This window comes from Rhinatrema bivittatum, chromosome 6 (assembly GCF_901001135.1).
Source record: "Rhinatrema bivittatum chromosome 6, aRhiBiv1.1, whole genome shotgun sequence".
NCBI lineage: Eukaryota > Metazoa > Chordata > Amphibia > Gymnophiona > Rhinatrematidae > Rhinatrema > Rhinatrema bivittatum.
This window is the reverse complement of record NC_042620.1, coordinates 218430197-218649746: the sequence shown is the minus strand read 5'-3', so window position 1 is coordinate 218649746 and position 219550 is coordinate 218430197. Positions and strand designations below refer to the sequence as shown.

General features: G+C 43.1%; 1 protein-coding gene across 3 annotated transcripts; it reads left to right on the top strand.

Annotated features, from left to right (window-relative positions):
• The first annotated feature begins 6830 nt into the window (after window positions 1–6830).
• HDX (highly divergent homeobox) lies at window positions 6831–207743 on the top strand. Of its 3 annotated transcripts, none has more exons than XM_029606566.1 (12): window positions 6834–7228; window positions 10151–10223; window positions 13823–13884; window positions 23620–23766; window positions 37658–38773; window positions 55262–55315; window positions 78663–78809; window positions 96018–96225; window positions 154287–154366; window positions 170541–170624; window positions 188044–188166; window positions 205523–207743. In XM_029606566.1, exons 4-12 carry the CDS (start codon window positions 23620–23622, stop codon window positions 205646–205648), a joined length of 2085 nt encoding a protein of 694 aa, XP_029462426.1. In that variant the 5' UTR covers window positions 6834–7228; window positions 10151–10223; window positions 13823–13884; the 3' UTR covers window positions 205649–207743. The 3 variants fall into 3 exon arrangements, with proteins under 3 accessions (XP_029462428.1, XP_029462426.1, XP_029462427.1); XM_029606567.1 differs by having other exon boundaries at window positions 6834–8243; XM_029606568.1 differs by lacking the exons at window positions 154287–154366; window positions 170541–170624; window positions 188044–188166; window positions 205523–207743 and adding an exon at window positions 132104–132723 and having other exon boundaries at window positions 6831–7228.
• Window positions 207744–219550: the final 11807 nt, after the last annotated feature.

The following is a 219550-nucleotide window of genomic DNA, read 5'->3' as shown; positions in this document are numbered from 1 at the left end:
ACATGGTTTAATGGGACACAGCCAACATGGATTTATCAAAGGGAAATCTTGCCTCACAAATCTGCTACATTTTTTGAAGGGAGTTAATAAACATGTGGCTAAAGGTGAACCGGTAGATGTGGTGTATTTCGATTTTCAGAAGGCATTTGACAAAGTCCCTCATGAGAGGCTTCTAAGAAAATTGTAAAGTCATGGGATGGCAGGCGATGACCTTCCATGGATTACAGACTGGTCAAAAGACAGAAAACAGAGTAGAATTAAATGGTCAGTTTTCTCAAAGGAAAAAGCTAACAGAATGTTGGAAATTATTAGGAAGGAAATGGTGAATAAAACAAAGAATGTCAGAATGCTTCTGTATTGCTCCATGGTGAGACTGCACCTTGAATACTGACTGTGTACAATTCTGGTCGCTGCAACTCAAAGAAGATATAGTTGCACTGGAGAAGGTACAGAAAAGGGTGACCAAAATGATTAAGAGAATGGAATAGCTCCCCTATGAGGAAAGGCTAGAATTTAGGACTGTTCAGCTTGGAGAAGAGACGACTGAGGAGGGATATGATAGAGGTCTACAAAATATTCAAAGAACTTGAATGAGTAAAGGTAAAACGGTAATTTACTTTCAGATAAGGGGCACTACATGAAGTTAGCAAGTAGCACATTTAAAACAAATCAGAGAAACTTCTCTCCCTCAACGCATAAATAAGATCTGGAACTCTTTGCCAGAGGATGTAGTTAGGGCAGTCAGTATAGCAGGGTTTAAAAAAGGTTGGGATACGTTCTTGGATGAGAAGTCTATAAATTGTTATTAATCAATGGGGAACAGCCACTGCTCGTTGCCAGCATTAGTAGCATGGGTTCTATTTAATGTTTGGGTACTTGCCATGTACTTGTGTCTTGGATTGGCCACTGTTAGAGACAGGATACTGGGCTTCATGGACCCAGTATGGCATATCTTATGTTCTTAGAATGAGTAAAGGTAACTCGGTTGTTTACTCTTTCAGATAATAGAAGAACTAGGAGACATTCCATGATGTTATGAAGAAGCACATTTAAAACAAATTGGAGAAAATTATCTCACTCAACGCACTATTAAGCTCTGGAATTCGTTGCCAGAGGATGTAGTTAGGGCAGTTAGCGTAGCTAGTTTTAAAAAAAGATTTGGATATGTTCTTGGAGAAGTCCATAAACTGCTATTAATCAAGTTGACTTAGGAAATAGCCACTGATATTAGTGGCATTAGTAGCACAGGATCTATTTATTGTTTGGGTACTTGCCAGGTACTTGTAACCTGGATTGGCCATTGTTGGAAACAGGATGCTGGGCTCGATGGACCCTCGGTCTGACCCAGTATGGCAATTTATGTTCTTATGAGATAAAAATGAACCTCATTATAGATCCACAAAATCTCCTTCTTCCTCAATTCTCTTCTTCTCCCCTTGGATGACTCCTGTGTCATCCCTCCTCTGAATGGTGATGATCCTTTGGTCCTCTCATTGAAAGGTACCCCCTCCTTTGGAATGAAACAAAAACTTCAGTCTTTAACTTCTGTAAAGGCAAAAATAAAAACCTGCATACATTGGAAAAACCAAATATATGAGATAAGAAGGGTGGAAAAATTCTCTCCTCAAGAGAAAAGAAAGTTTCTAAAACATGGTCCTTAAATGAGCAAAGGATCCTATCTGAACCAAGTCTCAACCCTGGAAACCGCAGATGCTTTCCTCTTTATAAACAAATAGAACCAGGGGGGCAGCTTTGGACATGCTGCCCCTGGAAGACTCATCTCAAAGATTCCACCCAGTACAATGGCAGCTGGGGTTTACATAACAGGGGAGTGTTCCATTTTCCATCTCCCATATGGGGGAGCTACAACTCCAGAATAAAAACATTCTGTCCCCGTCCCCCCCATTGTTAGTTGGAACATTCCTTCTGGTAGAGATCCATTGAGATCTCTATACTCTGCTCCAGGTTTTTCCAAGCTCGGAACAAGTCACAAATTTACCATACATAAGAAAAACAGTCTATACATACTAAGCCACACATATCAGGAACAAATTGAAAACCCATTTGTATTATGGCTATACACGTTAAGACATAACAGGCTCTACATCTGATATAGACACTCACTGACGCGGTCCATTGCTCCATCCTTAAGAGAAGAAAATAGAAAAACCTAACATAAGACTATATGCATGGGGAAACATCTGATACATTATGAAACAATTAAATCCATTTCATTTGAGACTAGCCAAAAATCCTTTTATACAAGCCTCCTCTCCTACACTGAAAGTCATTGGCAATACATTTCATCTTTGTGTAATGTATCTCAAACCCTTCCTTTCCTAAACCAACGGTAATGGAACAGGGAAATACTTCTGTCACTCCTGCTACCAGGCCCTGTCCGTGAAGTGATGCAGAAAATGCTCAACTGTAATATTTTTCCTGCTTACAGTACACTGCCACCACACCGTTAAGGACATTCCCTCTCACAGCGGATGAGGTGGAACTCTCTCACAGCTCCTGAAATAAAAACCCGATTAGATGATGATCCACACATATTGCAAAAGAAATAACCATACATCCAAAATGTATATCTTTCAGATATCGACTCCTTCATATCCTATATGGCAGGGGCTTGTAATCTTTTCAGCATCCAAAAGTTATAGGATCTCCATCCTGTCCACACCAGTCTCACTCCCGCTCCCCTCCCCCCCCCCCCCCCCCCCCCCCCCCATGGAGTATTCAGGGGCCGGTGGCACCGCAAGCCCTTTAGTACCCACAGACTTTATTTGCAGAAATTTTAAAACTGACCTTTGGTGATGGTCTGTCCCTCCCAACCCCTTCATCCCCACCATCCCTGGTAGTCATTTCTCCGTCTTGCCCTTTCCCCGTGATTCCTTCCAAAGCGTCTTCCCTCCTACTATACACCCCTGTGGTCCCTTTCACTGCTCCTCTCCTCATGGCCCCTTTCTGAATGCCTTCTTTCCTGCCCTGCTTCCCCACACCCTTGACCCCTTCCTAAGTGCCTTTTCCCTTGCCTTTTCCCCACTGCAGCTCCTTCTTGGTCCTCTCCCACCTAACCTCACCACCTGAACCCTTCCCGAGGGCTTTCTTTCCTGTTCTGCCTCCACCCACCTATGGCCCCTTCCTGAATACCTTCCCCTCTGCCACCTTTCCCAGTCTTCTTCTTCCTGTACTTTTCCCACATCCCCTCCCCGAGTATCCACCCTCCTGTCCTGCTGCTTGCTTTCCACCCTTGATCCCTTCCCCAAGTGCCTTACACCCTTCATCACTCTCTCCTGTGACCTCTTCTCTGGACTTCTCCCTCCTGACCCCTTCCAGAGTGCATTCTCTCCTGCTTGCAGCCCTTTTCCAAGCTCTCTCCCTCCTCCATTCCTTCCCTCCCGTCATCCCCCTCCCCCACTCATAGCACCTTCCCAAGTGTTCTCCCCCTGCCTTCCACTCCCCCTGGGTCCTCGAGTGCTTGTTTTACTCCACCATCACAGTGTACTGGCTCCCAAATGGTCACTACCTCCTTCCCCCCTCCCCCCACCCTGTACTCGGTGCAGCACTTCTCCCTCAGTGTTGGCCTAGCAAGGCAGAACTCCTCAGGGTTACGACCCCCGCTTGCCTCCTCATGTGCAGTAGCAGCAAATTTAGACGCTGGGGGCATCACGCTTCCCCCTCCCCCTTTGTGTGTGACTTCAAGCTCCTTGTGCTGGTCTTCAGCTGCCCCCCCTTTCCTTGCCTCCTCTTCGTGCTGGTTCAGGCTCCTCATGGCAGCGATCAGCCCCATTCTCTCTCACCCCTCTGATTTGGGTTCCGTTCTTCCCCTCCTCTTCTCTGCATGGGTTTGGGCTGCTTGAGACTGTGCTCCCCCCTCTCCCTCTTGGCATAGGCAGCGAGATCTCCTCAGGACAGGTCAGCCTGCTCTTTTTCCTCAGCAGGTGCATTTTGACAAGGCTCCCTGCTCGCAGAACCCCAGGGTTGGGAACCACTGCTCTAATGAAGCTGCTCCCTCCCGCGCTGGGACATGCAACTTAAACCACACGAGGGAGCGTGCGAGTCCTTGCAAAAGATTTTTACCAGGGCGGCAGCTTCAGATGGCATCATTTAGGGAAGAAGTCCACAAATTCAGTGCTTGAGGGCTGCAAACAGAACTGATTTTCAGAGTAACCAAGCTATGCAAATGAGTCTTGCTGTCAGGCTATTGGCTTGCTTTGCCAAGGCTTTTTCCATTGTGTGTCTACGGAGAAAAAGCTTAGTAAATCAGGTCCTATATAAAAGTATGCAATATTTATTGTAGATATCCTAAAAACCTGACTTCTTTGTGTCCCTCACTGAGAATCACTGGTTTAGGAAAGGCTATCAGAGTGCCCTAATTTTACGACATGTACTAAGAAGGGGGGGGAAAAAAAAAAGACTGAGGAATGCAGAAAGTTTCTTACACCCTCATTTACACTATTCATCCCTGCCTGAATTTCAGTTTTTCTTTTCCGGATTTCAGCAGCTTAAGAGTTAGGTCACACAAAGACAAATGCCCAGGTAGCGGAAGAAAACACTTCCTTCTCACACCCACACATCTTCCCTTCCAGTCCCCTCGTGTTCCTTCCTCCCCTCGCTTAGTCTGTATTAGTTATTGAGGCACCAGGCAAGACCCAAGGACATTGTTAGGTTGCTCGCTTCTGGTACCTGCAACGCTCAGACGGGAAGTTTGCAGAGAGGGGGGTAAAACTGAGGGACCGGCGTCACGCGCTCGTGTCCCTGCGCTGCCTGTGGCTCCTCTTTTTTGTGTTAAGAGGTGAAGGAGAGATGAAGGAGTACATCTTCTTTGGCTGCGGGTAGGATGGGCTTCCACAGCCTGCAAATGATCTTCCTAGTACTGGGGTTGAAATTTCTTACATTACATTTCCAGAAGATGCTATGTCTCATTATAGTCTTTTCCAGTTGTTGCCAGAGATACACATTCGTTTTTAAACAAAATGAAAAAGCAACAACCCCCTTTTCTCTACTCCTGCTGTTTCAGAAGGTCAATGAAAAGAGCCTCACTAGGCAAAATCTTGCCCCTTCCACTGCTTTCCCCCAAGTCTCCCCTCCCCCTCCAGTCCCCCACGAGCATGCTTACTTTTTTCTGTGGGGGGTCTCCAATAGAAAAAGGGGCATGGATGGACTCCAGTCACTCCTGCCCCACCGGCTCCAATTTAAAAAATGGCGACAGCCATCCTGAGGCCGGCACCATTTTCTTTTACAGCCACAGAGCAAATGGTACTGGTCATAAAGTAAAACAGTCTACACAATTTCTGGACAGGGAACTGGCAGTGTAGGAGCAACTGGATATCACCCTTTCTATACTAAAGATCCAACTGAACCAGTAAATGTGACATGGTCCAGGGTCCTGGGGGGGGCATTTCTTTTTCTTAGGGGGTGGAGAGGTTAACTTAATTGTAATTTGGTTCAAACAAAACAACTGAAATAAACACTAAATAAATCAAAACTAAAATTTTAAAAAGTAACTTAGTAAGTGACTGCAGAAGCTTTTTTTTTTAGTTCAATCCTTAAGAGTCCAATTTTATAACAAAGTGCTTAAGACTGAAGTCCCAGGAGCTGCAGAAATATATTAAATACCATAGGGGAAAGGGAGGAACCACAATCAAACTTTACGCTGGTGATAAAACTCCCTTTGTCAACACCTGATAAGTTTTTCTCTTCAAAAATAACCCAATCCATTGCAAAGTCTTTCCTTGAATGCCCATCCCATAACACTTCTCACTTAAAACAGTGATCCATCAAATCAAAAGCAGAGGATAAATCATAGAAACGACAGCAGAAGACGACCAAACGGCCCATCCAGTCTGCCCAGCAAGCTTCACACATTTTTTCTCTCATACTTATCTGTTTCTCTTAGCTCTTGGTTCTATTTCCCTTCCACCCCCACCATTAATGTAGAGAGCAGTGATGGAGCTGCATCCAAGTGAAATATCTAGCTTGATTAGTTAGGGGTAGTAGGGGTAGTAACCGCCGCAATAAGCAAGCTACACCCATGCTTATTTGTTTTACCCAGACTATGTTATATATAAAAATATATAATATATATATAAAAAATATAAAAAAACTAAAAACAACCTACTTCCCCCATCAGGCCTTTATATAACCTTCCATATGTTGGCAAGCATAAAAATAGAAATAGAAGTTTCATGGAAATCTGGCAACATTATGATGTCCTTAAAAATTCTTTAAAGCTGCCCTGCCATTAGTTGACATGCACTTTGAAAGTTGTCTAGCCATTGGCTAGTACTGCTTACCATATGCAAATCTCTGTACCAAAGAATGAAATTGGGTCTCATGAAGTGTTCACACATTTCCTTGTTACTATGTTGATTTTGTAAAATTATCCTTCCAAATGTTACAGGTCCCGATTGCAAACACGCACAATATGAATATGTTACACAATTCTACATCTTACATCTATAAGATGGCTTACTGCAGCCAAGAAAGCAAAGTATACTGTGCAAAAACTTTTATTGAAACAAACACAACTAAATAAATAAATGTTTCTTTGGTGACCATTTTTTTAAATCTTCTCAAACTAAAGTTCATAAAAAAATATCCTGGAGCCTTTGTAGGTTATCACATTATTAGTGACCAATAAATAAAGGTGCTGTAATAGGTAGACTTGAGCTTTAGAGACATCACGGACCGCTTCCTATATACATTAAAAATCGACCCTAAATTATCACCAAAACTTGATTCGTAGTTTTTACAGTTGCAGAGAAATAGATATTTAAAAAAAAAAAGTAGTGTTTTTCCCTAAAATCTATTCGGGTCATCCAGCAGCGGGTGAGGAGAAAGCGGTAGGAATCAGTAAAGCTTTCTCAAAACAAAAACAAACAGCCGGGCGCATCTTCCGCTCACGCTTGCTTGCTTACTTACTAGGGACTAGAGCTGCAGGCCTGTGTACGGTAGCTACCCGGGATGGAAGCGCCGCGCGCACCGGGGATCGGGCTCGGGCCGGCAGTGGGCGTGCCCTGCAGGCGATCACTACCTGCGCCCGTTCTGCTGAGCCAGGGAATGTCACGGCTGATCTCGCGCCCCCATTGGTCGCTGTCTGCCGTGACGTCACAATCATGATTAGAATTGATGATAGGACGTGCTGATTTCATTGTCTTGACGCCGAGACCGAGGAAAAATCTGCTGAATCCGGAGCGTCCCCGTGATTTCGGCGGGGAAGAAGGTAAGGTACGCCGGGATACCCCTAACCCGTTGCTCCTACTGCTCCACTCGGCGGGGGCGGGGGGGCGCCACCGACCCCTGAGCCCGCAGATCCGGCCGGACTCGGCTCCTTCCCCGGGTCCGTGGCCTCCGCGGCCTGGGAATTCCGGGCCAGAGCGCTGCTGCGGCCGCGGCGACTAGAGCCAGGGACACGGGGTGGCCTTTGCAGCAGGCGCTTTCGCCCTCTTCCACCCCCTTCTGTGCGATCGGCTCTTAACTCTGCGATTATTCTTATTATCCTCCCACCTTTTCTCCGCACGGAGGAGGAGGAGAGGGGGAGCTCTAAGATGACTCTCTCCTCCCCCTCCCCCAATCCCCGCTTGGATTTGGGGAATGCATGGGAAATTCTGCCGCTCGCCTATCCACCGAGCAGATCTCTCAGCACGAGCTCAGCCTGCGGCGGCACGACCCATGCGCAGTGAGCGGCAGCCTGCCTGTCTCCCCATCCGCGCGGCTCTCTTGGGTCATTTGGAATTTCTTAGCCAGTTATAATCCTTCTCGGCCATTTTTGTTTCCTGTACAGTAAAAGCAACCTGGGGGGAGGGACACGAGGCTGTTCCTCCTGGGCAGCGTGCCCGACTTCTTTCTGGTTGGAGCTCTGTTTGGCCCCACACCGAGGCATGAGCTCCGGGCTAGGCTTTTGTTTGGAGGGGAAGTTGGCAGCTCCGTGGTTGAAGGCTAAACTTCAGGCAGAGGAGGGGTCGGAGGCAGCAGATGGCCCCTAGGAGGGGAGGGGGAACTTTGTTTGGGCTCTTGTCTCAGGATAAAAGAAACGGGCACGTTGGCATCACTTGTTGCCGCTTTTGCGCTCTGTAGGGCAGGGGGGCGAGCTGGAGCAGGGAGACTGCTGCTGATGCTCTCTTGAGGCTGAGGATCGGATTTACCCTCCTTCCCGAGAAGAACTCCTTCAGGTTTCTTTGCCAGTGCGGCTCACGGTTTTAGTTTTGTCTTGACTTCTGGACCTCAAACAGTTCCATGTATGTGTGAAGTGTAACATTTCCAAACTAGGAAACCTTTTTATTTTTGGAAGTTAAATTGTCAATACTGGAAGGGTTTAAAAAAACCCCAACTTTAAAAAGCCTGAAGATTTATTTTATATTTCTAAAATCGCACTTTCATAAGATGCTCTGAGCAGTGGGCAACATAGAGTTTGCTAAATTATTAAAGTATAAAGATATGCTTGCTTCATTTTTTGTTTCTTCTTTTAGGTATTTACCCATTGTGGGAAGAAACATTTCTGTATGAAGGCTGTATGAAGCCCTGGGCTTTCCTGCTATTTTAGCTAACTTCATTAATCCATGTCTAAACATATTTGCCCCTGAGCAGGGCTGATCTGTATATCAAGCACCCCCAGGCTTTTGTTTCTTCCTCTATGGGATACCTGCCCTGGTATCCACTACACTACAGTGTAGACCCCTCCAGGATCCATGACTGGTGGGACCTGACTGCTGCAGTCATGAGTTCTGAAGGATGTACTCTTGGGGAATTCTGCACAAACAAATTTCAAATTCTGACACACAAAAACTTAAATTTCTTAAAATATTTTTATATTAGTCAAAATGACACAATATACATGTCCGTCTTTAATTCATTTAAAATATAATACAGAAAAAATGTATTACTTAAAGATGCAGAGTTTCAAATATTTTGAGCAGAATTTCCTTAGTTCACTGTAAGAGTTTCTCTTCCACCATCTCTCCCTACTTCCTTGGCCAGTCTCCTTTCACTTTGCCCTCTCAGACCACAACTACTCCAGCTGCCACTCTCTCCCCTCCCCCTTTAAGCTCAATCCCCTCCATTTTATCTCCACTCCCAGAGTTTGACCCCTCTCTCAGTACTGCTTCTCAAACAGGCTGCCTCTCTCTAGTGCACATATACACCCCTTCATAGAGGCGCTCTCTCTCGCACACACACACCTCATACAGTCTCACTCTCTCACACACACACCCACCCACCCCTCATATAGACTCCCTCTCTGACTTGCACATACACCCACACAGGCTCCCTTTCTCTCTCACGCATATACCCTCACACAAGCTATTTATGTCTCTCTCTCACTCACCCCCCCCCCCCTACATAGGCTCTCTCACACACTCAAATGCGTACACACACACATCCCTTCACAGACTCTCTTTCTTACACATAGATACACCCTCACACAGGCTCCCTCTCACCCCCGCCTGCCCGGCTCGCACACTTACACACACAGATTCACTCTCATCAGAGCCTGCTTCATCCTCGCCGCAAACAGAGGCCGTCCCACTCGCAGCATGACGGAGCCTGCCAAATTCTGTGTAGCTGCGCAGGAGGGGAATTCTGTGCTCCACAGTAGCCTGGGGACAGAGAGGGAGAGCAGGCACCCACTTTCCCTGCGCTGTTCCTTCTTTTCTTTTTCACTCTACCTGTTTCAAAAGGAAATGGATAGGGTTGAAGCAGCAGGGGTGGACACTAGTGAACCATGTCTTTGAGATAGAAACTAGGTGAGCTACGTTTGTCAAAGAAGGAGTCACGTGATATATACAAGCCTATACGTAGAAGAAGAAACTTGTCAACAATGTATCATGCTTAATTTATTCGAAGCAAAAATATTTGATTCAGCTCTTTCTTTTCCTCTTACGGTTTTATGGAAAATTGGGCACATTTTAGAATTGCATAATAATGACTGGGCAGCTAATTACTATTTTCCTTTGCATACTTTAAATATTTTTATTGTCTGTGTTTAATTTTGCAATGCATAACAATCTTAGCACTTTCAGTAAGGTGATTGTCTTATTTGTGTTTTACGAGAGGGGGGCTGAGCAATAGACCTTTTGATTTTTCAGATGTTTCTGCATCTCTTAGACCTGTGACTTAAAATTATTCATAAATGTTGTTAATGCTACAGGTGTGGAGAGAGAGAGAGAGAGAGAGCCTGTTACGTGCTGGAAACTAAAATACTGTGGAAGTCTTCCATGAAGGTACCTGAAACGATTTCTAACAATGTCTTGTCTTCCTCCATTTGTTGGTATATGTGCACAGTGGCAGGATCTTGCCACTATCCAGCATCATTATACGGGGCACAAAAGATAACTGATAGCTCATATACACGAAGGAGCAAAAAACTCAAATTGGAAAATTCTATATTTACATGCACCATTGTTTTGAAGAATTTAACTACATTGCTTTTTCAAATCCTGGAAAACAGAAATAAAAAAACAAAATGTAAACCTTCATTTTTTCTGTTGGCTGAAAGTATTTCTTTTAAACCACAGACTTAGTAAATGGAAGATGTTTAATTAGCTAGAAAGCTCTCAATAACACAAGCTTTTTGCATTTGATAACTGTTGCCTTTGAGTTATGGGCAAGGATAGAGCATGCTGGTAATTTGTTCTACCTGCATTCTCATTTAACAAGAAAAAGGGGAAGAGCCGAAACTGTCCTTGGGTCAGTTTTAAACTGTGACCAGCATGGATGCATGCAAATCAGTCTGGCACGACTGCTACCCAGCCACCTTTAGAGAAACTCTGATTGAAGCAGTCGCACTACAAATCTACTCTTTTCAGAATAAAAAATCACCCATTCTAAAAGTGTAGTCCTATGAAATAATACTTTATTTTAGTAATAAGCTTAGGGAACTGAAATAATGCCATAAGAACATAAAAATTGCCATACTGGGTCAGACAGGTTCCATCAAGCCCAGTATCAGGTCGCAAGTACCCGGCAGGATCCCAAACAATAGATAGAATCCATGATGCTAACACCCAGGGATAAAGAGTGACTTTGTCCAAGTATATCTAGTTAATAACTATTTATGGATTTCTCCTCTATGAACTTGTCCAAACTTTTTTTTAAAACCCATCTATGCTAGCTGCCCTTGCCTTTTCCTCCAGCAATGAATTCCAGAGCTTAATTGTGCAATGAGGAAAAAATAATTTTCTCGATTTGTTTTAAATGTGCTACCTACTAACTCAATGGAGTGTGTCTCCTAGTTTTTGTATTATTTGAAAAAGTAAAAAACCGATTTACATTTTCCCTTTCTATTCCACTCATGATTTCATAAGACCTCTGTTATACCCCCTCCTCCAACCATCTCTTCTTCAAGTTGAATATCCCTATCCTCTTTAGGCTTTCCTCATAGGAGAGCTATTCCACCCCCTTTATCATTTTGGTTTCCCTTCTCTGTCTCTCTTCCAGTTTGACTATGTATTTTTTTGAGATGCGGTGACCAGACTTGCATGCAATACTCTAGGTGTGGTCTCACCATGAAATGATACAGAAGTATTATGACATTCTCAATTTTATTTTCCATTCTTTTCCTAGTAATTCCTAGGATTCTGTTTTGCTTTTTCTGACCGCCGCCACCCACTGAGCCAGGATTTCAAAGTATTGTCCATGATGATGCCCAGATCCTTTTCCTGGGTGGTAAATCCTGATACGGAACCTAACATTGTGTAACTACAGCGTGGGTTACTTTTCTCCATGTGCATCACTTTGCAGGCTCTGTTAGTGAACTTCTCATTTCTAGGAAGCGGACTTTTTTATTAATTACTTTTATAAGGTACTTTGGTTAGCAAGCTATACAGTAAGTTGTGCTCTGTTAGGCTGTAATTGTTCAAATTTTAGTTTTTGAATCTTTTGTAAATCTGCCTTTGGTCTCTGAGCGATTATTTTACCTTGCAGAAAGATTAGAACATGTTTTGTTTTTTGTTTTTTCAAAAATCTATCTCCATGTCTGTTTCCATTTTGCAAGAGAATCCTGGTGTGATGATAGATTAACTGTTATAACGAGTGTTTCCTGGTCCTTCTATTACCCAAAAGAGTAAATAACCCATTCACATTTACCTGTTCTAGACCTCACATGATTTTAAACACCTCTATCATATCCCCCCTCATCCGTCTCTTCTCCAAGCTGAACAGTTTAGTCTTTCCTCATAGGGGAGCTGTTCAATCCCCTTTATCATTTTGGTTGCCCTTCTCTGTACCTTCTCTATTGCAACTATATCTTTTTTGAGATGCGGCGACCAGAACAGTACACTACTCAAGGGGCAGTCTCATCACGGAGTGATACAGAGGCATTTTGACATTTTCTGTTTTATTAACCATTCCCTTCCTAATAATTCCTAACATTGTTTGCTTTTTTGACTGCTGCAGCACACTGAGCCGACGATTTCAATGTGTTATCCACTGTGACACCTAGATCTCTTTCTTTGGAAGTAGCTCCTAATATGGAATCTAACGTGTATCTATAGCGTGGGTTATTTTTCCCTGTATGCATCACCTTGCACTTATCCACATTTAAATTTCATCTGCCATTTGGTTGCCCAATTTTCCAGTCTCACAAGGTCCTCATGCAATTGATCACAATCCACTTGTGATTTAACTACTCTGAATAATTTTGTATCATCTGCAAATTTGATTACCTCACTCGTATTCCTTTCCAGATCATTTATAAATATATTGAAAAGTAAGGGTCCCAATACAGATCCCTGAGGCACTCCACTGCCCACTCCCTTCCAGTGAGAAAATTGTCCATTTAATCCTACTCTATGTTTCCTGTCTTTTAGCCAGTTTGTAATCCACGAAAGGACATCGCCACCTATCCCATGACTTTTTACTTTTCTTAGAAGCCTCTCAAATGCCTTCTGAAAATCCAAATACATTACATCTACTGGTTCACCTTTATCCACATGTTTATTAACTCCTTCAAAAAAGTGAAGCAGATTTGTGAGGCAAGACTTGCCCTGGGTAAAGCCATGCTGACTTTGTTCCATTAAACCATGTCTTTCTTATATGTTCTGTGATTTTGATGTTTAGATCACTTTCCACTATTTTTCCCGGCACTGAAGTCAGGCTAACCGGTCTGTAATTTCCCGGATTGCCCCTGGAACCCTTTTTAAATATTGGGGTTACATTGGCCACCCTCCAGTCTGAGGTAGAGCTCTTTGGGAAGCTGTGGTAGATGTAGAGCAGGTGGATTGTATCTGCTTTGTTCTGACTATGAAGGTTAGCGTGATCTGTACAAACTAAAGTCTTTAAAGTTTTTTTTTAATCTAGATTGGTGCGTGTAGGGGGAGGCATTACAGAGAAGAAAAAGGGAAGCATGAGAAACTCTGCTCTAAACCACTGGTGCGCAACCTTTCTGCAATGAAGGGACCACTTTTAAGCTGCAAATTGAGTCTTGGTTGCGTGGAATCGTTGCCCCTCCAAATCAAGGGCCACCAAAGAAGTGGTGTTCAGCTGTGTACCCTCCCCAGACCAGGCTTCTGCATGCCCCTTCTGTCTGTTGGGGTCTGGTGTGCCACAGACTCACACCTGAATCTGCTGCGCTATGGCTTGAGCCACAGGGGTCATCCAGGCCCCCCCCCCCCCATCTTTAAAGAGTAAACATTGCTTTAGCTTTCTTTGGTGTCACTTTAGAGAACCTCTGGTCTTACCGGGAGTTTGTTGCGGTCCCTGAAGCAGCACCCGTGACCTCCAAGCATCAGGTTCAATGATGCTTTCTCATCTTGTTCATAAATCTCATTTTATCAGGCTCTTTAACAAAGCTGTTTTACTTGCATTTTTCTTCTCTTCATAGGAAACAGCTGTTCTGGTGGTTGTGGCTACTGATTGGTGGTCTCCCACAGGCAAAAAGCTCAGGTGAGATAACCAGCACACGCATGATACAGGCAAGCCCAATTTATACTGTTTATGTCAAGTCTATACCCAGCAATGTCCTTAAATAAAAGATGGAAGACAGGGTGCACCCAACAGTGTGAAGGACAGTTTAGTCCAGTGGTTCTCAGCCTGGTCCTTGAGGAGCAGTTTGGTTTTCAGGATATCCACAATGAATATGCATGAGATACATTTGCATAGAATGGAGGCGGCACGTGCCTATTTAACTCATGCATATTCATCGTGGATATTCTGAAAATCATTCTGGTCCAAGTGCTCCTCAAGGACCAAACTAAAGACCATTGGAGCAGAATTCCCGGTTTTCAACTTCAGAGAAAGATACAAGTGGTACCCACTGATGTCCTTGGGTGCTAAGCTGTAGGCATTTTGTGCTGCTTCTGCATTCCCTTGGGCAAGTTAACTGATGAGAAAAGTAAATCAAGAGAACCATTTGTGACAAAAAAACAAGTTTCCCCATTGGCAAAAGGAGCTATTTTTGAAACACAGTAGTTTGAGAGCTGATTAGCTATTTAAGTGTTGTATGGACAGAAATGTCTAATTAGCATTGAGATGAAAGTTTGTATTCTGTCAGTGTGTTTAGAAAACAGAACTGCAAAAGAAATCCAGAAAAGTAAGCAGATGTTTAATTCATAAATGAAAAAAAAACCTCCATTTTTTTTCAGACACAGAAAATGAAATAATGGAGTTTGTCTCAGACAGAAGAATACTAACATCACATGTTCAGTAGGAGTCAAGTGTGAATTTTGTTTATATATTATATGTAAACCTAATTGGACTAGCATTGACCCACGAAGACACACAAGGAAATTGTTAGACAGCTGGCACAAAACAAAACAAAGAAGTATTTAGTAATAGCACATGGACTTATTTTGCGGAACTCATTGCCACAGGATGATGTGGAAACAAAGAGTGTAATTGAATTCGAGAAGGGATTAGAAAAGGCAGGGCAATGCCAGGTTATTAAACGCATGAGTCAGGAATGTCACCCTGGATTCAGGGCTTCCCTAAACTAGGGCTGTTGGAAAGTGGATGGATAAGATAGGAAACAAACTTTCCCTCACCGTTCGTTACACGTCCCCTAAGCAGTTGCTGTTGTTGGAGACAGGATGCTGGACTAGATGAACGTTTTGTCGTACTCAGCATGGCAGGTCTTGCAGTAAGTGAAATGCACACTAGAGGGCAATCGGAGCTGGTAGGGCTACATTTGGAATTCACTTGCTAATTCAGTGGTTAGAGATGTTGACTGAAACCTAATTTGATGACTAAGAGGTTGAAGGACTATCAAAGGCACCCATGAAAAAACACTGACATAAGGGCTAATTCTCAAAAGCATGTATCAGGCCAGATCCTGCGGGGTGAGAACGTCTCCCCTACTGAGTGAAACTAGGTAGCTTGATTTAGGTGCCCAAGTTGTGGGTATTCCCTGGAGGAGTAGGCAACAGCTAGTCCCCGTTACACCAAGCCGCTTGGTTTTCAGAATATCCCTACTGAATATGCATGAGATAGATGTGCATACAAATCTAACTTGTGCATATTCAGGGATATCCTGAAAACCCAAGAAGATTGGTGACTATGGGGACTAGAGATTGCTCATTCCTGTTCCAGTGACTGAGGTAACTACTAAAGAGGATGAAATCAGCAGGTCCGGATGGCATACTTATTTATCCTATGAAAATGGGGAAAATTACAAGACGTAAAGGATAACTAGAAATAAGAACCAAAGAAGATGTGGTTAAACCCAGAGCCACAGGTGGATTGAGGCTTAGAAAACTGCTGCTCCTGTTTTAATGACCTGTTGGATTTGTAGGGTTCCCTCCCCTTCTGCTTTGCATATGAATCGCAGTGCTGTAGGCTTCAGTCCATGTGACGACACATGATTCCTGAAAACCGAGGAGCAGAAATCACTTGGCGCATGGCATTCTAGTCTCGCAGGCTTTGTAGCTGGCACGTGTTGCTGTTTATAAAATCCTGAAGGATTTGATTGTGCAGTAATCCCGCTGCTGACAGTCATTTTCAGTGTGGCATTTCACTGACCGCGATACAGCATTTTGTTTTGCCCTTCAGTTTTTAAGGGCAGCGGCTGGAACCCAGCTCAGAGGAGGATGCATTTCTCCAGGGAAACGGGCAGGTGTGAGGAGTGGACTTCAGAATGAATTTTCTGATGATGCTGGCTTGAAATTCATCTTCTGGGAGTTAATGCTTTGACATGGACAGTTATTGTGAAATAGCGGTTTACCTTTTGGGTCTGTAAATATACTGTTTGTGTTTTGAGTTAGCTTGGCTTGCTCTGCTCTGTTGTACTCATCGTTCTGCCTCTTGATCATTTCTGGGGGGGACTGTTTTACTTTTGTGATAGGAATCTTCATCCACACTTACTGTCCACATAGTTAGATGTGGAAATTTGAATACCCATCTACCTGGAATGGCAGAAAATCAAAGAGGAGAGGAAACAAAACTGACTTGGATAAGGAGCAATATCCTGCAGGCGGTCAAGCTTGTAGAGGTGACAGCTTGGAGATGACATTATCGCCTCCTCCTGTGATGGTTAGAGCTAGAGCTCTGTAGGTGATCAAGTTTGTACGGCTAACAACTGGGAGATATCCTTGCTAGAGCAGTGTAGGTGTGGATGACTGGGCAGAAATGTGCCCCATTTGGTATTTATCTGCCTGCATTTACTATGTTGTAGGGTGATATAGAAGGGTTAACATTTTTATTCTGTTTTAACATTTCATAACTGCTAAGACATGTTGAGGTTAATATTCAAAATGATTAATCTGGCTAAGTCCCAAACTTCGCCAGACAAATGTGGGTTTAAATATGCTCCCCCTACTGACTAGACAAGTTTTACTCAAGATAAAAAGCATGGGCTAGAGGAGATCTCTATGCAAGTGATGCTAAATTAATTGAACCAATGGGCAGACTGGATGACCCATATGGTCTTTTTCTGCCGTTATGTTTCTGTGTTTAAAAAAAGTAGTACAAGAGTGTTCTGGGGGCAGAGCAGTGATATCCAGATAACTTAGCCTCAGAACAGTCCTAAAGTTATCCAGGTATGTGCACACGGATAACTTAGTACTAATCTGGCTATGTTCATTCAGATTTAGCCAACTTAAAGTATGTTAAAAAAACAAACAAACCAAAAAAACTCCTTGGCTTTCAGGCTCAATCCACCAGCCTCCTCCCCCTTCCCCCCCCCCCAACCCCCAAATTTGGGTCATAGTGACCCTAGTCTGGCGCTGCCCTCCACCCCCCCATGGTAATACATGAAAATTTACCAAACACCTCCTGCCTCCACTGCCATCATCACCACCTCAACTGCGCCCTCCACACCCAAACCTCAGCCAGGAGCACCGCTCAGTCTTATCCGCTCCCAGGGTTTTGACAAGAACACTTTATAAATAGAGAGGGGGGGGGGGGGGGGGGCACGCTAGCCTTGGGAGTTGCATTATTTTATTAATATCTTTCTTTTGGTGGATAAGGGGCTTTGGCATTTATCTCATTTATTTATTTTATTTATTTAACATCTTTTCTATACCGACATTAAAATACACATCATATCGGTTTACATTGTAACGAAAGGTTGAAATTACATGGAACAAGGGGGGGGGGGGGGGGAGAACTGGGAGAGGATATGCGTAAGAGAATAGGGGCTCAAGGAGCCAGAAAAGTCAAGCAAGGGGAAAAGGGAGATGAACATATTTACAAATTTACAACATCTCATGAATATTCATGGTGGCTATCGTGAAAACCCAGCTGATGTGGGAGTCACTGGAGCAGGTCTGAGAAGCCTTGCTCCGATGTAACACATAGCTCATGGCCTGACTGCTGCGGCACACGTCGTGAAGAGCAGGCTTGAGCCAAAAAGGGTCTGCTTGGAGAAAGGAGCTTCTGCAGCCGAAAAATTGGTGAACCCACAGGTTTAGCATGTGGTGGAGAAAGTTATCTTACAAAACTGTGCTCTGTTTATTTTCTTTATACTCCAAAGAATCCATCCAAGTTTGTTCTCTATGTGTGTGTGTGTGTATATTGTGTTTGTAATAGTCCTATGTAACACTGTAGAATTCAATAATATGGCTGAATATTTCCCAAGCCTAGAAGCAGAAAAGGAAATATGAGTATCTCCCATAAGTGTTTTAACTGCATGAGAAGTATGTAATATAATTGGAATACCTGGCACATGTGACTGCAATTTACATATAGCATCAGCACAAGCGACAATACCTAGCTCACAGTCAGAAAATCCTTGTTCCACCACTCCAAAAGTGCCAGAAAAATAAGCGATGGGAGTGATGTTATTATGTTGAGATGCTGCTGCTGTCCAACCATTCGAACCCTGATAGACCCATAAATCAACTGGACACTTTAAATCAACCAGAGCCAAACTAGGAGCATTTAATACTGACTGCACTAAGTCCTGCAATATTTCCAAATCTTGTTCAGTTAAAATCAATTTATCTTCACTAGCTGGGCTGCCTTTAAGATGTCGTCTCAGTGACTTACTTTTGGTACTAAAAGCTGGAATCCACAATCTACAAAAGTTTAACAAACCTAATAAACCTCTTAACTGTTTCACTGTTTGCAGAACTGCCAATTCTGACACTTGCTCATGCAGTGCACAACCAATACTCTTTCCCTCTATTCCTAGATTCAATCTTAGAAATGAAACTTGTAACTGACAGATTTGTGCTTTGTCTGATTTTACTTTATATCCCGCCTTGGCTAATGTCTGCAAAAGCATTTCAGTTGCTATCATGCATGCAGACCGTGTAGATGCTGATAGTAATAAATCATCCACGTACTGAATCAGCGACACACCCACTGGTAGTTGAGTACGTACTGCTTGAAGATCTTTAGACAAAATTTTAGAAAAAATAGACGGACTTTCTACATACCCTTGCGGTAATCTAGCCCACTGATAACTCTGCTTATCATATTGGAAAGCAGTTAACTCCCTACTTTGCCAAGCAAGAGGCACACAATAATATGCATTTGCCAAATCTAAAACAGTATACCACTTTCCTAATGGCTCAGTTTGTAAAATAGTAGCTGGATTCGTAACATTAGGATATTCTACCACTACCATTTCATTAAGTGCACGTAAATCTTGCACTAATCTCCATTTCCCTGAAGGTTTCAGAACTGGGAACAAAGGGGTATTAAATGGTGAACCACTAGACTCTATTATCCCATGTTTCAGAAGAGATGCAATCTCTGGTTTAATTCCTTCTTGTGCTTCTCTAGATAAAGGGTACTGACTACGCTTAGGGCCCGTATAACCTGCCTTTAATTGAATTTCTACAGACTCTATACTCTTCACTGTACCATACGGATCATTCTCAGTTTCTTCTTTAAGGTCAAGCCACCCTCAAAGCCAAACGTGACTTCTATTCAGCTAGAATCCATGACTATCAATTTAATTCAAGTGCCTTCTTTTCCTATGTTGCTGATCTCACAAAGCCCTCCCTTCCCACCCCCCATGAAAGCAACCCCATGGAAAAAATGTGAAGAGCTCGCAAAGTATTTCCACAATAAAATTGCAAACATCATCAAGCGCTTCCTCCCTACGCCTATCCATACCCCTTTGCTCCCTATCCACAATGGCCCAATGCTGAAATCACTAGACCTTACATCCACATCAGATATAGTGTCTATCCTAAAAAAGATAAAACCAGCATCCCATATAGCAGACACTATCCCCACAAAAACCCTCCTCTCTATTCCCACCTCTATTGCTAAATCCTTAGCTGACATAATAAACTGCTCGTTAGCATCGGGCATGGTCCCAGACCCACTCAAAATTGCGGTCGTCAAACCCCTCCTCAAAAAACCATCCCTCAACCCCTCTGACCCAGCAAACTATCGTCCTATATCCAACCTCCCCCTGATTGCCAAAGTACTTGAGAAGGTAGTCAATTCCCAAATTTCAGACTTCCTCGAGGACCACCACATTTTACATCCATCCCAATTTGGGTTCCGCAAGGAGCGTAACACAGAAAATCTCCTGCTAGCAATCACCAACACCATACTCATAGGGCCAAGGGACATCCTTTCTCCTCGCAATCCTTGATATCTCAGCTGCCTTCGATACAGTCAATCACCAAATCCTACTTTCCCTACTAGCAGAAATAGGCATCGCAGGCACTGCCTTATCTTGGTTCTCCTCATACCTCGCCAATAGAGAATACATAGTAAAAATTGACAAAGCTGAGTCTTCTCACATCCCCCTCACACAAGGAGTTCCTCAGGGGTCCTCACTCTCTTCTACTCTGTTCAATATTTATATACTGCCCCTCTGCCACCTGCTCTCTGACCTAGGATTGAACTTTTTCTTATATGCCGACGACGTTCAAATCCTCATTCCTATCCAAAATACTCTAAATGAAACCCTTCAACTATGGGACTCCTATCTTACATCCATCAATTCTCTCCTCTCCAACCTCCACCTTGCCCTCAATGCTTCTAAAACTGAGATACTCATAATATCTAATCAACCTGAACTTACCCTCCCCAATATTACATCCTCCCCCCACGTCTCATCTCCAACTGTCAGAGACCTTGGCATCGAACTTGACCAGCGCCTCGATTTCAAAGCCCACATTAAATCCCTTCTTAAGGGAGGCTTTTACAAGCTTCACATCATGAAAAAGCTAAAACCACTACTCCACACACAAGATTTCCGTCTAGTATTGCAGACCACTATCCTTTCCAAAGTGGATTACTGCAATTCCCTCCTCCTTGGCCTTCCAGAGTCGACCATCAAACCCCTACAAATCCTGCAGAACGCCATGGCAAGAATCCTAACGAACACACGAAAAAGAGACCACATTACCCCCATACTGAAGGACCTTCACTGGTTACCCATTTCTTTCCGTATACAGTATAAAACCCTCACCATACTACATAACCTCCTCTACAAACCCAACCCCTGGCTCAAGGACTCACCCCACTTCCGCATAACCAACCGTCCTACCAGATCCTCCCACGCAGGTACCCTACATACCCCCTCCCTCAAAATCGCCCATCTCACCTCCACGAGAGAAAGGGCCTTTACCATAGCGGGCCCTTCACTCTGGAATACTCTCCCTACCTTTCTCCGCCTTGAACCCTGCCTGGCCACCTTCAAAAAAGGCATAAAAACGTGGCTTTTCAGAAAGGCCTACCCAGAAACCAACCAAACCTAAACATTTCCACATAATCTACCCCGAAACCAACCAAACCTATACATTCCCACATACTCCCCCCCCCCCCACTCAGATTCCCAGCCTCCATCCCCCCCACCCCCACCCGCCCTTTCCCCCCCCCCCCCCTCCTAAGGCTTTCCCTTTTTTCCCCCTCCTTAGGCCTTCTTTTCCCCCCTCCTTAGGCTTTTCCCCCCCTCCCAAGGCTTTCCCTTTCGCCTCTCCTTGCCCGCCCTTCCCCTTTTATCCTCCTATAATTTTACAAAATTGTTCAATTTAGTCCGATATAATCAATCCTATGCTAATTGTCACTAATGTAAATATTCCTTTTTTCTGTAAATAAGTTCCTTTTATTTTCTTATGTTAACGGTTGTTTTTTATACTCTCACTCATGCTACCTATCTTTCCCTCTCTCCTTCCTGTCTCCCTTACCCCCCCCCCCCCCCCCCCTTTTCTGGCCTGCTCCCATCCCCCGGCCCCCTGTTTCATTGTAATTTCCTCCTTTAACTGAGTTACTTGTAAACCGGCGTGATGTGCCTCACGAACGTCGGTATATTAAAAGTTGTTAAATAAATAAATAAATAAATAAATAATTAAGTCCTGGCTCCAGAAAACGGAATGCATGCAGAGCTTCTATTCAAACTAGAGACTGGCTATGTGTTTACACAACAAAGAATATCAAGAGAAGAACAGAAGAACACAGTGCATCAAAGCCAGGGTGATAAAGGAACTTTTATGGTAGAAGGGTGGTTTCAGGAAAGACAAGTAAATAATATGATTTTTACAAATGAATGAAGGGTGGCCTCACAAGCATTTTCTATGCATACTGGGTTATCATGACAACAGCATCATGTGTTTGTGGGCGGTTACACCTTTCTGGAAGTTTCGGCAATACTGTATGTTTTAATTATAAAAGAAGGTTCTCTTCCTGTATTGGATGAGATGCTAGTTATTACAGATAGAGGGCATATCGCATCTCACAGGAACACTTGTCTTTTAAGAAGCCAAATAAATTAAATTTAAAAACCTCTTGCTGAGTTGAAGTGTTCTTGTTGCCCTGGTTTTGAGTCCAGAAATTATTGACAATATGTAATCTTAAGAGAGAGACTGTCTTTTTTTTTTTATGTGGGCTCAAAGAGCTCTCCTATCCTTGGGGTTCATTTTAACTTGAATTCTGTAGATGAAAACATTTTATGGGACCTGTGGTTAGTGCTGCCAGAAACATGAATGCAACCATGTGCTTGAGATGGATCAGTAGTACCTGCTACATGTTTATGCTCCATTTCCTCTGAAATTAAAAAAAATTGTATAGCTGTACTGCCTCTTAGGATTGTAGGAAAGAACATTTTAAAATATGCCCTGCACCAAGAAGGATTCTCTCCTGTGAATGTTTGTTTTTTTTCCCTGTTTTGGTCCTGATTAGATCTAGAGTTGCTGCATCTGTCTCCATCTTTTGAATCCAGTGCATCTGTGTTGTCGTCCCTTGTCCTCCTCAACCTCTCTATGCTGTCTTACTGCTAGGAATTTGCATTTGCTGATTCAGTAAAGTTCGTGGGAGAGTGGACGAACGCCTGCTCTCCCGGCGCGCGCACCGGCCACTCGCCAGTGCACGCGATTCAGTATGCAAATTAGGTGGTGCGGTAGAAACAGGCAAAAGGAGGCACTAGGGACACTAGCGTGTCCATAGCGCCTCCTTTTAGCCCGGAGCGGTGGCTGTCAGCAGGTTTGACAGCCGACGCTCAATTTTCCCGGCGTCGGTTCTCGAGCCCGCTGACAGCCATGGGCTCGGAAACCGGACGCCGGCAAAATTGAGCGTCCGGTTTTCGGCCTGACAGCCGCCGGCCTATTTAAAAAATTTTTTTTCTTTTTTTTAACTTTTTTTACACTTCGGGACCTCCGACTTATTATCGCCATGATATTAAGTCGGAGGGTGCACAGAAAAGCAGTTTTTACTGCTTTTCTGTGCACTTTCCTGGTGCCGGCAGAAACTAGTGCCTACCTTTGGGTAGGCGCTAATTTCTTAAAGTAAAATGTGCGGCTTGGCTGCACATTTTACTTACTGTATCGAGCGGGCATACCTAATAGGGCCATCAGCATGCATTTGCATGTTGAGGGCGCTATTAGGTGCCGCGGGTTGGACGCACATTTTCCTCCCCTTACTGAATAAGGGGTCGGAGCGCACTGTACTGTATCGGCCTGCAAGAGAGGGACAACTGCTAAGATCTGGGAAGGGCACTGATGGCCACACCTTAGTAGATCCTGGCTTACAAATATATTACATTGTTCTGCTTTTGAAGGCTAATCCTGTTTTTTATTTTCTCCTTTGGGGATTGCAGGGTAGTAGCTGAACTGTGGTGCTGTGTGTGTTTGTTTTGAAAGTTGTTGCTTCAAGAAACCGTAACATACTCTGCTGTGCCTTGTCAGCCTGTTATCTAAGGAGCCTGTTTCTTCAGTAGTTACGACTGGAGCAATGTGTGTATGTAAATATTAACATTCCGAATATGTACATTTTTCTTTTTAGATGAATCTTCGCTCTGTGTTTACTGTAGAACAACAAAGGATATTGCAGCGTTATTATGAAAATGGAATGACAAATCAAAGTAAAAATTGCTTTCAGCTCATATTAGAGTGTGCACAAGAAGCTAAGCTGGACTTCAGTGTAGTCAGGGTAAGTATAGAAGCGTTCCACTCCAACTCCTGCCCCTGAACCAAACACGCCTCTTGGCTCACAGAGAATTCCTCCACTGGACGAAAGTGATTTTCTTCCGTGTGAACGTGAGGGCATCCATGGGCCTTGCGGGCATTTTTAAAGAGGCCAAATTGAACTGCATATATGTATGAATGTTATTGGCAGCATTGCAGTTTGAGTGAGAAGTGTTTGGTGATAATTGGGATCCTGCATTCTACAAATTTCAGTATGGCGCAGTTTGTATAATCCAAATCCTGGGAATTATGGATGTCCTTTCATTATGACTGTAGTTGCTGACTTAGTGCATGTAACTTCTCTATATCGTCCGTTACCTCTGTACTGTGGAGCTTGTATATTATATATCCTGGACCAACGCTGGGAATGATAAGACAAGCAGTGATGTACTCTGGTTGTTTTGTGACAGGTGACATGGAGGATAGAAAATAGATTTCTGCACCACATGTATTGCAGAAGTTTAGTCTGAATTTTGTCTTTAAATCTTTCTTTCTGTGATGTATTTCTTGGAGTTGTAGTGGGGGAGGATAATCGGATGTTCCCATATGCTGTAAATGCAGACTCTGATCTTTATTGAGAAGGAGTAATGTGCAGTTAATGCTGTTGGCATCCTGAGGTGCTTGTCTACTGAGCATCCTGGAGCTATGGGAGCCACAGTACGTATGCATGTATTTTATTTATTTAAAACATTTATTACCCATACTATCTAGCAGGGTCCATGAATACAGTCATAATACAAACTTATCCCCAAAGAGTGCACATATTACACATTGCAATGTTTTATGGTGTTTTTAAAGATTGAGCTCTGTGCTGGATCCCTTACTCACACGTACCTACTATATCTTTCCTTAGAAGTGTTAGATACTAAAAGGACACTTCTGGTCCTTACTCAGCAGCCAGCTTATAGCAATTGCCCAGTTCATCATTTTGACCCAAATGCCTGTCTAAAAGGCAGAGCCTTTACCTGCTTCCTAAGCTTAGCAATACGTGTCTCTGCCCTTAGCTGTTCCGGTGATGCATTTGAAAGTGTTGGGTCCACACCTGCAAGCATGCAAGCTCTAGTCCCAGAAAGATGGAATAGTCTAAAGATGAGCTCCAGGAATACAAATGGAAGCGTAGGGGACCATTTACGGAAGAGAGAGAGTTTGCATGGAACAGGAAAAACTGAACGTGGACAAGGAGGTGGGGCCCAGACAGGATATGTGCCGGGTTGCTAAAGGAGTCGAGAGAGGCCAAAGTATCCGGTCGTTTTACTGGCGACAGGAGTAGATTACAGGGGGCCTGGTGATGGACAGATGGGGAGTTAATAGACAAGTTGTTGAAGAAAAAAGACTGGGGAATAATTTGAATGTGGCAGCTATTTTACACGATCTGAAGCGGCGTGAATTTACTAGAATTTCATGTCAGATAAATCCGATTGGATAGCTAAGGGATTATAGATAACATGGACACCGGATGTGGTCGCCTGGGCTGATGATGTAACCACACAGCAGACCCATAGAGAAGCTGGAGAACTGAGGTACTAAATCAGGGCTGTCTGGTAAGCAACAGAAGGTGGTGGGAAGTGGTGTTCACGCTGAGGAGAGGAGGGTGACCAGGGTCACACCCCGGAGCTCGGTCATGGGACTGCTTCTGTTCACGGTCTTCATAAGTGATACCACAGAGGGATAAGGAGAGAAGCAGAATGTCGTCATTGTACAGGCACTTCAGATCTGCAACAGAGTTGGCAGGGAGTGGAAATCATGAGGAGAGACTTAAGAAAGCATTAATCATCTTCGGGAATGTGTTGGCTAAGATTTACCACTCAAGGAGACTGATTTCCAGACTCGCCCTGGAGGCACAGCTATTGTTCAGGAGACCCGCAATGAAATGTGTTTGTCATATAGTTGTAAACATTGGAAACCCACTGTGCGCAGATGTATCTCGGGCACATTCATTGTAGATGTCCTGAAAGTCAGATCTCTTGTGGGGGGGGGTGTCTTGGACCGAATTGGGAAACGCTGTACTAGGGGAACAGTACTAGATAGGGTGGGGAGAATGGCATAGATGGCAATTAAACAGGGAAAAGATCAGGAACCCTGTGACACACAGTATGGCAAGGCAAGGCACTACGTAAGGAGAGGTATAAGCAGAAGAAAAAAAGGTAGTAATGGCTTTGTGCAAGTCACCCGCGAGACCCGATTTGCAGAACAATCTGTGCAGTTGCAGCGGAACGCGGCAGGACAGTTGGAGTCAGCGGCACCGGCGTGCTCTCTTCTTTCCGCCACCCCCCCCCCCCCCCCGCGGCCCGGAAGAGGAAGTGGTGAGCATCGGGTGCGTGCGCGGGAAGCAGAGACCACGCTAGTGTGGTCTCTTCTTCCCGCCCCTCCCCCCCCCACTCATCAGCTGTTTCGAAATATGTTCTTTTTGTTAGTACAGTTTTACTGCTGATGATTTTATATTTCTTGATTTGTTTTATAAGGATGGGTGATGTTTCTTTTTTCCTTTGTTACACTGCATACAGAGACTCTGGCTTGTTGCAGTTTCCAATTCAGTTTTTTCTGCATGCTTCTTGTTATGCGTTTTGGTCTCTTTATTCTATGTTAGGCGAGGGACAGCACGTGATTCAGGTGAGGTTTTCTGCTGGCGTGTAGTTTCTGTGTAGGACTCTATAGCAGCCTGACTTGGTCCGTTTTCCTAATAGGAGATGTATTGGTGTCTTAAGGCCTGGTGTAATATTTTCAGAGACTTATTGTACTTTAAAAGTGTGATCTTACATAAAATGCACACATTTACTTGTATTTAGTTTTAAAAATATTGTATGGCTCTCATGGAATTACATTTTAAAATATGTGGCGTTTATGGCTCTCTCAGCCAAAAAGGTTCCTGACCCCTGCACTAGGCTATTCCTCCTCCCTCTTGAATCTGCAAAAATCCACTCTTACGGATTGGTAGGACATTGTCTCAAGAGGTGTGACCCATCTACAGTATGATGGAGTTATGCTGCAAATTTCCTCCAAGGTTTGTAATCTAGGGGTGATCTTAGATTCCTGACTTTCTTTTAAATCAAGCAAGTTTCTAAAGTTGGCTTTTATAAGCTTAAACTGCTTCGTCTGTTGAAGGTTATGCATCCTCAAGCATTATTTATATTGATTATGCAGGCCATAGCTTTTGGTCACGTAGACAATCGCAATAATCTTTATCAAGGGTTGCCACATAACTTAATCCGGGTCCTGAATCTAATTCAGCATGCCGCAGCAAGGATTATTATGGGTAAGAAGCTAAAAGAGCATATTTCATCTACATTGTGTGACTTGCACTGGCTGCTGATTTAATTGGCGAGCCAAGTTTAAAACTCTTGTTATAGTTCACAAATTACTGTACTTGGATGAGTCTAGCTCCTTGCCTAATATAATTACGGCACATGACCCTGTTTGTAAGTTAAGGTTGTCTATTCCTGCTATGTAAGTAGTTGCAACAGACTTGTCTGAGGGCCATTTCATATGCTGCATCAGTGCTGTGGCATGTTTTACCAGCCAGTTTACAAAAATTTTAGAAAGAATCTAAAAGCTGTGTATTATAGGGAGGCTTTTAGTGATTTGTTTTAGATATTTTTTTCTGGCTTTGTTTTATTATGCTTATTGTTTTATGAATACGTTTTTGTCTGTGTAGTATCTTATGAATGTGTATTCTGTTATCCACCTTGGACAACTGTGTGGATCTGTGCAGAATATAAGAGGGTTTTTAAGAGGCTACATCTCCAGAGAGATGTAGCCAGAGGAAGGCTACCAAAATGGTAGGCCTGATAGTTTCATGTTGTGTGCATTTGCCAAAGTTCTGTGCTGTCTGCTCTGCAAAATTTGAGATCTGTCAGTGCGACAGCATGCCCCGCTGGAATTGCATGTGCATGTCCTTTTATCGTGGAAAAAATGTAAATGTAGACTATAGCTTTGTTTCAAAATCTACTGGATTGCAAATACTTTACATGTTGGCGTGTTTGTAGGCACAGAATATTGATATTAACGCGATTGCTTTGCGTACGTGAATTGGTTGTACATTTATTTATTTATCGACATTTGTTTAGTAACCTCACATTGGTTCACAATTAACAGAAACATTGCAGCTGTGCCAAATAGAACGAACATGTGCAACAGTGCTTTACAATAAACTTTACAATAAACTTGTTAACGAACATATGCAATAGTGCTTTACAATAAACTTGTTAACTGGGGGGGGGAGGGGAGAGAACAGTGGAACAATGAAAGGGAAAAATAATATAGTGGTACAAAGCAAATTGTTATCTCACTGAATTTATAAGTCTATAAATAAATAGAATGAACTTTATAAAAACACAATTGGAAAAGAGAAAAGCTGGGTATGAGAAAAAGAAATGGGATAGAAGTCTTATATACAATTGTCGGGGTGTCGCAGAATACACACACCCTGGCTACTGTTTGTTCTATTGTTCAAATTCTTAGTAAACAGAATTAAACATAACGTGACTGCTTGTAGCCAGAATTCCTCTATTGTACTAAAGTGTGCAAAAAAAAAAAGTGAAAGTTTTATCAAGGAGGGTAGAGGGCAGGAAAGTAAGTGAAAGCTCTGCTTCCAAAAGAAGCCGCGTGTGATATTAAGGATCTGATCTACAAAGCTTTTTTTCTCATTGATACAGAATAGGAGATTCTCAGACAAAGAATTTAGCATGTGAGCACATCTGGCCTTCCCAATAATTCACATGTGTGAATTGCACTGCTGTTGGTCCACTTATAAGTATGTAATGTGTCCATTCGTACTAGCAATGTTTCTGGTGGCTATTTAATGTTTTCTGCTTTTTTTTTTCCTTTCTCCCTTCTTCCTCCCCAGTTACAGGCCGATTCAGAAAAACGTGCGGGAGAGCAGGCGAGCGCCCGCTCTCCCGGTGCGCGCACAGACCACTTTCTTAGGCGCGCGATTCAGGAGGGTGGCCTATGCAAATTAGGGCCCACGTCCCTAGCACCTCCTTTTTGACAGGAGCGGAGGCTGTCAGCGGGTTTGACAGCCAACGCTCAATTTTTCCGGCGTCTGTTCTCAAACCTGCTGACAGGCACGGGTTCGGAAAATGGACGCCGACAAAATTGAGCGTCCGTCTTCCGACCCGCGGGCCATGGGCCAATTTTTTTAATTTTTTTTTTTTTTTACTTTTGGGGCCTCCGACTTAATATCACCAGTGCACAGAAAAGCAGTTTTTACTGCTTTTCTGTGCACTTCCCCGGCGCTGGCAGAAATTAACGCCAGCCTTTGGGTAGGCGCTAATTTCTGAAAGTAAAATGTGCCGCTTGGCTGCACATTTTGCTTTCTGAATCGCGCGGGAATACCTAATAGGGCCATCAACATGCATTTCCATGTTGCGGGCGCTATTAGTTTCGGGGGGGTTGAACGCGCATTTTCGACCCGCTATTACCCCTTACTGAATAAGGGGTAAAGCTCGCGTGTCAAACGCGCGTCCAAATGCTGGCTAACAGTGCGCTCCACCGGCCTGTTAGTTTGCTCTCTGATCAGAGGTAAAAAGCATCTTGCTGTTTTTTTTTACATACAGAAACATTGCAGATACAGCTTATCTCATAAGCTGGAGTCACGCCACAGCTTAAGCAAGTTGTTACGTCAACCAAGTAAAGCTGAGCTGGGACATCCCTATAGTCTGTTGTTGTAAGAATATCTCCATAATGCCGCTAAAGTTATTGATTAGGGACTGATTTACTAAGCTGTGCTAAACATGGCCTCTATCGCACTATGGGGTAGATTTTCAGACATACGCGCGGGCGTACATGTGCGCCCGATTTTATAACATGCGTGTGCATGTTATAAAATCGGGGGTTGGTGCGCGCAAGGGGGTGCACACTAGTGCACCTTGCATGCGCCGATGCCCGCAGGCTTTTCCCGTTCCTTTCCCCCTTAACTAACCTTCCCCACCCCCCCAAATTTTTGTTATACCTTTTGCACCTGCTGGCAGCCTGCCGACACAAGATCCTCCGACACAGTGCCCTCGGGCCACGTCCCCGCCCTTTTAGTAAAGCCCTGGGACTTAGATGCGTCCCGGGGCTTTACGCGCTTCGTGGGCCTTTATAAAATAGGCCCGGCGCGCGTAACCCCCCATGCACGTAAATCCCCCAGAAAATCTGGCCCTATTAGCGTGCATTAATGGCTTTTTTTTTTTTTTTAAATGCAGTTTACATTAAAGAAAATGCGGGGGGGGGGGGGGGCTATTTACTAAAGTGCATTGTTAATGTGGTAGCAAATCAGCCTTATAGTTAAATGATTAGGGGACTGCGTTTTTCTACAGCCACTCCCCCTCCCCACACCAATTCATGATGGAGTTGTAATTACCTCAAAATCTTGAGGACCTAAGTGTCCATACTGGTGTTTTGTGTTCCATATTTTTACTGAATTAAAAAATGCAGCTCAGTCACATAACAAACGAAATGAACAATTATGCAGACATAACCAGGATGTGCATGGCAAAGACCAGCAAAATTATAATGAAGAATATACTCACAAGACATTCTATAAGACATTAAATAACCCCAGTTACATATTTCTACAGCTTCCCAAATTGCACAAAAAAACTGCATCTGATTTTATGCTTTAAAGCTCTAATCGCATCGCATCATTGGGGAAACTAGCACTTTGCTTGATTTTCATTACTGGTGTGGTGCTAGTTTTCCAATGGTGTACTTTATTTAAAAAAAAAATTGATGCCATAATCCCAGCCAAAAAGGTTACCTAAATTTATGAACACAGCATAAAAATTAAATCATAAAATAAATTATGAAAGAGTAAAATCAACCCATCACAGTTAGACCAGCCCATAATAGCCCCAGAACCCACAAACATCAAGTTTCAAGATAACATAAATCACCCTTTCTGAACATGACCCAATCCTCATTACTATAATCCAAGTCAAAAACTATCATACCCAGGCTTCCACTAAGCCTTCTACCAGGGAAGGATCCAGGCTTCAACCTTTTTTATGGAACATGAAAACTCTGTTTCAACCTAAGCTCTACAGGTAACTTTCTCCAAGGACAAGCAGGATGGTAGACCTCACACATGAGTGACATCATCATATGGAGCCCCAACACTGAAAACTTATGTCAAAGTTTCTAGAACTTTGACTTGGCACATGGACATATCCAGCATGCCCTACATCACATGTCCACGCGGGTCCCTCTACAGTCCTAAACAGCAAGGCAAAGAAGGCAGGGATTTTATTCCAGGTACTTCTTGATTCCAAAGAAAACAGGAGGACTCTGTTCCATCCTAGACCTAAGGGCCTTGAAGAGATTTGTCAAAAAAGAAAAGTTCAGGATGGTTTCCCTGGGAACCTTGATCCCTCTTTTTCAAAAAGGGGACTGGCTAAATTCCCTCAGTCTTTAGGACACACACACTCTAATCAAGATCTTTCTCAGTCATTGGGAGTATCTCCAATTCATGGTGGGAAAACAGCTCTTCCAGTATTGGGTGTTGCCATTCGGGCTAGCGTCTGCCCCATGAGTCTTCACAAAATGCCTGGCTGTTGTGGCAGTGCACCTCCACAGGATGGGGTGCATGTTTTCCATTATCTGGACGATTGGCTGGTCAAGGGGCCATCAGGTCTATGCACTTGACCATCCAGGTGTTGAGTCACTAAGGTTCGTCATCAGCTAAAGTCCAATCTCAGCCCATCACCTTACTTGGACTTCAAAGGAGTCCTGCTAGACATGGCTCAGACCAGCAGGTGTCAGCCTGGCAGAGCCAGCACGTGTCAGCCTAGCAAATGTTGAGACTGTTGGGCCATATGGCCCTCAACCGTCCATGCCACTCCCTTGGTATGTTTACATGTGCGCAGAGCCCAATGAACCTTGAGGTTGTAGTGTCGCTAGGCCATACAGAACCTCCAGGATTGCATCGGAGTCACTTCGACCCTCCGGGACACTCTGTCCTGGTGGTGGGTACTTTCAAATCTGGAACTTGGATCCCTTTTCAAAGTCCTCCTATCCAAATTGTCCTAACCATGGATATGTCCACCCTGGGCTGGAAAGTTCATGTAGATGGGCTCAGCACCCATGGTCTCTTGTCTGTTCAGGAGAGCTGTTGTCAAATCAACTTCCTGGAGCGTCAGATGATCAGGTACACGCTATGGGCTTTCAGAGATCGGCTGTCCAACTTTGTTGGACAGCCGATCAAAATGACAACCAAGTTGTGGTGATGTATGTCACCAGGGAGGTGCGGGATTGTGCCTCCTGTGTCAGGAAGCAGTCCAGATCTGGTCAATGGCCCTGTCCCACGGGATGGGGTTCAGGGCCATGTACCTGACTGGGATGGAGAATGTGGTAGCGGACAGACTGAATTATGCCTTCAGACCCCATGAGTGGTCCCTAGACCAGGGAGTTGTGAATCTGATATTCCACCTCTGGGGGAGACTTGGATCTCTTCACATCCCCTTGCAACAGAAAGGTGCCTCAGTTCTGCTCCCTGTAGAGGTCAGATGGCAAGCCAGCCCTGGCTACCCTTGTTTGACATTGGGGCAAGAGTCTTTTATATGTGTAACCTCTGATTTCCTTAGTGGCAAAGACTCTCTTTTGAAGCTTCCCGAGGACAAGGGGACTATGATCCTCATAACCCCTTATTGGCCGAGACAGGTTTGATTTCCACATCTACGGGAGTTGTCCATTCGGAGACCATTTTGTCTGGAGACTTCCCCAGATCTCAATACGCAAGTTCGAGGCAGGTTGTGACATCCAAATTTCTGAGCCCTGTTGCTCACAGCCTGGATGTTGAGAGGTTAGTCCTGCAACCTGTGTCTCTGGTCCTGGTGGCTTATAGAAAGCTTCCATTAGAAAGTCCTATGGACTGACGTGCAGAAGGTTTTCCATGTGGTGTGAGCAGAAGATTCTAGATCCGTTCTCTTGCCCCACACAAAAACTGCTTGATTACCTTCTACACCTATCTGAGGCTGGCTTGAAAACCATCTCCATTAGAGTTCATCTGAGTGCAAAAAGAATATACCACCATGGTGTAGATAGTACGCCATCTCTGTACAGCCTATAGATGTACATTTTATGCAGGGCCTGCTTCAGTTGAAGAGTCCCTTAAGGCCTCTTGCTGTGTCTTGGGACTTCAGTGTGGTGCTGCACAAGTGTGACTGGAAGTACCTGACCTGGAAAGTCTTATTTTTGGAGGCAGTCACCTCAACCTGCAGGATCAGCGAGCTCCAGGCCTTAGTGACTTATCCACCTTACACTAAGTTTTATCATGATAGTGGTCTTGCGTTCGCACCCTAAGATCCTGCCTAAGGTGGTGACCAGACTTACATTTTAACCAGTTCATTGTCCTGCCAACATTCTTTCCCAGGCCCCAGTCACATGAAGGTGAACGAGCCCTGCACAGTTTGGACTGCAAGTGAAGCCTTAGCTCCATCCAACTTTTTGTTTCTTTTGATAGAAATAGGTTGGGCATTGCCGTTGACAAACTGACACTATCAAATTGGTTAGCAGATTGTATCTCCTTCTGTTATGCCCAGGTGGTACTTCATCTTGGGGGTCATGTTGAGGCTCATTCTGTCCGAGCCATGGCAGCGATGTGGCCCACTGGTGAGCAGTTCCTGTGGAGGAGATCTGCAAGGCTCTGACATGGAGTTCTCGCCCACATTCACATTTCATTATTGTCTGGATAGCGATGGCCAACGCAAAGGTAGTTTTAGCCAGTCCTTCGGAATCTGAGGTGTAGAACACAGCTCTCCCTGCCTAGGGCCCGTTGTTTGAGTTCAGGCTGTCTTCCCCCCCCCCCCCCAATCTGTTTTCAACAGCACTGTTCTTGTGCCTGTTGGCATGTGATTTGGATGTCTGTTGGTCCCCTTTTTATGTTGGGGAGCAGCCTTTAGCTAGGGATTCACCCATGTATGAGGACTATCATCCTGCTTGTCCTCGGAGAAAGCAGAGTTGCTTACCTGTAATAGGTGTTCTCAGAGGATAGCAGGATTTTAGTCCTCACTAAACCCACCCGTCACCCCACGGTGTTGGGTTTCTCCTAATTTTCCTTTTATATTATTCTATGCTATAAGACTGAAGAGGGACTTTGTGTGGACATGTGATATAGGGCATGCTGGGCCCTATAACTTTGACATAAGTTTTCTGTGTCGGGTCTCCATCTGATGTCACCCTTGTGTGATGACTAACATCCTGCTGTCCTCGGAGAACACCTGTTACAGGTAAGCAACTCTTCTTTATTCCACAGAGAGGGGACAACTACGGAGAAGGTTCTATTGCACAACCAGACCTTGCGCATCTCATGAAAAAAAGGGATAAGCTAATAATTCCCCTGGATTTGAGTGTAATTAGCTTTTGGGGTTTGGCATGTCAACTTCTAAAGCTAAGGAGACTCGTTACTCCTCAATACCCACAAAATTAGAGTCAGTAATTTTATATTTGATCCGGACTTAAACGTTTAACCAGTTTAGAGATTTTAGTTTTTAGTCATTTGGTGCATTTTTGGCCCACACATGGGCTGTTACAGTAGTCTAGTTATGACAGTCTGAAAATGGACAAAGTAACTTTTTTATTAACCATAATTTTACAAAAAGCATTTCTGGCACCTGTACTAAATTTGATTCTATAATAGAAATAACTGGGGTTTGTTTATTTATTTATTTATTTATTTTTGGTTTTTTATATACCGATCTTCTTGCATTGGATGCAAATCAAACCGGTTTACAGTAAAACAATTCAACTTGCCAAGTAGCATTACATGGAACAAAGAACATGGAACAATATAATAGTGCTTGCGAGCATTACATAGAATACTAGTAACAAATTAAACATTTAAACCTTTAGAAACCATTAGTGACAATTCTTATAGCGAATTTGATTAAATGTGCCTTAAATGATAAAACGAAAAACCAGGGGAAAAAATTGACTGGGTTTACACGAAGAAGGGGATAGGGAGGAGAGGCAAAAGAAAGAAGGTGTAAAATAGGGAAGGATATAGGGTGAATTTATAACAAATAGAATCAATTAAAGATGTCTTGGATAGTATATATTGGGTCTTCAAGGAAATGCCTGACTAAATAGCCATGTTTTCAGTTTTTTCTTGAACGGGATCTGGCAGGAGTCTAGTCTGAGTTCTGGTGGGAGGGTGTTCCAGAGGGTAGGACCTGCAGTGGATAGTGCCCTGTTACTTCGCGAGGATTTGACTTGAGGGACGAATAGGGTGCCTTGGTAAGCTTTCCTGATCGGTCTCTTGGATTTGTGGGTGCGTAGCTGAAATGTGATATCCATGGGGGTGAGTTGTGTAAAGATTTATGCATGATGGTTAGAATTTTGTATAGAATTCTATGTTTGATCGGTAGCCAATGGAGAATGTATAGGATAGGTGTGATGTGGTCTCTTTTTTTAGAGTTGGTCAAGATCCTGGCCGCAGAGTTCTGTAGTATCTGTAGAGGCCTAATGGTGGTAGCTGGAAGACCAATTAGTAGAGAGTTACTGTAATCAATTTTTGTAAGGATGATTGATTGTAGAACCAGGCGGAAGTCTTGAAAATGCAGTAGTGGTTTTAGCTTTTTCAGAACTTGTAGTTTGAAGTAGCATTCTTTTGTCGTGTTGTTTATAAATTTTTTCATGTTGATCTGATTATCAATGAGCACTCCTAGGTCTCTTACGAAGGTTGAGTTTTTGAGGTTGTTCGATAAAGTTGATGTGGGGTTGGGGGGAGAGTTAAAGACTATTTGTTGTTGACCATTTATGGGTGAGGCTGTATCTCTAGATAAAAGGTTATCTTCCTGAGAGATGATGAGGTATTCTGTCTTGTCTTTGTTGATTACTAGATTGAGTTTGGTGAGGAGGGCGCTGATTTCAAGAAAGCAATTCTCCCAGAAGATTAATGAATTTTGAAGGGATTTCTTAATAGGGATGAGAATTTGGACGTCGTCCGCGTAAATAAAGTGTTTGATTTTCAGCTTAGAAAGGAGGAGGCAGAGCGGTAGCAGATAAATGTTAAATAGGGGAGAGGGAAGAGCCTTGAGGGACTCCCAGGTTTGAACTGATAGATTGTGATTCTTTGTTATTGATTTTTACCTTAAATGATCTATTGCTGAGGAAAGAGCGGAACCAGTCTAGGGCTGTGCCTGAGATGCCAATCTCAGCTAATTGGTTGAAAAGGATTGAATGGTTAACCATGTCGAAAGCTGCCGACAGGTCGAGGAGAATAAGTAGGTGTGGTTGTCTTTTTTCTGAGCTCAGTAGAACGGAATCCATGAATGAAATCAGAAGGGATTCTGTGTTTCGGGATTTACGAAATCCGTATTGTGACGGAGCCAGTATAGTATTATCTTCCAGGTAATCTGTGAGTTGTTTATTTACTATTTTTTTGATGATCTTGGCGATGAAGGGTAAGTTGGCTATAGGACGGAAGTTGGATGGATCATCTGTTGACAAATTAGATTTTTTTAGTAGAGGTTTCAGTATGGCTTGCTTGAGAGAGTCGGGCACTTGACCTTGAGTTAGTGAGCAGTTGATGATTTCGGCGATGGGTTTCGCTATGGTGTTTGGAATTGAGATGAGAAGGTTTGATGGGATGGTGTCTAGTGGGTGAGAGGAGGGTTTGAGTTTCTTTAGGATATTCATAACTTCAAGAGAAGAAGTAGTCTCGAAGGATTCTAGACTATAGTTCTGATGTGATCTTGTGGTTTGCGAAGTTGGAGTAAGTGGTATGGGGGTGGAGAAGTGTTTGGTGAGATTTATGATTTTTTTCTCGAAGAAGGTGGTGAGTTCTGAGGCTTTGGAGAGAGCTTGATCGTCTGGAATTGAAGGAGGAGAGGGTTTGGTGAGGGCGGAGACGTATGAGAAAAGAGCTTTAGAGTCAAAGATAAAGTGGTGAATTTTTTTAGCGAAAAAGTCTCTCTTTGTTTTGAGGATAGTGTTCCTGTATTTGTTGAGTGTGCCCTTGTAGCTTGCTAGTGTTGTAGTTGAGGGATTTCTGCGCCAGATGTGTTCTTTGTTTCTGAGCTCTGATTTGATGGACTTCAGTTCCGGGGTGAACCAAGGTTTTCTGTTGTCCTGGGCTTTGTGAAGCACCTTGGTAGTTAGTGGGCAGGTTTGGTCTGCGATTTTGTTGATAATCGCGTGCCAAGACGTGATGGCTGAGTTCACATCAGAGAGGTCGAGCTGTGGTAGTTCCTTATCGAAATGATTGGATATGATTTCGGTGGAGCAGGGTTTCCTGAACCGGATCGTAGTTTTGGGGAATGGAAGGGGCAATGACATAGCTGTCTTAAGGACTGTTGAGATGATTAGGTGGTCCGACCAGGGTACTGGTGTACAGGTTGGACGGGATGAGAGAGAGATGCCTTCGTTCACGAACATCAAATCCAATGTATGGCCTGCTTTGTGAGTTGGGTTATCAATGATCTGATTGAAACCCAAGTGTTTGAGTGCGGATAGGAAGGATTCGCAGTTATTGGAACGTTTGTTCAGGTCTACATGTAAGTTAAAGTCTCCTATAATTAGTGCAGGGGAGTCATAGTTGATGTGTTTAGTTATGTATTCAATCAAAGGAGATGGGTCGGCTTCTAATTTTCCTGGTGGGGCATTTTCCTGGTGGGTTCCATCTCCTGGCTTCCCAATAGCAAAACTTCTGATTTATAGGAGTTCAACATAATTTTACTGTCCACCAGCCAATCTGATATTGCTACTAAATCTTCTCTCAATTTAGATAAAGTTGTCCTATTCTAGCACCAGGATCTGAAGGTCATTGCATAGATATTGGATCTCATGCCTTGAGCCTTCAGTGCTATCTAGAATACAGTTTCATTTATTATTGCTATCAGGAACATGTGGTTTGCTCACTGATGTGTTTTTCTTTACAGACCTGGGTCGGCAATAAGAGAAGAAAAATGACCAGCAGGAGCACACTGAATTCTGGAGCAGTTTCGCAGGGGAGGCTGTCTAACTCTCCCACCGTGCCTCCGGAAGTAGCAATTAGGAATGTGCCAAATATTGCCCGCTTTCAAAGTCAGCAGCCTCCTCAGACTTCCAGCGGCCAGGTGGTGGTGACCGGTGTATATAGCCCAACCAGTTCTTCCAGCTGGCAGGGATCTGGTGGTAAACAGTCGACCGGTCCAATGGCCGACGTGCACAAAAACTCCGTCCAGAGGCTGGTTGGCAAAACGGACATGGAGCTTCAGCAGCAGCAGCTGGCCTCCGTGCAGAGACATGTCCCCGTTTCCAAAAATTCCTCTCTGCCACTAGGTGAAAAAACTGTTGTTTTGTCTTGGCAGTCGAGCCCTGCAAACTCTGTGTATGCCAAGAAAAGCTACGGCAGCTCTTCAGGCCACAGCACGGAAATGATAGTACCTCAAAAGACAGTCGCATGGTCCCGGCAGTATAAAACAGAATCATCTGGAGTTCAAAGGTCATACAGACCTGAGCACTTAAGTGCTAGCCTTGTATCGCATGCTTCTGCTGGGCAAAGAGGGGCTGTTAGGAACCCTTCCTGTGGCGCCCAGAATCTGGAAATCCGGGAAGTTTTCTCATTGGCAGTTGCCGACCAGAAGCCAAGGATTGTGGTAGGAGGTGCAGTCCAGAAGCCCCGTGCAGCAGACGCTAGTTGCTTTTCCATTGCGATGGAGACGGGCGATGTGGACGAATACACCAGGGAGGAAGAGCTGGCCTCCATGGGAGCACAAGTACAAAATTACTTAAAGTATTGTGAGAGCAACAGCTCGCCTCGAGCGGAGAGCCAAAGCTCAGCTTCACCTGTATCAGCAAGAACGGTCAGCTGTAATTCACAGCTGGCGAACTCCAGGGACTTGCCTGACAATGTACCATATCATAACCGAGACTATCGCTTGTCGCCAAGTACCTCATTACATACCACCACAAGTACATTGTATAGCAGTGCTAATCCATCAAGAAGTAACTTCTCTTCTCATTTTGCAGCATCAAATCAACTGAGGCTGTCTCAGAACCAAAACAATTACCAGGTAATCTGTTGATTGAGTTGCAGTTGTATTTTAGGCAAGGGAGGGTAGAAGAGGAAGTCAGATCCTCGGATTTCCTAGGTGTTGCTATTTTTGTGTTTGTTTTTCTTTCTTGCAGAATTCAGACAAAGACCAAGGGGATCCATATCTCGTCCCAGAGGCAGATGTATTGAGCATTTATTCCATAGATATTGGGACATAGTTCATTAAAGGATGGGCTTTCAAAAGATTTAACTGGCTAACTACAGTAGTTTAGCTGTTCAAATCTAGCAGCAGATTAAAAATTCTAACCCCCCTCCTGCCCAAAGTTGACGAAAGTTGTCTGTCTAAATGTGCAAGACACACACGTTTTACAGGACCTGGACCAAAGGCGTTAGTTGATTAGTGCGTATTTTCATTTCTAACCAGCTACATTTATCCACATAATGCCAGTCGCACAAAGAACATCTCTAAATCTTCTAGATTCAGGTAATGTTTCAGTACAAATACGGCATTATTCATTTAGGGCACAGAAGTCCATGATAAGATGGGAGATGCTGATGTCCACTAACCAGGAAGGATAGTTCAGAGTAATTATATCTGATGATTTCAAGGTAGAGAGACGGGGCAACAAGGCGGTGGCTAGAGCCAGGGGAATGCTAAGGTGCATAAGGAGGAGTATAATTTATTAAAAAAAAAAGTAACTATGCCGTTGTACAGTTTCAGTGAGACTTCATCTGGAGTACTGTCTGTATTCTTTTGGAGGCCTTGCCTCCAGAAGGATATAACTAGAATTAAGATGGGCCAGAGAAAGGCGACCAGAATGATGTCCTTGCATCAGAAGCCCTATGAGAAATCTAAACATGTATACCCTAGAGGAGAGGTAAGACAAGGGCATTATTAATAATGGACAAGAAGGAAACCTATTTTGAGTAAAAGGATGTTCTGGGAAAAAAGGGGGTCATAATATGGGGCTCTAAGTGGACTTACATTAGGACATGTTTTTTTCATGGAAGCATGGTAGTGGAAGCATGACATCTCCGCCTAGGTTGGGTTGTGGAAGCTAAAACAGTAACTGAGTTCAAGAAGGCATGGGATAAACACAGAGCATCGTTAGTTGCTAACACTGGAAAGAGAAGAAAGCACAGCCTAGCAATGCGTACTTAAGCGTTCATAGTGCTGTACTCGCTTGATACAGCAACAGTTGTTGGGGATGCCAGAATGTACAGCAAAAAAGTTAATGACATGTTGGATGCCTGGGTTACCGTTAGGACTTCTGGCTGGCGGCTGGGACTGTCTGGAAAGCTTGCATGTTCTTTAATAACTGGAAGACCTAGTAGAAATGTAGGCGCTCACGTAGCCAGGTCTGTGTGGCAGGCTATGCAGGGGGCCCTGGGAGACCACTTGTTTTGGTGCAAGGCATGCTAAGTGTTGCTGGCTATTTTATTACAGAGCCTTGTGGTTAGGCACAGGGAGGGTGGGTGCTGGAAGAGATTGTGGGGATCTTGCATGGTCGTCTACCTAAGATGGTGGCGTCCTGGATAAGGAGAAATCTGACCGGCAGCTGAGAAGTATCCTTAGCAATGTAAGCAGCATAACTGGACAGACTGGATGGGTTGGATGGTCTCTCTTTCTGCCATCATTTACTATGTAGAGTTTCACCATTCCAGATTATCTGAGCAGAGTTGGAATAAATCCATATCACTGGGATTAAAATCGTCCTGCTTGTCATGGTGCGATACTTGTCATGGTGCGATACTCGTCCTGCTTGTCATGATGCGATACTCATCGCGAATGCCGGTATAGAAAAACTTAAAATAAATAAATAAATAAATGGGGGTTTTTAATGTTCACAAGGTAGACATAACGAGGGTAACTTTCAAAAGGTCTTCTGCGGGTCAGAAATGGCCCTTTGAAATATGCAGCTGATGATAATGCCCGTAAAATTAACCTCGCACACGCTGTGAGAGTGCACCTGTAAGCGCCGAGGTGAGTCGTGCGTCAGGAGGGGATGGTGTGTGGGCAGGGTTAGGATTTGCATGCATACTTTTTTTTTAAATTTTATTGTGGGTAATTTTCAGCAGCCCGCATATATTTTGCCAATGCTTTCTACCCGCAGGCTTCAGCCTGAATTTTCAAAGTGGATTTATCCGCTTTGAGGGTTGTTCCCTGTACATGCAGATGCGCAGGGAGTTGTGCATACTTTTGAAAATCAAACCACACGCAAATGCTTTCTCCTCCTCTGTGTCGTTCCCCCTCCCCGAAATGCCTCCTGCCAGTTCAGGGAAAAGTAGATGTGCACTCTTCCCCGCACAACCCCCAAATAATTGTCAAAAGCTGCTTTACACTCCGAAACCGGGGTTTATGTATGTAAATCCTTCTAAAAATCCTCCCTGTAAAATCTGTATGTAAAAGCCGGGATCATTTTTCAGAGCAGATGTCTGTATGTATTTGCTTGTTAACACCCAAGCTGTGCATGCACTCTTGAGGTCAGCCTCTTTCTGAGTGAAATACTTCTCGGCTTAATGGCTCCTTTTTTGGCAAACCCCACTGGGTGCTAAAAATATTTATAACCAAATATTTGTCTCACCTAACGGAAAATAGCAAGAGGCACATTTTGCTGGAATAAGTTTACTCCCTTTCCCCTCCACCCTCATGTTGTACTTGAAGATACAATCTTTGTTTCTGCTTTATTGTGGAAGAGACACCCTTTTCAGTTAAATGTTCATCAAATCTTGTAAATGTTAGTTTCAATCGGGACAATTTCAAAATTATATAACATCAACAATTTTTTTTATTTTTTTTTAATTTTTCTGGAGGAGTAGCTTAGTGGTTAGAGCCAGCAGGCTGTGAACCAGAGAAGCTAGGGTTCAAATCCCTCTAATACTCCTCGTGACCTTTTGAGCAAGCCGCTTCATGTCTCATTGCCTGAGGTGCAAAGTTAGGGCCTGATTTACTAAGGCCTTTGTCTCTTTCTCTGTGGGGAAAATGCTTAGTAAATCAGGCCTTAGATTGTTGGCCTTCTGGGGACAGGGACATTTCTACAGTTCTAGAATGTAATCCACTTTTGAAGTGGCTGAATTGTAGAATATAAAGAGAAAATTTAAATTTAATTTTCGGAAGTAACTTGAAAATCACCCCTTATTGAAAATTTTTTCTTTCTTTTTTTAATAAAATAGTCTTGTAATGCAAGAGAAATAGGAATACAATAAATCTGTACCTATGGCTTTAAAAGCTGCTTGCTTCTCAAAGGCTAAGCAGGTTTGCTGTCAGTGTTCCCAAGTCAGTTCATACGGTTTTCTCATGGCAGGATAAAATCACACTTCATTAGTGCCTAAACCTTTAGGTTGGCTGAAGCAAGAATGTCGTCTTCACTATCACATTTCAAAAGTTCACCGGGCAGTGCTAAGCTAGAAAACATTTTCTAATGTGTGGATTGTGTTGAGCGAGATATTTGCACCTCATATTGTAACAGTATTTACTTGATTAAGCAGAATGCCGGAGCTGCTGATTTTTGCTGCTCTGCCTGGTTCATTAAAGAGAAGCAGAGGTGGAGGTGGAGTTGGGTATTGAATTGTGGTGATTAGGATGCAGAAGGGCAAACATCATCTAGGTATTTTTTTGGAGGGGTGGGGGAAGTGGTGTTTTTCCTTCTCTCCCCCCCCCCCCCCCCCCAGAATCCATGATTGGATTATGCCGACCTCCATTTTTACTGAGTCCAGTAATACGATCACATTTCAAGGCGCGGGGGGGGGGGGGAGTGGGGTGAGGAATACTACTGGAGCCCATTCATTTTGTCTGTCTGTCACCAAGATCAAAATCTGGACCTGTCTAACAGGCCGATACAGTACAGTGCGCTCCGTCGTTGGACGCCCGTTTTCCCTTACCCCTTATTCAGTAAGGGGCGGAAAACGCGCGTCCAACCCGCGGCACCTAATAGCACCCGCAACATGCAAATGCATGTTGATGGTCCTATTAGGTATGTGCGGGCGATTCAGAAAGTAAAATGTGCCGCCAAGCCACACATTTTACTTTCAGAAATTAGCGCCTACCCAAAGGTAGGCGCTAATTTCTTCCAGCACCGGGAAAGTGCACAGAAAAGCAGTAAAAACTGCTTTTCTGTGCACCCTCCGACTTAATATCATGGCGATATTAAGTCGGAGGTCCCGAAGAGTAAAAAAAGTTAAAAAAAAAAAAAAAAAATTTGAATTCGGCCGGCGGCTGTTGGGCCAAAAACCGGACACTCAATTTTGCCGGCGTCCGGTTTCCGAGCCCGTGGCTGTCAGCGGGCTCGAGAACCGACGCCGGCAGAATTGAGCGTCGGCTATCAAACCCGCTGACAGCCACCTCTCCTTTTGCCCGTTTTTACCGCCAGGCCTAATTTAAATACTGTATCACGCGCACCGGCGAGTGGTCGTTCGCCCGCTCTCCCACAGACTTTACTGTATCATCCTGTAAGTGCAGTAGGTATTCTGTCTGCTTCTCCTGGAATCTAGTAACAGCTTCTGTGTTGGTCATTTGCAAATATTGATAAATTAATTTAAAAAAAATGTGTTGAAGAGGTAAGTCTGGTTAAGTTCAATGCCTTGTTTTCCAGCTGGGTACCAGAGGCACAGGGAGATAGTGACTTGCTAGAGATACCAAAGAGGGCCAGTGGCAAGTCTCAGGACCTTTTCTGAATCAGGTTTACAAGATATCCCTAATGAATGTGCTTGAATAATTAGATTAACTTAGCTTCTGCTACTTATTTTAATATGAGGAGGTAAGTACTGTAAATTATAAGATAATCTAATTGGAGCTTCCTGTTCCTTTTGACTTGATCCTGCTGTTATGCTTAAATGAATATTGATTATATTTTAAGTTGCTTGAGATGTGGTTTATTATACATTTTATTTAGTGCACCAATGTTTTGTTTTTGTTGCATTGTTTACGTTGTCACTGTTTTGCTGTATGCTGCTTTGTATTAGTTTCACCATGAAAAAGCAGCCTACACATCTGTAAATTAAATTTATCGGCGTACTTTGGAGGCACACATGTAACTCTGTCTCATGCATATGCTTTGTTGATATACTGAAAACTGGGGTAAGGGGGTGGGCTGATGACCGGTTAGAGTACAACTGGTATATGGTCTGTTAGTGGAAGTAAAGGGCCATTCTTCCAGCCTCCTAGAGTTCATGCTTCATACAGTTAATACTGCAGTCTTTCACTTTTCTTAAAAATTCTTTTAATTCATTTGTCCATATTTTAAGAAAATTACTGCAAAAAAAAAAAAAGATCTTTTAGATAAAAAAAACAGCAGTGCAGGGCAGCTCTCTGCAGTGATAGTATAAAAATCCAAGAAATATTGGGCCTTGTTCAAAATAAAAACGTTTTCAATAGACACAAGTTGGGCTGGAAGTAGCAAGGCCCATTGTATTGTTGTATGTATAGATCACAACGGTTTACAAGATGACATTCATAGTAACAAAACGATTGGTTAGGATGTTGAAGTTCACATGTAGGTATTAATTTCTATCTATCTAGAGATGGTTTCTGGGGCAAATGGAATTACGACCAGAACATAAGGCAAGGAGTGATTGTAATCACAGATAATAAGGTAGTTTTCACTTCTTAGTCTGTGGTTTGTTTGAGAATCATGCATTCTCTCATTTGATTTATTCTTCATGATGCGATTATCATTTGTCTGTCTTGTCTTTTATTGGGTCCATATATTCTGAGGTTTAAGTTAAATTATATGCGTTAATGTATAGCCATGTTTTTAATTCACTTTTAAATTTCTTTCTTTCTGATAGCACACACAGTGTTTCCAGTAGAGAGTTCCAGAGCTTTGGACCTGCTATGGAGAATATCTCTTATTTGAGTCAAATGTGTGTTCCATATAGTGGGAATATTCAGGAGACCTTTATTTTGGGATCTTAGTGTTCGTTTAGGGTTGTCGTGCTGTAGTGTCACTCCTAGCAGTCCGGTGTTATTGGAATGAATGATTTTGAATATTATCGTTATTACTTTATAGTAGATTCTGGATTGTACTGGTAACCAGTTCAGAGCCATCAGCGAGGGTGTAACATGATCATATTTTCTGGATCCTGTCAAGAGCCTTGCTGCAGCATTCTGTAATAGTTGTAGTGGTTTTAAGTGCTTGCAGGAAGATCTAGAAGTAGGGAGTTACAGTAGTCAAGGTTAGAGAATATTAGATATTGTAGTACTGTACGAAAGTTGAACATTTTCTACTGTGAACCTGTGTTAGAAACTATGCAAATCAAAAGAAAACCGCTTGATTGCCAGCCACACTCCATCTGTATGGTGAGTGGGTATAATGATCTTTTATAATGTCTTGGTACTTTTTTTTTTTTGCCTTTTTTAAATTAAACAAAAATGTAATTTGGGATGGGGGATTTACATTGCTGCAAAGGGAGGCTTCACAGAAGGGATGTTGCACCCAAAGAGAGCGCTACAGTAAAACACGCCTGTTCTCTGATGTCACCCCCCACCTCCCCCATAATAGCTCGGCTGGTGCTTTCCTTACAGAGCCAGAGCCCGTTCCAGAAGGATGACCTCGCTGTTAGCAGCGGCAGCCTGCCCACATTACTGGCTTTTTTTCTCTCCAGCAGGGGAACAGCTTGATTATCAGCTTCAGGCTGCTTTTCAGGTTACAAAGATGAGAAGAAAGTGGCATTGATCTCCCAAGACTGGCCGAGAAGACACCGTTCTCACAGATATATTGGGTGTGCAGACAAAAAAGTTCATAATTTTTTGCTTCATTTATTTTTTTTTTTTCCCACTTTTTTTTTTTTTTGTTAGTGTGCTCTACAATATTGTGGGGCGCTAGGAGAGCGATCCCACTCCTGGGTGATGTGTGTCCTTGGGCCACGGCTGAAGAGGTGCCGCGGGAGGTGTGGCATGCCCGAGCATGGGCTGGACGGGAGCAGGGCTGGAGAGACATGGAAGACAGGCCCTCCTCGGGACCTGCACGCTTCGGAAGACCCAACAACGCAATGTTGGTCTTGTGAACAGTCCTCCGACCGTTCCCAGCCCTTTCGGACCTGCCGCAGGGTACGGCACGAAGCGGCATGCCAGATGGAGGCCAGGGCAGCGAAGACTGGAACATGGATTCAGACGAGACTCAGGCATAGACGTGGACTCGGGAACGAGGTGCAGGATCCATAGACGTGGACTCAGGCATAGATGCAGGATCCTTAGACGTGGACTCAGGCAAAGACGTGGACTCAGGAATGAGGTGTAGGATGCATAGACGTGGACAGGCACAGGCGTGGACTCAGGACTGGATGCACAGAGGTGGAATCAGGAACGAGGGCTGAAGGAAGACATGGGCACTGTCCCTCAGGGCGCCCTACTCAGACCACCCGCGGGACTGAGTCGCGGACGACCCTGCCTCATGCGCGCCCTACTCAGCCCTGGAAGGCTGGTCGCGGACCACGCAGAGAGCGGGAGAGCACAGGAAAGAGGAAGCAGGTTCGCTGCACTCCTGGCAGCACAAGGCAAGGATACGCTGCACTCCTGGCAGCACAAGGCAGGTTAAAGCATCAGAATCAGGAACAAGGATAAAGACAGACCTCAGGGCTGGAACAAGGACATCTGGAACAGCAGGAACATCAGGACTGGAACACAGATACTGGAACAGGAGACACACCTCAGGGCTGGAACATGGACATCTGGAACAGCAGGAACATCAGGACTGGATCAAGAGACAGACCTTGGGACTGGAACGGCAGGCAGACATCAGGACTGGACGAGGAGCTCCGACAGGTAACAAGAAACATAGGACCTTGCAGAAGTGCTGGAACACGGACGACTTCCTGGAGCGAAGGATCTCAGGAGTGACCAACTCCTTGCGAAGGCAAAGACAGACTGAAAGCTGAGCCCTTTAGTAGGGCTGAGGTGGACAACGCCCAGGGAGGGGTCAGCAGGGGGCCACACCTGTCTGGCCCTTTAAGAGGAGCAGAGAGACGCGCGCCCGCGCCCTAGGGAGCTGGAGAGAAGAGCTGGAAGCTGGTGGCGTCCTCAGCCACGTGGAAGGCCAAGGAAGCAGTGGAGCAGCCCTGGGCTGGAGCTGGGTGAAGGCAGGTCAGTGGAGCAGCTCCCAGCTGCAAGGACAGAAGCAGGAAGAAGCAGAGAGAGGTAAGGCTGGCTGCAGGCACCGGCAGAGAGAACAGAGAGCTGTAGCAGGCTGCAGGCACTGGCAGGGACGGCTTCCCAGCCAGGCAAGGACCCGGGCTGTAGCAGGCACCGGGAGGGACAGCCTCCCTGCTGGCTGAAAGGTCCCAGGATCGCAGCAGTACGTCGGGGGAAGGCAGAAACATGAGCAGAGAAGCCGACCGCATGGCAGCAGCTGCGGGAACGGCCCCAGCTGATTCAAGGAAAGAGAAGCAGCGTCAGCAGCCTGACTGGCTGTTTGTGAAAAGGTAAGAGCCTGCCCACACTTCTTGCGGGCAGGAGCATAACACTACAAGCCAAATGAAAAACCACTGTGCACCCGGAATATATATATTTGCTACAAATCTTTCTGGCTAATTATAAAAAGATTGCCCATGTGCCCATAGATGCACGTTTCAGCGTGCGAACAGAGAGATGCTGCAATTTTAAATCATGCACGCACTTGCACACGTATATTTTACAATACACCTCCCGTGCATAAGTATGTGCCTAATCTTAAGAGATTGCTTGGGAAAACATACCTCACATATCTTTCCTAGGACTTGCCGGCTTTTACACGCGTATGTAGGCGGATGTTAAAACGCGCTCACGCAAAGGACAACCCAGTTTTTCCAATTAGTCCACCAGTTTGCCCAGTTAATATCAAGGTTTTCAAGACTCCTCTGGTTCTTTATTCTGCACGCTCCCAAGTTGACCCAGAACCTTCACCCTGTTCACCCAAAACTTGAGATTTACAGCCTTGTTCCTCATCTGCAGCAGTAGTAAAGTTACGCGGATAACAAGCCGGCATGCGTCGCGGATTCCAGTTTTAAAATGCGGAATTAATATTGGCCCTGCCTTTTTAAACACTTTTTTTTTGACGCGTGCTCTGTATATGCGTGTGTACTTCGCAGCTTTTTAAGATCGGAATTGCTCATGCACAGCTCACATACGCGCATATGTAGGCATATTTGCGTGAGTAACGCTTTTACAGTCTGCCTCCTTGTGATTTGTTAAGATAAGCATTTTGAGTTCATTGAAATAATTTTTCACAAGTACTACGGGATTTCTATAAAGATCCTAAGGCTCTCCAGGATACAAATTGATGCTGTTAAGCTCTCTGTTGTGCAGAAATTTCCTTCATACTCATGCATATACTATTGCAGCTCTTAATATCCGGTGTTTCTTCATAGAATGGAATCTGATGAAAGCTGAGTTCTTGGTCATGATGACTAAAAGAAATTTCCATTTTCCACCTGAACTGAGAAACTGTGCCTAGACCTACAGAAAGGAGATTACATTGCCTTGATAGCAAGAGATATTTATGGCCATATTGCAAAAAAAAATTGTAACTTGCAGATAGGTTGAGCAGACATTTTAGTGGGCCAATTCATACTATTTGTGCAGGTATTTATCTCAACTTTATACACAAGAACACAAAACATGCCACACTGGGTTAGACCAAGGGTCCATCAAGCTCAGTATCCTGTTTCCAACAATGGCCAATCCAAGTCACAAGTACCTGGCAAGTACTCAAACATTAGATAATCACACGCTACTATTGCTTATTAATTACCGTAATAGCAGTTTATGGATTTTTCCTCTAGGAACTTATCCAAACCTTTTTTAAACCCAGTTACACTAACTGCTGTAACCACATCCTCTGGCAATGAATTTCAGAGCTTAACTATGCTCTGAGTGAAAGAATTTTCTTCGATTTGTTGTAAATAAGCTACTTCCTAAATTCATGGAATGCATCCTGGTCTGAGAAAGTAAATAACCAATTTACATTAACTTGTTCAAGTCTTTTCATGATTTTGTAGACTTCTATCAAATCCCCACTCAGTCGTCTCTTCTCCCAACTGAACAGTCCTAACTTCTTTAACCTTTCCTCATAGGACAGCCTTTCCATATCATGTTGGTCACCCTTCTCTGTACTTTCTCCAGTGCAGCTATATCCTTTTTGAGATGCGGTGACCAGAATTGCATAAAGTATTCAAGGTGCAGTCTCACCATGGAGCAATACAGAGGCATTATGATATCCTCTGTTTTACTTTCCATTCCCTTTCTAATAATTACTAACATTCTGTTTGCTTTTTTGATCTCCACAGCACACTGAGCCAACGATTTCAATGTTTTATCCACGCCTAGATCTCTTTCCTGGGTGGTAACTCCTAAGATAGAACCTAACATTCTGTAACTACAGCTAGGGTTATTTTTCCCTATATGCATCACTTTACACTTGTTCACGTTAAATTTCATCTGCCATTTGGATGTCCAATCTTCCAGTCTCGCAAGGTCCTCCTGCAATTCATCACAATCCACTTCAGATTTAACTACTCTGCATAATTTTGTGTCATGTCAATCATCATACCCCTTTCCAGATCATTTATAAATAAATTAAAAAGCACCGGTCCAAGTACAGATCCCTGAGGCACTCCACTGTTTACCTTTTTCCACTGTGAAAACTGATCATTTAATCCTACTCTGTTTCCTGCTTGCAGTCCATAAAAGGACATCACCTCCTATCCCATGACGACTTAGTTTTCTTAGAAGCCTCTCATGCGAGACTTTGTTGAATGTCTCCTGGAAATCCAAATATACCACATCTACCAGTTCACCTTTGTCCACATGTTTATTCACCCCTTCAAAAAAATGTAAGAGATTTGTGGGGCAAGACTTCCCTTGAGTAAATCCATGTTAGCTGTGTCCCATCAAACCATGTCTATGTAGATATTTTGTAATTTTATTCTTTATAACATTTTCCAGGATTGTTCCCAGCACTGAAGTCAGGGTCACGGGCCATAGTTTCCCGGATCATCCCTGGATCCCTTTGTAAATATAGGGGCTATATTGACCATATTCCAATCTTCAGATACATCAGACGATTTTAATGATAGGTTACAAATTAATTGAAATAGGTCTGAAATTTCATTTTTTGGTTCTTTCAGAACCCTGGGGTGTATACCATCTGGTCCAGGTGATTTACTACTCTTCAGTTCATCTAAATCATCACCCATGAAAACTTTCTCTGGAACGGGTATCTCCCCAAAATCATCTTCAGTAAACACCAATCAAAGAAATAGTTTAATCGTTCCGCGATGGCCTTATCTTCTCTAAGTGCCCCTTTAAACCCTTGATAATCCTGTCGTCCAACAGACTCCCTCACAGGCTTTCTGCTTCAAATATAGTTTAAAAAGTTTTTATTGTGAGTGTTTCCCTCTATGGCCATCTTCAAATTCTCTCTTAGCCTGCCTTATCAGTGTCTTACATTTAACTTGCCAGTGCTTATGCTTTTATCCTATTTTCTTCTGATGGATCCTTCTTCCAGTTTTTGAGTGAAGATCTTTTGGCTAAAATAGCCCCTTTCACCTCACCTTTTAACCATGCCATTAATCGTTTTGCTTTCCTTCCACCTTTCTTAATGTGGGTAAAGTCAATCAGATTGATCTAGTAGAATTTTTTTGTGTAAGCTTATATATATATATATTCAGAACAGGAAAACTATCCTTTTTTAGGTGCATGAGAACAGACTTCACAAGGGGAGTATTAACTTCCTGAAATGAAAGAACTTGCTGATTTCCAAGTGACTTTTCTCTTTGGCATGCCTCCATGTACTCTTAAGGCCCTGTAACAGATGCATGGATGTCAGTAGGTGCTGCTTTGCATAGAAGGGTGATTTTAGTGGGTGGTGTCTGCATGACCTGGACAAAATTGAATAGATATCTGTTCTTTCTCTTCCTGTCTTTAGTTTTGCACTGGTATAGCCCTGGACTCATGCTAATCGCAGCATTCTAGAAGGATGACATTTTTTCTTACATGCTCATTTTGGTTTCTCTTCTGTTCTTTTGTAACAGCAGAAGCAATCATGGAAATGAATCCGTATTGCTGGGCCTGGTTTTGGCTTCATGAGCCAATACATGTCCTATGCTTTGAAGAGTCTTATATGGTGGGGGAAAAAATGGGAGCTAGTGAATCAAGTGGGCCATGCCGACTCTTTCAGGTGTATAAATCTCCTCTCTGCATGGGATATACACTAATTTACCATGAGAACTGATTTATATATTTAAAAAAAAAAAATTAAATAAAATTCCATAAGCAAAAAAACGATACAGCACATTCTTATATATCCACCCCATGGTGTTTTCCTTATTTGCAACATTCAGTCCTGTTCAGTACAAGCTTTGCAGAGCCTTGAGGAATGTTACCAAGCAACCTTCAACAGAACTATCATTCTGCTTATTAATTTAATGATAAATTATAGACACAGACAGTCACTTTTTTTTTTTTTAATTTGTAACTAACATTGATTATTTAAAGCAGTGTTTAAGTATAGCAAAGCTCTAATAATAGAATGCCTGGAGCTGAATTTCAGCTCTGGAAGTAAGATGACTGAGGCAGAACGGCTGCTAACACCATCAGTGAAAGCACTCTTCTGGAATGTTTTCTGTCTTTGCCTGCTGGCAGGACAGATTATACTCGCGGTGCGTGCCATTATGAAAAAACTCGGAGAAACTGTACTAACAGGTAAGACAAAAAAAACCCCCCATAACCCCTATACTGCCATCCTTGTTTTTTTAGTTAACCATAACCCTGCATTTACAGAGCAATTCATTAAAAATATTTTTATTTTTAACTGAGTCACAATCCGGTTTTCTTCTCCTGTTTCGTTTCTTGGACTTACTCCTGTGGCCTCATGTTTTTAAGCTGTTCCAGCTTTTGCCTTGAGCTTTAGTAGCAGCACCAGAAACGGAAGCCTTTAGCTATACCTTTTTTGCAGGAATACAATGAGCTCACCTGGTTAAGCTCAGAAGTTAAAGCCACTATTACTCAGACTGCTGATTTGTGGGAGTCCTGGATTGACCCCCTCCATGCCCCACAAACCCAGTGTGTTGGCTTTTGTACACTTTATCCTACCGTCCACATCAGGGCAAATCCCTTTTTAGAGCTGTGTGACGCGTGCATACTTTTTCATTTCGTAACATTTCCCAATATGCAGAAAACGTTTTTTGTTTTCCATTTTCTGAAAAATATTTTGCTTGTAAAGAATAGTTATTGGGTGGGAAGCAATGACCTAATGCCCAGATTATACATGGCTCTTTTATGAAGCCTTTCGCTTTTCAGGAAAAGCATTAAGTATTACTTAATGCTTTTTAAGCTTTTTAAGTAATCATCTGGTTTATTTAACCAAGAAAAGTACAAGAAAATTTGAATTTTTCATACAGGCCATAATGAAATTTGACAGGAAAGATGGAAGACCAGTGCAGAATCTTGTGCTTTGTCTACTCTTTTTTTTTTTTTTTTTTTTTTTAACAACTTTGTAAATTCCATGCACAGGAGCGTTTCTTTGTGCTTTAGGAGGTGATGTAATCATAGCTAGTTGATCACGTTGTTAATGACTTGTATGTATTTTCCAGGCAAGTGGGTAAGAATAAATGTCCCATTTTCAACCACAGCTGGCCGAGACTCTGTAGAGTTACAATAATAGTCTGCTGCTAATTTATGTCATAAAAAGAGTGTGTCTTGAAATATTACCAGAAGCTCTCCAGGGGCATGATCTAGATAGTCTTCTTTTTTTTTTTTTTTTTTTTTAATATATTACCAGTAGTACCCATTCTGGGCTAGTTCTGTGGCAAGCAAAGCATTAGCCCCCCACTTTATAGTCACTGGGAATATAGAATGTGCCCACGCACCAGGCGCAAACAAAAGTACGCCGGATTTTATAAGATACGCGCGTAGGTTGTTGATCTATGGCTTGTCTGTCTGACTCTTTGCAATTAAGGGTTCTCTGTTCCTTGTACCATGCAGCTTTGAAACTTTGTAACTGGTTTTGCCTGTACCATCTGCACTGAGAGGCAGTTCTGTTCAACCCAGCACGCTTTCTGTGAAGAAACATTTCCTAATGCTGATAACTCGAGTCTACATGATTCAGGTTCATCCCTGCAAAACATTACAGTGAGGCACTCTAAAGCCTTTTTGCCTCATTTCTGAATACTGACCCATTGCTTTAACTGCTGAGCTATTAAAGTTTCATGTTGCTAACATTTTGCAAATGATCCTGTTTTGTACATATCTTATTTAGGCTGGAGCTGTCAGAGTGCTTGCATGTTTATACAAAATGAGGATGGGGCTTCATGTTTGGTTACTGTAGAACAATGTGACGTCCTGATTGCTAATTAGCTGTAACCATTCAGTTCAAATTAATGAAATATCTATTCATCTGTTTTAGACTTTGCAGCAAGAAAATCAATTTTTTTGTTTCTGAATGAATAAAGAGAGTTATTGTGTAATTGTTTTATGTCTCTTTCTCCTTGAGAGGAAAGATGTACATATTATTGAATAACACATAATGTTTGACGTTGATGAAGGAATATTGACGTGCCAGATTTTTTTTTTTTTTTTGGTGTAGAATTAGACGGTAACTTTGAAACAGCCACGTGGGCGTACATACACGCGGGTATGCCAGCTTGCGCCAAAGGATGCGGCCATATTATAACATACGCACGTATATGCGTGCATGGTATAAAATAGGCTGTACGCGCGCGCGCACAATTCTTTATAGGTGCGCGCAAGTGCCACCTCTACCACGTAATTACCAATTCTCCCAGTTTGTTCCCAGTTCGCCCAGATAAGGGATAGGACTTCCTAACCCCCCCCCCCCCTAGTTAAATAGCCTCCCTTTTACCCTGTTAGCATCAACCCTTAAAACTTCGCTGACTAGACTAGCATTTTTTATTTTGTTACTTGCCTGCCATCCACTGCAGTAGTTAAGTTACACGGCAGGGGATCCTGGCCTGCGCTTGTGTGCGTAAATGCCCGAGCCCCACCTTTTTCTTTTTTTGCAAATTTTTATTTCGTATGCGTGCCGGGAGATTCGTGTGTACTCGGGCGCCTTTTAAAATCCGCGCCGCATGTGCTGGCCAGACATACCCGTGTACCTCCTGGTTTTTGCATGCACTGGTCTTTTAACATTTACCTTTTAATGTAGTTCTTGCTTTTTTTTTTTTAGATCATTTACTATATCAGAGTGATTTGGGGTTTTTACATGTAAGATTCTGGCTTTTGTTTTAATTATGCCTTCGTCTTTCACTTTTTGTTTGTCAAAACCGCCCATGAGCTTGTAACTGGTGGCTGGTTATGTGGGTTCCAAACCCCTCTCTGGTTCCTGGGTTCTTAGTAGAAGGTGATTGAGCAGTGGACCTGGTCTGAGTTGTTAGTTCACTGGACAGGGGTCCCCAATCCCTCTGTGGCGGGAACATGTCTTGAATAACTCAGACTTTGAAGTACAGCTTAGAAAACCACAGGAAGTTGCTTAAAGACACAAAGTCCATCCCTAGGAAATCACTTCCTTGGAAACAGAACGGGTGGTTCCTGTACTGTCTGTTTATTTTACAGAAGGTACTAGAAAATACAGAATCCACAGGGAAAATCCACAGTGAAGATGGTACATTTGCTTGCTTTCAAAGAATAGCAGCAAGGTATAGCTCTCAAAATATACTTGTTAGCAAAAAGTTCCAAGTCCCAATTTGAACCTCGAGCTTGCATAACCCGAAAGCTGAAGTTCTTCCATTTCTGAGATTCTCTTCAGTTTCTCCCCAGCCTTCCAGCTCTCTGCACAGCGGGTCGCTGCAGTACTGGACCCGTGACCATACGAAGATGTGGCAGTAGATGAGAGATTATTGGAGAATTCCATTGATGGCTCTCCAGTGATGAATAGATGGGAAGGGAATAGGGAGAGGTGACTTGCAGAAGAGGATGAAAAAAAAAATACGGGACAGATCTTGATAAGATACAGATAAAAAAAAAATATGAGCCAAAGTTACAAGTTTCAACAGATCATCAAATAAACGATGCAGTTCAGTTGCTCAAATTTATCTTGGAATGAAATATTGTAATACTGCACAACTTTTCTTGCATTTCAATCAGTTTCCTTTATTTTGGGCTTTTTATTTTTTTTAAGAAAAGAAAACTTTAGAAATGTTCTAATACAATCACAATCACATTTTTTTCTTCTGGGTGCAGGCTCCAAGGAAGATACATGTGCCCATTTGTTTTTCCAGTCTCTTGGTGGAAAGCTGGCTATCTTGTTCTCTATATTCTCTATACCTGTATTCATGGAGATATATCTGTATAAATCTCTGTGTCCCCCCCCACAAGACGCTTGCACTAGATGGTTTTTAATAGTTGGGTGTCCCTAGAGTCGGTCATGAAACTGATAATTTATTAAAACTGAGATGTTCCAGAAAGTGAATTATGTTTTTTAACTTGGGAAGGTGCACATAGTACTGCACAGCACCTTTAGTTCTAGAAATGAAAACCTTGGATTTGGTATTGCTAATCCTCTTGTTGCTTCTACAGATTTCAGGAAACCTCACCGTGCCTTGGATTACAGGGTGTTCCAGAAAAAGAACAGTAAGTAAGATTTCGATTAGTTGATGACCTCCTAAGTTCATGAATGGGAATGGTGTTAAGTGTTAATTTGAATGTGTATATTTTTCTTCAGCATATTTGGCAAGGTACACATTTTTTCTCTTTTGTCATTTACAGGAAGGCAGGCTAACTAACCCATAATCCCATTTCATTATGTCACTGCATTACAGAATCAATCCACAATCTTTTTATTTCCATGGGCAGTGTGTGCTAGCATACTTTGCCCTTTTTTTTATATATATATAAAATACTTGAAACAGTTAAAATAAGTGGAAAGCATGTAGGTAAGGGCTTGCTTTCACCTTCATTTAAAAGTGTGCTGAAACTTAGATTTTCGGGAATTGGTAACTGCTAAGCAGTGTCAAGTAATCATTTATACTGCAGTCCACCGGGCTCATGTATATATTTCACGGTTTCATCCTTATACTGGTACTTTTCAGAAGCTGAAGGGTTGAGTATTATTGGATTGGGGGTGGGAGGCATTTCTTGTCCTTTTGAGAACAGCACAGGTTTTTAGCTTTTATTTCAGAAGTCCTGCTGTCATACAACTGAGAAATGTGCATGTATTGTCTCTGCTCAAAACCTTTTTTTTTTTTTTTTAAATATATTTGTGCCTTTAGAATATCCCAAATCCTTAGAAATACTTCTCAGACCCTAACAAAGTAAAATCTGCTTAGATCGGTGGGATTTTTGTGATTTTTCTTTTTTTAATCTTTTTTTAAATCTCTGGTTTCCTAACCAAATTGAAAGCACACCAGAAAGGTGGGTCTCATTGAGGCAGGTGAACAAAAGTCCAGATGACATCACACATGCGACTACGTGCTAAAGAACGACAAATAGTGCACCTAATCATGCTTGCGATTTTTATTTCTTTATATTTATAGAGTTTTGTAATCGGCATCAAGCAATTATAACTTGAAATGAAATCTTAAAGATGCAGTTGTTTTATGATCAATAATACAACTGCTTCATTGATTCTAAGAAACAACTAAAAAAAAGTACTTTTTTCTTTTTTTTTTTTTCCCCTCCTTTCTATCTGCCAACTCAGAATCCACCATTAATAGAAGGGAGCAATACCACAGTCCTAAAAGAAATGAGAGCGTGAAAGCCCAGTGTAGCTTTTCCATAAGAAGTAACATTTTAAGACCCAAGCGCGGGCGCACGTGGACACAGCGATATTGTAACATACGCGCATGTGTTTTTTTTTTTATAAAATCGGCTGTAGGCGCGTACATGTGCGCACGATTTTGTATCTACGCGCGCGTAAGTGGGGAGAATTTTAGTAGCTCCACGAGCCGACACAATTACCTGTTTCTCCCCCCAGTTTGTTCCCACTTTGCCCCAGTAAAGGAGAGGACTTCCTAAACCCCCTAGCTAACTTGCCTCCCTTTTACCTTATTAGCCCCGAGCCTTAAAACACCGCTGACTGGCATTTTTTTTTTTTTTGTCACGTGACTTACCCGCCCTCCGTAGCAGAAGTAAAGTGAGGCGGTAGGGGACTCCCGGCGTGTGCTTGTAAACTTAAACACTTGCGCACAGACTTCGTGGTGCAGGGCCCGTCCCGACCTGCCCCGCCTCTTTTTTTTTTTTTGGTGAAAAACGTTAGGCGGGGTTTTGAAATCCGCGCGAGACGTGCACATATCTCCCGGCTTCGGCTTGCGTAGCAGTTTTAAAATGTGCCAGTAGGATAATAGCAGAGAGGCGCGTCGCAGGGGAGCCAAACTGGGGAGGGCAGCCCCTGGAAAGAGGCTCAGCTGCCCAGGTTATTGGATCTTCTTAACGTGTGCATGGAAATTTTAACACAAAAGGGGGAGTTAAGGGAGAGGAATGGAAAGGTGATGATGCTGTGTGGGAGGGGGGTTTGAAAGAAGAGGAATGGGAATGTGTTGGTGACGATGCTGGTGCCGAGGGGGAAGGAAAGGTGATGATGCCAGGGGGTGGGGGGGTGGGGGTGGAGAAGGCGATGTTGTGCCTCGATGAGGTGAGCCCTCTGCCCGGGTGTGCCACGGCGCCAGATAGATTGGGAGCCCCTGCTTTAGCGCTTACCTCAGCTGTTTCATTATACTACATCCACCATGGCTGCAGTTTGTTATAAGATATATGTATGTATATATATATATATATATATATATATATATCTATCATGTAGTGACTTGTGCATTGCTTTTATTATTATATTTTTATTGGTTTGCATAAATGCAATGTTAGCACATATGTAATGTTGTTTTTTTTGCATGCTTATGTTGTATTGATATATGTATGTTGTGACTTGTAAGCCGATTTGGGCTGCCCTTTTTGGTGCAGAGGGTTCCCTTCTATTTTTTTTTTTTTTGTGTTATGGCACATCCGGCACAGGACTCGCTTCATCATGACCCCCCCCCCCCCCCCCCCACCATCCCCTTTTAATTTTATTTATTTTTTTCCATTTCATTCCACTTCCGTGCACGTACTGTGGGTATTTCTTTATCCCCCGGTGGACTTAAAATCTGGGATGGTAGCTTTTAAACCGGCACGCTGGCGCACATCGGCATGCATGCACACGTCGGCCCCCTCCCAGTGACGCAACCATTTTATAACGTAGATATATGTGTGCAGGTTATAAAATATTCCGGCCTCTACCCATGTGTGCCAGGTTTTAAGCAGGTGCGCAGATGGGCGTGCAAATCCCACTCTTACCTTATAAATCCTGGGATTTTAAAAGGGGCGTGCCCCCACGCCATTCCCAATTTACCAGTTCATTCACCGGTTTGGCCACTTAGCAGTTAGATCCTACAACCCCCTCTGTTTGATAACCTACACTCCCCCCCCCCCCCAGTTACCCCAGAACCTTTTTATTTTTTTAACTTGTACGTCATCCATAGCAGAAGTAGTTATGTGGCAGGGGACCTCGATGTGTGCTGGAGCGCATTAGCATTTACGCACGTTTCTCTGGGCCATTCCCCAAAACTCCCAGACCAGGCCCAAGCCCCGCCTCTTCTTGAAAACTTTGGAGATGTACTTGCTGCAGGAGATTATGTGCATGTCCGGGCAACTTTTAAAATCCACTCATAGGCTTTTAAAATGTCTTTGGAACTGAGACAACGGAAGGTAAAGTGACTTACCCATGGTCACAAGGAGCAGCAGGGGGATTTAAACACTGGTTTTCCTGATTTGTAGCCTGCTGCTCTTAACCACTAGGCTACTCCTCCACTCCTCACCTATCCACCCCATCCCTTGGCATTCTCACTCTCCCCTCTCTTCCCTCTAGCCCCATCCGTCTCCTGGCTTCATCCTCCTCCCTTCACTATCTCCCCTCCCATCCAGGATCATCTTCACCTTTTCCCCCTTCCCCTCTCTTCTCTATCCCCAGCTTCCGTAGGTAATATCCCCACCACCTCTCTTCTCTTCCTTGTCCCCCACCTCCCTCAGTATCCTCATCACCACCTTTACTTCCTCTTTGTGCTCCCACTCCCCTGGCATCATCATCATCATCACTGTCACCTTTCCTTCTGCCTCCCTTCACACCCCATTCCAGCATCACCTTCCCTTACCTCTCCCTTCAACCCTCTGGCATCACTTTCTCTTCCCTCCCCCCCCCCCCCCCCCACCATCATCATCACCTTCTTTTCCCCTCTCACTTAGCAACATTACTTTCTCTTCCCTTCCCTCTTCCCCAACACTCCCCGGTGCATTCAGCTGTCCTGTCACTCGCCCACCTCCCCATGCCCTGGAACCGCCAAGTGTCGGCCAGCAGCAATGTACCTGGTGTTGCTTCTTCCTCCTCTGCCAGTTTCCCTCTGCAGTTGGAACTGCATGGGGCCAGCAGGACGTGTGGGACTTCAGGGACCTGTGCAGATTGAGTTGCAGAGTGGGGGGTGGAAGCAGAAGCAGCAGTAGATAAGCCCTTCTCTCTGTCTCCCTCTTGCTGGCAGGAAGGCATCCTGCAGGCCAGCCATTGTAGGGGGGAAAGGTAACATGAAGACTGCCGCAGCGCCTGAATTCTTCTCATGGGGCTTTGGTTATCGACTGGAAGAAAAGGTGTGGCACACCTGCACGTCAGCCATCGCTAGTGTGTGCCATGGTCCGCCAGTTGGGAAACGCCTCTTTGGTGGCCTGGAAAGGCGAGGTGCAAATCAAAACGGAAACAGGCTTATTTTCTTAAGGAGAGCTGAGCAACCCAGAGCAGCTGCTTTTAAAGGTCATGGAGCAGTTGTTCTGCCTCTTCTTTTCTGCCACGCAGAACAGATTTGTGCATAACATAAGTAAATCTGTTTTGATTTGATTAAAACAAAGATTAAATTACTTGTTCCCAAAGTTGAAGAAACTATCACGCCAGTGCATACGGGTCAATCCAGAGCCTCTCGCTGTTGTGTGTTTGACATATCTGACTTAGTTCTGATGTTTACTTGGGTGGAAGACCAAAGTTTTGATCACTTATCACACTTATGTCATGATTTTCAACTGCAAATATATAACAGAAGTTCAAAGGACATATATCTCAGGTAACAAAAAATCAGCAGTATAAACAAAACAAGTGGTGCTTTTCCATAGTGATTTCACAACAAACAAAACCAATATTAATATAAATTTAAATCACTTATCAAAGGAAACCTAAGGTTGAAAAAGCCAGTTCATCACTTACTGCTCTCAGAGCAAGCAACTTGCATGCATTTTTTAAAATACCAGCAGGCTTAACAAGGTTTGTTTTTTTTTTAATGGGCACTGGCATAAAACAAATCCCATAATATCAATAACATTGTGAAAGATGCTTAGCAAAAAAAAATACTTGAAAATGTGAAAACAAACACATCCTAAACTAGATCTTCTTAATTCATTATCAAACCAATTAGTATTCTCTGTATTGGATGGCTTGACTCTGTCACCTTGATTAAAAAAAAAAAAAAAAAAAGTTAATTACTTGCCAGCTTCTTACTTTTGCAAATGTCTATGTACATATACAAAATCTATAGAAAATTGTACTTGCTCAAATTACCTCATGCTCTAATGATGTTGGCAATATTGTTTCAATTCATCAATTTACAAAGAGGCACAGAAAAAGAACTTAATAGAAGTTAAGGACCTTAAAAAAAAAATGCGGCATAGAAACTACAAATATAATATTTGTTTTATTCCTTTATCAATGTGCAAAGCCGCTGCACATTTTCATCATCTGTCCCAATAATCCCAGAATCCACTTCATCAAGTAGGTGAATCTTCATCAAGTAGGTGAATAACAATCTTTTTCATTCCCTGCCATCACCTTCACATTGTTATCATTATCATTCTATTCAAACCACATATCACACTGTTCAAACCACATTTAATCGGACTCAATCATGTAACCTTGTAAATAAGTTGCTGTAAGTTAAATCCCCTCTTCTTACCTCCAACTCCCAGTTATTTATTTCCCTGTTTTATTGTAACTGTCACTCTCCTTTCAATTCTCTTGTTACAGTTGTTGAGTTATCTCTTATCTTGTACATTTTGTTAAATGTAAACCGGTTTGATGTGATCCATGTCATGAAAGCCGGTATAATAAAAATAATAAATAAAATAAATAAATAAATACCTGATGAAGTAGACTCTGTCCTCGAAAGCTCTTGCCTCAATAAATTGGTTAGTCTATAAGATGCCACCTGCCTCTTGTTATTTTTGAAGAACCCCCATGACACTGAGCCACCTATTCTATCTGGGTCCAGCACAGTTCAGGGTGCCTTCTGTTTCTTCGGCGTGAAGCACCTCCTTGGCACAGCCTACTAAAGCTTTGATCTTGCTGATGCAGAGCGCAGGAGTTCAATTATTGGGCAGAAAGTAATATCACCAGTGCAGTCAATCAAACCCAAAACCAGGTAATGAGAAGTATCGATGCAGCCAGCATGGAGTGCTTTGGAATAGGCTACTACTACTACTACCGCTGCAGCTCCAAACTTCCACTTGGTGCCACTAGTGTCTAGTCCTTAGTGAGGATGAACCAATTTTGGGTTTCAGAAGAGGTCTTTTCTTCAACTGCAGCTCAAAAAGGCCCTCGGCCTGTGGATGTCCAACTATCAGAACTAATGAAGAATTTCTTTGCATCCTTAAGTCTTGAAGACTGGAGAGGGAGGTTGGTATCTCTCCTGTCCAATTTTTCCCACATAGTGGGGTTACTCAACGTCCTCCAGAGGCTTCACCACAGGGGTTCCCAGTGGGAAGAGAAGGGAGAATAAACTCCCTCCCAGAAGTGACAGATTCTCCCCCCTTCAGAGGGAGTTGTTTTAGGGATCAGAGGGGGAAGAAGTGAGTAAGTCCATTCTGAATTCCTTCCAGAGGTTCCCCTTTCTGACCAATAGAGAGCTTCACCTCATTGTTGGTGTTGTGGCTTAGCCTGCCCCTGTGGTCAGGGAAGCAAAGAAATTAAACAGGGATGCCTTCAGACCAATTACTGGACCACTGCTACTCAACATTTCTTGTTTGCATACAACTGAGGCAGTGTGTATGCAGGTCTCTCTCATGCATATTCATTAAGGATATCCTGAAAACCCGACTGGTTTGCGGCCCTCGAGGACCGGAATTGCCCACCCCTGATCTAGCCATTGCCTTCTGCTCTTGTGACCCTATAATTAGGCATCACAAATTGTCACCAAATTGTCACCAGCTTCAACTGCTGTCCAGGTGTCCTTGGAATTCCTCCAGGTCAGGCTCAGTAGAGCATTTAAAGTTCACATAGCCAGAAAAGCTAAGATAGCAGAGGATTCTGGGTCAGTTGCTGTCTCCATGTTGGTCTCAATCTCAGGCACACACATCATTCATGGCACTCACTCCCTAACTTGTCAGTGTCTTGTCCCAGCCTATGTATATTCTTGCTTTGTCCCTGTCTTTATGCAGACCCAGTCCTTGTCCTGTTTCCTGCCCAACACTATACCAAGCCTTGCCTCGACCTGTATGTACCAACCCTTGCCAAAACCCAGCCTGCACTCTGTGTCCAAGCTTCCAGTTTGTGTACCTGACCAAGCCTTGTTCTAGATTACCTAGCCTGTCTGCAGTCTTGCCTTGTCCAGTCTGTCTAAGCCTTGCCTAAACCAGATTCACAATGATGTACTGCCACCGCAGCCAAACCCTATTGGCCCCCAGAACCCAAGGGCTCAACCTGCAGGGTAGAGGGCTAGCTAGGTGGAATACCGGACTGTATTCTGCCTTTCCGTCTTATACTGCTCCTCGGGTGGTGTACCCCAAACACAGCCCAGTACCTCATGACAAAGAGCAAATGTCTTTGGGCTTCTTCATTTTCTTCAACCTTCAACTGACTCTGTGGCCATTCTTCTGCATAGACTCCTTAAGGACCTACAGATGAGGATGTGACAGATACTGATATCATTTCCTTTTGATGACCCAAAAGCTTGATCTAAAGTATAAGGTGCAGGCGTCCCCAGGTTTTGGAGTGTATGATTACCTATTGCCTTTTTTGCCCTCCTCTGATCAGATTTCAGTCTTCAGTTCTGACTGTTCTCAATCTGCCTAGCTGTAGCTGGAGGTAGAGCCACTCCTTCAGTAGAAGTCAATCATGCTTATCCCTCTGCAGGAGCATGGTCAGGAATTTGTTTCCCAGTATTTCCCAATCCTAAGAAATCAGGGATTGAGACAGATACTGGACTTGTGGAAGCTGAACAAGTTGTTGATGTGGGAGGATTTCATGATGAGCTATCTACAAATGATTCTTCCTTATATGCAATTGAGTGTTTTGATGTGTGCTCTGGATTTGAAGGACACTTATGTGCACATTTCTGTTCACCCATCCATCGTATGTTCCTTAGGTTTGTGTTGAATATCATGTACTACCACAAAATGACCTCTCACAAAATGCATTGCAGTTGTGGCGGCACAACTTTGTTGGCAGGGAGCCTCATGTTTCCATACTTGGACAATTGCTTGGTGACAGATTCATCTCCATCAAGAGTTCTGGAGTCCATCAAGATGATGATCCTTCTTTTCAGTTCCTAGTTTTACTGGTCAACTTCTCCAAGTCCAACCTGGTTCTGACCCAAAGGAACCTGGATAAACTCGCTTCAAGGGAAGATATTTCTTCCTGTCAAGAGCCACGTAGTTAATGGATATAGTATGATTTTTCTGCAGCAGGACCAAGCATCAGCAAAGTTGGTCTTTGTTGTTCTCGGACACATGGCTGTGGCAGTACATGTGTTTCCTCCGACTTGTCTGCACATATGGGGCTTTCAGTGGGCCCTCTGTAGCCATTGGAATCAGTTCTATCAACTGTTATCCACCAAATCTCTATTACTCTTGATAGGTGAGCACCTCTTCAGTGATGGGTGAATCCAAAGGTTCTAAAAGTGGATCTCCTGTTGCATCCTAATATATCAAGTGACTCTCTCCGCTGAAGCCTCCACCAGAGGTTGGGGGTACACACTGGAGCAAAGTGACCCAAGGGATTGTAGTCTTTAGAAGAGAGCCATTTGCAAATCAACCTTCTAGAGCCACCTGCCATTCACTAAGGGCTTTCTCTCTCCTCTCAGGCAAGAGAGTCTTGATCCAGATAGACAACCAGGTAGCAATGTTCTGCATAAACAGGGAGGCAAGGGTTCATGCATCCTCTGCCAGGAGGCCTTCCGAATCTGGTTGTGAGTCAATCATCACAATACCAATTCCAAGTGACTTACTTTTCAGGAATCCAAAATACATTAGCAGACTATGTCAGATGTATGAGCTGTTCTTGGATCAAGAGTTGATAGTTGAATTGTTCAGCCTCTGGGAAAAGCTGGCGAATGACCTGTTTGCATCAGAGAAATGAACTTCCATAAAAAAGATTTTTGTGGCTATCATACAGAGAAATTCAGTGCCAGACCGATACAATCTTAGTCCAATTTTTTAGTTTACTGAATGTATTAGAATGCATGATAAAAAGTGTGAATGCTGAATTAATCCACAGTAGCACTCTAAAAATGAGAAGGTCTAACAAAAAAAAAAAAAACCCCACAAAAATTGGGTTGTTTTTTTTTTTCCCCCAGGCCTTCGCATCTCTAGAGCGCGTACGGTTCATGGGTTTCTGTTAGATATTTGTGGTACAATGGAGTTAGTTAGATAAGAGAATACCTCTTAAGGAAAAACCAAGCTATGGGGGATTTTTTTCTTTGCAAGCACAGTAAAACAGCACTACTTTTATTAACATAAAAACAAAGCTGCAAGCAATCAGCAACTCAACTCGCACAGAAACGGGAAGCAAGCAAGTACACATACAGTGCAGTATGGAAGCCCTAGTAACTAGCTAACTCAATGCAGTCCAACACAGCGATATGCAGTACGCTTCCAACAGTTTCAGTATGCCAAGTTCGTTAATCCGTAGGTATGTGTGCAAAAAAGCAGCACGTCTGAATTCATGTGCTAAAGACCTCAGAAATCAATTGTCATTCATTATTTCATCAGATCAAGTTTTGGGGTTTTTGTTTTTTTTAACTCTTTAAAATTTTCATCATTATAATAATACAAGCAAATAATTACAAAAACTCAAAAGAATTTGAAACAATATAAGTAAGAGAAATCACATGGCATTAACCATCACGAATATGAGAAAAAGAAAAATATCCAATAGTCTCATCAAAAACCACAAAAAGGGAAGTGAAGATTAATGAAGTGAACCCAAAGTAAGGAAGATTCAGTTATCAGCAAGGAAAAGAGTCCAAATATTTCTAAAAGCAAGTTATAAAGGCACCGGAGTTGAAGTAACAATCTCAACTAATCTGTTGTCTTATAGCATCTTTAAATCAGCAGGTTCAAGAAAGGAATACCTATTAACCATCCAATTTAACCAAACATTTAGAAGGCTAGCAAAGAGAAAATGTACCACCCAAACTAATAACCCTGTCTCTGAGTTGAAGAAAGGCTTGCCTCCTATTTTGTGTCTGCTACAGACATCTGGAAAAATCCTGGATTTTGTGACCTGTGGAAAAAAATCATCTTCGTCATTGATCATTGCAGGAAATCAGTTAAACAAAGAGAGAAGAGGACACTTGAGACTTACATTAGAATCGGTTTCTCTTTTTTCTTTAACAGAGATATAAAGCAACAAAGTGAAGATAGGCATAGGATCACCACAGCAAGAACATCCTTCATATAATTTAAAATAAGCTTATTTGGACCAATCGGAGAAGAACGTGGGAAATTCGAAAACCGTAAATTAAGTGATTTTCATCTGTTCTCAAAGAGTTCAAAATGTTTATAAAAAGAGACAATATCTTTGACCAAAGTCATTTTAAACTCTGTGTAACAGAGTCATAAGAGTTTTAAATCCTCTCATCTTGGGCCAAAAAACCAGACTGAATGGCAGAAACTTGGATCTTCAATGTTTTTCTTCTTTCCTGGATTCAGTCTATTTTGTTACACATTGTTTTGTCTGGAAACACCAAAGCACGCCAAACATCCTCCAGGCTTATCCTTCCTGGCCTCTGCAAAATGGAACCCACTACCTATTCCCTTGTTGAACCAGATATTACTCTCACCGTAAGGGTAAATCCATCATGTCCACCAATCATAACCTCACTGGATGGCAGAGAAAATCTTGCAGGATCTGGTGCAGGAGGAGGCAAACAGAGCTCGGGACTAAGAGATGTATCCGTCTCAAGCTGGCCAGATGCTGCTCCACGTGCACTGGCAGCAATGAGAGGACTATCCAAGCTTAAGGGCTCTTCTGCTCCAGAAAACATCTGAGGAACTGGTTGACCGGAAGATACTGGAGAATGTAAAACTTAAACCCGTCCCTTCCTCTTACCCATCAGGACAAAAAAAGATCCAGAAAGAGGAGTAATCAGTCACCCCCCCTCCCCCTTACTGAACTCAAACTGGAACGAAGGGGCGCCCCCTATGATATGTGGCTTTGGTCATGCAAGGCGCCTCCTTTTATGATGGACCAGGTGCTGAGAGGAGATGTCCGCATTGTGCCAGGAGCTAATTCTCACTGCCCAAATCAAGGTTTTTAAGAAGAGCACATGCAGTTGATAGAGCTTTAAAGTGCAAGAAGGTCTTAGAATGCAGCAAACATGAACTCATAAGCTGTACATTGCAGAATCATTAGCACAAAAGACTTAAGCGATGCCTAAGCTTTTTCAAAACACATGCTACACATGGAATTTCCACACTGTCCAAAGGGTAGGTCTTAAAAGCCACAGACCTAAATTTAATAAACTATAAAGTGCAGAGATCATTAATTAGCCCCAAACCGTTTTAAACAGCTCTCCCAATTTTTCAGAACAGCACATCCAGACCATACATTTTGAAAACTTAAATGGGTCTTGAAAGGCAGCACCTATATTTTAATAAAGATTAGAGTGGAACAATCATTTTGTGCAAAGCTTACTTTTTTGGCTAATTAACCTTTGCACCGTACAATTTATTATTCACGTGCTGCATTCTGGGTCCACCTTGCACTGTAAATATCTGTGAACTGTTGTGTTCATGCCTTAAACTCAAGGATCTGATGGATTAATTTAATGTGTAGATTGTGACATCTTTAGCACTTTAAATCCCGTACCTACAGATTCATGAATTGGGCATTTTGAAACCCATGAACTGGGTGCGCTGCTGTGCTTTTATGAGTTATTTGAGCTTTGCAGCGTGCACTCTTTTTGGATAAATTGAGCAAAATAAAAAGTGGGCTATCGTTGCATGGGTCCAGCATGGAGAATGTTTCTCTTGCCCATTATGGGACTAATTTTATAACTGCCTGAATTGGTATAAGTTCTGCTGGTACTTTTTACTCACAGACTTTGTCCTAGTTTTCAAGTGCAAGCGGTCGCATACTTTCACTTTGGAAAGTACCCCGCGGAGTGCTTCCTATACACACTTATACTCGCTAATTTCCCAAGGAAAAGGTGTGTGATTGCTTTTGGAAATACAAAGGTTTGCACATAAGTGCAATCTTCTTTCCGCCTCTTCCCTGTCCCTGGAATGCCTTCTAATGTGGACAAAGTTTTTCACATATAAGAACATAAGTTGCCATACTGGGTCAGACCAAGGATCCATCAAACCCAGCATCCTGTTTCCAACAGTGGCCAATCCAAGTTGCAAATACCTGGCAAGTACCCAACAAAAAATAGATCCCATGTTACTAAAGCTGGTAATAAGCAGTGGCTATTCCTTAAATCATATTCATGCCACTAGTTTGGGTGTTACAATTAATTCAGACCTTTCAATGTCTAATCATATTTCTACTATGACAAAAAAGTCATTTTTCAAATTACACTTATCAAAAGACTTTGACCGTTGCTTTTTCTTCGTGACTTTCGCACAGTCTTGCAATCCTTGATATTCTCGGGTTTGGACTATTGTAATGCACTATATTTAGGTTTATCTCATTCTGCAATTTATCCGTTGCAATTAATACAAAACTCAGCTGCCCGGATTCTCTCAGGCATTTCCCGTAGAAATCACATTACTCCAGTACTATTCTCTTTTCATTGGTTGCCTGTTAAGTATAGAATACAATATAAAGTATTGACTATCATCCAAGCCCTCATTTATAATGTCTCATCGACATGGCTTTGCACTAATCTCCGCATTTACAAGCCTACTAGACAACTCAGATCTTTCTCTAAAAATCTCTTAGACATACCCATAGTTAAACTGGCCAGACTTGAATTAACTAGAAAACGGGCTTTTTTGGTAGCAGGCCTCATTTTAAGGAACTCATTACCTGATTCTCTCCGTCTCATACCTTCAGTACAACAATTTAAGAAAATGTTAAAAACCTATTTGTTTCAGAAAGCTTACAACACTCTGATTAACCCTCAAACATAAATTAATATTCACTAAAGTACTCTCATATCCTCATTACATTTCCCTCATTAATTATTCTATGAATTTAATAATTATGATGGCACTATGTTTGGTATGTCTTTGCATGAATTATTACGTATTTTATTTTGTTTTTAGTTAATTATATTTTATAGTTTTAAATATAGATTATGTATGTGTTTTTTAACCGTTTTGATTAATTTCCAAATTGTAAAAGTGGTATACAAACATTTTTAAATAAAAAATAATAGCAGTTTATGGACTTCTTCTCCGGGAACTTATCCAAATTTTTTATAATCCAGCTACACTAACTGCCCTAACTACATCTGCCGGCAGCTAATTTCTGGGAGGGTAATCTTCTCTTTTTTTTTTTTTTTTTTTTTAAACTTTTTTTGTGAAAATGGCTTTGAAAATTAACTTCTTTGTGTACATGACAGTTCAATTTTTGCTTCATTCAAAGTTTATAATCCTTGGTTGCCTTCTGTGTAATAACAGAACCATGATTTATTGTCCCACGAGACAAGACTCTCTTGCCTTAAACGTTTGTTTTATTGATATAAACGTGCTGCGCCTTATGGTTTCGATGTGTTTGTTACGCTGTCAGTGAGCTGTGGGTTTTCCGAGATTTGCATGTGTTCAGTTTCTTGAGTTGCCCCTTGGTTGCACATCTAACTTTTGGGTTTGCGTACTGGCCGGCAGTGGTTTGGCCATACTAGGACTCTGCTTTCTGTAATAGTTGCTGTTGTATTTCTCTCATAAAATTTTAAAATTCTCTGTTTTACTATTGTGCTTCATTGATCTCTTTTGCTAGTGGTTTTTGCTAGTTGTTTCTTACACTTGGTACGACACATGTTGTTTTCCTTTGAAGAAATTTCAGGAAGTTAGATTCTTGGGCAAAATAGTTTGCTATTTCAGAATTGTGCAAATAAAACCAACTTGTAGAGCTTTTCCAAATTTTTTTTTTCTGGCTGTCTTGTTACGAGAACTTAAAAGTTGTCCCATCACTTTGTCCTCTTGTTTCCTGATGAGCATAGAAGGATGAATACGGGGTTCTCCAACTAGGTTATCTGTAAGGTGACAAAGACCAGCAGAAGTGCGTTTTGATGATTGAATCGAATATACGTGACAAAGAAGTTTAAGACTAATATTGAGTGGTGACTATTCCATTGAAATCTGATGTCTGCTTCAGGATATTTTTTTATACAGAGCTGGTTATTTGGGGGCGGTGGAGGCCTTCCTGCTAGACAGTGCATTTTGAGAATGGATTACTTTGCTTCTAAATTTTGGTTTTTGTTGGCATAGTTTTTTTCTATTTTAAAAGATAAGTAGATAAATGTTGAATTAAAAGAGTTCCGTATTAGAAATAACGTGCCATCAAGCCCATGTAACTAATTTTCCAGTAAACAAAATTCAGTTCCAATTCTTCTTTATCCTTCGTAATCAAACAGCCTGGTTAATAAGATTCATATTATGTAAATGATATGCAGTCTGATTAAAACTTTACATCCTCAAATGATGTGCAAATTACAAAAGGATTGTTGTGGCTTTAATAAAAAAAAAAAAAAAAAAGTATAAAACTGTGAGCAGTCATTCACATTACTATTAATAAGTTTTAAATTGTTGTCACATGAAAGCTTACAGTACCATTTGGAGTCCAGGATTTCTTGCCAGTTGTTGGCGGCTGAATTAATCTTTTGCAACAGTTGCTTTTTTTTTTGCTTTTTTTTTTTTATTGAAGGGAAGGTGAAGGGCTGTGAATTTTCTCTTATTCTTTTGCTCTTCCAGCTCAATCATAACTAGCCTTTGCAGTGACTATAGTGTTATGAACTATCCAGAGTGCTTCATCCATTTTTTGACCACCTTCCCCCTGGGTCTCCGCATTTATCACAGTGTGGGACGCAGCCGTTTCATAGACCTTTAGCCTCTGGAACCTGCTACACATGCACCATAAGGATGACCAGCAAGTGTCGCTGTTGGCCAGTGGCTGAGTCTCTATCCTCCAGCAGCTGTGAGCGCTGCATCTGCAGCATCCCTATAGCTTTGCTGACCTGAAATGACGATCAGGAATCAAACCAATCAAGGTGTCTCAATGCACAGCACTGTCATTGAGCAGCTAGATTTCATGGAGTCTGAATCTAGATATTTAATGCTGAGGTTTCTCTCACTAGTCTATGCCCTGAAACCACCAACTGGGGGGGGGGGGGGGGGAGCCAAATGCACACTTATTTCCTTAGTTGTTTGTCATCCCTGAGGTGGAGCTGTGTAGTCATAACAGCATCAAAGACAAATTTTAAGTTTTGCGCAAAAGTGAGGCTAAAAGGTACAAAAGGTTAATTGCACTTCTCTTGCCTACATATTTTAATTTTTGTAGATTCTGAAGGAAAGGAAAAAAGCCACAGAAAATATTGTGTAAGCAAAAGCTTAACACTGAAAACACTAACTTTTGCGTTTTTAGTACATTTTGCTGTTATGAAGTTGCAGGAACTTAAATCATTGGGTAAAAAATGTTATTTCAGAACTGTGCAAGGAAATTGACTTGAAGCTTTTTGGATGTGAACCAGAGCTTGTAAATGGCAAAACAAACTATACTAAAAAAAAAAAACCTAGAAGACTCTAACTAATGGTGGAAAAAGATACTGCAGGAAATCTAGGCTTTAGGGCAAAAAATGTCCCTTTATGTGTAGATCACTAGTATTTACAATTATGGCCACCATCATCTCTTATTTTTTGAAAATTGTTTTGTCGTTTTAACACCTCCAGAGCTGAATGTAGTATGAGAGTAGTGAGAGTGTGTGTGTGTGCGCCTGACACTGCCTGGCAGTGTGGTTGTTTCCTTATTTAGCACTGATTCAAGAGCTGATTGGTTAGCAATTGACTAACACCTGGTCTAGGGTGCACTCTACTACTTAATTATTTAGGAAGAATGTGAAATCTGTTGAGAGATTTTTTTTGGCTTAATTTTGCCAGATTCCAGGTCACATGATGAACCTCTCAAGGGGTGAGCTTTTGGGAGCTGTTGAAATGTGCATGAAGAAGTCAGATACCCTGAAAAAATCCCTCGGGCTGATATTTCCCTGCAGTCCGCTCCTGCTTCCCCTCTCCCCCCCCCCCCCCCCCCCAATCTGGCAGGAGGAGAGCAGCACTTATGTAGGGTGACCAACTGCCCGGTTCAGCCCAGATTTACAGCCTGTTGTACAGCATCTGGTTACAAACGGTAACGGGACACTGTAAAATCTGGTCAAGTAAAGGGTGAAGCTGTTCGCGGCTGAAGACAAGGGAGGTCCTGGGTGCTCCGTGAGCAGAATCCTGCGAAGTGGAAGTAGGGCCTAGCGAGTGGAGCCCACCCCGCTCACGGCTGAAGACGAGGAAGGCGCCGGTGGGCCGCAGCTGATGACCTCGACACGGCCTGGGAGTGTGTGCGTGTGTACCGAATGACAGGCACAGAGACAGGAGTGTGATTTAGAGCCTTTGTGCCTGAGTGAGGCTGTGTTTTTGTGTGTGAGAGGGAACCCATGTGAAGGGGGGTGTATGAGTGAGAGAGAGCGAGCCTATGTGCAGGGGTGTATGAGTGTGCAAAAGAGAGAAGGAGCCTGTGTGAGTGTGTGTTTGACAGAAAAAGATGGAGCCTGTCTGAGGGTGCATGTGTGTATGTGCGAAAGAGAGGGAGCCTGTGTAAGGGTGTGTGTTTGAGAGAAGTACAGAGGGAGCCTGTGAGGGCCAGGGTGACCAACTGTGATAGAGTAAGCCTGTGTGTCAGTGCATCCATTGAGAGAGAGGGAGTGTGTGTGTGAGAGAATAAACGTGTGTGTATATGAGAGAAGTAAGGTTGTGCATCCCCCTTGCCTCCCTCCACTCCCCAGTAATCCATGACAATCTCAGAATGATTGAAAATCAAAAGTTCCCAGGTATAGAGAGTTGGAGGTTTTTAAATCCTTAACTATTGGGTGTTGTTTGATTAGTCTGCTATTTTTCAATATTTTATTGATGGTTGAGAAATTTTATAAAGTTTTTAAGTTGAAATGAGCTTTTAAATATTAGAGGTTCTGTTCATCAGATGTTTTGAATTATTTACTCTATTTATTAATATGGTTTTACTATTACAATTGATGTTTTATATTTCTTGATTTATTAGTTACTTTCTAAGAAATTGTGATGTTTCTGTTTTTCCATTATTGCACTGCATGTAGAATTGCTTTTACAGTTCATTTCTTGTCATATGTTTTAACTTATACAATGATCTCTTTATTCTGTTTTTGGCAAGTCTCTGACTCTGCATGTGTGACTGAGGTGAGGTAGCTAGTATGCTAGCATGTAGCTTCTGTGTAGGAATCTGTTGCAGCTTGGTTTGTTCTTTTTCCATAATAGGAAGTGTATTGGTGTTTTAGGATCTGGTGTAATATTTGCAGTGTTGCCTTTTTATGAGTAAGGTTGTTACTGTTTGAGTGCCGGCAATTCATCCTGTTTTTGTCTGGGAAGTTTACCAATTTGTAATAGCAATTTAATTTATTCATGGCTTTCTGAGGGCCAAGCCTACAAACCATGCATGTTACAAATAGGCCTGATACCATGAGATCAAGATGGATGATCTGAAATGCATGCAAATTAATGCAAATGAGGGAGGACAAACACGCCTCCTTGTGATTCCTCTCCCCCCCCCCCCCCCCCCCCCCCAGAGTACTCAAGTGTCCTTCACTCGTGGACTGTGGAAAAGTTGGCTTCCCCACCATCCAGCTTTACTTTGGTGGTTGTAAGGTACAGAGCCGGCATGCCCCGCTAGACTGGGGCCCTGGATGTTCAGACTGCAGAATGAAGCCGGCTGGCAGATGAGGCAGAAGTAGCATGAAGCACCGATAATCTTCTGCTAGCCAGAGGGAGGAAGGAGAGAGGGCGGTGTCAAGAGGGTGAAAATTGCCTTCCCCCCCCCCCCCCACTCCTGACAGAAGATCTAATGCCGGGAATTCATGCACTAGGCAAGCACTTAGAAAATAAAAAAGCCAAGCAAATGCAAAATCAGTTTCACATTTTCTAGAGAAACTAGCAAGAGCTTCCCAAAACCCTTTTTTCGATCTCCGGCTTTCGCTTTTAGATGGAAGAGTGTGATAAAAAGAGAGAAGATCATTATAAGGTCATACTGAGTGCTGGGAAGGGAGATCAGATCTGTATCCAGCCTCCATAAATCTGTACTGTAAGCACCAAGCCACTCTTTCAGTCCTCTGCAGAGAGCCTTAAAAAAAAACAAAACAAAAAAAGAAAACCCTTTAATTTGTATCATGTTCTCACGGAAAGCTTACTTGTGTTATTTCTACAGTCTGTTAAATGTTTGCTCTCATTTGAAGACCTGTTTTTATCTGCTTGTTGCATGTGCTGCATGAGAGCTCTTGGAGAGCTTGGATTCATGACGCCTTGCTTCTGTGCCATCTTAAAGGACTGATGATTAACTTCTGTGCAGGAGGGAGAACCTGGCTCCCTTCCAGGCTTCTGTTGCATGGCTGCAGTGAATAAGCATAAGGTTTCCGCCCAAGGACCATGCTCCTAAGCCGTCCTTTCCGGAGTGCTTGTTTGCATGGAGCTGCTGCGGGGATTCTGACTTTCGCACAAACCTTTCTTGATACGTCGTCGTCTGTGATGCATCTGTAGTTAAAGAATAGGCTTCCCTTTGAGCTCCCTGAAGAAAATCTTGCCAATCCCCCCCCCCAGCATTCCAGTCGTGCCTGCAGAGAAATAATAGAAAAGAGAAAAAGAAATTGGAAATTTTATATTCAAGTTTTTGTCTCATGCCTCTGTAGTACAGAAATCTGGGCAAGATATGAAGTTGCACCAGTAAAAAAAAGGTTAGTTTTATTTGGATGCACAACCACAAATCCAAGCCAAGGTGTTAGCAGGGAGCCGTCCCAAATCACACCCAAATGTCCTCCCGAAGCGCATATGTTATAAGAAGCGGTTTCTTTCTTCCTGATTTAAAGTGTCAGTCTCCCAACAGATTGCAGATATATCTAAACAGGCGAATGCTATACTGTTCTTTATTTTATAAGAAAGTCTGCTTCCTTTGTCACTTTTCACACATTACAATAAACGGAGACTGTTAATTGTGAGCATAGAAGCCCATTTGCAGATCTCCACATCAAAGCTGGCTCCTCTTCAGAGGGATAAAGCAGGCATGCTGACAGTTCAGAACCAATCTGGAATGTATTTAAGAAAAACAATAATTTTCTGCTTTGGGGACACAGCATTTTCTTGTCACAGAGATCAGTTTTTGAAAAGAGCCCACCAGGATATCATATACATACCGCCTCACGCACGCCTCAGTGTGACATTAGATTGGGGTGTGACTTGGCTTTCTGCGCCAATATTCTTACTGAGGTAATTTAAAAGGACATACCTCGCAGAAATTAAAAATGTGTGTGTGTGTATAGATATAGATCTAGATAGATATAGCTAGATATAATTATATTATAGAGAGATATAAATGTGTATGTGTGTGTGTATAGATAGATATAGATCTAGATAGATATAGCTAGATATAATTATATTATAGAGAGATGTGTACACATGTAAACAGCTTGCAGGGCACTTGGTGAAATGGAATGAAAACATGCTATCAATTATTGCTTCAATCAATAAAGTTTATAATCCTTTGTTGCCTTCTATGTAATGGCAGCACCATGATTGCCACACGAGAGAAGTCTCTCTTGCTGTGAATGTTTGCTTTATTGTGATAAGCGTGCTGCGTCTTATGGTCTTGATGTGTGTGTTGCACTGTTGGTGAGCTGTGGGATTTCCAGGACTTGGCATGAGTTCTGTTTTTTTTTTTGGTTTTTTTTTTTTGCATCGTCCTTTGGTCGCGCATCAAACTCTTGGGCTTGAGCACTGGCTGGCAGTGGTTTGGCCATACCAGGGCTCTGCTTTCTGTAATGTCGTATCCATGTTAGTAACAGTGTTGTTTTGGAACACAGTATGGTTTTTGCCAGCAATCAGACCGAGAAGAATTGCCTTAAAGTGAGTGTGCATGAGTGAATGTGTATGTTTTGGATCAGTGTAGTTCTGCATTGCATCATGAGTACTGCATTCACAGGGCTTGGTTCCGTGAAAATATACACTGAGGGGAAAAAATAGCAAGGAAATAAGAGTGTAGTAAGGAGCTTTCTTCCATTCCTGGCACTGAAATTTAAATATAATTTAGCAAGCAAAGGCTGTAGCCTTATCGGTATGGCTAAAATCTTGTAAAAGAGAGAAAATTGACAGGAAAAGTGATGATATAATTTTAGTTTTTAAACAAATAAGTGGATGGCGTTTCTCATCTGATGGGACAGTGGTACTAGAGGAATAGCAATCCCAGCATGCAATACAGGGACACTGCATTAAGATGAGGCTTGTTTAGATTTGTAGCACATTATTAAAGGATATTATTAAAGTTTAATGATCAGCTTAACACTAAGGCATAAGAGAGAGCAATGGTAAGGAGAAGCCCTATGGTAAGGCATAGAATAGAGCAGTGGTCCCCCAACTGTTGATCCATGACAGTCTGTGATGCGCCATGATAGCTTCAGGCCCAGCGTATTCCTCTCCCTCTTACTAACATGAAGAGAGAGGTGTTTCATGTCACATCTCCTGCCCACATGCTCCTCCTAGTAGAGAGCAGCCTAGGTCTAGCTGGATCTTGTAGCAGCTACAACCCCTCCTCTTGCCCACTATCCACACTGACTAAAGCTTTAAGATGGTGGAACTGTAATATAAAACAGTGTTCTTGTTAGATTGTCTGTTATGTTCCCAAAACTCTTCTAAATAAAAAATTGAAATATTAGTAAAAGCAATAAATGACAGCAGCAAATGAATGACTAAATTATTCCGTGTTGTTAAATCACAAGCAGATTGTAATAAATTGCAGGAGGACCTTGTGAGGCTGGATGACTGGGCATCCAAATGGCAGATGAAATTTAATGTGGACAAGCGCAAAGTGATGCATCTAGGGAAAAATAGCTCATGCTTTAGTTAGAGGGTGTTAGGTTCCATATTAAGAGTTACCACATGAAGTTACCACGAAGGGAAAGGATCTTGGAGTCATTATGGACAATTCTTTGAAATCCTCGCCTCAGTGTGCAGCAGCAATCAAAAAAGCAAGCAATGTTAGGAATTAGTAGAAAAAGAATGGAGAGTAAAACAGTGTCATAATACCTCTGAATTTTTCCTTGGCATACAATTCTGGTCACCGCATCTCAAAAAAGATATAGTTGAACTGGAAAAGGTACAGAGAAGGGTGACTAAAATGATAAATGGGGTTGAAATGCTAAAGAGGTTAAGGTTGTTGGAAAAGACTGCTGAGGGGGGATATGATTGAGGTCTATAAAATCATGAGTAGAATAGAACAGGTAAATTTGAATTGGTTGTTTACTCTTTCAAAAAATGCAAGGACTAGAGGATACTCCATGAAGTTAGTAGGTAGCACATTTAAAACAAATCAGAAAATATTTTTCATGCCATGCACAATTAAGCTTTGGAAGTCATTGCTGGAGTATGTGATAAAGGCAGTTAGGGTAGTTGGGTTTAAAAAAGATTTGGACAAGTTCCTAGAGAAGTCCATAAACTGTTATTAACCAGATAGATTTGGGGAAATCCACTACTTATCCCTGGGCATTAGCAGTATGGGATCTGCCTCCTGTTTGGGATCCTTCTAGTTAGTTGTGATCTGGATTGGCCACTGTTGGAAACTGGATACCGACTTAATGGACCCTCAATCACTATCAGGCCGATACAGTACAGTGCGCTCCGGTGCGCCGGTTAACAGTGCGCTCCGGTGGAGCATACTGTTAACCGGCATTTGGACGTGCGTTTTCGATGCGCTAGCTTTACCCCCCACATTTTACTTGAAGAAATTAGCGCCTACCCAAAGGTAGGCATTCATTTCTGCCGGCGCCAGGGAAGTGCACAGAAAAGCAGTAAAAACTGCTTTTCTGTGCACCCTCCGCCTTAATATCATGGCGATATTAAATCGGAGGTCCCAAAAGTTAAAAACAAAAGTTAAAAATAAAAAAAAAAAATTTAAATCAGCCCGCGGGTTGAAAACCGGACGCTCAATTTTGCCGGCATCCAGTTTCCGAACCCTTGGCTGTCAGCAGGCTCGAGAACCGACGCTGGCAAAATTGAGCGTCAGCTGTCAAACCCGCTGACAGCCGCCGCTTCTGTCCAAAAAGAGGCGCTAGGGACTCGCTAGTGTCCCTAGCTTCTCTTTTTACCGCGGGCCCTAATTTAAATATTTTGTTTTACTGTATCGCGCACACAGGACACTGGCCTGTGTACTCTCCCGTGAACTTTACTGTATCGGTCTGTATGTCCTGAACTGCACAAATACAAATACAGTATTCCAAAATATGTGAAAATTGGGAACCGTTTATTAGAATGTTTGTAAGTATGTGTAGTATTCACTATCTAATTTCCTAGGAAATATAGGTCAGTATAAAAAAAAAAAAAAAAGGTTATACCTTTTTATTGGAGTAACTTAATATATTTCTTGACTAAGTGTCCTGTATTTCCTAGGAGAGAATTCTTTCCTGTGGTGCTAATGATAGTTCAGAAGACTCCCTGAGTATAGATAGTGCTGTATTCTTTGAAGGATCAGAGAGAGCTGGGGGTTTGACATGCACCATTATAGCCCAGCCTACATGACCAGTCTGATTAAATAGGCATATCCTTACTCACTGGGGGACACTCTTTTACCTGGAAAAGATCACGATTCAAGGTTCACTTACTATTCTTAGCTTTAGATTGCTCTCTTTCCTTCCGCCTAGCTGTGGCATTCTTTTACATTTTAATGAGAAAGCAGAGACACCGGGATTATAGAGTGCAGAATTTATAGTGGAGCATTTAATGATCCCCACTCTAAAACAGAATTGTCTCATCCAGTTTGGGTGTAGCGATGCTTTGTCATTATTCATTTATGGCACAGGTTTCAGTAAATGCATGGTATGCAGACCTTGTAATGCTTGGCTTTCACATTACACGCTGGCAGGGCACGTCTTGGTATGTTTCCCCGTGGAAGCATTTGCAAGCTGTTGGTGCGGCTTTTAACCTTGGCTAGAAAAGCACCGCAGTTTCTTTGGCCTATGAACCCGACACAGAAGAAAGGAGCTGTTCAGTATTCCAAGGAAATCTGGTTTCCATTGCACATAGACGTATATGCGGCTTAGCTATCTGAGGAGAAAAAAGTGCCTGGTGTATAGTTCTTAAGAGATAGATGCATGTGTCACTGTGAATAATTAACTGTTGTGCAGCTGAAACCAAATGAAAAGATCCTTATTAATAATAATCATGCATTTTTTTCTCAACTCTGATAGCAAGCCTGGCCAATCCGTGCTGAATCTGTTAGCTAGCATCTTAAGGAAGAAAATGAGAACTGAATGATAGCAAATGACACTGTTTATGCTTTTTTTTTTTTTCTGTAGCTTTGTAAAATGAAAAAAGCTTTTTTTTTTTTTTTTTTTTTTAATGGTTTTTATTTTCTGTTTCAGGAGAGTGGTATAACTTGCTTGTTTGTTTTTTAAATTCTGCCACCTTTTTTTTTTTTCTTTCCTCTTCACAGCTCCAGGACCGTACGCAGTTCAGTGACCGCGATGTAGCCATGCTGAAGAAATATTGGGATAAGGGCATGACCAGCCTGGGCTCCGTCTGCAGGGAGAAGATAGAAGCCGTTGCTGCAGAGCTAAACGTGGACTGTGAAATAGTGCGGGTAAGAGAGAGAGAGGGATTTGCATTCCTGCGCTGTCCTGTCACAGAGGAAGTATTCCACTGACAAAAGACCCTTTTTAAAATTCCATACAGCATGCAACTCTGCCGAGGCTTGAAGGGTAATCCCAAAATAGACTTCACGTGGTGGACGTAATGAATAGCCATGTTAGGAGCTACTCTCTCATTCTGTCTCTGAAGCTATATATAGCTGCAAACCCTCAGGTGAGATTCAGTTGTATTGATCAGCAGAACGAGAGAGCAGCACCACAGTGCATTACAGCCTGAGATTAGATCAGGCACGTGCTTGGCAGGCTAGAATTTGTCTAACCATCTAAAGCTCTACTACCAGGTATTTTTAATCCATCGTCAATTAAAATATGCACAATAAAAAATCAACATACCCTATTTTCTTTCTCTGGTTTTTTTTTTTTTGTTTGCTTTTTGTGATTCTTTCACATAATGTGAAGTGTATCCTGCCAGCACAATTATTCTGCATCATTGGTTATGTTGATCAAATTCTGGTGTGACAAGCAGCCTTTTATCATCAGTTTGTTGATTCACGGTTAGCATGCTAAAAGAGGCAAACTGTAGATAATTTCTAAGTTGAGGTGTTTAAAGGTTGGGAGAACACCTTCTACATAGTTAATCTTAGTACTTGAGATCTCCCAAAATAAAGATAAGGTTTCTGTTATGTCTAATGGGGCATATTCACTAATGCTCAATAATGCGCATTACCGTGCACCTCCCACCTGTACTGTTGAACATTGAACCTGTCAGCAACAAAAGTGCAAAATGTCATGGTTTATATCACAGAATTGGCCTTGTAACCCGGCAGTGATCTAAGCCAGTTGAGTTCTTTGATGTGATCCTTTGGAAAAATATTAAAACAGCATTGGAGTATTCAGACTGGGTCTTTAGGTCAGTTAAGCAAAGTGCATCTTGGGATGTCTTTTTTTCCCCTCTACCATGCTGAGCTATTTTCTGGCCTAAACCGAAAGCTGTTGTCGGCAGCTAGTTACTGCTGGATAACTGATAGCTAGCCCAGTAATTGCTGCTTTTGAGTTAGTTTGTAGCTGTGAAGTTGAACGTGCCTAAAGAATGTGAACAAAGCGCTTCCTTGTCAAGATGCAGAAAACGCTGCATGTCCTGAAGAGTGTGTCTGAACCTGTGATGAAAATAAATAAGCATGAGACATTGTGTTAAATGCTTCAGTCAAGGTTTAGAATTCTATGCTTTTCAACTTTCCGTCAACAAGGAGACATGAGTTAGCCATTACGCTTGATGACGACATCCAGTGGTGTCGAATGGATCCATCTCTCAAAGCTCAATAAATCATTATTAAGCATGTGTAGGAATTTCCGTGAACATTTACTCCCTCATGAGTGTAACGTTTGCCAGTTGCAGGGTTGTTCTGTGACTGGTAGCACTTGCCTTAGGATGCAGACCACTTTCAAAGCAGCAAGAACACCGCCATGATGTCACCAGCAGTTCTGCTCCCCAGATGCCTCTGGCAGCACTCATTCCAGGACACTGACTTCCCAATAAGTGGAGAGCATGCCACCATGATGCCGCCAACACTCCTGCTCCTTGGGCTTCCCTAGGCACGCACGCACATAGTGTGGTGGCCTTTGTAGTTCTTGCGGCAGGAAACAGCCTGGTTGGTGAACTCTGACATCATGTGGCTGACTATAAAGGTTCAGCTGTACACCCTTCCTTGCCTCAGCAATAGGTCTTCCTACTTGATTGCAGTATGTGCTACTCCTGTGTTTCTGCCTTGCCTTTTCCAGCCTATCATGCCTAATCCAGCCATCTTGTTCATATCCTCCTGCCTACCCTGTCTTCAGACTGACTTCAGTATTGACCTCTGCTATGGACCCTGACTACTCTCCTGCCTGCCACTGACCTTAGCTTTAGACTTTGCCTGCATCTTGCATGCCACCTGCCTCTACCTCCACTTCACTACTGGTTATTCTCTGCAACACTTGTCCTGACCTTGGCCCAGTCCTGGACTCTCTTATCCTATATGCCCTCTGGGGTCCCTTACCTAAGTCCTGCCAGCCCCTGGAATCCAAAGACTCAACCCGCTGGGAACATGGCTGGTATAGGTGAAGCTCCAGACTAAGGTGTATTTGTCAGTTGTTGATGTGGGCCTTGTAGGTTTGCTTACAAGGCTGTGTCGACTATGCCACAGCACAAGGGTCCACTATTCTTACAAGTTTGCTGAGGCCATGGACCTGGTGGACTCATTCATGTTCCAGGCCATTCCCTGTCTTGTCCAGCCTATCTTGCAGCAACAAGATATATTAAATCAAGTGACTGGTCTACTTGAAAGATTGGCAGTGTGGACAGACAAGGTGCAAGCATAGCTCCAGTTCCTGTGGCCCAGCTTCCAACCAGGCCTACTAGACCCCTGCCACAACTTCCTTCACCTCCCCGATACATAGAGGATTTCAAGGAGTGCAGGGCTTTTATAAACCAATGCCAAATGCATTTCCTGCTTCAAGTGGCTCCATTTCCCTTTGATACAAAGATAATATATGTGCTGTCTCTTTTTGGTGGTTCTACCCTGCTTGAGTGCCTCCACTATGGGAGTGAGAAGATCCGCTCCTTTGGAACTTAGATCGAATTCCTACAGCAGTTTCAGTTGGTGTTTGATGAACCCGCCATGCTACATCTGCCACTACCAAACTTCTGAAGATCAAGGGACTTACATCGTAGGCAAGTATGCGATGCAGTTCTGAACCCTGGCTTTAGAGTTAGGCTGGGAAGAAGATAGCCAGATGGCACTCTTTTGGCAGGGATTGTCTGCAAAAACAAAGTTGAGTTAGCAGGGCATGATATTCCATCTGCATTAGGCAGCTTGATTGCCTTAGCCATTAAGGTGGATCTTAGGTTTCAGGAGCATGCACAGAAAAACAGAGTTCCTCGCCAGCCATTCCTCTGATCCCCCTCGGCTCCAGCATTCTTTGTCATCCTTATCCAGTCCAGTGCAAACCACCCCAGCAGAGAAACCTATGCAACTGGGTCGCTCTAAGATTACCGAGGAGGAAAAGCATAGATGGAGGCAACTAAATCTGTTTATATTGTGCCGATCAGGGGCACATCACTGAGAAGCTGGGAAACTTGCTTCCTTAGCTGGTTGGAGCAGCAACCCTAAGTAGTCTCTCACTCTCCACAATAAGTGGTTCTTGTCTGTATCAGCATTGGGGAGACCACGATTCACACAGAGGCTTTCTTTGACTCTGGGGCAGGAGGAAACTATCGAAGAGGCAAGAGTTCAGCAATATAACCTGCCCACATTCAACTTGTCAAGTGTCCTCACCATCTTGTTTGTTTATGGAGATCCTCTGCCTGGTCATATAACGTTGGTCATTGCTTCCCTTTTAATGCAGACAAGCCTTCTCTATAGTGAATGTATCAATTTCTATGTGTTAGCTAAGGCAGTCGGTTCTGTTCTTGGACTGCCCTGGCTCTGCCTTCATCAGCTGGTCATTGATAGCCCATTGGAGCCAAGCAATCAGTGACTGTTGGAGCCTTATTTGCAATCAGAATTGCTTAGCTCCTGCCCTATAGTCAGTCACCGTAGCTCAGGCTATGGCATTTAGCATACCTAGTTTATCGCCTCAATATACGGACTTCTTGGATCTGTTAACTAAACAGACCAAGACACTGCCGCCTCATCGCTCTTATGATTGCTTGATAGATCTCTTACCTGGGAAGATGCCCCCTTGTCAGAACCAGAGACACAGGCCATGACTAAGTATATCCAGGAAAATTTAGAAAAAGGCTTTATTCAGCCCTCATCTTTCCCTGCAGGCGCAGGCTTTTTCTTTGTGGGGAAAAAGGATGGTTCTCTTAGACCCTGCATCAGCTATAGGAGCCTCAGTGTGATTATGTAGGAGAACCACTATCCCTTACCATTAATCACAGAATTGTTTGACAGTCTCAGAGGGGCACAAATCTTCACAAAGCTAGACTAATACAATCCTATATGGATCTGGGAGGGCAACGAATGGAACACAGCCTTTAATACCAAAGTTGGCCATTATGAGTATTTAGTCATGCCATTCATCCTATGTAATGCGCCTGTTTTCCAGCACATGGTCAATGAGGTATTCCGAGACCACCTGTACTCTTTTATGTGGTGGTGTACTTAGATGATATCCTCAACTTCTTTCAGTCTCTGGCACAACACTGGCAGGTCCTGCAGAAACCTGAGAGAACCAGCTATATGCCAAATTAGAAAAATGCACCTTTGAAAAAGAGAAGTTGCCATTTTTGGGCTTCATCATCTACTGGAATGGGTTTTGTATGGACCCAGAGAAGAGGAAGGCCTTTGTGGACTGGCCTCAACCTATGGGACTTAAAGGCTTGCAATGCTTTCTGGGCTTCGCCAATTACTACAGACAGTTCATACTTGGCTGTTCTTTACTGGCGACTCCTCTCACCACCCTCACAAAAAAGGGTGTTGACACCAAGCATTGGCCAGAAGAGGCCATCCAGGCTTTCAAGCATCTCAAGCAAGAATTCCTCCTTGAGTCTTGCTTTCGCCATCCGGATCTGTCAAAACCGTTCATCCTGGAGGTAGATGCCTCTGCCATTGGAATAAGGGCTGTCCTCGCTCAATATGCTGAACACAGGATTCTTTTTCCATGCTCCTACGTTTCTAAATAAATTCACCCCAGCAAAAAAAAGAATACACCACTGGGGATTGTGAAGTCCTAGCAGTTAAAATGGAATGGTGCCACCTCTTAGGAGCCAGAGATCCAGATTTTTGTGATCTCTATAAATGGTGATTGGAATACCTACTGCAGGTGCACTGGTCAAATCCCTGCCAAAACCAGTGGTCCATTATTTTTCAACTACTTCAATTTTGAGTTACTCTACCACCCTGCGGAGAAAGATCTAGGCATCATAGTGGCTAATTATATTGAAATCGGCTCAATGTACTGTGACGGTCAAAAAAGCTAACAGAATGTTAGGAATAACCCATGCTGTAGTTACATGATATTAGGTTCCATATTAGGAGTTACCAACCAGGAAAACTTGTCATCTTAGTATGCTGCGCTGGTCAAAAAAGCAAATGGAATGTTAGGAATTATTAGGACGGGAATGGCAAATAAAACGGAGGATGTTATAATGCCTCTGTATCGCTCCATGGTTAGACTACACCTTGAATACTGTGTGCAATTCTGGTCTACCCATCTCAAAAAAAAACATAGTTGTACTGGAGAAAGTACAGAGAAGGGCAACCAAAATGATAAAGGGCATGGTACAGCTCCCCTATGAGGAAAGGCTAAAGAGGTTAGAGCTGTTCAGCCTGGAGAAGAGACGGCTGAGGGGGGATATGATGGAGGTCTATAAAATCATGAGAGGGCTACAATGGGTAAATGTGAATCGGTTATTTACTCTTTCAGATAATAGAAGGACTAGGGGGCAGTCAATGAAGTTAGCAAATGGCACATTTAAAACACATTGTAGAAAATTCTTTTTCACTTAATGCAGAATTAAGCTCTGGAATTCATTGCCAGAGGATGGTGATTAGGGCAGTAAGTGTAGCTAGGTTTAAAAAAGGTTTGGATACGTTCCTGGAGGAGAAGTCAATAAACTGCTTTTACACTAGTTGACTTAGGGAATAGCCACTGCTATTACTGGCATTATTTAATGTTCGGGTACTTCCCAGGTGATTGTAACCTGGATTGGCCACTATTAGAAACAGGATGCTGGCTTGATGGACCCGCGGTCTGACCCAGTGTGGCAACTTCTTATGTTCTTAATAAACGAGGAGATGTTTTCTCCTGATCATTTGAGATGGCAGACGCCCCAGAGGCTCCTCATCACATCATAAGTTCAGCGAGAATTGTGCCACTACTGCCATACCACTACCTCCTGGGAAAACTGTCATCTCCAAATGTCTTAAGGAAAAAGTTTTTAAATGGGCTCATGACTCCCATCTGGCAGGTCTTCTCAGGGTCACTAGAACCCTAGAACTAATCAGCCACTGTTATTGGTGGCCTCAAGTGAAGTAGGACATGAAATGTTATGTGGAATACTGTCCCACCTGTGCAAGGCATAAGAACTCTCAGGCTTGACCTTGGGGGTTGTTATAGCTTTGCCAGCCTCTGAGGAACCTTTGACCCACTTGACCACTGACTTTGTCACTGACCATCTCTTCTCAAATGGACACACTATATGGTGGATCGCTTCTCCAAGATGGCTCACTTTGTTCCCCTCCCTGGCTTACCATCTGCCCCTGAGTTAGCTCGCCTCTTTGTGCAACACATCTTTTGTGCAACACATCTTTTGTTTCCACAGATTTCTATTCATATCATCTTAGACCGGGGTGTCCAATTCACTGCCTGGTTCTAGAAAGGTCTTTGCAATAAGTTTGTCATCACCCTGGTCTTTACTTAGGCATATCATCTGCATAGCAGTGGGAAAACTGAAAGGGTTTATCAAATCCTAAAAAGTTTCCTAAGGATATGTGTCAATGAGCGCCAAGATGATTGGGCTTCTCTCCTACCATGGGCAGAGTTCTGCCACAACAACCATGTGGGAAGCTCTAGGGATCCTCTCCCTTTCAGATAGTCTTTGGTTGCCATCCTCAGGTACCATTTCCAGTACCTCTATTCATTTCCTGTCCAGCGGATAATATTGTGAGTTGCAATCTCTAAGATTTATGGCACAGAACACATCAACTGCTCATCACAGCTGCCGGTTGCTTTAAAAAAAAAAAAAACAAGCTAAGAGACGCCGACCACTACCCAATTGTGTCTGAGCACTCAAAATCTGTCTCAAGATGCTTTCAACCAAATTTTCCCCTAGGTTCATTTGGCCATTCTCCATGCTCTGACAGAGGCAATTGCTTGTCAGCTAAATCTTCCATCTGTGTTGAAAATCCATAGTGTATTACATGTATCTCTTTTGAAACCTTTGCTTCTATCATGGCCTTTTCACCTGCAACAGATGTAATATCTGAATCAGACACTCAATTTGAAGTTCAGGAAATTCTAGGCTCTAGGAGACATCGTAATTGTCTGGAATACCTCATTTCATGGAAGAACTTTGGTCTTAACAAGAACTCCTGGGAACCTGTATCCAACCTTCAAGCTCTCCAGATGATGAAAGACTTCCATCAACTGTTCCCCCAGAAAGTCAAGCCTGGAAACTTTAAGGGGGGTAACTATAACGTTTGCCAGCCGCAGGGTTGTCCCACTACTGGTAGTACTCGCCCCAGGACGCAGACCACATCAAAGCGGCAAGAATGTCGCCATGATGCTACCAGCAGTCCTACTCTCTGGGCGCCTCTGGCAGCATTCACTCCAGGACGCCAACTTTCCCCGTCGTGGTATAAAGGTCCACACTCTCTTCCTAGCCATAGCAACAGGTCTTCCTGCTTGGTTGCAGTATATGTGCACGCACTCCTGCATTCCTGATCCTGCCTTGCCTTGTTCAGTCCCCTTGTTAAGCTCCTTTTGCCTACCCTGTCTCCAGACTGACCAGTATTGACCCTGCTACGGACCCAGACTACTCTCCTGCCCACCACTGACCCTAGCTATGGACTTTGCCTACGACTTGCTTGCCACCTGCCTCGACCTCTGCTTCACTACTGATTATTCTCTGACACTTGTCCTGACCATGACCCAGTCCTGGACTCTTATCTTATATGCCCTGTGGGGGACCCTTGCCTATGTTCTGCCGGTCCCTGGAACCCAAAGGCTCAACCCATGGGGAATGAGGCTGGTATAGATGAAGCTCCAGTCTTGTTCCAGACTAAATCAGCTGTTGGCATGGGCCTAATAGGTTTGTCTACTAGGCTGCATCAACCACACCACAGCACAAGGGTCCACTATTCTTTGCTTTTCTTCGTTTCAGGTTTTGCATGGACATGTCCCATTCTCTCTCACCAATTTTTTTTTTTATCTATTGAGGTCTACTGCCTCTTATTTTTTCTGCATTGCTAGCTTTTCCACTGCTGCCTTGGCAGCCCCTCCAACAGTACTTTTAAATTTTAGTTTAAAACAAAATAATATCAAAGTCATAGAAGCCAATGCCGAGAAGCCCATTCTAAGTGGGTTTAAGGTGTGAGGACTTGTTGGGCAGTTCTGTCCATACACCATCAGAGGGCCTCAGTAGGCCTCTCGGACTGCCTTCTTAGTCCTCCCACCTCTATGTCTTGTTTATGCTGCCGTAGCCTTCTTGTTCTGGTATGGTCCTGTTGTATTCCAGCCTCTTAGACTGCACCTTGCAAGAGCTTTGGTCTAAGTTTTGATCTTGGCTTCTGTCCTAGTCTTATTTTTAGACTGTGGCCTTATGTGGGTCCTTCTCATGGGCCCACATATTTTGTGTTCCTATTGTGCTTTCTGCTGTTGTGATCCTGGTTTGTTTGTTTTTTTGTCTGCTTCTGGGTTCCCTGTCTGATCGCTGCTTTGCCTCTGTGTTCTTGTCTGGTCCTAGTCAATCCTGTTCTGTTTTCTTTAAGTGTTTTCTGGTTCCTGTTACTGTCCTGCTCCTTGTGTGCACCTTTAACTTCCCTTGTGGGTATGTTCCTGTTCCTGTTGTCCAAGACTTGCTGGTACAGTGCTGGTACAGGTAGAAGACTTATTCAAGCCTGTTTCATCTGCATCCAGCCCACTCCTGCTTTTGGGTTCATAACTCTGGCACTACACTATCACAGAAGGCCTGCATCTGTCAGCAACATATTTCCATCACAGATACTCAGTCTGACTGTTATTGATGCTTAGGGCAAGACCATGACTCATTGAGCTGTAATCACATCTGGTAGATGGAGGCCCTTCAGAAAGCAATGATGGGTAAGAGCCTTAAACCTTGGTGCAATGCCAAGCAGCATAGCAGCTGTTCTTGAAGAGCAAAGCATCTTTGGGCACATGGTACAAGGAGTTAAGATGGGTTATTTCCCTCTCTCATCCCTTCAAGCATGGGGAAGGCTCCTCCCTGCTGTGGCGATGGGTTCCTGATCTGTCCAAGGTCAAAAGTTGAGCATGGCTTAAAAGGTTTCAGCATCAGAAGAGACATGGTACTTTAGTGGCAAGAAGAACCCACTTCAAGGCTGTCTTGAGTTGAAAAGAAGGATCGGTGCCACCAGTGCAGGACCTGCAGAAGCCAACCTTTCCTCAATGCCAAGAAGGAATGTAGCCTCATCATTGCCAGTGCTGTCTTTGTTTCTGGCATGGAAGATCCCCATGATGCCAAGTTACCTGTTCTACCCAACCCAAGAAGCTATCCATGTCATCTGCATGGAGCAAGCACTCGAATGTACTATCTACACACTCGGCGTGGATAACTATGGCATCATCTTGGCACCAGAATAGAGTGCTTCAGCGCATAAGCTCAAGAGTCCTGCTGTGGACATCATGATGCATAAGGAACTGCCATCAATATCGACACAGAGGAGCACTAATCTTTGAGAATTGTTGACATAGCATGAAGTGCCTCAGAGCCAGCCCCCATTGCAGCTAAGGTGCTAAGCTATTCTGTAGCCTTTCCGCCAACTCCATGAGGATGAGCCCATTTGGGTTTCTGAAAAAGATGCATCTGCTCCACCTTTGGCTTAGAGGGTCCCTCAACCAATGGGAGCCCAATAATCATAGCTAACAAATACTTTCTTTGCCTCCTTAATGCCTGAAGACAGAAGATAAAATTCTTGGATAAAATGGCTGACTGCAAACATCAATATTAGGAATGAGAGACCCTTCAATTTCCATCGGATTCTGTGACTAGGCCAGTTCATAAGCCAGACTTCCAGATGAAAATGTGGCAGACACCTACATTATGCATTCCAGCCGCCTGGAAACTGGACTTAAAATATAGAGTACAAGCCGCCCCAGGTTTGGAGGCAGTCCAACTCCTGCACACCTCTGTGGAGGTCTAGCCAGCATTTAAGCAGACTAAAGGCACAGTGATCCTGGAAAAAGACCTAAAGTTATTAGAATAATTTGACAGAGAAGTTTTCCAGAATTCTATGTTGAGTACCCAGATTGTGGCTACTCATATGGTGCAGCATCTGCATGAATGTGTCTAGAAGTTAAAGTACTTAACAGTTGCCAGAGCAGACAAGCATTCTTCAGGTAGTGGAAGATGTGGAGGAATGGGAGAAGCATTTTATCCATTCAATATTTGCTGTTTTAAACACCATAGCCAGAATTTTGGCAGTAGCCTGTGGAGCTTAGAGACTTGCATGGTTGTGAGCTATCAGTCTCCAGGAAAATGTGCTTGATTGACTCTCATATATAACTTCTAATTAAGGTGCATCAGTCCACACCATATCACTGTCAGATGTGGGGGGGATCATACAGCTGTGGCTAGATACTGCGTCTTCTCATACAAGTGACATTCTTCCCAAGACGCCACATTTATTCTTTCAGTGTTAATGAGCCCCCATCTCCTCTAGCAGCAGCTGCAGCAGTTTCCTGCTCGGCATCAGAGGGAGAAGCATCAGCCTGACTCAGCAGCAGACACAGCCTAAGCTGAATACCAGTTTGACGGCCCTGATGCTCACTTCCCCACAACTACTAGTGGTTGGAAGAGTTGAATCCTTCCTATTAGAGTGGCACAAGATCAATAATGATATGTGGATCCTGAAAATTGTGGAATATGGCTACTGTTTGTGCTTCTCTTGCCCTCCAACCCATTAGATTTTGGTCTTCATTTCAGACCCTTCTCAATCTGCCCAACTATAGTTGGAAGTGGAGTAGCTCCTTCTGCAGAAGGTGATCGAGCTTGTACCTTCCAAGGCGTGGAGCCAGGAGTATTATTTCCAGTATTCCCTAATTCCCCAATAATTGGGGACAGGAGGGAATAGACTCCTATACTGGATTTATGAAGACTGAACAAAATGTTTGGGAGAGGTTCAAGATGAATTCCCTCCAGATGATCCTCCTTTTATTCAACTAAGGGATTTGATGCATGTTTTGGATCTGAAGGATGCTTTATACACACATCCCCATTCATGCTTCCTACTAGGAGTTCCTCAGTTTTGTGGTGGGCATTCATTACAAATGCAAGGTACTTCCATTTTGGCCTTTCTGCATCCCTGATGTTATTCATGAAATGCTTGGTTGTGGTGGCAGCGCAGCTAAATTGGCAGGGTGTCTGCATGTTCTCTTATGTGGACGATTGGCTAGTGGCAGGCCTATCCCTGTCAGGAATTCTAAAATCATTCAAGAAAAACATTTAGCTCCTTCAGTCCCTGGGGTTCTTAGTCAACTTGTTAAGTTGAACCTAGTTTGTGGTCAACAGATTCAGTTTATAGGGGTCTGGCTAGATTCTCTTCAGGAAAAAGTGCTTCGACCAACCGAAAGAGATGCAGTGCTCTGGGGTTTCATAAGGTGTCTCCTTCAGCAGGCCCGAATATCAGCAAGGTCAATCTTAGTTCTACTCGGGCATATGGCTGCTGCAGTGGATATAATGCCTATGAATCATTTATATTTGCAAGGCCTTCAGTGGGACCTTTGAAACCAGTAGCCTCAGCTCTATCAACCTTTATCTCACCAAATCTTGATTATCCACAGGATGAGGGCAATCCTTCAGTGATGAATGAATCTGGAAGTTATGAGGGTGGGTTTCTGTTAGTGTCCCACCATACTGAGTGACTCTATTTACCAACACCTCCACCAAGGGGTAGGGGGCTCATACCGGAGCTACCTGGAGACAATGATGTTGGTGCCCAGTGGCGAGTCATCTGAATATCAGCCTACTGGAACCACAAGCCATTCATTACACACTCTGAGAATTTTCTCTCACTTCCTTTCAGGAAAGAGAATTTTAATCCAGACAGATATTCAGGTGGCCATTTTTTTTGCATAAACAGGGAGGTATGGTCTCTCTTACACTCTCTGCCAGGAAACAATCTGAATCTGGTCATGGCAAGTCATAACAATGCCCATCTACAGGTGTAACGTATCTTCCAGGAATTCAGAATACACTTGCAGACTGCCTCAGTGGAGTATTGCATTGGCATGAATAGTCTTTGGACTGAGGAGTCACAAATTATTCAGTCACTCAGGATGGCCATTGATCTACCTGTTTGCCTCAGAAGATAACAAAAAGATAGAAGAGATCTGCTCCATGCATCTGAGAAAGTACAGATTAGCTCCTGATGCTTTTCTGTTGAATTTGAAGATTGGTCTGCTTTATGCGTACACTCTAATCTCTCTAATCACCAGAACTGTCCAGAAATTCCTTCAGGACAAGGCAAAGATAATCTTCATTGCGCCAGCCTGGCCACAGAAAGTGTGGTTTCCATATCTCGTCCATCAGCGCAGTCTACAATTCCATTGGGGATATCTCCGATCCTCATCACAAAAGAGAGAGGCAGCTCTGCCATCCAATCTGGTCCTCATGGCTTGGATATTGAATGCATAGTAATCTTCTCTGCTCTTTCTGAAGGAAATGGAGGGCATGCTAATTTCAGCTAGAAAATCAACTAGGATGTCCTACAGTTTCAAGTGGAAGAGATCCTTGACCTGGATGTAAGACCAGTCAACTGGGGATCCCTTTTCCTGTGGCCTGGGGGATTTACTTCAGCATCTATTCTTCCTTTCATCCTCAAGCCTTAATACCTCTTCAGTCAAAGTTCATTTCAGCGCTATTGCAGTGTATCATTAGCAAGTGGAACATACTCTGATCTCTAGCCACCCTTTTGTATCCAAATTTATGAAAGGATTGTGGCATTCCTTTGGTCAGTAAACCTCCAGTGCTATGAAACCTCCTTTCAAACTTCTCTAATTGTAAGGCTTAGTTTCTCACCTGGAAAATGGTGTTTCTTGTTACTTTGGCTTGAAGATCAAGTGAATTGCAAGCTCTGATCTCCTACTCACATACTGGTATTTTTTTTTAATAGGATGGTTCTGCATACTCACCCTACGTTCCTTCCAAAAGTGGTGTCTGCATTCCACATTAATCAAGCTATTGTGCTGCCTACTTTCTTCCCGAGGCCACATGCACACAGTGGAGAAAGAGCTGTAAGAGCCCTAGCATATGATTTGAGACGGACCCAAACTCATAGTTAAGCTCCTCAACTATTTGTGTCTTTCAATTCCAAAAGATTGGAAGCGGTGGTGGCCAAACACCATATGCAACTGGGCTAGTGGACTATATAGCACACTATTATGTGTGGGCTGGCTTACAGATGAGAGATACTGTCAAGGCTCACCAATTGAGAGCCATGGCAACTTCAGTGGCTCCTCTCAGGGCCGCTTCAATTTGAAGACATTTGCAAAGCTGCTACTTGCACACCTTTACATCCCACGACTGTCTGGACAACATGACTCAGAGTGATCGTAAGTTTTGGCAAGCAGTTTTGCACAGCCTTTTCTGTCAGTAGACCACTCTCCATTTGATGAAGCTGAGTTGTCTTTTAATAAGTGCTTCCACTGTACAGCCCTTAACTTTGGACTTCCCATGTATAATGGCTAATTCATGCCTGCTTGTTGACTGAGAAAGAAAGTTTGCTTAACATGGTTCTCTTTAGACAACAGGATGAATTATCATTCTTAATACCTACTTACCTGTCTGGAGAATTGACTATCTCGTGGAAACAATCTCTTTATAAACTGAGAGGCTCATGTGGCAGCATGCGTGCACAAATACTCCCCTACATGCTGGGTAAAGTCTGTTCAGCACCATCAGATGATGTCCCCATGTGTAATGGCTAATTCATCCTACTTTCTATGGAAAACCCTGTTTTCAGGTGAGCAAATTTTAATTAATTAATTTTTTTTAAATCTTTTTTCTTTTTTTACTTAATCTATACTGGTCTCATTATGCGCCATCTTCAAGGGCTGCAGACAAGTCTGATTTTCAGAATATCTACAAGTAATACTCATGAGATTGGATTCATTATCCTTGAAAGATTTGCTGTGGCAGATAAGCCTTCAAAATTTATTTTTGAAGGTTGTGAAATCCCTGTCATATCACAGGTCAAGAGTCTCAGAATTACTTTAGACTCCAATTTAAGCCTGTGTCCTCAAGTAAACACAGTAGCAAAGGCTGATTATTTTAATTTGAAGACACTGCGTAATTTAAAACCCTTATTGGAACCTAGAGACTTCCGGACAGTTTTACAGGCACTAATATGTACTGGGTTAGACTATTGTAACTCCTTGTATTTGAGGTTGCCACAGTCTACACTTCAAGTCTTGTAGGTTGCACAAACCTCTGCTGCTTGCATTTTGACAAGTACAAGCCTTGGGAGCCACATTTCCCCTGTGTTGCATCAGCTACACTAGCTTCTTATTGATGCCAGAGTAAAATATAAGATTGTATCTCTTGCTCATAAGTTTTTGGACAATGTGGACTATCCAATTTCTAAGAAAGCAAACCGGTAACTGATCCAAGATGGCTGACAGCAAACACACAACAAGGTGGAATCGGTAAAATGGACTTTATTGAATCTTGCCAGTTCACTGATTGTTGTTTTGGGACACAGTGCATGCGAAGTCCGTGCTCACTTGAGCCAATCAAGTGACTCAAAAGCCCCTGAAGCAGCTTGTATAGCGAAACTCGGCCAGAGTCGGGCAAGATTCAATAAAGTCCATTTTACCGATTCCACCTTGTTGTGTGTTTGCTATCCAATTTCTAGCCTGTAGAATTCTCTACTGTTGGCTATTTGACTGGAGAAGAATTACGACAAGCTTAGGAAAGCCCTTTAAGGCTTATAATAACTGTTAGTTTATCTTTCATGGATAGTTTTATCTCTGGTTTTCTGATCAGGACCTGTTTTGTTGTAATTTTTTGTTATTTTATATTTACTCAGTTTTGTTATATTTATGATTACTTTTATTAATGTTTATTCATGATATGTTAACTAATGCTATTTTATGAATTATCTTTGTGATTTTATTTTTTAATTTGTAATTTTAAATTTTATTATGTTCATCATTTTGATTTAATTTTGTAAAATATTGCAATTAAGCAAATAATATTAACATGGATTTGTGCTTTCCTGAAGACGTATAACCCTCAGTGCACACTGCGTTCTTTGCAGACCAGAGTTTTATCTGTTCTGTCGCTTAAGCAAGCTTGTCAGTGCAAAACTTGGGAAAGACCTTTTCTTTGTGGCAAGTCCAACTTTGTGGAGCAGTCTTCCTGACCAGATGCGAGCAACCTCCTGCATTAAAACCTTTAAGAAATTACTGAAGTCTTTTTTTGTTTTGCTCAGACTATGAGGACTGAATTTGTTTGGGGTTTTTTTGTGGCTCATATGTTTTTATTTTGTTTTGTTATTTGTTTTTCTCCTCTTATTGTAAACTGCTTTGAACTTCAGCTATAGTGCTATATAATTTTTTTTAAATAAAAACAGATATACACATATATTCATATTTTTTGTGTCTGTTACTTGAGGTGCTTCCAACAGCAAAGCACCATCTCTCTTTATCTTTGAAGTTCTATTTTTATAATAAAGGTGTGACTTTTTGATATCCATTTGCTATCAATAGATTTTATGTGATTTATATGTAGTAGGAAGTGTGAGTAATTAAATAGTATCACCTACTTGGAGGTTCAATATTGCCAGTCACTGACTGTGTTTGAAAATTTGTGCATACCTGTTTTGGCTACATTTGAGTTAATGATAGGACAGGTTCCAAACTTGTTTGGCTCAGTGTATTCATCCCCTGCATGAAGACGCTCTAGGCACTGGAAAGAACAGAATGGGCCAGTTTTGTTTGCCTGTAAGATTTTTTTCTTGCATGTGAAATCCTTCTGTGTGACTTGGAATGCTGGAGGCTAGACAAGGCTCCTTCTGATTATTTTGCTGAGTGCAAATATTTCCTTCCTCTGAGAGGCTTATTTAATGAAATGTGAGCTAAATTTTAGCACAAATTTTCTTTACGCATGCACTGAAAAATGAGGTAACTCTTGATGCTGTAAAGTCATTGTTTGCAAATGCATCCGGAGTTGAATTTACAAAAAAAAACCCAACCCCACACTAACTGAACATGTGCGCACACAAATGTGTAGCAAGCAGGAAACATGATCTATATGCAGAAAACTTGGTTAACGTGCATAAAATGATGCACTAAAATCATGATTTGTACACATAAATTAACCAAAAAGGCACATTAGACAAACAAAGTTACAAAAGAAAAAGGTGCTTGTCTTTGCAGCAGGCATTTATTAGCACAGTTGTCACAACTGCACAGAGTTATTGCATGTGCAACTGTCTGTCATTACATAAGCTCTTAGGGGCACAATTGTGCAGCTCTTGCTGAAACCTCATGCTTCTCCGGTTTGGTGCATGAGGCCTTCCATTCCCCCATCATGCTGCTATTGTCCAGCTCCATCCTGGCCAACCGTTCTGCCAGGACTTATGCAAAACTGGAGAAGCTTGAGGCAACAGCGACATATGGCGAGCACTAAACAATGGTGACAACTATGCTGTTATATGTGCCTACCCTAAAAGAGCTTACGTAATGATAGACAATTGCACATACACTAATGCTGCATATTGGATTTGGGGATCTCAGGGTAGAGCCCCTTTTGCTCAGGATCCAAGACTCTGGTACCCCAGTGCTTAGCTTCGTATATTTCAGCTTCAAAATTTAACTCCTGGGTCAGAAGTGGAGGAACGTTAACTCTCACATTTCTGGGGCTAGATCTACGTTATTGGATCTGCCAAGTACTTGAAAAATGGATTGCCCACTGTTGGAGGCAGGATGTTGGGCTCGATGGACCTTGGTCTGACCCAGCATGGCAATTTTTATGTTCTTATATCTATGTTGCTGTGCCAAGGTGGTCCTGGATCTGGGATTTCATCTCTGTTTGGCATTGTGCTGGCACAGCACTATAGACTAACCCTTGGCACAAAAATATAAGTTAATTTTACTCTGTCTCTGACCCAGAAGTTTCCAGCATTAAGAAAATGTGAGTTAAGCCTTCAGGAGTTTAATTCACCTCCCTGCATTGGGGAGTAATAACTCATTCCTTCCTTAATATGGGACTTTCATGAAGGAGCACTAATTTGTGCTCACGATTTTTTTATTCCCATTTGTGTGTACAGTTTTGTATGCATCAAAATCCTTATTAAATCATGAGTAAAGTTGTGCACACACAAATGTGCGCACAAATGGGAATAAATGCGTGCGCTGAGCCTAGCATACCTTATTACATCAGCCTCCGTATTCTCACTCAGATGATATCATTTCTCTCTCTAACCTGTACCCTCTGTGTGTACTTCTGATCTGAAAAGACCTGGATTGGGAACCGAAGACGGAAGTATCGTTTAATGGGGATTGAGGTCCCTCCGCCCCGGGGGGGCCCTGCTGATTTCTCCGATCAGCTGGAGTCAGGCACCTCATTGCTGCTTACGCCGGGAGAGGAGACTGCCTTGGACGCAGGAGAGGACAACGATCGGAATGATGAAGTATCAATTTGCTTGTCTGAAGAGAGCTCACAAGGTATGGCACTGGGGAAGCTGCTGGTGATTTTATTTTACTTTGTTTTTTTTTAAGTCTCCTGCATCTTACCTGTACACTATCTGGTTTTCACATATTGTTTTTCTCGAATTGGGTGCTCTGCACTAAGGTTCTTTAAAAGATTTATTTTATTTAATCTTCACTTTCCAAATTGCCTGCTTCTGCAGTAGTATCGTGTAAGGTGATATAACGATTCTGTCAGATACCTTTGTTTGAAATGGGTGGTGCACTTTGTTCTTGGTGTCATTAGAGTTGCAGAAAAACTAGCATCTCGTTCCAGGACACTGCAGACCTTGATGAGCGATGCCCACCTCAGGCAGAGAGGCACAGTGGCATGTTGTTTACTTCTGTACCATTTGGGAGTTTATGGTGGGTGGGAAGGGGGTGAATACAATCTTCTGTCTTTTTTTTGCTTTTCTCTTCTTGTTAATTTGGTCCTTCATTTCATACTGACCTGGGATTTTCACTGGGGCATGGCCACAAAGTAAAAGAAAATATATGCAGTTGTGGGCCCACCTCCCTTTTTTCTTTTGTGCTGAGTTGACAATCTCCCCTTAAATGGAAAGCCCTTTCCTTTATAGCAGTAGTACTATTAAATATGTATATATACTTTTTTTTTTTTTTTAAATAATTTAACAGATAATTGCAGCAGGCAAAGTCCATTAAGAATTGGCCCAGCTTTTTAAATAAATGTCCTTAGATGAATCAAGTGTGCGATGTTCTTGCAATCACCTCTTAGCCACACCTGCCATTGTGGATAAAAGTAAAGTGCTATGGTGATGGACATGAAGCATCTCGTGGTAGTGCCATCCCAATGCATCTAATACCACCTGCAGCCTGGGGAAATAATTTTCTAAACTGCCTCTGGCACTGGGGTTTCAGCTGACCCCAGCCTATGGACGTTATTTTACGTTAAGTATGAGAATGGAAGTAAAATACTGTTTTTGCAAGAACTGAGGGTTGTCTTGTCTTCTTGACTTGCAAAAGCAAGAAGATGCCTCCCAAAAATGAAACATGCCTGGTGAAGTGATCTCCTTTCTGCTTTAAACATGCAAGAAACAGAGAGCCTTTGGATGCAGAAAGAAGTGTTCTAAACATCAGCTCGACAGAGGGAGGAGAGGATGAATGAAATTGGGAAATTGCTGTGGGGCATAGTGGAAGAGCATCCATAGTACCTGCTGTATGAAATGTTGAGACGTACGCAAAGCATAAGCCTTTCTTCTAAAGTACAGACAGTAATGCCTACTGTGCGTTGGTAAAAACGTTGGTTTTTTTTCCCAGATAAGTAACTTTTTTGTTTAATTATTTTGCAATGGCTTCTTTGTAGTTCTCTGGCAGCCGTGTTCACAAAACTTGGCCTGGCATACCTCACATGGATGGGATCTGATTAATTTATGTGATATGATTTGTTGACCATACACCACATCGACCAAGTTCCTTCCATTGAGTGCAAAGCAATTTCTGACTTGAGTCTACAAGAGGCTCAGGGCAATTACTGGGAAGAAGTTTAAAGAACATACTCCATATTTTTTACAGGTTTAAGCCATTCAGGATATTATTTTATATGTAAGGATGAATGAATGAATGAATTTAGAGGTTTATATGACAGCATACATAAATGCAGAAATCCTGAGAAACAAATTAGATTGGCAAATTTATTGGTAGACATTTGGAAACTGGGGAGAAAAGGGGCTGTCCTGATTGCCATCTGCTGACAAATATTCTGTGCCATGCCTCCCATACACTTAGGAGTGGGTTTCATGTTTGCAAGGGAGGAATGTGCTCATTCTATACACAAAGGGTTTTTTTGGGGAGTAAAAATCACTGATTCTATGACTTACTAAGAAGGGAAATAACATATGAGGTTTTGACTCTTGAAGATGCTTCTTACAGGAAGCGAGATCCTTTTATAGTATGACAGCAAGCTGCAGTATGGTTTTCTCCAGTGTGCATTCTCTTTCTCTCCATCTGTCTACCTCCCTATCCTAACCAAAGCAGGCTCATTTAATCCCCCTCCACCCCACCCCCACCCCTCCGGCCGGGAAACGTTACTAGTATATGCCTCTCATTATTACAGATAACAGCCCTCTCTAAAGAATTATCAAAAGTATTGTTAGCTGAAGCGTGGTTCTTAATCTGAGTCACAGCTTTAAATTTAAGCCCAAATTAGGGTAGGATAAAGCTTGCCTGGGGTAGCAATGCTTGCATAAAGCACAAGGGACCAATTCAGCATTCCTGCATATACCCCGATCAGTCCAGACTCCTGAGTTTTGCATCCCTGCCAGCAGATGGAGACAGAGAAAGTTTTACTGACACTGCTAAATAACCTAGTGTGCCACCTGCAGTCTCTCAGTATTTCTCTGTCTCCAGCAGTTGGTAGATGGTGTAAACCTCTATTTCTGGAATAAAAAGAAAAAAAAAAAGAAAAAAACAATTGAAGGAGAGGAGGAGGATTTCTCCCAGGGGGTCATTAGGTCTTGGTGGGGCCATCTTCCCTGGTCTGAGGTGGAAGAGCAGGGAGTTGATGACTCTTTTTTAGGCTCGGTCTAATGTTCCATGGGATGTAAATCTGGTGGTCCAGATCCCTCCCCTTCATAACACAGCTAAGTCAACTTAGAACCCTCTGGCAGCGCTGCAGATTCAAACTGGGAGCAGGAAAGTATACTCCCTTTATATTTTTCTTCCTTGTTGGGGACGTACGTTAGATTAAAAAAAAAAAGTTTACAAAAGGCAGACCTGCCTCACTGTGCTTGTTTTCTATTTTTTACATTCTTTTCCTCCGGCAGCACTGAGAGGTGCAGGGCTTGCTAGTGCCGGCTGTGTGGGGTAAATCACTGGCGGCATGTGATCTTAGCTACATGGAGAATGGTGCACGGGTCTACTTGCCACTCCAGGGCTGGACTCTGTTTAGGCTGCCTTTCCGACAGGGAAGGCATTTTGGGTGTGACTGCCACCTCTTCGAATCTAAGTGGTGGTGCTGCTGCTGCTGCACCTATGCATCGGATGCCATGGGATGCCAGGTCTGCTGTAGCTCCTCTCACTGTCGGTGTGGGAGTAGCAGCAATCTTTGATGCTTGGACTGGCCTTTCGCAGTCAGTGGGGAGACAGGGGAATCCCCACCAAGGTTATTCCTGGTGGTTTCTGGCTCCGAGGTAGAGCAGGGTGACTCTGATTGGGAGGATTTTCCCTTCAGCCTGGTTTCTGAGCCCTTAGTATTTTTCCACAGAGTTTGTTTTACTGATGCACAAGCCTATTTAGCAGGGAAGGCAGCAAGAGTGTTGCACACTTGAACCTGGTCCAGGCTTTCAGTTGATCCACAGCTAGTACGGAGACCAGTGCAGACAACAAGGAAGCGTTCCTCGAGTGTTCAGCATGTATTAGGTCTTTCCTCTCAGACTGATGGACTAGATGAGGGTTCAGAGGATTTGGACATTGATGGGGCAATGATGGATCCCTCAGGGGCTCCACAGAGACCTGATGAGGTGGATCCAGCTGGAGACCAGAGGAGATCCCAGTAGTCAAGGGGGATGACCCCAAAGTAGTTCATCTCTTTCGCAAAGAGGAGCTCTGGCCCTTGATTCTACATGTGCTCCAGGAGCTGGTAATCAAGGTTTCTCAAGAAGAGTCCGACTTGGAGGGAGTGGATCCTATTTTGGATGGTTTGAAGGGTCTTACAAAGGCATTTCCCTTCCATAAGTCGGTGAAGAAGGTGGTTTAGGAGTGGAATGCTCCAGAGATCAGCTTGAGAGTTAGCAAGGCTGTGTCAAAACTTTATCCATTGCTGGAGGAGACAGAGCCTTTAGGCGCTTTGCAAGGTCGACACAGTGTCGGCAGTTACTAAGAAAACTACTATTTAGTAGTGAGGTCCATGACATTGAGAAATGTGCAGAACCACAAGTTGGAGCTTCATCTCGATAATATTTGAAATTTCGGCCCTAGACATAAGAGTTGCAATATGCAGCAGTTTTAGGCAGAGGGCATGTCTGTGTTGGGTCCAACAGTTACAGGAGACGTAAGCTGTGTCAGATGTGGCAGCGCAAAAGGTTGAAAATGCCACACTGGGTCAGACCAAGGGTCCATCAAGCCCAGCATCCTGTTTCCAACAGTGGCCAATCCAGGCCATAAGAACCTGGCAAGTCCCCAAAAACGAAGTCTATTCCATGTTACCATTGCTAATGGCAGTGGCTATTCTCCAAGTGAACTTAATAGCAGGTAATGGACTTCTCCTTCAAGAACTTATCCAATCCTTTTTTAAACACCGCTATACTAACTGCATTAACCACATTCTCTGGCAACAAACTCCAGAGTCCAACCGCGCGCTGAGTAAAAAAGCACCCCCTCCGACCAGTTCCAAATGTGCCCCATGCTAACTTCATGGAGTGCCCCCCCAGTCCCTCCACCATCCGAAAGAGTAAACAACCGATTCACATCCACCCGTTCCAGACCTCCCATAACTCCAAACATCTCCACCATATTCCCCCTCAGCCGTCTCCTCTCCAAGCTGAAAAGTCTTAACCTCTTTAGTCTTTCCTCATAGGGTTGCTGTTCCATTCCCCTTATCATTTTGGTAGCCCTTCTCTGTACCTTCTCCATCGCAATTATATCGAACCATACTGTCTAATAATTACGACTGCACAGGTGAGCTCCTACCCGAACATCAGAGACATTATCCCCATTAGTAAGCACTAGATCGAGGATCGCACCCTCCCTTGTGGGTTCCATTACCATTTGTTTGAGCAAAGTACCTTGAAAGGCATTCACTCTCTCTCTACTTATTGTAGATTCCACAGAAGGTATGCTCCAATCCACATCCTGCAGATTAAAATCTCCAACAAACAACACTTCTCCTTTCTTTCCCAACTTTTGGATGTCCTCGATCAGGTCTTTGTTCAGTTCATCTGTTTGGGTTGGAGGCTTGTGGATCACACCAGTAAAAATGGAAGTACCATATTTCTTTTTAGGACGGTTCATAAAGCTTCTTCTTTACTCCACGTCCCTTGCAATTCAATTGCTTGGATATAGTTTTTGATATACAGAGCTACTCCTCTCCCTTTTCTATCCTCTCTGTCCTGCCTTAACAAGTTATAGCCTGGGATGGCCACATCCCAAATATGAGACTCCGTGAACCATGTCTCCGTAACAGCAACAATGACCCAGTCCACCTCCACCATTAGGGCCCTTCAGGTTTAGGATTTTATTGCCCAAACTGTGAGCATTTGTAGTCAGAGCTTTCCAGTTTTTCTCCCTTGACTTGTTGCACTTCGTAGACAGATGTTCTGCTTTTTTGAGCTGATTGATTTTGTTATTTTCTCCTCCATATCTTTTATTGCTTTTTTTGAATATGCCATACTGGGTCAGACCAAGGGTCCATCAAGCCCAGCATCCTGTTTCCAACAGTGGCCAATCCAGGCCATAAGAACCTGGCAAGTACCCAAAAACTAAGTCTATTCCATGTTACCGTTGTTAATAATAGCGGTGGTTATTATATAAGTCAACTTAATTAATAGCAGGTAATGGACTTCTCGTCCAAGAACTTATCCAATCCTTTTATAAACACAGCTATACTAACTGCACTAACCACATCCTCTGGTAACAAATTCCAGAGTTTAATTGTGCGTTGAGTGAAAAAGAACTTTCTCCGATTAGTTTTAAATGTGCCATATGCTAACTTCATGGAGTGCCCCCTAGTCTTTCTATTATCCGAAAGAGTAAAAATTCGATTCACATCTAACCGTTCTAGACCTCTCATGATTTTAAACACCTCTATCATATCCCCCCTCAGCCATCTCTTCTCCAAGCTGAAAAGTCCTAACCTCTTTAGTCTTTCCTCATAGGGGAACTGTTCCATTCCCTTTATCATTTTGGTAGCCCTTCTCTGTACCTTTTCCATCGCAATTATATCTCTTTTGAGATGCGGCGACCAGAATTGTACACAATATTCAAGGTGCGGTCTCACCATGGAGCGATACAGAGGCATTATGACATTTTCCGTTTTATTCACAATTCCCTTTCTAATAGTTCCCAACATTCTATTTGCTTTTTTGACTGCCGCAGCACACTGAACCGACGATTTCAATGTGTTATCCACTATGTCGCCTAGATCTCTTTCTTGGGTAGTAGCACCTAATATGGAACCTAACATTGTGTAACTATAGCATGGATTATTTTTACCTATATGCATCACCTTGCACTTGTCCACATTAAATTTCATCTGCCATTTAGATGCCCAATTTTCCAGCCTCACAAGGTCTTCTTGCAATTTATCACAATCTGCTTGTGATTTAACTACTCTGAACAATTTTGTATCATCTGCAAATGTGATTACCTCACTCGTCGTATTTCTTTCCAGATCATTTATAAATATATTGAAAAGTAAGGGTCCCAGTACCGATCCCTGAGGCACTCCACTGCCTACTCCCTTCCACTGAGAAAATAGTCCATTTAATCCTACTCTCTGTTTCCTGTCTTTTAGCCAGTTTGTAATCCACGAAAGGACATTGCCACCTATCCCATGACTTTTTACTTTTCCTAGAAACCTCTCATGAGGAACTTTGTCAAATGCCTTCTGAAAATCCAAGTACACTACATCTACCGGTTCACCTTTATCCACATGTTTATTAACTCCTTCAAAAAAGTGAAGCAGATTTGTGAGGCAAGACATGCCTTAGGTAAAGCCATGCTGACTTTGTTCCATTAAACCATGTCTTTCTATATGTTTTGTGATTTTGATGTTTAGAACACTTTCCACTATTTTTCCTGGCACTGAAGTCAGGCTAACCGGTCTGTAATTTCCCGGATCTCCCCCTGGAGCCCTTTTTAAATATAGGGGTTACATTAGCTATCCTCCAGTCTTCAGGTATAATGGATGATTTTAATGACATGTCACTTTCATTGGACATCTCCTGCCACCCCCATTGTTTATTTTAAATGTCTGGTAATATATGATCTGAATTTCTCACTTAGCATCCTCCTTCCTGCTACAGACAAATATAGGACATCCTTACCATATAGCCTTTTACTGCTCCATGCTCGACCCAGGCCTCCAATGTATCCAAACCACTGCCTGTACATCCGTTTTTGAGCCAGGAATCTAAATTATCTATATGGCATAGCTTCTCATTTCCCTTTGCATGATCAGGTAATACTTCCGAAAAGGCAATAGACTTTGCAGTGTGTCTTATTGTTCCTAGGTTTTGGAAATCTTTTTGTACTTCATGAGGTCATTGATCCCCAGGTGAATTATAACATTAATATCACAGTTCCTACTTTCTTCTTCAATGACTTGGACTATCTGGTTTGTATTCCTACTAGCTGAAGATCACCATCAAAAAGTGCTTCCAAATTGGTTCGTCTGATGACTGAGTCTCCGAGCACAAGCAGCTTTCTTTTATGACATTTGATTCTGTTGAAGGGCTTCTGGGTGCATTGGGAGACTTCACTTTTAGAAATCACATGAAAATCTATTGCTGAGGTTTCTTCATTCTCCAATGCAGAAAACACATTTTTTAGGGGTAACAGTGGGGAGAGTGGGTGTCTCTTCATCACAGGCCTTATTCTGCCAGAGCCCACTCTTATCCAGTTGTTCCTGGGTTTTCGAATCTTGGATTTCTGACCTCTCTGTGGGAGTGGGGGTTGCTGCAGAGGATACCATAAAGTTGAAGAAGGTGGGTGACTGTCACATGTCTTGTTCTACCTGAGCCCACTGTAAACCATTTTTTCTTGGGTTTCTGAAACTTTTGTGGGAGACGGGTGAGTGATATTGAATGTTCAAGGTTAATTGAAACCTGGGCAATTCCTCCTTTAGATGACTTGGCTCCATTTTAATTGCAGACAGCAAGGCAAAAGGGACAACCTTTGTTTCTCCAAATGATAGGCCTTGGGACATAAACACCACAATTGTTGCATTGAATGAAAGACATTTTGTTAAATAAAAACGAAATCCTTAAAATCATATAGATAAGGTAAGGTAAAAATTAGGCTCTAGCAATGAGTTTAGTTATTTGAAATAAAACTAAAATTATTAGTGTTAGGCAGTAAAGATTAGTAGGTAGAATATGAGAACCAATTTTAACAAGCAATATGCCAGTTTAAGTTACTATTGTCTGAGCTGTAAGGAACTACTATGTATTTTATTTATTTATTTAGAACTTTTCTATACCGACTTTCCAATAACAGAATTACTGATCAATTCGGTTTACATTTTGAACAATAACAGTGACAAGAGAATGTCTTACAAAAAACAGGTAGAAATAACTTGGAGATAAATATATGGGTTAACTAACAATGAGATACTAACCGTGAGATACAATATAAAATATACATAGCCTAATATAGGCAGACAAACATCGGTGTGGGGTTGTGCAAAGTCTAATGTTATGGGAAAGCTTGGTGGAAGAGCCAAGTTTTAAGTCTTTTTTTGAAAATAATGTGGCATTGCACTGATTTGAGTTCTGGCGGGAGCGTATTCCAGAGTTTAGGACCAGCTGTGGAGAATGCTCTTTTGCTTAACACTGATTTCATTGGTGGTATCTGTAGATTGTTTCGGTAGGCTTGTCTCACTGGTCTAGTAGAGGTGTGGAGTTGGAGAGGGAATTTGAGCTTGAGTGGGGTCGTATTGTGTAATGCTTTGTGTATTGATGAAAGCACTTTGAAGAGTATTCTGAAACTGACAGGTAGCCAGTGTAGGCTTTTCAAAATGGGTGAGATGTGGTCTCTTTTGTTAGTCTTGGTTAGGATCCTTGCCGAAGCGTTTTGCAACATCTGTAAAGGTTTTAAGGCGTTTGCGGGTAGGCCTACTAGAAGAGAGTTGCAGTAATCTATTTTCGTGAGTATGATTGCTTGTAGAACTAATCGGAAGTCTTGAAAATGGAGGAGTGGTCTAAGTCTTTTTAAGACTTGTAATTTGAAGAATCCGTCCTTTACTATATTATTGATGAGAGCTCTGTAGTTCATTTGGTTATCAAGTATGACCCCTAGATTTCTTACTTGTGGTGATAATGGTATTTGGGTGGTGATGTTGGTGCTGGGGAGTGAGTAAGTTCCATCTTGAGAGATGAGTAGGTATTCTGTTTTGTTTTGGTTAAGGATAAGATTTAGGCTTGTGAGTAGGTTATTGATGGCTTGTTGGCATGTGTTCCAGAAATCCAGAGTTTTTTGGAGAGATTCTCTCCCACTACTATGTAGTGGGAGAGAATCTCTCCCACTACATTAGCTTCATTTACTTCATCTCCCACTACTATGTAGTGGGAGATGAAGTAAATGAAGCTAATTATCTAGGAGTCCAGGGATGAATATATAAGAAAATTTAAACTCAGGGGTTAGGGAGGGAGAGAACTAAACAGTTGAGATTTACTTGTAGGAATTTTTTGTGCTTCCAGCTCCAACACACACTTTAGAACTTAAAGTCACAAGTAAGATAACCACCCCCCTCCCTCCAAAGGCACAAAATATTACAAAATCCAGACAAGGAATATACTTTGCCCAGATATACGGTAAATCAGCAGATAATTGCCGATTGAGCCAGTCAGGAGGTATGACTGGCTCAAACAGCCTTTGACCGTTGTAGACCCTGGTTCAAGGCCCAAAACTCTGCTGTTAGAATATCGATAAGTTCCTCTAACTATGATGACATTACCCTACCTTTAAACCCATTACCCTGGATACCCCTGGGATACCAGACACAATATAAAATTTTAACCATGATTCATAACCTGTTCAGTATCTCCTCGTATCAACTCCTGGCTCAAAATACCTATCTGCAATCAGAGGGCCAATGCCTACTTGATTTTTTTCTATTGCAGGCGCAATGCTATGGAACAGGCTTCCATTGACTTTATGTAAGCAAGGCTCTGGGAATATGTTTTAAAAAAAGAGAAAAAAACCCCACCTATTTAAGCAGGTTTTCAATTTGTTCTTAATATAAACCACTGAGAGTCTTGCTGGTATTGTTCCTGTTTAATCTGTAATTTTGTTCATTTGTTCTTAAATGTATTTTTATATACGTTTTTCACTTGGAAACCGCATAGAACTTGGGATTACGCGCTCTATAAACTTTTGAAATAAATAAATACTTTTTTCCCCCGACAGTTTTATAGATGCCAAATAAGACATGTACTTACCTATAACTCAAAAAAATTAATAAAAAGGGAGCATGAAAAAACAGAACGATCTACAGCATGGTCTTGTGAGATGCTTAGCATAGACATTGGCGCACAACTCATTATGAAATCCAAAGACTGAGACCCTCCACAGAGGTGGAATGCCCCAATGTTAGTGTAAAAGAGTAGCAGACGTTTGAACTTGATCCCTACCAATACTAATTAGTAGAAGAATTGTCAAGAAAGGAAAGATACAGCTTTTAGATTTTTCAGATTTCATTTTCTTTCCTTGTTTTTTTTTTTAAGTCTTTCCTCTCTCCACCTCCCAGCAGCAATGAAATCACAGTAGCACATTGCCAAACCTGACTACAAAAGTGGAACTTTTAGGTGCTCGTGGACACCAGTATCACTAGACAGAGGTCCTTGTAGACAGTAGCACAATGTACACTTCGCTAATAAAGTAAACTTTTTTTTTTTTTTTAAACTGTCATGATACTTTTCCCTTTCTGAAAGTTGACATCATTGTGCAAAGCAGGAAACTGGTTACTATTCTGCAGTATTAAAAAAAAAAATTAGAGAAGGATCTGATCTTTCTGTTACCTGTACATAAATTTATGTGCCTGCAAAGTATAAAAGTGAATGTGTCCCATAAAGTCCCGATATAAATATCCTAGAGGAAATTAATAGATGTAAGAATACCAAGTTTTGTCTAGAAGTGACAGTACATATGGTATTTCTGTTCTCTTTCTCTATTTTAATGCTTTCTGACTTTTCTTCCTTACTGAATTATATGGAAGCAATATAATATTTTGGCAAGGCACCTAGAACAATGCCTTTTTTTTTTTTCTTTAACCCTGTGTAGTACGGTGGCAATAATTAAAAATAAATAAATTTTGAAGCATATTTACATATATATAACTTCTATATCAATCTGTGCACATTTTTTCCTTTCTCTTTTAATTGCCTTTTAAAATACTGATTATGGCCTTATTTTTCAGGGCTTTTTTCCCCCTTGCATTTTTCATTGCAAAATGAATAAATTCTTGCTTTTCTTATCATAACCAGTCCCCCATATACATAAAGGGGTAGATTTTAAAAGCTGTGTGCGCACGCACACATGGACGCAACAATTGTATAACATGTGCACACGCTATAAAATCCCATGGCCGCACGCACATGTGCACTGGATTTTATAATTATAATTTTAGAATCCCCGTGCAGGGGGCACAATTTTGTAAGATTACGTGCGGCGATGCAATTGGGCCTCCCCAAGTTCCCTACCCCCCTACCCATACTCCCTCCCTCTTCCCCTCTCCTCCCCACCCCCAAACCCTTTCCCTACCTTTCATTTTTTTTTGTTTTTTTTTTTATTGCTTACTGCTCTGTTGGAGCAGAAGCAACTTGCGCGCACCGGCCAACTGCCGGCTCGCGCTTCCCCGGCACAACGGCAAATGGCTGCTATACCGGCCGCCTCCAGCCCTGCCCCCCCCCCCCAGACCGCCCCTTTCTCTGGGCCCGGCACGTCTGTGCGTAACGAGGGTTACACGCATAGCCGGACCTTTCGAAAATGCGAGCGACGCGTGCAAGGCCCGGCCACCCGCGTAACCCCATTTTTTTTTTTTTGTTGCATGCGTGGCCGTTTTAAATAAAATCCAGCCAAACGTTTGTTGAAATAAGCACCATAAAACTAAATGGATATGTTTAATGCCAAATGAGAGAAGCACGTGGGAGTGGTTATTATACCTGATGATCTCAGACTGGCCAAACGGTGAGGCAGGGGCAGAAACTGGCAGGATGCTAGGGTGCCTAGGGAGAGGTAGGAGGTAATGCCTCTGTGCAAAACATTGGTGAGGCCTCATCTGGAGTATTTTATCCAGCTCTGGAAGCCAAAGCTCCAATAAGATACAGTCAGAGCAGAGGCAGTTCACTGCTCCCAAACTGGTGCTGATTTTGTACATAAGCCCTCTGACACGAGACTTAAGGACCTCTTAGGGAGAATCATTTTCAAAACCATTACCACAGTGACACGTTCCAAATGCACTGGATACGTCAACGGATGCAAAGTTTTTTCACTAGTTCCGGTTCGTTATTTATATGAAAAGAGAACTGTTGTGGAGCCGACTAGTTCATGCAACAGACATCTCAGTAATATATGATCCAGTCATTTTCCCTGACGAAGCCTTATTTAAGGTGAAACGAAGACGTCTCTGTCGGGGAAAGAAAAAAAATGTTTTTCATTAGTTGAGATGTTTATGCTACACCTGGCTGAGAAAGCGGCAGTTGCGAATTGCGTGAAGGAGCTGCAGGTTCTTTACTATTTAACAAAGAACACAATAAATAAAAAGTATTTTTCTCAAGACATGAAACACTTCTCAGGCGGCAGTTTGCCTGAACGTCTTAGTGAAGATTGCCTCACATTATATTTTTGTAGTAAATTCAAAGAAGCATTACTACTATTTTTTATTGACTTGTTGAGAATATTTTAACTGTGTATATATGTACATTTAACAGTGTCTATTATGAGATGAATACAAGAGTTAGTTGTATGATGGTGATAGATTTTCATGTGGTTTATGTTGCGGTCCCGGTTGCAAGCCTTGCGACTGGGTCCTTACCTCTGGCCTCAGGGCGGCAGCGTCGGGGCGTTCGGGTTCGGTCTGGCCTCTTGGGTGGTCCGCGGCAGGGTACGTGGCTTGTCGGGCCTTCTCAGACCGGTGTCTCCACGAGGAAGACGCCGCCAAGCCCCAGAACTTGACTCCTCCCCCCCGGGCATGCGCGCGGGGAAGCCCAATTTAAAGGGCTTTTCCCGCCAGACCGCGGGCCACCCAAAAGATAACGTCAGACGCCAGCTTGTATTTAAGCCGGCGTCTGCTTCCTGTAAATCGCCTTGCAACGAAGTTCCTGCTTGTGTAGCGCTCAGCTCCTGCTCGGATCTTCTGCTCCTGCTCCAGGTTTGGGCTTGCAGCTTCTGTTCAAGTTTTGGATCCACTAACTCTTTCCTGTCCTGGATTCCTGGATCGGGATCTTCTGCTTGTCTCTCTGGCTCCTGACTTCAGCTTGTTCCTGGCTTCCGTCCCTGCCGCCTGCCTCGACCTCGGACTGTTCCATTACCCTTCGCTTCTTCTGATCTCCTAAGTCCCAGCGGTCTGGGACCTCATGAGCTCCTCTCGGGGGGTCCGCAGGCTTCCAGGGTGAAGGCATATGTAAACTTATGAGCACAACTGTTTGTGCTTGCAAAAATATGAGTAGGGCCTTTCTGCATGTACTTTTACCCGCAGTAAGGGGAGGCATGCATAGGGCCAGAATTGGAGAAAAGTTTGCACTTGCATGCATACGTTTTGAATTTTCAAAAGTATGCATGTAATTTGTCTCGGACAAACCTAGCTGTGCAAATTAGAAGGTATAAATTTGTGTGGATAGTTTCCCTGGGATAACACATGTACTTTCACTTAGAAAATTAGTATAAAGTTGCAGTGCAGTAGCGTGAGCAGTTTTAAAATTACCTCCCCCCTCCCCAAAATACATATATCCTAGAGAAGGAGGAGAGGAAGATTTTCATATACCTCAAAAGTACAAATAATACTCAAAGGAACAAGCATTTTCTAGTGGATCAGAAGTGCTGGATAGAGTAACCCAAGTAAATATTTCTTCCTAGAAAAATAGGTAGATAAATTTTAACAGCTAGCCAGTGGCAGCAATAGCAGCAACAGAATTCAAAAAAGCCTGGAGTAAGCACAAAAGATCCTTGATTGCAAGAAGAATGTGAAAGTAAAAGCGTTTGAGCTCAAGAAGGCTTTTCAATATTTTATCAGGAATGGGCAAGCTAGTGGATGGGCCTTGCACTCCTTATTTATTTAGTTCCATTTAGGTATCCTTTCTGCCAAACAGCTCAGAGCGATTTGCAACATACACATTTTTTTTTTTAACGAAAAAATACACAATCCAATGCATTATGCATACTTATGCATCATAATTAATATATTCCAATTTGATAAAATCCACAAAGAATACAAAGAAAATAATTTGTAAAATATATCATCTGTAACAATTGTATAAATCAGTATAATCTGGGTGGGCCAATATAGTCTATAAAAAACAAAACAAAACATAAAAGGTGCCCTAGATAAGACCTTCAATAACTGCATTTAGGAATTACAAATACCACATCTCAGGGCAGTAACCCTCATGACGCCTTCCTAACATCTAATCATGAGAGAGGCAATAATCAAACTGCATAAATGGGCTTTCTGATGATTAACCCTGTAGGTCGGCAATGCAGGTACGGCAGTGTTACCGGCATATTCTAGGAGGTGTTCCTGGGTTAAGATTTGTTCAGGTGTGGCACATACATGGAGAGTTTAATAATCAAAACTTCCCATGTAAGTTTTCCTTAAAAAAACAACAAAAAAAAAGTACCCGCATGAAAAGAAGGTGTGGGTACTTTTTCGTGGGGCAATAATCCAAGCAAAATGACCTGCATAGTTTTACTTTGATTATTTTTAAAAAATAACCTACAAGGTTTGCCAGAATGCAGGCAGTTTGATTATTGCCTTCACATAAGTACAGCAGTCCACGGGATAGTAACAGTGAGGGAATCTATAAAATAAATTGAAACCTACTGAAAACTCACAGACATCGCATTACACTGCCCCAAGCCTCAACCACATTAACAGCCCTCAAAAAGCTACTTCTAAAAAGAATCCATTGGAAGGTGCGTAATCTCAAAGGAACTTCTGCAGGTGAAGTAATGTTTTACCCATAGAAATGGCCCATTAGAAAATTGTATTGCCAATGTACTTGCAAAATTCCATGCATGTAGTGCCTCTTTTGGGAAAGTGTGGCCTTTCAGTCCTTATTTATGTTGTTTCCTGCGTCTAAATAAGACAAAGACCCCTTGAAGATTTGTGAGTTGAAAGTCTAGGGGCAAGGAATGATTCTTTGTAGTTCTCTTTTCACTGAAGAAATCCTAAGCCCAATTGAGTACATACAATTTTCCATACTAGGTCAGACTAAAGGTCCATCAAGCCCAGTATCCTGTTTCCAACAGTGGCCAATCCACATCATAAGTACCTGACAGGGTTCCGAGGGGTGGATGGATTCCATACTGCTTATCCTGGGATAAGAAGTGGATTTCTGCAACTCCATCTTAATAAAGGATTATGGACGTTTCCTCCAGGACATTGTCCAAACCTTTTTTAAACACAGCTACACAAATAGGTTTCACCATATCTTCTGGTAATGAATGCCAGAGCTTAATTATGCATTGAGTAAAAAAATATTTTCTCTTATTAGTAACTTCATTGTGTGTCCCCAGGGCTTTGTCATTTTTGAAAGAATAAACAACTGATTAACGTTTGCTCATTTCATTTAACAAATGTATTAATCGCTTAACACAAATAGGGCCTAAGCGATGTACAAACTAAAAACATTCATAATAAATACAAATATAAAAAACATAAGACATTAAAATCTCAAGCTGCCATGTTATATAGAAAAGTCAAAGCTGTAAATCTTAGTAAAACGCTTACTTTAACAAAAAACTTTTAAAAAGAAGTCTAAATTTCTTAACACAGTCAGTCATTCAGAGTTCCATAGATAAGGAATTCCAGAAAATGGGTGCCACAACTAAAAAGGCAGAGTCTCTTGTTGTAGTTAGGCGGGTATGTAGAACAGAAGGTTCATCGAGTAAACCTCGTTGAGAAGATCTCAACTGTCGGGATGGCTCATACATTTTTAACGCATTGGATCATGGACAAGAATCTGAAGTTAATAATTTTAACAACATCATACCAATTTTGTAAGAAATACACTGCTGAATAGGTAGCCAGTTTAATTTGTCTAATACCGGGGTAATATGTTCATATCGTCTAGTACCAGTGATCAATCGTGTGGCAGAGTTCAGTAACAATTGTAGTGGTTGTAAAGAATTAAATGGAAGACTTAAGTAGATACTATTACAGTAATCAATGTAGGGAAAAAGTATCACTTGAGCAATGGAATGAAAGTCATAACTGTATAGAAGATGTCTGAGGCCTACTAATAAACACAGCTTAAAGAATCCTATTCTATTTTATAGACTTCTATCATATCTCCCCTCATGCATCTCTTCTCCAAGCTGAAGCGCCCTAACCTCTTTAGCCCTTCTTCATAGGGAAATCGTTCCATCCCCTTTATCATTTTGGTCACTCTTCTCTGTACATTTTCTAATTCTGCTATATCTTTTTTGAAATATTGTGACCAGAACTGCACACAATACTCAGGATGAAGTGGGACCTGGATTTGTGGAAGTTTAAGAGATTTATTTTTCCTTTAGTGGTTAGAGAAAATTCTTCATTCTTGAACATATCCAGATCAGTTCAGACAAGTGGGTTTATTCATCCCTACCAGCAGATGGAGGCAGAGGACAAAACTTTGGACACTGCTACTTATCCGAGAGTGCCACCTGCAGTCCCTCAGTATTTCTCTGCCTCCAGCGGATGGTAGAGGTATAAACCTGCAGTCCTGAGTGATCTGAGGATTAGCGCTCTCCGAGGTGCCAGGTTCCTGTTGAGGACCATCCCTCGGGTTGAGTCGGCGAACGGGAGGTTGGATACCCCTGGCGGTTGCAGCTCGAGACCACCAGATCCACTGATAACCAGGGCACTGGTTCACTCAGTGGGTATCGAAGTCCCCTCCTGCATGTTTTGCTGAGTCAGGGAAGTACCCCTGCTTTGGGGCCTTTCTTTCTGCTCTTGTGCTTCTCTGTACAGTTTGTTTTATTGTTTTGAAAAAAAAAAAAGTGATTAGCTGCAGAGCACAGGGAGCTTTCTCGGCAGCAAGACTAGCAGCCGGTGCGGCAGGACTGACAGAGGTCGGTTCCGGAGGTACTAGGGGTGCAGAGGGGGGGAGCCGGCTGCGGCTGCGGCACCAGAGAGTCCCCAGGGGAGGGGGAGGGGGAGCCTGTTTTTGCTGTGGGGAGCAAAACCTGGATCAAGCTAGAAGGCACGCACATTTCCCACGGCAGCTGTCAGTTCTTTCGCCCCTGCGGGAACTTTGCACTGCGCATGTGTCCCTCTGGCCTGGCGGCGGCAGCAGCCGCATGTTGAGCCCCTCCTCCTTCGTTTTCAGCACCTTCTCTGGCGCACTTCCTTTTTTGGCCCCAATGGTGGACACAAACCACGTGTAGATACCTGTCGGGCCTGCGGTGTCTGGTCAGTCTATCTTAATTCTCTCTCCCTCTCTACTTCTTGTGCATTGGGGGGGAGGGGGCTCCCTCTAAAGGCTCTAAGCCTCGGCGGTCCTCTCAGTTGTCGGGGACCGCAGGGGAGCTCCAGGGGCGCAGTTCCTCACCAGTTGAGGGGGACTTGAGTAAGGGGGCTCAGTCTTCCTGGGAATCCTGGGATCTTTCCCCTCCCTTCTCTGCCGCAATTCTCCAGTAGCCCAGATTCTCATAGTAGCCCAGAGGAGCCCTTGGGGGACCTGAGGGGGTTTTCTCCCAAATTTATCCTCCTTCACAAGGCTTTCCTGGTCCGTGAGGAAGGAAAACGGCGGATTAAGTATAGTCCTGTGGATCCTACCAAAAGGCAGTCCTGCAGTCCCATGGACCCGGTCTGGGTCCATGGGACTGCAGGAGTGGCCTCGGAGTTCCCGCCCTGCGCTCATGGAGTTGGATCCAAGGGACCTGGGAGACTCAGATGACCCTCAGGATGAGGGTGACCTCTCTCTAGCGGCAGATCCAGACGTGGACTTGGACGACATGCATCCCCAGGATTCGGAGGGCCCTAGGGACGATCAGGTCTCGGAGGGCTTTGAGGACGAGGGCAATGACCCTAGAGTGTTCCGCCTTTTTAAGAGGGAGGAATTGAGACCTCTTTTCCCTCCGGTGTTGGAGGAGTTGGGGGTCAAGCTCTCCTTGGAGGAATCGGATAGTGAGGGCATTAATTCGGTGCTGGTCGGCCTGCGGGGGCCCCCCAGCGCTTTCTCCATCCCGAAGAAGATCCAGAAGTTGATTAGCTGGGAGTGGGACTCCCCAGATTCAAGTTTGAAGGTAGGGAGAGCGATGGCAAAGCTTTATCCTTTGCTGCAGGAGAATTTGGGCCGTTTTAAGACACTGAAGGTGGATGCCGCCGGTTCGGCAGTCACTAAGAAGGTGGCCGCCCTGAAGGATGTGCAGGACTGCAAGTTGGAGATTCATCTTAAACAGACATTTGAGGTGGCTGTGCTGGGCTTCCGCGCAGCAGTCTGTGCCAGCTTTATGCAGAGGGCCTGTTTGTGCTGGATCCAGAAGCCACAGGAGCAGTCTGCCTCGGGCATGCGGTCTTCTGTCCAAGCCACCCGGCTGGAAGTAAGGGTGGCATATGTGGCAGACACCTTGTATGATCTCGTGCGCACCATGGCACGCAGTATGGTTTCCATGGTGGCGGCAAGACTACTGTTGTGGCTGCGCAATTGGTTGGCCAATCTCTTTTCCAAGTCTCAGTTATGTAATCTGCCTTTCAAGGGCAAGCTTCTGTTCGAGGAGGACCTCGATCAGCTTATGAAGTCCTTAGGAGAGACCAAAGGTAACCAGCTTCTGGAGGATAAGAAGATGCCTAAGAAGCCCCTTCTAGCTTGATCCAGGTTTTGCGAGACGAGGCAGTTTCGTTCCGGGAGAGGTGCCGGATCCACTGGGCCAAGACTGTTCTCAGGTAGACAGCAGTCCTTTCGAGGCTCAGGAAAGTCTTCTTGAGGAGGGGTCCGCTCAGGGAGCGGGCGGAAATAAATCTTCCCAATGAAGTCAAGCCAGTCCACTCCTCGCAGGCGGCAATTGGAGGCAGGGTGTCTCATTTTTTATGAGGAGTGGACCAAGATCACCTCTGATCAGTGGGTTCTGGAGGATGTCCGGGACAGTTACGCCTTAGATTTTACTCATCTGCCCAGTCCGGTCTTTCTGGAGTCGCGCTGTCTTTCCCAAAATAAGCAGGTGGCCATAGGGGAGACGCTGCAAAGATTAATCAGCCTATAGGCTATAGTCCCGGTTCCACTGTCCGAGCAGGACAGGGAAGGTACTCCATTTATTTTGTGGTTCTGAAGAAGGAGGGCACCCCATTTTAGATCTGCAAAAGATGAATCTGAGTTTAAGGTTCTGCGCTTCCGGATGGGGACCTTGCGTAATGTGATTTCGGCAGTCTGAAAGGGCAAATTTTTTGCTTCGCTGGATCTCACCGAGGCCTACCTTCACATCCCCATTTGGCAGGATCATCAAAGGTTTCTCCGGTTCAAGGTGCTGGATCAGCATTTTCAGTTTCGGGCACTTCCTTTCGGTCTGGCCACAGCTCCTCGCACCTTCACGAAGGTGATGTGGTGTTCGAGGCAGTCCTGAGAAGGGATGGGATATTGGTGCACCCCCTATCTGGACAACTGGCTCATCTGGGCGAAGTTACAGGAGGACTGCTCGCGCTCTGTGCTCCAAGTATGGTCTCTATTGCAGTCTCTGGGCTGATCATCAACCTGATGAAGAGTTGCCTGGTCCCTTCTCAGTCCCTGGAGTACTGGGGGAGGGGGGGGGGTCTGATTCGATACTCAGCTGGGCAGAGTGTTCCTCACAGCCAACAGAGTGACCAAGATCCCAGGCCAGATAGTTTGCTTCCTCAGCCTCTCTGTTCCAAAGGTCTGGGATTACTTGCAGGTCTTGGGCTCAATGGCCTCGATATTGGACTGGTACCTTGGGCGTTCGCTCATATGCTTCTGCTTCAGAAGGCATTGCTGTCCCGTTGGAATCCCATGTCTGAGTAGTACTTTCTCCCCCTGCCTCTGCTGAGGGAGGCAAGATCCAGTCTAGCATGGTGGATGTCAAGGACCAATTTGGAGAAAAGAATGCCCCTCGAAGTCCCGGAATGGGTGGTGGTCACCATGGATGCCAGTCTCAGGGGCTGAGGTGCAGTGTGTCTGGGCCGGACGGCCCAGGGCCTTTAGTCAGTGTTTCCTGGATGGAGACGTGGGCGGTGCGCAGGACCCTTCAAATGTTTCTTCCCTTGGTCTGAGGCCGGATGGTGAAAGTGTTTTCGGACAATGCAACATCAGTGGCATACACCAATCGCCAGGGAGGAACCAAGAATACCACTGTGGCTTGCGAGGCTCAGCTCTTGTTTGTGTGGGTGGAACTTCATCTTGAGGGCATCGCGGCCTCTCATGTCGCAGGAGTGGACAACGTTCAAGCGAATTATCTCAGCCGGCAACAGCTCGGTCCAAGGGAGTGGGAACTCTCCCTGGAAGCTTGGATTCACATTTGTGCCCGTTGGGAGACTCATCAGCTGGTGGACCTCATGGCATGCCAGCACCTGCTAGCAATGTCCCTTTGCTGTCTACATAGGACAAACAGGTCAATCTCTAAGTAAAAGAATACATTAACATAAATCTGACATTAGAAATGGCAACATTCAGAAACCAGTAGGTAAACATTTCACCCTTCCAGGATATTCTGTATCTGACCTTAAGATTGGCAAACTCCTAAAATTCAAAGGAACACTCTAGCTTGAAACTGCTGAACTGGAACTCATCAAAAAACTTTAACACCATCACCCTAGGTCTGAACAGAGAGCATGACTTCATGGCACACTACAACTATCTATGAACTTAACTGTTCTCAGATCATTCTATCTTTTCACATTTACCTCAGTTTCAGTAATCAAACATAATGCTATTAACAATTTGTTTCTACACCCTGCCCGCATATTCAAGTCCTTTTTCTTTGTTCTGTCTTCCCGCCCCCCTGCTATCCCCATATATTTTGCCCACCTCTGTAATAACTTCATGCATCTGATAAAGTGGACTCTGTCTTCGAAAGCTCATGCCTCAATAAATTGGTTAGTCTATAAGGTGCCACCTGACTTGTGCCATTTTTGCTATACCAGACTAAATGGCTATCTTTCTGAATATCTAAATGTCCAAACTGTTCATATCTTTGATCCCAATAAGTTGGGAAGTGCATTTTTCAAACACTTTCTTATTTGCTAGTGGACTGTATAGCACACTATTCCCCGCCGGCTGATTTTCAGATTATAGACTCTGCTAAGTTTCATCAAGCGAGAACCATGGCGGCAACTTCAGTGGCTCATTTTAGAGCCTCTTCCATTAAAGACATTTGGTCATCTGTTTACACCTTCATGTCCCATTACTGTCTGGACAGCATGTACCAGGGAGACATGAACTTTTTTTTAGAAAAGCTGTTCTGCACAGCATATTCACCCAGTAATCCACACTCTAATTGAAGGGGGGTCAGATTGTCTTAAGTAACTGCTTTGCTCTGTGATACAAACCTCAGCTTGGGATTCCCCACATGTTGTGGCTGATTCATGCCTGCTTGTTGAGGGAGAAATCAAGTTTGCTTACCTGTAAAAGGGATCTCTGTAGACAGCAGGATGAATCAACTATAGCTGATATCCCCCCCCCCCCTCCTCCCTGGATAGTAGACTTCCTTACTAAGCTTAAGCTCTGAAAGAGACTGAGGGGCTATCAAGGCAGCATGCACTTGTGGGAACTCCCATGTATGCTCAGTAAAACTTATAGTGGACTCTGAGAGCTTGGTCTCTCTATTGGCGCCATCAGATGACATCACCCACACACTTTATGGTAGATTCATCCGGCGAACCCAGTTTTCATGTAAACAAATTTGCTTGCTTTATTTGCTTACAGTTTATACCATTTTATTATTTGTACTCAAAGTGCTTATGGGAATATAAACACATTCAGATGATTATTTCAGTATTCGTGGTGGAGACTCTGAATAATCAGACCTGGACCAGAATTGCCTACAGCTGCCATTCTGTGAAAAACCACAGATTTTTGTGTACTTGGAAAGGGAATGTTTGAACCTACTTGAGATTTTGTCCCCTGCAAATTATCTCTTAACTTGAGCAGTGAAGGTAAATTTGTAAGTCACTATTCACCTTCTCCAGGGTACTTGTACCACATGAAGGAGCAGGATGGTAAAGCATTGTGGAACTATGATATTTTTCTGAAATTTATTCCATATAAATAATAGTTGTAACCCATGTTTGTAAATCAGTTTTTTCTTAATTTCCTTTTTAATTATATTGACCAATCTATATGGCAGGTCTGGCCTTCCCTTTTAGTGTTTATATTTATGCTATAAGGAGTAACCTAGTGGTTAGAGCAGAAGCCTACAAACCAGGGTTCAAATCCTGCTGCCACTTCTTGTGACCTTGGGCAAGTCACTTTACCTTCCGTTGTCTTGGGTACAAAATTAGATTGTAAGCCCTCTGGGGATAGGGAAACACCTACCATACCTGAATGTAATCTGCTTTGAAGTGCTGAAAAGCAGAATATAAAAAAATCTAAAAATAAATAAAATATAACATTTCTCTGAAGAATAGAAGATATGAACTATGTAAACCACTTTGATCAATTATGTAATTGCTAAAATGGTATAGAAATAATTTAAATAAATAAATAAATAATGCCTTATATAGTACTCTTAACCGATTTATAGATCATAAAAGAGGTAATAATGCCCTTGTACAGGTATTTGATAAGGCCTCACCTAGAGTACTGGGTTCTTTTCTGGAGGCTGTATCTCCAAAAGGATAGAGACAGGATGGAGATGGTCCAGAGAAGGGCAACCAAAATGGTTTGGGGTTTGTATTAGAAGACCTGTGAGAAGAGGCTGAAGGATCTAAATATGTATACTCTGGAGGAGAGGAGGTGCAGGGGAAATATGATACAGACCTTCAGATATCTGAAAGTCTTTAGTGATGCCCAGACATCAAATCTTTTCCAATATGAAACTCCAAGGGGGGTTAACTGAGAGCCACCCTCAGAAAGTATTTCTTCACAGAGAGGATGGTGGATGCCTGGAATGCCCTCTCAGAAGAGGTAGTGAAGACAAAAACGATAATGGAATTCAAAAGAGCATGGGATAAGCACTGTGGATCCCTAAAGGCTAGAAGATGGAAATAAAGAAATAGGGTAACCTATATCTACTTTATGTGCAATATTTTGGATTGGGGGGGTAACCAGCACAGAGCAGCAGTTACTATCCTTAACTTAAGGCTTGGGGTGTCCAATCCACACAATTGAGACCACAAATTTATGGTTAGGTTGTGGCATAGAGCAATTATTTGAGACACTAGCATTTGCAGCCCGGTTGCTTTGATGCATCTGCAGTATTGTTCTCTGCTTTGAGGGCAAGGGAATTGGATTCAGATGACAGTTAATGCTAGACTCCCAACTTTCACGGTTTGGGGTACCGATGTGCAGTCACTTGGGAAAAAGTGTTACGTAGTACAGGACTGCTTCTACGGCCAAGTCCAAAAGCAAAGCATGTTTAAGCAGCATTGTCTGAATTATCAAGAAGACTGGTCACCTCATAAAAATGTAGCTAACAGTAGTTTTGTTATGAGTTTGACAGTTGCTTGGTTTTGTCTGTAAATATTACTACCTTAACAGAAGGCTTGGGGAAACCTGCACTGAGTAGCAGTTACTACCCTTGATAGATGGCTTGGGAGTAGTTTGCACAGAGTGGCAGTTGTCACCGTGCACAGCTTGCTGAGCAGGCTGAATGGACCATTTGGTTGTCTTCTGCCGACTGCTACTATATTTGAAATAAGAATTGCAGTATTAATTTTCTAGTTGGCAGTTGTTTTGGTATAGGGATGTCCTTACCGCAGAGAAATATGTTAAAAGTATAGTGCCAAGGGGCAGTTCTAATATTGCTTTAATAATTGTAGAGCTGGCAATTAATTGTAATTTTTAATTGTGGTAGAATATAGTATAGGACCTGTTGTATGCAGTACATGGTTCTTGATGGCAGTATCAGTTCCTGTGATGAGGCTAATATAATCTCTGAGCCCAAGTCTCTATATTCTCTGCCCACACAGGGGTCACAATAACTGATGATATCAAAGTTCTAGTAAGATAAAGAATACATAAGTAAATCATCAATCATATGAATATACTAATAAGCCTTGGGTTACAAACTTGTAAGCCCTCGAGACAAGGAAATATCTACTGTACCTGGATGCAGTTTGCCTTGAGCTACTAATGAAGAGGTAAGAAATCTGTGAATGTAATCAGAATGTCGTAGGGCAGTATGCATTTCTACAGGAAACCACTTCATCATGATGCAAGGTCATTGTCAGTCTTACTAATGGCATATAGACAAATGCACCAGTGGGAAGGGATAGGGAGAGCCTCTTCCTACGATAACAATAAATGTTCTCAAGCACCCAGGTCCCATTAAAACACATCTGGGGCTCACTTATTCTTTGATTTCAAAACATCTTTCTACAACTTTGTATTGTTTTTATCTCCTGTTAAATAAAAGGAAGGGGTACCCAGAACAGCTTTTTTAAAATACAATACTAATTTTTCATTTTTAGCTCCATTTTCTAACATTTATTCATCGCACACATGCATACACATAGGGGCAGATTTTCAAAGGCTACGCGTGTAACCTGAGAAAATATGCCCCTGAGCGCGCCAAGCCTATTTTGCATAGGCTCGGCGGCACACTCAAGCCCTGGGACGTGTGTATGTCCCGGGGCTTTCAAAAGTGGGCGGCCTGGGGGCGTAACGGCGGTCCAGGGGCCATGTCCGGTGGCGTGGCGGCAATCCGGGGCCATGTCCCGAACCCTCCTCATTGCTGGCCGTGCTGGAGGCTGGGGGGGGATTTATGTAGGGCTCGGGGGTGGGTTAGATAGGGGAAGGTTGGGGGGGCCGGAAAAAAAAGTTCCCTCCAAGGCCGCATGTGTGCACCCCTTGCGCGCTCTGAGCCTGGATTTTATAACATGCGCGCGGCAGCCGCGCGCATGTTTTAAAATCGGGTGTAGATTTGTTCGCGCCGGGTTGCGTGAATAAATCTACGCCCGTGCATAAATTTTAAAATCTGCCCCATAATATCTACATACACAATGTGTAAGATTAGATAGACATTAATAGATCTATTTTTATGAGTAGAATGTCCTTAAGAGTCTGTAGTACTAATTGCCAGATTTGGGTACTAATTTCTGATAAAAGCAAGTATGAGTCATGATGTCCATGTGTAGGCTGCTTACTGTGTTATTTTATCATGAACATAAGGGACACAGGTGATGTAATGCAGAAAGCTGCTCTGGTTGAAAACTTTTTTGAAGACAAGGACACCTTTTGGCTATGCTAAATATGCAGGCTTCTTCAGTAGAGAACATCAAGTGATATTAAAAACAGTATTAAAATTGAAAGGTTTCTTGCTCAAATTAATTGATATGGCTACAAGTTTTAGATGTAAATTTGTATTGGTAAAACCAACAGTGGCATATCTAGACAAACATTTTGGGGAGGGGGTTGACATCAGGGAGGCTGTAACACGGGTATGGAAGTGGCATGCCAAAGTGATATTTCCACATATCACCCCCACATCATGGCCCCTTACCATTTAAATTGGCTATAAAAGACATTTTAAAAAAAGCTCCAAGAGTCTTCTGTGCAATAAAGAAAATGCTGGCCAGTTTCAGCTACCCAGTAAAACTACCATTAAAATTGATAGCATCATTTCTGTCAATTGTATATGGAAGTGAAGCCTGGAGTCTGTACAGGATGGGACAGAATCTCAATATATATCCTGCACCTCCATTTCTTGATCATACACTCTGCATCCACAGAAATTCCCCCAACTGTGGGTGCAAATCAGACCTTACAACTCGCCATATAAAAAAAAAAAATTCAGATTCTGGTGTCAACTCAGTAACAGCAACACAACATCCCTCCACTGCCAGTAGTACAAAACCCTGAAAAAAACAAAACCCTCTGCCTATAAAGCAAACCCACCGTATCTTAACAGCACTAACTCCTAGTAGTCAAACAGCAACAGCCCTACCTGTGAAAAGGTGGCAATGTAAGTATTAAACAGGTCCTAGAGAAGACCAGCACACCTCCTATTGGAAGAAGGAAACAAGTTCAACTACTATAGATCCCTACACAGAAACTACATGCTAGCAAAATCCCTTACTTCAGTCACATACACTGAACACAAACCAACTCTCGCCTAATAAAGGGCCGGATATAATAAAATATGAGTAAAAGCAATGCATTGATCTTCAGGGGACATTTAATTCCTGATTTAATGTATATTAATGCCGTGGGCATTAAAAAAAATAAAAAAAACATGCTAAACCGAAAATATGTGTAAACAAAACTGCTTGTCGTGCATAAAAACAAGATTTGTGCACATAAACCATGTTTTCTGTGCATAAATCCCGAGTACAGAACTCCCGCACCACAATTCTGCCCCATAGACTAACACTGGACCCAGGAACTTTGCATCGCCTCTGAGCAGGAATAAACTTTACAGCATTAAGAATGCATAGGTGAAGTCTGTGCACGTCTCTGCATTAGTGAATAATAATTAATGCCTTCTTTAGCATTAGAGTTATATGCACATTTTTTGTACACAAAAATCCTTGCTGTATCAGGAATAAAGTTTGTATACAAAAATAATGTGCGCACAATCACGTGCAAAATGTGCACTCTGCCAAGCGCATTGTATTACATCGGACCCAAAGAATAGTACCAGGACTAGAGGATATTCCATGAGCCTTACTGGGAGTAGATCTCAAAATTTAAGAGAGTATTTTTTTCAGTCAGCACACAAACAGTGGAATTTGTTGCTGGAAGATGCGGTCAAGGTCAAAAGTATACCCAGATATAAAAGAGGTTTGAACAAGGTCCATTAATAACTTATTATCCAAGTAGACTTGGGGAATGCGACCCCATTCTGCCAGGAATTAGGGCTGAACAACAGTGAATGGATTGTCCAATTAGGATCTGTTGGGTGATACTTCTAGCCACTGTCTGAGACAGGATGCTGAGCTTGATGGACTGTTAGTCTGACCAAGCATGGCTCTTATGTTCTTCAGATGTTATCAAGTAATTCTTATGTTGATCCAATAAAATATTATTCTGTAAGGACCCAAGTGGAAGTTAGCATATCTGCCTTTGTTTCATCTGAGCTGGTCTTTTTAGCATGATTAAAGTGTTAACAGTCTGACTGGTTTGAATGCTGCTTGTGGTTGCAGAAACTAGTGATACAGAAGTCTTTACTAAGTTGAGGAAATTGACATTTCAAATCAAAATTGTCAGACTCTGTCATGGTGGAACATTGAAATAACTGAAAAGTTAAGTCGAGAGTATGCACCTCAAAGCCTCTGCCTTCTCTATTAAGATCCTCCACAATGGTCTGAAATAACCAAGGGTTAAAGAGGAAGAATCCAAATGGTTGTTTAATGTTACCAAGATGGAGTCTTCATAATTATGACAGCATATAGGATTGAAAATCAGGAGGCTATATGAAATGTCATATAGGCCAGATCCTGTAGTTGAAATTAAAACACAGTGCCTAGAAGCTCTGCCAGCAGTGTCCCTTGGTGCCAAATACAGTTTATGTCAGCAGCAAGATTTGAATTTTGGTCAGAACAAGGAGGTTGCAGCATGTCAAGAGCTTCATCATGGAATGAAATTGAACAACTCTCAAGGGAAAGACTGAATTTGGAGGATTCTACTAGGGGCACTCAAGGGAATAATGTAATTGTATTTCAAGATGCATAGATAAGGTAAAATGTTATATTGCACAACAGAGTGTAGTATTCAGTTATTATGGAGACCGGCATGACCCACTGATACATCAGTACTTTTAGTCAATTACTGTTATCAACCTAACCAAAGAGAACAGTGGATCTCTGCCAATCTATTCCATTTTCAGCCCTGCAGGATGAGTTTTTCAGTTCTTTGTACTGCGGTGTCTACTTCAGGATCACCCCTCCCTCTTCTTCGCAGCAGGACAGAAGGGTGGGCCGTGCGGAACAGGAGGGGGAGAGAGGGCTGAATTATTTTGTGTTTATTTATTTTATTTAGGTTCTACTTTGAAGTGAATAACACCCAGAGGGCTCACAATCTAAGTTTGTACCTGGGGCAACAGAGGGTAATGTGAATTGCCCAAAGTCACAAGGAGCGGCAGTGGAATTTGAATCGTGGTTTCCCTGGTTCATAGCCCGCTGCTCTAACCATTAGGCTATTTCTCTCTGCTCTGCCTGCTCTAGGTTCACCCACCTTTTCACTGCAGGCTGCCTGGAGGGACAGTTGGCTGGAGCAGAACACCCCTGCTGTTCTGCCTCTTAAGTCTGTTTCAGGCCGCCGTTTCCCCACTAATTAAGCTCTGGTCCTAGGTCATGGACTGTTCATACACAAACTGGACTAAATATAAGTCAGGAGAGGATATAAAATGAAGGGAAAGAAATCCCCAGGTAGTTGCAAATGAAGACTCATGGCAGCAGGGGCCTGGCCCTGGTTCTGATGGAGCTGGATGCACAAAGGAGCAGGAGCAAAGCTGCTGATTCAACAACAACAAAAACCCGTAATCCCTATTAGCTGTAATATGAGCAGGCAGAACAGGCATGAGTATGCATCTGTGTGAATCATTAAAAAAAAAAAAAAAAAAAGGACAGGAGGGGCTCTCAATAACTTATTTAATCCATGCCTATGCCCCCGGCCAGTGCTCTGTGTATGTGAGATATATACCCTCGCGCGCACACACACACAAAATATTGTGCACATGACTACCCAATGAAAAAGGAAATGCTGTATTGGGGGCAGTTTTCAAAAAGGTGCGGGCAGGTACATGGTGCGCAGGTACCTTTATCCGTGGATTTTGCAACAGTTGAGAAAGGGAAAACATGTGCGTGCTTTCCCTTTGCAAATTGTCCAAGGAAAAAGTACCTCGCAAGAACGTGCATGTGCTTTTTCCTGCGGACATTCAAAACCACGCGCATCATTACCTAACCCTGCCCCAGCAATATCTCCAGGAAACTGGGAGGTGCCTACTTCTTTTTGTTTTTAATTTAATCTTTAGTCGCAATTAAACCTAACAACAAAAGATTATCAGCAAATATGATGCAGTGTTCAGTTATAATAAGTTATAAAACAAGACAGAATCTCAGGTATATCATCCTTAAGCCAACATTAAAGAAAAAGGGAGATGTTCCTTATTAAGGAATTAAATAAAGGCAAAAGAATATATAAAATAGAGGAGATATAATTAACGTAATGCTTTAAACATGTATATATATCTCACCACTTAAAAAATATAATCAAAATCATCCCGTCTCTTTGTTGCTCAGGAACCTAACTAGGTGATCTGAGTCATAGAAAACAAAACTATTACACTGATATGAAGCTAGACCTTTGCATAGATATTTAAGAAAGAAGGTGGCACCCACTGAAAGAACACTCTGTTTTAATGGCAAAAATGATCTCCTCCTAGCTTAGGTTGCTGCCAATATGTAAGGAAAAATAGAAATCTTTTGCCCACAAAACTGAAGAGATTTACAGGAAAAATACTTACGAAAGAGAAAATCCTTATCTTTTTCTAGACAAAAAGAAACTAGCAAGGCAGCCCGAACTGTAATATAATCAACTGAGGATTCTAAGAACATAGATATGCTTGGTTCACTATAGTCAACTGATTATAAGCACCCTCATCTTTGTTCACATTCACTTTACTTTTAGGAATATAATATATATTAGAGAACAAGGGAATGTTATCTTCTGCATAGCCTAAAATCTCTCACACATTTTTTTTAGTAGCTCAGTTGATGATAACAAGATAGTCACTGGGAAATTCAGAAACCTGAGGTTTTTATTTCCCACAATATATATTCTCCATCTTTTCCAAACTATTCAAAATTGCCAGATTATCTTTAACAATATTAGGCCTCATATCTTGATCAGCTGCAATAGACAACTTCAGATAGTTCTTTTTCTAGTACTCCAAGCCTCGTTATCATAGTCTTGATATTTCAAATGAAAGTGCTCAGACAAACTTCCCAAGCATTCATTTAACTGGAAAAGAGATCTCTCCAACCTGGATACTAGCTTCCAGATATCTAGTAAGGAAATGTTTTCAGAAAACAAATTGTCAGAGGATATCGCCTCCCCAGTAGCCATTCCCCTTCTCATCTCATTATCCAGAACGTGAGGTAGATTAACATCAACTGGTGATGTCAAAATCAAGTTCACCATAGCATCTGTGAGAAGTTCGGTAGTTGATTTCATAGGGGGTTGAAGAGCCAGCTGGACCTTCTCCACCAGCCTGGAATGGGTTCAGCATAACTCGAGATGTAGACAGTTGTAGAGATGGGGAGTTAAAGCCAGGGCTAAAGGAGGCACCTGATGATAACGAGCCTTCCCTTCCATTGCCCATAAATATTGGGAGGTTCGCATAGGTCACATGGTGATCCATGAGACCTAAAATAGGCTTTGGTGCTGGCGTTTTCCCCTTGTGCTTCATCCCATAAAAGTTGATAAATAAGAGGAAACAGATGAAAACGAAAAAGTTCAATAAGGGGTGTGCCCCTTAGGTGCACAGCTTCGGCATGGCAGCACCTTTTTGAGTGCTCGCGATCCCCCTGTAATGACATCTCAGACCTAAGGGGGGAGAAGGGAGGATCTCTCTCGCCAGCACTGCTCTCCCAATAGACTCCATCTCTCTCAGTGGCATCCTGCTTCTCCGTGCAGGCACACCTCTTTTGAGCACTTGTGGTCCCCCTATGATTACGTCTCCGACTGGAGGAGGGGAAGGGAGGATCTCTCTCACCTGTACCGCTCTCCCAGCCGACTCCCTCTCTCTCAGTGGCGTCCCTACTTCTGTCTGCATACAGGGTGGGCAGTTTTCAAAGTAAAGAGCTTATGCAAATTGTCATCCTAATACATCTTTCCAATAAGTTAAGGATGGGGAATAAAGCCATGACCAAATTGCATGTTATTAATGATCTAGAAAAGGGAGCAGTGAGTAAGGTGATCAGATCTGCAGATAACACAAATATATTTAAAGTCGTTAAAACAGGAGCAGACTGAGAATTTGCAGGAGGACCTTGTGCAACTGGGGAACTGTGCATGCGAATGGCAGTTGAAATTTAATGTGGACACGTGCATAGTGATACACATAAAAAAAAAAAGAAATCCCAACTACAGATACACAATGCTTGGTTCCACATTAAGGGATACCACTTAGGAAATGGATCCTGGAGTTATTACAAACAGTATATTGAAGTCCTCGATGTACAGCCGCAGTCAAAACAGGCAAATAGAATATTATGAATTATTTGGAAAGAAATAGAGACCAAAACTGTGAATATCATCATGCTTCTGTATGGATCCAGGGTGCAATCACATTGTAAGTACTTGTCAGCAGTTCTAGTCACTCCATCTCAAAAAAAATATATAGCAGGACTAGAAAAAGTGCAGAGAAGGGCATCAAAAATGATAAAGGGGATGGAACAGCTCTCCTGTGAAGAAAAGCCTTAACTTGTTATAGCCTAACAGTTTGGAGAGATGATAACTGAGAAGGGGATATGATAGAATTTATAAAATCATGAGTACCTTGGAACAACTAAATAGACTAGGCCAGCGATAGAGATGGGTTTAAAACAGGAAGGTTTGGGAATAAAACCTCTTACTCCAGGGAGCTGGAAGGAACAACAGGGAATGAACTTCCCCATTAGCATTTATTGGGTACTTCTAAGTGACCCGGATTGACCACTGTGACTCCCAAAGGACTCCCCCTCTCTCAGTGGCATCCTGTTTCTCCGTGCAGGCAGTACAATGTTCTTTCCAGTTATCCATTATAGTCTTGTGTTTACTTCACAGTGGCCATACCTCTCAAAGCCCTTCCTCTATAATATATAACTTGGCTTCTCAAATTGTTATATGCTGTATACATTCAGGGTAAAACATTCCCGTATGTTGTACAGTGCACTGAATTTTGTTTTTTTGTGTGTGTTAACAATTTGCATGTAAATTTAGTGAAAGCATCCTAATGTCTCTAGCACATTTTGTTTTACAAAATGGAAATAGATACAGACATCAGAACATATTTACCCCCCAAACCATATGTTTTATGTCATCATGCAGTTATATATCAACACCTAAATGCAGGTGCAAACAAGAACAGAGACACTGCCACCTGCAAAACAGTTGTCTCGGTTGCAGCGTGTCAACGTAGGGAAAACAGTCACTTTCTTACTTTTCATTTGGGAGTGTGAACTAAAAACCAATGCACTCAACTTTTTAGCAAAATTCTCGCAGACCTATTATGGAACTAACAAAGCAACCCATGACCGATTCTGAAAACAAAAATACCCCCAAAACATTACAGTTGTTTTGATTTTAGCATACCAGCACTTTTAAAACACCACTTAAGCTAGCTAACCTAAAATGAGCAAGTCTTAATTGTTCCCTCAGAGAGGATGGTGGGGAAAAAATAATTTAGTGAGGTTTCTTCTATGTCTCCTGATCCTGGCTGCCCTTTGATCTCCTTAATGAGGTCTCTCTTGGAGCACTAGTTTCTTGATGGGATGTGGCCTGATTCTCTTTTATAGAAAAGGAACAGAAACTGTCCCGAATCTGTTACTGTAAAGCTTTAGAGGGGAAATAATTTTTTAGAAAAAATAGAAATAGAGAAATGACAGCTGGAACGAACTAAATGGTCCATCCAGTCTGCCTAGCAAACTTATGGTAGTATCTGCCGCGCCTTGCAGGTTACCCCAATCTTACCAGTTTCCCAAACTGTAAAAGGGTCCTCGTTGGTTACTGTCTGAATCCAATACCCTGCTACCCCTTTGCCATTGAAGCAGAGAGCAATGATGGACTTGCGTTAACAGTATGTAGGCTTATTGGGTAAGGGTAGTAACCGCCACACCAGCAAGTCACCCCCATGCTTATTTGTATCCTCAGACCATAAAAGTTGGGACCCTCATTGGTTGCTGTCTGAATCTGATTACCCACAAACCAATGTCTGTCTGGCTGTAATGCTCTGGGATACTTCCTATTGGTCAGATCAAACTTGGCTTTATTACATTAGCTATGTGTGTGTACTTGGGGGAGCAACAGCTGTTGGTAAGCATGTGTGCACATGTTGATAAAAACTGACAGAAAAACTCCTTCTTTTCCTCCCCCCCTACCAAGTATAGGACACTCACAGTACTCTATTACCTGCAGCTTCTGCCACCCATACATCATTTGTGGCCAAAACCATACCCCTTCCACTTTAACCGACACTTCTGAGTGCTACCCGGTCTAGTGTGCTGGAACAGGGACAGCACTGCTCCTTCAAAACCACTGTCCATCTCTGTCTGACCTGCCTCCTTTGATGCAGTCTTCTGATATTACAATGTGTAGAAAAGCCATAGAGTGAAAAAACAATATAATGCACAAAGATTTCACTCAAATGGTAAATGTACACATTTAGGGGTAGATTTTAAGAGGCGCGCGAACAGCCTACTTTTGCTTGCGCATCAGACTCAAGCAAAAGTACGCTGGATTTTAGTAGATACGCGCGGAGCCGCGCGTATCCACTAAAATCCTGGATCGGCGCGCGCAAGGCTATCGATTTTGTATAGCCTGCGCGCGCCGAGCCGCGCTGCCTCCCCCCGTTCCCTCCAAGGCCGCTCCGAAATCGGAGCGGCCTCGGAGGGAACTTTCCTTTGCCCTCCCCTCACCTTACCCTCCCTTCCCCTACCTAACCCACCCACCCGGCCCTGTCTACACCCCCCCCTTACCGTTGTCGGGGGATTTACGCCTCCCGGAGGGAGACGTAAATCCCCGCGCGCCAGCGGGCCTGCTGCGCGCCGGGCCGCGACCTGGGGGCGGGTACGGAGGGTGCGGCCACGCCCCCGGGCCGTAGCCACGCCCCGTACCCGCCCCCAAAACGCGGCCGACACGCCCCCGAAACGCCGCGTCGACCGGGGCCCGCCCCCCGACACGCCCCCCTCCGAAAACCCCGGGACGTACGCGAGTCCCGGGGTCTGCGCGCGCCGGTAGGCCTATGTAAAATAGGCTTACCGGCGCGCAGGGCCCTGCTCGCCTAAATCCGCCCGGTTTTGGGCGGATTTAGGCGAGCAGGGCGCTGAAAATCCGCCCCTTAATGAAGTTATATGACTCTACTCAGAAAGACCTCATATAAATAGGCACTTAGACTGCACCATTTCAGTATCTTATGTCTTAGATGCAAAGAGTGCCGGTATGTTTATAATCATTGGTCAAGCAATACTGGAGGTCCCAACAAAAGTATTTTTTTTTAGAATTGTTTTTATACACACATAAAAGGTCTTCTTACAATGATTTAAGGCAAAATCCAAAAAATGGACAAATACTTATCTCAAAACTGTTGGATGTAAATATAAACTTCTTAAGAGTCTTTAAATCCAGAGGAACCTGTCATCTTCTAAGTGCTATCACTGAAATCTCCTATTTACCAATGCTGTGGCATTTCGATATTCCTCATCTTTGTCAGGGGTAATTTAATACCAGTAGTGGAAATGGGCATGAGCTCGGCTGCCCAAACCTGGAGCAAAGGTTCAAAGACAACTGTCAGCATTGCAGTTTCAAAAAAGAGATAAACATTTCTCAGAGCTATCATGTTGAGCTAAAGTGCTCACACTTGTGGCATTTAAAATAATTTCTGCTAATAGAACAAAAAAGTATTAATTCTATGGATTATAAGAACAATAGGGAAATGTCCATGGCTTACCTGTAGCTCATGAACTTAGATGTATCTCACAGGGATAGCACTTGTGCCGCCACTAAGTGATGCCATTTTAAAGGAACATGTGCGGGAAGTAATCTGTCAGTCATAAAACCTGTTCTAACTAGAACCTGTAAGATTATAGGGTAAAACAGAACATGTTTGTACAGATATGTAGAATTGAAAAAGTAAAAAAATATTAAACAGAATGCCACTCTGTCTTTTCATTAAGTCCAGATGGTGATACGGTATTCAAAAGGAAGATCAGATATTGTTCACTTTTATTTAAAATTGCGTGGATATTGCAGCCCCGGCCGGGTATCTGAAACCTGATCAAGAATAGTCCACCATAGATCTGCAAAAGAATGAGTCATCTTAATGCAGTGAGCCACACAAGGGGCATGTGAATCCTGAGTTTTAATACGGCTCATGTGTTCTATAAGCCTTTTTCTGATCTTTCTGGTTGTATGCTCTACATAAATTAATAAGCAAATAGACAACCTTTTGAGAATTACAGTCACTGGAGCTAGTTAGTGCAACCTTTCTACCTATATGTGAATATTGCCATTCTGTTCCTTTTGGAGTGTCACTTGTTCGGTCTGCGCTCAATTGCATTCCAATATCAGTTTACCTTTATTAAAATTGAAATATTTTCATCTGAAAAGTATTTCATCGTGTTTATCAAGTAAGGTTATCTATATAGTTTGGTGTCCCTGTAAATTAATATATCTGGGTAAGACAATGCACCCATTGAAAACACCACCCCACATCGGAGCACAATTAGATGTCAGAGAATGGAAGCTCCATTAGTGCAACATTATTTGGACGTAAATCATGTCTTTGAAGAGTTGTTCTTTACAGTACTTAAAGTAGCGATGTTTGATGAGAGGGGTGATTGTAACCTTCGGTTGTTACAAATGAAACAGCGCTAGATGGTATGTCCTGAAGGCTTAAACAGAGATTTGGATTGGTTGGTCTTTTTATAAAAGGAGCATAAGATTTTTTGATTGGTCGAGGAACCTCAGCTGGGCGTTTAAATAAGCATCTTTAGGTTCAGGTAGTGAGCATTTTCTGCCATTTTTTTGAGGAGAGCTCAAGCCTGGGTGGCTGTTGTAGTAAGTATGTTAACAGTGCGTTGCCATTATAAAGTTTAGGAAGTTTATATTAAAAAGTTTGGAGGGAATGGGTCAGATTGTATATTTTTTAATGTTTTTAAATTGGTGTTCTATTGTAGAAAAGTGGTTCCCCTGAAGAAGGCATTTGCTGAAACATTGTTAATATCATAAGAATTGGTTCCCCTGAAGAAGGCATTTGCCGAAACATTGTCAATGTCGGGAGACAGGAGATTTGTGGGAGTTGAAGTAGCAGCGCTTGGTTTGTTCCTCAAGAGAAGTGATTTATAAAATTAAGGAGAGTGTGCAGCCGAGAGGAGGACAAACTACAAGTGAAGCACGATAAGTTATAAGATAAGTACAATTGATTTAACGAGAGAGGGATTTTTGCATAAATAAAATAAAAATTAACATTTTTTATATAATGGGGTAATAAAGATATTTTGTAGGTAGTTTATATGGGATGAGTATATGATGTAAACCAAGTGCTCCTTTGTGTATGATACTGGTTGAAGCCCATTTCAGGCAAGAGCCTGTGGATTAGTTCAAATTGAGCAAAGATTTTTCTGATACTAACTTCCCATTTTTTATGGTTAGACTTAGTGTGTGGTCCTCGGGATGTTTGCTTAGTTGTTATTTATATATTTGCTAGTATTCTGTTTGATTGAGAGCCATTCTGTTCCTGTCATAGTGATAGTACACGTGTTGCATGAACCATAGGCTTGTTGGCCTGGCATTGGAAAATTCACTGGTGATGAAACGCTTGGTAGGTCTGATACCTCATAGTCTTTGACATTTCTCCCACCATCTGTAAGAAAAAAGTGGTAAGTGATCGAACACAGAATGACACTGCAAGATGTGCCAGTGTCTCTTTATAAAAGAAACAATGTGTGATGCATAAGATTTGAAAATTTTAGGACACAAACTACTTCATCAGACCTGCCAGATGCTTTCTTTTGTAACAATTGGTGGTGGTCAGAGAAGCATGCTCGAAGGCATGCAGCTCGAATAATCTTAGGTTAGCCATGCTGAGTGAAGCGCCGTGTTATATCTGTGCACTGGGCATCAAATTCCACTGTTGTTGAACAAACCTGGCACAATCTCAAGAATTGCCCAACTGGTAATCCACATTTAAACGAACGTGGTTGATGACGCTCAAACCTTGTTGTGCTCAATCTATTTACGATAGTCATATTTAGATGAGAATCTACATTTTTGGAAAGGTCCAAAAATGTAATAACTTCCTGGCGATAAGTCATAGTGAAATGAAGATTGGCATGTTGATGGTTCAGCCACTGGTAAAATGTTTGTAAATTACTTTTGGAGTCGACCCAAATGAGAAATATATTGTCTATATACCGGCTCCAAAATCTGATAAGTTCAAACTGTTTAGATGAATACACAGTCTGCTCTTCAAACTGCACGACATATACATTGGCAATATTAGGAGCCGCAGGGGGCCCCGTGACCACTCCATGAGTTTGACAAAACAATTTTTGACTGAAAACGTTGTTAAAAATAAATTAAATAGAAAGCTGAAAGAAAAAAATTGGGTACTCTCTGTGGGCTGGTGCATCAATCAAAAGTCCGGGAAACCAATGACAGAACTACCTGAGGTGGAATGTTAGTATAAAGTGTTCGATATCAAGGCATACCAGGAAAGATTCATGAGGTAATGAGGTCACTTCAGCAAGTTTGCGTAATGTGCACTCTATCCTGAAAGTATGAAGATGCTTCTTGGACTAACGGTTGTAAAAATGTCTAGGAATTGTGCCAAAGATTCAAGGAGAGACCCATAGGCTAATACAATGGGATGGCAAGGTGGATTGACCAATGATTTATGTATCTTAGGCACCCCATAAATTGCTGGCATATGCAGAAGTTGAACTTGTAAATAAGTTGTTTCTTTAGAGGTCAAGAAGCCCAACATTGATATTCGGTGGAAAAATGTCTTGACTATATCTATCAAATCTAATGTCCTGTAATTGTCTATGAATTTCAGTAATATAATGTGGAATTCAAAACAACAATAGCTCTGTCCTTATCGGCCGGTTTAATGGTTGTCTTTGTTCTCCTTGCTAGATTGTGCAAGGTGTTGCATTCACAAGAAAGAAGATTCAAGAAAGTCTTGGTAGGACATTGCTCAGCAACACTCAAATCTCGAAGTACTAAGTCCTGAATGGTCTGAATGTGGGCATCTTTTATGCTAGGAGGAATCCATCATGAGCGTGGTTTTAATAATGAGATATCTAAATCAGATGTAGTCGACTGTGGAAAAAAACAATCTAAGCTGTAAAGCACAGAAAAATCTATACGATTCAATATTTCTGTCAAAAGGACTATGAAGGGACATTGACATAAATGAAAATCTTCAGCTGTCGATAAGGTATAAGAGAAAAGGTAGATCACCGCCGATTCAAGTTCATCTGGGACTGGGTAAGTGGTCTGTGCCATTGTAATTCGTCAAAGGATGGACGATTGTGATATTTTCTGTATGGACGATAGGATCGGCGTGAGTGAGGGCTGCATCCTAAAAAAAGATGTGCTCGTGGCTTGTTGAATAGTGGATCTAAGGTCACTCGCATCATCAGAACTACTAGACAATTCATCAGAGGAGGCAAATGTAATTCTTTTAGGTTTTCAAGTCTCTGAATTAGTCTGGCGATTAAGCCAGGGATACACTCGAGATTCTGCATAATCTTGCTGGTCATAATGGAATTTGGTAATCTTGCCTTTCTTCACCAGTGGCTGAACTATCAAGATGCCAATCTTCATTTCACTATGATTTATTTATCAGGCAGTTACTACATTTTTGGACCTTTCCATCTGCCATTTGGATTCTCATCTGGATATGACAATCTATTGTAAACCATTTGAGCGCAATAATCTGTTGAGGTTTGAAAGTCACCATCCATGTTCATTCAAATGTGGATTGCCAGTTGGATAATTCTTGAGATTGTACCAGGTTTGTTAAGCAACAGTGGAATTTGATGCCCAGTGCACAGATATGACACAGCACTTCGCTCAGCGTGGCTACCCTAATAAGGTTATTCAAGCTGCACGTCTTCGAGCACGGTTCTCTGACCACCAACCGTTGCTACAATAGAAAGTGTCTCGCAGGTCCGATGAAGTAGTTTGTGTCCTAAAATTTTCAAACCTTATGCATCACATTGTTTCTTCTATGAAGAGACATTGACACATCTTGCAATATCATTCTGTGTTCAGTCACCTAACACTTTTTTCTTACAGACGTGGGAGAAATGTCAGAGACTATGTGGTTTCATCACCAGTGAGTTTTCCAGTGCCAGGCCATCAAGCCTGTGGATCAGTAACAGAAAGGCAACATCCATGTACAGCTCCACTGATAGTAATTCTCAAAGGGTATTTGCTTCTTTGTCCTTGCTTATTAATTTATATAGAGAATGCAACCAGAAAGATCAGAAAAAGGCTTAACACTCAGGATTCACATGCCCCTTGCGTGCCTCACTGCATTAAGATGATTCATTCTTTTGCAGATCTATGGTGAACTATTCTTGAACAGGTTTCAAACACCTAGTCAGGGCGGCGATATCCCTGCAATTTTAAATGCGAACAATATTGGATCTTCTTTTTGTGTACCCTGTCACCATCTGAACTTAATAAAAAGATAGAGTGGCATTCTTTTTAATATTTTTTTACTTTTTGAATTCTACATATCTGTACAAACATGTTCTGTTTTGCCCTATAACCGTACAGGTTCTAGTTGGAACAGATTTTACAACTGAAAGATTACTTTCCGTTCATTTTCCTTTAAAATGGCGTCTCTTAGTGGCGGTGCTTTCCAGCCAGAACCTCCACAGGCACAAGTGCTATCCCTATGAGATACATCTAAGTTCATGAGCTATATGTAAGTCATGTTCAGCTCCCTATTGTTCTTATAATCTATAGAATTAATATTTTTTGTTCTATTAGCAATAAGGGGGCAGGTGATTTCGGTGATAATAGTTAGATCATGACCGGTTCCCGTGGATTTAAAGACTCTTAAGAAGTTTTTATTTACTTTCAGCAATCTGGGGATTTGAGATAAGTATTTGTCCATTCTTTTGATTTTGCCTTAACTTATTGTAAGAAGACCTTTTATGCACATTCTCAAAAAAATACTTTTGTTGGGACCTGCAGAATTCCTTGACCGATGATTGATTATAAACATACTGGCACTCCTTGCATCTAAGACATAAGACACTTACTCAGTTGGTGCAGTCTAAGTGCCTATTTATATGTTGCGCCCGTTGGTCGCAGACGGCTGCGCCCTCTGCTTCTCACCTTTTTGCCTGACTCTGTTCCTTTTGGGAAGCTGGCTGCCTCCGCTTCTCCACGCCGACCCCTCCGGTGTCCCCAGTCCGGCATGGGCGATTACATTCGCCATCTTTCTCCCGGAGTCACCTAGGGCATGCACGCGCAGCCCCGTCCTTTACATGCGTCATGGCGGGAACCTCGGGGGCGTCCCCATCGCATGACATCACGAGCTCTGGAATTTAAACTCCATTCATGATTCCTAATACGAGTTAGCAAGGAATCCTCCATGCTCATCTCTCCGCTTTACCAGATGCTGCCGCTCTGTGTCTCTCGGTCCAGGACAACTTAGGTACCCGATCCTCAGGGGCCTTGTCTCGCTCCTCTACACCCTCCGGGGTTACCTGCTACCAACAAGGTCTCCTAAGGTACCCGCTCCTCAGGGGCCTTATTTCATCCCGGATCCCTGTTCCTCGGGGGTTCTCTCCTACTACAACTGCCAGCATCAGAGTGAGTACTATCGCTCCAGTTCTGTCCCTGCACTGTCTCATCTCTCTCTACTTAGATCCTCGGCCTACCCTGCACCGCAGACCACTACCGGATCTACTCTCACTGGCCTTCCATCTAGGCCTGGGTTCTCGGCCTACCCTGCTTCTTGGACCCCTAGTGGACCCATCTCCTCTCGGGACCTGGTGAGACTGTGACTGCCTTGTCACTCTGCACCTTTCAGACGGAACATTGCCATCAAAGATCTCCTCTTCTGACTGGGATCATTACCCATTCCTCGGGTTACCATCTACATTGCAGTGTAATAAAGACTACCTTTCTCTGTGTCCATCTCTGCTTGGAGCTAGCCTATCACTGCAAGTCCCCGCAGGGCTCCGCCCTGTGGGAGGTGCCATCTCTTGCAGCGACCAAGGGCCCACACCTCAAAACATAACAGAGTGCTAACTCCATGGACCCGGCTCAGCTTGCAGCCTTACATTCCATTCCTGGCCTGGCCCAGCGGATTGCAGAGCAACAGAAAACTCTGGAGACACTAACCATCGCTTTCAACCAGTTGAATGCCCGACTGACTACGCCAACAGTTCCAGAGAGAGATTTTTCTTCTCAAGTGGTTGCAATTCGTACCACTGTACCACTTCCAGCTCATACCACTGTACCACTTCCAGCTCTGGTGATGCCCAGATGTGCAGGGGTTTTATTATTCAGTGCTGTATGCACTTCTCGTTGCAACCGAACTACTTTCCCAAAGCTGTTTCCAAGACTACCTATATCCTATCGCTACTCTATGGAAGAACCCTGGCCTGGGCTTCACCTCTCTGGGAACACATCAACCCTGTTTTAAATGATCTGACTGACTTCTTGAACCTGTTCAAATCAGTATTTGATGATCCAGCACGTCAGACCATCGCAAGGTCTACTCTTCTTCACCTTCAGCAAGGAAGTAAGCCTTTACCGGACTATGTTATTGAATTCAAGACGCTAGCATCTGAGCTCCATTGGGACTTGGGATGTCTACATGCTATATTTTTAGAGGGCCTCAACACCCGTATCAAAGATGAACTAGCGGCTCGTGGCTTGCCAGACACCCTGGAGTCTCTCATTGACTTAGCTGGGAGAGTTGATCGCAGGATACACGATCGGACTCACAAGGCAGAGTGTCACAAGAAGAACCCTATTGGAGGTAATCGCCCTCGAGCCATGCACACGACTTCAGCCCAATCTTCTGTGCCCAGTGAAGAAGAAGAAGAGCCTATGCAGTTAGGATGCAGTCATCTGACCTCTGAGAGACGTTTTCACAGATGCTCAGGTCTCTGTATGTACTGCGGCCAATCCGGCCATGCTGTCCAGACCTGCCCTATCTGTCCGGTAAAAGGCCAGACCTAGGATCTGCTGGAGGTCTCCTCCTAGGTCTGACTGCACCTTCTCCTCTATTATCTCTCCCTGTCTCTCTCATCTCTGGAGGCCATGAATTTTCAACACTCGAACTCGTGGACTCTGGTGCAGCAGGAAATTTTATGCTAAAGAGAATTGCAGACCATCTGCAAATTCTCACTACACCAATAGCTACCCCCTTACTGCTGTCTTCTATATATGGAGAACCACTTCCAGGTGAGGTCTCGCTTACTACGCAACCCATATGTCTCCGCACAGGGGCCTTATACACTAAAACATCTCTTCTTGCTCATAGAGAAGGCCTTTCACCCCGTGGTACTCGGCCTACCGTGGCTACAGGAACACACACCTCAGTTCAACTGGACCACCATGGAGCTTTCTGAGTGGGGCCCTGGCTGCCACGATCGTTGTCTAGCCAAAGTTTCACAGCTGCCCTGCATGTCAACGACTCACTACTTTTCAGGACGTCTTCTCCATGCAGGCAGCAGACGTATTACCTCCGCACAGGACTTTTGATTGTGCAATAAACCTCAAGCTTAACTCTGAGCCTCCCAAGGGAAGGGTATACCCTCTCTCACTAACAGAGACTGAGGCCATGTCTGCCTATATCCAAGAAAACCTGCAAAAAGGGTTCATTAGACCTTCTAAGTCCTCGGCTGGCGCAGGGTTCTTTTTTTGTTACGGAAAAAAGACGGATCCCTTCGTCTTTGTATCGATTACAGAGGTCTCATTGAAATAACCATCAAGGATCGCTACTCTCTACCGTTTGGCAGACTCCAGGGGGCCAAGGTGTTTACTAAGCTGGACTTAAAAGGGGCCTACAACTTGGTCCGAATCTGTCACGGGAATGAATGGAAAACAGCTTTTAACACCCGTGACGGACACTTTGAATACTTAGTCATGCCTTTTGGATTGTGCAGTGCATCAGCGGTGTTTCAGAATATGATGAATGATATTTTGCGAGATTTACTGTACCAGGGCGTGTGATATATTTAGATGACATCCTGATTTTCTCTCAGGACCTCCAGGCACACCAGGCAGATATGGTAAAGGTACTACAAAGGCTACGTGACAATCGCCTTTATGTGAAGCTTGAGAAGTGTGCTTTTCATCAGGAGTCAGTGCCTTTTCTGGGGTATAACGTTTCCAAGAATGGCTTCCAGTTGGACCCTCAAAAGCTGAAATGCATTCAAGAATGGCCTCAACTCACTGGCTTAAGAGCTTTACGCCATTTCCTGGGCTTCACAAACTACTACCATACCTTCATCCAGCACTATTCCACTCTCACAGCTCCACTCACGGCCATGGCCAGAAAAGGGGCCGATCCATCCCGATGGTCTGCTGAGGCTATAGCGGCCTTCCAAACTCTCAAAGAAGCCTTCCAAACCAAGCCTTGTCTTCGTCACCCCAGTCCTCAGCATCCTTTAATCGTCGAGGTGGACGCCTCTGACGTCGTTGTGGGAGCAGTATTGAACCAATACAGCGATGCCCATGTCCTCCATCTCTGCTCCTCCTCCTCACGGCGATTCTCTCCAGCCGAGAAGAATTATGGAATTGGAGATAGTCAGCTATAAAATTGGCCTTTGAGGAGTGGCGTCCATGGCTGGAAGGCACGCAGCACCAAATAACGGTGTATACCAATCATAAAAATTTGGAATATCTAGGACATGCCCAAAGCCTTAATCACTGGCAAGCGAGGTGGTCATTGTTTTTCAACCGCAGAAAAAAATGTTAGGGCAGATGCTCTTTCATGCTCCTTCTCTCTGGTGGACATACCCGACGAACCTCGTCACATCATCAGTCCTGAGAAGGTGGTGTTAGCAGCCACTGATGCCATCCCCGCTGGGAAAACAGTGGTGCCGCTGGGAATGAGAAAGAAACTGCTAAAGTAGCCACATGACTTCCGTTTGGCCGGCCACCCCGGGCAAGGCCGTACATTAGCCATGCTCCAACGTTTCTATTGGTAGCCTATTATGAAGAATGATGTCCAAGCTTACGTGGCCTCCTGAGCCACCTGCATGAGACAAAAACCTCCTGCCGGACATCAATGGGGTCTCCTCCAACTTCTGCCTGTACCAGAGGAACCTTGGATACACATCGCGACTGACTTTGTGGTGGACTTACCTCCTTCTGCCGGAAGCAATACAATCTGGGTGACCGTTGATCAATTCTCAAAAATGGCACATTTTGTGGCCCTGCCAGGTTTACCATCTGCTGCTGAACTGGCTAAATTATTCGTGAAGCACATCTTTTGCCTCCACGGCATACCCAAACACATTTTGTCTGATAGAGGCATCCAGTTTACTGCAAACTTCTGGAGAGCTCTGTGTCGGAAGTTCAACATCGCATTGGACCTGACCTCAGCCTATCACCCGCAATCCAATGACCAAAGAGCAAATGAATCGGACGCTCAAACAATTCCTACGCTCATATGTGAATACTAGACAAAGTGATTGGGCAGAATTACTCCCTTGGGCCGAATTCGCCCTATGCTCTCATCCAGCTGCTGCTACGGGATCTACGCCCTTTCAAGTGGTGTATGGTCGCCAACCATTACCTCCGTTACCTATGCCACTCTCCGTGACATCTCCAGCAGCTCAAAGTCACCGCAATGGAATTACAACAATTGTGGAAACTGTCTAAGGATCTACTCCTCAAGGCAGGCCAAAGGGCCCAAAAGACTTACGATGCTCACCACAGGAAGGTACCTCAATTTCAGCCTGGGGATAAGGTATGGCTTAGTACAAAGTTCCTCCACTTAAAGCTACCCTCTGCACGTTTTGCTCTGCGGTACATTGGACCTTTTGCCATCCTCCGACACCTTGGGTATTTGACTTACAGTTTGAAGCTACCGTCATCCATGAAGATTCATAATGCCTTCTAGGCACTACTGAAACCTCTCATCCTGTCTGAATTTTCCAACAAAGCTCCGGAGCCAGCACCGCTTGATGCCGAAGAGGATATTGCGTATACTGTTGATGACATACTGGATGTACGCAAGAGAGGTAAACGGGAGTACCTTATCTCTTGGAAGGGATACGGATCTGAGGAGAACTCCTGGGAGCCCATGGTCAATATCCTGGATAAAGACATGATTCGTTGCTTCCATCAGTCTCATCCTCGGAAGCCGAAACCCCCTGGGAGGGGCCCTTGGAAGGGGGTTACTGTTGCACCCGTCAGTCGCAGACAGCTGCACTCTCTACTGCTCACCTTTTTGCCTGACTCGGTTCCTTTTGGGAAGATGGCTGCCTCCGCTTCTCCACGCCGACCCCTCCGGCGTCCCCAGTCCGGCAGGGGCAATTGCATTCGCAATCTTTCTCCCGGAGTCACCTAGGGCATGCGCGCGCATGCAGCCCAATATTTTACGTGAGTCATGGCGGGAACCTCGGGGTGTCCCCACCACATGACGTCACGAACTCTGGTATTTAAACTCCGTTCATGATTCCTAATACGAGTTAGCAAGGAATCCTCCATGCTGATCTGTGTTCTCTCGCTCCAGGACGCCTAAGGTACCCGATCCTCGGGGGCCTTATTTCGTCCCTGACCCCCGCTCCTTGGGGGTTCTCTCCTACTACAACTGCCAGCATCAGAGTGAGTAATATCGCTCCAGTTCTGTCTCTGCATTGTCTCATCTATCTCTACCTAAATCCTCGGCCTACCGCGGACCACTACTGGATCTACTCTCACTGGCCTTCCATCTAGGCCTGGGTTCTCGGCCTACCCCGATTCGCGGACCATTATCGGACCCATCTCCATCTCGGGACCTGGTGAGACTGTGTGACTGCCTTGCCACTCTGCAGCTTTCAGACGGAACATTGCCATCAGAGATCTCCTCTTCTGTCTGGGATCATTACCCATTCCTCAAGTTACCATCTACGTTGCAGTATAATAAAGACTACCTTTCTCTGTGTCCATCTCTGCTTTGAGCTAGCCTATCACTGCAAGTCCCTGCAGGGCTCTGCCCTGTGGGGAGCGACCTCTTGTAGCGACCAAGGGCCCACACCTCAAAACATAACATTATATGAGGTATTTCTGAGAAGAGTCATATAACTTGATTGTATGTGTATAGCATAGAAACATAGAAATGACGGCAGAAGAAGACCAAGTGGCCCATATAGGTTTAGCCATTCGATCTCCTTAAATCCTAACACCCATCCAGTCTGCCCAGCAATCTTTCACACTTCTTTATATCTCATACTTATCTGGTACTCTTGGCCTTTATCAGTATCTTTTTGGTTCTATTTACCTTCCACCCCCGCCATTGATGTAGAGAGCAGTGCTGGAGCTGCATTTTTTTTTTTTTTTAATTCTTTATTTATGATTTTTCAAATAATATAGTACATATTATTATCAGAAATTACATGATAAGGTTTAAAACCTAATATCTTATTACTCACATCTCTTAATACAATATATCTCTTCTCAAACCCTTATCCATTTTAACAATCAACATGGAGGGAGTTGTGTAATTACATGATTAGGGAGATGTACAAAATTATATAAAGAAAATTTCTAGCTAACTGTGCTGTTTCATTTCAATTGGATACCGGGGATGATGTTGGCACTCTGGTGCCTTCTAGAAAATTTTTTAATTGATCTGGATCAAAAAATATAAAGAGATCTTCCTGTCTCTTTATTGTACATTTGCATGGAAACTTAAGAACAAATGTATATCCAAGTGAAATAACCTCCTGTCTATATGACAAAAAGGCTTTCCTTCTTAACTGAGTCGAAATAGCCAGATCTGGAAAAATTTTTACTGCTTTTCTAGAAATACTACAGGATATTTACTAAAATATCTTTTCATGATTGAATTAACATCTATTACCGAATAAAAGGAGACTAACAGTGTACCCCAACTCATTACATTCGCGGAAGAATCTTCCAAAAAATTTGAAAGATTACCTGAAAACATCTCTACTCTTTCAGCATTACGTGGTTGAGGAAGAAAAAAACAAGTATTTATGGTTGGTGACTGATCCAAAGAAAAACCCAATATTTCCACAAGAAATTTCTTAACAGTAATAATTGGATCTTCACCAAGCATTCTTGGAAAGTTTAGAAATCTTAAATTACAACGTTTATGATTATTCTCCAACATTTCCATTCTTCTGGACATATATTCTTTATCTTTGATTATTGCTACTTTAAAGTCCAAATTTTTCTTCTCCTGTACTTCCAAATACTTAATTTTTTCATTCATATCTTTTATCTGGTTTTGTGTCATAGTAAATTCCTGTTGTTTTTGTCCTGAAATCATATCAACTTTCTTCTCAAGATGTTTTATATTCACCGTCAAGCCAGCCATCATATCCCAAAGTGTATCCAAAGTCACTAACACAGGTCGAGCAGGGATTTCTACTCTCTCTGAGGGTTGTGGAGGATTTCCTTCCACTTGAGTTGCCTCCTGTATACCTCCTTCATTATCCAAGGAGGAAACCAAGGCAACTTCAATATCCTGAGTCTGAATGCTGGACTGAATAATTCCAGCATTAGGCTCTAGATCTTCCTTGATATTAAATCCAGTCTCAGGAGAACTTCCTATCCCTCTCTGATAAGGTGGAAGCCCTGTGTTGGGACTTAAAGAAGCCTCTTCCAGGGGCTCACGGGATCCTCCCTGATCACGTGGCACATTAGATTCTTCAGCTGCTTTACTTATCGGCACAGGAGAGATCAAAAAGTTTGTAATCTCCTGCTGAATGGGCGATGGAAGTGAGAGGGAGGGAAAGATTCTCACTCTTCCCTTCCTCTTAGGAGGCATATTGCCTATTTCAATCCAGCAAGGTTGCAAACAGTCTCTTAAGCTAGAATTTTAATACAACAGATGACCCGGAGAAGGGATTTTGGGGGAAACTTACTTGGGTCTTTGGTCGTTGGGCGAACACCGGCGAAGCCCGGCAAAGCCCGATATCTCGCGCGCCCCTCTAGCGCGCGCGGCTCCAGCGGCGCGCCGCAGGCTGGCAGTTGTTATAGCCACTTCCGGCCCCGCCTCCGTACCTCCCTCTGGCGGCAAAGTCTCCTCAGCTGCGTCGGGGTACCGGCTCCTTCTCCCGCTCACCAGCGCTGTTCCGGGGAGTTCCTCCTGGGTTCCCTTCTCGCCCTCGGGGAACAGAGTGCCGGCAGGCCGCTGTTATAGCCACTTCCGGCCCCGCCTCCGTACCTCCCTCCGGCGGCAAAGTCTCCTCAGCTGCGTCGGGGTACCGGCTCCTTCTCCCGCTCACCAGCGCTGTTCCGGGGAGTTCCTCCTGGGTTCCCTTCTCGCCCTCTGCTGGAGCTGCATTTAAGTGAAGTATCTCGCTTAATTAGTTAGGGGTAGTAACTGCAGCAATAAGCAAGCTACTCCCACACTTATTTGTTTACCCAGCCTGTGCAATTCAGTCCTTGTTGGTTGTTTAATATAAATCCTTTTTGTTTTCCATTCCCCCCCCTACCGTTGAAGCAGGGAGCTATGCTGGATATGCATTGAAAGTGAAGTATCAGGCTTATTTGGTTTGGGGTAGTAACCGCCACAATAAGCAAGCTACTCCCCCGCTGTTTTGTGAATGCAAATCCTTTTTTCCACATTTCCTCTTGCCGTTGAAACATAGAGCAATGTTGGAGTCACATTAACCATGTGTTTGTTTATTGAATAAGGGTATTAATCTACAGGTAGTAGCTGTCATTCCTGCAAGCCTCCCACAAGCCTCCCCCATGCCTCTTCTCTTCATTCACATCCTCTAGACTTTATGGATCCACAGTGTTTATCCCACACCCCTTTGAAATCCTTCACAGTTTTGGTCTTTACCACTTCCTCCGGAAGGGCGTTCTAGGCATCCACCACCCTCTCTGTGAAGAAATACTTCCTGACATTGGTTCTGAGTTGACCCTTGGGTGAAATCTTTGTGCATTACATTGCATTGCATTATTCTCCTCATATTGCCACCTACGTAGCCTGGCTTTAGCATTACCACCATGGCCTGAAATGGACTCTTCCACATCCTGCACCTCTACCTCAACTAGCGCTTTGTACCACTGCAGGGAATGACCCCCATCTTAGCCCCTGCCACCTTCACGTGGCCTCTCCCTCCTCCTGCCGCATTGGCTGCTGTCTCTGGTCCCTGCAGCACAGTTCCCAGACACTACTGCCTGAAACTTGCCATGTTCTTTGGTTTTGCCATAGGAGCAGCCCTGACCCTGATGCTCATCCTCTTAAAGGGTCATAAACCCTAGAAGTAATTGAGAGGCCGAGGTATGTGTACTACACATAGTCCATACTTAGTCCATTTCCACTGCTTCTTCATCTTATCATATACTACACCATGACATATTTGACATCCTGTGAAATCCTGTTGTTTTTAATGGACATTTCATGTAGTATTTCTGTAAAACAGTGAGGGTAATTTTGAATACCTTTTCCATGGGTGAAAGAACTTTACCTTAAGACATGGGCTTTCTGAAATTAACCCCTTGGTGGCTAAACGTAAACACTTAAAGGTGAATTTTAAAAGTCTGATGCATGAATAAGTCAGGCTCACGTGGGCCGAGCAAATTGTATGAGCCGGCAAGATACACGTGTATCTCCTGCAGCACACACATCTAGAAAGTTTTCAAAAAGGGCATGGACGATTCAGGACAGAAATCAGAGATGTGTGCGTAAATTCTTACACGATGCGGCTTGCACCGAGGCGCTCTGCTGTGTAAATTTACTTCTGTTATGGATGATGTGTAAGTTAAAAAATAAAGAAAGATAGGCAGATCTGCAGGGTTGTAAGGGTCAGGGCTAACTTGGGGGGAGTGAAGGTCGTAAAACCGGAGAGAGGGATTGGAGGACCTATCTCTTAACTGGTCAAAATGGTAAAACTGGGAGTGCGGTCAGCACACACCTTTTTATAATTCACCGATTTACATGGTAAAAGGGGGATTTACGTGCCCACTTAAAATTCGGCGCACGTGTGTGCATGGCCAAGGTATTTTATAATATACGTGCACATACGTGTGCAGGTTATAAAATAGCCGCGTCCCTAGGCGCGGTGCAGTACACATGCAGACATGTGCAAACGAGTGCCGGTTTGAAAGTTACCATCCCTGAGCCACGTATAAACCTCACCAGCAGTGAGCAGAAGCATTTCTGGGGGTGGAGTTGAGGAGGTGAAAGCTACCCACACAAAATGGCAGGGGTAAATGCGTACCAGTGGTTCGCCTGAGATAATTTTCAAAGTGAGATCACATAAGCAAAGTTCATGGGTAAAATGTATCCGCAGAGTTTGCATCGATGCAGGCAGTTAGAAGAAATTAACCCCCATCGTTCTCACCTTTTTATCAAATACAGCTCTGAGCTGCAAGCCAAGTGTAATCATCTATTAGGATCTGAATCCCAATGCTTATTATCCTCCCTGTACCTTAGGGCAGATAGGCTGTTGTGGTAAAGCAGGCTGATTAATGGCAGTACTTGGCATGGGTCTTTTCTTGAGTCAGTCTTTTCCTCTTCCCGCAGCTTAGCTTCCAGCAAGAAAACACAAATGCACGGTCTGATCCATAATTTTACAATGAATAAGAATGATCCTCGAGGAATGTTGCCCAGTGTGGTTTCCATGATCTCCACTGGGGCAATCCATGAAACACATTTACTTATAGTTCTCATTTTAATAAAAGAGATGAATTTCCATATCCTGGGTCATTTTAAAATTTCACCTGCATGCAGTCCTCTAGAACTAAAGTTAGCCATTGCTTCTGTACCATAGAATTTTAATAGATTTTTTTTATACCAGTGCAGTGCTTCCCTGGTTATGACCAACCTTTGGCTGATTCCTGCAGGTATTTTAATTGTCATACTAGCCTTTATTTAAAAATTATTTGCAATATTGTGCAATAATGCAGATTTAATGTGTATTAATGCCAAAATCGTCATCTAAAATTTAGTGCTGTCTTACTGCAGCTTAGTAAATAGGCCTGTTAATTTTCTATAGAATATGATACACAGAATATGATGGCAGATAATGACCTAAAGACCTATCTAGTCTTCCCAATGTCTTTCCTATTGCAGTGCCATAGACCCACAGTAGATCTCTAGCTTTCCTTTCATTTCTTCACAGCTAAGAATCCTCTCTGGGGTTTTTTCCAACGCTTTCTCAGCCTGTTTCAGATTTTGCCTACACCATCTCCATTGGTTAAGCTGCTCCAAACATCCTCAGCCTGCTTCATCCCTTGAAATTTTTCATTCTCAGGTATTTTACTAGGAGTTTAAAGCATCTCCCTGTTTCTTTTAAAAAAATATTCTTCATGAATTCTAGTTATTTCTTCCATTTTCTTAGAAACTCCCATTTTCATAAGCTTGTGAAGCAGCAGGAAATGGGAGGAGGAAAACAATGTAAAAGTTTATGAAAGGCATTCAACACATGTTGCTTTATGACAGCAACACAGGATATTTACTTTAAGCCAAGGTCATGAAAGGATACGCAGCATTACAGAGTGAAGGTTTTTACACACACAGTAGCAGTAGAAAATTCGGAAAATGGATAGGAAGGAGACGCCATTAAGCTCCCATTAAAGTGCATTCGGTGGAATAGGATATTTTAGAAAAAAAAAAAGAAATATATTTGTTTATTTGGATTTAGCTCACATCTTATCGTTTGTAGCTCAAGGTGAGTGACATTCAGGTGTTGCAGGCATTTCCCTATCCCCAAAGGGCTTACAGTCTAAGGGCCTGATTTACTTAGGCTTTCCTCCCATTCTGTCTCTGTAGGAGAAATGCTTTAAATGAGGTCCCAAGTTTGGTACCTGCGGCAATGGAAGGTAAAGTGACTTACTATATAATAAAGGTGATCAAAGGATGCTTCCCTAAAGAAAGTGGGGCTAACTGGTGATACATGGTGGGTTTATAAACTGTATTATTTTAATGTGACTGGTCAATTGACTGACCCATAGTATTTTTTGTTAATTCCCCTGGAGGTGGGTTCATCAGGTTTCCCTATAGGCTGCTATTCATTTTGGACATTATTTTCAGTATTAACAAGCTATCCTTTATAAAAGACGTACCAGATAGTTGCACAGAGGCAATTTGGGTAGTTAAAGGCATTGATGTAGTCTCTAAGTTATCCAATCGCATTCCAAGATTTTCAAAAATGGTTCTAGTTTCATCTGAAATTTTCCAAACTGAGATATTGAATGGGATAATAATTTCTCCATATTTGTGATTGCTCTCCATAGGTTGGCAAGGATCACATTTTCAGGTTCAGCTGGTTCAGAACTTGAACATGCTAACTGGAGTAATCCAGCTGGCATGAAACTTATCTCAGGAATATTACTCACAGTTTGTTCCAACTGGGATCCTTCTAAAGCCATCTTGCCAATTGGAGGGGTACTTACTCCCAGATCCAAATTGTTAACTGAAGTTGTCAAACTAACTTCAGAAGATCCTGGGGCCAACTGAGAAAGTTGGTCTTGGTCTGGACTATTTGAGGGTCCAGAAGAAAAAGAAGTATCTGGTATGGAATTACACATAGATTGACTCACCCTGCGGACAAAGTGGGAATCCATGGGGCCTCTCACCAAGGTTGAGCCCGGCGTTGATGTAATTATTTTGACTTTCCTTTTCCTTCCTGTAGATCTTTAAATGAGAACCTCCCAAAATGTTGATGAGGAGCATGCAGCTTTAGCAGCGGGACGGCGGTCGCGCGCCACTGCCTCATGGCTTTTACAGGCTCACGGGATGCCAATTGATAACATCACAGGGCTCGGGAGGTAACCACAAGGTGTTGGGACCACAAACTCGCTGTCCTCTGGTTGAGCCCTCCTACAAACAGGAGGTAGATCTCCCCGCAATGCTCCCAGTGCGCGCCGCTGCCTCATGGCTTTTACAGGCTCACCAGATGCCAATTGATAACATCACAGGGGTCGGGAGGTAACCACAAGGTGTTGGGACCCACAAACTCACAGTCCTCTGGCTGAGCCCAATGCTCCCAGTGCGCGCCGCTGCCTCGTGGCTTTTACAGGCTCACCAGGCACCGATTGATGGCATCACAGGGCTCGGGAGGTAACCACAAGGTGTCAACATCTACAAACTCACTGTCCTCTGGCTGAGTCCTCCTGCGAACACGAGGCAGATCTCCCCACAATGCTGTCCTCTCATCGTTATTTTAAACATGTTTATATGTAGACACTTTAGTTTTCAGTTTTTATTTTATTATGCCTGGGAATTTAAATGCTATAACAAAAAATAAATCAGTGGAAAAATGACTTTTCCAATAACTTCTCCTGTGTGTTATAGTCATTTTTCTACTGATTTTTTTTTTTACAACATTAAAATTCCCAGGCAAAATAAAATAAAACTGAAAACGAAGGTCCCTACTTATATGGTAAAATTGTTCAATAACATTTTCAAAGGAAAGAAATGAGCCCTTGGCATATCTCAGAAAAGATGCTCTGCATTTAGTTAGGCTTTGCAAGTCACTTTTTTTGTTTTGGAGAGGACAATTTCCAAAGCCATTTACATGGATAAAAAGCATTTAATGGTGTACATCAACCCTGTGAACACTGCCTTCTTTCATTGCAACCAAAAGTCGGCGTGGTGTTCCATGTAAATTTAGAGGAAACGTTCCTGGAGGGAGCAAAATAAACATACGCACATGCCATTGTCAAATCTGTGTGTCATTTTCAGTGGAAAAAGGAGTTGCACATACACATGGGTAATTAGTACCTGCATCAAATTTAAAAATGAAAATATGAATGTACTTTCACTTTTAAAATTGGTGCAAAGTCCTGCGAGCTTCATCCCAGTCGGGAAGTTTGAAGATTACTGCATGTGCTTGCTTCCCAGGGAAAGATGTAGGTCTTGGGACTAGACGGTTCAAGAAACTTGATATTGAGTTTTCACCTATTCAAATCCAGCTAAGGTCAACAGTGACCAAAAATCATTTCCATCCAAAGCTGAGTGGTGTCTATTATGAGGAATAAGTTAGTTATCTAAGTCCAGTTCCCAGTGTGTCCACACTGCGGAAAAAAAAAAAAAGAGCATCTTAATTTAGCACTAATTGGCATTGCTGTTAGTCATCTCCTCAAGGAATGCAAAAGTTGCGTGGGTATGGATACTGAAGTACTTTCTCGCCTTTAGAGTTGCCTTCTTCACTGCAGGGGTGAAGCACATTGGTAGGGCAGCAGGGGGAAGCTGGCATTGCTGCTGCCTGTGTTGTATGCGTTCCTTCGATAAATGGAGGATTCTGGTACTAGTTTCTAGTACTATCAGTCCGGCATCTTAGAGGAAATAATGACTACAGGGCTGCAGGGAAGAGCTGACTTGGCCGGATGCTGCCAGTAGAGGGAGTCACTGTGTCAAGTCATGTTTTGTTTTTTTTTGCTGGTTCAGTCTAGAGTCCCCAAAAGGATTCTTGCCCTGGCTATCTAAGACTTTAGGCAGGGCCGAATTGAACTTTCCTAAGATTTGAAAGACAAGTCTGACAACAGTGCAATTGTTTAGTGCCATTATTTATAATTTAATAGTGTTGCAGTCTCAAATGCACACAACCTCCCCCCTCCACTTCTAATTAGCTTATACTAGTCTTTGCTTCCTAATGTTTAAATCAGTGCTAGTAACAGATACACAGGCCAATGCAATACTGTGCGCTCAGGCTAGTGCACCGCTTAACACGCGATTGGTGGTGCGCTTTAGATGCGCTACAATAACTCCCGATGCAATACGGGGATAAGCGCATCCAAAATGTGCGGCCAGACCAGCTTGTAAATTGTATTTAGATGAGGCTATTACCCTGCGATTCAAAAAATTCCCAAGCAGGTCAACTCGCCCATTGTAATGCGGCAAGTTTTACACTAGCCCAGGAGATGGCATTAAGGCATGCCATGCTTAAGAGCTCAACTACTACAACAAAACTCCTGCTGTCTGTGGTTCCTCAGATTAGTATCATCGCGGCTCAATGGCCACCCTGTTGCTAAAGCGGAGAGGTGAGCACTACCCTCCAGCTGGCCCAGGGTAGCGGGCTTGGGCAGAGGAAAGATGCCAACACTTAAAAATTAATTTCTTCATTCCATCACAGTGCCATTTGGTCCATTCACTGTCACATGTTAGTGAAAGGACCAGTCCCCTTTCAAAATGCTGTCGTGAAAGGGGATTGGTCCTTTCACTGAAAACTGTCGGTGAAAAGGACCAACCAGGAACAGCCCTGCCAGGGGTGGGGAGGGAGCTCTGGCCAGGTCAGCTGCTGGGCGCCCGATGTTGTTGTGGGCATACAGCCACGTCTCCTGGGCGCCTGATGCTTGAGTGGTAGGGATGCACAACTTTTACCTAGTGTGTCCCTTTTAGTGCGGCAGCTCATTTTCCTGTTGCATCGGGCACCCAGGAAAAGTGGACATGCCCGCATTTATAAAATATGCGCCCAGTTTGGGGACACACTTTTTTTGTTCTTGATATTGCATCGGCCCCACAGTTATCTAGGGACTCACTAGTCCAGCTTCCAGTGGTTCAGTAGTAGTCTTAGATGGTCATGGAGAAAAAAAACACAGGTCTAATTAACTAGTAACAATCTTAGGCCTAGATTTACTAAGCCATGATAAGGTGGTTATGTGCTTTAAATGCTATTTAATGCATGATCTAGCCGTATTGCAGCAATATTGTGTGATTTTTATACCCCAAACACACCCCTATTACAATTAGCTGTTTTGCATGAGATTTTCATGCATGAATTTATGACTAATTTGATGAAAATAAAATTACATGACATTTGAAGGAGGTGTAGATATTTTTCACGGGATCATTGGGACAGTAGCACAATTCCCGATTGTTCTGCAGTAAAATTTAAAGAGCATCGAGGCACTAATTGCACCGCTCAAACCATTAAAAAAAAGCCCCTCCCAGGAGGTCTATTGAGACCCCTGCCTACCCCTTACTGTCTATTTAAGCAGCACAGACCTAAATAAAAAAAACATTGCAAAGTCATACAGCAACAGCCCGCCCCCCCCTTCACAACACCTCCCCTTTGTCAGAAACCCTTCCCATCAGCCCATCAAATTACCACCCCCCCTTGACCCCCTCCACCCCCTTCCCAAAATACAAAAAATCCACACTAGGCACCAGGGATTTTGTGTATTTTGGGAAGGGGGCTGGGGGATTGAAGGGGTAATTTGGGCCATGGGGAAGAATTTCTGACATAGAGGAAGGGTTTGTGAAGGGGGTGGGGCTTCGCTGCATGACTTTGTACATTTTTTTTTTATTTAGAGGGTCTGTGCCACCTCGACAGGCAGCAGTGGGGGGCAGTGGTCTCGAAAGACCCCCTGGGGTTGCCACACTTTGGGCCATATGGCTCTAAATATGAAGGCAAGCCACCATTGCGTGTTTATGTGGCCTCTGCCATGATATTTTATCTCGTGGACTTTTTCCATAAGACAAAATATCGCCAGGAACCTGTGGATGTTTTGCGCCCCCTCCCACAATAAAATATTGCAGATTCATAAATCTCCCCCTGAGCTTCCTAAGGCTTAAAAGAATGTTAGTAACAGTAGCAATTTTAACAGCTTTACGTAGCTGGTAAGAATCTCAGCTTCATAAGGCTTAAAGAAGTATTGATAACAAATTCAAATATTTAAAGATTCACTAGCCCAGCTTCCATCAGCTCAGTAGCCATTTTAGCAGCTCTAATTAACTAGTAACAATTTCAGCTTCCTAAGGCTTAGAGAAGTATTGTAAACATATAAACATTTACAAATACAGACTTTTAAGGATTCACTAGCCCAGCATCCTCTGGCTAAGTAGCAATTTTAACAGCTCTAATTAGTTCGTAATAATCTTTTAGGACTCAAGGCAGAGCTCACATATAAACTACTATAACTCAAACACTCCCATTCCAGAGTGGCTAGCTCAGGGAAGCATCAGCCACTTCCGTCTTATTCTCGCACGAGCTGTAAGTCTAACTTAATTCTGGTTCAGAGATATGCATGCGGGTAGCTTCCCATTCTTCTTCTGCCTCTTCCTTCTCTTCCACTTCCATGAGCTCCTGTGCTGGGCTGTCTTCTGTTCTGAGATTTACCTCTTCTTGCTACTCTAAGCCCTCTTTTTATTCCTGTCAGTAGCCTATCAGGGCTGAGTCTGAGCTCTATCCTGTCCCGGTTCCTCCTCACTCAGATTCTGCCAGAGACAAACGGGCCGATACAGTAAAGTCTGCGGGAGAGCGGGCGATTCAGTATTTAAATTAGGTCCGGCGGTAGATCCGGGTAAAAGGAGGTGCCAGGGACACTAGCGCGTCCCTGGCACCTCCTTTTTGACAGGAGTGGCGGCTGTCAGCGGGTTTGACAGCCGACGCTCAATTTTGCCGGCGTCAGTTCTCGAGCCTGCTGACAGCCACGGGCTCGGAAACCAGATGCCGGCAAAATTGAGCGTCCGGTTTTCAGCCCGACAGCCGCAGGCCGAATTCAATTTTTTTTTTTTTTTTTTACTTTTTTTACTCTTCGGGACCTCCGACTTAATATTGCTATGATATTAAGTCGGAGGGTGCACAGAAAAGCAGTTTTTACTGCTTTTCTGTGCACTTTCCCGGTGCCGGAAGAAATTAGCGCCGACCTTTGGGTCGGCGCTAATTTCTGAAAGTAAAATGTGCGGCTTGGCTGCACATTTTACTTTCTGTATCCCGCGCGCATACCTAATAGGGCCATCAATGTGCATTTGCATGTTGAGGGCGCTATTAGGTGCTGCGGGTTGGACGCGTGTTTTCCTCCCCTTACTGAATAAGGGGTAAGGGAAAACGCGCGTCCAATAGCAGGCTAACAGTGCGCTCCGTCAGAGCACACTGTACTGTATCGGCCTGTTAGTTAGAATCATGGGAATTGTAGCCCGTGGCGGGAGCCATCTTCACTTTAGGCTTATTTTGGATAAACAAGCTATACAACAACTGACCTGGGGTTTAAAAATCTGCCTATTGTATACATTGATTAGTAAGGCTTCTGGTGGGTCACCACAGGGTAGCACTGAATAAACATGCCTTTATTTTCGAAAGGACAGCTCTGTTCAAAACAAGACTCAAAGGCTGTATCTCCATTACATTCAAACCTGATTTCGATGTGAGTGTATGTAGACCGTGTAACAAACGTAGCCACTATGAAAAAACCAGAGGCATAATCAAAAAATAAAATAAAACTTTCATTTTGCTTTAATAGAAGAAATCAGCGATGTTGGAAGAAATGAAGAAATTGGTCTCAAAGAAGATAATGAAAATGTTATATCCACGGATAATGTGGTATGTATAATTCCTTTGGTAAAGGCAGTTTGCCTCCTTTATGGTTACGCTATATGGATAGTTTTCGTACAGTACAGATGGTTAGGCTGCACCAATGAAGTATAAAATAATGGGTTAAATAGTTTTTTATTAACGGTAAACAAAGGAGAGCCATTTGCTTCCATATGGAGTGCAGTGGTGTGCAACGTGTTATTCCCTTTGTACTTGATGATGTTTCTTTGTAGGGGAAAATAAGGTTAAATGGTAGATGAACCAATACATCTTTTTAAATGTTTTAGATCAGTCACTCATGAGAGGTTTCTAAGGAAACTAAAAATTCATGGGATAGGTTGTGATGTCCTTTTGTGGATTATAAACTGGTTGAAAGAGAGGAAACAGAGAGTAGGATTAAATGGACAATTTTCTCAGTGGAAAAGGGTAAACAGTGGAGTGCCTCAGGGATCTGTACTTGGACCTGTGCTTTCAATATATTTATAAATGATCTGGAAAGGAATACGACGAGTGAGATAATCAAATTTGCAGATGATATAAAATTATTTAGAGTAGTTAAATCACAAGCGGATTGTGATAAATTGCAGGAGAACCTTGCGAGACTGGACGATTGGACATCCAAATGGCAGATGAATTTAAATGTGCACAAGCGCAAGCTGATGCATAGAGGGAAAAATAATCCATGCTGTAGTTACACGACGTTAGGATCCATATTAGGAGCTACCACCGAGGAAACTAGGTGTTATAGTGGATAATACATTGAAATCATCAGCTCAGTGTGCTGCAGCAGTCAAAAAAGCAAACAGAATGTTAGGAATTATTAGGAAGAGAATGGTTAATTAAAACGGAAAATGTTATAATGCCTCTATATCGCTCCATGGTGAGACCACACCTTGAGTACTGTGTACTGTTCTGGTCACCGTATCTCAAAAAAGATATAGTTGCGATAGAGAAGGTACAGAGAAGAACAACCAAAATGATAAAGGGGATGGAACAGCTATGAGGAAAGGCTAAAAAGGTTAGGGCTGTTTAGCTTGGAGAAGAGACGGCTGGGGGGGGGGGGGGGGGGGGAGGTCATTAAAATCATGAGATGCTAGAACAGGTAAATATGAATCAGTTATTTATTCTTTCGGATAATAGAAGGACTAGGGGGCACTCCATGAAGTTAGCAAGTAGCACATTTAAAACCAGAGAAAATTATTTTTCACTCAACACACAATTTAGCTCTGGAATTTGTTGCCAGAGGTTACAGTTAGTGTAGCTGGGTTTAAAAAAGGTTTGGATGACTTCATGGAGAAGTCCATTAACTGCTATTAATCAAGTTTTCTTAGAGAATAGCTACTGCTATTACTGGCATCAGTAGCATGGGATCTTCTTGGTGTTTGGGTACTTGCCAGTTTCTTGTGGCCTGGATTGGCCACTATTGGAAACAGGATGCTGGGCTTGATGGACCCTTGGTCTGATCTAGTATGACAATTTCTTATGTTCTTATGTAGGGCTGTAAATGGATCTGATTTCTAAGCTATCCACAGTTATACTGTAGAGCACCAGTTATTTGGAGATCCATTAACTGCTAACTCACATTATCCATAAAAAAAATTGCATTCCCCGGCCTTGATCCGTTTTCCAGAAAAACTTCTATTATCTGAAAAATGGTTGGCTTCATTTGACCTCTTAGTAGCATGTCAGTGTGACAAAGTTTGGAAAGCAAATATCATACTTGGGTGCATTCAGAAAGGTACCAGTAGTAGAAAGAAGGACGAGATATTACCTCTGCACAGGTTTCTGGTACAGCCCTACCTTGAGAACCTGATTCAGATCTGGAGACATGTACAAAACGACTTGGACAAGGTAGAGGCATTTCAAAGGACAGACATGAAAATGGACTGCACTGTAAGTGAGGGAGCTAAAGATGCACACTTGAGCAGAAAGAATGGAAAGGAGAAGTATGTATTTATTTATTTATTTAATTTATTTATTGATTTTTGTATCCCATCATTCAGTTATTCTATCATGGGTGGTTTACAATCAGTTAAAAAGGATAAATCATATAAACAAATCATACAATACAATATAGGTAAAATTAAGAAAAGCATAATATAAAATTAATAAAATAAGTGCAAACATTCAGATTCCTAGTGAGCTTCCATAAGGGACCAGAAGGAAGCATTTTCCATAGAATGAAAAGGTAGGAATGGAAAGGCTTTCCTGAGACGAGAGGCTGTGTGGGCTAGTGCTCTTCGGCTTGGAAAAGAGATGGCTGAGAAGAGACGTTACAGAAGTTTATAAAATTGTGAGTGGGGTGGAACGGGTAAATAAGACAGTTATTTACCCTTTCAAATAAAACTAAAATACAGGAACATTCTATGAAACTAACAGCAAATTTAAAGCAAATCGCAGAAAGCACTTTTTCACTCAGTGCACAGTCAAGCTGTGGAATCTGTTTGCAGAGGGATATGATCATGGTGACTAGCATAGTAGGGGGTCTTATGGACTTTTCCTGAAGGAAAAGTCCATAAGACAAGGTAGATTACAGAAAGCTACTGCTATCCCCGAAGGTGAGTAACAGGAAATCTACTTTATGGGATCTGCCAAGTACTTGTGACATGGGCTGGCCACCATCAGAGACAAAATATCAGGCCACAGACTAAGACAAGAGCACAGCTGGCAAGGACAAATAGGCAGACAGGGTAAAACAAGTGTTCCTTTTCTGTCAGCAGCATCTATATTTCTCTCCGATATTCATAAAAAAACCCCCAAATTATCTCCGATATTCATAAAAAAAACCCAAATTCATAAAAATAACCCAAATTATCTGAAAACATATCGGAAAACAGCCATGGCTCCAGCCCTCACTGATCTACATAAACTGTGATCTACTCTACTTGTATATGTTTGGGCTGTCAATCAAATTAATTTACATATTTTGTTTAGCCTACAAAACCAGGTCTGTTTGTGGCCCTAGAAGGACTGCAGTGATTACTGCTGTTTATACATGGACATTTTAAATCAGTTGGAACAGTTTAAATATTTGCCCTTTTAAGAGCTAAAGTAAATAAAACAAGTATCATAAAGGTGGATGCTCTGTTCTTAAATTAGTCATGAAATCATTGATGTCTTATGCCAGAATCTAGCAATAGCAAAGGAACTGTTCTATAAAGATTTGTGATTAATCATCAACCATTTTTTTTCTGTTTAGATGCAAATTAGCATTTATTCTTTAAGGCTCATAAAAATGCCTTTAATAATTATGGGATATTTAGCGCTCTGATATGATAGTTATTTTAAAAGATAAATAAAGAAAAGAAAAAGAAAATCTCCAGGAGCAAGAACCGTGAACTTTAAAAAGTGTCACAACTGCAGAAGAGCTGCAAAAGTTATGGCTGTGCATTGTGTCCAGGAGGTGTTTGTATTTTGATTCATATTTAAATTAGATTTCCAACAGATGGGAAGAATGTAAATCAGTTGATGGCAAGAGGCAGACATTCATACCAATAAATCAAAGTAAAAAACATTGCCAGCTGAATGTATTTATTGCAGAAGGAAGACATGGGGAAGAGGATGACTTGTAACAGTGAAAGAACATATATATGTGTGTATCTACATAGGCATATGCATGTCTCTCTCATGCATGTGTATGCATGAATATATTTTTTCTAGATAACATGCATTCCCTGTACATTCCCAGATCAGTCCATACTCCTGGGTTTTGCCTCCCTGCCAGCATATGGAGACAGAGGAAGTTTCACGGACACTGCCACATAACCCAAGGTGCCACCTGCAATCCCTCAGTATTTCTCTGTCTCCAGCAGATGGTAGAGGTGCAAAACCTGCAATCTGAGACTACGGTAATTAAAAAAAAAAAAAAAAGGAAACTAGACTTGGACTATTTGAGATTGCCTCCCAGGGGGTTGCCTCTCAGGCCATCCCCCTTGATTTTTGAGGTGGACAAGTAGAGGGTTGGGGATTCTTTATTGCTCAGTCCTTGAGCATTGGTAGGGGGCAGAAAACTGGTGGTCCCAGTTCCCTCGCCCTCAGGAGAACAGACAGAGCCTTCATTTGCAAGGAAGTGTTTTTTAGTTACTCTTTGTGGATTTGTCGGCCTTATTAAAGTCAGTAAAAAAAAAAAAAAAAAAAAGTGAAAGCTGTGTGTGCGCTTTACTGTGGGCTGGCAGCGGGAACTGTTTCTATTAAGAGAGGTTCAAGTGACTCTCCTTTTTCTTCTCCCGATCCTCCGGTGGCTGTTAGTAGTTGCAGTCCCGGCGCCCTGATGACTTGCTGAGCGGGTTGAGCTGCACGATCTGTGGTGACACGCGTGCACAACTTTCCTGAGAAAGCCATTGATCCTGGTGACTCCAGGGGACAGAGCACCTCGGGAATGGTCATGATAGCTTTGGGTAGATGGCATGAGCCTGGGAGGCTTTCTGGTGCATTGCAAACTGTGGAGGACCCCTTCCCGGTAAGCTCAGGAACAGCAGCTATTTTGTCCATATTCACGGCTGCCTCACAGGCCGTGGAGGGAGAGGGGATTTTCCCTCCTCCTCTATCCCCAGCTGCTAAGACATCTGGGGGAGGCCAGGAGGCTCAGGGGGTTCAGTCAGAAGGTGAGGAGAACCTCCTGGAGGTGGCTTTGGACGACTCCTCTAATTTTTCTTCTGATTTTGTCCTGTTGCTACACAGGGCTTACATGGCCAGAAAAACCACGGGTGAAGCAGGGCCGAGCAGGGGGCGTCAGTTCGTCCGCAGCCGGAGAAGAGGCCTAGACCCTCATGGGCTGCAGGGGCTACGAAGATTCAGCAAGTCCCAGGGATGCCTGCACCGGTGAGAGCAGCAGATAACTTCTCTGAGGTTTCAGAGGGTGAAGATCCTCGGGAGCAGGACCCGCAAGATGCAGAGGAACTGACCTTCCCCAGTGTTTCTCTGTGGGAGAAACACTGGGGAAGGCCCCAGCTGTAGAAGGGGATGATCCAAAGGTGGTTCGGCTGTTCCACAAGGAGGAGTTGGGTCCCCTGAAACCCCATGTTCTGGAGGAATTGGGGATAAAAGTTCCAAGAGAGGAGTCAGATCAGGAACACATAGACCCGGCCATGGATGGCCAAGGGGTCCAGAAAAGGCCTTCCCTTTCCGTAAGTCAGTCAAGAAATTGGTATTTAGGGAGCGGGATACTCCTGAGACTGGCTTGAAGGTTAGCAGAGCCGCGTCTATAAGCCGATCTCTCTGGCTTTGGTGCAGCCTCCCGCCATTGTTCCTTCCAGGTACCTACTAGGGTGCGCGTGCGCGCACATAACCCACATTTTCCTAGCATGTAGCAGATGGACTCATTACAAATGGGTATAGTGTGCTCATGCTAGCAGTTGGAGACTGATCTGACGTCAGCACATGGTACATATACCCCTGCAGGAAGTGCAGACGCTCAGTAATTTCCGTCTCCAAAGCAGTTTGGAGCTACCTAACGCTCGCTGAGCATTCTTCCAAAGACTAACGACAAAATTCTTTGAAGAATCCTACCTGAAGACGAGCACCGCACTCCTGCGGTGATACCCTCGGGTCCCTCCCCCAGTTGAGTTTCCCGAGGTGATTTCCGTGGTCCCTCGGAGGTAAGAGCCTCGGTCCGGTGGCCGAATCGCGGCAGGGACCTAGCCCCCGAGTGAGAAGGGCTCGGGCACGGCGTAGAGGCAGCCTCGGTCCCAATCCGTTCACGGTGAGGATTTGGCCCCCGAGCGAGACGAGTTCGGGCGCAGCTTAGAGGCAGCGGGTGCACTTCCTCGAGCGCGGCGGTGACGGTAATCACCCTCTCCCCCCCCAGCCGGAGACCGCCCGGGTCGCAGCCGGGAAGCACCGAAGATCAGGTAAGGCGTACATCTTTACTTTGGTCTCCGGAGAGCGAGGATTAGCGGGGTCTGCCTACGTGGCAGCCCGCCATTTTTGCCTGCCTGCTCGCCGTCGCCCTCTGCCCTGTTAGGGCACACATTCAATTGTTAGGCGCACGTTGTTGGGCGCACGTCGATAGCGTTGCTAGGCGCACGCTGATAGGCGCTCGCTGATAAGCACACGCTGATAGGTGCACATTGATAGGCGACCATTGATAGGCGCACAGCTTTCGCACATTTTACAAGGCGCATACTTTTGGCTGGGAGCGCACCGGCGCATAGAGATAATATACGCAATGGAGTGTATGAGATCCCAGGCGTCCACGGAGCTGGCACCTCCAGAATCGGGCATAAGAGCTCTAGGCCTCTGCTCAGCATGCCACCTCAGAGCCACACAGAGCGAGGAAGCAGACTCCCTATGTGCCCAATGTGAGGAGGCCCTGGGAGTTCCAGGTCAGGGCCGATCCCAGCCCAGATTAATTGCCAGTTCCTCCGGGAACACCCCGGAACTAGCAGGCCGAGGTGAGCAGCCGGGGAACCCTAGAGACCTGGTGCCCCTGAGGCTAGACTCTGCTTCACTCTCCTGGGTGGAATTATTCAAGGGGATTCATGCCTTTGTCCAAATGCAGTCTGCTCCCCGAACGGATCCATACGTACCGGATGACCTCTAGGCCGGAAGCCCCACTTATAGGGATTCAGATTGCTCTGAGGAAGAAGGCGAGCTTCCTGAGCAGGGTGAACCTCCCTCGGGGATAGAGCCGTATCGAACCATGAGACGCTTCTTCCTTAAGGAGGATCTCCCAGACCTGGTCTCTCAATGCCTGTTGGAGTTGGCTATCCCGGGCCAAGACACCCCAGGGGAACCTAGAATGAACCCCCTGCTAGAGGGCCTTCGTCAAACGGCTCACCATTTTCCCCTCCTCCAAGCAGCGCAGCAGTTAATCGATCTGGAGTGGATTGCGCCGGAGGCCTCATTCAAAGGGGGTCGGGCCCTGTCCAGCATGTACCCCCTGGACCCGGCAACTAAGGAGCTGCTGGCGTGCCCCAAGGTAGACGTCATAGTCTGCGCAACTGTGAAGCGCACCACCATTCCAGTGGAGGGAGGGGCGGCCCTCAAGGATGCACATGACCGGCGCCTGGACGCCATCCTGAGACAAGCCTTTGAGGTGGCAGCCATGTCCCTACGAATCGCGACCTGCTGCACCGTGGTAACGTGTTCCTGTTTGTCACAAGCCAGGAACAACACCCCGGGAGAAGAAATGGAATCAGCTCTCTCGTTCCTCACTGACGCTGCCTCCGACTTAGTTTGTAAGGCAGCCAAGGGAGTGTCATCCTCAGTGGCAGCCAGGAGACAGCTCTGGCTACGAAATTGGTCGGCCGACTCCTCCTCCAAGGCACGCCTTACAAGAATGCCCTTTAAGGGATCCCTCCTGTTCGGTAGTGACCTCGAGAACCTGGCTAACAAGTGGGGCGCCTCTCCATTACCCCGTCTACCAGAAGACAGGTCAAGGAGGAACCAGCACCCTCTTCCTAGGCCATCCAGAGGTAGAGGCTCTCAACACTTCAACCCCTACAGGACTCGCTACCAAGCACCTCTTTCTCAGACCAGGAACCAGTCCTTTCGGACCAGGCACAACAAGAGGGGAACCGGCTCGGGTTCGGGTCCCGGCCGCACCCCACAATAAGAATCAGCCGACCCATCTGGGGGACGAAGCCATAGGGGGCAGGCTAACCCTATTCTACTGCAGATGGGTCGAGATTACTTCGGACCAGTGGGTCCTCGCCATCATCCGAGAGGGGTATTACCTGGACTTCCTTCATCCCCCTCCGGACAAGTTTGTGGAATCGCCTTGTCCACCCCTCAAGAGGGCGGCACTGGAAGCTACCTTGCGGAGGCTCCTGTCCCTAAAAGCCATAATCCCAGTGCCTGCATGGGAGATAAATTCCGGGCATTATTCCATTTATTTCATCGTACCCAAGAAGGGAGCACCTTCAGACCTGTCCTGGACCTCAAGTCAGTCAACCGGCACTTAAGGGTCCCAAGATTTCGCATGGAAACTCTGCGGTCAGTCCGAAGCGCAATACAGCCAGGGGAGTATCTCACATCCCTGGATCTGTCAGAGGCCTACCTGCATATCCCAATCCATCAGGATCACCAGCGCTACTTACGCTTCAAAGTCCTGAAACAACACTTTCAGTTCCGGGCGTTACCCTTCAGGTTAGCCACCGCACCGCGAGCCTTTACCAAGCTAATAGTAGTGGTGGCGGCATCCCTCAGGAAGGAAGGAATTCTCGTCCATCCCTACCTAGACAATTGGCTGATCCAGGGCAAGGTCACCGGAGGAAAGCCACCGGGCAACCAACAGAGTTATATCTCTTCTGGAAAGCCTAGGATGGGTAGTCAAAATGAACAAGAGTTCCCTACAGCCTTCGCAGTCGCTGGAATACCTAGGAGTCCGATTCGACACCCAGGGAGACAAAGTCAGCCTGACCTCCAAGAGGAGATCAAAACTCCGGAATCGTTTGCAGGCTCTGCTGGGCACCTCCCGGCCCACAGCTTGGGATTATCTACAGGTCCTCGGCCTAATGGCGTCCACTCTGGAAGTAGTACCATGGGCACGGGCTCATATGAGACCGTTACAACGCGCCCTCCTATCTCGGTGGAGCCCATGATTACAGAACTACACCGTGCGTCTCCCCCTACCGGCCAGAGTACGGAATCAGTTACGGTGGTGGCTTCAGACCGGCCACACGAGCCGGGGGTCAAAAATGTCCTCCCCAACCTGGACCCTACTCACTACAGATGCCAGCCTGAGCGGCTGGGGAGCACACTGCGAAGAGCTAACCACCCAAGGGCGGTGGAGCAAAGAAGAGTCGGGGTGGAACATCAACCGACTAGAGGCACGGGCAGTCAGGTTAGCCTGCCTGAGATTTGCGCACAGACTTCGAAACAAGGCAGTCAGAGTGATGTCGGACAATGCCACCACGGTGGCATACATCAACCTACAGGGCGGAACCAGAAGCCGACAGGTATCCCTAGAAATAGCCCTCCTGATGGTTTGGGCGGAAGCAAATCTCCAGGACATCTCCGCCGTCCACATCGCCGGGAAGGACAACATCACGGCAGACTTCCTCAGCAGAGAAAGCCTAAACCCGGGGGAATGGCAACTGTCACCCACGGCCTTCCAGATGATTGTGGATCAGTGGGGGACTCCGGGCATGGACCTACTAGCGGACAGGTCCAACGCTCAAGTACCCAGATACTTCAATCGCAGACGAGATCCTCTTTCCCATGGGATCGACGCCCTTGTGCAACCATGGCCTCAGGGGATCCTGCTATATGCCTTCCCCCCATGGCCCCTGCTGGGCGCCATTATACACAAGATTCAGCGACACAGAGGCCTAGTTCTGGTGGCCCCGGACTGGCCAAGAAGACCCTGGTACGCAGACATGAGAAGACTGCTGGCAGGGGATCCCCTACCCCTGCCCCCTCACAGGGACCTGCTGAGACAAGGTCCCATCCTCCACGAGAATCCAGCTCCATTCTCTCTTACGGTCTGGCCATTGAGAGGGCTCGACTGAGAAAAAGGGAATACTCGGGGGCGGTAATAGATACACTCCTCCGAGCACGCAAATTCTCCACATCACTAACTTACATACGGATCTGGAGAGTATTTGAAGCCTGGTGCGAAACTCGCAGCGCCAACCCACATGCTGCTAAGATCCCCATCATTTTAGATTTCCTGCAAGATGGGCTTCAGAAGGGTCTGTCCCTCAATTCAATCAAGGTTCAGGTGGCAGCACTATCCTGCTACGGCCCCAGGTGTGATGGCAACAGCATTGCCACACACCCAGACGTTTCACGTTTCCTGAAAGGAGTCAAACACATTCGCCCGCCACTGAAATGGCCAGTGCCCCTGTGGAACCTCAACCTAGTTTTGGACTTCCTAGCGGTACCCACCTTCAGACCCCTCCGAGGACTGTCCCTCCGGTTATTAACCTTGAAGATGGTGTTCTTGCTGGCCGTATGCTCAGCACGCCGCATCTCAGAGCTACAAGCACTGTCCTGCCGCGATCCGTTTCTCAGGATCACCCCAGGGGCTATCCATCTTCGCACGGTTCCTTCCTTCTTACCCAAAGTAGTCTCACACTTCCACCTCAACCAAACCATATCCTTGCCAACCATGGAAGGGTTGAAGAAATTGGAAGCAGGTCGAATACTGCGTCATCTCGACATCGACAGGCTGCTGTCCAGATACCTGGAGATGTCGGAAACAGTACGAAAGACGGACCACCTGTTCGTACTTCACAGTGGAAAACGGCAAGGAGAAGCGGCCTCATGAGCGACTATTGCTCGCTGGATCAAAGAAGTTATCAAAGCGGCCTACGTAGAAGCGGGAAAACCACCACCTCTACGAGTCAAGGCTCACTCTAACAAAGCACAAGCGGCCTCCTGGGCAGAAACTAGGATGCTGTCGCCTGCAGAGATATGTAAAGCGGCAACGTGGTCCTCCATCCATACCTTCTCCAGATTCTACCGTCTGGACGTCCAGGCCAGGGAGGACTCAGCATTTGCAAGGGCAATCCTAAACGTACCTCGGGCAGCCTCCCACCCAGTCTGGGAGTAGCTTTTGTACATCCCATTTGTAATGAGTCCATCTGCTACACGCTAGGAAATGGTGAGATTACTTACCTGATAATCTCGTTTTCCTTAGTGTAGGCAGATGGACTCAGTATCCCACCCGGCTGCCGATATATATGGGGATTCACTGTTTCGAGGTAAGCCATGTTGCCTTACATAGGGCATCCACCCTGCCGGGTGTCGACACCTTCCGGTTGAGAACACTGGCGGTCTCCAGCTACTATCAATCGGTCAGGTTAATCATGTTCAGTTAATCAATCGGTCAGTCACACATATATCCATACAGCTTTTGCAAGGAAGATTACTGAGCGTCTGCACTTCCTGCAGGGGTATATGTACCACGTGCTGACGTCAGATCCGTCTCCAACTGCTAGCACGAGCCCACTATACCCATTTGTAATGAGTCCATCTGCCTACACTAAGGAAAACGAGATTATCAGGTAAGTAATCTCACCACTTTGTACCACTCTTGGCGCGAACCTCGAGGGCGTTCCCTCATGCTGATGTCATGCCATCCAGGTATATTACCTTCACAGATTTGCTAGCTCGTTGTTAGCAAGGACTCGGAATCCGTTCCTGTCTACGCTGCTGCAGGAAGCTCTCTCTCTGCCCTTCGGGGTAATTGCTAACCTGGGTACCCGCTCCTTGGGGACCCTCTGCTTTATTTCAGGTGCCTTACAGGGTACAGGTACTTGCTCCTCGAGGGCCTGCTCTCCCTGCCTTGGTGCCTGTACCTTCTGCAACATACCTGATGGAATCGCATACCAACAGCTACATCTAGAGAGTACTCTAACTCTCAGTCTATCTCATCCACAGTATCTCCTCGCTGGGAGACCTGCTGCAGAACCTCCTGACATCATCAAGGAGAGAAGGGCTCCCTCTGCCGAGGTTCCTGAGACTACAACCACAGACTGCCTCACTTCTGCCACCTCTGGTGGAGATCTTCAAGCTGTTTGTGTGTACGAGTCTAGCCCAGTGCTGTGGCTCCTCATGGGGCTCCTCCCCGTGGGCATGGTCATCTCCACAGCACCCAAGGATCCACAAAACACACATTATCATAACAAGGAAAGGGAGATTTGGAGAGTCCACTCAATCTGTTGTTGTAATAAAATCTGAAGAAAGGCACAGATTTTGTTAGTGTGGGCAAAGCTATCTGTTCTAGGTTTTCGCTTCCTACTGCTTGTTCAGGGGATATTATTTCATTATTGGTGTTGATGATGTTGCTATCTTGGCTTGGGTACTTATCAATACTGAGGGACTGCAGGTGGCACCTCTGGTTATGTGGCAGTGTCAGTGAAACTTTCTCTGTCTCCATCTGCTGGAAGGGAGGCAAAACCCAGGAGTCTAGATTGATATGTGGTACTACAGGAATGAAAATTATCAGGTGAGTACCAATTTTCCTCTTTTTGCCATTGCTAAAGTAGGTTTCTCTACTGAATACAATATGCTTTTTAAAAGTAAGGGTAATAGTCTAATGTAACACATTGAACTAAAAAACAATATTGCATTTATGTATAAAACTAGTGATCTAGATGTTCTAAAGGATTTCTCATGTCTTTGGAAGCACAATCTGTATATTGGCGAAACCTCTTACTACATTTGGTCCAGTGTTACATCTTATTTGGAAAATATTTTATTACAGAAAAGCAAACAGAATGTTAGGAATTATTAGGAAGGGAATGGTGAATAAAACGGAAAATGTCATAATGCCTCTGTATTGCTCCATGGTGAGATCGCACCTTAAGTACTGTGTACAATTCTGGTCGCCGCACCTCAAAAAGGATATAGTTGCGATGGAGAAGGTACAGAGAAGGGCGACCAAAATGATAAAGGGGATGGAACAGCTCCCCTGTGAGGAAAGACTAAAGAGGTTAGGGCTGTTCAGCTTGGAGAACAGATGGCTGAGGGGGGGATATGATAGAGGTGTTTAAAATCATGAGAGTCTAGAATGGGTAAATGTGAATCGGTTATTTACTCTTTTGGATAATAGAAGGACTAGGGGGTGCTCCATGAAGATAGCATGTAGCAAATTTAAACTAATAGGAGAAAGTTCTTTTTCACTCAACGCACAATTAAACTCTGGAATTTGTTGCCAGGGGATGTAGTTAGTGCAGTTAGCGTAGCTGGTTTTAAAAAAGGTTCTTGGAGGAGAAGTCCATTACCTGCTATTAATCAAGTTGACTTAGAAAATAGCCACTGCTATTACCAGCATCAGTAACATGGAATAGACTTAGTTTTTGGGTTCTTGCCCAGGTACTTGTAGCCTGGATTGGCCACTGTTGGAAACAGGATGCTGGGTTTGATGGACCCTTGGTCTGACCCAGTATGGCAATTTCTTATGTTCTTATGTAAAACAAAAGGGTAATTTATGTTAGTTCCCCATTCAATCAGTTTAGCATTTGGAAGCCTTATTTTATGTATTATTACTATGCAGTCAGGTGCTGGACAACAATCTATCTTCTCTTATATAAATAAAAATGTAAATGTTCATTTGTTCAAAATCTTAAATCTCCAAAAGTTCTTCACCGATTGCTTTGAAATTTTGACACAACGTTGCAATCGAATTCGCGCGTGTTGTTATATACATGTATTATATAGATGTCACACCTGTGACAGGTAAAAACATGCTTTTTTGGAAAAACAGCGCCATGTTGGACATAAAAGCAACACACGCTATCTACAATATAAATGGGCTCTGACCAACGGACCGCAAATGCACAGTAGAGAGCAGCTCTACCGCGCATGTGCGGACCATAGAGCTCTGCGCTACATGCTGGGTGTCACAGAGGGGAGGAGGAAAGGGCAGACGAGTCACTGCTCCGAGAAACAGCTCAGCCCTTTCCTCCGCCGCTGGGGAAGGGGGTGAGGGAGTAGGGACTGCTGGACAGTTACACACAGGAGGAGGAAAGGGTAAAAGTCGCCGAGCCAGTCCGTCCACCGCCAGGGAAGGGGGGAGGGAGTTGGGATGGCCGGAGCAGAGCAAATGCAGTAGAAAGCAGCTGTGAAGAGATCACAAGCAGCTGCAGCCTGCAGCAGCCAAAGCACAAAGAGCTGAACAGAGAACAGCTCACTTAAACATATTAGAAATATGCGCTTTCTCTTTTCTTTCTTTTCCATTTAACCAGACTGAGCCACAGCAACGCGTGGCCGGGTACAGCTAGTAGCTTATAAAATCTGATGAAAATTATTTTTCTAGTTTGGAAAGCTCTACTGGCCAAGACTAGCTAGCTGTCACAGTTGTGGTTGATCCTGGCTTGAGCAGTACTTTAAGTGCAATTCACTAGAGGAAAACTGATGTGTAGTGTTAAAAAAAACCAAAAACAGACTCACCCCTGGTTATGACCAACTTCTGGCTGATCTCCACAGGTATTTTAATTGTCACACTAGCCTTTATTAAAAATGACATGTTTCTAAAATAGATAACACTCATTCTAATTGTTGCTGCTTTTATGGTTCAGACCTTGGAACATTGAGCATATTTTTTCTTGTTCAAAAATGTTTCCTTTTTGGCAGCAAGTTTGGGCTCGAATCAAAGTGATGCTGTTACTTCCGTTAACATAAGGCTTGGGGGTGACCTGCATGGAGCAGCAGTTGCTGCCCTTGACAGAGGGCTTGGGGGTGGGCTGCATGGAGCAGCAGTTGCTACCATATGCAGTTTGCTGGGCAGACTGAATGGACCATTTGGTCGTCTTCTCGTGACTTTTACTATGTCAGATCTGAATATTACTTTCCAGTTATTCATTTTCATTCACTGGGCTGCATTCTTCCTACTCTATTTCCACCATTAAATTAGTGGCTAGAGATATCCCTTAAGATAATTTTAAGTGATTGGAAAATGGGAAGTTTCATTACTTTTGTTATGTGGTAGAATACAGCATGTTGGTCATACAGATGTGAATTATTTGCTGCCGAAAAACAAAATAATTCTAAAAAAGATGCGAAGTGTTTGGGAACCAGTAAGGCTATATTGTCTTTCTAGTGACATATCTGTTTAATGGTCTTTTGAAATCCTCTTGTTTTGTTTTCTCTGTGGTTGCTGTTTTTATGTGTGTATGTGTGTGGTTGTTTTTGGTCTGTATATTGCTGATGGTTTATATAAATGCAATAAAAATGAAGTTTAAAAAAATTGCATGTTTCAGCAAATTATATATTATATGAATGCCTATTTGCACAATAATTATATATCAGGCTTCTAAATAATAAATTGGTTGGCATGTAGAATATTGGTCTTTGTAAGTCAGTTTCTGTCAGCTTAACAATTTGAGTGTTGTAGTGAAGCAGGAAGGCAAATTTATATTGGTGTACAGTGAAGTTTGAGGATAAAAATTACACAGCTTTATAAAAAGTGCTGCAGAGAGAATAAAGCTCATGTTTTACAGCAGGGGTGGAAAACTTTGGCCAATGGGCCAGAATCAGCCCATCAGCTCTGTTTTTTTGTGGGATGTCTACCTTGCACAAGATTGCTATTGTTTCCAGCCTCTTTTTGCTCTGCCTCGATGTGCTTGAGATCATGCATGTCAGCATGTCATTTCAGGCAGTTGGTGATTACATTGCACCTGCTTTGAGTATGGCGCTGGTGTCTGCATTGTCACTGTAGGGGGGAAGGCACAAGAAATGTATGGGCCAGAGAGGGAAGGCAGAAAATGGAGGAGGGAGTTGAGATGGATCTTAGGATGGAAGAGGGAACTCAAAAAAGATAGTCTTCCTTCTAACAGCTGAGACCTGGTTTTTTTCTACGATGCTATGACCTGCATGGGCCCTCTCACTGAGCCTTGGGGTATTGCTGCCTCTGTACCAGTGTGATATAACCTGACACAAGGAGCTCTAAGGGGTTCCCCCTTCCCCCAGTCCCCGGTGCAGACAAGCACCAGTAATGCGACTTTTTAAAAATAATGTCCCCACCCCTGTGTTTTGGGGTGGCTACATCAGTTGCAGGATGCTTTTTGATACTGTGTGGACAGGAGGATGACCATTCCTAATAAAACAGCATTTCAACATCTGAAAATTGACCTTATTGAAGTAGTTTAATGTGAATCTGGTGTAGCGTTGAGTAACACTGAGCTCCTCCAGGAGGTAAAAGTAGCTTTGGAATAATTCACCATTTCCTCATATGGTTTATGGAATGTGTTGGACAATGTATTCAGAGCTGTACTGTAGTTGCCTGATAGGCTATCTCAGGGAGCAGTTTACCTATGGCAGAGTTCTTAATAGGGCCAAGCAGAGGGTGAGAGTGAGAGCCAAGAAGGGCTGAAAACCTGACCTAGTGCACACTGACTGCTAAATTACTATTTGTTAGGTGGTTATTACATTCCACCAATAGACTGAGCTACATAGCCCTCTGTGCCAGAACACTTCAACATAGATTTCTTCTTGATCATCTGTGTTCAAATGCTGCTTTAAAAGTATTTTGAAATAGACATTGTAGATTGGAAGACAAAACCCCAGTACATCTTAATTGCAATCCTGTTCTCAGTGCAGTGAGGTTTGTTGGTACAGTACTTCTCCATGCCACATCCATTAATCTGTCCAGTCATTTTGTAAATGGAACAAAGAGATAATTGATAGGACATTTTCTTATCATTAGCTGCAGTAGAAGGTAGTGTTTGTTGATCATGTGTATTCAGTCCAAGGAATGGAAAATAAAGCTTTCTTATTTTACTTTATTTTGTAGAAAATAGAAATAATTGATGATGAAGAAAGCGATTTGATGAGCAGTTCTGACGTGGAGCAAATGCGTTCTCTTTTGGATTGTAAGGTATGCCACAATATACCATGGGTTATCGTATAATATCGAGTCATAAACTATTATTATAATTATAACTATGGAATTTTTGTGTAAGACTATCTTAACAGTATTGTGCATGAAAACTGAAAATGGCCCAATTAGATGGATTAAGTACCTTGGGCATCCTGTGCTTGGATGAAGCTCAGGAGAGGTTGTTTTCCCTGTGCATGCACAAATGCTGAGTTATCTACATGGTGGCATCCATGAGCAGTGATGCAAAATGTCGCACTGTGCTATCCCATACAAAATTTGAATGAATTTGTAAATTAGGAGGTGTTCATTTTTGTACTGTGAGTTTCAAAAATGAATTTTGCAGTTTGATGAGCAGGAAAAAGGACATGTGATAGCATGAAGCAGTCTTGACTGCCAGAGGACAGAAAAATCATCTGGACTCCAACTTTCAACAGAAAACAACTTTATTCTTTTCAGAAACAGAAAAGCAGCAAAAGCCTGCTTATCTCAGCAGTACTACATCAAAAGTCAGTCATTTAAACATACAGGGCTTCTCCCTTCCTGTTCCTTCTTCAGCCTGGGATTTTATTCTTCTCCCCTGGAAAATACCCTGTGGCCTGGATTCCCTCTCAGAGTATTTAAGGTGAAACTGGCAAGATAGATGGTCCTGATCCTTTAAGGTGTTCCAGGGTTTTAGTCTGTACATCCCTTCACAGGTCAGTTTGACTCTATTTTGAGCAATGTATAACCCAAAGAACTGTTGAATAATAATCCTAAAACAGAATTCTTAATGTGGTCTCCCTACATTTTTTATATTTTACATTTATTAAAACGTGTTAATTGCTTAACACTGCAATAGGTCTAAGCAATGTACAATGTAACATACATAAGAATAAAAAATAAAATAAACATCATTAATCTTAAACAGTACAGTAAACACACCTAAAATAAAGGAATAAAAACAATCACATGTATGCTAACTTAAATAAAAAAGTTTTTAAAAGTCCTCTGAATGCTTTTAAGGACTCGCATAGTCACAGCTCAATAGACAGTGAATTCCAAAAGACCGGGCCTGCAACTGAGAAAACACATTCTCGGGTCATTAGAAGGCATGCTAGATAGGGGCATAGTCGGGGCGGTGTCGGCACTGGAAGAGGAGGAGTCGGGGTGGACGCCGCAGAAACTTCGCTGGCAGTGAAAAGGTAAGACCCCTTATTGCCGCCAGTAGTGCACCCAATAGCGCCACCTTTCACGGTGGCGCTATTGGGTGCGAAAGCTGGCAGCAATAACACCGCGCTGGTGTGATCGCTGTCAGCTTTCGCAGGCCTGCCCCCCGCTTCACCCCCCCCCTGTTACCGCGGGATTCATAAAGCCTTGTGATTTTAGAAAATCCAGGCCTAATATTGTGGTTCTCTGTTTAGTCCTCTAGCTCTACTCAACTGGTTTAGTTTTCAGGATATCCACAATGAATATGCATGACATATGTTTACATGCACTGCCTCTGTTTTATGCAAATATATCTCATGCGTATTCATTGTGGTTATCCTGAAAACCAAAGTGGCTGGGCAGATCTTGAGGAGTGGTTTCAGATCCATTGAACTAATACCCTGCTATGTAGTGGTGCAGGGCTTCCCAAACCTGTCCTGCTGACAACACAGCCAGTTGGGTTTTCAAGATAACCACAATAAATACAGAACTGCTACAAAGCGGGATCTGGGAGTGATTGTATCTATCTGATAACATCAAGGTGGCCAAACCAATGGAGAAGGTGACATCAAAACCAGAAAGATGCTTGAGTGCCTAGGGAGAGGAATGGTCAGCAGAAAAATGGAGGCGATATTGCCCCTGTATAGATCCCTTGTGAGATCTCATTTGGAATACTGTGAACCTTCAAAAGGATATAAACCAGATGGAGTCAGTCCAGAGGGTGGCTACTAAAATGTTCAGTGATCTTCATTGTAAAGTGTATAAGCAGAGACTTAAAGATCTAAACATGTATACCCTAGAGGATAGGAAAGGATAAGGGGAGATATGATAGAGACATTTAAATGCTTCCAAGGTTTCAGTGCAGGGGAAGCAGACCTCTTTCAATGGAATGTTTTAACTTTAAGATTATGTATTCATAGGACTGCTCAGAGAGTTGTGCATATGCTGCAATGACATATCTTGAATGTTTTTATTAAGCTATATAATTTTTTTTTTGTTTGTTTTCTTTTATCCTTGAATATTTTCCACTGTTTTCTTTTCTACCTTTCTTTCTGTAATTTCTTTGGGAAGAGATGACAATGGCTGATATGGATTAGGGAGGGTGGAATTATATCATTCAAGGGAAGAATCTGATAGAAAATGATATTGTATGTCTTGTTAAATATTAATGGCATGTGCTTACCTATCAAGAGTAAGAATCTTCCGCACAGTTAAAGAAAAAATGCAGGTACTCATGCACCAGGAGATGCATTTGAGTGAGGTGGAACATGCTAAGCTACAAAAAGACTAGGTGGAACGTGTTTACTTTTCTTCTTTTAATGGAAGACAAATAGGAGTATTTACATTAATTAACAATAATACTTTGTTTAAAGAAGAGAAGGTTATTAAAGACAAAGAGGATAGGTTTCTGTTGATCACAAAGCAACATTTGGAAGACAGCATCCTCTTCAATAGCTCCTAGTCAAGTTGCTGCCAAATTTTTCCTGCGTTTATATAAAGAACAAGCTCTGTATTTGCACTTTGTTCATTTTGGCTGGAGATTTCAATTCAGTGATCAATGTAGATTGTATAAGTCTCCTTCAGGCAATTGCATGGTCATGACAGTAAATCAAGGAATTAATTCACTAGTTTCAAGTCTAAATTTAAGGGCTGTCTGGAGAATAATTAAGCCTAAAGATAAGGACTCTTCTTTCTATTGCAAATCACACAAACCCTTTTCCATGCTAGATTTTAGATTGACCTCTCCTTTACATTCTAAAGTATCTAGAGCTGAGATAGAAACTGCTTTGCCATCAGATCATTTGCCAGTGAATCTGAAGCTATCGGTGGAGCAAGCAGAGTTTCAGGGTTATGGTTGGAAGTTAAAGGCTTACCTCAACCAGTATGGGAAGTTTCAGAAATATTTGTTGAAGGCATGGCAGGATTATGAAAGACAATTATGCCATGGACAAAAAAAAAATACAATATGATAGGGTTTGTCAAATGAAATAAAGAATCCCCCAAATTTTTATAATCTTTTATTAAAGGGCAGTTATAATATATGCAGTCAAAAATATGGAGTATGACTATCTCCTTTTAATATTGTGCCACTGTTTAATATTTATGTATTTATTTAGGGCACTTATATGTCCCCTGCTGCCATAGCTAGACATAACATGGCCCTCTTGTTTCTACATTTTGTTAAACCTTTTTTGTTTTTTTAATAAAACACCTCTTTTTGCAGGAGCAAGAAAATGGAAATGATTGCCCTTCTTACCCGTTTCTTAATTGTACTTGACTCAGAATCCAATGGATGTCCTGAATAAGAGAAATTACTTAATACAAATAAAAGCAATTCAACTCTCATCTGGTTCAAATCAATGAGGATTCAAAATATCTTTCCCATAGGTGGTATAACAAGTACAAAGAGAATGAGGTACTTATTTTGTCAGTTCAATACGGCACACCAATTTCCAAGCAGCAAAAACTTGCAAAACTTTTCTAAGGGGATTTTTTTTATTTCACTTGACATGTCCTATCATATATTTTTTTATCCACTGCATAATATTATATTGTCTTTCAGGAGGACCTTATCAGGTTGATTCCTGGTTTTGGAATCTTTTTTTCATTCAGGGTTGTAAAAGAAATATCATCTGTGGAAAGAATTCAGTATACTGGGAAGCATCTAAAGTGGTTGTGTGGGGGACATAGATTGTTACTATCATTGATAGATGTGGTGCAGGCGTTCCTTGTTTTATTATCTGTTTTTGCTGTGTTTAATTTTATTGTATGTTTTTATGTTCACTGCCTATGGCCTTGGTATAAGCGGGATAGAAGTCCTATAAATAAATATAATAGCTTTTAGGCTTCTTAAAAGAAAGAATTGAATAAGACCAGCTATTAACTTCTCAACAAGAATTTATGCTATCCCTGTCTCCTGAAAAGGAAAATGAATTTGTGAGAGCAGAAACACATGGCATACTCAATTCATAAATGCAATATTTATAGCGTTAAATTATTTGAACCTGGTGGTAACAAACAAGGTAAATTACTGGGCATTCTGGTAAGATGTCTAAAGGATCTAATTTTATTGCTAGAATACAAGATACCTGAGGAAAGAGATACCCTAAAAGTAAAGTTTTAAGTAAAATCTTCCTGGAGTATTGCAGATTTCTCTACTCCACAAAGGAATTTTATGATGAAGCAGTCTAGGAGTTTCTGTTAACAGATTCAGTTTACCAAATTGTCTATTGATGTATTAAAGAAGATAAATGATCCCATAGCAATGCAAGAGAGAATCTGAACTATCAAGAAGCCAAACCTTGGAAAAGTACAGGGCCCTGATGGTTTCAGGGAAGATGTCTAATCAAGATTTAATAACAGTTATCAACAAAGAAAACAGGGACACATATCTACCTGGTTCTTGTAGACCAGTTTTTTTGTTAAATCAAGACAGTAGAATTACAAAAAAAAATTTTGCAGAAAGAATCAAACCATATCTCCCATAACATAGATATTGACCAAAATTGTTTTATCCCAGGTAGATGCCAATCATATAATATTAGAAAAGTATAAGCTGCAGTTATATCTGAATATAGGAAGGACTGTATTAAGGCTATGATTGTGAGTTTGAATGCTGAAAAGATGTTAAGACATGGCAATATCTATAAGGAGTATTGGAAAAGTAGCAGTGTGTTGAAATGTATTCAGAATCTATATTAAAAAACCAAGATATTGATTAATCAGAACAGATCTGAATTCTATTTGTATAGAGGAGGCTATTAAGATTATTTCATATCGCTCATTTTGTTTACATTGTCCATGGAATCCATAACTTTTAAGCTAAGGATGTTGAGTGGATTTAAAGATGTCCAGATAGACAAATTAAATATCAAGCTTGCTTTATTTGCTGATGGCATACTTCTGTTTATGAACGGTCCAAAAGAAGTGCTTATAATAATGGAAATTATGAATCAGAAGTTTTTCCAGAGTATCAAATCAAGAGGCCAGAGTACCAAAGCGTTTTAACATCAGTCATTAATGTGCTTTAATGAGCTTATGTTAACTGCCCATGTTAATGACATGCATGTAGGTTTTGTATAATTTTAGTGTTAAAGATTCATATTAATATAGATATTATTACTAAAACTGAACTATACTTCCCTGGGGTGTAATTAAAAGGAGGTTTGCATTAACAGATCAGAGTTCACATTTATGAGTTTTAATGTGCATTATTTTTCTGTGCACTAATACACAATGAGCTATTTTTGCATCACATTAGCATAGGTTTTTGTGTTAAAACTCTCATGAGCTAGTTAGAGTGTATAAACTAGATTGCATTCACTAGCAATGCATTTAGTTTAAAACTTTTTTTATTGTTAAATAGCACACCCAATTCTAATGCACATTTGGCTCTTATGCACACCAGGCTGAAAATACATGGCACCAAATTTCTAAGAATAATTATTTTAATTTTTCACCCCAGCAAATAACCATAGTCTTCAAACCACAGCCCTCCATTCCACAGTAGCCAATTGCAAAAGCATTAGCACACTTGAATATACTGACTTCCAATTTTGAAGATTTAAAAGCACTACCCATAAAATATCAAAGTAAAAATGGGAAGAAGGCAAACCTTTTAAGAAGTTAATATCTTAAATATTTGGGTCTAATTGTCTGCTAAAATAAAAGTTTATACTGGGATAATTTGAATTGTTATTAAAATAATAACAATTGTGAGCCTGAAAACTTGTAATCACCTCTCTCTTCCATTTATTGAGGGAAATACATCTAGTTAATATGATGGCAAGGTCAAACAAACTATGTTTTGCAAATACTCCCATTTATGTTGAAAGGTTCAGACCTCAAGCACTTAAACTGTGCCATCAAGGATTCTGTTTGGAAAGGGGAAAATAACTAGAATCTCCTGATATCCAGTCACAGTTCCCCTTGGGCTCACTACTAAGCCTCCTGAGGCTACAACCCAGGTGTGGGTTTTGGCTGAACTTCACACCCAATATATAGAGGTAGATTTTAAAAGCCTTGTGCACGCAAAAATGACCACATATGTGTGTAAGTGAGCTGCGCGGGAGCTACGCAAATAATAAATAGCTGGAAAGGGGGCAGGAAATGGGTGTTTTAGAGGGGGGGGCTAGCACACATATGTTACATATGTAACTTTGCTACAGCTCCTCAGTAGGCATAGGAAGGAGAGAGAGAGATTCTCTAAGGCTCAGCCTGACTCAATATATGCACCATTGTAAGAGGGCACTTTGATTTGGTGGTCAGTTTTTGGGGGGTGGTGTTAGACACATTCAGAGGTAGCCATTGCAAAATTGACATCATTAAAGAATTTTAAACCTTATTATTAAGCAATGAAAATCCTAACAAGAAGAATTGATTTGTACACTGCTGTCTCTGCTGGCTGCATTGAGCAAATCAACTTCTTTTCATCATTTATAAAGGCTATAATTCTTTAATGATGTCAGTTTTACAATGAATACCTCTAAATGTTTCTGTAACACCACCCCTCACTCACCCCGAATCAAAGTGCCCCCTTACAATGGTCCAAATATTGAGTGTCATGCTGAGCTTTATAATAAAGAGGTTCTCTCTCCATATATATCTTTCTAAGATATGCGTGTAAAGGTTGCAGACATGCGCGTGTGAAGAGTATTTTAAAACTTGCATGTATACTCTATAAAATAGCACGTATCTTTGCGCATGGCGAGATGTGCACATGTGCAGCCCTTTTAAAATCTACTTGATAATCTTTTGGATTTAGCTCACCCCTTTACAATGGTAGCTCAAGATGAGTTATATGCAGGCTTTACATTCTATCAGCCAGATTCATTAAGGCTTTTCTCCCATTTTGTGTCTATGGGGAAAACCCTTAGTGAATCAGGTACTAAGTTTGTACCTGAGGCAATAGAGGGAGTTGTGACTTGCCCAAAGTCACAAGGAGTGGCAGCAGGATTTCCACCCAGGCTTCCCTGGTTTTCAGCCCGCTGCTCTAACCACTAGGTTACTTCTCCACTTATTGAAATGCACAACATTTTCTGATGAATATAGAAGTATGTTTTGACCACACAACACTCTTATCTAATGATCCACCTTAAGAGAAACTAGCCCCTGGGGGATTGCTATTACAGACAAAAGTGTCACTTCTATAGTGTGGGGAAGAGCAAGGTGGTAGCATTTTTCCTGACTTAGAAGCTCCTAAGCATATCAGGAACTAGTGTTGGTGCTCTACAATTCTTAACAGGGTGATATGCCACCATGACACTCAGGGACTGGAGTTGTGCTTAAGCATTGGATCTGCTGACACCCTGCATACAGTTTTCCTCTCGGCTGCTGCAAGGTCTGGTGCTTTCTTCAAATGAGAAGCCCCTCATAGGCTCACTACTAAGTTTCCAGAGGTGTCAATTGGGGAAGGTTTCAACAGAACATCAGGATCATGATTCCTTTCCATACAAGGACAATATTCGGGGTGCTTAAAATTTTTGGACAGACATAGAAGTGGTTTTTGGACAGACATAGAAGTGTTTTTGGCAAGCAAGCTTCTTGTCCAGGGGACACTATCAAGGACTACTAATACTTCAGTTCCCTTGTTTACCAGGCATGGTTTGTCTTGTCTGTTTTTTGTTTTTATGTTGTATAGTAGTGTGTGTCCTAAAACATTTTATAATTATCATCTGTTGTAGGTATTTTGCTGTGACATGGCCATGTTGGGTTACTTTTAAAGCTGGTGCTCTGTTGTCTTAAATTTTTTGCAGTAATATACTAAAGAGTTGTTTTAAGTTTGATTGTAAAAGCTCCCTTTTTATGTCTATACTCATCCTTTTAATTTATTATTAATAATCTTATAGGTGATTTCTATCTTTTATTTGGACTTTGTTCTACTTTTCTCTTTTTTGCTTCAGTACCACTACTCAAATCCTTCCCCATGACTCCCTCCTGTGGTGGTTTGTGTGCCTCTTGCATGTTACTCCATGTAGCATATCATCTAAAAGCAGCTGTAATTCTCAGGCTTTGGACAAAGAACCAAAAGTGCTTCAAATTGTGCCCATGATTCATTCACAGCTTTTTAGTAGGTCCAGGGCAGGAGAGGCAGGGAATCCTAAAATTCCTGATAACTCCAAGAACATAAGAGGGAATCCCCATTCTGCTTGTGTGTGTGTGTGACCTTACAAAGGGCTGCTCTTTCTTCCCATGTTTCAGTTTACCAAGCCGTGTGAGGCTATAAATAAAATAGAATTCCCTTGTATCTTTGGAAGGTGTTACAAATACGCTGCCAGGCCTCCCTCCAGAGAGGCTGCTGCATGTATATTTGAGAAGTACTTGAAATAAAAAGTCCTCTATCTAGGTTGGATGAAAAGCACTGTATAAATCCAAATTATTATTAATAATAATGAAATAGAATCTGGGCAGCACTAAGTGATTATAAATTGGTACTTGTGGTGGTTAAAATATGTATTCATACTCACACAAAGCAAAAACTACAGTGCTAATTCAGTCCAGAAAATTCTTGTACAAATGGAGATATCAGAAACACTTTATTTAATGATTTAGTAAAATATTAATAGGCTGCACTATCCCTTATCCTAGACTGCTTACATCACAACATTCATAATTAACATTAAACAGTATACAAAATAGAGACAGACCTGCTGAGAATGATTAAATAGTGCCTTATAGATCAGTGGACTATTCATCATCCAGTATCTCATTTTTTTTTAAGTACAAGAAGGAAGAGCAGAATAATGATATAAGTTCATGCTATCGCTTTGTTCCATCAGGAGCAAAGGGTTTGGGGAAGTAAATATAACACTTGGAAACTAAATGGAGCATTGATTTTTGTACAATAACTCCACTAGCGCGCACTGCCCATCTGTTAAGCAGATACCTAGAAATATAGTAGATATCAGTGTTACATCATTCTGGTTAAAGTCTTGTTGGAAAACATCAGGGCTGTGTTTTTTCATCCTTTTTCATAGAATGGATTCCTTGAAGTTTGCTTGAGATTCATCGCTAAACTTGTACTTTAGGATAGTAGTTCTCAACCCGGTCCTTAGGGACCACCCAGCTAGACTGATTTTCAGAAGAATCTATCATGCATGTTCATGGTAGATATCCTGAAAACCAGATGGGCCAGTGGGTCCCCAAGGACCGGGTTAACACCACAGCTATAGGCTTCATTGAAAATGTATGCCTATGATTTAACAGCTGCTCCGCTTTGATTTTGAAATTTGTGCCTCCTCTCTCCAAGGAGAATCTTTCCTAGCTTTGCATACATTACACATCAGCAGGACACTAAATAAATGAGTTCAACCGGGGGTGAGAGGGGTAATATAATGCTCCATTAAGTTATTTTTCTTACAAGGGCAATTTTCTGCAGCTGTACGATGGAGGCAGAACTAGTTTCATGTGTGGAGGCAACTTACAAGAGGATCCTGCTTCTGAACTTGAATATTCTTACTCAGCAGATAAGGCAGTTTGAATCTAAAAAAAATTAGACTCGGAAGCTAAAAAGAAGTGAAGCTAATTCAGTCGAGCCTTAGCAAATCTCTGAAACCTTCTGTCTCCGTGTATATGTACTGGTTCTGTTGCTGATGATTTAAGAGCCAGATTAAACATGGATTCCTAGAAAAAGAGTTGTCTTGGCCTATGATTTTAATTATGCCCATGTAATTGCTTTATTGCACATGCACTTTTATCTCGTTTCATCAAGAGGAGAAGTTGAAAAGCTCTCCAAAGATAAATTATGTTCAGTTGTTTGCTTTGGCGCACTAGAATACTGGAAGCTGAAGTAATCTCTGGAGAGAAATGGCAGACTTTGGTGAGCCATTGCATGTGCATTTGTGCTGATAAGAACCAATGGAACCAGAGTATACTTAATTTATTCTGAGGATTAAGTGCCATGCATTCACAGGTAAATCTAATGGCTGTTACTAAGCCCAGCAGCTGGGATTAGTCAGTTCTTGCCAAAAGTCATTCTTTGTTGGGAATGTTTCTGTTCCATTGTGTGCATCATCAGGGCACTGAATACCATGCCGGCTCTCTTGATAAGAGTGAGCCACTGATCAGGTTGCTATTTCTGTCTTTCTCCATGTTGGATGAGTGTATTTTGAGACTGATCTTCGGTAGCCATAATTTCATTTCACATCCATGCGGACTAAGGCTGAATGGGCTAATTTTCAGTCTGTTCCCCTCTCTAGCCCATCAGCCATGGGTATAGCTTGCAGTATTTCTGGGAATGAGGTCAATGTAATACATTAGGGAATTATTAAGATGTAGCATTCAGCATTGTCAGAGTTTAGTTGTAATAACATAGTAACATAGTAGTGACAGCAGAAAAAGACCAAATGGTCTATCCAGTCTGCCCAGCAGGTTTCTTATGGTAGTAACTGCCATTCCATGCAGGTTACCAACATGTATCTGTTAAGGGTAGTCACCCTCAATCCTTACGTTAAGAGTAGTAATATTTACAATCAAAACCACGCAACTGTCAAACCCATAACAAATTACTGCTAGAAACATTTTTATGTGGTGAGCAGCCTTCTTGATAATTCAGACAATGCTGCTTGAATGTGTTTTGCTTTTGGACTTGGCCATAGAAGCAGTCCCGTGCTTTTTCCTTAATATCTGTATATCCATACCCCGGACTGTAAAAGTCTGAGCACAGCATTGGCTGTCGTCTGAATCCAATTTCACTTTTTGCCTTTTGCCTCCATCGTCAAAGCAGAAAACAATGTTGAAGTTGTGTCAAAAGCATCAAGGCTAATCGATTAAGGGGTAGATTTTTAATAAACTGAGTGGCCATCCAAGTGCACACGGTTCCTGGCGCACATTATAAAATCCGATACCCAGGCACATGGAACCAGGGGGGATTTTATTTTAAAAAACGCTCGGCGACACAATAGGGCCTTCCCAGTTCCCTCCCAGTCTGCTCCAATAAAGGAGCAGACTGGGAGGGAACTTCCTTAAGTCCTTACCTACCCTGCCTCCCTTTTCCTCTCTCCACCCCGACCCCTAAAACCCTTCTACCTAGGTGGATTTTTTTTGTTTGTTTTCATACTTACGTTCTCCCCTGAGATATGTGAAAGGGACGGGGCAGGGTGCCGGCACGCGCTTCCCCAGAACAGGGCCTAATGGCCACTGTCCCAGCCAGCCTTCGCCCCGCTCCTTTCACATAGTCCGGCACTTCAGCACGTATCAGGGGGATACGTGTGTGGCCGGCTGTTTGTAAAATGCACTTGGCGCACGCACAGCCTGATCACGCTCGTATCCCCCAGTTTTTGCGCGTGCGGCCTTCTGAAAATTTGGGCTTAAGGGTAGTAATCCCCATGCCTTCTGTTAAAGGTAGTATCTGCCTCTTCATGCAGGTTACCCCATGCACCATTTTCTTCAATTCTAAGCTCTAGCCTTTAGGGATCCGCAGTGTTTATCCCATGCCCTTTTGAATTAATTTACTGTTTTTGTCCTCATCTCCTCTTCCAGAAGGGCATTCCAGACATCCACCACCCTCTCCATGAAGAAATATTTCCTAATGTTGGTTCTGAGTTATACCCCTGGAGTTTCATGAACCCTAGTTCTACATTTTCCTTTCCAACAGAAAAGGTTCGAAGTTTGTGCATCATTAAAAGCTTTCAGGTATCTGAAGGTCTGTATCTTCTCACAGGACAAGCAGGATGGTAGTCCTCACATATGGGTGACATCATAGGATGGAGCCCAATCACGGAACACTTCTGTCAAAGTTTCTAGAACTTTGACTGGCCCCTACTGGGCATGCCCAGCATGGCACTAACCCTGCAGCCAGCAGGGGTCCCCCTTCAGTCTTCTTTTTTTCCGCGCAGCAGTAGCCATGCGGTTAAGGAGCTCTGCGGAGATTCCTGACAGGAATTTTCCTCACGGAATTACTCAAATTTAATTTACTCCATAGGGGTCCCTCCTTCAACTTTTTCAAGCCGCGGTACTCTGGTAAGTTTTTTACCTGTTTTCCGTCGATTACCATCGAGTTTGGCCCTCGTGGCCTACTGGCTGTCGACCGTACCACAGCTCAATTTTTTTTCATGGCCATGGCGTCGGGGTTCCGCCGGTGCCCAGACTGTAATCACACCATGTCCATCACAGACCCTCACAAAGTCTGTGTAATGTGTCTCGGATGTGTGCACGATGTCCTATCCTGCACCAAATGTGCCCTCATGACACCAAAAGGTCACAAGGCTAGAATGGAGAAGATGGAACTTCTCTTCCGTGCTCAAACCCCAACGCTGTCTATTGCATCGACGTCATCAGAACCGGCTCCGTCAACTTCGTGCCAGCATTGACCTCCGGCCGGTGACCGTCCAGCATCGACGACTTCTCAGCCTTTGACACCCTCTACTCCTCCTCAGGATCGAGGGGATCGTAGAGATAAACATCGCCACCAGCATCAAAAGTCTCGGACCATCGAGGGAGCGAAATCATCGTCCAAGCCGCCGTCGAAGAAACCCCGTCCAGAAAAGGCACCGACCTTTTCGGTGACCGGGTCACCGAGGCAACCCTCACCCGACAGGGTATCGGGAGCCGCGACTCCGCCTTTAACAGTGGTCCCTCCGGCTATGCCTCTGCCTCCTTCTTCTGTTCCGGAGCCGGGGCTGCTTGCTCCAGGTCTCCGAGAAGAACTGGACCGGATGGTTCAGGAGGCCATCGACAAGGCGATGCATCGACTCCAGGTTCCTCTGACACCGGTACCGATTGAGGAACCGACCACTGACCCGATTCCAGCAGCGTTGGCACCGCTGCTCTCAAGGATGGAAGCGCTCATGGCCGCTTTTCCACCGATGGACCCTGGGTCACTGATGGCTCCGGTGCCCTCCCCGCTTGCTTTGTCATCGGGAGGAGAAACACCGTTCTGCATCCCTCCATCAGGAGTTCTGCCGATGTCTCAGCCATCGATGCTGTTATGCTCTGGACACTGTGGACCCTTAATCCGGAGAAAGAGAGACACCCACCTGAGGAACCAGGTACCTCACGACTCCGGAAGGTGGAAGTTTCGGAACTGCAACCCCTCAGTACCCTTTATCGGGTTTTGGCAAAACTGGGTACAGGCCGGAGATATCAGGGGAATGTTCAACTCCAGGCAGGGGTTAGGTGCAGTATGCCGAGAATACAGCGTCACGTCCTATCCGAGGTCCGGGCAGGCAGCAGGCAAGGCTAAGTAAGGTCCAATCCGAGGTCCGGGCAGGCAGCAGGCAAAGCAAAGTAAAGTCCAATCCGAGGTCCGGGCAGGCAGCAGGCAAGGCAAAGTACAGTCCAATCCGAGGTCCGGGCAGGCAGCAGGCAAGGCAGGGTCAAAGGCAGTCCGAAGTTCAGGCAGGCGGCAGGCAAGGCAGGGTCAAAGGCAGTCCGAGGATCAGGCAGGCGGCAGGCAAGGCAGGGTCAAAGGCAGTCCGAAGTTCAGGCAGGCGGCAGGCAAGGCAGGGTCAAAGGCAGTCCGAGGTTCAGGCAAGGCGGCAGGCAAGCAAAACAAGAACGAGGCAAGAGTCAGCAGGAGAACAAACGCAGCAACACACTAGACCTGTTGTGAAGGCGTCCGAGTCTAGGTGAAGGGAGTTTAAATCTCCCTCCAGAATGACGTCATCTCCGGGGCCGACCTCGTTTCCGCGGCCCGGTCCCTTTAAGGGGCGGAGCCAGCCGCGTCTCTCCCGATGCTGTCCTCTGACGGCAGGACGCCATCACGCCGCGGCCCGTGCTCTGCCGACCCCTGGCAGTGGAGTCCCGACTGATCCGCGGGGAAAAGGTAGGGAGACCCGATCGCATGCGATCGCGATCGGGTCTCACAACAGATGCCGATATGTCCGGCAGTGCCACTGATCCACCCATTGGTGCCGATGCGTCTATCGGCACCACTGAGCCATCCATCAATGCCCTCGATGCCTGCGCCGGTGCCTTTGATGCCTTCATCGGTGCCTTCAATTATTCATTAGAGTCCTTCGGAGCCTCAACCAGGACCTTCAGGGATCCCACCGTCCCGTCCTCCTCTAGTCCCTAGAGGAGCAGGTGCTGATCCCTACGACATCTGGACTGGTGATTCTTCACCAGACACAGATGATTTGCCTTCACCACCTTCACCTACTGAAAGCAGAAAGCGTTCACCTCCAGAGGACCTTTCCTTTATAAATTTTGTGAAGGAGATGTCTGAATTGGTTCCCTTCCAATTGCAGACTGAACAAGATGATAGGCATCAAATGATGGAGCTGTTACAATTCCTGGATGCTCCCAAGGAAATAACCTCCATCCCTATCCACCAGGTTCTTCTGGATCTCCTCAAAAAGAACTGGGAACATCCTGGCTGTGTTGCTCCAGTCCATAGGAAAGCTGACACCACCTATCTCGTTCAGTCAGCTCCAGGCTTTCGCAAACCTCAATTGGATCACCAATCTGTGGTAGTCGAATCTGCCCAGAAAAGAGCAAGGAGATCAAAACCTCACACTTCCTTTCCCCCAGGCAAGGAACAGAAAATTCTAGATGCCATTGGTCGCCATGTCTTCCAGGGATCAATGCTCATCTCCAGAATTGCCTCTTATCAACTATATATGACCCAATTATAATAGGGTCTTATTTAAGCAGATACAAGACTTAACAGACTCCCTGCCTCAGCAATTTCAAGAGCAACTCCAAACCCTAGTAAACAAGGGTTTTGAGGCAGGGAAGCATGAGATCAGATCATTTTACGATATCTTTGACACTGCTACCAGGGTATCTGCAACTGCTATCTCGGCAAGACGATGGACCTGGCTCAAGTCTTCCGACCTTCGCCCTGAAGTACAAGACAGATTATCCGACCTGCCTTGTGTAGGAGATAATCTGTTTGGTGAACAGATTCAACGAATAGTGGCGGAACTCAAGGACCATCATGAGACCCTAAGACAGCTCTCTCTGATGCCTTCTGAGTACTCTTCAAAACAGCCCTTCCGGAAGCACTCTAAGAAGTCATTCTTCCGCCCAAAGAAGTCCTACCTGCCACCAACTAGAACCTGTTCTATGAGACTGTTTCAAAAAACCCAGTCTCGTCAGACACGAAAACAAAAACCACAAGCAGCTCCTCAGCCGGGCCCTGCTTCCAGTTTTTGACTCCTGCATAGAGAGCAGCAGCCAGTTCCATTGCCCCACATACCAGTGGGAGGTCGATTGTGCCATTTCAACAACAAATGGCACTCAGTCACCTCAGACCAATGGGTCCTAGCGATAATTGCTCAAGGTTATCATCTGATCTTTCTCTCCATTAAACTGGACTCTCCACCTCTACCGACGTGAAGAACATCCGATCACTCCATCCTTCTGAAACAGGATGTCTCCCTTCTCCTTCAGTCCAAGGCAATAGAGCCAGTGCCCTACTCTCAGCACAGCCTAGGGGTCTATTCCCGGTACTTTCTAATCCCCCAAAAATTGGGAGGCGTTCATCCTATTCTGGATCTACGTGCCCTCAACAAGTACCTCCAGAGGAGACTGGCTATCCTGAAAACCCGACTGGCTAGTGGGCCCCCAGGACAGGTTTGGGGACCACTGCTCTAGACCTCCAGGACGCATACACTCATATCGCGATAATTCCATCTCATCGCAATAGTTACCCCATTTCTATATTAGTTGCAAGTTCTTGTATACACAGTTATTGTTCCCTGTAAAGGCATTGCCGGAAAGTTGAGTTACTTGTAAACCGATACGATGTGCAAACGGTTGTCGGTATATAAAAAGTTCTAAATAAATAAATAAAAATCATTTTGGTAGCCCTTCTCTGTACCTTCTCCATCGCAATTTGAGATGCGGCGACCAGAATTATACACAGTATTCAAGGTGTGGTCTCACCATGGAGCGATACAGAGGCATTATGACATTTTCCGTTTTATTCAGCATTCCCTTTCTAATAATTCCCAACTTTCTGTTTGGTTTTTTGACTCAACATACTGCAAAAAAAACCAAATGAGATAACATCTTCCAGCCAAGTTGTGGACCAGAGAGGTTGTACTTCCTCCTTCCTAAAGCTGGGGACCCAATTTCATGAAGCCTAGCCCACCAGAATGAGGGGATCAAAGAAAATACCCTGCCTCTCTTCTGACTGCTATCTGAAAATGCCACACTGTCCTCTCTCTCTCTCTCTCGCTGCCTGCTTTTATGGACACAGGAGCTCAGCATTACAGCAGCCTCACTTACTACCATAAGAAACCTGCTGATAATGAATGGTACTCCTCTCCTAACTCCATGTCCTAGGCTAGGCTAAGGCCATCTATGGGAGATGACGAGGAGTAGCCACAAATATGATTGGACAGAAATGTTCTTTTTGATATTATTTTAAAGGGTTTTTTGGAGTTCGTAGTTCCTTTTTCTCGAGTGTTATGAGAGTAGTTTCCATGCTGTAGGTATGGCTCCTTCTGGATTCTTTTCAAAAGGTAGAAATGGGGAAACCTCTTTCTGTTGGGTTTAGCACCTTCCTCCTCCTTTTCCCTGGTGACCTCCTCCCTCAGCAGAAACAAACCACTTATCCCAAGTTTTGAATAAAATCCTATGGTTCATCAAGGTATGCAACAGATCCTGTCAGATTCAGAAACACATCAAAATCAGGGCGCATCCATAGTGAACTGGACTCTAGTAATGTTCAGCAGGGCACACTGACTGATATAAGGATCTAAAGTGGGATCTGATCCAGATCAGCTAACCAAGCCATGTTTGGCACATTAACAGGACTCTGAACTGCAAACCCGTACGTAGTTATCTTTTCCTACCATATCCAAAAATCATTTCCACATCTAAAGAACTGTAATAGGATAGCTTGATGCCAAATGTTTAATATACAAACATTGTTTTGTTACTTAATTTGCTGGAGTAAATACAGTCTAAAGAAACATGAAATCACTAGGTTAACTCTTTGGCAGTATTTTTTATATCTTGGGTAGATTTTATTTGTGCTACATTTTGGGAAATATTTCAAAGAACATGTTGAAAAAACAAAATATAAGAGGCAAGGTAATAAGATTTATTCAGCATAACCTTTTTGCAAGACATATTATGGCTCCATAATTTGTACCACTGATTTCTAATTTTGCAAATCCTAGTAAGAAGCTGTTAGAAGTTTCTTAGAGGCAACAGTGTCATACAGTGTAAAATATTACTGCAGCTTAAGAAAAACATGTACACCTTCTTGACTGCTGGTAGTCATTTAAAGGGATAGCGGTGGCATGCATATATTAAAACTTTGCATTATTTTTCATAGAATGAAGAGATGAGGCTAATTGAACGTGAATTGGAGAATCAGAAGCAGAAATATAGTGAACTCCAGTCTTTTACCAAGAATTTGATACTTGCTATTAAATCAAATGATAAAGAGCAACAGCAGGTACAGTAAAATATTTTAAAGTAATATATAAGATGATAAATGAATCACTATAGATTGCATGTGTTTTACTTGTGTTGTCTGGCAGGTCTTACAGGTTCCTTTATTTTATATGTAGCTATGTTTGTCTTAAAAATATGTAACAAAATATGAAATATTATTTCAACAACTGCTGCAATATAGCAATGCAATGACTGTAGGGGTTTTTATTCATTTCACAAGTATTTTACTCTGTGGAAGGTATTGTATGTAAAGTGGTCCAATGTTGTGTTCGCTCCTAATGTAGTGAATGCATGCTCTCAATACATTGTGAGGTATTGAGAAATGAGTGCTTTCAGCCACTCAGCAGTGCTTGAAAATATCTTGGAATGAATGTATCTCGTTTCTAATAAAGCTTTTCCCACATTTCATGCTTCCCACACAAGAAAAGTGTAATTATTCAGCGTGAAATGCTTACAAGGGTTGGTATGGTCATTAGCGAATAAAGTGATCCATTTATTTCTTTACAGTAATTTATCACCCAAAGCAGGCCCACATTTGTCCAGCCCATTTTAACTAATAGATAAGGGCATATTTTGTCCAGCCCATTTTAACTAATAGATCAGTGCATATTCTAGTTTATTTTATCTGTTTCAAAATAATTTTTTGCTTTTGTTCTCAAAAGCATGAAGCTTGCCAGTACCTAATTGTAGCTGTAGAAAGTGTTAGCTGATGGCCCAGGCCTTAAGCACATGGAAACGTTGATCCTGCCAGACCTGTAGGAGGAGAGTGTTCAGTGCTGCTCCCCCAAGGGGAGGAGCTAGCAATTTATAATACTCCGTAGGCGGAGTTAATGATCTGTTGTGGGTTGACTCCTATGGAGTGGCAGTCTGTGATACCGCTCTAGTAGTGTAAGGAATAAAAACTTAATGGAAATTGGTGAATCCTTGGGCCGATGGCAGATGACAGCGCCCCCAGGAGAATATCCTGAGAGGGACCACCGACTAGGCTGGAGTATGAAGACAAACACAGATAGTTCTTTATTAGACAGGAAGTAGAACCACCAGAGGTGGCAGTATGAGTTGATGTGCCCAGCAGGGCTGAAGTCCCTCAGATACTGCAACTGTGATCTCTGGGTTGCTGAGCTGTAGAGAGAGACCATAGATAGTGAGTAGACAGGGTATGCTGGATACATAACCAGTAGTAGATGATACACTCACAATTGTAAATATCTTGTAATGGCTTCAGTGCAACAGAGAGTCTTCAGTATATTCAGGAACAGGAACCGTAGGCGAGTACTGGTTCCTATATGCAGTCTGGAATAAGAACTCACAATATCTGTGTATGAGGTGGCTTCTGTAATAGAAGAGAGTCTTTGGAAGGTTTTAGGAACATAGGCTCTCGTGAAGCGAGTGCCAGTTCCTATCTGCAATATGAAATAGTAATGTACCAGATATAGGTATACAATAGCTTCTGAGATAGAAGAGAGTCTGTGAAGGGTTTTAGGAACATGGACCCTCGTGGAGTGAGTACCGGTTCCTATCTGCAATGACAACTCACGATCTCCATACCTGCGATAACATGTTAAACAGAAGGGAGTCTTCAGAGATTAGGAACATAGGACCTCGTGGAGCAATTACCGATTCCTATCTGTAATAGAACTCACAGTGTTCACGTCTGCGATCGCTTCCAGGCATTAAGGAGTCTTCTGAGCATTCAGGGACGTAGGCCCTCGAGGAGCGAGTACCAGATCCCGTCTTAGCAGTCTGAAATCAAGAAGAGAGAGCTGGGCCCCCGAGGAGCGGGTACCCCAAGATAGTACAAGAAGGCAGAGTAGCTTGGGCGAATCGTAACCAGGAAAAGTAAGATTCGAGTCCTTGCTAACTCGATTCGTAGTAGCAACAAAGACCCTTCTAAGTTGGAAGCGGATGACGTCACTACGGAGGGACGCCCCCGAGGTTCGCACCCTTGCCAGTACAAATTCTGGAGCACGCGCGCGCCCTTGTATCATCAGGAACATGGCGGATCTGCAGCGTCAGACCAGCCCGGGGATTCCGGGAGATGCGGCAGGAAGACGCCGCGGCAGCAAGCTGTCCTTCAGACCTGGAGGGAGTCACCTTACAAGTAGAAAGGGTAGAGTGAGGGCGAAGAGCAGGCACGAACGCAACAGAGAGGTAGCTGCTTCATTGCTAGAAGTGTATGGGGCATTGTGTACACTTTATAGACTGGTTAAAGGACAGTAGTAAGTTACTGCTATTCAGAGAGCAATGGCCCTTTCTGTGCTTTGTACTTTTAATCAAGATTTATTTAAAGTGTCTTGCAAGGTCTTCACAGCCTTGTACATTTTTCATATTCTGTTGTTTACAAATTGCAGATCAGAATGCATTAAAGTAAAAGTTTGTTTCATTGATCTACACAACATACTCTACTCTTTCATCATGAAAGAACAATTATAGAATTATTTGAAAAGTAATTACTGTAAGAATAAAAAACCAGAAGTCTTGATTACATGAATCTTCATACCCTTTGTCATAGCAGCCCCAAACTAGTTCTGGTTCAAAAAATTGCCTTAAAACCCATAATAAGTTGAATAGACCCTATCTATGTCCAATCATAGTAGCTGAGCTGATACAAATACTCCTAGATGAAACCTGTTTCTGTTGTATGTATTTGAAGTAAAGGTCAAACATGCCAAACAAGAAGCTGCTGAAAGAACTCCAGGATAACATTTTTCAAAGGTATATGTCAGGGGAAGGCGATAAGAAAATTTCAATGTGTTTTGAATATCGCTTAGGGCACTGTCAGGTCCATCATTATAAAGCAAAAACAGTTTGGCACTATCAACATACTGACCAAAGTCAGTAGCTGAGGGTTAAGGAAACTGCTGTGGAAGGTCACTTTGAGGCCCGAGATTACTTTAAAAGTACTACAGATAACCATTTCTGCGGTGGTATAGGACGTACTAAGGGGGGTTGGGGGAGATTAGAGATAGAGGGGAGTAGTAAGGATTGGGAACTGGGCCCTTCGCTTCCTACCCCTGACGGAAAGCACAGGGGGGTGTATGGGGGTGGCGATCTCACTGAGACTTAAGGTGGAGTCTACTAAGGGGGAGGTTAGGATGGATAGCTGTAAAAGGGAAATTAAGGATACCACATAGGGAGGGGGGAGGGGAGGGAGGGGGGGGTAGGAAAATAGAAAAGACATGGACACCATGGTATAATGTAGAAAGTTTATTGTACTTTATGCATTTTCAGTTAATGTATCAAAAACATTTCTGTTGTAATGTTTGCTTGACAAGTGTCAATAAAAATTATATTAAAAATAAATAAATAAATAAAATAAAAGTACTACAGATGTCTCTGGCTGAGACAAGGGAATGTAGGAGAAACACCAGTGACCCTAAATAAGGATGTGCATTATGAACTTGAGGTCTACTGCTATGCACACAGACTAAACCTAAAAGTACAGGCCTCTGCAACACAAACATGGAGTCTGCAGCCATGTCATGATTTTGGCAATTTTATATCAGACTGTGATTCATACAGAGAAAAGCCTCTAATTGTTTCTCCATACCAGAGTTGTCATCACCTCCAAAATGAGAGGAGAACCTTGGACAAGAACTGTGAAACATGTCCTTGGTTAAAACTTTGTATCCAGCTATGAAATGGGTATTCCCTGTTTTGCAAATGGACTCTCTGAACTTCATTAACCTCCAGGGAATATTCCTATGTAGCGAGATTCAGACGACATCATTTGCATCCCACCAATCCTTTATAGGAGGTAGCAACATCCAATCCAGATCAGTGTTGGAGCTTATGGAACTGAATATTCAATGAGGTCTGACTTGGAGAAAAGGGACTCTAAGTTACCCAGACATCAGACATTATCCAAACGGACATTATCCAAAAAGACCTTTGCTAAGGGCTTTTCCCCATGGCTTTCCCCACGGATTCCCCAAAGCTCTGCCAAGAGAGCTTTGCTAACAAAAATTTGACTGCTGCAGTGAAACCTGCAAGCTAAGACTAAGTTTCGTACTCAGTACCTGCTCTGAATAGTAGAAACCTTGCCAAATATTCCCTTGTAAGACTTAAAATAAAAATGAATTAGCTTGCCAGTTTTGCATCCTATCTCACGGAGACATCTGTGAGACCTTTTGGGTTCTATCTGTAATTCGCCTGCATGGGGAATTTCTGGTTTTATCTCATGATGTGACAGCTTCCTGACTTCTACAGGAGGGTGCCCTGGACTGGATATGGGTGAGAATGCTGGTTTAATTATCTTTCACGTGGGTTATTTAGATTGGCATTGCGTAAATACTAAGTGCAAAGTTGGGCTTAGAGATAACGCATATCAGTTCTGATTATCTTCCATGACACTGATTTGCACTCTAAAACTAAACCAAAAACAAAGAAAAGCAATAATTGTACCATATTAAATTTTACTTTTGCTGCCAATAAAATTAACTTACTACCTCACAAAAGTATATTTAACTGCTCCCTAAAACTAAAGAATTCATATCGTAAGGTTACCTGATTAAATTCTGTTAATCACATGTAAAATACTCACCAGATACTCCTACAAGAATATGTTGACCATTGAATATTTTAAAGATTTAAAGGGTGTGAGCCCTTGTTGCTGTGGCATAGTTGATGCAGCCTCATAGGCAAATCTGTGAGGCCTATGCCAACAGCTGGCAAATGCACTCTGTAGTGGGACAGGCTGGAACTTCACTTATACCAGCTGCCTCCTCTGCGGGTTGAGTCTGAAGGCTCTGGCAGCCGGCAGGGGATAGGTGGATCCCTAGGGTGTGTTGCATTTGTGCCTTTTCTTGCCCTCGCTCCACCCTCTCTACCTTTGTGGCGACTCCCTTCTGCTCTGACGGACAGATGCTTCCGCGGCTTCTATCTGCCTCTGTGTCCCGGAGTCCTCGGGCTGGCTTGACGTTACGGATCCGCCATGTTCCTGATTATGTAAGGGCGCGCACGCTCCAGACTTGTACCAGCAAGGGCGCGAACCTCGGAGGCATCCCCTCGTAGTGACATCATCTGCTTCCAACATAAAAGGTCTTTGCTTGCAACTACGAATCGAGTTAGCAAGGAGGAATCTTTCTCCGCTGCTTTGCCTCTCCAAACTTACCTAGGGGTACCTCGGGGGGCCCCACTCTCTCTCTTCTTGATTTCAGATTCAGGACGGGATCAGGTACTCTCTCCACGAGCGCCTATGTTCCTGAAGACTCAGAAGACTCCTATTGCCTGGAAGCAATCGCAGAAGTGTACAATGTGAGTTCTATTCAGATAGGAACCGGTACTCACTCCACGAGGGCCTATGCTCCTAATCCCAAAGACTCCTTTCTGTCTAAGACATTATCGCAGGTACGGAGATCGTGAGTTATTGCAGATAGGAACCGGTACTCGCTCCACGAGGGCCCATGTTCCTAAAACCCTTCACAAACTCTCTTCTTTCTCAGAAGATATCGCATACCTATATCTTATGGATTGCTATTACAGATTGCAGATAGGAACCGGTACTCGCTCCACGAGGGCCTATGTTCCTCAACTCTCCTAAACTCTCTTCTATTCCAGAAGTCATCTCATACACAGTTATTGTGAGTTCCTATTTCAGATTATTTACAGGAACCAGTACTCGCCTGTGGCTCCTGTTCCTGAATACTGAAGACTCTCTGTTGCATAAGAGGACCTTACAGACATCTACCATTGTGAGTGTATCATCCACTACTGGTTATTTATCCAGCATACCCTGTCTACTCACTACCTATAGTCTCTCTACAGCTCAGCAACTCAGAGATCTCTATTCCAGTATCTGAAGGACTTCAGCCCAGCCGAGCACATCAGCTCACTACTGCCACCTCTGGTGGTTCTACTTCCAGTCTAATAAAGAACTATCTGAGTTTGTCTCAATACTCCAGCCTAGCCGGTGGTTCCTCTCAGGATCTCCTCTTGGGGGCGCTGTCATCTGCCATCGGTCCAGGAATTCACCATTTCTACTAAGTGTTCATTCCTTACACTAATAGAGCGGTATTATATCATCTACCACTATGTGGGAGCCAACCCTCATTAGTTCACTAATTCTGCCTACGGAGCATCATCACTGTTACTCCTTCTTCAAGGGAACAGATCCATAACAGATTGCTACTTCAGTACAGAGATTATATTAAGTGCTAACTCCCTAGCGGATCTGTCTCAGATTGCTCAACTCCAAAGCAGAATTATAACAGAGTGCTAGCTCTTTCATTCTACAGGAACCAGCACATACCAGGTTGCCAACTCTGCCCTTCTGGCGAGGTTAGCCATATCAGAGAGCCAACTCCTCCCCTCGGAGGAGCTGGTCGATACAGACTGCTAACTCTACCCTCCTGGCAGGATGAGCCACAACAGTTTGCTAACTCCTCCTCCCAGAGGAGCTGGAACCTAATAGATTGCTAACTGCGCCCTCCTGGTGAGGTGAGCAATAACAATCCACTATGACGCCTCGATCTCTTTCTTGGGAGGTAGCACCTAATATGGAACCTAACATTGTGTAACTATAGCATGGGTTATTTTTTCCTATATGCATTACCTTGCACTTATCCACATTAAATTTCATCTGCCATTTTGATGCCCAATTTTCCAGTCTCACAAGGTCTTCCTGCAATTTATCACTATCTGCTTGTGATTTAACTACTCTGAACAATTTTGTATCATCTGAAAATTTGATTATCTCACTCGTCATATTTCTTTCCAGATCATTTATAAAAATATTGAAAAGTAAGGTTCCCAATACAGATCCCTGAGGCACTCCCCTGCCCCTCTCCCTTCCACTGAGAAAATTGTCCATTTAATCCTACTCTCTGTTTCCTGTCTTTTAGCCAGTTTGTAATCCATGAAAGGACATCGCCACCTATACCATGACTTTTTACTTTTCCTAGAAGCCTCTCGTGAGGAACTTTATCAAACGCTTTCTGAAAATCCAAGTACACCACATCTACCGGTTCACCTTTATCCACATGGTTATTAACTCCTTCAAATAAGTGAAGCATATTTGTGAGGCAAGACTTGCTTGGGTAAAGCCATGCTGACTTTGTTCCATTAAACCATGTCTTTCTATATGTTCTGTGATTTTGATGTTTAGAACACTTTCCACTATTTTTCCTGGCACTGAAGTCAGGCTAACCAGTCTGTAGTTTCCCGGATCGCCCCTGGAGCCCTTTTTAAATATTAGGGTTATATTAGCTATCCTCCAGTCTTCAGGTACAATGGATGATTTTAATCATAGGTTACAAATTTTAACTAATAGGTCTGAAATTTCATTTTTTAGTTCCTTCAGAACCCTGGGGTGTATACCATCCGGTCCAGGTGATTTACTACTCTATAGTTTGTCAATCAGGCCTACCACATTTTCTAGGTTCACCATGATTTAGTTCAGTCCATCTGAATCATTACCCATGAAAACCTTCTCCGGAACGGGTATCTCCCCAACATACTCTTTAGTAGACACCAAAGCAAAGAAATCATTTAATCTTTCCGCGATAGCCTTATCTTCTCTAAGTGCCCCTTTAACCCCTCGATCATCTAACGGACCCACTGACTCCCTCACAGGCTTTCTGCTTCGGATATATTTTAAAACGTTTTTACTGTGAGTTTTTGCCTCTACGCTTCTTTTCAAATTTTCTCTTAGCCTGTCTTATCAATGTCTTACATTTAACTTGCCAACGCTTATGCGTTATCCTATTTTCTTCATTTAGATCCTTCTTCCAATTTTTGAATGAAGATCTTTTGGCTAAAATAGTTTCTTTCACCTCCCCTTTTAACCATGCCGGTAATCGTTTTCCCTTCTTTCCACCTTTTTTAATGTGTGGAATACATCTGGACTGTGCTTCTAGAATGGTATTTTTTAACAATGACCACGCATCTTGCACACTTTTTACCTTTGTAGCTGCTCCTTTCAGTTTTTTTCTTACAATTTTTCTCATTTTATCAAAGTTTCCTTTTTGAAAGGTTAGCACAAGAGCCGTGGATTTTGCTTACTGTCCTCTTCCAGTCATTAATTCAAATTTGATCATATTATGATCTCTATTGCCAAGTGGCCCCACCACTGTTACCTCTCTCACCAAATCCTGTCTTCCACTGAGAATTAGATCTAAACTTGCTCCTTCACTTGTCAGTTCCTGGACCAATTGCTCCATAAAAATGTCATTTATTCCATCCAGGAACTTTATATCTCTAGCATGTACCGATGATACACTTACCCAGTCAATATTGGGGTAATTGAAGTCTCCCGTTATTACCGCACTACCAATTTGGTTAGCTTCCCTAATTTCTCTATCAGTCTCACCATCTTGACCAGGTGGACGGTAGTATACTCCTATCACTATAGTCTTCCCCGACACACAAGGCATTTCTACCCATAAAGATTCAATTGTGCATTTAGTCTCATGCAGGATGTTTATCCTGTTGGACTCTATGCCATCCCGGACATAAAGCGCCACACCGCATCCCGGGTGCTCTTCTCTGTCATTGCGATATAATTTGTACCCCGGTATAGCACTGTCCCATTGGTTGTCCTCCTTCCACCATGTCTCGGAGATGCCAATTAAGTCTATGTCATCATTCACTGCTATACATTCTAATTCTCCCATCTTACGTCTTAGACTTCTGGCATTAGCATACAAACATTTCAAAGTTTGTTTTTTTGTTTGTATTTTCATTCTGCTTTTTAATTGATAGGGATAAGCTGGAATTTTTTTAGCACAGCTGAGTTTTTAGTTACAGGCACTTGGACTACTTTTCTTATAATTGGAACCTCACTGTCGGGATGCCCTGATTCTAATGCATCATTAGTATCCTTTGAAGATACCTCTCTCCGAACCATGCGCTGCTGAGCGACTGTCAGCTTTCCCCTTTGTTCTAGTTTAAAAGCTGCTCTATCTCCTTTTTAAAAGTTAGCGCCAGCAGTCTGGTTCCACCCTGGTTAAGGTGGAGCCCATCCCTTTGGAAGAAACTCCCCCTTCCCCAAAAGATTCCTCAGTTCCTAACAAAACTGAATGCCTCTTCTTTGCACCATCGTCTCATCCATGCATTGAGACTCCGGAGCTCTGCCTGTCTCTGGTGACCTGTGCGTGGAAAAGGGAGCATTTCAGAGAATGCTACCCTGGAGGTTCTGGATTTAAGCTTTCTACCTAAGAATCTAAATTTGGCTTCCAGAACCTTCCTCCCACATGTTGGTGCCCACATGATCCATGACAGCCGGCTCCTCCCCAGCACTGTCTAAAATCCTATCTAGGTGACGAGTGAGCTCCACCACCTTCACACCAGGTAGGCATGTTACCAGGCGATCCTCACGCCCACCTGCCACCCAGCTGTCTACATTCCTAATAATCGAATCACCAACTATGACGGCCGACCTAACCCTTCCCTCCTGGGCAGTAGGCCTTGGGGAGATATCCTCGGTGCAAAAGGACAATGCATCAGGGAGGGTTATATATAAAAAAGTCTCTAAAGGCTTCCAGTTAACAATTTCAGCTGTCAGAAACATTGTTATGAAATGGAAGTTACATGGAGCTTTTGAAATTAAGGCAAGATCTGATAGAACAAAGAAAATCTTTTATAGAACTAGCTACAGGAAACATTTGGAAGCTATTATTTCTGCCAAACTAGGTGTTAAAAAGTCCTAACTAGATGGATGGCCAAACTTTTGCACATCTGTATTCACTGTTTTACTATCTTCAGTCTATTGAAATTAGCAAATAGTAATTATGCATTAAAAATTGCAGAAAGATGACATATTTAACTGTATCAACAACAACAAACATCCACTGAGTCTTAATATTCAATCAGATGCTTCAGCAGCAAATTACAGACCTATTTTTTTATATTTTGTAAATGCAAGACGTATGGCCTTTATATTAACATTCAGAATTTCCTGGATGGTATTTGTTGGCAAAGTGGACCCTTGGGCTGAGGGAGAGTTGGTGCTACCTGCATAGTGGAGCCTCACAAGTCCCCACCATCGGCAGGTGGAGTTGGCTACAGCAGAGGTCCAACTAGAGCTTTGCCAATACCAGCTGATGTTCCCTTTAGTTTGAGCTCTCGGATGCCGGGGCCAGCTGTTCTTTGGTGAGTGCCTCTGTGCTGATGGAGGATCGTAGGATTAATGGTGTTGCAGGCCAGTGCCATAGGGAAGCCAGGTTATCCCTGATCAAGGAGAGGTGACAGTCCATGGCACTTGGAGGACTCAGGTGAGTGATCCAGGCAGAAGTCTGAGGCAGGCTGAGAATGCACAATGACATAGTTCAGCCAAATGTCAAAAGGCAGGCAGAGAAACTCGGAGACGTGATTCAGGCGGGGGGTCATAGACAGGCGGAATTCAGCCAAAAGCGAGGCAAAGTCCAAGCTCAGGGGCAGGCGGAGAATCAGCAGTGTCAGGGTCCAGATCCAAGGTCAAGCCGGGCGTCCAATCCAAGAACTCAGAACAGGAGAACAAGGGATCAGCAGGAGATGCAAAAGTCAGATGAAGAAGAGAAAACCAATGGGGAAGACTGAAGACAGAGACTGACCAAGAAGGAGAAGCGCCAGGACGAACAGGACACATGAAGACTGCCACACAGGAACTAGGAACAGAAGACAGAGACAGGAAAGGGAATGCAGGAAGAACGAAGAGGCAATTAGCACTACTGGAGGGTAGTTGACCTATTGCCGAGGCAGGGACTTGAAGCAAGAGCCAGGTTTAAATAGGCACAGATGGTGATGTCATCAGTGAGTGCCGGGCTCCTGTTCTGCCACTGGCCCTTTAGGAAGGGCAGGATCAGGCGCACGCATGCTTAGGGGGGAGCCAGAAAACTATAGCATCAGACCCAAGGAGAGCACGGTGCACTCCATGGGAGGAGGGAGCGCACCAATGTGCTGAGTCTATGGCAGGTGGTCTTCCTCAGCGACAGGCAGTCAAGGCAGGGGCCCGAGCCTGGAGGTGAGTATGGCGGCTCAAATGCAACAGTATTAATACAACATGTACAACTGGTCGTCTGTTTTGTTCAAGGGTCCGTCGGGTTCAGGGCGCGCAGGTAAGAGGGCGCCTGGATGGAGTGCTGGGGTTTAAAGCCCCCGAAGTCGCCTCCCTATTGGAGCTTGGGCTTCCCTGTCCCTGGTTGACTGCTGCCGGGGGGGGGGGGGGGAGGCGGGGCGCATGTTAGGAGGAGACGCCGGGATCGAAGAGCCTCGTGGCCGGTGGGGGAGACGTCGGCGGTAAGTGTTTAAGTTTACTTGCCATATTGTGCGTCCCTTCGTGTAGCACTGGAGAGCACCCTTTGCGGCCACAGGGCAGCAGACACTACCGTATAAAACAACTATACTTCAGCTACAGTCTCCCTTCTGGGTCCTGACCCACCACACACCACAGGCTTCCTCATCACAGTCCTAGACCCTACTTTTAACTTCTCAGAACAGGATATTTCCATGCCCTCCACTTCAACCAACTACCTTAACCCATTTCCTTCAAGGATGCACACTTTCCACATCCCTATCATCAGTAACCACTGCAGAAACTGCTCTAAACCCAGCTCCTTTCTCACCATCCAACAGAAGAGGCTTATTCCCATTATGACATCTTCTCTCACGCCACTACTGGGCCTCTCTCTCTTTTCACTAACCCTGTTCTATGCCCAATCTCTTTCGAAGAAAACACACATCATCAATGATTACCTGCTTGACGCCAAACCAAACATATGCGCAATCACAGAAACGTGGCTGAAACCCACCGACATAGCTGTAATCAACCAACTTCCCATACACCTATACGACCTTTTCTCAATCCCTAGACCCAAAAAAAGAGGCGGCGGCCTACTTCTAGCAGCCAAGAAAGATCTAGGATTAACCCTTCACCTTTCAAACTCAGCTTCGAAACTCGAATTCTCCGTCTTCAATGCCAAACACCTCCAAATATGTCTAATCTACGCCCCCCCAGGGCTTCTAGACGCTGACCCTTCTCCTCTTATTGAACACATCCAAAACACATAAACACAGATGTCCCAGCCATAATTATGGAAGACTTCAACCTACACGTCGACGCCACCCCTCAATCCCCCAACTGCGAAACACTCCTCTTCTCTCTCAGCTACATGGGCTTCAGACATATCATCAATAGCCCCACTCACAAAGCAGGACATACCCTGGACTTAATCTTCCTAAATGAAAGTCTTACTATAGCCTCCAACCCATATGCCCACCAGTCCCTTGGTCCGACCACTGGATGATTACTATGGTCCTCAAGAACTCCAACCCCCCATCATATTCTTTCCCCAAAACATCAGTACAATTCAGGAAACCCTGCTCCTTGGACGACCTCAGTGCCAGCCTCCACAAAGAACTAGCCCACCTTGATCTCTCAGATGCAACCACAGCCACTACCTCCTGGTTCAACATTACCAATAAAGTAGCAGAGCAAACCTGCCCCTTAACCACGAAAGTACAACACAGCAATCTCGACAACAGAAAACCCTGGTTCACTCCAGAACTGAAAACTCTAAAACAAGATCTCAGAAGCAAAGAACATAGATGGCGGGAAAACCCTACCACAACGACCCTGACAGCCAAAAATCTCTAATGCACCGCTACAGGAATTCCATCCTCAAAACAAAGAGAGATTTCTTCGCCCAAAAAATCCATCACTTTCTCTTTGACTCTAGAGCTCTTTTCTCCTATGTTTCGGCTCTCACCAAACCATCTCCACCTACTATACCGGATGACCAAGCACTAAGCAAAGCTGCAGAACTTGCTACTTACTTCCAAAAAAAAATCACCACCCTAATAACCCCGCTTATCTCAACTAATCACCAGCCCCCCCCCCCCCTCACATACAACACATCGAGAATCGACATTCAAAGCTTTTGAACACACTTCCCCCTAGAGATTGAAAACATTCTCAAGAAGCTAAAAAAAACCCTCCTCTCACCCATCAGGCTCGATACCTTCAAACCTACTTATCTCCATCTCCAAAACCATTGCTAAGCCCATTGCTCAAATCATAAACTGCTCCCTATCACAAGGGATAGTACCAGACTCTCTAAAATTTGCCAGTCTCAAACCCCTATTTAAAAAACCAAATTTATCGGCAGCCGATCCTGCAAACTTCCACCTATAGCCAACTTACCATTCATAGCCAAACTCCTGGAAAAAATTGTCAACAAACAACTCACAGAATATCTCGACGAACACAGGATCCTCGCCCCATCGCAGTTTGGTTTCCGCAAAGCATTGAACACCGAATCCCTCTTAATCTCGCTAACAGACACCATCCTTCTGAACCTAGAAAACAGACAATTGTTCCTTCTCGCTCTCTTAGATCTTTCGGTGGCCTTTGACACAGTGAAACACTCAATTCTACTAGATCGTCTAGTAGAAATAGGCATCACCGGAGCTGTGCTCAGCTGGTTTAAATCATTCTTAAGCAACAGTTTCTTCAAAGTAAAAATCAACAACAAAGAATCCCACCCGGTCAGCTCCACACTGGGAGTCCCTCAAGGATCTTCTCTTTCACCAACTTTGTTCAACATCTACCTCCTCCCACTCTGTAACTTACTCACCAACCTTAATCTGACTCACTATATCTACGCAGATGACGTCCAAATACTCATCCCAATCACAGAGTCCCTCCCTAAGATCCTCAGCTTCTGGAACAGCTGCCTTCAGTCAATCAACCACCTGCTCTCCAGTCTTAACTTACTCCTAAACACCAACAAGACAGAGATCCTCATCATCGCTCAGGACGACGGCCACATCCTACCTTCCTCTCAATCAAGTCTCTCCCCCCAAGTAAGAGACCTGGGTGTCATCCTGGACAACCACCTAAACCTTAAAAAATTCATCAACAATACCACAAAGGAATGTTTCTTCAAATTACAGGTCCTAAAAAAATTGAGACCTCTTCTCCACTTTTAGGACTACCGCACGGTACTTCAATCCATCATCTTTTCTAAAATCGACTACTGCAACTCCCTCCTTCTCGGACTCCCAGCCAACCACATAAGACCCCTGCAGATGGTACAGAACTCGGCCGCCAGGATTCTGTCCAACACTAACAAAAGAGAGCACATTACTCCTATCCTCCGGAACCTCCTATCTATCAAATTCAGAATTCTATATAAAGTCCTAACAATTATCCACAAAGCCCTTCACAATCTCTCACCACTCGATCTAAGTATCCCACTTCAGCCCCACTCCTCCTCTAGACCAATTAGAAATTTCTACAAAGGTACACTCTATGCCCCCCAGCCAAGACATTGTTAAGGAAATGTGCTCTATCTACAGCTGGCCCCCCACAATAGAATGCTCTCCCCCCTGAACCTCCGCCAAGAACCTTGCCCACAGACCTTCAAAAAAAAAACTTAAAACGTGGTTATTCAGCCAATCCTTTCCCTAACCTGCAGATCGCTTCTCCTTCTATAAAATATGCTTTTGACAGCACTTCTTAATGGACTCCCTTCTTCGGTTAATTATCTTCTTGCTTGCCACTTTCTGTCATTATTAACAGTTAACCTTTCTAATTCTTAATTCTTAATGTTATTTCTCAATTTTTATGTTAAATTTTTTTATTGTATTGCAATTTTATTTTATTATTATTTAATCTCAAATTAATGTTTGCTGCGATTCTTGAACATTAAAGTTTCAGACTGTATGCACCCTTGGATCCCAGTTGCAAAACCCTTGTTCCATGTAATGCTATTATGCAACAACTGATTCAACGTAAACCGACGTGATATGTCTTTGCCACATGAATGCCGGTATAGAAAAATTCAAAATAAATAAATAAATAATGCTTAATTAAATTGATAGTGCTGCTGAGATTATGATTAAAAAATGTCAGTAATCTGCTGCTGATGCATCAGATTGAATATTATGGCACAATGGATGTTTGTTGTTATTGAGTTTGTTGGGTAAATTCATTTAAAGACTCTTTTTGTATACAAATGTTTTACTTTGGACCATATATAGTATGGGGCGGATTTTCAGAGCCCTGCTCGCGTAAATCCGCCCAAAACCGGGCGGATTTACGCGAGCAGGGCCCTGCGTGCCGGGAAGCCTATTTTACATAGGCCTCCCGGCGCGCGCAGAGCCCCGGGACTCGCGTAAGTCCCGGGGTTCTCGGAGGGGGGCGTTTCGGGGGCGTGTCGGCAGTGTTTTGGGGGGGGTACGGGGCGTGGCTACGGCCCGGGGGCGTGGCCGCGCCCTCCGTACCCGCCCCCAGGTCGCGGCCCGGCGCGCAGGAGGCCCGCTGGCGCGCGGGGATTTACGTCTCCCTCCGGGAGGCGTAAATCCCCCGACAAAGGTAAGGGGGGGGTTTAGACAGGGCCGGGCGGGTGGGTTAGGTAGGGGAAGGGAGGGGAAGGTGAGGGGAGGGCAAAGGAAAGTTCCCTCCGAGGCCGCTCCGATTTCGGAGCGGCCTTGGAGGGAACGGGGTAGGCAGCGCGGCTCGGCGCGCGCCGGCTATACAAAATCAATAGCCATGCGCGCGCCGATCCAGGGATTTTAGTGGATACGCGCGGCTCCGCGCGTATCTACTAAAATCAGGCGTACTTTTGCTTGAGTCTGATGCGCAAGCAAAAGTAGGCCTATTCGCGCTTTTTGAAAATCTACCCCTATATGTAGCTTGTGTCAGCTTCTTTTGTTTAGAGATTCATTGAAACATACAGTTTGACCAGGAGTGCCTAAACCTTTGCACACAACTATATGTTCATATCAGTCTACCAGAGAAGGATTTGTAAACCTAAGTGAGAGAACTTACTGAATTGTGAATAAAAATATTAATAATGAGAGCTGTTTTCAGATTGGAAGCAAGAAGGATTGAAATGTGATGAAATGTGACAATCTGTATTGTATTTGTTGCGGTCCTGGCCGCGAGCACCGCAGCCAGGCCCTTATGTCTTGATTCCTGGACCTGCTCCTGCCTTTGGAGCCCTGGCCTGCGGCCTGTTTGGCGGCGTCCCCGCTGGGGCAGCGCCACCGGGAAGGTTCCAGTGGACGCCCTGTCCCTAGGCGCGCGCGCCACTTGGGCACCTTTGTAGCCCGTTTCCCGCCAGTACAGACTCCCCCCAAATCCTGACGTCAGACGCCACGGCCTTGATAAGCTGGCCGCGGCCATCCAGCCCTTGCCTTGCAACGGGTTAGCATCCTGGTTTCCTGTTGCGTTGCGCCCCGGAGTGACCCGCTTGGCTATGTCGCTCCGTTCCTGCTTCAGTTCCTGCCTGGTTCCAGTACCCGAGTCCTGTTACAGTTCCTGCCTGGTTCTAGAACCCGTACCCAGTTACAGTATCACTGCTGTCCTAGTCTGGTTCTAGTTACCTGTCCTGATCCACAACCCGCCTAAGTCCCAGCGGCTGGGCCCCTACGGGCTCCTCCCATGGGAGCACCAGCTTCCAGGGTGAAGAGCATCTACGTCCCGCCTGAACATCTGCCTCCCGGCCCGCTGTTCATCAGAGACATTGTCCATCTCTTCCTAGTCTCCAGCAGGTCGGCCCAAGGGTCCACTAAACTGAGACTCCGACAACAGTATTGATCATTATGTATTAGTTCATGTATAATACTTTTATTGTTTTCTTTTGTATTTTATTAATTTGTTTTCTTTTTATTTTATAGGTTTTAATTTTAATTTTTTAATATTATGAATGTTACTTTTTAAACTGTTGTGATCTTGATATGGAAGGATGGTATATAAAATGTTTAATTAATTAATTAAATAAATAAATAAATAAACTAAAAGCTTGAGCAGTTTGTAAGGGTCATGATCCTTCTTGTGATCTAAAAATGTTCTACCAGAATAGGTTTGTGTTATTTGTTGACATACTTTTCCTACCTGTTTTAAAAAAAGTAAAGTAAAACTTATGTATAATCATGATTTATGCGTGTAACATGAGAGTCTTAAGGAATTTACCAGTTTTACCAATTAGTCTACCAGTTCGTCCAGTCCCTCTGCAAATCATCGAGACCCTCCTGGTTCTTTATCCTGAACTCCCCCTAGTTCACCCAGACCTCCCACCCAGCCAATAGTATACAATAAACATGTTTAAATCACTTACGCCAGATAATTAGGTTTAAAAATATGCATGTCTTAAAATAGCAACTTACATGTGTAACTGTTGTCTGTGCCCCGAAACATCCCAAGACACCCCTCCTTTCTTACACACGTATACGTGCCCATGAAAGTAAACATACATGCATATTTTCTACATTTATAAAATATGGAATACGCCTGTAGAGGTTACTTACGCTTGTCTATGCTCCTTTTTATATACATAAACTTTTGAAAAATTCACCTGAAATTGTACAGATCTTGTGAATATGTGTGTAAGATAATACATGTATAATACATATTTTTTTCCTCGTTTCTAATCCAGGCACTGCTGTCAAATTTACCTCCTCAGTTAGAAGAGACTGATTTTGATCACGCATCTTCAGAGCCTGATAATACCTCATTCAGTTTATCCTCATTATCGGAGAAAAATGCCTTGGACAGTTTGTGATATTAAAAACTAAACAATATTAGTGTGCAACTCTGTACCTGTACAACAGGAGTGCATTTCAAGAACACTGTATTTTATTACCCTGTATTCTTCAGGATCATTTAAAATAATTCAAAAGTGGCAGAAGAGAAAAAATTGTACTATAAAGACTGGATTGCACAGTGACGACAAACATGGGTTTTGTGGTTTTTAGCAACTACTGAACTGCAACACGAGAACAGTTAACTTAGTTATTAGCAGTTTACATGGTATGAAAACGTCTACCTTCCAGAAGGCTTCTTGCTTCATAGAAAAAAATTTGTACATTAATTTTCATCAGGGTTCTACTACAAAAACTGGCAACCATCTGGATGTGTTACATCTCAGTTTTATCCATCTTAAAGCAGCAGTCCATGTTAGCTGAAAAAAACGTTATTCTCAGCTGCTCTCCTTAGAATGGATCACACTATCTCATAGTCTTGTGAAATATAAGCTAATATAATTAAGGAAATGGTTCTAAAACATCAAGGAAGGATTCCACTGAATGGGTATTAAGCCCATTTAAGGAAGATGGGATTTTAGGAATAACCTGAGTGGGGAACTTGCAGATTTGAGTAGGTGGTGCTTTAAAGGGTATAGGGCTGGGCCTACCCAGTGGCCTGACAACAATGGTCAGGGCTCCTATCTGGCCCTGCTGGTATCAGGAACATTGTGAAAGTTATTTTCTCTAGCTCCAGGAGGATGGATAGTGACCTGCAAACTAATAGCACTAAGGGGTTTCCAGCATGTCGGCAGTGGGGAAATTTGACTGTTTGACTTTATGCTTAATGGGGGGGGGGGGGGGGGGGGGGAAGAGCCACAAGGAAAAAAATCTTTCTGTCCTTCCTTGCCCCTCCACCAGAAAAAGAAGTCCCTATGGTGCTAGGAATTAACAGAGAACGTCTCATAATAACTGAATAAAATTTTCATCTTCCATGGATTGCTGCTTTAAGGTAAGCTTGATCCGTCCTGAATACTGAGATTTCTATTTTCTTGCTCACTTTGATGAATGAGTTGAAAATGTTTTGTTTTGGGGTTTTTTCTCTCTAGAAGTTGTCATGGAGTTTAGGTCAAATGCAATGTAAAGGTTTACAAAGTATATGTCTGATTTTCCACGGGAGAGGTGTAAGCAAGTAATTGCCAGAAAATATATTTTTATATACCAGTTTTCGGATGAGAAAGTATTTTGACTCTCCTCATTATTTCTGTTGATTTTCCAAATTTGAACCCATGCGCTTATCCTTTGAGTGTTCTCAAGCAGATATGAAGTGACCGAACCCTCAGGTGAAGGGATTAATCCTACATCAGTTCACTGATAGAGCTACCAGAGAGAGAACAGCAAATGTCTTTAAGTGCAACTTGTTAACACCATTATCACTGTGGAAGGCTAAGGAAATAGTTTTGTTATTGGAAATAAATTATTAATGTACAGAAGCAAACAATAACTGTTTTGAAAACATTTGTACTGGAAGCTCATTTACTAGTAAAAAAAGAAAAAAAGTGTTTCTAGGGTTTGCATGGCAGCGATTGGATTGTGATGCCAGGTTACAAAAAAATGCATTATACAGATGTATGCTTCTGGGGTTTTTTTCCCTTAAGATTCAAAGTAATGTTTAAAATCTTTCACATTTTATGCAGCCTAGTAATGGCTTGCGCAAGTAGATTTTATGCATCAGTGAGATTGGGTTCTTGGCACATTTTTAGTAAGTGTGAAGCACACCAAAACTGGGTAAGCTTCTCTTTGCCTATGGGCATATAGGTGTGGCACCCCCTAATAATGGATGCTGGACATCTGACCAGCCAACTTAAGAGGGTACGTCCAGCCTCTTTCAGGAGAGCTTACTTTAAGGAAATAAAACCCCATCAAGGACGATACTGGGACGGGACAGTTCTGGTCAGTTTAGTACTTACTGTATTCTTGATTTAATATATAATCCCCATAGAAATACTGCATAATATTTACACATACTACCTCTGAAATATAACACACCTGCTTAAAGCCACATCAAACTGTAATGTGAACTTTTGTAGTTTTTTTTTAAAACTTTTTTATAGGCAATAAATGATTTTCAACCGACATTTTTCTTCCATTCTGTGCTCATTTTCTGACATTTTGTCTCCCCCAGTCGTTATTTTTCTTTTTGCCCTGTTATCTCTTTCTTTTCTAAAATATAAATTTGATAGGATTGGTTGTGCTGTGCCGAGAGGAGGTTTGAGAGCTTCTGAAACAGCTTCCATTGGATCCAGCTTCCCCTGTGGGGGTCCATAATATTGCAATAGATAGCCAGCGAGAAACAGAACCAATGTTGGACCGCATGGTCTCACAAAGAGGTGACAGAATTGATGGTGCTGGTACTGGCCGCACACACATTTCACGCTGGATAGTAAAGCAAATAAATGTCTCCAGTTGAAACGTGAAATTCATTCTCTTGTAAAACTTGCACAATAAATCATCATGCATGGGGAATCAGACATTATTGACATAGTTTGACTTTTGCATTTGAGCTGCTTGCACAGCTTTGCCCTGGGGCACAGGAGGCTGTGTGATGAATTTTTTTAAGCTGTACTGGGTCGGATAAAAAAAACAAAACAACTTATTGCAGGCCAGGTGAAGGGGCCAGAGGGCAAAAAAAGAAATCAAAGGAAACAGCCTTTGTTATGCATACAGAGCTCTCTAGACCTTTAAATAACTTGTTGAAGAGTATATATCTAGTGCTAAAAGAGGATTTGAAGCAGAATTTCCAAATAATAGAGCTTTGTGCTCCTAACCATTGCTTTGCACTTCCATCTCCAAAGAGAATAGTGAAAAATAAAATGCTACAGAGTTGCAGCTGTTGATGGGGAGGGTGGTATGGAATAGTTTTAGTGCTTCAGCAACATGGCGGTAGGCTTCTTCCTATCTGTGATCACTGCCTTTATGAGCAAAAATCTTATCTTCATGTGCATTTTCTCTTATTTCTGTAGCTCGCCCACAAATTAATGTATACTTGAACTACTATAGATACCTCACATGCAGAACAACTGCCTAACATGGGCTCATGGCAAAGTAGAAAATACCTGTGTAGCTGGTGGGTTTTTTCTCATAATTAGATTTTTAGGCATTTGAGTCCTTATATTTTCAAGGGCGAAAAAAGGAGAAATCAGCAAGGTTTCTTTATAGCCCACACCCTACTAACAAGAGTAAATTGCAGAGGAGGAGTGGTACTATAAATCATGAGCAAGCTAATTTACCACTGAAAATAGGACACATCAGCACTTTGGTTACATTGTTCATTGTTTTGTAAGGAAACGGACTGAGGTTATTGTAGAACACCAGTGAATAAAAGGGCAATGCTGGGCTAGTGGCAACTGACTTAAACAAGTTTTAGAGAGAGGTGTGGTTTTATTGCCATTTGGGATCTCATACATTAGCAGGTAGCTGCTGGTGCTCTCTGCTTATTCCTGCTGTCCTTGAAGTTCCTCCTTACTATATTATAATTTTTAAAAAATGCAGCAAGAATTCTGACTTTGGTTTTGACAATAAACCTTTAAACAGGGACCAGTTTTTAAATGAAGGGTCAGGATTCTTAACAAATATGTCAGTTTTATAATTTGGTTCTGTTACTGGGTGCATACCATTGTTCAACTGAGAAACACTTAACTATTTTTAGTAGGTTGGTTGTTTGGAGTGGGGGAGGGTAGAGAGTGGAGGGGAAAGGTTTGACCTGCCGGTTTCCTCCTGCTCCTGTGGTGCTGAATGAAAACCAGTTTCTACTGGACTGTGCCTCCATGAGCCTTCATTCTCACTTACCATGTTCTCCCCCCCCCCCCCCCCCCCCCCCCCCCCCCCCAGATTTCCCCACCCTCAAGCCCCTTCCCCCACTCATTTCACCAGTAGTCCTCAGCCAGTTGCCAGAGACCATGGCTCCCTCTGGAACCCAGTTTGCATGCCTCTTTAAATCTGGCCACTAGGTGTCCCCGCCACACCTCCAGCCCCGTTTGAGCTGAGGAGTAGATTCTGTGCTTGGGAACCAAAACCACGTCAACTGATAGGTCAGTGGCAGTGCTGCACTATCAGGCTGGTGTCAGTTTTTCTTCTTTTCTGAGAGGAAAGGCTTTTTTTTTTTTTCTTATAATAAGAAATGCCGCAGGACCATTTTGCCATCTTTTGTTTCAACAAATTAGTTTCTTTCCCTCATTCCTTGCGATATGATGGGCTGTATGGCAGCGGGAGTTTGTGAAAAAGCAAGCACATGTGCTGCCTACCCCAACCACAAGCTAAATATTTAAGAACAGGAAGAGTCAAACTTCAGTCTGGAATAGATGGAGGAGGGCTACTGCTTTTTAATTGTCTTTTCCTAAATTCCAGTCCTAGAAATAAAATGGTAGAGAGCATATTTTACAAATGTAATGGTTTGGGTGTGTCTTACCATGAGTTATACTTTGGTAGTCACCAGTAGATTTTCATTTGATTCTATTTTCTGCATACAATCTATGGCAATTTTCACGGTCATGCTGCTAATAACCCCTGTATTGGATCTAAAAGCAATACTTATACGATATAAGATATTTTTTGTATTAATATAACTGACTTATTTTGTATCCTATGAAATATATGCCTTCTGAGTAAATGAAATGTACGTTTTGATAATACCGTAGTCTGCTGCCATTGCGGTATAAAAGCTGCTACATGTCACATTAAGTTCCTCACGTTTGTCTTGGCCCATCTCATTAATTACCATTGCTAAGTACCTGTTGCAGCTTAATATTTCTTCTGTTGAGGCGATTTTGCTTCAGTTTTCACGAGGTAATTTTAATGCATATAATTTAAATGTTACACTGTATAGGATGGCATGTCGTTTTTCTTTGTATACAGCAATGTGTAATATAAGTAGTGCTTCTCAACTACTTTGATGTCCTGTATATACCTGTTTGGCAGGTTTTGTAAATTTATTGTCCATAAATGAGTTTTTCTCTGAAATCAATATTTATATTGCATTTTTTGTCCATACTTAAAGACTGCAGTCTGATCCATTGTGATCAGATCCTTTTTATTATTCATTATTTCTGTGCTTTAAGGTGTTAACATTCTGGCACAATAGGAGAGTGGTGCCAATGTCATTGGTTCAACCAGTCCATAATGAAAATTAGTGACCGGATTTACTTTAGAGACCTACCCAGCTGCTTTATATAAAACACTGTTTGCCTTACTTTTCTGATTTCTTCAATTGCTATTGTTTCTTCTTTACTGATACTAAAAGTTTGGGGGATATTTAACTCATAGCAAATATGATCAAATGTATTTGATTATCTTTAAATTTTAAAATAGCCTGTTCAGTATTTGTTTTTCTCTTTTGCTTTGTATGTGGTATGTCTCTATTCCCCCTGTCAGTTAAACGTTTGCATTGCATCATCCTGTTTCATTTATTATGCTACATGGTCCAAGTAGAAAACAAGATTTTAGCATAAAGGATGACACATAACCAAGACAACTTGTATTAGCATAACAAAATGTTAACACTAGAGCGGAGAGAATGATGGTATAGTAGAATTTTATGTTATAGGTAACAAATAATAGAGAGAATATAACCAAGACTTCTTTTTTTAGGTGTTTATAATTCTTACAGTTTGTATTTATAGAAAACTCTAAATTAGATTTTTATAGGATACATAAATGTTTTTGAGGTGTTTTTTTTCCACCGTCCTATCCAGTCTTTCTTCCCTTCCCCCCTGCCGGCCATCCTCAACTCTTCCTACTGCTCCAGAACCATAAGAAGCAGCTGTGCCTCAAATCCAGTGGGAGCAGGAGGAAAAGAGAGTGAAGGTCTATTGACCTGTATGAACTTGCGCAGCTGAGTAGCCGACAGCATGAAATAGTCATGAAGATGAAGCAGCAGGTCTGAGGAAAGGCAGAGGGTTTGTTGCAAGGGTGAGCTCTTTTCCAGTGTTCATCAAATAAACACCAATTTCATTTTGTTTTTTGGGGGTTTTTTGCACTGGGTGCGTATTATCAATGTTGAACAGTTATAAACCAAAGCACTGAATAATAAGCTAGGGCACTATTACAACTGATATGCTCTACATTATTTTCCCTTGGATCTGGAATCTCTGATTTACAATTTGATAAACTCATAATTTGAAAATTAGTGAATGGGACTTCCGGAGATGTGTTCTGAGCGGTTGTTTGTTGAATGAGCCCCCCGGAGATCAGCGAGCATCACACACATTTTTCAGTCATTGAGCACACATCTTCATATTTTTTAATTCATGGCACTCAGGTCTCTTTTAATACACAATTATGACTTTAAAATACCATTGGATATTTCAACAAGACTCCAAAGTGTGGGAATGGAGAAGGCTGCTCCCGTTGAAGACAAACTGGCATCAGAAGTTGGCCTACCTAATGATGGGATTTCAGATTTACTTCTTCGGGAGATCACCAAGGCTGTCTCAATGGCAGTTAGGGAGGGGCTCTCCTAGTTGCAGTCAACTCTGGATGACTTAAATGAGAAATTCACAGCTAACCATACTGTTCTTATCGAATTGGAGCAAAACGTCGAGCAGCATGATCTGGGTGGAAGTGTGGATAGGGAGTGAGTGTGAATATGTGTGTGTATGCAGTGACTGTGCAGGGGTATATTATCCTGTTAAAAGGAAAAAAATGGTATCATAATTTTGCAGGAAGAAAGTGAATATTGTGTTCCTTCAGGAAACACATTTAGATGAGGTTGAACACAAATTCAAATGTGAATGGGTTGGCCAATGTTTTTATTCTTCTTTTTCTTCCAGACAAAGGGGGGCGGGAGGTTGGCTATTTTAATTAATAAAAAAAAAATCATTCAATTTAGAACACAAATTTTCTGATCAGGAGGGCAGGTATATTTTTATAAATTCTCTATATGGGAGGAAGATTGCGTTGCTTAATTTTTATGATCTTAATGTTTATTCACATTCCTTTTTCTCTAATTTAGTGGGTAAACTTGTCTCATGAAAGAATAACCTTCCCAGAACAGGGAAGATTTTAACATCACAGAAAACCCATTGTTGGATTGTAAAACTCCTAAGACACCCCAGAAAAACCAAGCTAATACCGGATTGGTTTTCTATTGCAGGAATTACATATTTTTGACTCCTGGTGTACCTCTCATGTAGATGATTGTGAATTTTCTTTCTTCTCTCAGGTTCACAATGGGCCGGGTTTTAAAAAGGTTACTCGCGTCGGGCCTATTTTCAAAAGGCCCGGCGACGCGCGTAAAGCCCCAGGATGTGTGTAAGTCCTGGGGCTTTACAAAAGGGGCGGTCTGGGGGCGAGTGCGGGGCCAGAGGCCTCCAACAGAGCGGCCATTACTTCCTTTAATTCTTCTCTGGAGGTGGGCCCAATGTTTTTTGAAATGCAGCAAAAGCAGTTTTAGGGGACACATTGCCTTTTATCAGGCTGGTAAGTATAAAAAGGCCAGGTAAAAGATTTATGATCTCACGCAAAAGCTTCACTGAGGAGACTGCATGTATGCACTATATCTCCCCAGGTAAAAGAACAAGCACAAGAGAATTAAATGCCCTGTATATTCTTCAGGCACAACAAAACTTGATTTATTATAAATACTGTTTTTATCAATGGCATAATAAATCTGAAAAGTTGATGGCCAAATTGGTAAGGGATGTTAAACCTAGGTCTTTTATCAGTAAAATTTTTAATAAGGATAATTTATGTAAAACAACCTCTTCTATTACAACTTTCTTTGATTTTTATCAGTCTCTCTATTTGACTGGTGGATGCTCTGAAAAAGTCCAAACTGATTTTTTTCATAATTTACATCTACCCCAATTGAGTGGCGAACAACAGTCCACTCTAGATAGGCGTATCCAACCAATGGAAATTAAAAGAGCTATTATGCAATTATGGTCCAGATAGACTGGGCCTAAAATTTTATAAGATTTTAGGTGATTCCCTTCTCATTCCAAATTTTTCAAGAGGAGCAAATATACGGGTCCTTTACCAAAGGACACAATTTTGCATACAGATGCAAATAAATAATCTTACCAGACCAGATAATTTTAGATTTTAACACCTTTTCCAAACAGTCACAAATTTGTTGCCAATAAGATTGCAATGTAATACATCCTGTAAACATATGACGAAAAATCACCAGGTTGATTACAGCATTTTAAACATAGATCATTTTCCCATAGATGCAGTTTAACTACCAGTGCTCGAGTAAGGATAAATCTGGTGAACAACCTTAAATTGAATTTCTCTCATATTGATAGCAGGTAGAAATGTATAAATAAATGAAAAAGCTTGTGAAATATTTGATGCATCCAATACAAGCCCCAAATTGGTACTCCATCAGAGAACTAACTTATCTAGGGCAGAAATAGAGAAATGCTTTTTGAGCATGGATATCCAAATTGATATTCTATTGAATTTGGGAGGAATATAAAAAAATGTGTCATCTTGATCTAAGAAAAAAGTTACATCCAAAGTCCTTCTTTCCACATGCAAACAATAATGCCTTGCTTGTAGGTAAGCAAAAAAAAAAAAAATGATTTACAGGGAGAGACCATTGGTCTCCCAGCATCCTGTTTCCAATCCAGGTTACAAGTACCTGGCAAGTACCCAAAAACTAAGTATATCCCATGCTACTGATGCTAGTAATAGCAGTGGCTATTTTCAAGTCAACCTGATTAATAGCAGGTAATGGACTTCTCCAAGAACTTATCCAAACCTTTTTTAAACTCAGCTATACTAACTGCACTAACCATATCCTCTGGCAACAAATTCCAGAGTTTAATTGTGCACTGAGTGAAAAAAAGCTTTCTCCGATTAGTTTTAAATGTGCCACATGCTAACTTCATGGAGTGCCTCCTAGTCCTTCTATTATCTGAAAGAGTAAATAACCGATTCACATTTGCCCATTCTAGACCTCTCATGATTTTAAACACCTTTATTATATCCCCCTCAGCCGTCTCTTCTCCAAGCTGAACGGCCCTAACCTGAGGCACTCCACTGCCTACCCCCTTCCACTGAGAAAATTGCCATTTAATCCTACTCTTTGTTTCCTGTATTTTAACCAGTTTGTAACCCACGAAATGACATCACCATCTATCCTATTTTTACTTTTCTTAGAAGCCTCTCATGAGGAACTTTGTCAAATGCCTTCTGAAAATCCAAATACCCTACATCTACTGGTTCACCTTTATCTACATGTTTGTTAACCCCTTCAGAAAAGTGAAGCAGATTTGTGAGGCAAGACTTGCCTTTGTAAAGCAATGCTGACTTTGTTTATTTTATTTATTTATTTAAATGATTTTATATACCGACAACCGTTTGCACATCGTGTCGGTTTACAAGTAACTTACAACCAATAGATATATAGGCATTGCCTTTACAAAGAACAGTATGCAAAATAAAACGCAGTAACAGAGCAAATAACTAGATAAATTAGGGAGGGAGGGATGGGGGTTAGGGCATGACAAAGGAGGGGGCAGGGGGAGGGGGAAACAAAGACACGTAGGGATAAGATATGTACAGGGTTTAGAGGAACAAAAATTTATATGTACACTGGTTATATACAGAGTTGTATAAGCGTGAAAAACAGCAGTCGTTGAAGAGAGGTTATATGTGAGGTTGTACAAAATAAAATTCTTTATATACAAAAGGTTAAGAGAGACATTTGTAGTTCCTTAGAGGGATTAGAGGGGGTAGGTGTTAGAAGTAGGTCCTGAGAGGGGGGTGTTGGTAAGTGATGATGGTAGGGTTAGAGTGTTAGTAAGTGATGATGATTGGGGGTATGCTTGGAGGAAGAGCCAGGTTTTGAGTTTCTTTTTGAAAGTGGGTGTGGAGGTTTCGGTGCGTAGGTCAAGAGGCATAGAATTCCAAAGGGTGGGGCCTGCGAGGGAAAGGGCTCTATTGGTGGTGGAGATGAGTCTCGTAGATTTTATGGAAGGAGAGATGAGAGTTCCACAGAGTGAGGCACGGGTAGGTCTTGTGGAGGTACGAGGGAGGAACGGTGAGTTTAGCCAGTTGTAATGTTCATTAGTGATACTTTTGTGAATGAGGGTAAGGGTCTTGTAGATAATTCGTGAGTGGATGGGGAGCCAGTGGAGATCAATGAGGGTGGGAGTGATGTGGTCTTTCTTATTAACAGTGAGGATGCGTGCAGTAGCGTTTTGAAGGAGTTGTAAAGGTTTGATGTGGGTAGCAGGGAGTCCAAGTAGGAGGGCGTTACAGTAATCAATCTTCGAAAATATTATAGATTGGAGTACTGTACGGAAATCAGAGAAATAGAGAAGGGGTTTGAGTTTTTTGAGGGTTTGTAATTTGAAATAGCAACTGCTAAGGATAGATTTGATATATGGTTTGAAGGTGAGTTGGTTATCAAGTATGACACCCAGGTTTCTTGTGTCAGAGGGAAAATTGGAGGAATGGAGGGTGGAGGGAATGGGTATTGACGCATGTCTTTCTAAATGTTCTTTGATTTTGATCTTTAGAACACTTTCCACTATTTTTCCTGGCACTGAAGTAAGGCTAACCGGTCTATAGTTTTCCGGATTGCCCCTGGAGCCCTTTTGAAATATTGGGGTTACATTAGCCACCCTCCAGTCTTCAGGTACAATGGATGATTTTAATGGTAGGTTACCAATTTTTACTAATAGATCTGAAACTTCATTTTTTAGTTTCTTCAGAACCCTGGGATGTATACCATCTAGTCCAGGTGATTTACTATACTTCAGTTTGTCAATCAGGCTTACCATATCTTGTAGGTTCACCATGATTTAGTTCAGTCCATCTGAATCATTACCCATGAAAACCTTCTCCGGAATGGGTTTCTCCCCAACATCTTTTTCAGTAAACACCGAAGCAAAGAAATTGTTTAATCTTTCCACTATGGCCTTATCTTCTCTAAGTGCTTCTTTAACCCCTCGATCATCTAACGGTCCAACTGACTCTCTTGCAGGCTTTCTGCTTCGGATATATTTTTCTCATTTTATCAGTTTTCTTTTTGAAAGTTTAGCACTAGAGCTGTGGATTTGCTTTCTGTCTCCCTTCCAGTCATTAATTCAAATTTAATCATATTATGATCACTATTGCCTACACAAAATCTGCTTGATTACCTTCTGCATTTTTGGGGGTCTGCCTGAAGGCTAACGCAGAGTTCATCGCAGTGCATTTGGCACTTATCACCACCATGTAGAAGGTAAACCCATCTCTGTACAGCCTTTAGTTGTTTGTTTCTTGCTTGGCTTGCTTCCATTGAAACTTGCCATCAAAACTGTTGCTGTGTCTTGGGACCTCAGTGTGAAATTGACCCAGCTGATGAAAGCTCCTTCTGAGCTATTAGACTTCTGTGAGCTGAAGTACCCAAGCTGGAAGGTCATATTTTTGGTGGCAGCCATTTTGGCACACAAAGTCAATGAGCTCTAGGCCCTACTGACTTATCCACCTATTACTAAGTATAATCCCTTGTCAGGGCACATAAAATGACAGAGGATCTAATGGCTGTTTAGGAACTGAGCACCAGCCACTTTGGATTCAGAAATCAAAAAATGCTGAAGCAGATGGTATAGTGAATCTGGCCCAGAGGCAAGGGCTGAATTTCTCATGTTGGAGGGGGGAAATGCAATATCCAAAACATTTCTTTCCCCTCTGTGACCCATCTTCTTCCTTTGACTGAAAGGTAACATTCACTACTCCACACCTCAGGATTAAGAATAGTCTCTGTCAAAAAGTATCTTCAGCAATAGAACTTTTATTTTGTACTCTGGAATTTCCAGTCAAAAGAAAACAAAATATTAAAAGTATCCTAGACAAATGGGGGTCACAGTTTCCATACAGCAGGGCATTAGCAGCATAATAGAAAAGTAATTTCAGTCTTCAACCTCTTTCCCTCCCATAAACTAAATCATCTGTTTCTATTTCTCCTTCTCTACCATAGGGGCATGGCTTAGAATTCTTCAGCTAAGATAATATTCAATTTTCAGTCCTTTATGAAGATTTTTTCTCAGAGTGGATCTGATTCCAGCACCAGAGTGATCCAGACAGCACTGCCCAGGAGTCTAGAACAGGTCCTCTGACAGCATGACCTGCTGGAATTCTGCCAGATTGATTGCAGATTGTGCAAGAGAGATTTCCCTTCCAATGCTCCTGACTCTCACTTTTTTACAAAAAAAAAAAAGTTCAGAAACTCAATGTGCTCAAGCTCATATTGAGCCAAGGCATACTCCCCCCTAGAGGTTCTCTCTCACATTTTTACTTAAAAGTGGCAGACACGAACCATACTAATACTCTGCTTGGTAAGAACTAACCACCCTTGTACTAAAGGTAGAGGTTAAGTGACCAGATGTAAAATTACTTATTGGCCAAATTGTTAGGGCCGAGTACTTGATTTTCAGCCTAGGTCACATAGGTTTTTTAATTACAGGTTTTGTTATGTGCACACTTCCTAAGTTCCAGCCTAAAGTAATGTCTGACTTCCACCTTAACCAGTCCATCGTCCCTTCAAACACTCTCCTCCAGGCCACATATCCACAAAGTTGAACAAGTATTACACAGTTTGAATTGCAAGAGAGCTTTGTTCTTGTGGAGCAAACTGAAGCACTTAGAAAGGTCTCCCAGCTTTTGGTTTCTTTTGATTCCAACAAACCTGAACTGCAGTTGTCAAGCAAACCTTTTATATTTGGCTAACAGATTACATCTCCTTCCATTAAGCTCAGGTGGACCTTAATCTGGGGCAGTATGTCAAGACTCAGAGTGCCAGTGCCATGGCAGCATTAGTAGAACACCTAAGATTGGCCTCCATGGAGGTCCCATGACATGGGAGTTCCCTCTACATATTCACATCTTATTAATGCTTGGACTCTAAAGAAGTGCTGAAAATTATAATGATAAATGAATTGGACAGATGGACAGACTGGATGGGCCATATGTTTTTTTCCCGCCAACATGTTTCTATGCACAAAGACTCCCGAAGTGACAGTAGGTTTGGCCAGCCTATCCTGAAGAGTGTCTTTTGAGGTGGAGAATCCAACTCATCCCTCCTAAGGCCCATTTATTTTGGGTCCAGATTGCCCCCATTTAAATAAAAAAAAAAAAAAGAAAATGACTTGTTGCCACAAAAATGTTTTTGCTCATTGGCATTGTTCTTGGTTATCTACCTGTTTTCCTTGTTCGTGGTAGTCTGTAGCTAGGGATTCCCCATATATGAGGAGTTACTGTGCTGCTTGTCCTCGTAGAAAGCAGAATTGCTGACCTGTAACAGATGTTCTCAGAGGACAGCAGCATCTAAGTCTTTAGAAAATCTTCTCATCTCCCCTTGGAGTTTGTACTCCAGGCCCTTTTAGCTATTATACAGACCGAAAAAGGCCCCACGTGATGCAGGTCAGGCCACATATGCTCAACTGAGCAAACTCAAAGCTTCTAGCATTGAAGTAATCTTCTCACATTGGGCTCCATTGGATGACATGCAGCACACATGAGGGATCACATCCTGCTGTCCTCAGAGAACACCTATTAAAGGTAAGCAACTCTGCTTTCTTAGAAGTCAGTCAGCAATGTGCAAAATCTTTACTAGCTTGGAGATAATTTCCAAAAGCAGGGGCCCTGCTGGTTGTTCTGGTTCAAGTCAATCTTGAATGTTTCTGGCAGGTTGTCCATTGCTGAACTTCATTTGTATGATGAAGGTTCCCAGCTGGTCTCCATGATGTATAAGAGCAGGTTCCACAAAATCCCCAAGCCACCTAAATGGGCAAGGATCTGATGTCATGTAGCCTGCAACATCTGAGTTTAAGGGTGCATAGATGTTTGCACTGGCTGTGGGGATATTTGCAGATTTACTCGTAACATGCAGCCAGTGGTGATATTAAAAACAAAAACCAAGTTAGGGCTTCTATCTTCAACTGCAGTTG

Excerpts from the sequence above, each read along its gene's own strand:
- HDX (XM_029606566.1), top strand. The coding sequence starts at position 23,620 with ATGAATCTTCGCTCTGTGTTTACTGTAGAACAACAAAGGATATTGCAG. Across the intron at positions 38,774-55,261 it reads AGAACCAAAACAATTACCAG|ATTTCAGGAAACCTCACCGT; the intron begins GTAATCTGTTGA and ends TTGCTTCTACAG. Across the intron at positions 96,226-154,286 it reads GTCTGAAGAGAGCTCACAAG|AAGAAATCAGCGATGTTGGA; the intron begins GTATGGCACTGG and ends TTGCTTTAATAG.